This window comes from Xiphias gladius, chromosome 1, assembly GCF_016859285.1.
Source record: "Xiphias gladius isolate SHS-SW01 ecotype Sanya breed wild chromosome 1, ASM1685928v1, whole genome shotgun sequence".
Taxonomy (NCBI): Eukaryota; Metazoa; Chordata; class Actinopteri; order Istiophoriformes; family Xiphiidae; genus Xiphias; species Xiphias gladius.
Window position 1 is genome coordinate 1,539,001 of NC_053400.1, and position 240,342 is coordinate 1,779,342.

Consider the following 240,342-nt stretch of genomic DNA (forward strand, 5'->3'; position numbering starts at 1 on the left):
AGGCTGGGGCTAGCTGGTTAGCATGCTAACTTCAGTTGATATCTCTGCAACACAATACACAGACATCTTTGACATTACGTCAACACTGTTATTTCTTCACATTCTTTTGATAATTTTTTCAGATATTTTTTTAATATTTTAAACTAAAATACTTACATATTGCCCCTTTAAGACTATTTTAAATATGCTATACCATTTAGACTATGTAAGAATATTTTCTAACATTAGATATTATTTTGTACTCTTGGATAAAATTTGCTATCACCCAAATAAACAAAGGGAAACTATTTGTTAATGTTTTATGTCTAATTTATTCTACTGTACCTCTGAAAAGCATCTCAAATATTTATTTAAAAAGGAAATAATACATCTATTCCAGTTTACATTGTTATTTTGTCTATCATATTGGTTTCCTGTGGGGGTGATTTTAGCATTCTGTCAACTTTAAATCTTGTTTATTTTATTTTAGTGCTGAAACAATACTTTACCAGTTATTTGTCAGCAAATTGACAGCAGTTTTGCTCATACATTTTTCATGCAAATATACTGAACATTTGCTGATGCTAGCTTTTCACATGTGAGGTTTGGCTGCTTTTCTGTGTTTTATATAATTTTAAATTGAGTACCTTTTGGACTGTTGGTCAGACAAAACAGGCAACTTTAAAGACATCACATTGGGTTTTATTGGACATTTTGAGGCATTTTTCACGTTTTTTGACATGTTCTACACTACACACAAAATCAAACATAGATTATTTGATAATGAAAATAGCTGGACTCACCTTCTCGAAGGTGGCACAGTTACTCAAAAAGCAGGTTTCAACTTTTTAAGTTGGAAACTGTTGTTGTAATTACTCGTTTTATTTTGAAGGTCGTCACCGGAAATAGTTATTTCCTATTTTATTATGTACGGCTTGCCGGTAACTGTTCAGCGTAGCGTCCATTCTACCTTCATCATCTGGAAAACAGACTGCAGCAGCAGCACAATGACGGAGGTAACACAGGAGAGGCGCCTTTAAAACACGGCAAAGATGGAGGACGACCAGGTGCTGGAGGATGATATCTGTAAGTAACGCTACTAAACTGCGCGCGCGCGCGTGTGTTTGTGTGAACGCGCGCGCTCTAGGGGCGAGGCCTGTCATCTGTCAGCAGCAGGATATCCGTTTTGAGCAAAAGGACACACGTTTTACACACGTATTCAACCTAGCAGCATGGAGGCCTTATTTCACTGGGTTTATACGATAGTTATATCCGTTATGTTGTGAATAGGACGGTGGACAGTAACGTCACTTACCGAATACTGTTTTACGCCCAGAATATTCATTTTCTGTTACCTTCAACAATGAAACACTCTCCTTTTGCCAAATTTGTTCCTCATAAAAACTTACAGCTTCCACATTTTAGGTGAAATGTAAAGACAAGTTTACTATAGCACCTACGTGAGGAATTGCCTGAATTACCAGGAAACGTCTTTATTACGGTAAAGAGCGATTTCCCCTATTTTAACACCATCTCCATGTGCCTGTCATAAAATACACGGTGGAGGATTTTAGGAAGTCACCCACTGGGCTTGCAGCGTTAAAATATTATTATCATGCAGCATGCAATGACTTGCACAGCTGTACAGTACTGTCTGTGTCCATCTTCCAGGTGCAATATACCTATGTTTAGTGTTTAACACCACTGCAGCCAATAATGCATAGGTCTAATGCCTAGGTCTCAGACATCAAAAACAAGGCAAACTAGGTGTGGCTTTCCACTGGCACGCAGAAATAACTTTTACACTTGAAATCCCTCCTTGTCTGTCATTCCTGTCAGTGCTGTGGTCAGAAAAGGAGTTCCACGATGCTGCAAAGAGGAACGACACTGAGAAAATGCAGGAACTGATCAAGAAGGGTGTGAATGTCAAGGCCAAAAATAAAGTAAGCCCGCTGAAGAACAAACATGCCAGTCATTGCTTTGAAATTGAACAGATTTTTTTCACAGTAATGTTTTTTATTTCCACATAGGGAAAAGCACAGGTGAAACTGTCAAATCAAGGCCCACTTCCATTCGAGAGCACAACACCTCTGGAATTGGCAAACATCATTAATGTTATTAATTACACCTGTGGCTGTCCTGCTATGAAATGTGAAATTGTTTGCTGTGAAAAAAGTCTCATACATAAGCTACTTAGTTAGATTTAGTGCAGTTTCTATCATTCAGACTAAATGACTGCTCCAGTATTCAGTCAATATTGTGTTTAGGATTGTCATCTCCTTTATGAGCAGAGTATTTTAATTTTCAATTACCAGTGAACTTCAGCTAAAGGTTCTTGTTATGACAAGTGACGGGGAATCATTGCTACATTTATTTCTCTATAGCAAATGTGAATTTTAGTCAGTATTTTAAATAGGTTTATAGATTTTTTTAAAGCTCAGGAGCACAGTAAATTTTTAGATTTATAACTAAAGCTTGCTCATGCATGCCCTATCCAGGAACATCTCTGTCAGTGTTCTGTAAATAAGGCTTATCTGTTTGGTTTTAAAGCCCAAGTAAATACAGTCTTATTGCTAAACGCAGCAGCATAATTCCATGTGTAATGTAGAATATTAATAGGTTTGAAATTTCTCTTACTATTGAAGTGACAAAAAGGAACTGAATAATTCAGTTAAAACCTAAACTAAATATTAATTACATATTAAAAAGGATTTTTTTTGGCATAATTTGCAAAATTCTGTAAATTTAATGTCCTTTTTTAAAATTTGGCAGACAGCATACTATATGCAGACCTGGTTTATTTTGAGTGTTACACACTTTTGATGCTATCAACACATTGTAGCAGCAAACACTTGCAAAATAGAAATGAGGCATAGAGAGATGCTGTTGCCTGCTAATAGGCTCACGTAATTAGTATAATTTCATAGCTCATTTTTGAGTAGCCAGTACTTGAGGTGTGCATGCAGTGTGAGGATCACTCCATGTCTGTCTGTCTGTCTGTCTGTCTGTCTTTTACAGATAGACCGGAAAGCACTGCACTGGGCAGCAGGAGGTGGGAATGAACAGGCTCTTCGTGTCCTACTGGAACACGACACTGAAGTTGATGAGAGGGACATTGTATGTACACAAGTTTGTAGTTATATCTGTATGATTATTCACGACTGAATTTATTCATGCCTTAAGATAAAAATAATAATTTGTCATTGTGTTATATCACCGATTAGTGATATAACCCTTTAGTTAATGGAAGCTTTGACATTTGCCTTTTGTTTTCTTTTCAGGAAATACTTTCATCCTTTTTCCCTCACTCATACAGTCCTGTTGACAGATTTATTTTCAGCTCAGTATCAATGTCACAGATGTCTAATGTTTTGAGTCATATATAATGTCCATTTTCCCACTTTCCTTCCCGTTGCAATTTTTTGTTGTGTCTATATGTTTAAATGTTCCTGTTAAGAAGATTTCTTGAATGATTATCCGTTGATTCGTGTGTCAGCGCTACCTTTCCCTTATCCCCCATAACAGCTTTTTTACCTAAAATTAACAGTAGTTTAAGTAAATATCTGTAGCTTCCTTTTACATTTTCTTGATGTATAATGTATCTTCCATGTTTTGCCAGTCATTATCTCAAATTTCAGTATTTAACTATAATAAGCTCTTTTTTCCATTTCTCTTTCATATATTTAGTGAGTTGCTTATTAAAGTTCAATCCTTAATATGATGCCAGAATTATGATGTTACTTTCCTTATATGCGTTGATTATGGTTTGGATCACACCACTCACTTCCCTGGAAGGATCTGCTTTGATTAGTTGCATGTAGCTGTAGAATTCATGGGTCCCCAAATCATATTTTTGCCAGATTCTGGAAACTCTCCAGCTCTCAATTTTTTTCCAAAAATCACCACACTTTGTTCATTGTTGACATTAGAAACATGAGAGAAAAGCAGTCTTATGCTAAAATCATTTAAATTAATTTTTTCCTTATCAAGCAATACTCAATACCCTGTAATTACAAATAAAAAACAGAACTTTACACATTTTTGAAAATTTATTAAAAACAAAAAAAAAAAAAATATTACATTGACATAAGTATTCAGACCTTTTTCTCAGTACTTAGTTGAAACACCTTTGGCAGTGATTACAGCCTCGTTTTCAGGTCTCTCCAGAGATGTTTGATTGGGTTCAAGTCAGGGCTCTGGCTGGGCCACTCAAGGACACTTCACAGAGTTGTCCCCACAGCCACTCCTGTGTTGTCTTGGCTGTTTGCTTAGGGTCATTGTCCATTTGGAAGGTGAGCCTTAGGCCCAGTCTGAGGTCATAAGTGCTCTGGACCAGGTTTTCATTAAGGTTATCTCTGTACTCTGCTCCGTTCAGCTTACCCTCAACCCTTACCAGTCTCCCTGTCCCTGCTGCTGAAAAACACCCCTACACCATGATGCTGCCACCACCACGCTTCAGCGTTGGGATAGTATTGGTCAGGTGATGAGCGGTGCCTGGTCTTCTCCAGACGTGATGCTTAGAATTGAGGCCATACAGTTCAATCTTGGTTTCATCTGACAAGAGAATCTCGTTTCTCACAGTCTAGAGATCCTTTAGGTGCTTTTTTGGAAACTCTAAGTGGCTATCATGTGTGTTTCACTGCAGCAGAAATCTTTTTGTAGCCTTCCCCCAGATCTGTGCCTCAACACAATCCTGTCTCTGAGCTCTGCAGGCAGTTCCTTTGGCTTGATTTTTGCTCTGATATGTGTTATCATCTGTGACACCTTATATAGACAGGTGTGTGCCTTTTACAGATCATGTCCAATCAATTGAATTTACTACAGGTGGACTTCAGTCAAGGTGTAGAGACATGTCAGAGATGATCAAGAGTAAAGGGAGGCACCAGGGCTAAATTTCAAATGTAATAGCAAATGGTCTGAATAGTTATGTCAATTTTCAGTTTATCCTTTTAATAAATTTGCAGACATTTCTAAAATTCTGTTTTGGCTTTGTCATTATGGAATGTTGAGTGTAGATTGATGAGGGAAAAAATGAATTTAAACAATTTTAGCATAAGGCCACAACATTAAAAAAAATGTGAAAAAGTGAAGGGGTCTGAATACTTTCTGAATGCACTGTAAATTCTAAAAGCATATATCGAGGCATTTTTAAAGTTCATAAGACACTGTCCCTGTTGTGAGCAGCAAAATACCTGCCATGTAAAATTATTAAAGCCCCCGTGCTAAAGATCTAAATATTTCTGATTTTGGCTTCCACTCCCCATTGTCCTGACACAGGGAAATGAGAGTGAATGACTGAAATAAATACTCATTTTGCACTGACTTTATACAGCACAATACCCAAAGAAGAAAAATAGAAACAAATAAGTGTGTGCACCAGTTTGAACAAAGTAAAATAAAACACGTATAAAATACATATAGTATGAGGATTCTCTGTGATAATGTAACTCCCTATAATAAATTCTAATAGTTTTTTTTAATCAAACTTTAAATATTTATTAATAAATCTTATTTTATCAATTATCAAATATAAAATTCATTTCCAACTTGCATATTCATTGGATTATATTCGAGCACAGGAAGAAATTTTCTGCCGGTTCAATACCAGTGTCATGCAAAATATACAGTATGTCTTACTCTCAAAAACAAAAAAATAATATTTAATATTATTAATAAACATAGTGAGTCTTCTGTTGCTGGGGCAGAGAACTGTGAGACACCAGTGTCTCCTTTCCCTTTTTATAAAGGATTCTGCTGTGTTTTCTAGTTTAAACATACCCAAAACACAGAGCCTGTCTTCAGTAACAAAGTGGTGTTTTACCTTTATTTTGACTTCAAAAGAAAAGACTGTAAGAAAAATATAACAGAGGATTATGAGCATGTCCAAAGGGATCCAAACAGAACAAATTTAGACAGAGTGGTTATGATGAGAGTAGCACACAGCCTGGGGGCACACAGCCTGGGGCTCTGTCTGGGCCACTCAAGGACACTTCACAGAGTTTTTCTTGAGCCACTCCTGCCTTGTCTTGGCTGTGTGCTTTGGGTCTTTGTCGTGCTGAAAGGCGAACCATTTCCCCAGTCTCAGGTCTCCTGCACTCTGGAGCAGGTTTTCTTCAAGGACCTCTGTATTTGGCTGCATTCATCCTTCTCTCAATATTGACGAGTCTCCCTGTCCCTGCTGCTGAGAAGCCCCCCACAGCATGATGAGGATGGTATTAGTCAGGTGATGAGCAGTGCCTTGTGTTTGCCAGATATAGTGGTAGGAGTTCTGCCCAAAGGGTTCACATGTCTCAGCAGACCAGAAAATCTTTTTCCTCATGCTCTTAGCATCCTTTAAATGCTATTTGGCAAACTCCAAGCAGGCAGTGATATGCCTTTTACTCAAAGTGGCTCCAGTCTAGCCACTCTTCCATAACGGCAAGACAATATAGACAAAAACAGAATTGTTTTCATGCACTGGTCAATTGTGAGATTTTGGGCTGTTGTGCTTCTATAACATGTTTTCTTTTAGACTAGTGGAAAGAAAACGTTCAACATACACATTTAGGTGTTTATTTTATACACTTTGTGTATTTTTTGTCTACTGATTTTGTTATGGCTGATGACCGTATTTTTGATTTTATGGAGTGATAAGAGAGATAGTAAAAATTCCTTCTGTAAAATCCTTCGGCTCTAATATGTCAATAAATTGAAAACAAGAATTTTTAAATTTATCCAGTGTTCAGATTTCTATTCTGGAAATGTATGCAAATTAGTGCATATTTAATTATATAATGCATCATTTGCATATTTAAACATACAATTCCAGAAAACTTGTAATACAAAAATAATTGCCTAAAAATAATCAACTGGGGAGGTTTCATAGTGATATCTATTAGTTGCAATTTTTACCCTATTCACCTGTAGTGTCTTGCCTGAAGGCCTGCTGACATGACTGAAAATGAATATGAATTCTAAAGCTCTGTTAGAGTGACCATTGGGTTCTTGGTCACTTTCCTGACCAAGTTTCAAATTTGGACCCGCCAGACTCAAGAGTCCTAGCGGGTCCAAACTTATTGCGTTTCACAATTATTGAGGCCACTGTGCTCTTGGGAACAATCAAAGCTTTGGTTTTATACTTTTGTCCTGATCTATGCCTTGCCACAACTTTATCATGGAGTTCTAAGGAGAGTTCTTTGAACTTCAAGGCTTGTTTTTGTCCTGAAATGCAGTGTGAATTATGGGACCTTATATACACAGGTGTGAGCCTTTCTAAACTATGTCCAATCAATTCAGTTTGTCACACGTGGACTCCAGTCCACAATTTGGAGTGCCACAGCAAAGGGTCTGACTACTTCAGTACTTCAGTTTGATAATAAATTTGCATAAAATTCTAAAAACATGTTTTCACTTCATCATTATAGGTTATTGAGCTTAGATTGTTAGGTAAGAACGGCAATTTTATCCTTATTAAAATTAAATGTAGAACACAATAAGGTGTGTAAAGTATAAACTTGTACAATCAGCTTCACTGTTACTTAAATATTCTAAATGTTTGTCCGCAGTTTGGCATGAATGCTCTGCTTCTGGCATCCTGGTTTGGTCACCTAAAGATCCTGCAGATCCTGGTGTCTTGTGGAGCAAAGCTAAACTGTGAAAACAAAGTAATTTCATTATCAGTACAGACTCAAAGTACAGAATGAGGTTATTGTCTGATATCTCACAGTCTCTCTCTCTCTCTTTTTGCCTGTGTGCGCGCGCGCGCGTGTGTGTGTGTGTGTTAGGATGGTCTTAGTATGCTGCACTGTGCTGCTCTGCGAGGCCACATCAGAGTATTGGAGTTCATCATGGAAGACCTGGAAAACATCTATCTGGACAGAGTTGACAAGGTCACTCTTTGCTTCACACATTTACAGATTGATTTTGTAAAGATTTTGAATTTTACCACATGAAAAGAACTTTGTTTTGGCAGAATTTATGAGTCCAAATTCCCCTTTTCAATTCTTTAACTGAATAAACATTTTGATATTTGTTATCAGAATATCAGCAATATGCCAATAAATGAAGGTGGATGGAACACTATTATTTGAAGACTGTGTGTATACAGTAGAGTATATGTGTTTGTATACACAGTAGAGTAAATGTGTGTGTGTGTGTAGTACAATATACAATGTGGTGTGTATACACACCACAATATATATGTGTGTATATTGTAAAATACGTGTGTATGCAGAACAGTATATGCATGTATATACAGTACATTGTGTGTATAAATAGTATACATGTGTGTATACAGTACAATTTAGAATCCCTTCAGAAATAAATGCAAATTAACCAATTTTGTATCACCAGAATATTTAGTAAAATGTCCATGGCTACTGAACAAAAGAAATTAAAAATACAAAACTTGCATTATAGCGAAATAATACAAACACAAAATGTGGCCCAAACACAACTATTGACACCCTTCATTCATATATGGTTGCAGAACCTTTGGCAACAATGACAGCCTCTAAACGTTTCTTGTAGCCATCTAGAAGCTACTTACACCTGTCTGCTGGTATTTTCTGCCACTCTTCCATTGCTATGCGTTCAGGCTCTTTTAAGTTTGCAGGAGTCCTTTTTGCAATGGCAGATTTCTGCTCTCTCCAAAGGTTTTCAATGGGATTTAGGTCAGGACTCACTGCTGGTCAGTTTATAACAGTCCATCTTTTCCTTTTCAACCATTCTTTTGTGCTGCTGGATTTGTGCTTTGGGTTGTTGTCCTGCTGAAAGACCCAAGACCTTTTCCTCAAAACTAGTTTTCTGACATTGGGTAACACATTTGGCTCTAAAATGCCTTGTTAATCTTCTGATTTCATCATTCCTTTGACACATTCAATGCCTCCAGTACCAGAGGCAGCAAAGAAGCCCCACAGCATGATAGAACCTCCACCATGTTTTACTGTAGGTAGGGTGTTCTTTTTCTTATTGGCTTCATTTCATCGCCTATAAACAAACTGAAGCACTGCATTCCCAAAGAGCTCTACTTTGGTTTCATCTGTCCATGGACATTATCCCAGAAGTCTTGCCTTTTTGTGCCTCTCTTTCAGTAGTGGAGTCCTCCTTGACCTTCACCCATGGAGCCCTACTTGGTTTAGTGTGCTGCATATGGTGAAGGCTGAAACCACCACTCCAGATTGCTCCAGGTCAGCCTGAAGCTCTTTAGTTGTCTTGCTTGGTGTTTTTTCCACAATCCGCACCAACCTTCGCAGACTTCTCTCACTGAGTTTCTTCTTAGCACCATGTCCTGGAATCATCTTAATAGTTTTATGACTGTGAAACTTCTTGATAATATTATGAACCAATGAAACAGGGATTTCATGATCTTTGGCAATTACCTTGCAGCCTTTGGAATCTTTTTTTTTTTTTTATAATAGCATTTCTGATGTTCTCAGACAGCTCTCTTGTCTTCACCATTGTGAAAAAGAACTTGGAAACAATCAGCCCTTTTTTATGACGTAAAAACATCATTCATTGGTTAATTCAGGTCATGTGAACACTGTAAATTAAGCGCAGGTGAGTCTGATTTTTTTTGTTTGTTTTTTTGTTTTTTGTTTGAGGAACTAATTTAAATTCATTAAAAAGGTGCCAATAACCATGTCAAGCATACATTTTATGTCTGTATTTATTATTTCCCTATATAAAAAAATTTTAGGTCAGTAACTTTTAACATTTCATTAAATAGTCTGATTATACAAAATTGGTTAATTTGCATTTATTTCTGAAGATATTTTAAATTCTATACTTAAAATTCTGGGGTTCCAATCATTTCAACCAGGACTGTAAATGTGTCAGTGCATATACACACAGTATAGTATACTGTATGTGTGTATTCACACAGTACAGTATGTGTGTATGAATACACAGTACAGTATACTCATAGTAGCTCCTGTGTTTAACTGGCTGACATCTCTCTTACCAGTCAGGGAAGACGGCTCTTCACCTGGCTACTGAACATGGACAGCTTGAAGTGGTGGAGTTTCTGATTGGAATGGGTTGCACACATGGTTTGAAGGACAAGGTATACACACACACACACACACACACACACACACACACCAAATCACTAATTTTACTCAAATTAATAGACACAACAGGCTGTTTTGCATGACAAAAAAGAATAATGAACTTGTTTTCACATAGTACATGCTCAAATTTTATATTCCAGTCTTTTATTCATTAGGCTGCTATGACAACACCTTGGCCAATTTAATGCAAGCTGAAATACATCCATCATTTGAGAGTTTTCTAAGTCACAAAAACCGGGATCTGTTCTGACTTTAAATCCTGTGTACAGATACTGGGCCGGGTTACAAAGTATTTTCTTTTTAACATTATATATCATTTAATTTTAATTAATATTTTTATTGAACGTTTTTAGTCATAAGAAAGGAATATGGAGCTCCAAAGTGTTAAGTATTAAACAAGTAATTATGAAATAGATAATACAAATAAATTACGTAACAAATATAAATGAAACAATAATTAGCAAAATAATTTAAGAAACCATTAAAACTCAAATTATTATAAATGTTATTGACCCCTAAAGTGAGGAAAGCCCATGGGGGGAGAAACTAAAATAATGGTGATTTGATAAAAAAAATTTTAAACAGCCATTTTTGGTAAAATAATGGATAATGTTTTGAAACAGTCAGCTGATATCACTCCAAGTGGTATTAGTAGAAATGCAAACTTGACCAAACCAACTAAAAAAGAAGCAAAAAAGACCTCAGAGCCAAACAGTGACACTCAGGGTCGCTTCTGGTATGAAAAAAGTATTATAACAATACCACTTTTATATGATTAACAGTGTGTCAGGATAGGTTTCTGGTTGTAATGTGTTGAAATGTGCTATGTCTTGACTGCAGGAAGAGAACACAGCCATGCATCTAGCAGTGAAGGGCGGCCACGCAGAGGTCCTGCAGAAGATTATAGAGACTGGAGTAGACGTCAATGAGAGGAATATAGTGAGTGCACTGAACTGGCCTGCAAACTGTTTTACTTAATCGGAGGGACTGTGGTACGTAATTGGCAGCTTGTTTGTATTTCCTCCATTTTACCTTTTTAATTTTACCGAAGCGTTTCTTCAGTTTTGCTTGTTCAGGTCAAAATCAGACTATTATGAGAAAATAATAAAACCAAAAATGAAAATGACGACAGTATATACTGATGTCAATCAAACAATCAGCAGAGGAATCCTAATGCAGGACACAAAACAGAGTTCAAATCAGCAAGAGTGAGTTTATTGCTTAGCTCTGCAGTGAGATTAGAGGGATGAGTGGTGGGTTTTGGGCAAGGGGCTGAGGGCAGCAGGCAGCAGGCAGAGAGGGAGCTGTATGGGGAGCAGGGAAAGCAGCAGTCTTTGGAAGCCAGGGAACAAGTAGATGAATGGGCAGGTAGGAAGAGTTAGCAGGGGCAGAGGGAGGTTGGCAGCAGAGGGAGAGGGGGCCGTGTGGAGATCAAGGAATGCAGCGTATTTGGGAAGTCGGAGAAAGAGTAGATGAGCAGGCAGACAGGAGGGGTTTGGAGAGCTAGAGGTTGGCAATCTGAGCAGGTGGTCTGGATTGTGGCACTCTGATGAGCAGGCAGGTAAGTCGTGATCATGATCACAAGAAGAAAAGAAAAAAAACACTGGAGCAAGAATTTAAAATGAGAATTCTAGAGACCTGAGCATAATCTACCGAACTGGTAAAAACAACAATCTGGGTATAGTTTAAGACCTGCAAAAGGTCTCACTGTACAAAGCAAGAACACTGAAAGAACCAATGGTTGGCGTACTAAGCCATCTGGTCTTGATATATGGATTAGGCATTGGGCTTTAGTGGTTTGATATTCAGAAGTGCCAGTACCAGCCAGAGTCTTGTCTGACAAATAAATTAACCTCAAAGCACAAGGACATGACCTTAACTTTGAATCATAAACCCTCTCAAGCAGTGGTACTCACCAATAATCAGTACACCATACGTATCACCATATTGTTTGCGGTGCACTATGTTACTCCATGTACATGCAGTCCTATGGCACTTGTGTCAGGTGGAACAGTAACTGAATGTTGAGACTTTTTCTGGAAGACTTCTAGATCTACTGTGGCTTGGATTGTACCTCATTTGTTTGTTGCTTTGGACAAAAATGTCTGCCAAATGAATACATGTAGATGTATTTTCCCCAGCAGAATCAGTTCAGTTCAGATGTTCAGTTCTGTTCATTCAGACTTCAAATCCAAATCCTAACCAAGTGAATAGTGCAGCAGAAAATCTTCACCAGGGCCAGATGGATTCAGATTCTCTTCCACATGATCCCTAGTCTTTAATAATACGCTGTGCAATTCACAGAGTTCAAAGGGAAGTAGATTTTTGTATATTAAAAACAGAAAAGAGGTTAACCGAGCTGGTCCCCAGGGAGCAAAATGGAATTGTCTAAGTTGTACACGCATTTTTATATCATTACTCTCTCCTGGTTACTTTCTGGGAAATAATGGTGATATCAACACACGTCAACTACATTTTGGTACTACTCGATTTCATACACCGTTATGTTCTGATGCAAACCTTCCCTAAGCTTCTCTTATGCAGCACTCTTGAATCTCAGATTCTTGTTTTTAATGGTAACTTACTGAACATATCTAAAATAAAAAATAAATGATCACAATTAGTAGTATATAAAAATAATGATTACATTCAATAAAAATATTGATTACATTCAGTAAAATAATGATTACATTCAGTAGTGTATGAAAATAAATTTCCCACAATAGCAAGCCCCAACAACAACAGTGCATAGAAAATGCTAGCTAGGCATGTTAGGGTGTAAAAGGTTTTAGGAGAGAAGTTGCACTTAGAAAAGATGAGTCTTCAAGAGATTCTTGAAGATCAAGGGGGACACCCCTGCTCTGATAACATTTGGTAGCTCGTTCCACTATCAGGGAACCACAAACGAGAACAGTCTGAGCTGTGATTGCCTTGTGTGCAGGGATCGCAATGCCAGACAACGTTCCTTGGAGGAACGCAGTGACCGAGAAGGAGCATAAGCCTATATGATTGAGTTCAAGTGGATGGGTGCAGACCTTGAAGTCACTCTGTAGGCAAAGCATTAGTAACTTGAATTTGATTCGGGCGGCCATGGGTGGCTAGCAAAGGTCCATGAGCCAAGGAATGACATGCCTTTTAAAGCTGATTGAGACCCAGACACCGTTCTGGACCATCTGTAAGTGTTTCGGTGTGCATGAAAAAGGCCTGCTAGAAAGGCATTGCAGTAGTTGAGGCGAGAAATAACCATGGCCTGTACCAAGAGTTGGGTGGAGTCAGGTAAGGATTGATTTTTCTTATGTTGTATAGTTAAAAGCGTCATGACTGGGAGACAGATGCAACAGGGTCAGAGAAGGACAGCTAGTCATCAAACATGACAATCAGGTTTCTCGCGACCTTGGTTGGGGTGAGAGATGAAGAGGCGATTTTGCTGTTGATATTGTGATGGAGAGATTTGTTTAGCTGGGATAATTAAGAGTTCAGTCTTAGAGAGATTTAGTTGAAAGTGGTAGTCCTTCATTCATGTGGATATGTCTGAGAACCAGAAGCCAAGATCTGTGCTTGGACCATGGGGTCATCCGTTGGAAATGAAAGGAATAGTTGGGTGTCGTCTGCGTAGCAGTGATATGAGAAGCCATGCGAGCCGATAATTGATTTCAAGGTGTTGGTGTTTATTGGAGAGAAGGTGCACCAGCACCAAGCCTTGGGGCACTCCTGTGGAGAAGGGATGGGATAAGATCTTGTGTCCTTGCCGTGACATATTGAAGGAATGCCCAATGAGATAGGATTCAAACCTATGACCTAGGATTCAGATAGCAGAATGTGGTGGTTCAGTGTGTCAGAGGCTGCTGATAGGTCCAGCAAGAAATGGACTGATGACTGAGCTGCAGCTTCTGACATGGACAACAGAGCTGTTTCAAGATGGGAAAATAATGGACTAATTACATGTGTCTATAAGATATAACGTATTGCATGCTGTATGTCATTGAAAGACTCTTTTCCCACATAAGTATTATGTTGCCCCCTGTTTTTGGTTGAAAATGTCCATAAAGTTGACAAAGAAAAATAAGAAATCCTCACAGCTGTCAATGTGGAAGAATGTAATGTCTGGCATTTAAATGATTACTAAAGTATCAAGTATCAGTAGTTGCCTCTTAATTTTTTATTGATTGACTAATCAGTTCTGCTCACTTACACATTGTGACCTGTGTTGCTGCATTGAAAGCTGTGATTTATAGATTTCAATGTTGAAAACACAATCTGTCACATATTCAAGTGGTTTATAGTTAGAAACAACTAAATATAGAAGTAAAAGCGGGGTTTTTATGTGGTGGCACAGTGATTTAGTGGAGGATCAGTGGCTAAAACCTGATCCTTATGTGTAACACTTGGTACAAATATAAATAAAACAGTCTGTAATTTTGTTGTTTGTTTCAAAACAAAAACAAAAAAAGAGAGAGATTTAAACAGTAGTTTGTTTTACATCAGACGATAGTGTCAGCTTCAAATTTGATAAGTGGCTCTTCAATTAAATAATTCATCTAGCAAATATACTAAAAAGTTGCTGGTTCCTGCTTCTCACATGTCAAGATTTTCGGCTTTTCTCTGATTCAGATTATTCAAATCAGATTGACCTTCTGTTCTGCCTGTTGGCTGGAGAAAATAAACAAGTTTAAGATGTCACTTTTAGCGCTGGTAACCTTTGATGGGCAGTTGTCATTATTTTTGATATTTTATACACAACAATAACAACAACAATGTACAACTATTTGACTCAATGTGGAGTGCTCCTGATTGAAATGTACCTATTGTACCCATCCATTTTAGGATGGTCTCACGGCTTTGCACCTGGCAGCTGATGGAGGTCACCATGAATGTGTCAAATTGATGCTGGAGTCCGGCTGTAATGTCAATGCACAAACTAATGTAGGTTTGTTCATTTAAAGGTATAATATTCATCTTTTCCGCATTAAAATGTCTAAAAACACCTAGACCTATGTCGTATATTTTGTTGAGTTGTGTACTTACTTACTTACATTATCCCAAATTTTCCAGCAATTTGGAAACCTAGAGAAATCTGTAATTTTAATCAAGGTTTAATCAATCAGTGGTCCATTTCATTTGGTCTCCTAACAATGGCATCATATCCCCTTTGCGCATGCATTAGCATTGTGGTTGTCTGCTAGAAGCGGTTAAATTGACTTTTTATCCAGTTTTAAGCCTCATTTTTACGATACACCTTTTTTAGTTCTCCATCATTTTTAACTATATCATTTAAAAGAATGAAGGATATTAGTAATCGGATGTCTGACAACGGCCAGAGAAAGTAACATTAGCGGCAGCTCGGCTCGCAGCCCCTTCAGGACAATATTTAATGTGAAACTGCTTTACTCTGTGTTTTTACTGGTTTTAATCACCAGTTTCTTTTGGAGAGGAGGAGACCTCTTCAAATAATTTGGTTCCCAGTAAATATATCCCGAACAATTAACCCTGAAGAAATCCTAAGTGGGAGAAGCTGACTCTAGTAGTGGCAATGGGTGTGACAACAACAACTCCCATGATCCCACGCTACTTCACGATGTCAACAAACTCTGTCTTTTGTCATTGTTTTGATTGTTTGATGGAGACCCCAGTGACAGAAAATTATGTATTGTGCGTTTAAAGTCATGTATCATTTGTAATAAACATGAGATTAATGAGGATTTTTGTCAAAAGATTAATTTTGAAAGTTTGAAAATTTAAACCCTTGTTTTCCTCTGTCTGCAGAAGAATATGAATGCCCTCCATTATGTTGCCCAGCATGGCTTTGACAGAGAGGCCAGCTTACTTATGGAGGCAGGAATCAACATTGATACTGTAGACAATGTAAGTAATGTCAACCCTCATGTGACTTGTTTCTTGGTTTTTATGATGGTTGAAAAAGTTTTCCCGCCAAGAAAGTTTATTAGACAAGACTAGGTCAAAACCTAGTATATGGCTGGACTGCCTTTTATCGGTTTGCTTCTCTCCCACTCTCTGTTTTCTTGTTTCTGTTGTCAGACAATGGAACAAGTATGAAATAGTGACTGAAACACGGTCCATTAAGACTACATGTTAACTAGCAGTCATTTCCAAGACATTTCCAATCTGCTGCTCTGCACTGCTAAAATCCTGATTTTATAACCGCGACGTTATCTGACAAAATCACAACACACAGAAGTTAAAGACAACAGCTGTGCTGTGATTTTGGCTATAATTACCTGTAAAATGATCACTCAGAGAGAAATTTAGAAGCTCATTCACGTCTGTGTCAGCTGCCATGCGGTCAGTTGAATGAGACACAAAGAGGAGTGTGCCTGCAGAGGGAAAACCCAACCTTGCGCTTGCGGGGCAATACTTTACTTCTAAAGTAGCTGAGGTTTTGCCAAAAAGTCGCTTTATTTTTCGCTAGATGCGTTTGTAAAGAAATGTTGCTAAATGGGTGTGAAAAGTCAGTAAATCTAGCTACAAAGGCACTGATTTGACAACACTACATGTAAATGTGCCCCTAATGATGCAATAGAAACTGTTTGCGCCAGTTCACTTTGAAACAGCAACGGCAAATGAGGAAACTCCAACACTTGGCCGGCCAACCAATGGTGTAATGTCAGCACTCAGTCGCATGGCATTTGGCTGACCAATGGTCTAACTTTATCACTCACTCACTCACTCACTCACTCACTCACTCACGTACATTTGCCTTTATAGGGCTGTCCCCGCTGTTGCGGTCCAGCCAAAAATGGAAAGAATGCAGTAATGTTTTCTGTTTTAATCTAATTTTACATTTTAAGGAGCATCTTCACACTTATGGTGCTTTCAGAAAGCAAGTTGTCGCCATCGCGGCTGTTGCCTACAGCTCACTGTTTGAAATCACCTTCAATCTTGTATGGAGGAAACAGAGCAGAGCATGCACCAACCACTAGATGGCAACAAAGCAGGATTATGAAACTGGATTATTAACCTCCAGTGGTAGTATTATTAAATCTCTGTGGCAGGCAGGATCACCAGCCTCCTCCCCCCTGCACACATTTCAACCTGAGGGACAGTAGATGTATGAGTGGAAAGTTACACAGAGACGGCACCAATTTTCACTGGGATTGTCTCATTTTTCTTCAAAATCTTAAATTATCAGAGTAATTCAGGAGATGCTATAATTTCAACAATTTCTTTACAGAGTGGCTTTAAAGATAAACTCTGAACCTCTGAATCAGCCCGCACATCTCTGATTTTGTTTAGCAGTTCAAACAGGTCTGATGTTGTGCTCACTGATGGCTGTTTCCCCAGTTAGAGAAATAATGAGAAAGATTAAGACTACGTTCCATCTTTCTTCACTACATTATCGTTCAGCATCTGTTTATACAGCAGCCTCCACTTATAGCTGTCCTCAGGAGGAGTTAAAGTTGTTAACAATACCCATTAATAAACACTCAGACCTCCTTATGACCACATTAGAGTGCGTTATAAACTATTTATTACATGTTTTTGCACTGATTTTAAATGCTAAAGAGACAGGACTCAAAGTATCAATTTACTATTCTTGTAGCCACTAAAAAAAACTTGGCACCCTTATTTTCCAGATCTTTCAGATATCCGATTAAATATTCTTAATATCTTCTTTTTTGGTGTTTGAAACAGCAACACAACACAGCGCTCCACATTGCTGTGTTCAGCAATCACACTGAGGTTGTAAGGCTGCTTATTGATGCTGACTGTAACCTGGACATCACTGACAGTGTGAGTACAAGCCTCTCCCGCTGTACTGGTGCACAGAAAGAAGAATAAAGAACAAAAAAGTATGTGGCTCTCCAGGAGCTCTGTGTGCTCATGTTAATCTGAATAACTCATACAGTAACAGTGCCATGTGCTAAAACAAGCATGTTTCCCGATAACATAGTGATGGTTCTCATAAGCAATGACACAAAGGCTACAGTGCAATGAAATTAACCAACAGATTTCTGTCATGTGGTTCACAGAGACAGCAGACTGCTTTGCACATAGCAGCAGAGCATGGCTGGCAAGACCTGGCTGAGATGATGCTGATTTCAGGTCTTAACCTCAATATGACGGACAAGGTACCACTCTGCACATACTTTAACCCAGGACAGAATTAAGCTTTTCAAGGTCATGATTTTGAAAAGCATTATTGAGGCATTACGTTTTTGGGTTGTCCGTCCATCCCGTTCTCGTGAACGTGATATCTCAGGGAACACCTTGAAGGAATTTCTTCAAATTTGGCATTCACTTGGACTCAACATACAACTGCGTAAAAAAAAAAGTACTCCAAATTCCCCCCACACTCAAAATCTTAGTTAAGTACAGTACAGAATTATCATCAGAAAAATGTACTTAAATATCAAAATTGATGTAAATGTTTCATACATTATGACAATTATTATTATTATTATTATTATTATTATTATTATTATTATTATTAACAATAATAGTAATAATAATAATGATAACATGTACGCAAATAGCTTAATTTTGTGGCCTGTCAAGGGCATGCTACTTTTAACTACTTAATATACTTATGGTAGCTCATGCTGTGACAGTGCATCACATCTGTTAAGGTCATAGATCAGTTTTTTGTTATCTGCAAAGGAACTAATAACTACAGCTGTCAGATGAAATAAATAAAAATAAATATTTTCATCTGAAATGTAGTGGTGGTGAAGTATAATGTAGCATAAAATGGAAATATTAAATTGTACATAAATACAGTACTTAAGTAAATGTACTTAGTTACATTCCACCACTATCAATGTGTTTGGGTTAATTAACTGTTATTAATTATTTTGACATTTTATACTCAAAATAATTAAATAATTGAAAATAAAAACCCGACTTGATCAATTGATAATGAAAATAATAGTCAGTTGCTGCACTATACTGAACATTACACTATATGCTCCAGTTATGCTACTATTAAATGGATAAATGTTTGCTTATACTTAAACTAGAAAACTACTGAAATACACTGAAAATCACTAGTAATCCATACGAATGATTACAGTTACTGAGGAGGAGGATGAGTATGGGATTGAATAAATGTATATTATAGCAAGTAGAACCACTGTATTTTGTGGCTGGTCTTTGTTTTCTGTGTCATTTCTCTTTTTCTATTGTAATGTTGAATTTTACATTATATTTACCTGATAATATCTTAGCATGAAATATGACTATTGTATCTACGTACGTCATCTAGCAGAGTGATGTACTTCTTATTCAATGTGTTTTACTGATTATATGATATTCACAGCAGGGGAAAACATGTCTGGAGGTGGCAGCCAGAGGAAACCATGTCATCCTGGTTGACATGATCATCAAAGCCGACCGTTTTTATAAATGGGAGAGGGTGAGTTTATCTTCCCTCGATATGGACCTACACTGGCTCACTTAGAATAACTTAATTAAATAGAATAACACAAAATACCAAATGCTTTCCCTTCCAGGTACTGATGTTTCTTGATTTATTGAATTATCTTACATGGAAAACTGTTCTGAGGCATTGTTATCTTTGATGTGTGATTGACAGGTCAGTAATCGGTAACCAGTGTTGACTGCTTATCCCGAGTAGTGTTGAACAAAAACTGTTAGAAGAGAAAGTTAATGTTGTAATTGATATTTTTCACCATAAAAATTCCAAGGAACTTAGTTCAAAATTAGAAATGGAACGATGTGCAGCACGCTGTTTTCAGTCAGGACTGCATACAAAACAAACTGAGCCTCTAAACAAGATTTGTTGCAGACTGCATCAGATCCTCTTGTGCAGTTTTGTGGAGCTGAATTGGCAGTAGTATGAGTTTTGTTACCTACACATACTGTACTGTTAGCTGTAGATTAGGATGTACTTATTTTTGACATTAAGCAGTTTGTTGGCATCACTATGTCAATTTTTCCTGCAGCAGTTTCTCTGTTACCTTCACTGCTGTATGCCAAGGTTCACTCTTTTCCAAAGCAACCACAGCCATTTGGATTTGTTGTTGGGGTTGTTGATGTAACTTACATACCCTTGATTTTATTTGTATCTACTAGCAATATCCCTACCATCCTGGACATCTATAGGAAAATTCAGACTGACCTTTGCTTATTTTAATAGTATATGTATATGAAAAACTGTTCCTGCTGTTGGCTTCAGAATCAGACGGGCAGTCAGCAGGACTCCTGGGTGGGGAGGCCTCTGAGCTTCAAGCAGGACCACCAGCCAGAGACGCACCACCTTCGCTCTGTCCTGTGGAACCTGGCCACCAAGCACCTTTGCCGCGGGGAGTGGAAGATTCTGGCACAACACTGGGACTTCAGCGATGCACATATACGTGCTATAGAACAACAGTGGACAGGTGAGCTATGCTGACCTTTTGAAACACAAATTAGAAATACATATAAGCTTGAACTGCTTGCTAACACACAGCTACTTTTTACAGGCAGATATCCTACAGGCAGATACTTATTGACCTTAAACTCATGTCATCATGTTTTTTGTTGTTAATGCACATTTTGTTGGCACATGTTTCTGGCAGAGCTCTGGGATCCTAGCACTCTCATCACGTCATAACATGATTATGAGGCATGAGAGCATAGAGCTAGTAGCTAGCTTTAGTGCACTGCAGCAGCAAGGAAAAGCTGAAGTGAGTGAGCTGTAGAACTGTTGGTATTTTTTTTTTTTTTTTTTTTTTTGAGAGCTTAGGCTAGCTGTTTTTCTTGCCTTTATAATTATAAAGCTAAGCTAAAGCTAAATTCAGCTCTACCTCTCTCCTCCCAATTAATGCATACAAGAGTGGTATTGATCTTCTTACCTAATTCTCAGTCAGTAAAAAAAAAAAAAAAAGGGAAAAAACATCTTTCATTTAGACAGTGTCCACACCAGTGCAGATGAATATGGAAATGCTGTTTTTACAGCACACTGGGTGTGGGGGGAAACATTCCCCAAACCCAAAAAAGGTTGTTGGTGGTGTAAGTAGTAGTGAGGGTTCTTCCTTTTTGCACTAATGACTACTACTTCGTTCAGTTCAGTTCAAAGATTCATAATCAGTGACTATGCAGTGTGTTCACTTCTTATTTTAAGCTCAGCAGTCAGTCATTAATATTTCAAGAATATAATATATATTACCTACAATAGTAACTGAATGCATCACAGTTCACTTGCACTTCAGTACGTACAGCAGTAAGTAAACGCAGCACAGTTCAAAAGCACTTCAGTACATATAACAGTAAGTGAATGTATCACAGTTTAGAGGCACTTCAGTACATACAACAGTAAGTGAACGCATCTTTGTTAAAATGCACTTCAGTACATACAACAGTAAGTGAACGCATTACTGTTAAAATGCATTGACTGTCTTCAGTTCAGTCGTATGTTCAGTCTGTCTGTGTTCCAGGCTGTCGTGTGCAGTTCAGTACAAAACTATCCGCTGCAATCACTGTACATAAAGTGAGCTGAGCAATCTGTTATTTTTGACAGATTTATCAGATTATGATTGTTTTATTTTTATGATTCATTGACAGCAGAGCTCTCAATCACTAGTGATGAGTTTCACTGAAAAAAGCTGCTTATTTAGTTAGTGACACTGGTGATTCAGTCTGTTCAGTTTAAAGATTTGCTGTGAAAGATTTGTTAGTACATGAACTGAACACCCCTAACATGTTATCTGTCCACATCTAAGGAAAAAGCATAGCAGTCCTGAGTGGGACAAAAAATGACAAGGTAGCCTACCACACTCAATTACTTTTATTAAATATTCATGAAGTACCTTGCTTCCAGCCCAGGTTTTGCTTGCACATGTGGATGAAACAGTCACAATCTATGGCTTTACCGTGCAGGTGCTGACTTATTTTTCAATTTATATTGAAAAAAAAAATGAAACACATTGCAGCGTCACTTTATTTAAAATTAGTGGGTTGGGTATCATTTTATGTTTTTCCTACTCTCCTTGAACATTACTTTTTTAATAGTGGTCTTGGGTCCCAATATAGCTCTTTACATCCGTGGCTCTATCAGTCTATGAGTTGCTTTTATTCCCTCGTCTGACAGAAAAGAACAGATTGCAGCCACTTCCTTTTCAATTTTCACTCATCTTATCTCAGATAAGATTTAGATAGATATTTGTATGTATTATAATTCTGAATTGAACTTGTAGGTATGAAAAGCTTCAAAGAGCATGGTCACCGCATGCTGTTAATCTGGCTTCATGGAGTCGTGGTGGCAGGGGAGAACCCCATTAAAGGCCTCTACGAGGGGCTGGTGGATATCTCCCGCACAGACTTGGCAGGTGAGCCCATCAAACTGCTCTGTGCTTTGAATTGTTCTTGTCCATCAGTGCTATTACTTATTTGTCAGTTTTATATTAGTGCCATTGACTTTATGAGCTGGGTCAACTTTATACAAAGATCAAGAATGACCTGTAAAGTAGCATTTGGGCTGTTTTTTTTTTTTTTGGCCCATTCCATCTGTGAGGTTGTGGCTGTGGAGTGGAGGCGTCTGGAGTCTGTAGGTGCATGATTTCCTGTTTCCTTGTTTTTTTAATCATCCAGAGTGTGTCCGACAGAAGGCAAACGCAGAGACCAACTCTCCCAAAATCTGCTCTGCAATGTGATGGACGCTGTGAGGGACTGAAGGACACACAAGAAGTCCAAGGTTTCAGTTCACATCAGAACTCTATTTAACTGTAAATGCCCTGAACTAAGCCAATTAAACACTTTGTATTGTCTATGGCTTGACCTGTTGACATATTCACACTTTGAATATACTGTGATTGTTTTGAATTTGGTTCACAGAGCATTTATTTTCTTTTAGGGTCAGGGGAAAAGATGGTTGAAAACCTTGAAAATACCTTGTGAAATGTAAAGTAACAGTTTTTGTGGGTTTTGAATACATGCAGTGAACACCTGCTGACACTATTCATACTGTGCTGTATGTACACAAAGGACTTCAGCATACTATGACTACTTGTCATTCAGCCTCATATAATGTAAAGGATGTAATGGTAAGGCAAAAAAATCCACAATTTAATAAGGCCAGATGTTATTATGTGGATCCTGATCCACATAATATTTACTATACATTTCTTTATCAAAAAATGTTTGTCTAGCAGCCACAAAGAAATCCAAAATTCCTCCACCCCATGCATTCCCGTCCAATGTTTCTTAAAGTTCCTTTTCCTTAAATCTGTGTGATGTAGGGAGGAATATGGCTCCAAAAGAAACTATGAAAGAAGTTGTTATGACTATTGTGTAAGCAAACAGTTGCCCACTTACACATCCAGCAGACACTGATGAACATGTGACAACAAAATGCATTCGACGTGCAGTTTTTTCTTTGATTTATTTGCACAAAATTCACCACTGGAGTGGTTATTTGGCCGTGTACCGAAGCCTGACCAGAGTGACTTGGAAAGTGATCTGAGGCAGACTCAAGAAACTTGGCCAAAGCATTTTATTTACATAGTGCAATCCAGAGTACACATGTAACAAAAATGTAAAGAAAAAAACTTCCAAAACAACTAAACTCAGAACTTGGCTTAACTGAGGATAATTCAAATCAGCTTAAGGCATGATCATGGACATCTATTGATGTGATCCTCAAAATAAACCTTCAAAATAGACCTTTCAAAGCAGAAATATTGTGATAAAATGTTTCCATGCATCACTTAGCCACACCAAAAATCATTTGACCAGTTTTTATGATCCAAGTGTTTTTAAACGAAAGCTGTAAATCCGTTTGTATTGTGTTTGATCATGATCACAGATTTAATCTATTCATACAAATGTAATACCAAGAGCAACCCAGATGATGTCACCGTTTTGACTGTATCAAATACATCCAAACAGTTAACCACAGTTACATCAGTTCAATTGCATTTATTCATTTGGCAGGTGCTTTTGTCCAAAGTGACATACAAATGAGGTACAATCCAAGCCACAGTAGATCAAGCAGATGCATTCAAGAAAAGTGCCTCAACACAGCCAGAGAAGGATCAAGAGATAGAAAGGGGGGGGGCACACTGTATTAGCTGGCAAATGATTCTGAAGAGTTAGGTCTTTGAGTGATTTTCAAAGATAGAAAGGGATTCAGCTGACCAAATCGAGTCTGGTAACTTGTTCAACTACCAAGGAACGACGCAGGAGAAAGGTTTGGATTGAGATTTCCTGCTTTGCAGTGACAAATGAACTAGTCTTCTATTGAAAGAGAAGGCTCATAAACCTGAATCAGGGAGTTCAGGTAGGTGCGTTCTGTGCTAGGGAGCCAGTGGAGAATAACAGAAAGTGGGATGACTTAAGCTGTCTTAGGCTGGTTGAAGACCAGATGTGCTGATGCATTCTTGACCATTTGCAGAGGTTTTACGGAGCATGCTGGTAGACCTGCCAGAGACAGTCAAAGCAAGAGATGACCAGTCCCTGTACGGAGTTGAGTGGCATAGTCAGTCAGATAGTCCCGGATCCTTCTGATGTAATATCAGCTGCGGCTCAGGAGGTAGAATGGTCGTCTACTAATTGGAAGGTCAGTGGTTCAATCCCCAACTCCCCCAGTCCGCATGTCGAAGTGGTCTTGGGAAAGATACTGAACCCCAAATGGGTGAATGTGGCTTGTAATGTAAAGTGCGTTGAGTGGTTGAAAAGACTAGGAAAGTGCTGTATAAGTGCAGTCCATTCCACTTACCATATATAGTGTGACACAGTTACTTCAGTTAGATTCAGTGCTTTCCTGAATCACTGAAGCTATGCAGCCAATAGACCTTTTTCAAAGCAGACATTTTGACTTGTCATAGTAGGAAAAGCACAGGTGAAACAAATTTTTTTAACAATCACAACGTTATATATACATGAAATATCACGTTTTTTGCTCTTACTCCAAAAAAAGACAATTCCTACTAAACTGTTTACATGGCTAATGAAAAGACATATCCCACTAATATTCCCATTTACATGAAGCATTGCACACTCCAATTAACACAAAACGCCTCCCTCTTTTATTCCTTCAACCGCCTTATTGAAAAGGTCAGCGTTGCAATATTTGCGCTTATCCAAAAACCTGGTGATATCCAAGTCTATCACAATGTTTAAAAATGGGTGTGTTTCTCCTTCTGTCCAGAAGTGTGGGGACCCACTTCGTCGCACACGCGAATAGTTATTGTAGTGACTATACAGACATTTGCTCTAGCTAGCTAGTAACATACAACAACCTGTCTGTGTGTGTGTGCTTATATAACAGTCAGAACTCAGCAGCAAATCCAAGCTGAGGCTGAAACATTTTCAACACATGCAAATGTGTTCTCTCCTCGGTTTGCATTGCCTCGAGCGTATTGGTGTCTATTTGTGGCCACTTGTGTCTATACATTGACCTTGTAAGCAATGGTGCTGTCTTTAAAATTTGTTTCACATTCAGTCTGAACATACAGCATATGAGGGAGTTGGTGAAAGCTGTTATGAAGCAACCACACACTCTAGAGAGCTAAAAGCTATGTAGGGTGCTAATGCTCAGTGGGTCTGAAACAAAAGGGACCACTTCATATTACAGGAAATCACTTGATTCATCCATTCATGCATCCATTAGCTATCCCACTGATCCTTCGAAGATCGCGGGAGGGCCAACTGACACTGGGCGAGAGGCGGGGTACAACCCTGTACAGGTCGCCAGTTTGTCAAAGGGCCACTTCATTCCATCTTTGTGTCAAAAATATAAATGACTGAGGCACGGTGCAGTAACTCTGGTACAGTCATGCATCTCAACAATTTCAGTTAGCTGTGATTTGATTCATTCCATGAATTCCATTTTAAATATGGAACTTATTCACCTTGGAAGATCTGTGGACATTGTTGACGCCTTTTAAAAAAGCAGCTGAAGATCCTGCAAGTCTACACAACTTATCTTTTTCCATTGTTTTATTGTGACTATCTGTTTTATTCATCTTTTGTTGTGAAAGACTTTGCTCTAGATATCTCTCGCTCACTTTAGCTCTTCCTTTACGAGGAGAGTGATGACACCAGCTGCGCACTGCAGCAGTTGACATGACATGACACAGACATGAAATACACTGTAGATAGCTATGATTGAATCATATAACCACAAAAGCACGTGGAAACTTACATGTAAACCAACCAGCATCTTCACTGTTTTAAGCAGTGGTGTCAAACTTTAAACTATTGTGGTCATTCAACCGCAGTCTGCTCTGTCTTTGTGGGGGGGCAGGACTTTAAGCCTTAAAGAAAAATGTTCTTTTTATAATCTGGCTATTACATTCAGTTTTGGACATAATTGTTCGTAGAGAGAGAGCGTTATGACTACTGCTCAGTGTCGACATTATCACTCATGTTGTCTGCTGTTAACTTCCAATAGCATTAGTAATATGCAGTGCTAGGTCTTGGTTCAACTACAGGTGTTGCTTGCATGCTATTGACCATATAAATGATGCACAGAGTTTAATAGTGCAGAAAAATACTTTTATGCCACACAAAATTATATTTGCTTTTTTACATGTTCATCTAACCTTGCTCTATTTTCTTATGCATTAGTAGATTATTTTACTTATTCAAGCCTCTACAAATTCAAAGAAAACAGGAAAAATAAACCCTCTTTGGTTGATCTCGTCGTAACTCATAAACATACGCAACCACTGATGATGGGTCATAAGTAGACATTGCTTAGTTTTAAGGGGTCACAAGCCATAAGGTTGGGAACAGTTGTTCTAGGTAACTGGGTTAAACTGGGCATCCCTTCACTGGTGTCTAAACCACAAGAAACAGGAAATGATGACTGGAAGTATGAGAAAAAAAAAGTCCAGTTTATAAAAAAATTAACTTAAGGAATTGTATGTGCGTCTGAGCACATTCATATCTGTACATTGTTATTTTGTTTCTGCTTTGTTCATGTTTATGAATCCAATGGATTAATGCACTAAACTAAGAGTTTTAAACGATTTGTGCAGAAATCAGACTTCAGTATAGAAATACTGCACCATGCATTTAATGTTTTCATTTGAATTCCTGTCATGTCGGTTTTGCTCTGTCCAAAACACACATAATTACACTTTTGTTTCAGCTGTGTTACTGGGGACACCGTGTTTGGGATGGCTATGGAGGTTATATACAGTATGTATTTCTATTTCTACTTGACGGCTTTTATGGGGGAGCCACTTGGTGTAAATAAAGTGTATAAAATAATTGCTATTTTTGCATGAAGTGAATTCATAATTATTTTTTCCAAGGTTCTTTCACAAAGTAATGACATAAGTTTTTTTAATGATTTCTATGTCAAATGTAAAGGTTTTATGGTACTGCACTGTGCAATGTTATGCCAATATGCTACTGAATTTCAACATGAATGCACCTCTTTGAATGTTCATTAATGGTATACAAAATCCAAGCTATCAGGAACAGAGTGAGTATGTTAAGAGTTCTGTTGTCAGGCAGCTGAGTTCTAAATTATATGTGTAGGGTATAAATATAAGATGTGTTTGCATGGGTTGAAGAAATGTTCAACCCACGTGCAGAAAGTCACCTGGTCCTTGAACCACTCAAAGGATGAGGGATTATTGTATATAGATGACTTTTTCCAAATTCAATGCAATAACTCAGTTTTTCTGCACTAATGCAAAAATCTTTGTATAATTGATGTATAAACTTGTAATGTAACAGTGAACTTGACGTGTTAACAATATCAATAAAAACTCAATTTTTACACAACTCAATCATTCTAACTCAAGGTACCTTGTCCATTTGCTCCAAGGCTGAGAGAAGGATTTAAGAAACCATGCCATGTACAATTTGAAGCTTCCTCTTTACTCATTGTTTGAAACAAATGAGTTGAAATAATTATGGCTGCACACAGACAGCTGAATAAAAGTGGACAATGTTCCATTTCAATGTTCCATTTCAATTTCAACTGAGTAGCTTTTGTTTGGGCCCCAGTCGACCCAGCCACTTCCTACCCTCTCTTTGGATATGTACCCTGTTGCCTCGTGGTTCCCATCCAGTACAAAGCAAATGGCAGAGTATTCCTATGCTGAAATAACCTGGCCCCAGGCTTTCTGTGCATCACTTCACTCATGGTAATTTCATTAAACACCACTTTATTTAAGTATATGCACATATGAGCACTGTATTTTTTCAAATTATAAATTGGATTTTAAGAAAGGGCCCCAGTGCATGATATGGCCACTTGTCGAGGCCATATCGCAGGACCTGTGAGACTGCAAATTTTACAACAAATTTGAAGTGAATCAAATTTCGAAAAAGTAACTGAAACACAGTGATGTTGGGATTTTTGGGGTCCCTGAGTGTTTGGGGTCCCAGGTTAGTTTCCCATTTTATCCATTTGATAAACCCGCCTGACATAGGGCTATGTTCAGAAAATGTTACAGTGTAGACCTTCAGAAATGGTGAGGACCCTCAGTCTCATTCATTCACCAATTTACCACCTTGATGTGTGGGTTGGTACATGTGAGGCAGAATTGTAAAATGATCACTCTAATTAAATTAAATTGATCCTGTGTTCTTTAGAGTGATTTTCATTACCTCGCTCAATATTTCATAGGCGACCAATCTTCCATTTCCATTTATAAACCAATTACATTTATCAACATATTTAAAAGTAGAAGTTAAAGTTATAACCAAAGCTTACTTATGTAAATTTAAAAAAGAAAAAACAAGGACAGACTTTCGTATCCTGAAAGAAAACTTTTAGTTTCGTTTGTGTCTATTTGGGGGGGCAAACACGGAAAAAAAAAAATGGATATGCGCGCGGTAGTCGTCGCGTTGCATTCTGGCCTTTGTAGTCCTTTAGTGAGCTCCCTCCATTGTCGCCGTAGCTGCAGAGCTCAACTACTCTTGTCACAGTGATGGCTTCAGGCAGCACAGTGTCACAGACAGCTGAAAATGGAACCGGAGGTTTGTAATTTAGGTTCGATATTGCAGGTAGACGGAAAATCGGCCGCGTTTAAATGCAATTGTGTCTAACGATAGTAGCTATGTGACAACGCTAACCAGCCACCTAGCTAGGATGCTAACTAACAGCTCGAGTTCTGTCGCGAAGTAACTGGCATTTTTTACACTAGTGCTGTTACATTAGTACATATACGTACAGCATTTTGTAAATTGCTGTTTATCTATTTTAGGAAACAAGAGGACACCCTGCCCGTTACACGGCTGCAAGCGGGTGTACACGGACAAGAGCGCCCTGGAAAGCCACATCAACGACCATGAGATCACGGCTCAGTCCGTTCCTGGTGAGCTTTTCTTTAAACCCATGTGTGCGTAGTATAGAAGCCATTTGGGGCTGTTGTAATGTTACGCCAATAGCTCCGTGTTAAAAGAAGTCAAATGTTAGAGAGGGGCCGGTTCTGGTTCTGGTTCATTATCATCTTTTCTCCTGATAGTACTGGCTGTGAGGAGATCCCTCCCAAACACAACTGACGAGGCACAATCCACAGTCCTTGCGTTAGAAGCTAAATAAGAACAAACTCCATTTATGAGGCACAAAACGGAGTTTTACATAGGAAATCCAGATAAGACAGTTCAGCACAATAACATTAAGTAAAATCAGACCACTTAAAGTACAGAGAACAAATGAAAAAACCCCAAATAATTAATCAAATGAGAAAAAAAATCATCAATTAATTATTTAAAATTTAGTTTCAAGTTCAGCTGGAGCTGAAATGACGTTTAAGCAAGAGTGTGCAAGCTTTACAATGCCTAAATGCAAACAAAGCAAACAAATGAAGTGAAATACAACACACACTGTTATGCATTTCTTTTTCATATATGCCTTTGCTGTGCCTTAGTTAAATTAGAAAGTAGAATTATTGAGCTTTCAGTCTAGAATAACAGATTGAATCATTTTTCATTGTGACATGAATTCTCCATGCCACATGCCCTCTGCTGGACAACAGTCAAATGTAACACACCTCTTCATCTTGTTTTCTGTGTTGTGACTTTGATGGATTGTGACGCGGGCTATAATTTTTGCGTGTGTGTGATTTTTGGGTTGGAGATGAGAAGGAGGGGTTATAAGAGATCATACGCCACATCCCATCAGGTAAACTGAACTGTTTGTCCTGTCCTCAGGAAAGATCTTGCTGTGCTCCACTGTTGGCTGCAGTGGTTCCTTCCCCAACATGCAGAAACTGATGGAACATATGAGGCATCATCACAAACCCAACATATTCTTCTTGTGAGTTGATATTTATTTTACTCACAGCTGAGATACTGTGTACGCATTAGTAAAATATCTTTAGAGTCATGCCATGTTGCCTCTTTTTCTGAAGGTGTGAGAGCTGTCGTACAAAGTTGCGGTCCTACCGTGGCCTCCTGACTCACCTGCACACCTGTTCCAAAGTGCCACGGGGCAAAACAAAGCCGACTGAACCAGCGCCCCCTCAGCCTGCTGCACTGACCAACCTAAACATGACCTCCATGGCCATGGACCAGAACCCCCCACGGCTGGAATCAGTGTCTACACCCCAGCAACTGCCCTCTCAAATCCCAAACCAAGATGGTTCCTTCCCCACCGCTGTTACTCAGCCAGACTCTGCTGTCTCCCTTCTGCTCAGTCCCTCCTTCCTGTCTCACCCGGAGACCTCCCCTCCCCAGCTTGCTCCTCAGCAGCTCACAGAGGCAGTTCCCCAGCCTCTCCTCAGAAATGGAGCCTCTAATTTGCCTCCATCTCTTAACCTGGATGGCCCATCAGCAGCTCCTGACCCTTCTGATGCCCAGGGTCAGAACCACATACAGACCAGGTCTCCTGAGCCTGTCCAACCTTCTCCAGTATCAGCTCCTCACTCTCCTTCTGGGTCTTCAGCAGTCTGGAAGAAAAATCAAGGTGAGCCTCTCCTCACTTTAAAGCACACGGCTGGAACCTTCCACATGTGGCTACCTGTTTACTTCAGCGGTGCCCTCAGAGAGTGCTTTTGTGACAAAATCATTAAAGGTACTAAATTTGTCATCTAAGCTACAAGAAACTGCAGATGCTCACTCAGGCTGCTCACATGTGGTTTTCTCTATGTGAGCCTTTACATCAAGCTGTGTCTACTTTTGTTGATGCTTTAGAAACACCACAGGCAACAAAGAGCAGCACATTATGCACATGCTGCTTCAGATTTATCCTAGGGCACAATGTCCTTATTTTTACTTAGTTACATCTTTTTTTTAACAAAATAATCTTAACTCTAGGCCCACTCACTAGCGTTTTTTAGTGCTTTCATCTGCATCTCACGATCATCCGTGGATCGAGTTGACTCTCCATTCACTGATGAACACCATGAGATTAGGGATGCAAGATACATCAGTGGCTGATATATAATTGGACAATTAAAAATTGGATAGTTTTTTAAATTCTTGACATAACTGTATTGACACATTTGCTGATGCATTACTTTTATTATTATTATTTGCTTTTAATTACTAGACCTATTACAACAAAGATATACACATTTTTCTTTCTTTTTAGCTTATGAAAGGCCAAATGATGTAAATTTTAAAGCTTCATAAATACTCTAACTCCTCAAAGCTTGTCCCAACAATTGGCAGCCAGAGGCTGCTCTAAGCAGCTGTCTAGCACTCTGAAAATTGAAATAATTGAAGCCCACAAAGCAGGAGAAGGCTATAAGAAGATAGCAAAGTCTTTTGTGGTAGTTAATTCAGGTAATCGAGAAATGGGAGTTAACCAAACCCCCGTTTGTCTACAAAAGATTTAGCAGACTCTGGAGTGGTGGTTTAGTGTTCTAAGGTGCAGCGACACCTGCACAGATAAGACTTTCATGAAAGATTCATCAGAAAACAGAAAAAACTTTACTAGGTCCTCACCACAAATTCAGCATCAGGCATTTGCAAAGGAACATCTAAACAAACCTGATGCTTTTTGTAAACAAGTCCTGTGGTCTGATAAAGTTAAAATAGATTTTTTTGACCACAATGAGCAGTAATGTTTGGAGAAAAAAGGAGCAGACTTTCATGAAAAGAACACCTGTCCAGCTGTTAAGCATGAGGGTGGATTGATCATGCTTTGGGCTAGTGTTGCAGCCAGTGGCGCAGGAAACCTTCCACTGGTAGAGGGCAGAATGGATTCAATTAAATACCAGCAGATTCTAGGAGCAAACATCACAGAGTCTGTAAAAAAGCTGAAGATGAAAGGAGGACGACTTCTCCGACAGGATAATGATCCTGAACACACCTCAAAATCCACAATGGACTACCTCAAGAGGTGCAAGCTGAAGGTTTGACCATGGCCCCTAACAGTCCTAAACATCATCAGAAATCTGTGAATAGACCTCAAAACAACTGTGTGTGTGGGTGGGTGTGTGTGTGTGGATATAGATAGAAATAACATACTCCCTAAAATCCAGTATCAGTCTGGCTCTACTTCTAAGATGTGTAGAAACCCGCTGTCCGTCTGCAGTTTCTTTGGGTCATGTGAAACTTTGCTGGCCAAGATTGAAGCATTTCATGTGATTTTTGATTGTGAGTCAAGTTTGATAGATCATGGAGAAAAAATATTTTGAATTTCAAATTGTTATATGCAATTCCTTTGTTCATACAGTGTTTGTCCTTTCATGCATTAGGTATGGCCTGCAACAGACGCATCCTTTGGGAGCACACTAAAGGGCGCTACACGTGTGTGCAGTGTGGCCACACCGCATCCAACCGCAAGGAAATGACTCAACACATTAACACTCAACACACTGGTAACAAACCTGCAGAAGACACAGGGAGTTGTGCCTCTAACACATAGTGTGGAAACAGGAGTAGACTCATTTACTCCTTTGTCCTCTTCTGATGATGGAAGGTTCTGTCAGGTTTAACCAAACACTGACCGATGGTTTATGTATAACCCATCATTATTCTGAGTAAAGAGCCTGCAGCAGTGAGTTATATGCCGATTATTTGTTAGTGTTCTTAAAAAACATTTAATATTACATTGTCCATTTCCACAAACCACTGAACGAGTTATTGCATATTGCTGCCAGGCACACTGAGACTTTCCATTACATATCAGACTGTACCTTCCATACTTCTCTCACATTTGAATACACTTCTCGTTACCATGAGGTAGTTCATTACTACTACCACTGTTCTTTTAATGCCATGTTGTAGAGGAATTGTCTTTCATTCCAGTTTGCTGCTTGCTGTAAATTATAACCCTGCAAAGTTGAAAACTGAATTTGCGTTTGTGTCCCAAAGTAATAGTACACAAAGCATTTAATGTTTTTAGAGCCTTTCTCAGTTATCTAGACTACAGAGGTACTCAACATCTGGGTATTGACATATAAATGATGGTTACTTTTTATATCACTGCATACTGTACTGTCTCATTGAAAATAGCCACTGCTACAGTAACTGTTGGTCCAGGACTGTTATACTTGGTCTAGATACACAGTAATTACTGCACATAGAGCACAGGTGTTGCTTCAACTATTGCTTCTCCCTGCAGAGGTTTTTCTTGTGTAAACTGTGTATTTAATTTTCGGCTTTTGTACCATGCAAACTGAAGGATGAAGCTGGTGTAATTGTAAGTTTTTCTTCTCAACAAATCCAATGAAAAGATGAGAACCAATTAAATAAGAACCAGTTTTACCCATTTTACGTGTTTTTAATTGTTTTTGGACAACAGAGCTTTATGGCACAGAGGATATAGTCAATACTGGAAGTATTTGGACAGTTATATCTTTGTTTCTTCAGGCTCTGAGCTTCAGCACAATCAGTTTTAAATAACGTAATAGACCCTACATTAAAGTGCCACGTCTCAGCTTTAATTTGAGTGGGTTCACATCAATACAGAAAGAACTGTGTGTGGGACATAGCTCTTTTAACATACAGTGCCCACATTGCAAGGATTCAAAGTAATTGGACACTTGGCTGCTAAATGTTTCTGGGCAGCTGTGTGTTGTTTCAATGTTAGTTCATGCACAAAAAGAGCTCACACGTGGCTCAGAGTTGCCATTTAGATTGAGGTGGAGCTGTCTGTCAATATGAGGAGTAAAGAGGTCACCACGGAGGCGAAGAAGACAGTGAGGTTTTTAAAAAAGCAAATATCTATCAAAGGTCGTAGGTTTGCCAAAACCAACCAAACGAGTGGGTATACAGAGGAGCACAAGTCTTGTGGATAAGTGGAAAAACATTTGCATGGTGAAAAAAAACCCATTTATGAATGCACAGCAAGTCAAGAACACTCTCCAGGATGTGGATGTACATCTTTCCTTGTCAGCGATCAAGAGTAGACATCATGACCTTAACCTCAGAGGATTCACCACAAGTTGCAAAACTCTGGTAATCATCAAAAACAGAAAAGCCAGGCTGCAGTTCACAAAAATACACAAAAAATAAGTGGTGGAGTTCTGAAACAAAGTTCTATGGACTGATGAAACAAAATCAACCTCTGTCAAAATGATCGAAAGAGTCAAGTGTGTGTGAAAAAGAAACAGCCCATGACCCAAAGACCAGACTAAAGGCAGAGAGACCCCATAACAAGCAACAGTTGAAGGAGGCTTTAGTGACGCTCTGGTAGAGCATCACCAGGGAAGATACAAAGTGTCCTCTGACGTCTGTGTGTCAAAGACTTCAAGCAGTCACTGACTGCAAAGGATTTTACACTAAATATTAAATATGATTTTGTTTGACTTCATGTGTCTGTCTGTTACTTGTAAACCCCTAAACTTTGGACACTTAAAAGTTATAGCTCTAGATTAATGTAAACCTACTCTAAAGCTGAGACTTGGCATTTTGATGTAGAAGCATTTTTTTTTTATTTCAGAGTTAATGTGCTGAAGTAAAGAGAACAGAAAAAAACACAGAACACTGAACAAAAAAAAAAAAAAGGAATTTTCCAAATACTTCTGGTCTCGACTGGATATCAGGCTTTGATACACACAATACTTTTTAGAAAACATTGTGTTGGTTTTGTTGACAGGAAGAAAAACTGTGCCAGCACAGTCCTTTAGCTCATAAAACATCTGTATCCAAGCAGCTCTCGACTTCATACCTTGTTTGTGTGCTGGAACCCTTTGCATTTTTAACAGGGATTCACATACTTCTCCAATTCTACATCACACACCTTACAAGAAAGACAAGGTCATAAAAATCTGTTTTTATTGGGGTCACTCAGAATGAGTTGATACAAGCACTTGACTGTTCAGAGTGCCAGAGAGATTTTGGTCAGCTCAGGCTCTTCTCCATGCCTCTGTACAACCCCCTCCGAGTCTTTTACCTCCTTTTGATTAGCATTATAAGCCCGCCCAGCAGTGATCTTAACAATAATTAACACATCAAGACAATACCACATGACAAGAGGTCCCACTTGATCATTAACGTGAATTATTAGACATTACCACATGCAGACTGAAGTGCTGTTTTCAAACAAACAAATCCCATCACGTGGATGAAGGGGAGTCATTATTAATAGTTAATGTATATTAAAAAAAACACGGGGAAGGGGGGCACTTACACATTGGTCTGTCATCACATTATGCAGACAGGTTGTTGACAGCATGAGCCATCTTCCCATCAGTTTTTGTACATTTGGGTTTAAAAAGAAATGCTTTCATGTCCCATCTCATTGTCTTACACACCAGCAGTTTCAATCTGTAAATTTCTGTTAATAAAACAAAACCTGCTGGAATTTGACTTGAAACTAATTTTTTTTCGTCTTTTTTTTCCCCCCACATGATGTAAGGTTGTTAAAGAAAAATACCTCAGAATAAACAAGTACATACAAAAAAAATTAAGTGCCGACTGTCCAAACCCGAGATCAGGCAATGTTTTTTTTTATGTTTTATTATCACAACTATGTTCAAGTCAGTTCTCTTGAGGCTTTAAAAAAATCTCTTCTGGTCAATTGCGTACATCTTTCCTGCTGGAAGCTTCCGGAAAAATAAACTGTTGCCTCTGCTCATGTTGCCCTGGAATGAAGAGAGGAAAGAATTTAGTGGTGGCTGAACTCACTCTATACATGTCACTTAAATGCCAGTTGTTTTCAGGTTTGTAAATCTAGGGGAGAACAAAAAAAAATTAAAGAGCTTTACACTCAAGGCGTATGAGAAGATCACTGCGCCTGCTAACTCCATTGGGAAACTGAGCATTTCATTTACATGTGTTGTGGACATAATTGGATAATAAGGATAATTTGACCTCTAATAAGACTGGCTTTAAGTTAACACTTAACAAGAAAGACAAATCTCAAAAGACATTGGACTGGATAGTGAAGGGTTCCAACCATTTGTATCCATGCCATAGTTTGAGTTCTGTGCAGCAATTCAAATGAACTTATTCCATCTGGGAGGAGCTGACAGTTGATCTTTGTGTTTTGATGAGACAAATGCATTGAAAATCTACACACAATGGATTAAATATCCTAGTCCAGCAACCCTTCACTTCTCGGGTGAATGACAAAATCGTATCTTTGTGATTGATCAGGAATTAGAAAGCTTTTTGTGTTCCAGAAAAATATGTTGACTCCTGTCCAATTAATAGGCTTTAAGCTTTGGTCCCTTTTGCACCTGTAGTTCAGTTCAGGTGGTGCAGACCGAGGTCAGGTTTGTTTCATGTTCATGCCGACTTTTCAAAAATGTCCATGAGCGGTAAAACATGAGGTCATGTGGAATAACAGGGCACTCATTTATAGGACAGTTAGATGTCATCCCACATCATCACCACAACATAGGACCCATGTTAGGAAATCAAATTCTGGACACAGACAGCAGGTAATGCAGCACTTTTCGGAAGCTGATGTGTTCATTTATCTTCTCTGCTTTCACAGAGCTCACAGAGAAATATCTGATTATGAGCATTGTTAGTTTATAGAATTATGGTAACATGTTACCATAATTCTATAAATCACTTATTCCTTGGTTTCCTTAACAGGTAACAGTTAGCAGATTCATTTCAGAGCAGTTCAGCTTTTGAATTCATGCTAATCATGCTATAGTCTACATTTGCTAAATCCCAAGGTTGGCCTGCGTTGCTTTCATCCGACTTCAAGCCAACTTTGGTGTGGTCTGCGGCCGTTCAACAGACAGCTTTCATGCTAGCCCAAATGAACAGAGCCAAACAGGCTAGGTGCGATTTACCCATCTGGTTTGCACATAACAGAAATGTTATTTAATCTGAAAGCCTGGGCTGCCTGTGGTAAACTATGCTGTTGATTATTTACTTTGGCATAAAAACACCACAATATACAGTAGTGCCAAGACCTCAATACAGAACCTAGATTAACAACACTGTGGTGGGTACCTGTGGGTCTAATATGAAGCTTCTAACATTGTCCATGTTCACGAGTGCCATTCTGATGACGTATGTGCTTCAAAATTGTGAGCATGTTGCCTCTGCCTTTTTATCAGTTCTTTAGCTGTGGTCAAAGAAAAAAATATCTTGGCCTGATTTAATCGAGAAATGTCATCCTCCAATTCTATGTTGCTTGTACATTGAATGTACTGATGCCTGAATCTAGAATGGTCAGAGTTACCAGGATGCTCAAAGCAGACGTTCAGGTTAATCAGCACAAGTTGTCATTGAATTAATAAGTGACAGTAATGAGAGGACTTCTGTTTTTATTGTCTTAGTGCTGGTCTGATGTGATGAGCTTTCATTTCAGACTTCAGAACAATAAAAGCTATGTAATAAAAACCACTGTGTACAATGTAAAATGCACTATAGATGTTAAGATGCAGTGATCCAACCAATGCAGGGTTTAAGACTACATCTGGTTAATCTCGACCCAGTGTTTGTCACACAGGTGTTAGGTAAATGATGCATTTACCTCTCTGCTTAGATGCCTCCAGCAGTCCACCCAGGTGGGATACACTGAAGCATAGGGAGGCAGGCCTCCAGCGAGCCTAAAGGAAAGTGGAAATATGAGTGTCTGATCCAACACTTGATGATTTACAACAGCATATAACCTGTCAACTCACCCGCAGTTATTGACAGCCATGAGGTTTGACACCAAAACAAAAGGGTATGTGAGCATACTGGCAAAGAACTGAAAGAAAGAGCAGGAGGAGGAACATGATCAAACAACAAGCTACAGACAAATGGACTGTGGTACTGCATGTCTGTCAGACTTACCCCTGTCACAGCCTGAGAGCAGTTCTTGATTTCTCCTGTGTGACTCATCTGTACAGAGGAACAGATTCACAGTGTTAATTCTGTAGTTGAGCCTGGACTGAAGACTGCTCAACGCAAACCCTAAGCATGAATCTCACTGCGTGGAGGGGCAGTGCTTAGGGTTAAAAGACAATATCTAAGTCAGGTCTTTGGCAGCACACAACCAGGGCTGTAGTGGTAAAATAAAGGCTGAGTAAAGCCTACCTTACTTCAGGCACACAGAGAAGCTTGGGTGTTGAACTTAGCTGGATTTAGATTGTGGCTAAAAAACTGTTTTTTGCCTTCTCAGAATTTGTTCATGTCTGTCCTTCAACGGACTCCCTGGCTGGTCCATAATCTGTTTGGGTCTGTTCTCTCTCCAATTTTGCATCCTGCGTTTCCTGCTCAGTAATGAAGACCGGGGCATCTGTTACCCTATATGGTGAATTAATGATATGACATGATTTGGACAGTTGCATGTTGCATGTTAAAGGAACAATTGGACTGTTACTCTTTTAATAAATTTATTCTTTACATTCCATTCATCTTTGCTGTTGGTGTTATGCAAATATGTATCACTTTATATGGTCTTCATCACATCTAGTTGGTATGTAATTATCCAATTAATTACATGCAACAAGAAAAGCACCAAATGCATCTAGCTGCTTGTTGGCCATTCAACATAATGGAGATTCCACAAAGTTGTTGTGTGGTAGCTTTCCAGTTTAGCCAGCTATGCAGAGGCTCATGCTGATGCCAAACCATCAGTGCGGGCTGGGGAGCTGCATGTCAGACAGTGAAGAGCACCACAGAAGTTACTCTAGTAATATCAGTCAGTCCAGATCAAGTTTTGTTGGACCTGACTCTGCTCTGAGCCCCTTAATCCTTAGTATCTGCTGAGTCCACCCTCATAATTATTTAGGTCTGCCTAAATGTGGATTAAATATGTATCTGACACCTTGAAATAACAGCTGCACACTACTTCATCTGACACAGCCAATTTCTCCAAATACCAAAGATCATGATTCAACACTATGAGTTTATAAACTTATATTTTTGATCTGATATAAATGAAGAATGCAACTCCTAAATTTGATGTGATATATCACTCGGTTGGATTTTCTGGAACTACAGAAACAGTCCACTCTGATTGTACAGTGCTGTTGAAGAGTAGGGGTTTGAATCTCTTCTAATTCCTGCTATCATGATTCGAGAGTGAATCGAAAGTGTAATGTACTGACCGACATCACAATGTTTTTGTTAAAAAAAAAAATTTTTTAAAATCAAAAAGCAGAGTGCTCTGTCATTAACATTATGTCTCCAGTGGCGGAGAACAGGCGTTCTGCTGTAACATTAGTATAGGGGAAAGCCATCGTTATGGGAAATGCTGTACAGGTGCAGGTCTTTTGACATGAAACAGACATATTCAATTTCATGTAATTTATGTCCTCCAGGAAACCCTGGAAGTTGTGTAGCATTATTAGCCACGTTTAACATTTTTAACTTGTCTGGCCATTTGATTACTAGCAACAAACTGGGGTCAGGGCACTGCAATTTTAAGTTAAGGCATTATTTTGTTTTAATAATTTAAATCATATTTAATTTATTGCTCAAATACCTAATTTACTTGGAGTTTACTACAATTATGGCCCATTCCAGTAGTTTAAAAATACTATTTTTTATGGAAAAAAATTCGAGTCAAGTTTTAAGAACTTAATGTTGCCAACTCATCAAATAATTGATTAAGGAAATATAAATTAGCATCACTTCTCTGAACCCTCTGGCTTTGTATGCGCCTCCAGCACAGAGGGTTCCATTGTTTTATATCCTGCATGAGTTGATAAGTCGTTCTGTGTTGACAGGATTCAAAGGTTCTGACATCGGAATATAATGTTCCAGTTGCAAAAAAAAAAAAAAAAGCAATCCTAGAATCTGCAGAATTGACTCCAGTTTGAGCACGCTGACAGGTATAACGATTGTGTAAATTCTCTCTCAGAATATGAGTGGTAGGTGCACAACGCACAGTGTTTCTGTGCATTTACCCTCCACTACAGCCGTGTACACAACCTGTAAATAGGTGCTGTCTGACAGATTGATCTCAGGGCAATTACGTTGTTAAACCAGAGCCCTATACAGAATAAAACACCCTTAACTGAACTAAGTGATGTATAAGAGGTGGCATACCGAGTCATCAATGGCGTATGTATTGATGAGGTGTGCCAGCAGGTTACAAATCCACAGGGACAGCACATCACCCAGTAGGCGAGGAATCAAACCACTAGAGGAAAAAAAACAAAACAAAAAATGAATAAATACACAACAACATTATTTCTGATCAAAACATCTTGGTATATTGGATATAAGATCATAACATTGTAAAAAAATAATAATTTAACACTAACAGTCAAGGTTATAATCCAGTTTGCCACTGATCCAGTTTTCCATTCTCAGGCATTCTATAGCTGAGCTGTGCATGTACCGGCCTGCCTTGTATAAATAATACAGCCAGAATAATTTATAACCACCCTATCTTTGCACTTTGATTTATTAGGGCTTTCCTAATTTTGTACCACAGAGAAAAAAACTGTAATGTAATCCAGTACATCTACAAAGTGCTTTCAGTCCCGCAATTTGGCCATTTTTTGTGGCTCATTAGCCATCATAAACACCAGGGGTTTTCAAACAAAATTGAGACAACTGTACAGCCCAGTGGGTGCAATCGTTGACTTTTTTGTCTTTATATCCAAAGCTTGTCAACAAAACAAATAGCGGTTTATGAAGGGATAGAGGAGTGTGTCAGTTTTCCTGGAATATAAGAACCAAATTAAATCAAAGTCAAAAATGAAAAAATGAAAATGAAAAAAGTTAATATCACTGGACTTTATAACCCCTACTGTTGCTTTTTTTTTTGTCTTATTTTAATTTGGGGGATAATCCTTTTTTGGGGGCTTTGGGAGATGTAAACAGAAATTAAAATGTTACCATGGAAAAAACTGAGTTATGCTATGGCTACAACTTAAGTCCTGTTTTTTAGTCTATATTTGTTTCCATTCAGTCAAACTGTCTGCATTAAAAGCTGCTGAACCAGCTATGATCAGCTCCTGTCTGCAGTGTAGCCGTGGATGTTCAGACAACTGTCACTGGATCACTGTGACACTGAAGGAAACATGCTGATTCTCAGCCAAGTTCTGCAGTTATAAGAAGCGTCTTCAGGAAAAGCAGAGTCAAACTTACGCAAAGAAGCCCAGTATGCCTTCTTCTCTGTAGACTGTGATGATGGAGTCAAACACCCCACTGAGAATAGAAGAAAGGATTTTAGTTTTAAACTATTTTCATGGCTCTTCTCATGAGGTTTATGTCTAAAATGCTAAAACTTTACCTGTATTTTGTTTCCCTCCCAATAAACTGGACCATACATCGCAAAGTAATCACTGTAAAACAAGTCGAGGAAAGCTTACTTGAAATGCAGACTTGTGTCTCCCCATACACATATGCCAAAATTTAAAACTTCAAATGTGTCATAACTGAAACCTTTTCCAAGCTCTCATACAACCAATGTAGGTATCACATGAATAATGTTGTAGTGAGTCAGTTAAAACCATCTGAAATATTTTAGCGGTTGCGGACATTGATGACATACCATGAAAGGGATGTGTTACAATCGTGGCACAGGAACGAGCTATCATTTCTTTTGTTGTCTGTGGAGATAGTAAAAAGACAAATCAACCAACTGACATGTATTTATGAAAAATCATAAGATTAGTAATATCTAATGGACAAGACCATTACAAATGTCTTTAAGACTACATTCTACATATCTACCTGGCTTGGTCCTCAAAAGAAAATCTAAATTAAAAACATTTTTTTACAACGTTTTATAGGATGTCATTTCTTTCTTGTAATAAAGGAATTTATTACAAGAAAAATGATATTTCATTAACAGAAGTAGATGATAAAGTGATGACTGATTGTCTAAATACCGTTAAAAGTGTTTAAAACAGCTTTCGGAGTATGTGCAACAATACATTTTTTATTTACACTTAACAAAATTAAAGAAGCTAATTTTAAGTTTATTCACAATTTAATTTCCCTCGGTGACAATGCAAAAGATATTGAAGATAACTCATCAAATTTTCCCAGATGTAGAAGTGGAGTTGTTTTGTTGTTTTTGGAAAGCTATTTTGGATTCAGAGGTTAAAGGTGCCTTGTGGAGTTTTTCTAAAGGTCTGTTTACATTCAGCATTTCTCACCAAGAACCACTGGTTGTATCCTTGAAGTCTAGCAAATGTGTTAAATGCCTTTCTGATTCTTTTAAATACTAGAAATGGTGCAGTTTACATCTTTAGCCTAAAATTTTTAAATCATATTTACCGTCTTTGTTGGTGATCATGTGTATATGCACATCTCTCGTGTAAATGCATATATCGCCACAAAAAATTCAAATATGTATACATGGTATATATTGTATACTGTAAATATAATGATGTAATGACAAACCTTAACAGACCATAACAAGAGAAGTGAAAGGTGTGGGAGGAATTGTCAGCTACCGTACACTGTGAGCAGTAACAACAGTCAAAACACAGAGGGTATCTAATATATTTAAAAATAACAACGCTAGGTCAGAACTTTGTATATCGCTGGACTGTGTATGGTCAATGTGCGAAATTGAGGATGTAGTTGAAAACTGTTGTGGAATCGTTGTAAACAACTACTTTAAATGGAAAGTAGCTAAAGCCTGCTAGAAAAAGTCGCTAAATGTCACTAGATGATATAATACACTAATTAGCATAATCCAGGCATCGTATTTTTTTTTCACCTTGAACCCCCCCCCAAAAAAAAAAAAAAAAAAACGCTCTCATTATGCCTTGCAGAAATGTATGGTAAAAATAGACGGATCTGATTTGCAGCTGAATTCCCAATAAAGCTGTTTAAAGCCATTTACATGTTTTTCTGTTTCAGACAACAAAACACGTATGAAATAGTGACTGAAACACCAACCATTGAGACTACATGTTAACCAGCAGTCACTTTCAAGCCATTTCCAAGCTGCTGCTCTACACTGCTACAATCCTGATTTTATAACTGCAGCGTCATTTGACAAAATCATCACACACAAGTTTAAGACGATGGTTGTGCTGTGGTTCTCAGAGAGAAAGTTATAAGCTCATTGACATCTGCGTCGGCTTCCATGCGGTCAAATAAATGAGACGCATAGAGAGGTATGCCTGCGGAGGGAAAACCCGCCCTCACGCTCATGAGGCAATACTGGCGGCTCTTTTACAGAGAGTAGCAAAGGTTTGTCCAAAAAGTCGCTAGATTTGTTGCTGGGTTCTTTTGTGAAAAAAAAAAAAAAGTTGCTACAGGGGTCTGAAAAGTCAGTAAATCTAGCGAAAAGGCACTGAGTTGGCAACACTGTCTGTAAACGCCCTCGTGATGACATATTAGAAGCTGTTGGCGCCGATTCATTTTTAAAGAGCAACGACCAATGGGGAAACTCCAACACTCGGCTGACTGATGGTGTAACTTCATCACAAACTCAACTCACTCACTCACTCACTCAAACACAGACATTCAGGGATGTAGCACAAAAATAAAAAAAATAAACAATGTGATGAATTTGCTCGTTTGGTGTGTTGCTTTCTGGCAGTATCTCATTGTAACTGCATGAGTGTCCTACCTCGTTAACAACATGCTGTAGGGAGCCCTCCATAGCCTTCTGCTGGCCGCCCAGTGCCTGAACAACAGAGACAAACTTCTGGATTACATATCTTTATAAAGTCTTTTTTTTAAAGTCATTTTATGTCTTTATTAGAAAGATACAGTAAACAGATGACAACAAATTAGGTGGGAGAGACATGAGGGTTGACAGCCAATAAGTGTTCCTAGCAGCCCAGGGATAATCTTCCATGTACCTTTTTGACCCCATGGATTAAAGAGTGTCCTTTCAGTGCATTCCTGTGTGTTTTGTATCATTCCTGTTTGTATTTCCTATTCAAAGAACCATGAACACAGGCTAAATAAGTAATGGAAAACAATGGTATTTGGGTTTTTTTTTTTTTTTTTTTTTTAAACAGTTTTATTCATGTGACAAGATAACACGTAGTTAGCATTTTATTCTTTTTCATTTACTGTTGCATGATGTTGGAAAGAAGATATGGATAGATAGAATGGACATTGAAAGAAAAAGACTCCAATTGTGGTGATCTGTTGAGTGATTTCTAGTTACTTTTCTACTTTAGTATAATGAAACAATTAATAAATTAAGTTTGGTTTCTTTCACTTACTTTCTACAACCCACTCTCTCTCTTCATGTCCTAGACTAGTCTAATACTTTTCCTAGCAGGCCACACTGCTTTAAATGCCAACAACATTGCAAATGAATTCTCATCCCAAATCCTAACATTGATTTAGTGGACAACTAATGCTTGTTTGCAGTTTGAACGAATGTTATTCATAATTGACAATTAAGTAACATTCAGATCTGTAACCTCAACCCTGATAAATTCTTAAGGAAGTAAGAAATTATCACGGAGCCACAGCCCCGGAACCAAAACTGGCAGTAAGTTCTTGTGGTTACAATACACAGCAAAGAGTTCCCGAAATGTCTGCATTTCAAAAGGGCAAGTGGGAAGTGGACTGCACTTATATAGTGCTTTTCTAGTCTTATCAATAACTCAAAGCGCTTTACACTACAAGCATTGACCCATTCGCACACACACTGCAATCACACACACATACACACTCTCACATTTGGGGTTCAGTATCTTGCCCAAGGACAATTGGACATGCGAACGGGGGTCAAATGAGGGTCAAACCACTGACCTTCTGGTTAGTGGACAACCCGCTCTACCTCCTGAGCCACAGATGCCCCAAGGCATAGGACAAGAACAGCAGAGTTCGTTTGCCCCTGTTCCTTTAAATCTTACACTGGTCCATCCACCCCACGGCAACAAACCATTCCCAGAATTAAAATAATTGACAAAAAAAAAAAAAAAAAAATCACGCAATCTCAAATCCTTTAATCTTCAGTGGAAATGAAACATTGTTTGGAAAGTTTGTCCCAACTCTGTTGCAGAAGCTCCCACAAATGTGTTGCACTTGCATGCCACTTTGCATTCACCTTGTCTCCAGTTCATCCCAATCAAGCTCCATGGGGTTTAAGTCTGGAGACTGTGCTGGTCTTCCTCAGTGTTGGAAGAAGTATTCAGATCCTTTACTTAAGTAAAAGTACCAATAAAGCAATGTACAAATACTCCCTTATAAGTAGAAGTCTTGCATGAAAAATCCTACTGAAGTAAAAGTACACGAGCATTGGCAGCAAAGGGTTGTTGAAGTATTAAAGTAGAACTACTTGTTTGGTCTCTGACTGATAATTTATTATATATGACATCATTAGATGATTAATACTGAAGCATCAGTGTGTAGCAGCATATTACTGTTGTAGCTACTGGAGGTGTTTTCTATACATGGACACCAGATAAATCTGGGGGGGTCGTCAGATGATTAATGGGAGACGAAAGAAGAAAAAAAACAACGTTCTGATACACAAATCTGTTTTCAGTTTTTTGACTTTTTCTCTAATCTTTGTTTTTTGGTAGATACTGGATAATTGACATTTGGAGTGGAAGTATAAAATAGCATAAAACACTCAAGTAAATTTCAAGTACCTTAAAATTGTACTCAAGTACAGTACTTGAGTAATGTACTGAGTTACTTCCATCATGTGAAGCAACTGTTTGGTTCTCTTTTTTTTACTTGCCTTTTTCCTCACCCTTCTGATAGCAAAATACAGTACTACATCCTGCACAGTATTGTCCTAATAATGCATCAGAGGGTGTAGTAACACAGTTTGTTCCAACACCACCTTTGTACAAACAGAGGGTTTTTGTAAGTAGCCAACAAGAGCTAGGACACCCGTAGGAATTGTATGCATTAACTTTCAAGGTTTAATTTACCTCCATTGCTGCAGGAAAGCCATAAGTGAACCAACTTCTTAATCCCTGAAAAAGGTCAGTTTTCTATGAAATTTACATGATTTTTCAGTTTTGGGTAATTATCCCTCTGTACTGAGAAGCACCGTCCTATCAGTTTTGCAGCATTTGGCTGAATCTGTGCAGATAGTGTAGCCCTATACACTTCAGAATTCATCCTGCTACTTCTATCAACAGTCACATCATCAATAAACACCAGTAACCCAGTTCCATTGGCAGCCATACACACCCATGCCATAACACTGCCTCCACCATGTTTGACAGATGATGTGGTGGCTTTGGATCATGAGCCGTTCCTTTCCTTCTCCATACTCTTCTCTTCCCATCATTCTGGTACAAATTAATCTCGGTTTCATCTGTCCAAATGATCTTGTTCCAGAACTGGGCAGGCTTTTTTAGAGGGTTTCTGGCAAAGTCTAATCTGGCCTCTCTGTTCTTGAGTGTTGCCAGTGGTTTACACCATGTGGTAAACCCTCTGTATTTACATCCATGAAGGCGTCTCTTGATTGTAGACTTTGACAATTATACACCTTCCTCCTTGAGAGTGTTCTTGACCTGGCTAGATGTTGTGAAGGGTTTTTCTTTACCAAGGAAACAATTCTGCGATCATCCACTTTAGTTGTCTTCCATGGTCTTGATGTTGCTGGGCTCACCGGTGCATTCGTTCTTTTTAAGAATGTACCAAATTGCTGTGTTGGCCACTCCTAAAGTTTCTGCCATTTGTCTGATAGGGTTGTTTTGTTTTTTCAGCCTAATGATGTCCTCCTTCATTTGCATCGACACCTCTTTGGACCGCATATTGAGAGTTCCCCTGAGCAGCTACGAAACGCAAATTCAACACTCTGAATCAACTCCAAACCTTTTATCTGCTTATTTTGTCATAAAATAACAAGGGAAAAAGTCACACCTGGTCATGAAACTGATTGCCAGTGAATTATCCAATTACTTTTGAGCCTGAAAATGAGGGACTATGTATAAAAATGGTTGTTATTCCTCAACGGTTAATGTGATATTTTTGTTAAACTCCGTGAATAAAAGCTGAAGGTCTACACTTCAATCGCATATTGATGGCTTTGTTTCACATCCATCGTGGTGGTGTACAGAGGTAAAATTACGAAAATTGTGTCGCTGTACTTATGGACCTATGAACTGGACCTCTCTCCCGTAGTTTAGTTCTTTCTCATCTCTCTCCTCCTGTCGCTTTCTGCAGGTATTTCTGCCCCTGGTGCTGCAGAGTCTGGATCTGTGACCGCGAACCACCTACTGCCCCCATGATACTGCACAACACCCACTGCTTCAAATATAATGATTATCAACTATTATTATATTTAGTTTTATTAGTATTGTTATTTACCCTATTATTATAATTATTAGTTTTAGTATTAGTCTCATTATTGTGACACATCTTTATGTTATAAGTCTACTGTGCTATGTCTCTCCAGAAGATTGGAGGCTATCTGTTCTGTGAGATGGGCAAATTACAGACATCAGAAACGCTTCTAAAAACACTTTTCATGTGGATTGGCCTTTAGTGTCTCACACAGTCCCTTTACACACAGTATCAGATAGACAAGCATCCTACGATAAATTGTATTTTGGTAGTGTCAACAGTCACTGACAAACGTACAGTACCAATGTACATAACATCCTGCTGATATGTAATTTGCAACAGTTCAAACAATAAATGAGAAAAAAAAACTCTTACTTGAGGTGTGCCTTGTTCCTGACATTTCTGTAATGAGAGTAGCAGTTAACATTATAAAACTGCCCATGTCAATATGGGTTTGTTTTTAATACTCTATTATTGTGAAAGCAAAACTGGCTGTTGTTGCTGTCTGAAAATGTAGTGTTCATTAAGACACAATCTCAGTACAATTGTATAGTCATATACACACACATCAGTTATATAATAAATCATTCAAGCATCTCTCCGTGCCCTGAGCAGAGAGCACAAAAAAAATGTAATCAAATCACACAATGTCAAAGGAAAAGCTTTCAGGACAATGCTAATTGCACTATACCGCCATACAAGTATATCATTACATCCGTACTTTAATCTGAGGAGCAAGCTATAGGTTTGATTAAATTAATTTACGGAGAACTTAATGTAGTTAGGCCTACCTGCACAACTTTGCTGTGCACAACAGTGCCGATGGTGCCAGCACAGAGCCTTGGAACAAGTCCTTTGAAGAGACCCACTTTTCCATCAATTTTGACGATGTGTTTTGCTAAAAAATTCAGAAAATATGCAGTAGGATAAATCATAACAGACAGTTTAAAAACAGTATGCTGCTTATCTAGATGCCTTAAGAAACCACAAACATGTGTTGACCAATTATTTAGACATGGCACTGCTACATTAGTTAAGCTAATGTTTAACTCGGAGTTGTATGCCTCCTCCAAAAATCAAAAGTTGCAGTTTACATCCATGTCTGTCCAGACTCATAATACACTATATGTAGTGTAGCAGAATTTAATAAAAGATATGAGTAGCATCTTATAATAATGAATCATTGAGTTACAGCAAAACTGTTTTGTGACTGTCACAGTGACCTTGGCCTTTGACCTATGACCATCCTTGAGTCCAAGTGAATTTTGTGCCAAATTTGAAGACTTCCCTCAAGGCGTTCCTGAGATATCAAGTTCCTCATTTTCATAGCCTTAGCAAAAAACAAAACATTGTTTCAGAGTTTCCAGGACCTTACCACTAGTTTTACACAATCAGCCTTGTAAATTCTTGGTGCTTACAAGTTACATTACTGACAACCATTTACGAATTGGCAGTGCAAATTTTAAGTATATTTGTCCTTTCTTCCAGTAACCCAATTTTTCCAGTTCATTTTAGTACGCTATTAAAATAAACTCAGACACCTTAAGTTTGCTCAACATAGCTAATGCATTGTAAAAAAACAAAAACAAACATGTACTTGTGCTGGTTTTCATTAAGCTTATTTTAAATTGTTGGGTTCTAATAATGTAAAAATGGCAGAATGATGTGTGAATCCTTGCCAGTGGTGCATTCAAAGGGTGGGGATGAAGGTCTGCTGCCACTTAATATTTCATTCATAAGCTGTGATGTTTGAAAACATCAAAGCTTTTTCTATGAAAATTATTTTGCTAATTTAAAAATGTAAGGCAGTTTTAGATATACAACAGCTCATAAACACAACATTCCACTACATGTAACTTAGATGTGTGCTATCATCAGATGATCAGGGCTAGATGACTAGCTAGTATACAAAAATGAATATGATGAGGAGCAGCTATGAAAAGAAGACAACTATACTTTCTACAGAATGACTATTGTAGCATATGAGTTTGAGCCAGAATATACTGAGAAGGAGATGGTGCGGAGGAAAGCAAACCGAGACAGGGAAAATCAAGAAAGGAGACACTGCTGCTACACCATTCGGATCAACCAGAACACCGGCCACTGGAACCAACTGACAGCAGCTGGTGGTGTGGTTTTAACACATAAACTATGCACAACATGATATGGAAGTGTCAGTATGAGGCAGTAATGGAGTGGATGAACCTACATGTGTGACAAGCCATCCCAATTTCATCTCTCTCTGGCAGGTACACAGTAAAGCTGACAAATTTGTGCATCCCTCCTAGCTAGAATGTTTTGGTCAGAAATGGGGTTTGCTTTCTTGAGCAGAGTCTGTCTGATCAGAACAACTCGTTGGCAGGACATCAGTACTGCTAACCAATCCAACACAGAACTACACAGAATGTATATCTCTGCCATGGAAATGAGAAAATAAAAGATTGTTCACAAGCAAAATCATAATTTCGATGAGTTATAAATACAGACGTGTGCTCTGGCGGGCAAAGCACAGGCATTTTCAGCTGATGAACATTTCATTTTGAAAATTTAAAACCCAATCGGTCGAGGCAGATGGCCATCCTGAGTCTGGTTCTGTCGGAGGTTGCTTCCTGGTAAAAGGGACTTTTTCCTCTCCACTGTGGCCAAGTGCTTGCTCATGGCAAGAACTGTTGAGTTTCTCTATGTAACAGGGCTCCAGAGTGCTACCATTTGGGGCGACCATACGACCAAATATCTGTCAAGTGCAACTAAGCATTTTCATTGGTAGCATCGGTGCACCTGACATTTCACAGGCCTGTCTCTGTGTGTGCATGTGTGCAGCATTTTTTTTTTTTTCCACCTGTTCTGCGAAGACCTGCCCTTACTCTGCCTCTGATTGGCTCTGTGGGTGGGGAAAAAAATTAGGCATGTGTACATGTGAAACCACGCCTGCTACTCCTCCTCGAGTGACATCAAAACCTTAAAACATACCAGTAATTCAAAATGAAGAGAACGACTGAATGTTTTTTCATCGAGAAAAACGCTGCGGTGCCTGGCCATATCCCTGGCCCTGAAAGGCCAAGCCCAGACCCAACATAATCGGCGGAGGTGACTGCTCCACCACCTGTCTCCCCTGTCCCTGGTAAGATCAGCGGGGGAAGAAGTGTTCAGATCCTTTACTTAATCCTTAAGTAAAAGTACCAATACAGCAATTTAAAAATACTCCATTGCATGTAAAAGTTTTGCACAAAAAAAAAACAAAACCCCTACTGAAGTAAAACTACATAAGTATTAGCAGCAAAATGTAGTTAAAGTATAGAAGTACGGGTTTGGTCCGTCTGAGATATATATTTTATATATTTTATATATATATATATATATATATATATATATATATATATAAAAATAACATTATTAGATTCTTTAGATTCAATTGATTAGATTTGAACATTTATTGAAATGAAACCATGTAAGAAGTTTAGAGGGAAGAGGAGGGAAAAAAAAAAAAAAAAAAAACTTTTTGGTGAAGCTTAACAACTCAGGGTCGGAAATGAGACCCCGATCAGGCGCTGCTTTTTTAAGACATCAGAAGCCAAAAGGTTGGAAACCACTGGTTTAATCTTTAACAATATGTTGTAATTAAAGGCTTGTTCTATGATACATTTTGTATAACCTTCATCTTAAAAGTAACTAGTAACTAAAGCTGTCAAATGCAGGGGAGAAGAAACTACAATATTTCCCGCTGTAATGTAGTGGAGTGAAGTATAAAGTAGAATGAAATGGAAATACTCAAGTAAAGTACAAGTACCTCAAAACTGCAAGTACCGTACTTGTTGCGTAATCCCTAACTGTACATCTTCAGCAGAGATGGCCTCATCTGACTCCAAGCCAGAGCCAGAACCAGAGCCTACAACATACAAAAAGGCCAAAATACTGTATATGCTTTTCGCAAAGAATGGCTTGTCCAATTTCCATGGCTCAGATATGATAAAACGGCCAAAAAAGGTAACACTTAAAAAGTATTATTGCGGCTCAAAAAGGCGCAGCGAATAATTGTGAGCATCTAAATTATGTGCTGGTGCACCTAAATGAAAATGTTAGACACACCAGTGCAACCAATGTAAAATGTTAGTCTGGAGCCCTGTATAATATTGTAAGTTCTTGACCTTAATCTTTAAAGTGCCTTTGGCGCTATATAAATAAATTGAATTGAACTTATTTGACTTAAAAAGATACACTGTGGAGTTTCTGACCACTACTAGCACTACGAAGCTAAATTTTTACCAGTGGATCCCTGTTTTATTAGTATTATTAAACATGTGCATGTGGACATGAATGAACTCATGTTTGTAAGGCCTCAAGGATACACAAAATGCCTTTAGTCATGAAACACTGAAAGTAAACATAATTTTGTTAAAGAGGGAAAACTCTACAGTGCAAGGTTTAGAGAAACTCAAGAGACTTGCCTGATTTTTTTGTCAGGCAAAATTTGTTTGTATTTAAGTACAAAAAAAATATTTACTTCTATGAGCCTCATATCCCTACTGAAAAGCAGAAAAAACTGCTGTAACATCCACAGAGCATCAGAAATTATAGTGTCCTTGTCTACGTGGGGAAAACCAGATGAACAAATATGTATATATGATTAATACCACATTTCAAAATGTTACATTAAAGTAAAAGATACAGTAGCACAAGTTTAAATACCCACAGGGAGACATTAAAAGCACATCTATTTCTGCCATCTTATGATCACTGTAATAAATACAAATACAGATTTAATTTCTGAAAAGGACTTGGCATGGAGAGTCAGACTCACCATAAGCAAACAGTCCAGGCAGCTGGTAGACTTGTCTGCCAAACAGGTTCCTGCCCAGGGTGGGAGGGAGCGGCTCATGTCCTACCTAACAACACACACCATAATAATAGCAAAGTGGTAAGCAACATTAACTGTAACTACTCTTTGAATGCACTTTCATAATGTCTCAGCAAACTGTCTCCCCCACACTTCTTCGTTTCTTTTTGACACATTCAGTCAACTTGCTTCCATTTTCCCTCCATGTTTTGGTCACTTTGTCAGCTGAATTCATTTTAAAGTTTTGAAAAAATAAGTTGGCTAAATGATTAACGTTGACTTTAGCTGGTGATAACTATTTTTGTGGGCCAAAGGTCACCAGTTACTTAGGGACACAGATCCCCGAGTACTGTGCTCGCAACCAAAGCCATTAATGATACCAATATGTTAATTCAGATACATGGAGACAGAAAGCTATCAGAATTGTGGGCTATAAAACAAAATGTTAGCTCGACAAAACGTTAGCACGTCCCTGACCTTTTACTGTGAAACAGGTCAACAAAGCCACTGTGAATGGACTTTCCAGCAGTGGAGACTACAAAACACTTTACCACTTCAGGAAATTCTCTCCAAATGCAACAGCAGCAACACAGAGGCTTTAAGGTTAGACAGCAGGATAGAGCTGCTCGGCTGACAGCTAACTAGCGCTTATCTCTAGCAAGTCCATATATCACAACCTAATACGCCTTGGCTCGTTAGAAAACAAAACTCTTATTATGTGTGAATTGTCTCAGGACGATAAAGTGTTCTTTTACATTCTGTGTACAGATATTTAAAAAGGCCGCACTGCATTTCAGTAAAGCATGAACTTTAACAACCCTCGCTTCCGCCCACTACAGAGTATTTTGGAAACAGAAGGTCATAGGGACAAGAGACAGAACGATTATGTAGTTGAAATTATTATTGGAACTTTTACTGCTATGAATATTACATGTATGCTGAATTAAAGCATCGTTGATAGTGATTAATGAAAGGTCTTGAGTCATGTTCTACACTGTACATTCGTTTACTTATAAGCGAGCCACCATTAAACTGCGTTATTTTCAATTGAGTTTGATACTTTCCTCTGAAAGCTACTAGCTAGTTTAGTTATACATTATTTACAAAGGCGAGCTAATAACGACTAAAGCAGCTCCTGAAGCAGTATCATCTTGCCACCGTTAGCACGAATACTTCCCGTCTTACCTGGATCAGGACTTTAATGTACATCAGAGGGTGGGAGAGGACGGTGAGCCCTGATCCCAGCAATACTTGGCCACACGTGTCCGCCATTTTTGGAGAGCAGGGGAGACAGGAAGTTCTTCTCGTTCTTCTTGCGTCTTAGGAGCCGATAGCGCCCATATTTAATCTGATTATGACGGTACCGCCTCTAGTGTTAAGAGGCGGCACGGACGCTTTATAGGTGACCTCACTGAAAGAATTGAAAATAAAAAATCACAACAATAACGTAAAAGTACTTATAAATGCCAATGGCAACTTAAAAATACAAATGGGAAATTAATTAATAACATCAAATAAGTGAAAAATGATAAATGAATTAAAATAATTTTAATAATTTACTGAGTTATATGATTTTAGTATAAACAAGGAAACCCTATATCATAAAAAAAACATAACATTTCGTATGCATATACGTTTATCCAAAATGAGGTATTTTTGGGTGCTTTTTTACTAGGATACATGTTGTTTAAGGAAGTTAGGAAAACTATCAAATGATAGCAAAAACACTTTGCTACTTGGTGTTAATTATTCTTGATTTGTGAGTGTGTAACTTTCCGAGAAGGTACCGAAGTTTGATTGAATAATCTAATAATAGTTTCCTGTGATAAAATCTAAAAACAATTACATTTGATTCCTTCACTTTTTTTAGTTTAAGGAAAAAGCAGTGAAGATAATTAGAGATCCCTCTCCACAAGTGGGCAGAGTAGCGAAATTTGAAGAACAAGTGGACCAGAGTACGTGTTACAAATAATCAGTCTGGGGAAATGTTACGTTTGGTTTATAATACTCACAGACAGGATCTTATCTTTGGGCATGACGATCGTGAGGTAAACAGTAGAAATACAGCATTCATGTTACATAATCTACCAGAAATGTTCGTTTGCATCTATGTTACTGACCAACGCAATGCATTGTTGTCTAGTGTTGCTTTGCTTTACAGCTAAAGTTGAGACTGGTTCAATGTTTTTACGGACGACTCTGCCCCCTGCATTGGCACCCCTGTTGCGTTGATGGGCTGTTTTTTTTCATGCAAGACTCAAATCAGTCCACTGGTGTGCAAGGTGTGAACTAATAGGTATCTGTGGCTATTTTAGGTAAGTATATGGTAAATCCCCCTGCTAGAGAGGTGGGTATACCCATTAATGGTACAAAGGGTTTTGTAAATACTGAGGTCCAAAAACTGAGCTTGCAAGGGGGTTTGGGGCCCCCGAAAAAATTTTGATTTCCCTGAAATCTCTCTACATATGGGCATTTGAGACACATTTCTATAATTCCCATTGCCATTGTTCTAAAGCTATTGTTATCCAATTTTTGCCCTTCAAATGTCTTTAAACAGTACATAAATTTAAGTAAAATGTGTTTTATACAATAATGCATTTATATAATGATACTATATTATGACACTATAATTATGCTAGGTTTGTGTGGTTGTTAAATTGAGCCTATATGTTCCACTGTACCAAAGAACATATATCTCTGTGGTAATTGTTTGAATTTGATCAGGTCAGTCAGTTTTTGTTTGTGTTGAACAGCAGAGGAACATAATGCTAATCGTATCCTGGGCACAGTGGGCAGTACTTGCTCTTCCTCTCTCAACTCCATCACCTTCTCTCTTTCTTTTTCTCTCAGTCTCCTCATCTTGTCCTGTATCTCTTCCCTTCCCATAACTGAGATTGGATTGATGCAGTCTTTTCATTTTCATCTGTGTCAGTGAAGAAAGTAAACACAGGGTCAGTTGATATTTATATGCAAATGGTACAGGCTTCTGGCAGGCATAATTTACAATCTATTTAGCCTCACTCAGACGGTCACCACAGTCTTTGCCTTGGATGAGCCATACCATCAGGATCGTGAGAAATGGAGGACTCCACACAGTCACTTCTCTTTTCAGGAGCTGAGAGTACAGCATAGCACAGAGGTGCTGGCCCTGCAACATTAACCTTGTAAAATCGAGAAAATGTGCATGGAGCAATCAATGATGCTGCTGAGCAGATCTCTGAAATAGATACCCCTTTTAAAGCAGCCCAGGAAGTGGCCATACTTCTAGTAGAGTGGTCCACAAGATTACCGGGGACAGGATGGTTTCGCCCATTTTAGGCACGAGAAATGATGTTCACCACCCAGCATGACAGACATCGTTTAAATACAGGAAAGCCTTATTTGTTATCACCATAACAAACAAATAGCTGTGAGTGTGAGCATTTCAGGGACTGAATGCGTGATAAGTAAGCCCTTAACACCCTCACGGGACACAATGTCTGCAGGTCTAAGTCACCCATAGCAGAAGTTGACTCAGGTTGAAATGAGCTGTCTTGGTGTGTACTACCTTAGGGAGGAACAAAGAATTTTTACACAGCAACACACCAGTATCATCAGCCTTACACCTCAAACACTGTTCACTGACAGACAAAACGTCCAACTCACTGACCCTCTTGGCTGAGCACAATGCCAAGAGGAACAATGTTTTATGAGAGAGGAACCTAAGGTCTGTATGCTCAATAGGCTCACAAGGGGCTTGAGGCAGCAATCACAACACCAATGGGAGATCTCATGAAGGAGCTCTTATCATCCTGCCCTTAATGAACTGAGACACCTAGGGATGTCTCCTAGCTGACACTCCTCCTACTGCCTCAAGAAAGTGGGAGTTGGCAAATAATCCTTATTAGTGCTCGATATGCTTCCAGTCCAGGAGTGACTGAAGAAAGTGTAAAACTATGTTAATAGCGCATATGGCTGGGTCTAGCTGCTGTTGTGACACCACTCAGAACACCCTCCATTTCTATCTTTAGCGAGCTTATCGGGAAGGAGCCTTAGCACTATGTATGGTCTGCAAGACAGCTTTGTCTAAAAGCTGAGGGAGGGGCTATGAAGCGGCCACTCCCACAGCTGTAGAGTTGCTGGTTTGGGGTGTCAAATCTGACCACGTGCCTAGGAGAAGTGATCTGAACTGACTGGCATGGGCCAGTTGGCCGTGGATCAAGTGGAGGAGAGCAGGAAACCAGTGCCTCCCTGGCCACCTGGGAGCTATTAAGATGACGTTGTAATAACCTATGGCAATCCTGTGGAGCCCTTGGGAATCAGAGGCAGCAGTGGAAAAGCATAAAACAGGTCTGTCAGCCATTCTTGAGACAGATCATCTACACTGAAGGGAGTCCCTTGAGCCCTTAACAAAAACCAGCTCTTGCAATGAGTCATTTCAGCTGATGCAAACAGATCGGTTTGAGATCTGCAAAATCGGGAAAACAGTAAAGCCAAAACCCTATGGATGTAGCCTCCATTCGCCTGGGAGGGGGCCCGTCCTGGACGGTAGATCTGCAGTCTGATTCTCCACCCCTGGAATATACACTGCCCTGAGGGATGCCAAATGTGGAAAAATCCACAGCAAGAGCTTCCTGGTCACCTGGAGACAGCATAGAGATAAACCACATAAATCAGCGCCCTGGTGATTGACCAGATGGAAAGACATTTTCCATTCTCGCTGGAAAATGTCTACCTTTGATAAAAGGGAGAAGTCCCACCATGGCCAGATGGACTGCTCTAAACTCCAATACTGCACATTGATATGCTCACCAATCCAAGGGAGATTCCAATTGCCCCGCGCCATCCTGCCTTCCCAGACCCCACCCCAGCCCGTCAGGGAGGCATCTGTAGACACTACTGTCGGGCATGATGGAATGTTCCCTAATGGAACTCCGAGAGTCAAAAGGGACTTGTTTTTCCAAGGACGTAGTGCCTGAATGAATGACTAAGATTGAAGATGCCCTCTGCAGTGGCTGAGCTCTGTGGAGACCCAAGGGGAACCACAGCCACTGCTGCTGAAATTCCACCCAAAAACCTCTAAAACTGAACCACTTCCAGCCATCTGCCAAGATGAAATTGTTCTAACAAGGGCAAACATTTCATAACCCCCTTTATGGGTAAGGGAAGCTCCCATTGTGAGGGCATTCAGGCATAGACCCAAAAACATTGTGTGCTGTGTTGGTTCAAGATTGTTTTTCATATTTACCTTGAACCCTAAGGCTTGTATGTGAGTGATGATCTTCCATGTGTCCTGCACGCCCTATTTGCGATTTGGGGTGCAGTTCAGACAGTCGTCTTAATAAGGCGGGATCTTCAAGCCTGACATTTGAGGGGAGAAAGAGCAACTACAACCACCCTGGTGAACACTCTTGGTAAGCGAGAAAGGGTCTGATATACATTTTTCCCAGGTGTCCAGGCATAGCTCGGAAATAGCTTTGGCAGCCGGCCCCTCAGGTCCTGAACCCCTGAGGTCCTGAACCTCTGGAGGGGGTGCTTTCTTTAGGGTGTCTCCTGAGGGTAAGAGCATGGCTGGTACTTTGGTTGACGCTGTGGTGGGTGCTTTATATCATTACCAGAGGCTGCAAATCCTCTAATATTCTCAAGCAGAAAAGTCTGTGCCAGCCAAATCTTCTTGTGCCAGTTTGGCTGATGACATGGCAGCACCATTGTCCCTCGTTAACTGAGCATGAGCTATGATAGCCAAGTCAGCTAGGGTCATGTTGTAATGATCCTCATGGCTGGCAGTCTCTATAATAGCTGCCAACACAATAACTAGTGCATTGCCTGAGCGGGCCGCTCGAGTGGCAGCATTGTAAGTTCAACACACAAGTTTGTCTGTCTTGTGACATTCCTTGGCTAGGCAGCCGGGGTTGGTATTCACCCATTCTAGCTCAGTGATATCAGGGCTGCTGTTTCCCTTTCAACTGGTGACATATAGCCCAGTCTCAGATCTGTATTGGGGCCTTATCAGTTTGTGACATCTGGCATTAAATTGTGGTGCACCAGCAGGGTTGTTCCATGACTTTCTAAGCATTTGCAAATAGTCTGCAGCTGCTGGAACAAAAACTGATGCCAGCCCAAACCTCCTCTACTGGAGCAGGAGCCCCAGCTGGCATGCTCAGTCCCATAATCTTATCTGCACTCAAAATATTTGGCAAAATATCTTTAGCTGAGACCTCATTATTTCCAATGCCACCATGATCTGACTCTGCGTCATACAGTGAAGAGTTCAGTCTCTCTTGCTGCATAGCGTCCAACAGCTGCCCCCTTGGGTATTACATAAATCGAAAACAAACATAATTGGAGTCATGCAGTCAACAAAGATGGCTGCAAGAGAGTTCCGCTCTGTCTCTATGTGCATTTATTTTAGATCTCTACAGAGGCCAACATACCTAGTGTTAATTTTGGCAGCTGGTTTTGATTTAGCCTTAAGTCTTTTAATCAAAATGTGTGTTAGTTTTAGCAATTGGATTTTTGTTAGTTTTAGTCAACAAAAACAAAACTCATTGTTGTTATACATTTTTAATTTTTTTGTCTTCCAATTAATTTTGAGGCTAGAGCTGCCAGTTACCACGGTTACAGGCTCTGCTCTGCAGAATACAGACCGACTCACCTCATTAATGAGACATTCAGAAGCTGGACCGACTCACTTGTTCACTAAAATACTTCATTTTCTGGATGTAGTTTGAGAGGAAAAGCTTTATAGTCTGATAACATCAATACTTTGATAGTTTGTCTCAGCTGTTTTTTTGCCACCTCTTATCTAAATTTTCAGTGGATTGTGGATGAATTTAGTCCATAAAGCTGTTTCTTCCAAGAACAGATAACATCTACATAACATTAATGACAGACACATAACTTTGTAAGTGTTTTTTTTTTTTAAATAGTAGTACAACAGGTCAAATAGCCAAATCATCTTCTGAACAGTGGAGGAAACTGTTTATTAATCAGGAGCTACAATGTGTGATTCCACAGATGCAGGTTGTTGAATAAGACTTTGCATTCATACTTGTCGATTCGTACGTCTTTCACATTATCGTTTAGTTTTTAGTTATTGATGAAAAATGCAATACATTTAGTCATAGTTCTTGTTTTTAAAGTTACTTTTTATTTAGTTTTAGTCTGTTTTTGTCATGAAAAAAAGGTGTCGGGGAATTTTTTTTGTCATAATTTTCATTAAAAAATTAACAAATGCCTCAAGGAAGCTCCAAAAGATATGCTCTCACCAGTGGGACCCTTGCCTGTGAACAAGCTAACCCAGCTAATGCTAGCCCCAATCCGCAGGACAGTGAACTTTCCATGTAGCGAACAGCCTTAGCAGATAATGATATGATGATAGAGTCAGCCAAGATGTCCAAACTAATTATAGACATTGCTCTCAAAATAGAAAACTGGAAAAAATTCACCTATGCAGTAGACACTAAGCTAATGGAAATTTCCAGCCACTTGTGTCATGTCGAGAGCTGCTCTGCTTTCCTTCAGACTCTAATCAGCATTTACTATATGCCCCCACTGCAACCCACACATAGCTTGATATGCTGAGACAGAAACTAGGTGATATTGAAAATAGAGGAAGATGGAGTAATCTGGAATTTTTTGGTTTTCCTGGGGAAAGTGTGAGGGGAAGTACTCCAGTTCATTTGTAAGCAACACCATTCCACAGGTGTACAACATTATCTTTCCAGATAAACTGGAGATCAAAGGGGTGAACAGAGTCAGAATCAGACACCGACCAGTGCAAGGTCAGCCAGCAAGACAGAGAGCCCTCATACCAAAAACCCTGAAATCTGAGCACTGTGAACATATCATTGGAGGTGCATGGCGAACACGAAAAACCATGACTGTAAAGTTCCTCAGTCATTCAGGTCATTTTTATCCAAGAAGCAACCCACCATGATGTCACCCAATGGTTTGTGAACTGCCGTTTTGAAGCCTCAAGTCGGACATATTGGCCGTCGCCATCTCGTTTTTTTGGACTCAGAAGTAACCATATTTGGATGAGATGGTGGAGCTGGCGTGGATTGAGGGTTGAATCTGACTGAGAACCCAAGGACACTATGCGAGCCCACCTATACCAGCAACCTGACTGCACCAGGCTCTCGACTGAGGCGTCCTAAGTCGCTAACAAAGGTAGCTTCCATAATCTGAGGTTAATTTAGAGTAATCTTAGTAGCTAATTGCATATATGTCCACATTTGGCAAATATTACATAAACAGAATGTGGAGTAACCTTGTAATGTTATTGTAGCTGAAGTTAGCGTGGGTGAAAGCTAACTGGGTGTACACTTGTGGTAAAACCATAGACTGTATATAAAGGTTAAAACAAATTATAACATTGTGTTTTAAAATTGGTTCTGCAAATCTAAGGTTACATTACCTAACTTAGTGAGTGTTAAGAGTGACAAGCGGGTTAAGTTACAAAACAATAACGTTATTAAAGTTACTGTTACTGTCTTGATGTGCTGTTTGTTCAAGAACTAAGAGATCAGCAAATGGAAATTAGGTCATTTAACTAAGTTAAGAACACTATTGATCATTCTCCCAGTTAAATAAATGAAGTACAGATCAACGCATGGTTTAATGCTGTGAGTGTGTGTTAATACTAATTGTCTTTGGTTTATAGGTTGTTTTTTGCAGGTCCTGCTCATTTCATTGTTGATGAGGGGTGTCAGAACACAAACTGAACTATTGGAATTATTTCTTTCTCTCTCTGTGGTGGCATGTGCACCCACACAATGCCACCACAGTGAGTATTACTTAGTTTTCTATTGCTATTTAATGTGAAACAGTACAGCAGACGGTTTTATTTTTACAACTAAGCCGAGGGAATACTGTATTTTCAGATAACTGTGTTCAGCTCATCTAATAAGAGTGCTGTTTCCTTTGCCCTTTTCTGTATAGCCTACAAATATGATATATTTCTCACTATTACAATGCTTTTTCCATCCAGCCAAAGATCATTCTGGATCCTGGGGACAGCTATGTCCAGCATGGGGTCCAGGTAGCCACAGACACCATGGGGAGCAACCTTGTTGTTGATGGTATCTCCATCCATTGGTTCGACTGGGGATGGCCTGAGATGGAAGAGCCTTTCCCTTCTCCAATCTGTCCCTGTTAGGAATGGCAGTATATACTTCTCATCTACTGCGGTGGGAATGACCGAGGGGATGTCTCAAGCGTCAACCTTGTTATATTCATATCGGATATGAAAATCATCTACTCTGGCATCATCCAGAGATGCAGATGGAAGGCTGGTGCCAATCTGGTGAGGACTAACAAGGGTCACAAGTTTATGAACAGTGTTATGGCTACATACTGTATATTCGCTGTTTAAGTGGCAGCTTTCTACATCACCCTCACATAGGGTTTGACACTCGTGGACTGTTTTGAGTTCAAATCACCACTAGGTGAAATGATATTTTTTAAACAATTTTGCTGAGTCCATTAAAGCCCAACTGCAGCAACAGTAAAATGTTCATGTTTGTTCGCTGCGGAAGTTGAGTCTTAATGGATTTTTTTAGCCCAACATATGGAGCCAACACACAGTGTTTTTGTGATGAGTGTTATTTTTGTTAATATTATATATATCCCTCCCCACTCTTATTCCCTTGCCACCCCGGTCTTACCCCCCCATGCTCTTAGACACTCAATGCTCCCATGTCAGACATACAATGTCTCTAACAAATTGTAAATAGTTTTAAACATTAGAGTTCATAGTTCATATAGTTCATGACCTTTTAATTGCATCAGACAAAGGACTTGTCTCTGTTATTGTCTTGTGAGATCTTAGTGCTGCATTTAATACAATTGACCATCATATCCTATTACATAGATTGGAACATTTAACTGGCATCAAAGGAACTGCTCTAAACTGGTTTAAGTCCTATTTATCAGATCGATTTCAGTTTGTGTACGTTAACGATAAATCCTCCATATACTCAAAAGTTAGTCATGGAGTTCCACAAGATTCTGTGCTTGGACCAGTTCTATTCACCTTATATATTCTTCCATTAGGCAATATTATTAGGAAACACTCCATAAACTTCCATTGTTATGCAGATGATACCGAATTGTACTTTTCAATGAAGCCTGATGAAACCAATCGGTTAGTTAAACTTCAAGCATGCCTTAAGGACAAGACCTGGATGACCAGCAACTTTCTGCTGTTAAACACAGAAAAAACTGAAGTTATTGTACTTGGCCCCCAACACCTCAGAAACACATTATCTAATGATATAGTTACTCTAGATGGTATTAACCTGACCTGCAGCACCACAGTTAGGAATCTCTGAGTTCTCTTTGACCAGGAAATGTCCTTTCTCTCCCCCAGAAAACAAATTTCAAGGACTGCTTTTTTTCACCTTTGCAACATTGCAAAAATCCGGTACATCTTGTTTCACTGCTCTTCCAGAATGCAGGCTTACTTGTGGTTCCAAGGAACCCCAAAAGTAGAATGGGAGGCAGAGCCTTCAGTTATCCAAAACCTCTACTGTGGAACCATCTTCCAGTTTGGGTCTGGGAGGCAGACACCCTCTTCACATTTAAGATTAGGCTTAAAACCTTCCTTTTTGAATAGGCTTATGGTTAGGGCTTGCTCAGGCTTGTCCTGAACCACCACCTAGTTATGCTGCTACCCTCCGTCAAACTTGGATGATTCTTTTTTTGGACACTTGGCACACTGTTGATGGGTTCGTCAGCATTCCCAGAGTTGGACAGTTCCAAAGGGCAACAATATTCATAGACAAACATTCAATGCAAATGTCAAAAAGTGCCCCTTGGGGTGATATGTATTTCATATTTACAATTTTAACAGTCATATTTAATAATGCTCCCATTTGTAGGAGCACTTTCCCAAATGTAAAAAGCCAATCATTGACCCGGATGTCAACCACGTGCCCCTTAGGGTGATATATTATTCATATTCACAGTAACAACAGTAGTATTCAATAACTTTCCCATTTGTACCAGCACTTTCCAAATGTACGAAGGCATACGTCAACCCAAATGTTGATATATATATCATATCATCTCATAGTACCCTATAACCCCAGTAGAACACTGCACTCCCAGATGGCAGGCTTTTCTCTACATTTAAATTGAGGCTTAAAACCTTCCTTTCTGATAAAGCTTATACTTAGGGCTGGCTCAGGCTTGTCTTGAACCACCCCCTAGTTATGCTACTAAAGGCCTACTCTGCTGCGGGACTTCCCATGATGCACTGAGCTCCTCTCTCCTCCTCTTCCTCTCCATCTGTATTCATTCATATCCCCTTAATACTTGTCACTAACTTGGTTTCTTCTCTCTCCCATAGTTTATGCTTTCTCGTCTCTCTCCTCTCTCTTTCTGTCGCTTTCTGTAGGTACCTCTGCTCCAGGGGCTGCAGAGTCTGGATCTATCACTGCAAACCACCTACTGCCCCCATGATCCTGCTTGACACCCACTGCTTCATTATTATTATATATCTTTATGTGGTACCTGTACTTTGCATCATTTATTTAGAGAGAGGTTGATACTTGGGCAAATTTACATTCAAATACTCTATCAGGTTGCTTTTTTGTCCCTTTTATTGTTACCTAAGTAAACCAAGAAACTGTTAACATGAATAGACTTCAGAAAGGGCTTCTTCCCCCAAGCTGTGAGCCTCACACACAAGCACCCGTGATGAATAATGGCTCCGGAACTTTTTGCACATTACCTCCATTACTTATGGACTGCTGCAATAGCTTTTCAACTACGCATTAGCATAGCCCACCTACAGATTGTTGCACTATGCTCACTTTAATTGTAAAGGCAGCTTTTAATCCTTTACCCAGGCTTTGGACTACTCAGAGAGTGTACGGACTGCTGCACCAAACGCTGTAAGCATATCTAGCATTTTTCTATTGTATTTATACTTGTTACTAAAAAATTATGTTGTACTGAAGATTCAACTACCTCTTTCTATTATGCAAACTTATCTTGTGACAGTTCAGTTCACCTTTACCTTGATCCTAAGCTGTATTTTTTTTTTTTTAAGTAGTTAAGTAGTTATTTAATTCATCCATTTATTTACAAGAGTCAGTATTTGCTCCCGGGTATGCTTCTGGTTGGTCAGTTCCAGCTTTTACCTTTTGAAGACCCTTTTGATGTCAAATTGGGAAATACTTTCACAACTGAAGGTGGTGACTGGTTGAGCCATCACTTAATTCCAGTTTAATATTTCTAAAGTTCTGTTTTTAAAAGTATTACTACCATTATCTATCTAACAACAGCAGAAATAAAGTCAAAGATAAGAAACTGAATCTGGCTATACTAGAGACAGAGAATAAGAAACGTCTAAAACGTTGGTTTGTCCTTTCATCAGAGGAAGCTGAACTGGATGTGGTTTTCTTGAATCATCATCCCAAGCCATTTGAAAACTAAGGATGTTCTCTATGCAGTCTCCCTTCTGCATAACCAGATGAATGGTACCAAATACACCTTCTGTTGGTACAAGTCGTTCAGTGTTCTCAGTGTGAATATCTTTTGAATTACAGTAAAAGAGAAAGATGCTAGATAAGACATGGTGGATCACAATGAATCGAATACATATACTAGCTTATCAGGATAGGTGCATGAATGTCTGCTTCAGTTGAGGACTATGATGTATGAACTGTATGAACAAAATCCTACATGACAAATGTTCTCCTATACTTGTGTATTGAACATAAGAACACACTTTTAACTTTTTTGTGATATTAACGATGTGTGACTGAACAGCATTTCTAAATAGAGATTCTAACGTGTGTATGACTCATCTTAAAACAGTGTCATATGCTAAAAGAAGGTCCTGACACACCAAAGTGGAAATAAGACAACAGAGTAACACAGGGCCCAGTGTAATACATTAACAACAAAAGTGGTTCATTTCAAAGTAAAATATCGGAAAGATTTCCATGTGCTTTAAGAAAGGGCTTTAGTCACATCACATTTAGGTGAGGGATTTTATTTCTCCAGGCTATCTGTGCTGCAATTTATTATATATTACATTCAACTGTAGTGTCAGTCACTACTTTGATCATATCCTTGGTGTTTAATCTTCAAGTCTACATTTTAGTAAATACATCTTTGGATTTTTTTTTAGCACTACATCAAACTTAAGAACCAATGTCTATGATTTGTGTATATAATGGATCCATTTTGCTTATTTCGAATCCTAATTTCCTCTTGTCTCCAACCTCAGCTTCCATCATCAGCTAAAGCTAACACTAGCTAGCTAGTGTTGAGTGGTAACTATTTCCACTCCCCGAGAAAGTTGATGCAGCAAGGAACACACAGAGAGAGACGACTGTAGACAGTGCACTCAGTTTTATTACGCAGTTTGCAAAGTGCGGAGATCACTCCGTTACAGCATAGAGCATATGCATTCAAAGTGGTAACAAGAGAGATCTGACTCGTTATCTTTTAGCGATGTCTTAAGTACTGTCTTCGCTGGATCCTCCCCCTGCCCACTTCCTGCTTCCCGGATCTCATCACAGTCTGTTGTCTACCATACTTGAGCTACCTTCTACTTTTCACCTGTTTTCATCGTCTCTGAGACGAGTTCCCGTAAACCTCTCATGCCCGATGTATATATGTATTGCGTTGGGGATACATAGGATGATTAATATCGCATGTCCTACAATCCACTATAAGCTTTTGGCGCTTTACATCGGGTATCCCCACACTAGCTTGGTTAGCAAGGTGTATCTGTAATTCATATTAACTGTGATATTAATTGGAATGCTAATTGTCTCCCCTTCTCTGGTTTCCTGACAATTGGCAACACAGCCCATTCGTCCTTTATGGAATTTTGGACCCGAATTTGCACTTCCCTTCCTGGGATGGTCTCATCCAAAATGTAGAAAATCGGTCCCCTCTGTATGACCCCTAGTCGCAAATGTTCCCATTTTTCAGGAACCCGTGTCAGGAACGTTCCCATTTGGGCCGAAATGCAAATGCTGGAATGGATGGTCAGGTTCCTGAACGTCACTGTTTCTGAGAATATGTATATGTATATATATGTATATATATATATATATATATATATGGACGCAGACACCTTCTCCATGTATGAGAGTAGGCTTATAAAGCCTATAGTTAGGGCTGGCTCAGGCCTGTCTTGAACCACCCCTTAGTTATGCTGCTATAGGCCTAGACTGCCGGGGGACTTCCCATGATGCACCAAGCTCTTCTCTCTTCCTCTTCCTCGTCCATCTGTACACATTCATATGGAATCAATGCTTGTTACTAACTTGACTTCTCTCTCTTAGTTTTGTTCTTGCTCGTCTCTCTCCTCTCTCCTCCTGTCGCTTTCTGCAAGTATTTCTGCCCCTGGTGCTGCAGAGTCTGGATCTGTGACTGCAAACCATCTACTGTCCCCATGATCCTGCTCAAAACCCACTGCTACAAATGCTATTACAATTATTAGTCTGATTATTATTAGTTTTAATTTTAGTCTTATTTTTAGTCCTATTATTGCCTTGTTATTATTACTCATATTCTTTTTCTTAGTAGTATTATTATACATCGTTATGTGCAACCTACACTGTGCTATGTTCCTTTCCTATGTTCTTTCCTCCTGCTCGCCGCCCTCCCTTTCCCTCCTTCTCTCTCTCTCTCTCTCTCTCTCTCCCTCCCTCTCTCTTTCTCTCTCAACCCAATGAGGATGAGGCAGACGGCCACCCACCATTAGCCGGGTTCTGATTAAGGTTTCTACCTGTTAAAAGGGAGTTTTTCCTTGCCCCCTACCCTCATGGGGGAATGTTGGGTCTCTGTAAATATAACTTTGAACACTAACTATATGAAAAGTCCCCTGAGATAACTTCTGTTATGATTTAGCATTATATAAATAAAATTGACCTAACTTGACTTAATAGATATTCCAGCCAGACTTTACAAAGTGGGGTTGGCTGAAATGCAGTATGCTTGCGGTGCGAGAAGGATGAAGGTACTGTAGTCCGTATGCTGTGGAGTTGCCCACTTTTGCGAGACTTTTGGTCAGATATTCCTGATTATGTCCAAATTATCACAGGCCAGATTACCCCTTCATCCATAGTTTATTTATATTTGGTGACACAGCAGCCTTGTTTAATTTATCAGCTGCTTGTGTAAATTGGATCCAGACTGCCTTCATACAACAACAGAAAATCATTGTCATGAATAAGAAGTCCTCCTCTGCACCTGCAGCATTATGTGGGAACGTGACACTGAAAAATTAATTTACCTGCACTACATGTAACTGCAGTATTCTTGTCCTGCCCCACTCTGAGTCTTAGGTTGTGTTTTCCTTATTTTCTATTTTGCATCTTTTCCTGATTTATTTTGTGTTACTCACATTTGTTCGTTACAGATCTTTCACCTCCGGCCCTTGTGTGCCTCCTGCCAGTGTGATTGTCTGCCCCGCCCCATTTAGCTTCACCTATGTCTCTTTGTCCTCCCCTCCTCAGTGTATTTGGTTTCTTTGCTCCCCTTCCCCTGTGCCACTTTGTCCTTTGAGTCAAAGTGTTCCAGCATTATTTCCTTCTGTTTACCTCTTCCTGGTTTCATTATTCAAGCAAGTTTTCTTTCCTGACCTAGCTCTAGCCTATGCCCTGTCAGATTTGTTTGCGTGTTCCATTGACTGCCTTCCGGTGTCTTTACTTATCTTTGGCAAGTAAAGACTCTTACCATTGAATCCTGTGCCAGTTTCCGAGTCATGCTTTTGAGTCCTCATCTATTGGGTTATACAGTGGTTAGACCTTTTTGCAAACTTTTTGATTGTGACTTGTTTGTCTCTGTGTTTAATCAGAAATCAATAAAAGTATAAATATAAAAGAAAACAATGCCTCTGAAAAAAATATTGTTTTCAAATAATTTTTTATCACTTTTTTTGTTTTATTTACAGTGGGCCACTCTGCCTAGTATAAATCCAGTCTTGGTAAATGTTGGTTGTATGTTCTACTATTTAATTTTTTTTTTTTTTTTTTTTACTAGGAACTGTTTGCAATTACCAAACAAAAAACATGTCTCTGCAAAGGTACTTGTATATTCAAGGTTGTCTATGTTGCTCTAAATTTTTGGTCCACAACCTAGATAATTTATAATGTCAACATTATACTTGCCATCATGCTAGAAAAGCAAACAGCTGCTCTTATGAATAAACAAATGATTCGATGATGATTAAATGCTTTGTTTAGTTAACTTTGGAAAGGAAAACAAAAAAAACATGTGATGAAAGAATGAAAAGAGACAGCTATGTTTCAGTCAGAGTGACTTTATTGGATGATCATTGACTGTTGTGCTGATGAGTTCAGGCCTGCGGCTTCTGTTCAGCGAGCACTAGGAGACAATATTCCCTCTGCTCTTTCTGTCACAACATCTGGACAGGCTTCCTCTGTAACAGTGAACAGTACAGAGGTTGATTAGAAAAGGCCCAGTGTCATAGCAGAGTGTTCAATACAAACTGTACACAGGTAGTGTGTGTATGCCTGTGTGTGTGTATGCCTGTGTGTGTATATATATATATAAACACACACACACACACATATATATATATATATATATATATATATATATATATATATATATATATATATATATATATATATATATATATATATATATATATATATATTCATAATGTTCTTATGTGAATACTCACAGCACTTGTAGAGTGTGTTGAGCCTGGCGATGTCGTTGTGGCTCATCTGCTTGGCGTTGCCAAAGGACACATTGGAGTTAGGGATTGGGACCATGGTGGGCTGGTTGTTCTTAGAGAAGGCATACCTACAAAAGGGCACAGAGCAGTTAGACTGAACCATAGCACATCCTGCACACACAACACACACACAGCAGAGCTGACGTGCAGCCAGTTGTTCTCACCTGTGGTACTGCATGACAGAGTTGTAATCGTAGGGAGTGCCCTGGTTGAGGGTGGCAATCTTCCTGAAGTTGTGCTCCATTCCTAAAAAAAATGAAGAGGACAAAGTTAATGTTTGATTGATTTGAATTCAAGATGTTTGTTCTGGACAGAAAGGAGCCCAGTTGCCGGAGAAAGATTCCAACAAGCTGCAGAACTCCATGGTTTGTTGCAGATGATTTTATATTCAGAAACCTGCAGTCAAACAATGAGCTTCTGTTTCATGTAGGATCAGTGTTGTGCCAAAATTTGTATCAGTGATATTAGTGTTCTTTGTCCACTAGGAGGCACAAAGGAGCCATCATATTTACATAGAGTTTTTTCCATGCCAGTAATGATTTTTTCTGTGGAGTTTTTGAACTTGACAATCATTGTGGGAGGAAGGCCTTGGGGAAAATGGTCTTTTCAAAGGACTAAGGACTTTAAACATTAGCTTGAACAGTTTCATGACTTCACCTGTCTAACATTTCTGCTTTTTTATTTCTTCAATGGACCCATCTCCCAGACAGAACTGTGGCACCCCACAATAACGCAGTGTATATTTTGCAGAATTGTGTAATATCAGTGTTCTTGCCTGACTATAGGGTTTCATTATCAAGTGCTTCACCAGGTTGATTACTGAAATATACATTAGGCTTGTGTGTTTTTTTTAGGGGGAATAAAACTCTTGAATCTTAGTTGAATGTACTTGTCAGCAGTTTACTTGGTTCTCTCTCTAATATGCCATTTGGAATAATAAAAAGCTCCATTACCAGACTGAACGTTGTGCAGCAGGACTTTGATGTGGTTGTCCCTGTCAGAGCGGGTTTGTTCATGGTTGAATCCCAGAGCATGGAGCAGCTCATGCTGGACGGTGCCATGGTAAAGGCATCCACTACGGGCCAGAGACACCACCTGCTTACCACCACGACGGCCAACGAAAGAGTAGCAGCTGGACAGGATCAGACATAAGTTGAAAAAAAAATGAAGTCTGAGCTTCAACTAAAAGCTTTCAACTCAAACTGTTCATTTATATCAATTTCTTACCCATTCTTGGACTCAATGCTCAGCCAGTCACGGTCGCTGCTTCTGCTTGGCCTGAAGCGGATGCAGGAGAAGGAGGAGAAGGACTCCAGTCCACGGGTGATGATGGCCTTCTCACGGGAGGCTGGCGGGACGACACCACACAACACTTAGCTTTTTATTCCACTGCACAAGAAAAAATGTTGGCCCAATACCCAATATATACGTAGTGTTTTTAACTGGAAATTATCTTCGAAAAAATGTGGGTCGTATTATATTCCAGTCAATTATGTATTCACAGCAGAAATGTGTTTGAATGTATTGGAATATGTAGAGATTACCCTTGGAGCAACGGCTTCCTATAGAGAGTATTGCATTAAAGGTTGCTTTCAGCCTTAACAATGCTAGGGCAGTGAGTTTCACTAAGTCCGTTCATACTGTGTTTTTTGTAGTTAGTCATCCCTAAAAGTGTTTAGTGAGTTCAGTTGACCATAGAGGAGTTTCTGTCGGCTCATGTTAAAGGAAAGGAAATAAATTCCTGAGGAGTGGAAATGAGTCAAAAGTGTCTCCTGGTGTCTTCACTGCAGAAACAGCGAGACTATGTAACTTTTGCTAAACAATGATCACTGTGGCCACAAGCAAGAGAAAATCATTCTGACAGGAGAGAGAGTGAGTAGGTGACTGATGGATAAGCTATTTGGAATTTATTAATATATATTATCATTTTATTTCTATGTTGTGCTGTAATAGAAGTATTACATGTTTTACTTTACAACAGAAAAGGCTTTATGGATGAAGGGTTTATTTTTCCTGGACGAATAGTATGTAGAGCAAACTTTACCAATAGTTAGAGTCTTAAAGTTTTTTGTATCTTCAAAAAGTCTTTTTCCAAAAACAGCTGTTGAAAGAGCTGGGTATCTTATCATTGGGTCATCTTATATTCAGGCCAATAATGTGTATGTGCAGGGTTGTCGAACGAGTTCAAGCATGATGTGATTCTTTAAGAGTAAAAAATTGCAGATTGGACAAGTGACTAAATGCTTTCTAATTCAATGGTTTCGTGAATCCTTACTGTATTTGATTTTATCTTTTGCTGCCTGTCGTTTAGCTGTTAAAATATATGTTTGTTTTTTAATTTTAGTCATTCCTGTCATGTCTCCAGGGGACATGACTGCTGCAAATAATAAGTTTAGTAGCAACAATTAGCAGCAAACATACCCTTCTCTGTTTGATGCTGGTAAATGAACAGTTTGATCTCTGGTTATTCTGACTCAAACCTTTTGACAAAAAGGCTGCAGATAGACAGAGCATATTTGGGCCTCCCGAGCCTTCGTCTGAAACTCACAGAAGTGATTGGCGATGTAATAAGGAATGTAGACCTTCCCGTCGGTCCACTTGCCCCACATGCAGCCTTGGCTGGTGCAGGGGTCAGCGTTCTTCTCAGCCTCGTTGTCAATGGCGATGTCTCCACCAGTCAGGATGGGATCATTGTCGAATGGACTAAAATATATCACACAGCAACTTAAAAACTTAAAAATGTTGAACTGCCACTCAAAATAATCAGAAGAGACTATTGAAGTTGGAACATCAATAGTCAACATGAGGAGCATGGTGACTGCAGCAGCTCACACTCACTCAGATTACTGTTGGCTCTCTCCAGAAGTTCAGAGACAGAAAGCTCCCCTGAGTCCTCCTCTGCAATGTCCTCTGCTCAGTGATATCAACAACAACACAATTTCACTTTGCATAAAAATACACCAGTCCCAATACTGCACAGGTCAGTACAATAGCTCTGATCATGAGAATGGATTACATACCTGCCTGCAGGGAGAGGAGGAAAAAACAAACATGTTAATTCATAGAAACACAACAGGAAATTACAGATAAAAGTTAATACTGTGTCTTATAGTAGCACCTTCACAATGAAAATATCCAAGTTACAAAGAAAACAGCTTAAGAGATACACCATCAGCATAATAGCAACAGCTTACAGCTGCAACTAAAAGACTGAAGTTGTAAATTAAGATAAAGGAGCTGTTTCTCTCCACAGCAGCCTTCTTTAAGGGCTGGTCTGTGCCACAGAATATCCTGCTGTCATTTACTAGTGAATAAAAACTTAACTAAGGTGTGAATGAAAGCTCGATTGAACCTCCTAACAGAATCTTTGTACATAAAAGTACAAAGACAGACAGGCTTCTTCTTTGAGACAGGAGGCCAATCATGGTTGTTACTGTGCAGGACAAGTTACATAAGCAGTTTAACTGAATGTTACTGATATCTAAAACATGCAGCTTTTAACATGCAATAACATCTACACTGTGATATAATGGGCCTCGAGATGGTCATGCCTCATTGTCGGCCCAACAGCAGGCAGACAGAAGCAGCAGAGCCAGCGCTGAGAACTTGAAAACAGACATGCGAGCCATCCCAGCAGACCTGCAGGACACAGGCAGGAATCAGCTACAGCCTCTCCTTCCAGTAAAGGTACAGTGTTTCAACCAAAAACAGATCTTTCAAATCTTCAAACACTGGAAGAAAGTGTACACTTCTGCTTTAGGTTCTGCTGCAGACATTTGCAGCTGAACTCACCTTGGATCTTCTATGTGGACTTCTGCATCTGAGGTTTGACTCCAGGTTTTTATATATGTTCAACTATATCGGTAAGGCCAAATATGGATTATCTGTGTACTACGAAAGCTGAAGAATCAGCTAAACTGGCAGGCTTATCAGTCACATAATGTCCACACACATACACAGACAGAGACACCTCCATACTATTATCAGTGGGAAAAAGGACACTTGTTCCATTTATCATTATACTGTACCAATATTTCCAAAAATAGGAAATATTGGATAAAAAGTCACTGATATGTCTGATTTTTAAATTCATAAATGAAACCATATTTATGTCCTTAAATATAAAGATGAACCTATAGTATAACACCTAACATATGAAGGTGTACAAAATAAAAGCATATATACTAGCGGTATAAAGAAACGCAGTCTCTTTCACTTTTTCCACCTCATACCCAAAAAGAGGATGGACAAAGTAAAAGGAGCACTTTACAGTCTAAGGCAGTCTATTACAAAACAACTGAAAACTGTCATAAGGCTGAATCAACTGCTCTTTCCACAAATGTAGTATTTATTAAAGATATTGTACTGGAGAGTGTAATATTTTACAGGATGTATTTGTTAGTTTGCCCATTCAATATCTTTTCAGAATTAAAAAGTGACTCATTCCCTCAGGTGTGTGTATATGCGGACAAACTTTGAGTGCTGAATCTGGCATTCAGAGCAAGGCTAGAAAAAGGCTTATCAACAACAATATGTGCTACGTTTGATCACCTGTATGTGTTTACCCAGCAGCTACACCAGGTCCTGTTCATGAAGGCCAACAATGTGGGGAAATGTGTATATTGCGGATCACCTGCAAAGGTTTACACTGAGTTCTGCCTCTAGATGAATGTTTATCTTTTTTTGTTTGATTAAAAAAACAGACCTGAAATTTCAAATTTCCTGTTGATGTAAGTGTACAACACTTAGTCGCTTATATGTATATATAATATGTATATGTATGGTTTCTAGCACATAGAAACAGGCTGAGAGAACAGGTTAAGATATGCGAAAATATCTTTTTAATCATTTTTAGCATTCCATCAAGCTTACAAGCAGTCCTTCATGTAAGTTTAAAAAGTAAATACTTTTCAGTTCTCAGCAGCACAAAAGTGAATTTAGTCAAATTTCGAATTTAGTTAAAGCATGTTCAGTAAGCACAAGATTAATTTCTGGCTTTGCTTGTAGATAAAAGCTGCATCAATCTTCCTCCTCTCCTCTTGATTTCCTGTTGTAAAGAGAGGTAAAATGTTAAAAATATTGAAATATATTGAATTAATATGTATAGGTGTGCACACACACACACACACACACACACACACACACACACACACACAAGGGGATGCACATACAGTAAGACATTTGAAATTCTTTAAAAAACATCCAAGCCCACTTACTTTCATTTCTAAAGGAAATGGTTTCTTTGCACGGGTTCCAGGTCAGGTCTGGAAGCAGTTGAATCTGTAGTGAATACAAGAAGACAGCAAACTGCTTGATTTCTTTAAGGCACTGCTGCATTCTAGGTTTGTTTTCATTTGTCTGTCAATTTTGTTAGTACAGTAGGAAGATGGTATAAGAGAGTACTGTCAGTAGGTGGGTAGGCTAGCAGTTAGCCAGGTAGGTAGGTCGGAAGACAGGTGAGAATGTAGGTCGCTAAGGAGAAATACACTGTTGATATAGATAGATATAGAAAAAAGTATGTAGTTATTGAGTTTAGGGGAGCGGGGTGGTGGGGTGATAGTAGGTAAAATGTGTAAAAAGGTGCATACTGCATCGATAAAGGCGATTCACCCGGAGGATGTCAGTAGGACTCATCTGGCTGGCCCTGCCAATGACTACATTGTTGTCAGGGATGGGGACGATGGTTGGCTCCCTGTTCCTAGAGAAAGCAAACCTATGGGGCAAACCCATAGTCGTGATGAGAGGTTTAAACTGTACACCAGCTGCCACAAACCATACTTTTAAACTGCTCAGATTTTGTACAACAAAAACAACTAGTTCCTTCCTGTAGAGCTGAATACCATTTAAAAATGTATGAGCAGTCTGAAAACATGTATTATGACCTTATGAAGCTGTTATAGTCATTTGGAGTGGTGTTTTTGTCCACTTGATGAATGAAATTCCAACATTCCCTCTCCTCAAAGCTCTGGTTTGTTCCAAACCAACTCCTGAGAAAAATATCCTGCAATTTATCAGCTATGTAATTGCTCTAACACATGCACTGCAATCCTGAACTTATCTAGACATTACCAGGAGGAGTTGTCTGTGAGAACGCAAATGTCTAAATCAGTTGGGCTGGACATTTAATGGACTTTACCTTGCCAGCTCCCAAGTGCAATGTCTGGAGTATTGTCTGATTGAGTCACTGTGTAAATAAAGCAGGTAACTGTCCAGAGAATTCACAGCAAGCGAGTGGACAATCTTCGGTTGTGTGCTGCATGTGTAAAATGGCAACTCTGAACAATATCCACAGCTGATTCTTCAGAAACTGTCCAGAGTTCAGATAAGAAAATGGCTTTTGCTGATCACCAAACAGCAGACAGACACAGTTAGAGACCAGCAGCTGGACATAGTGGAGCATTTAGCAGCTAAAGAGCCAGATGTTTCCCTCAGGAGCTGGAGGAGACCGAGACCCAGTTATAAGGGGAGTGAATATTGACCATTGAAATGCTAATACTGCTCTATATCTGCTGGATCTGTAAACAATACGTTCACCACAACAACTTTAAAAGGTGATTTGTGTTTACAGCTTGTTGTGCTGCCTCCACGTGGCCAAAAAATAAATTAATGCAAGTTTAAAGATATGTGAATGTAAATAGAAAAAAAAAACATTTAGCAGTTATTTATTAAAATTGCAGTAAATACTAGAATCTAGACAAAAGCTTGGCTAAAATGCTAGGGTTCATATTTTTTCAAAGTCTGTCGTAAAACAGTATCCACATGCTTGTATGTACGTTGAAATAGTTACTGAACTCTGTAATCATTTATCCTGTTCATAGTGGCTGTGAAGAGATTGGGACATTGAGTGATGGGGAGAAAATCCACAAACCTTTTGCAAAAATGCATTCTAAAGTTCATCTGAAACTAATAAGCTAATAGTTATTATCTTCCAAAGTTTGAGTCCTTTCAATACAAAGTTCCCACGCTTTTCACACACCATTTCCTTGCTTGGAATTTGTAGCTAAAATAGTGTAGCTTTGGAAGATAAACACTTGAATTGTTTAAACATCATATTAGCCTCAGCTGAGTTTAGAATCAAATTTTCCACAGAACGAGGATGAAGACTGTGGATTTTGTCTCTTTGATTGGGCTTCCTTTAGGGAAGGATCTCTTCATGGCATAGCAGGGAAAGAAAGAATGACTGCAGTGTCCAGTAACTCATCCAATATACATGTGGCCATGTGCATACTGTTTGAAGAGAGACTTTGAAAATTCTTAGTTGTGATACATGTATATATACTATATATATATATATATATAATATAATATAATACTTACTGTATTATAATATAATACAACAATACAATTATGCAATTATGAAATCATGTGACATATATATATATGTCACATGATTTCATAATTGCATAATTGTATTGTTGTATTATATTATTATTAATTTCAATGGGAGAACTGAGACACTACCTTCCATAGTGCATGACAGAGTTGTAGTCATAGGGAGTGCCAAGGTTCCTTGTTCTGATCTTCCTGAAATTATGCTCCATTCCTGCAGTGGATCACACAGCTCAATCAAATTTTGTCTTTGTTTTATTACAGTTTGCTAGTCGAATGGTTTAAAAGTGCAGTAAGTGAAGAAGAATTAATAGTTGTTTCTGCAGGAAACTACGTATTTCACTATTTCTGTACATATGGTTGCTCATTCTAGAGGTTTTGATAAGCACATCATTCGCACCCCCAACTTCTATATACCTGCTGAAATAATATAAAATGATATTTGGGTTTATTTATTGTCCATTTTTCATTTTTCACTTGTGTTCTTAAAACAAGTTTTTTGCAAGAGCATTCCTAAAGTCCCACCTGTACTCTACATAATGAAAATCTTTCAAATTATTCGTGAAGACTGTATCTGTAACATGACCCACCGGGAATGACATTCTGGAGCAGGATGCGAACATGCTCATCCCTGTCAGAGCGGGTCTGTTCATGGTTGAAGCCCAGGGCATGGAGCAGCTCGTGTTGGATGACTGACTGGAAGACACAGCCCCTGCGACTCAAAGACACCGTCTGGTCGTTACCACGACGCCCGACAAATGAGTAACACCTGAAAGAGAGCAGTGAATAAAACTACCAACAGTAAAACAGCCTCGGCAGCCCCTTGAGAATATGCCACAATTCTTCCCTTGACCTGAGACACTTCATGTTTGATGACAAATCTGCCAGCTCTGGGTGTAAATAGTGTCTATGAGTCCATTTATGCAGGACTGTAATTATAATATATATAGCCCCCCCCCCCCCCAAGACAAACAGTCACACTGACAATCACACCTATTGGCAATTTAGAGTCACCAGTTAAACCCCTGTCTTTGAAGTGTGGGAGGAAGCCGGAGTAGCCAGAGGAAACCAACACAGTCACAGGGAGAACATGCAGACACCACATAGAAAGGCCCCAGCTGAACCGGGGTTCTAACCCAAAACCTTCTTACTATAAGGCAACAGTGCTAACCACTGTACACCCCCCCCCCCACACACACACACGCACACACACACACACACACACACACCCCCACCACCATCCCCACACCCCCACCACCACCCAAATATTCAAATATGCTCAAAATGTCCCCACAATATATTGATATGAAAAATGTCAATTAAAACAATTTTGCGATGCTACAGCCTCCCATGTATCACCGTCCCAAACAAGCATAAGCATATGTGATCATAATCATAAACTAAACAAATTATTATTACTACCAGTTCTGGTATTATGGTGTACTGCAGTTCTGTGTGTGGTTTGTACAAGTGATGTTGCCATATCCCAACAGAAGCTGTTCAAAGACTCGACTGCTGTGGTAGGTACAATCAATGTCTCTCTATTTCATTACTTTCAAATTTATTAAAAAGGGGAAAACTAGAATGTAATATGAGTGTTACGTAGGCTATATCACTGTTGATTGCAATTGTTTTTATAAAGTGTTATGAAAATTATCATTTCATGATGATTATTGTCTCACAATGTTATGCTAAATTCCTGTTGGAACGTAAGTTAGCTAACAAACATTCCATGCATTGGCTAGCGCACAGCCCATACACTCTGAGCATATTTCATTTGCTAGCTTTGCGGAAGGTTAGGCTCCATTAATGTTTCCATCAGTTGTTGATGGGACACTTATTATTTTAACACCTTACCAGTAATAACACTTGGGCCAGGACATGCACGAAAAGGTCACGCTGACGTTTATACACCATTTTGCGCTGGAACTGTAATCGTGGAAATAAATAGCCTAATATTTAACTAAGAAGTGTCAGTAATTGATGTGGAAACAAACGTTTTTGGGGAAAACAGGTCTATTTGCGAGTGCTAATCAATAAACCATCACTAAGGCAGGAAATTAGTTTTCAAGTGTTGGATTTTTACTATGGCCTTGCATTCATGTATGCATATGTGGTATGTGCACTGTTTGGTCCATACCCTGAGCGACTCTGGATGTCCACAAAGTCCCTCTGTCTGTCTAAGGGGATGAAGCGGATGCAGGTGGACTGGGCAAATGACTGCAGACCTCGGATTATTCTATTTCTCTCTCTTCGGGCTTAACAGTTTAAAAAAAAAAAAGAACATTAATTATTATTATTTAGCGAGTAGCAGTTCTGTAATTTTCATTCATTTAAAATGAATATTTTAGCAGCAAAACCCTTATTATTACTGCTACTACTAATACTACAAATACTACTACTACACTGGTACTTCTAATACGTCAACTACAGCTGCTATTCCTAATATTGCTACTACATTTACTACTACTATCACTATCACTACTATCACCACTGCTAGTATACTGCTTCTACGACAAGTACAACCTTTACTGCTAATGCTGCTATCACTCTCATTTTCTGCTTCCACCCTTATTAATGCTATGACTACAGCCGCTACTAGCCACCTAACTACTTCTAGCACTACTGCTAAATCTATACCCATATTGCTACTACTATTACTATTACTACTACAACTGCTTTTCATATAATGTTGCTATCGGTACTGCTATTAGTTCCATATGGCTACTACAAGCATTACAACTACTACTGCTACCATTGCTACTATTTTTACTACTTTTACCACTACTACTACTACTACTACCAAAGCAGTTATTTCAGGCTAACAAGAAAAATCCCCTGTCTAATTGAATGGAGAGAGAGCCAAAACTTCACATTCAATGGTCACTAGGACATAAAAACCGCATTTATAGACTCACCAGTCAAATCTGATAAAGACTGCTTAAGACTGGTGGGTGGCTTTGCCCCAAAATAAGGTTAAAAATGCTTTTTCCCACAGGTTATGCTTCTACTACGCATTCACAAGGTTTCGCTTGTGTCAGTACACCCACATGATTGGCTTGATATGTTTTCTGTTCGGCTGTTCTAAAGAAGATGATTGGCTTTTGTGGAGAAGGGTGGGATATGTGTCATACAACCACCATCTTTGGAGTTATGGACTTGTCTATTCAAATCGCTTTAAGTGGTCTGTCTCCCCTCTTATAATGTATCTGTTACTACTACCAGTACTACTACTGCTACTCCTATTACTATACAAGGAATAGTACCACTACTGCCATTGCTACTACTAGAAATCTATTCACTGCTACCACCAGCCTTCTAGCACTACTATCTCGAATTGTGCATGTGATATTGGTGGACTATAAGCACGTTATGAGTTATATTCACAGCTACAGAACCAAAATAAGAAGTCTTGTCTGCTTGTTGAAACTTACAGTAAACGCTGGAAATGCGGAATGGCACGTAGACGTTGCCATCACTGGCTTTAGGCCACAGACAGCCTCGAGATGTGCAGGGATCAGCGTTCTGTAGACCTGTTGGCACTGCTATGTCTCCAAACATCACTAGAGGCTCATTCAAGTTCTTTCCTGCAAAACAACATTAGGATGGTTGAGAAAATGTTTTCATCTTTTTTATGGTACTGCATTTCATTTTCTCGACTTCACTGCTGTGTTAAGCTATGCTATGTCAAATGTGGGTCTGATACAAGCTCTTCCAAACTGATGGTTCAGTTTGGAATGAAGTTTCTCTGCTGTGTACTTCCAGGTATGTACTGTAACAACAGTATTAGGCTCAATATTGATGAATATTTAGAATTTTAAAGGTTAGATTATGTTTGTCTTGTTCTCAATTACTGTACATGTGCTGGTGGACATTCAGTGGACATGAACATACCAATGTTAGCATTGGCCTTCTCTATCAGTGTGGAGACACTGAAGTCATCATCCTCAATGGTGTTGCCTATGGAATAGAAATAGTTTGTTCAGGTATCAGTTGCATGATGTAGGACTTACAACATTTTACTGTAAGAAAAGTAGTCAAGTCTTACCAGAGTATTCATCACTCTTTTCAAAAGAAGCCTGTAATAAGACACGGAGTAAACAAAAAGTTGGTTGAATGCACATGGAACCATGGTGATTCTATCTGAATTAAAGATGTGAAAAATTGCTTCTATGAATGTTCAGATAGAGAGTTTAGTTCCAGCAGAGATTTTACTTTAATTTCAGACTACTGTGGGAAGTGCAGGTCCTATAGAGATAACATGTAGGGAAAAACAGGGGGCATCATGTCAATTAGTATTTCTTTTTTCTAATGTTTGCACTCCTGCATAGGATTAGATTGTTATACAATTGTTATAATTGTTATATATTATAGAATCTAAAAACAAGTATAAAATGAAAGACAAAATCACACATTGCTTTCTGCAATTCATAGTTTCCATGTCATTTTCCCCACAGTTAAGAAAAAATGTTCCCCTAGGGGTTGAGCAGTCAGTCATTATTACTATGATATTCCTTTTCACTGCTGATTATTGTATCTAATTGAAGAAAAAACCTGAATTTGGGACAGTAAATACTTTATCAGGATTGCGTTGTTTTCACATTGTGACATGGAAAATTCTTTCTGTCTCTACTTAATAAGTCTCTATCTGTCAATATTAATGTAAAGTGTCTGCTAATGCTTACCTGTATAGTAAAACTGTGAACAGAGTAGAGGAACACAGTGAGAACAGCAGTCTGGAGGATCATGGCTGGTTATTGGACAGCAGCTGCAGACCAAGAAAATGCTTGTGTTCAAAGTGTTCAAAGTTCAAAGTGTTCAAAGTTATATAGGTGGGAAAGCCAAGTAACTTTCATCCTAAAAAGGCATACTGCTCAACAGACATATTGACAAATTCAGCAAAACTGGAAGTGGCAGTTATTACTTAAAACTGACTATGGTTTGTGTAAGATGTGGACTTTGTCTTCTGCTATTTGTCCCCAGGCAGAAGCAGACTACCTATTTAAGCAGTCATTGATATTAGAAAGGTCAAATTAATCAATTAATAAGCCAAAATGTTGATCTGTTTGAGACTTCAACATGAAAAACATATCTTAATTTAGTAATTTCAAGGTATAATGGTCAGAAAGACATGTTTTTATTACTTTTTTAGGAAATATTTTATATCCCAGATCTCAGTTAAAGTTGAAAAACCAAAGATCTTCCACAAAAAGGAGATAATGTGTTTTTTAAGGCTCAAAAACCACACTAAATAAAAAAAATTCTACGTCTTGTGCATCATTTTATCACCATCTTCCTAAAATTCAGCCAGAAATACTGCATATTTAGATCACTTGATATCTTCTCAAATTATAGAGTAATTTCTTTGGGTTCAAACCTGTGTGCAAGATGCAATAGTAGTGATAGAGCCACAGGAGGGTCTGGTAGGACTTAAAAGGCTGTAGACACACTGAAGTTTAGTGTAAAATAAACCAGATAAATATCTCATTAAAAACTCACAGAAAAATCAGCACACAGTTGGATATTGGAAATACTTGTGCTTATTTATGAGAAACATAAATGCCAAATGTATTACTTATAATTACAAAAGTATTATATTAGTTTTCTCAATCTTACATAAAATTGAAGCTAATTAAAACTCCTCCACTGAAAGACGTTAAATGGTTCCAGGTTCACTTACATTAATAAAACTATATGTATTACCGTACCTAAACATTCATTTTATTTCATTCCAATGAACCTGTAACCAGGGGACTACTTTATAACAAATTAGTCACAAGGGGAGTGAGGTGCGTACAGGGCAGAAAGAGGTACAGAGGAAGATGCAATTACTGACCTGGTAAATTATTCTACAATGTGGGGCTAACTGTCTCGGATCAGGTGAATCCCTACGGGCGTCTGGTCGGAGATGAGACTTGAATAAAGTATGGTTCAGTGGATTTATTGATTAAATGCTACCAATCAGCATGTTTTGTGTGGTTCTATCAAACTCTGCATGAAGACTATGTTACAAGGAAAAAACTGCAGGCATTAATGATCAGTTAAGCAGGGAAATACACTGGTGATACTCAAAACAAACGACAACTTCATTATCTAAATAAACCGGTCAATCACATCTTAAAATCTTGAATTTTACACCAGAACTGACCATAAACATAATACTCTCTCTTAGATGCACAAACAAATCACAAAACTGCAGCCTCAACTTTTCTGAACAGCTGTCGTCCTCACTATTTCTCCCTGACTTTGACAGGTTATTAAGAGACTAATTGAATATCACTACCCAACAGAGGGAGCCTTTTCCACAGACCTCAACAGAACACCAGAAACAGACCCCACTTAGTTCAAGCACTTATCATTAGCAACTGAAAGTAATGTTAACAAAAAGAGATTCTTCAGGTTAATGACAATAAACAGACAGTTTCATCCCAGAACGTGCCCAAACAGACTGCCAAAGCTGCTAAAATGGAATATATGCAAAAAAAAAAGAAGGTCCACGAAGGAAAACAAAATGGAAAACCTAAGCATCTGTCGCAACCCCAAGAACAGAGCATAAGAAAGAGAAGGATGAAACTATATTCAAACAATATAACCCGATGAAGGCTAATTAAGATAACCCACCAGCTTCAGTACACATATCATCTACAAGTACACACCCCTAAAGTAGAAACCCCAAACAATGCCCATGAAGTTGACGTCCCTCCTGTAGAGTGTGCCACAAGACCTGGAGGGAGATCTGTACCTTTCTGCTCATAAGCAACAGAGATTAGATCCACTATCCAGTGGGCCAAATGCTGCTTTGAAATAGTCCTGCCCAATGTTGTCCCCCTTTATGGAACAAGAAAGCTTGTCTGAGGACTTAGTGCATTCCATGTAGCTCTCGAGGGCTCTCACAATGAAGTTGTGAACCCTCTCAGCTTCTGCAAAAGGTGTGGTGAAGGATAGAAAGCCTCCAGCACCAGGGCTCTAGAGACAGAATTCCTCGCCAAGAATTTAGGATTAAAAGCCAAGTTTGGTAAGAGGTGGACCACCTGGTCCTCATCCCCAAACCTGAGACATTCCGCAATCACAGAGACAGCACTGTGCTCACCCACTTGTTTCGCTGAGGCAATAGCCAAAAGACAGGCTTTTTTAAAACAGAGAAGTGTTTGGGGGGATGTGCTCCTGGGGACACACCATCACAGCTTCCATTTACAGTAGAGATTGCTGCAAGGCAGCGTCTTATAGCTGATTCTGGACAAAGAGATGCTTGAGGAAGACAGGATTACAGAGATGTGACAAGTTAAGGGGTACTCCCCCCTAGCACCACACCAGTCTCAAACACCTTCTGCTTACTGCTGCACTGCAGGTAGGTGGAGGGGATCCAAGAAGCTTGCAAGGTGTCTGTCACCTTCCGTCTGGGTCAAGTATGCAATGCTGTCACCCAAAGGACACACATAAGGCTTCAGGGTCTGGAGCTCTAGGTATCATAATGAGCCCTGCATCTGGGATAACAATCCTACGTGACTGGAAGATGCCACGAGTTGCCCTCCAGCAGCCCCTGGATCTTTGCCATCCATGGTCTCTGCAGCCCAGCCAATTTGGTGCCACTAAGAGCAACTCTGTGCACAGTAAAGTTACCCTCCTGAGGAAAGCTGGCAAAAGAGGAAGTGGGGTAAAAAGGCTCAAGGCTCCTGTCCCCAGTTGACATGGTGCGCTGTGCATCAAAGACCCCGAAGGGGAGTGATTGTTCTCCTCTGTGACAAAGAGGTCCGTCTCTGCCCATACCAATCCATCCTTTGTGGGTGTAAGCGTCACTCACTGGGGTGGGGGTCCCCCCTTCACAGCAGGTCTGCAGCTAGATTTCGGGGACCTGAGAGATAAAACTCTCTAAGGGAGACACGTTTGGACTGTGCCCACAAGAGCTGCTGCCTGACGCTTGCATGCATGGAGGCAGACTTCAAACCGCCCTGCTTGTTGATGTAAGACACCATCCGTCATTCCGTTCTGTTAATCCTTATCATCACCCCTACAGGACGTGTCTCAGTTCCTGGTGAACCACCTCCATCTCTAAGAGGTTTACATGCCACGTCTGCTGTGCAGAACCCGAATGACCCGTAACAGACCTCCCCTCCCAGACTGCACCAAGCCTGATTGGGACTCATCAGAAGTTCTGGTCTATCTTCCCCAGTGTTGTTCCTGCACCCTCCCCCAGTAAGGCAGAATACTCATTGGCTGGAACAGCAGAATGAGTATGTCCCTTACCTTTGTCTTCACCACCTCTCGAAAACAAGGGGGACTGGTCCTGAACTTCCGGGAGTACCCAAACTCTAGAGTACTGATCACCCACTGACAAGGTGTGTTACACTGATGCTAAGCAGTGCACAATGGCTTTCATTGCATCAAAGAGAAGACTTGTGTCAGGAGGTGGGCAACATCAGGGGTGCTGGTGGGGCTTTGTAGATGCATGATCGGGGCACTCCTGAAAATTAGGGCCACTGGAGACTGCCCCGCTCTCCAATGCATCTTTGAGCTGCAGGCCTTAACAGTACAGGCTGATGGATGGACTTTGTATGCAACCTGAGTTTTTTGGCCACATCCATCTCAGCCTCTGCTACAGGCCTGAACACCTCATCAGGGTTTATCCTGGCCTACAAGACAGTAGTTCGGTATGCATCTTCCAATCCAGACTGCCTCAGCCAAATATGCCTCCAAACCATGGTCAGTTGTCCCAGGAAATTTAACCCTGGATCACTTTGTCCACAACCTTTGACATTTCTGGCAGGAGGTCAGCTGACTGATAAGCCTTTACCACCAGTCCAACAGTGATGTAGCCTGCCAACAGTGTAAAGTTTGGGGCCACTTTTATTGCACCATCCAGACCGTGCTTGTATTTAACGGATTTAATATGGAGTAATTCTTCAGGCAAAAACTGCTAGCTTTTCAAAGAAGGTGCTTTCAGTGAGTGCTATTTAGAGGGGATGGTACCTGGGGTCAAGAGTGGGCTTTCAGGATCTCAAGCATTTTCTGACAGAATACTACACCTGAAAGCAGCAGGAGTGAAAATTGGGCCTTCTCAGTAGAGCAAAAATAGCCACCCATAATAACACATACAAATTCGAAATGGTGCAAAATAACCAGTAAGTTGAGGGGAACACGTATGTGCTCAGTTGGATTATGACCTGCATTACGCTGTGTGGAAAATGTGAAATAGTGCATTATGCCAAAATTAAGTAAAATTGTGAAAATTTCGCATCTGTCCACAGTAGTTATTGCTACCCCACCCTTTTTTGCCACCTAAAACACCAATGATGGTGGATAAAAAACAAGGGTTTGAATATTTCACTCAGTATGAATATCATATAACTTTAATAAGGGATGGAAACAAGCTGAATGTGGTAACAGAGTGGAGTAAGATGTTTTTTCCAATCTTAAAGGTCCAATAAAGGGGAAAACTGGATGTTCAGGGGTTTAAAGAAAAACTTAAATAGGATAGATGTTTACTTTCCAATAAACCTGGAGATATGTTTCTCCAGACTGCATGAAGGCGAACATGCAAGGGGATCACTTGAAGACGTTTGTGTGGCAGTTTCTTTTTTGCTTGAAAGTAATCAAGTTTCCGTTTGTTTTTGTTTCCATTTGAACCAACCTCCCGTCAGGAGGTGAATTAGCTTACTTGATGTACAAGTCTGCACAGCATGTTGTTGAGATGTTGTTGTCCTTATTGACTCCAGTGTAAATCTCTGAAATCTACGGTTACCCATAATGCCCCTCTCTGAGTTGGTCCATGGGGACATACATGTGTATCTTCAGAGAAGCATAACTTCAGCATAAGACAGCCTTTATAAGGGTACATGTTATATCTAATGGCTTTATCAGTGGTTAATGATACATTTATTAGTAATTTATTGATCAGTTACAAGCCATGAAAATGCTGCAGACTAAAATCCATTTATTAAAATCTTAATAACATTCACAACTACACAGTAGACCGGATGGATTATTATAAGAACCCTTCAATAATTACTTTATGTAATTAATGTGTAATTTATGTGGATTTCAGGGATGAAGTCTGCATAGTTGAAGAGTCAGATGTTTGATGACAAGCTCGGTTCATTCACGTTAGTGACAGAATCAGTAGCAGAGAATGACAATTTCACAAGGAATGGAGCTGTGTTATGTAAAGTAAAACAGCATCAGCTGTTTCTTCATTTGTCTTCTTAGTGTCACCATATATGGATACTGCAAACTATCCTAGACTTAACATAGTTTGGCCCAGACAAGTTTCCTCGAGTCTCTGTCACCTACTCATATCATTCTTACATTCTGTCTGTCACCAAAGCTGAGGTAAACATGTTCAAATATTAGAGCCTGATGAACCTACAGTACAAACTCTTGTCCCTTACGCTTGTGTAACACTCATGCAGGGAAATACATGCTATCACTCTATTAACATTACAATTGCAGATGACTTAACAACTTTTCTGACTGGCTTATTAAGAAAGCAAGAAACCTCCAACCCATTAATGAGTTTATCATATTACATCAGTGATTTATGTCATGTTGCACTGAAACTAAATTCAAGAAAACCCCATGTTTTCACAATAAATAAAGACTTCATTATGGAGTTAAACTCTCACATGTAATAAATTGGGGGAAATTATGCCTATAATACTCGTATTGTAGACTGTGAATTATGGCCTATTAATAAACAATAAACCAATGAGTTACAGTTAGAGCCCACTTGAAAATGTAATCAAAGTACATATCTAAACATAATTGATGGTCTGTAAAAATGTAAAGCCTCTCCTTGAAAGTTAGTGACAGTTCAACGTGTATCACACAGACTGAGAAGTGAGATACACAAAGCAGCTACAGGTACAGCAGAACAAACAATAACATTCAAATTAATTACATTTTCTTTCATGTTTATGTTATTACATTAACGTTTGCACATTTACACAACACATGGATAAAATCAGAGCTGTAGAAAAAAAAGCCTATTTGGTGTTACAACTTCTCCTAATGGTGTCCACAGTTGCAATATGTGTTTGGTATACACACAATCTTGCAAAGTCATGCAAAAACAGGAACAATAACTGGAGGAAAAAGAAACACACATTGCATGTATTGCTTTACAGTAAGAGTTTGCCTTTGTATTATTAAAGCCATGTTGGTTATATCATTGTCTGAGACTGCCTTAATGAAAACATAATTGCGATAAGTACGGTCATCAACAACAAACATGAGACTTTATCTTTTCCAGCTTTAATCTGACTGACAGATACCTCGACATAAAGACTACATTTGAAACACATTTTAAAAACATATTTAACAGATATTTGCTGTTGACAATAATCCCTAAGTACAAATGTAAAAAATAAATGCACAATATTTTACATTAAGAAACAAAAAAAAAAAACTACTATGTACTATTTCATACACATATACAGTATATATAATATACAATAATATAATTCATATAGATTAAAGTAACTAAATTTTGCAAAACAACAATGAACTACATTTGAAATCAGTGAAAAGAAATTGAAATGAATGTGTAAAATTTAATTTGTATCTGTTAATAACAGGCACCTGCTTATGCATATAAAATGTATGAAAAAGTAATGATAAATACTCAAAATAACCATTAAAAATTTGATTTATGACAATTCATTGTTTCTGTTCAGGATTTATGGGCAAACTGGGTATTATGTCATTGTTTTGTATTATAATTCTGCAGGCTGTGCATCAGTTCTATAGCGCTGAGCTTATGTTATCCGGTCTGCTGCAACAACTTCTCATCATATTGCAAGAATGAGCCCAAGAAATTTCTAAACACAGATATTGTGGTTTTGTGTTGTGACATGTCTATTGATGTAAGAACTAGTGAGAACCTTACTCAGTATTGCTTGTTTTGCTCTCTTTAATTTATCTACGGATTTTTTTCCATTTTACTCCTGTGAACTAAAATCCTTTTAATTGAACAGTTATGCATGTTTTATGATTCATATCAGTAAAGGTTTTACAGCATCAAATTTAAAAACAGGCCAAACAAATGAAGAGAACATACTGTATATGTGTGAGAGGGCAAAAATAGTGTCCTTGTGTCTTCTCAAAAAATAAAATGATACGTGAAAGAGCAGGGAATCTACAGGTGCTTCCAAGCTTATATTTCTTCTGTAATCTATATAAAATGACCATTTATTCTAAAGTTTGTGTTGTTTTTCTGAAAAATCAGGAAACTGCTAATCAGATGTTTAGAGCACATTAATTATAACACACATTTTCTCATACTTAAATTGTTATTACCCATGCTAATGTCATGGCTCTAGAGGCTAGGCAGCCTGTAGGTCCATCACCTTGGTCTAGACTGAAATATCTCAGCAACTATTTGATGACTTGTCATGAAATGTGGTTCAGACATTCATGTTTCTTTGAAATATAATACCTGATGAATCCCTGACGTTTGTCAGGTCAGCATTTGTACTGTGTCCAGTACTTTAGTTCACGTTGTAGTTCACTTTGGTTTACTGCTACTTAGCAGCAAATGTTAGCACGCTAACATGCTAAACTAAAATGGTTGACGTGGTCAACATTATGCCTGCAACATCAGCATGTTAGCATTATCACTATACAAACCAGTTGTACCTACCACATCAAAGAGATTCTAGTGTGACTGTAGACTCTTAGTCTGGTTTAACTGTCACCACAAATTGAAAGAATCAGTTTGACCTACCTTCAAAGTCATTGGGCCAAATGAAAGACCATTTGTACTCGGAACCTGAATTTCCCAGACTTTTCTCTGTGAGTGTTTCAAGTTGGATTCACCAAACTCTCTTAACTGCACAAACTTGTTGTGAGTCACTTTTTACAGCTTGATGAAACGTTACCTGTTCGTGACAAGGTGCACATTAGTGAGATTTCATCATTAGTAAAATCAATGATGCTAGAATTCCTACAGTCCTGGTTTCTAGTTATTGGCATATATATACATATATGTGTGTGTATAGCTGAAGAGATGATCCAGTTTAACCCTTGCCTTTATTAAGGCAAGTATGAGAAAATCACTTGTACGTGCCACTTTAGAGCTAATGTGTTCATATAAGTTGCTCTTCAAGAGACCCAAAGTTTGCAGTGAATCCTCGTGTTTGAAGAAGAGTGTTTTGAAGAACATACTAGTATTTATGTCCTGCAGACAAAAATCTCACACAACCTCATGTTTCATTAGATTCGGTTACATGCTACCCTTTACATTCCACTTCAGCAGAACAGTGCAGCCTAATTCTTGCCTTTCCTCCAGTTAGTAAGTGCTGCTGTTTCGTAACAATTTGCAGACCTTTGGTTTTGGGCCTGTATTTTCAGTATTTAATAGATACAGGGTCCAATTGTGTCCAGTATAGATAGTACAGCCGGTAAAAGAACTTTTAGTTGCAGGTACATTCTGAGAATGTTACAATATCAAGGGTTCCACTGACTACAATTTGCAAATTAGTTCATTCTGAACATTTCTGGCTAGTATTCCACTTCTCAAACACAGCACTGCTAATGCAGAACAGTTTCATATGAACTTTTAGGAAACTGGTTTGTGAATTAAATAACTTGAACTTTCTGCTGTAGGTAAATGCAGCTTAGTTACCTTTCTGACTTGAGGTACTGCGTACAATATTCCTAAAATATATAGAAAGGTATTTTTAGATGATCTTTAATTAATAAAAACTGAAATAGGTTAGAATGTTAGAAATATAATCCATTTAGATAATATTATCTATATAAAATTATATTTTCGACCTTCTTTTTCCTGCCCTGTTCACATTGGCAATTATTTTATTCATCAGTCTTGTTGTGTAAAGACCTGCTGCCAGGTCTTCTAGGGGGGGAAGTGCACCCTGTTATAATTCCTACAATATTTCCCGACTCTGGAAATATCAGAAATATCACTGGATGCTGGCAACTCCCTTTTTTTTTTTACAAGTGTCCAATTCCCAACCACATACTGTTGGTGTAGAGATCTTTCAAACACGTGTGTGGACATTATGTGACTGATAAGCCTGCCAGTTTAGCTGATTCTTCAGCTTTCGTAGTACTCAGATAATCCATATTTGGCCTTACCGACACAGTTGAACATATATAAAAACCTGGAGTCAAACCTCAGATGCAGAAGTCCACATAGAAGATCCAAGGTGAGTTCAGCTGCAAATGTCTGCAGCAGAACCTAAAGCAGAAGTGTACACTTTCTTCCAGTGTTTGAAGATTTGAAAGATCTGTTTTTGGTTGAAACACTGTACCTTTACTGGAAGGAGAGGCTGTAGCTGATTCCTGCCTGTGTCCTGCAGGTCTGCTGGGATGGCTCGCATGTCTGTTTTCAAGTTCTCAGCGCTGGCTCTGCTGCTTCTGTCTGCCTGCTGTTGGGCCGACAATGAGGCATGACCATCTCGAGGCCCATTATATCACAGTGTAGATGTTATTGCATGTTAAAAGCTGCATGTTTTAGATATCAGTAACATTCAGTTAAACTGCTTATGTAACTTGTCCTGCACAGTCACAACCATGATTGGCCTCCTGTCTCAAAGAAGAAGCCTGTCAACTTTTATTTACAAAGATTCTGTTAGGAGGTTCAATTGAGCTTTCATTCACACCTTAGTTAAGTTTTTATTCACTAGTAAATGACAGCAGGATATTCTGTGGCACAGACCAGCCCTTAAAGAAGGCTGCTGTGGAGAGAAACAGCTCCTTTATCTTAATTTACAACTTCAGTCTTTTAGTTGCAGCTGTAAGCTGTTGCTATTATGCTGATGGTGTATCTCTTAAGCTGTTTTCTTTGTAACTTGGATATTTTCATTGTGAAGGTGCTACTATAAGACACAGTATTAACTTTTATCTGTAATTTCCTGTTGTGTTTCTATGAATTAACATGTTTGTTTTTTCCTCCTCTCCCTGCAGGCAGGTATGTAGTCCATTCTCATGATCAGAGCTATTGTACTGACCTGTGCAGTATTGGGACTGGTGTATTTTTATGCAAAGTGAAATTGTGTTGTTGTTGATATCACTGAGCAGAGGACATTGCAGAGGAGGACTCAGGGGAGCTTTCTGTCTCTGAACTTCTGGAGAGAGCCAACAGTAATCTGAGTGAGTGTGAGCTGCTGCAGTCACCATGCTCCTCATGTTGACTATTGATGTTCCAACTTCAATAGTCTCTTCTGATTATTTTTAGTGGCAGTTCAACATTTTTAAGTTTTTAAGTTGCTGTGTGATATATTTTAGTCCATTCCGACAATGATCCCATCCTGACTGGTGGAGACATCGCCATTGACAACGAGGCTGAGAAGAACGCTGACCCCTGCACCAGCCAAGGCTGCATGTGGGGCAAGTGGACCGACGGGAAGGTCTACATTCCTTATTACATCGCCAATCACTTCTGTGAGTTTCAGACGAAGGCTCGGGAGGCCCAAATATGCTCTGTCTATCTGCAGCCTTTTTGTCAAAAGGTTTGAGTCAGAATAACCAGAGATCAAACTGTTCATTTACCAGCATCAAACAGAGAAGGGTATGTTTGCTGCTAATTGTTGCTACTAAACTTATTATTTGCAGCAGTCATGTCCCCTGGAGACATGACAGGAATGACTAAAATTAAAAAACAAACATATATTTTAACAGCTAAACGACAGGCAGCAAAAGATAAAATCAAATACAGTAAGGATTCACGAAACCAGTGAATTAGAAAGCATTTAGTCACTTGTCCAATCTGCAATTTTTTACTCTTAAAGAATCACATCATGCTTGAACTCGTTCGACAACCCTGCACATACACATTATTGGCCTGAATATAAGATGACCCAATGATAAGATACCCAGCTCTTTCAACAGCTGTTTTTGGAAAAAGACTTTTTGAAGATACAAAAAACTTTAAGACTCTAACTGTTGGTAAAGTTTGCTCTGCATACTATTCGTCCAGGAAAAATAAACCCTTCATCCATGAAGCCTTTTCTGTTGTAAAGTAAAACATGCAATACTTCTATTAAAGCACAACATAGAAATAAAATGATAATATATATTAATAAATTCCAAATAGCCTATCCATCAGTCACCTACTCACTCTCTCTCCTGTCAGAATGATTTTCTCTTGCTTGTGGCCACAGTGATCATTGTTTAGCAAAAGTTACATAGTCTCGCTGTTTCTGCAGTGAAGACACCAGGAGACACTTTTGACTCATTTCCACTCCTCAGGAATTTATTTCCTTTCCTTTAACATGGGCCGACAGAAACTCCTCTATGGTCAACTGAACTCACTAAACACTTTTAGGGATGACTAACTACAAAAAACACAGTATGAACGGACTTAGTGAAACTCACTGCCCTAGCATTGTTAAGGCTACAAGCAACCTTTAATGCAATACTCTCTATAGGAAGCCGTTGCTCCAAGGGTAATCTCTACATATTCCAATACATTCAAACACATTTCTGCTGTGAATACATAATTGACTGGAATATAATACGACCCACATTTTTTCGAAGATAATTTCCAGATAAAAACACTACTTATATATTGGGTATTGGGGCCAACATTTTTTCTTGTGCAGTGGAATAAAAAGCTAAGTGTTGTGTGGTGTCATCCCGCCAGCCTCCCGTGAGAAGGCTATCATCACCCGTGGACTGGAGTCCTTCTCCTCCTTCTCCTGCATCCGCTTCAGGCCCAGCAGAAGCAGCGACCGTGACTGGCTGAGCATTGAGTCCAAGAATGGGTAAGAAATTGACATAAATGAACAGTTTGAGTTGAAAGCTTTTAGTTGAAGCTCAGACTTCTTTTTTTTTTCAAATTATGTCTGATCCTTTCCAGCTGCTACTCTTTCGTTGGCCGTCGTGGTGGTAAGCAGGTGGTGTCTCTGGCCCGTAGGGGATGCCTTTACCATGGCACCGTCCAGCATGAGCTGCTCCATGCTCTGGGATTCAACCATGAACAAACCCGCTCTGACAGGGACAACCACATCAAAGTCCTGCTGCACAATGTTCAGTCTGGTAATGGAGCTTTTTATTATTCCAAATGGCATATTAGAGAGAGAACCAAGTAAACTGCTGACAAGTACATTCAACTAAGATTCAAATAAGAGACACTTATCTGATGCTGTGTCGAGTTTTATTCCCCCTAAAAAGCCAAACAAGCCTAATTTATATTTCAGTAATCAACCTGGTGAAGCACTTGATAATGAAACCCTGTAGCCAGGCAAGAACACTGATATTACACAATTCTGCAAAATATACACTGTGGTATTGTGGGGTGCCACAGTTCTGTCTGGGAGACGGATCCATTGAAGAAATAAAAAAGCAGAAATGTTAGACAGGTGAAGTCATGAAACTGTTCAAGCTAATGTTTAAAGTCTTTAGTCCTTTGAAAAGACCATTTTTCCCAAGGCCTTCCTCCCACAATGATTGTCAAGTTCAAAAACTCCACAGAAAAAAATCATTACTGGCATGGAAAAAACTCTCTGTAAATATGATGGCTCCTTTGTGCCTCCTAGTGGACAAAAAGAGCCCTAATATCACTGATAAAAATTTTGGCACAACACTGATCCTACATGAAACAGAAGCTCATTGTTTGACTGCAGGTATCATCCGCACCAAACCATGGAGTTCTGCTGCTTATTGGGATCTTTCTCCAGCAACTGGGCTCCTTTCTGTCTAGAACAAACATCTTGAATTCAAATCAATCAAACATTAACTTTGTCCTCTTCATTTTTTTTAGGAAAGGAGCACAACTTCAGGAAGATTGCCACCCTCAACCAGGGCACTCCCTACGATTACAACTCTGTCATGCAGTACCACAGGTGAGAACAACTGGCTTGCACGTCAGCCCTGCTGTGTGTGTGTGTTGTGTGTGCAGGATGTGCTATGGTTCAGTCTAACTGCTCTGTGCCCTTTTGTAGGAATGCCTTCTCTAAGAATAACCAGCCCACCATGGTCCCAATCCCTAACTCCAATGTGTCCTTTGGCAAAGCCAAGCAGATGAGCCGCAACGACATCGCCAGGCTCAACACGCTCTACAAGTGCTGTGAGTATTCACATAAGAAAATTATGAATTTATATATATATATATATATATATATACACACACACACACATACACACACACACACACACAGGCATACACACACTGCCTGTATACAGTTTGTATTGAACACTCTATGACACTGGATCTTTTCCTAATCAACCTTTGTACTGTTCACTGTTACAAGGAAGCCGGTCCAGATGTTCTGACAGAAAGAGCAGAGAGAATATTGTCTCCTAGTGCTCGCCAAACAGAAGCTGCAGGCCTGAACTCATCAGTACAACAGTCAGTGATCATCCAATAAAGTAATTCTGACTGAAACACAGCAGTCTCTTTTCATTCTCTCAACACATCCTTTTTGTTTTCCTTTCCTTCCTTTCCAAAGTTAACTAAACAAAGCATTTAATCATCAATGAATCATTTATTTATTCATAGGAGCAGCTGTTTGCTTTTCTGGCATGATGGCAAGTGTAATATTGACATTATAAATTATCAAGGTTGTAGACCATACATTTAGGGGAAATGTAAATGGCCTGCTCTGACTGGATTACCAATTGGGAAGAGTGACTAGCTGCAAATCCAACCAGTTATTTGGAAACGAGACTGTTTTCAACAGGAATTATGGATGTTTGATTTATGCAGTACCCAAGGAAAATTTTTTAAATTTTAAGAAATTGCCAGTCAACATAATGGCACATCTTATTCAATTAGTTCAGTTTCTGAAGGGACCTGTTTTTAAAATCTTTCTTATGGTCCCAAGCCTCAAAATTAGTAATAAAATATATTTTGGATTGAATGTGCAGTAATTAGTACAGAAATAACTTATTGATGATAAAAACTGTCCTTCAAATGCACTTTTGCTGGTGGCCAAATAAAATTTAAAAAAAGGCATTATAAGATTATTAACTGATATTATCCAGTCAACACATTAGAAACCATATTTAAAGTTAGCATCTCCTCAGATTCATTATTTTTTTAACAATACAACATCTAGTCCACTTACTCTTTAAATGTCCCTACTCTGTCTCTACTTTGTATCTTCTCGGAAGTTATATATTCACAAATCAGGAATAATTATCTCCAGATAGCAAACCAGAGGGTTTTAAAAGGGCTTGGTGAGCCTTAGATGTAAGAGAGTTATCTCAACTCATAATAGGAATGTAACTACTTCAACTTATTTGACGAAAGACCAAACATTCAACAGTGATGGTAAAATTCTCTGTTAATTTTTTGTCATGATTTACACATTTAATTATTTACCATCATGTATTTTTTATGTTTTCTTCCCTCAGTATTACAATAAGAAAGAGTTCGTTTTCATAGTTTTACAAAGGTGACTCAAACTGTGACCATATAATGCACTAAAAGACCTAAAAAAAAAATCTGCATCAATTTAATAACAGCTGGACATAATAATGACTAAATATACTGTATGTCTGATATGTCAAAAATGACGTAGAGATGATTAATAAGGACCTTTTTAGGGTCCTGTCTCTTTTTTTCAGATACACTTGTCAATCACTTGTCCTGCTGGGACGGTACAACATTTATCTATGTGATGGAGCATTGAAATAAGGCATTAATCAATATCTATAATCTAAAAGGATCACACAGGATTTTTCTGCCCACCCACTAATGTATAACAGTTACTGTATTTCTTCTGATTGTGTTTATAATGACTTACAGGAAAAGCTTCCATTACATCAATTAATTTATTGAGATATATACTGATATACCAGACATTAACTGCAAATGGAGTGAACGTTCACCTCTTCACATTTGTTACATATTTGTAAGCTTGGCTTTGTCAAAGTGGATGTGTCCTACTATAGGTGGGTTTATATTCACAACAGTGTGTTGAATGTCTCACACTGATAAGACCAGAAGCCTGTTTTTTTTTTCTATCTCTCATGACAGATGTTACAAACTCCGCTCTCCAACACAACATTTTATTGTGTGGGAGGATACAATGAATATGTTGTTGAGACAACCAGGACTATGGCAAGATTAGTGATATACTGAGGTCATGACTCTACCCTGCCCCTATGGAAAATCATTTTATCACCATTTATCAAGTGTTAAATGATAACATTTTCTGCAGAAATTTTAAGTGTTCCTGCTGCTTGGTTCGTAATGTGTATCAAGTAATCTTTTTCTTTTCTTTAATTAAGGGTGTTTGCCAAGTGGATGTAAGTTAGCACTGCTTGGTTGTGCTGTATGTGATAAGACCAGTCAAATTAGAACTACTTGTAGTACAACGGTTGATAGTATTTGTGGCAGTGATGGTCCTTCTACTACTGAAAATAGAGGTATGAGTTTGAACTGCACCAGTACTAATATTAAAATCAGTAGCAGTTCCTGTAGAGGTCTTTAGGCCATTGTCACAGGCATTGTTAATGTTATTAGTAATGCCTGTGTTTTGCTGCCCTAAAGCTGCTGTGTGATGAGTCCCGCTGGGAGGGGACAAAGTGGCTGACATGAAAAAGGCCTTATGAGAGGAGGCATCATGAACATCAGACAGCACTGGAACACCTAAATACGATCCAGAATTCATTAATGTTATCACTAACACCTGAGTGGTTGTGGTTTCTACAAGCTCAGGCTGTATGTGAGAGAATGAGCTGCAACAGAGAGAGAAGGCTCAGTTTTACAACTGAAGAACACTATTAGAACTATGGTGAGTACAGTGGCCTTTTTAATGGCAGACATACATTGATAATGACCTCTCTTCATTTAGATGTTACACAAGGCCTGGAACCGACAAAATGTTTTATCAGACAAATCAAAAATACAACTAAATACAAAAAAAAAAAATCCTTCACCACCATTCTGTTGATAAAGTAAATGAAAACTTTACTTTAGTCTTCTATCTTTCACCAGCTCATTTTATTTTTCAACTTCATTTTCCTTTTTTCACTATTTTTCACTATTACTCATGCAAAATTTCTCATTGTCCTCACTAATTTTCCTCTTGCTTACATGATAAGGAAATGGTTTGTCCAGGGGACAGGACATGGGAGTGACTAATATTTTACCATTCACTGTGAAAACTCAGTAAAGGATATAGTATCTCTTTAAGGCTCTGCAGCAAAAATGCATGATGCTAAAATCTCCAAAACAGAATTCTGCACAGATCCTTGGGTTTGGTCACTGGTTAGGTGTTTCTGTGTTCTCCTGTACACACAGACACAGACACACACACACACACACAGACACACACTAACACATTTCAACAGCAATGTAATTTTTGTTTTAGCTGTGACTGTGTTTTCTATGTGATGATTATTTGACATTACACGTCAAAACAACACAAACCCTGCAGTGGAGACGAGATGAGAAGAATGTGAAGAAGAGGAATGTGGTTGGACAAGATTGTGTTAAGGGCAGAGCCTCTGATTTAGCCCATCTTAATCCTATATGTTATATTCTTTCAAAACAGTGAGTCCTCGATTTTTCCGCAATTGTAGAAGAAAGCAGGGTTCTCATTTCTAGCCAACGACCACTGATTTTGAAAAACAAAAAGTTGCCGGCCTCCTTTGGATAATGATGGATTACTTCCGCCCCATGCACACACTTCAGCATGTTGAGAAATCCAAATCTTCTAGGCCTGCTGTGCCTACTCATAGTTGCTAAGCTATGAATGGCCAATAGCTGTTTTTAGGAAGGTTTAATCAAATGGTATAATCTGATAATGTCAAGGGCGTAGGTTTGGACTCCAAAGTGTACATGCTTTAATGATCACTCGAAGTCATTGAATGTGACTTTGAGTGATCATTGCTTTCCAATGGTCAGAGCAAGCCAGTGCAGCACCTTCCATAAAACGCTGTTCATACTTATACAGATACTAATACTCTTACTGTTGGACTTGAAAATATCATTAAAAAGACTGTCTTTTGTTACTGTTTTTAGTTCTGTTCAATACAACTTTGAACATATTGATACTAATGACTGTTAATGCTTTAAGACACATATCGGGTTAATGTAATGTTAAAATCACTTACAGTGACCACTGTGGAGAAGTAAATAATCTGTTATTTCTTTATGCATCCATTATCAAGTAATAATGTAATTAGAGACATCAGTATTAGTAGCAGAATAATAACAAAATGTCTTCAGACATACATTTATTAGACTGTACTAGTTTAAGCTAGATGTACCTGAATTTCTTTCCCAGTCCAACCCTGCCCTCCAGTACCTGACAGAGAGGAAGTCCTGCAGCCCGGTCCAACAGTGATCTACACCGACCTGCTTTCCTGACCTCACAGACCAGACTGGAAAAAGGGGAGACGTCCTCTTCAAGACCTGCTACTGGATTTTGCTAGAGAATCTTTGAGAATGCCACGTCAAATAACAAAATCCAACCCATATTTATCAAGCAGATCCTCCATAAGGTATAACAAGAAACTCTTGACAGATAATTCAATTAAATTAAATGCAATTTTATTTATACAGCGCCAAATCATAATAGATGTTATCTCAGGGCACTTTTCATGTAGAGCCGGTCTAGACCGTACTCTTTGTAGTTATATTTACAGGGACCCAACATTCCCACATGAGCAAGCACTTGGTGACAGCAGCGAGGAAAAACTCCCTTTAACAGGTAGAAACCTTGAAAAGAACCCAGCTCATGGTGGGGGGCGTCTGCCCCAACTGGCTGATAAAATATAAAAGAAGTTTTTTTTGGGATGAATAGATTAGGTCCATTATTCATACTCTGGGTGACGTGATGGGGGATTTTGGATTCAGATCCTTTGACGAAATTGAAAATAAATAGAATTTGAGTAACTCAGAATTTTGGAGATTTCACACACATTCAAAATTACATTCTCTCAAGTAAAAAACACATTCTGCAAGGTACAACTGGAATTCAGGAACTTTCACTTAAGATAGGATGTAAAAATGGAGGAACTTCAAAAAATTCTATCAATATATAAGAAGTATACAATTACCAAAATTGGATGGCCTAAAAATATATTGGGATAGGGACCTGGATCAGGAGTTTCCAGAAGAAAACTGGAAAAAAAAACAAAAACTCTTTGCCTCAAGGTATTGTCACTCACGTGAAACACAGTCACAACTCTTTTTTTTATAAGATATTAAATAGATCCTATTGGCCTCTTTCCAAATTAGCAAGACTTAAACTTAGAAACAGTGATACATGTAGTAGATGTAATAGAAAGGTTGGAACTCTGGTGCAAATGTTACATGAATGTGGCAAAATTGGGGGATTAAATGATTTCTTTCTTGCCTAAAATGTTTTGAATACACTTGATCCAAAAATCCAATGTCTCTTGGGATTACTACCAGACAATGTTGAAATGTCAAAATGCCAGAGATTTTGGTGCTGGTTAACTATGATAACAGGGTGTAGGATAACTCTATACCACTGGAAATCTTCTGCCTTACCCACTCTTAAGGAATGGATAGAGGTATTAAAGTACTGGTGTAAATTACTGGCACCCCTGAATTTGAAGTACAGAATTTAGAATATCTTTAGAAATAAAGGCAAGTTAAACAATTTTGTATAATCGAAATATTTTAATAAAATGTCAATGCAAATGCAAATGAAAGAGTTCAAATTTTTGGATGCTATTGGCAAGGATTGGCACTGTTGGCTATCCTTCCTGCTTTTGGTCTACCGGGAGGTTCCCCAGGCCTGAACAGGGTTCTCCCCATTCGAATTACTGTATGGCTGGGACTTGCAGGGGTCATTAGACCTACTCTGGAAGAGTTGGAAAGCTCCTGCCATCAACTCTACTGATGGTGAGGAGTGGTGCAGTTTGTGCTGGAGATGACGGACTGGTTGGCAAAATACAAGGAGGAGGCAGAGATGAACCTGCAGAAGGCTCAGAAAGCACAGAAGACTTGGTATGACTGAACATTTTACTTAGGTGTGAATTGTTGTGTTTGGGCATCTAGAGGAAGAAAGGAGAAAGGGAGTGGGAATTTTCTTTCAATGAACTTAGTAGTAATTAATGTCCTAAATGTTCATTTCTTTGTCAGCTGCAAGGGACCAGTTAACCAACATGCAGCATCTCTCCAGCAGCCACACATGTAAAGATGTAAATATTGTAAACAGTGCATTTTTTATAGATAATAAATGTTTGGTTTGAAAAAGAAAAACTATTGTAATGCTCATTTTTAATTTGCACACATCTTATGAACCTATGAAGTCATTATTCAGTCCCATTTTATCTCAGTTCCTCTAACATTTGGTGAAAGTAGAATGACAGACAACACTTCTACTCAAAAACGACTACAATATTTCATTTTAGACATTTATTATACAGTTATCTAGAACATTATTCTTATATTCCACTGCTTTTTGAATTTAAGACTTTGGTAACTCAATTTCAAATACCAAAATGATTCATCCACGAGTAAAGATATGTTTTCACAAAAGATTTGAATTATTTCAAAAATTGACTACGATTTTTCATCTTTAGGGCCAAATTATCTCTTTACACAGTGCTTAAGGACAAATGGGTGGCTCATTTTAGAAAGAGAAAATTCTGCAAATTTTGATATAAAACAATGGGGAAGAGATTCCTACATACATCGTCTGTAGGCCTTTGGGTTGTCATTGAACAAGGGAACCAAGGAGAGGAGCAGCCTATTCTGTACCTGAATCACAAGCTGTTTCCCTGGGATACGAAGTATTTTGTGGTGGAGGAAAAAGGTCTGGCCATCAAGTGGGCTTTGGAAAGCCTGTGATAATAACTCTCAGGAGAAAGTTTGATTTGGAGAATGGCCATTGTGATCTCAACTGGATAATCTCCATCTTACCCGTTGATTCCTCTCCGATCACACAAGTTTGCCATTCAACACCAATCAGGCAAAACCAACCTGGCACCCCACCTCTCCAGGTCTGCTCACATCGCTAACCTCTGGGAGGAGGGGAATGGTGTGACAGAATGGCCCAGTCACTGACGGCAGGTGGAGCACACACACCCATGCATGGTCATATAGACGCACACCTAAACACGCTGCTCATTCATTCACTTTCCATTCTTCTGTGCTAGCACACAGGGAGTGTCACACTGTTTTGGCCTTCCTGGTAGATCACCAAAAGGGGCACACTTGGTAGTTCCACCATAGGTCTACAATACTGCTTTGTGTCTTCCCGGTGCTTCCTGATTAAAACAAAGGCTGAGTCCAATTAGATGTTAAAAAGGATCATAGCAGGGTGCATTGAGATGAAAAATTAAAAAAAAAAAAATAATTTTTAAATTATACTTTCTTTCAGTTTTATCTAACTACCCATGTTTCACACTTTAAAGCCTTTTCCACACTGCCATAATATAACTAGGCTGAAGAAAATACAAAAGCTCTTATACTGTATGTAATCAGATCCACAGTGTGTAATAGCAGTATATAAACTCCTCCTTGTCAGGACTGTAGCTACCATTGAGGACATTTAGGTCCTTTTTTTGGGGAATCTTGGCATTTTGCCAAACTAGAAAAGTTGAATTTCAAATATTAAATGTGAAAACACGGTGGTATTTTATAAGACGATTGTGCTATTCGTAAACTAAACATATTTGAATAAATACATAAAAATAAATACACACGGACAGTATTTCCCCACTAACTGTAGCTTTCCTTGCTGTACTTTGAAAGAGAAAGACATAACTTTTGTGTCTGCTCTTGAGACAAGGCAGATGGAGTTCACTGCAGGGACTAGGTGCTCTTAGTCTACTGTATCTACAGCATTGTGTAGGATTCTACGATATACTGTATATATAAAGGACCGCAGTGAAAAAGTACTGTATATGTTAAAGCAGCAGGAGATGAAAAAAATAAACTCTGCAATTTGGTTTGTTTTTTAATTTTTATCCAAACCACTATCTATAGGCTGAAAGACAGAGGGCCCCAAAGTGTTCAATATTAAAAAAAACAAAAAGTAGTTATGAAATGTTGTTTCTTATTTTCAACAGTTTTAATTTCAGTACAGAAATGTATATGCCCCTTTTCATAAGTTTGCATTTATTTCATAATTGCATTTTTTAAAAACCAATAACACGTTTATTTCACGTCATGTTTATTTCAGCTGGTTTAACTGAGGTCACTCAATGTGCAACTGTCAGTTTTGCGGTGAAGAAGACCAGAAGGAGGGCTGCGGTGGGGAGAAGAGTTAACATAAAATGTGTATGCAATTAAAACCCGACTATGAGAAACAAAAATTAAGCAATTAGTCTTAATTCAATGACACAATATCAGATTAGTGTAACACAAATGAATAGTTGACAGGCAGTTTTGGTTTATGTTGATTAAGCCTGAGCGGTAAATGGACTGCACTTGTGTAGCGCTTTTCTAGTCTTATCAATAACTCAAAGCGCTTTACACTACTGCCACATTCTCCCATTCATACAGCGCTCTTTTCTATGCGTACTGTGATTTACACACCCACCCCAGATGATACATCGGGGGGAAATTTGGGGTTCGGTATCTTGCCCAAGGTCACTTCGACATGAGGACTAGAGGAACGGGGGACAACTGCCATGAAACGTGACATTAGGAGAAAGAAAAAAAAAAAGAGCATGAAATAAAAGTGTCAATGGGGAATTATTAATTAAAAATGTTTTTATTTATTATTTTCTAACAGTTCAGTTTAGATAAATTATTTTACATATATTTCTGCACATAATTATTTCATATTTCAACATTTCAAGTCTCCATAAAAGATTGTTTTCATTAAACAATCCTTGTCACCAAAGCAATTCAAGACTATTTCAGCCACTTTACCTGCAGGTTAAGATTTCACTATGCTGGAGGTTTCAGGACATCTCAGCAAGCAGAGCTGACATAAATTCTGTCTTTGTGAATGAACATCTCTAACATTTTACTCTTCTTTTCCATGTCATTCTGGGCAAGTACAGGAAGATAAGAATAACATTATAATCCCTCTTAATCCATCTTTACATAAAAGGTGAACAGTCAGATGAATTATTTTGTATATTTTTATACCTGCTTTAAAATTTCATTTGTGTTATTGAATATTTGATGACATTGTATGTGAGCAACCAAGCTGATTTCCCTGCATTTGCAGTGAAAGTACTTGATATCGGTTGATGTCTTTAAGATCCTAGTGTATGTTCAAAATGATGATGTACATTAAACATTTCATACAGTATCACATACAATGTGTTGTGCAGAGGTTGCTACCGTTGAGGAGGACACATCCAGAGAGCTTTCTGTTGTACTGCTGGAGAGAGCCAACAGAGACCGCAGTAAACAGAGCTTCACCTAGCCTTAATACAGTATTCTGTCTAGTCCCCTGACCTTAACCAAAGTTTAACCATGTCATAGTAGCCACATTATAGGACAAATACATTAAAGAAAGGCTGTCACCGAATGCAACACCAGCACTACACTTTAATGTATGACTAAAATGTTACACAATACCAATTGCAGCGCAGTATTTCTTAGTGAAAGGTTTTTAAAAAAAATGTATTTCAAATAGGTCACCATATAGCAAAAGTCACTGGATATACAGTATTTGCAGTGAATTGTCAGTAACAGAAGCAGTGTTACAGTATTAGGGATGGTACTACCATCACCTCGGTACAATTCTAGTGTCCAATGATGTTCTGATTCTCCAATGTACTAAGAAGAAAAAGCGTTTAGCAGCTTCAGATCCAAAATGAGCAAAGTCACAATCGACCTGTAAAACACCAATGGCCAAGCCATATGACGGTCTGAAAAATTAAAATTGTTACGGAAATTCTCTGCTGCTGGTGAAGAATGAAATAGACACTTCTGCCGACCGAAAAGGTTTTTATTTTCTTTGGAAAGAAAAGGTCAATCAACACACGAGCAGCCAAAATGAAGAAACACCCCAAGCATGGGGAGAACTAAGCATTTATACCTGAGGAATGCCCCCTACCCAAGGGTGTGTTTTCACACCCTTTGGTCTACTGTAGGTATTGGTGCTGACTCCCTAGGGTGTGTTCCACACCCGAGGCATCCTGCAGGATTTTGTATGTAGGTGTAAAGTCTAGACATCACAATTTAAAGCACAAAAGGACCTGATGTCTTGGTGAGATAGTGGGAGGTGGTGTATCTCAAGTGGTTGAAACACAAGGAAATTGAAATTACAATTACAGTCTTCACCAATCATAATGTAACAGTGGGGCAAATAACTTATGTATTTCAGACTCACAGACATACCTGGGTTGGTTTTGCAGCCCCTGACTTTGTTGAGCCCAACCTGATCGGAGGAGACATTGCTATCAAGTCCGAGGCTGACAGAAACGCTGACCCCTGCACCTCCAGAGACTGCTCGTGGGGAAAGTGGAGTGATGGGAAAGTCTACATCCCTTACTACATTGTCAACCACTTCTGTATGCATCAAAAGTTTTATTATTTTTATAGGGACAGATACATTTTACTCACTGAACAGACCAATGCCACATATCATGGCATTTATAGTCACAGCTAATTTAAAGGGACTTTATTTTTTAAAATTACCTTCAAAAAATACCCTGCCTGTAAATATTTAGAGTTCTGTACAACCACGCGAGGCTATTTCTTTGTTACTTTGCTTTTCATACTATAATAAATTACATGCACCATATGTGTCTAATAGAACACAATTATCCTTTCAAAATAATTTCATTGTATAAAATCAAAATAAAACTTCCAAGATGCATTTTATAAAATATAATTATTTATGCAGTCATCAGCTATAGTTAGTAGTTACTTTACAAATTAAGATTTTGCATACAAAACATACAATATGATGATCTTATAAACTGTGTTGCATTGTTATAGATTAAACAACCCAACAGTACAGAAAACTGTTAAAATGAGTTCCACCTTGACCAACTACAACAGAAAAATAGACAGATTAACAATCCAATAACATAATATATACTCAGGAGCCATTTTTCAGCATTTCGCTCTCTTTGTTTTAATACAGTGCATTTACTGATCGGTATTGCTCCTTTTTAAATTCATGGATTTAAATACTTCCTCCACCTCAATGCCAACATGTAGTTCACACTACACAATTTTAGCCCTGATTTTCCACTCGCCGACAGTTTTTGGAGATCGCCGAGAAAAGCCCCAGATCGGAGGCAAATTGTCACTCGATCACTATTTGTGAAGTGTTCAAAGACGTAATCCGAAAGAATGGCTGATGCATCGCAGACGCCTGAAAGACATCTAGCAGGCTAAACATCTGGAACTGTCGGGGAGTCTAAATCCAGTAGTGTGGAAAGTGTTGTGACCCGGTAATGACCGGCAACAAGTGGGGCAATGGGCTACAGTCACACGGGGTGAAGGGGAAACCCGGGGGAGGAGTTCTACAACATCAACAAGCATGGCTACAAGAAAATCCACTCTCGCACCCATATTCTTTTCTTTTCCTTCCTTATTTTTTCACTGCAAAGCAGTGCAAAAAAAAACTTTGATCACTCGGTTCTTCTGGACACCCAATTTGGTAGAAGAAAATCCTGCCTCGTGCATAGTATCGCATAATTTCCCTGTCACTTCTCAGTTGTGTTTCCGTTACAAAGCGTAGTTTGGAGACCAGACAGACTCATTGGGGACACCTCCTGGTGAAGGATCTTGTAATTTGTGACCCCCTGTCACTGATCACTCATGTAGTGTGCAAACCCAACGATTTCAACATTCCTGATAACAAGACAAGTTGTGTAGTGTGCACAGCACAGCAATCTGATGACTTTGAAAATCCTGTGTGTACATGGCATAAAAGTACCTTGAAGCGAGGGAACATGAATAAGTAATTTAGATGTTAAATACTGTATAAACAATAATATTAATAGGACTTAAGTGAAAGTGAAAATGACAATTACTATTGGGGTAATGATGATAAAACTTCATTTCACAACAAGATTCCAAAATAATATAGTAGACTTAATGCCTCTAAAAATATACAGTATAACCGTAATGTATTGTACAGTTCAATTACACAACAGGAGTAAGGTGAGAATAGAGTGGTGTTAGAAAAAGCTCCACTGTTACAGATCTTCTCAACCTTCCATGTTTGTCCTACCGGCCTCCAGAGAGCAGGCCATCATCACTCGTGTCCTGGAGTCCTTTTCTTCTGTTTCCTGCATCCATTTCAGACCCTACCGGAACGGTGATCATGACTGGCTGAGCATCAAGTCCGGGAACAGATAAGGCACTGGCTGTAGGTGCACCACACAACAGCAAGGTTTAAGCCATACACACAGGAGATCTGAGTTTTTGCTTTTTTGTTCAAACAATTCACACCTTCTCTTTATGTTTGAATAGAAAAGAAAGAATGTAGTAGAATATCAAATGCACACTTCTTACATTGTTGTTCTATATGGATTCTAGTGCAACAATTCCCTTTACAATTCTACATATTGATATCTTGTATGATTACTAAAAACTGTTCTATGTTTATGTTTCCCCAGCTGCTACTCATATGTGGGTCATCAGGGTGGTGGTCAGACTGTGTTTCTCGCTACAGAGGTCTGGCACGCTCACCTCTTTCTAACTCCACACCCCCAGATTTTTTTTACTTTGAAAACTTGTAGTCTCCAGCCCCAACCAACACTGACTCCAGTGACATCTCTTGATGCAATTTATCAGACTTAATGCAGCTCCCTTTGGAACTACAAAAAGCTTTATACAACTTTTTTCTGCAGTAGTACTCGCCAGCACCTGGAAACACACTGGTGGAGTTCTCCTTTTATCTCTTTATAGTCGATGTTTTTAAGAGCCACTTCATCTTAAAAGGTGGAGTAAGCTATTGTTGTTATTTGAACAGCAAAACAACATATGCCTCTGTTCATGGACTCACATCGCTAAGGCAACAACACAATTGCGGAATCCAGAGCGTCGTATACGGCGTATAAGTGGATACTCTTTCTTAGCACATAACATAAAACGTTATCAGACAAACAATATGCACACAAACACAGCATCCAAAACACAATGGAGTAAAAACTAGCGAGGGCTAGTTGTTTAAATTGTTTTTACAAAACTACAGTGACAGAGGAGAGGACTGCAGGTTTCTAGCTAAGCTAACAAGGAAGGTAACTTTACCTGGCGTAGCATTTCAAATTATGCATCCGACCAAATAATTCCACTGTGCTACCAACATGTGTTTTTAAGTTTTCGTGGCTAAAAAACTTGCAAATACCATAAGTACAATTCTAGTGTCCAATGATGTTCTGATTCTCCAATGTACTAAGAAGAAAAAGCGTTTAGCAGCTTCAGATCCAAAATGAGCAGAGTCACAATCGACCTGTAAAACACCAATGGCCAAGCCATATGACGGTCTGAAAAATAAAACTTGTTACGGAAATTCTCTGCTGCTGGTGAAGAATGAAATAGACACTTCTGCCGACCGAAAAGGTTTTTATTTTCTTTGGAAAGAAAAGGTCAATGAACACACGAGCAGCCAAAATGAAGAAACACCCCAAGCATGGGGAGAACTAAACATTTATACCTGAGGAATGCCCCCTACCCCCTACCCCCTACTTATGGACAAATACCATGATAGAGAGCAAACAACAACACAGCAAGTAATGTAACTAACGTTAGCTAGGTTGTGGGTTAGCAGACTGTCGCTACAGGTGCTGCAGTGAAGCTAATATGCAGACAGGACAGGAGGGTTTAGCTACTATAGCTAACACCACACCAACACCATATCTTGGCAAATCAGAAAGTGAGCTGAATGTCCGTGGGCAAGTCACTGAACGATTCAGACACACAAATGCGAGACCGGTACCTGCCTACTAACTAACCAGATGGGATTAGCTATCACAAACATTAGCAAACGGAACAAAACAATGTTTGACCTACTGGCTCTGTGAAACAGAGCAAAATTAACGTTTTACATACCTGTCAAACAGAAACAGAGTAACCTCCACATCCGTCTTCGTGCCTCACAACTCTCGGTTGGAAAGCCTTAGCAATGATAACACAGCTCTTCGCCCTCACCTGATCATAGCACTTTCTTTTTCAGTTTTTGTTCTTCTGACCCTCTCCTCTTTGGCTGTTTCTCGGGCATCTCTCCTTCTTGACAATGCGATAATGTTGTGGAGTTCAGCACGTGCCAGATTTACTGTCTCTCGCCCCCACTGCCCCCCTCCCCCATCAAATTCAAATCTTTACACTTGACTTTAAAACTGTAAATGTGTGTGACTTTATATGAACGTTTTCTATCATCTTTACAGGCATGGAGTACACCTTCTACAAGATTAATCCTCTGAACCATGGAACTCCTTAAGACTACAACTCTGTCATGCAATATGAGAAGTATGGATAACATCATGTTTTTATTTGATACATTTTCATTTATCTTTCATCTCCCTTGTAACTGCATTCAGAAAGTACCAAGACCCCTTTACTTTTTTCACATTTTGTTATGTTACACCAACAAAATGGTGTAACATAACACAATTTTGTTATTTCCTGCACAAAGGTAGCACAGCTAGCATAGACCAGAACTCTCTCTACTGGTTGCTAATAATGATTGCTGCCTCTGCTTTAGATATCATGTTCACAGGACCTTTAAGTGGTGATATTGCACACACAAGTACAGCCTTTTTATACTGGAGTCAGTATGAAACAGGACTGTCTCTCAGCTTTATCCCCTTGAAAAGTCCTAAGTCTAACAGTTTGGTTACTTAGTTTGACCTCTACCTTCTTCTACATTAGCAGAAAACTTAAAAACACCATGGTCCTTCTAATAATGGCACTGTTGATATAAATCAGAAAGTGTGAATGAAAATGCCACATCTAGATACAGTTTGCATTTTAATACAATGGGAAACAAATACTCTGTAAAAGACAGATGTGTTGATAAGTAGCTTTTGATATTGCTGACATTTCTGTATATGTGTCCATCACCTGCAGACCTTCCTGGATGACCGTTGTGTGACACATTATAAATACTAACACAGAAACCTCTCGATTTCAGTTTCATGAACATTATTTGATAATGAATGAGTTCATTTTTTTGTTCTCATCTTCAGATAAAAACATGAAACATGACTAATATTAGCCGACACTGAAGAGCAATTCATCATCCTGAAACAAGCTCTGATTACTTTCTTTAAACACACTTTCACTTTCTCTGGTGCATGTGTTATGACATTCATGAAGTCAATTTATTCCCCTAAACAAAGATGATTTCTTTTGCATCATTTCATATATCTACATATAACTTTTTCTATAGTTTGTTTCTTTAAATCACAGCTATCATTTTCCATTTGCATTCCCAGAGTTTATCTCAGTCTCATCTGATCTGTAAACCTTCATCAATATCCAAGGGCTGCCAGTTTGTCCTCCACCTTATCAGCAGTCAAGTTGTACTGACAGGCTCTCAGGGCTTCTAACAGCTCCTTTGTTTGGGCCTCGGCTCCTCGACTCTTCCTCCACTCCTTCAGCAACTCCACCACTGTCTCCTCCAGTTCTGTGGGATGCCTCCTGTAGATGGATTCCAGCTTGACATCAGTCAAACCAAGTTTGCGGCCCAGTTTACGCCAAGCCCTTCCGAGATTTTCGGCAATCACCTCTGTGGCAATGTCCAGTTTGGCTGAAGGATGAGGATGAGACATTGAGAGTTTAGAAAAAAAAGAAAAATGTTCATAATTTTGGGAAACACTTAACCTTAAAACAAAGCATTTTTGTACAAAAAAAAAACATAACTATTCCGACACCTCCCGAGGCCAAAAGGGACAATCGGGAATCTGCCATGGCTAATGGAGGAAAAAGTTTTCTTTTAACTTCCCTTCTGGATATGTGAAGTTAGATGTAGGTCTTTACAGAGTCAGCTGTTCCATGCAAATCAGAAAGCTAGATTTGACTTATTTACAGCCAATACGATACTGTTCCAGGTTCATTTGCCATTAACATAACATTATTACAATCCCTTTTGTATCAATTTATCTATAATACCATGGCCACAGAAAATACCCCCTTCCTGACTGGCTGGCAGGTGTCTGTTAAAATCATATAGCAGGATAGCTCAAATATTAGTTTCAGTTAATAGTTTAAAACAGTTGAAATTAGAGCTAAAATGATATATGATATAGAAATGATACATATGATCAACCCATATCAGCTTATTGCAGATATACCAGTGTCCCTGATGTTGTTTAATCAACATCAAAATAGTCACAGTCCTAGTTCTTTAAGGTCCTGATTCAATCAGTGACACTGATCTATCACTAAACTTGGTTCAGTCTTGGGGACTGACACCTGTCTGCGTATCACAGCCTGGGCTGCTTTCATTTTAGCCACTCTTTCAGCTTTGGTTGAAATCTGTCTTCCATCAGTCCCCCAGCTTTATGGAAGAGATATGCTCAAGTGCTGGAGCAAAAGTGGAGCAATGTAAGATGTAGGCAGGAGTCCTTTGGAATGGAATAACAGCTTCACCAAAATGCATCACAAACCTCTGTGTGGGGCTCAGTATTATGTCACAGTTTGAGTGGGCAGCAGAGATACTAATATATCGATTACTCTGTTCTCTGTTATATTTGTGATTGTCATGATCGTGATCATTATTATTGATATTATCATTAGTAGTGCAGCCTACATGGCCTTCCTTCAAACTCCCGGCTGTGCCCTCAACAGCGGCCCTGCGTGGCTCATACGCTACCTTTCTCCGTCTCGTCCGCCTGATTGTCGGTGTATCCAGGCTGGCTTTCAAAACTGTTTAGCTTTTCTGAGAGATCGAGTCGTTGAATTTTTTTGAGCAGCTCGGACAAATACTCCGTGTTATCTTCTCCCAGTCTGCCTCTCTCTGTCAAAAACTGGAACAGGGTCACTCCGGCTCGGATCTTCTCTGTGTCCTTTTTCCCGATCACGTGTCGACACAGAAACTTCATGTTTTCCAGCTGCTCAGTGGACAGCTGGTTAGAAATTTCTAGTAAAACGGCGTTAAACTGTAAAGAATTCATGTCTTGGACACAGACTCCACCTCCGAGCTGTTCTTTTTGAACTAGGAAATACTTGACTTTTACTTTCACTTCCGGTCTTGTGTCGGTCAGTTTGTAGCGTAGGCTACGTCCTTCACAGGTTCCACTGAAATTCTTTGAGAGTTTGGTCATGGACCAGATCCGGATCCAGATCCAGGTGTATGCTCAGGATTTTTTTTTTTTTTTGTATTTTTCTTAACATGTGCACTGTTGGTCTGAACTTAAAGGCTGTACTCAGTGCAGTTTGTAAATTAACCTGTAGTTAAAAAGGGATTATGTATATTTAGTCACTCCACTGCATTTTCAGTGATATTCTGCATTTTTAAATATATTATTTGCTGGCATGCAGAAAGTTAGATTTATTTGGGTGAATTAACCCATTACGGGGCCTGGGGCAACAATTTGCTGTTGGGCCCCTCGTGACCCCTACTGCTCTTTGTGCAAGCTGGGGCATCATTTCCACTGGGGGTTTTCAAAATTCTATTTCTGTCCACTCACTTTTATTGTTCGATGTTGATGTTCTTAAAATCTCTTTGAACATTATTGTCCTGCCACTGTAATGCACATGGGAGAGGATAGGAGCTGATAAAAATGTTGATGTTTTCCATTTTTACCGTGCGCTCAGACCAAGGAGCTGAACAGCATGTCAGCACAGGAGGCGTCGCCTGAGCAGCAGCTTAGCAGAGCAGCAGCAGCTCTGTGTGTCTACACAGGAGGCATCCAGACTCAGAAGGAAGACATGCAGACATTACTCAGGGTAGAAAAACTACTGTCACCTTGTCTGTGTGTTTTTAACATAGAAGCTCTATTTTTTTTTTAATATTAAGAAATAGAACACAATAACCAAGTTCATTATTATTCTTTAAGTACTAGATTTATTAAAGTGTAACACTGTGGTCCAGATTTGCAATTAATCAAACTACCAAAACTAAGTGAAATGCAGGAATTTTTAATAAAGCGCACACCAGGTAGTTCATCACTCATTTATTTGTAGTTAGTTTAAAGAAAAAAGACTCCAAATATCAGAGACAGACACATCTGTTATACATGCATATACACTCATGCATGTTGTGAAATGTGCATTGACATACATTATAACAGATGTCAAAATTTGTAGTGTTTTATTGATCTTGTAAATACACCATGGCCACAGACGGCAGGAAGAACACATATCATGAGGGACATGGACAGGGACGGGCTTCACATGTGACATCAGGTTATAAGAGATTCTAAGGGGAAATATTCTTCGTAATTGATCACTCAATATCAATACTAACCCTACTTACATACACAGTATTAACAGTGTTAAGATTTGCTAAAAAAGTAAATGTGCAGTTTTTGCTCAAACAAGCAAGTCATATCCCAGAAAGAAGTAATGTCTACTGTGACAAAATGTCTTTGAAGGCTGCATTGGAAGATGTTTTCCAAGGTATCCTTCCAGATACACTGAAAGAGGTCCACATTGATGGTTACTAGTACAGTAAATAAAGAATGAAAATTAAGACAATTAGATAAAGTATATCCTTGTCATTGTGAAAGTCCGTAGTTGATAGAACAGTGGTCCCATGTGGGCTGATAAAACCCTTTCAACATAATAGATGCACTTAAAAAAGCCTTGTCATAAAAAAAAAACTAGAAAACAAACCAAAAAATACATATACAACATTTTGACCTAAAAGCCATTATACATTAATGAAAATTAAAAATGCATTAATACATTCTACCAGTCTGGGTGAGGGCTTAAATTTGGGGTAGTTTAAAATATCTACAGCAGGGGGCAGGATCCGACACACGGATGACTGTAGAATGTACGAGTAAATGCACATTTCGGTCTACAGTACATGTATGTTCTTCAAAGTGATATCCAGTCACTCCCACTTATGTATTTGCAGTTTGATAAATAAAAAATATATTTTTTTCTGTATTTGTGCTTGAGTAGTTTAAGAGTTGCAGCTTTAGGAAAATGTCAAATGATTTATAAGGTTAATATAAGGCAAGATAATTATATTGTAACAGTGCTGCCTTTCCTGGTTTGACTGAAACACTGTGGAAATCTTAAATGAGCCAGTAATGGTTTAGAGAAGATGATCGGTCAACTGTTTGAATCCCCGGTGCAGCTGGGAGTATGTAAGGCAGGGTATGAGAGTCAGTAACACCGTCTCCTACTTCAGCAAAAACAAAATGCAAAGTCCCTTTAAATTAAAATATAGAGGCAAGATTCTTCAGTCACACTTGTTCTAAGATGCAGCTTTCTGACATTATATGAGTATGATGGCAAACACTATGACACACACATGACTACCATTTTCTTTGCATAGCCTTAAATTTGTCAGCACACCTGTCCCATAAATGATTAAACATACATGAAACCTTTCATTCTTAAGCAAGATACCTGAAAACAAAATTCCACCAGGTAAACAACTTTCTAAATGAAAACAATTTCTAGAGAAGTTTCAATCAGATTTTCGAGCTAATCATTGTACAGAGACTGCTCTCACAAACAGAGTTAATGATCTGAGACTTAGTTCTGATGCCAGGTAGGGTACCGTTTCTGGTTCTCTTACATTTATTGTGCGGCAATGACACAGTAGAACAGGACATTCTCCCAAACCGCCTTGAGAACTGGGTTGGTCTCTCTGAACGTGTTCTAAACTGGCTCTGAACGTACATTACAAGAAGAAAATTGTATGTTTCTCTTGGGGACCATGTGTCAAAGAAACCTCCCCTGACATAACCTCTGGTGTTGCACAAGGGAGCTGCCTTGCCCCTCTGTTGTTCTCACAATACATGCTTCTTCATCATCATCAGGGAAGATAATGTTAGCTTCCATAGCTACAGTGCTGATACACAATTGTACATATCTGTTGAGCCAAGTGATGTAGATGCTTTAAGTTCCCTCACTGCCCGCCTGTCGTCAAATAAATAAATGGATGGATTATAACTTTCTAAAACTAAATGAGGAGAATACTGAATTTGTATTAAACCCCGTTTACACCTATCATTAAAATGCGATCTGTATCCGGATACCTAAGCAAAAATGCATGTTAATGCAAGGTGTAAATGCATTGTGATCAGAATGTGGCTGGATCTGCCTAACCACTTCTGGAGGTAGCCCGGCTTGCATTGTGTTTGTATCTTAGGTAGGTGTAAACGCAATCTGTACAACATGCCATCCGTACCTATGCAATGTCATTATTCCCGCTCTGACCTCTGACCCGACGTCTGACCCTCTCTGACTGCAAATACCACTGAGTGCTCCTCACATCAGAAGTTAGCTAAATTGATGAAAAATTTTAAGAAAGAAGGTAATAAGGGTTATAGTGACTGGTAGAAAAGGAAGATGCGTGTCCCTGGAGCCATGAGGAAACAAGATGTTTATGGGGTTTTGGGGTGACAGTGCTTTCCAAGCAAAACTGGACAGTTCCTACAGAAATAGGTCCATTTGCAAGGACATTTCAAAACAAATGGAAGAACCTGGCTGCAATGCCAATGGAAAATAAAACATCTAACGGTGGTTTATCATAAAGCTAATGATAATTATAACAAAAGTGGGCAGTCTAGGATAACTTGCCCATTTTCAGAGGAGGGCGAAAGGACTCTATGCAACTGTGCAACGTCGTTGCCTACTTTAACGTTAGCCAGTGTGGAGCCAGCCAGCGACAATAACATGGACTCCACTTCAAACAATAAAGGTGTGCTATCCTGCTAACACTGACATTAAAATTTAATTGGGCTATTTTCATAACGAGAACATGTAGCAACATCAGCATTTGTTAACATAGGATAAATGAATAACTCGTTAACATGTTTTGAACTTGACAGAAGGTTACGTTTAAAAAAAATAATGTGGCATTTCTTTCAACACCTCAAATAAATAACACCCAGGTTTTTCTCCAAAGGACAGAGATCCGATTTGAATTAGTTTAATGAGGACGCATTTAAAAATACCAGGTGTACATGCAAAGCCAAGATTGCATTGTTTATTATCTGGGTAAGGTGTCTGGATATAGATCACATTTTAATACTAGGTGTAATCGGGGTCTTAGTTGGCCCCAAAAGTAAAAGGGACAAACTTCTTAAAAAACTTCGTAATCTGACTCCCTGGATCCAACCAGAAGTAACAAGTCTGGGTGTTAATTTAGACTCCGACTAAGTTATATATAAAGGTGTACAGTATATATGTAGTGACCAAGCTGGCATTCTTTCATCTCAAAAAGTACGGCCATTCCTGATCCAGCAAGATAGTGAAAAATATATTTATACTTTCATCTCAAGTAGTCTAGACTATTGCAATGCACTTTTTTATTGATCTCCATAAAAAGTCCATTGAGAGGTTGCAACTTATCCAGAACACTGCTTCTAGAATGCTAACAAAAACAAAGAAGAGAGAACACATCACTCCAGTCTTAGCTACACTGCACTGGCTATATTTTAGAACAGATTTGAAAGTCCCTCTACTTGCACACTAAAGCTCTCAACAGCTGAAGACTGGCCTATAATCACTGAGTCCCTACTCTATAATCACTGAGTCCCTACTGAGATTTTTTGTTCCTTCACAAGCCCTTAAATCCTCTACTGAGGGCTTTCTAGTTACCCTGAACCCCACAAAACATTTTCTCAGCTGACCCCAGGGGGGCCACTGTAGGAAGAGCATATCCAAAGATATTAGAGTGGCAGGCTCTGCTGAAATTTTGAACTGGCACTTAAAGACATATCTCTTTAACCTAGCCCTCTTCTAACACCACTTATTATGATGTGCATGCTTCACATGGTGTCCCAAATGCTGTTTTTAAATATTTCATTATGCCTTTAAATGTGTTTTTTTAGTTGATTATGCATTTAAATGTTCTTATAAGCTGATCTCTAAAATACCTGGCTTTCACTGTAACGCTAAGCAGTTTTATGTTTACCTGTTTGCTTTTGATTTATTCTGTTCCCTTTTTTCTTTCCTTTTTAAATGTAAAGCACTAAGCTGCATGTTTTGTATGAAATGTGCTGTACAAATATAGTTGATTATTATTGTTATTAAATATTTGAGCAGCAAAACCTTTTAATAAATTAAGCTGAAAATTTTAACAATATAGGGTTTTATGACACAGACATATTATCACCTTTTAGATTGATATGACATTTATACATTCACCAGACACAGAGCAACATTATCATTCATTTGGGGTCATGTTGATTGTAACAGTTTTATAGCTGCACTAGTCATTTTAAAACACAAACCTAAAGAGAATTATCAACAACCCTGCAGTTCCCCTCAGCTCTACACAGTATTTTACTGTCTTTCAGTTCATTGCTTTGGTTTTATGGACTGCAGACTTCTTTACATAAACTTTGTTCCCAGCAGCTGTTTTGATAGTTATCAATTAGCTTGTTATAAGTTAATCAGAAATCAAAGAGCCAGATAGAAATACCTGGCTTCTTAAAGGTATAGTTATCGATTCAAATATAATACGCTTTTTGTCAAATTCAGTGAATAACCCCTCCAGTCCGCTAGCTGTCCGTTCTATGTGTGCTGAAAAACAATCCAGTGTTCCTACGCAGCCCTGGCTCTGTAAATGGAAAAACAAACAAAAATGCTCAGACCGAGCCACGCAACACCATACTCAGGCACAGGACAAGGGAAAAAAGAAGAGAAGAGGGGAGATGGGGGAGAGGGGGCAGTAGGGACAGGAGGACAGGAGGAACCTATTGTCAAGAAGGAGAGATGGCCGAGAAACTGCCAAAGAGGAGAGGGTCAGAAGAACAAAAACTGAAAATGGCACTGCTATGATCAGGCGAGGGCGAAGAGCTGTGTTAACATTGCTAAGGCTTTCCAACCGAGAGTTGAAGGCACGAAGACGGATGTGGAGGTTTCTGTTTCTGTTTGACAGGTATGTAAAACGTTAATTTTGTTAAAACAATCAAAGCAACTAGCTCCCGCTAGGTTTTACTCCGTTGTGTTCTGGATGCTGTGTTTGTGTGCATATTGTCTGTTTGATGATATTTAATATTATGAGGTTTATTTTGCTTCAGCTATGAGTATCCACTTCTATACCATATAAGACGCTCTGGGTTCTGCCATTGTGTCGTTGCCTTGGCGATGCGCGTCCATAATTTGGGGGGTGGAGCCTCTGAAGGAGCATTGGAGGGAGGGATGTATTTGTTTTGCTGTTGAGTTAAAATATCAACAGTCTTACTCCATAATCGTTTGCTCCTCTTTTAAGCTAAAAGGACAGTGAGCAGTGGACTGAAACACTCCAAATGAATGCTAATGTTGATTTGTATTGGATGTGTAAATGATTATTTGCTAACATTTGTACCAAAAAAAAAATTTATAAGGTGATATTTCAGTGTTAGCTTGCTCTGCTGAAGAAGAAAAATCAGTTAATGCAGCTTTAAGAAACAATATTGAAATTACTGTCATTTTATGACTGTGTGTAGAAAGACGTCTCTCCCCAATATCCGATGTAAGGGTAAACAGCACAAACAGTGAGTATCTACAGCATCTCAGCTAGGTCAGACGGAGCATGACATCATGACATCATTTTGTTTATACTGTAAATCTTGCCAAATGCAGCTTTAAATCCAGTTCACAGAATGAATAATAGTATGACTTGTGTTTCCTGGAATAATGCCACTGAGTTCTGTTAGGCTGTTGGTACTCAAAATGTAAAAAATGTAATAATGAGCACTATGGTGCTCATACAAGAGAATAAGTACAAATCGACAGGCTGCTTGACACAGAAGGTCTTCAGAACCTGCTGTTCATCCCAACAACCAAAGCACATGTGCCTAACCATGTTGCCTATTAAAGAAAATATATCAATAAATCGCTGCAGTGGTATAGAATTGTGCAAAAAAAACAATTAAAAAATGCCTGTCTGAGCCTGTCTGGGGGGAGGGAGGATGTCCATTGGTGTCGCATCTCACCAGTAAGATACCAGGAAATAACACTCAGCAGGACCATTTGGACGGATTGACTGAGGCTGACTTCAGTAAAAAAGCTGCATTTAAGTCCCATGGGAGAGGTGGCAGATTCACACTAGGTTGCAGGTTTGGCACTATTTTCTCAGACATCCTGAATGTTCTCATCAACAAGTCAATTCCCCCGAGTCAAATGAAGCTAATGGCTTGTTCCTTTCAATTATATCAAACAAATAATGTTTTGTGATCATAAATCCTGTGGCAGAGTATTTTCTAACTACTTGCTAGATTTTTTGTTAATGGCTGATAATGAAATTTCTGGCTTGCTGTACAATGTTAACTTAACTAAATTAACATGGGGAAAGTGTTGAAAAGAGGCAAACAGCCAATTTCTTCAAAGTTGAGGTTTTAACCGTCAGGTCATTCCTGGAAATATTCCCAAACAACGTGAATGCAGCAAAAGCGCTGCTACTTATTACAAAATGATCATGTGTTAATGGAAACTTATCTTAACCTTTACCAGCTAGCTATGAGCAGCTGATAAACGTATTTACAGTTTGTATATGGGTATTGCTGTTTGCTTGTTGCTGTTTCCGCTTGTTTTCTTAGATCCCAGCAGCTACCAGTTTAACAGCAGTTAGCGTGTGAGACGGGCCGCGAGCGGGGCTGTGGTGGGCTCTGATTGGCTGACGAGGGGGAGTTGCAGTTGTCCTGGTTGTAGGTGTCCCGTGCCGCGAGTCTTTTGCCTTGCTCCTCCTTCATAAAGAGCTCCACCATGAGGATCTTCTCCTTGTGGATCTGGAGGCTGATGTCCTTGGGGATGTCTGGGATCAGCCAGTCCACAAAGTCACTCATAAGCATCACCACATTCTGCACAGGACAGAGTGAACAGAGAGCAGATTGGAACACCTTAGAGATGGACATCTCCTTAATGCAAAGAACCACAGGCATAGTAACATTAAAGCAAGACTATTTAACTTTAGCTGAACAGTGGCCACATGCTACAGTGTTTTACTTTTGTGATAACTGATAAAAATGTTCTGTGCATGCTGAACCATAGTGTAACGGCAGTACAAGTCAAGTCAAGCATAGTGCGCAAACTTTAGATTTTTGCTGACTTTAGCCACCATAAGCTATTGGTCATACCACACCAAGTAAGGCTGTGTCTTTAAAACTCCTGAGTGTACTGAATTAAGCAACAGTGTGCTCCTGATTGTAAGAAGAGGATGTGTTGTTTCTTCTCTCAAAAGTTAAATAGTCTCACATTTAATCTATAACTCAGAGAAAAACATACTGGACAAAAGATCAGGTAGCTAATGTCATCAAGCCCAGTGCTTTTTGCTGCTCTTCTAAAAATGTATTCTAGAAATAAAACTATTCTGTTATTGATTTATACTACATATAGCGCTGGACTCAAGCTTTTTCTTGATTTAAACAAGCTATCCAGGTAAAACAAGCCATGAATCAATGAAAAAAATACAGCATTACAACTTTTGTAAGTTATAATAAGATTCAAGTTTTTTTTCATGTATATCAGCAATAGACAACCATTTCTATCAGGGAAATGAGTAGATTAAAAGCTTTTAATGATAAAAATTAAAGTCTCACGACTAACTCCCACTTATAGCATAGTAAACCGAAGTTGTGACTTAGATTTTTGTGTCAATTATTTAGTGTGTCATAATAAAATTTTCAAAAACTGACCTGTGTTTTATAATTATGACTTTATTATTGATCCTCATAATTATGTGTGTAATTCTATTTGATTGTGATTCTTATCTCATTGGAAAGCACTTTGATCAACATTTGTTGTTTCACATGTGCTCAATAAATAAACCAATTTGACTTGAAATGCCATACTTTCATAATTATGAGATTCCAAACTACTAATTCAAAGTTGAAATAAAAAAGGAGGAGTTGAACTACAAAATAATACTTCTGAGTCACTATTTTTTTGGTAAAGATAGTATTTTTTAAAAACATAAACACAACATAAACAACAAATTATAATGCATCTCCCTTATATTTCTGTCAGGAGGAGAAGCAGACAGCCACAGGCCAGGTTCAAGCCATTACTTTCCAAGAGTCATTACATTTTCACTCAATTAATTACCTCATATTTCACTCAGAGTCCATAAGTCCATTAAATATGAATGAAGTGTTTGCCTATTTGTTTTTTTTGCCTATATAAAACACGAATCACGAAAGTGAGTGACATGCGTGTTTGAAAGCATGTAGAGGCATACAGTATGTGTGCTTTGATATTAATATCTGTGTGTTATTCTGAACCTGAAAGACAATAACGAAGGCAAGTCGGGCTGCCAGAACGGCCCAGAATTCCTTAGAAAGTTCATATGGCGTGCTGGACCACGGAGGCTCTCGGTAGTCCTTATACCTGGAAACAGAAAGCATAAGTGTGGCAACCCGTGATCTATTTAGAAAGTTTAGAAAGGTTTCATTTGATGCTTTACCATATGACAGATGTCCATATTTTCACCTCTTATACTCCCCATAAAAATGAAGGTAATCAACAATCAACACAAATAAGAAATAATGACACGGTATGATTGTACATACACTTATGTAATTGCAATATGAGAGATTAATAAGTAGATAAGTATTGCATGGGAGTTCTTGGTATGAGAATGGCAAATGTTAAAAACATCAAATATTGTCCCAATACACAACTTTAAGCAGACTCTGTGTATTTCCAAAATCAACAGCACCTGCCTTTAAAGTGAAACCTTACCTGCATATTTCTACTTTGTAGCCCAGGTGCATTGGCTGCAGGGGGTCTGTGCCTGGCTGGAAGTCACTGACATTGAAGTAAGACAGAGTGTGATTGACGAAGCCGTGCATGGTGCCATCTGGGCTGTACATATACTGGTAGACCAGCCGAGGGATGAAGTCAGAGGTGAAGGAGATGACAAAGGCCTGAGTGAGATAAAACTTTTTATCATTTACTGTCTTCATGAAATGAAATAAACTCAGACTCCTCCTGCATTTCTTGATTAACAGGACAAAAGAACTCCATAAGGTGACACTGAATAAATAAAATTTTTTAAAGGTATAGTCATCGATTCTAATCCAATACACTTTTTGTCAAATTCAGTGAATATCTCCTCACGGTCCGCTAGCTGTCCATTCTATGTGTGCTGAAAAACAATCCAGTGTTCCTACACAGCCCTGGCTCTGTAAATGGAAAAACAAACAAAAATGCTCAGACCGAGCCACGCAACACCATACTCAGGCACAGGACAAGGGAAAAAAGAAGAGAAGAGGGGAGATTGGGGAGAGGGGGCAGTAGGGACAGGAGGACAGGAGGAACCTATTGTCAAGAAGGAGAGATGGCCGAGAAACTGCCAAAGAGGAGAGGGTCAGAAGAACAAAAACTGAAAAAGAAAGTGCTATGATCAGGTGAGGGCGAAGAGCTGTGTTAACATTGCTAAGGTTTTCCAGCCGAGAGTTGAGAGGCACGAAGACAGATGGGGAGGTTGCTCTGTTCCTGTTTGACAGGTGTGTAAAACGTTAATTTTGCTGTTTCACAGAGCCAGTAGGTCAACATTGTTTTGTTCCGTTTGCTAATGTTTGTGATAGCTAATCCCATCTGGTTAGTTAGTAGGCAGGTACCGGTCTCACATTTGTGTGTCTGAATCACTCAATGACTTGCCCACAGACATTCAGCTTGCTTTCTAATTTGCCAAGATGTGGTGAGTTGTGAGTATCTACATTACATTTAGAGCCTGTTAACGATTTTTAGTTTTGTTAAAACAATCGAAGCAACTAGCTCTCACTAGGTTTTACTCTGTTGTGTTTTGGATGCTGTGTTTGTGTGCATATTGTCTGTTTGATGACATTTTATATTATGAGGTTTATTTTGCTTCAGCTATGAGTATCCACTTCTATACCATATAAGACGCACTGGGTTCTGCCATTGTGTCATTTCCTTGGCGATGCGCATCCTTAATTTGGGGGGTGGAGCTTCTAAAGGAGCACTGGAGGGAGGGATGTATTTGTTTTGCTGTTGAATTCAAATATCAACAGTCTTGAATGAATTATAGTGTGACTTGTGTTTCCTGGAATAATGCCACTGAGTTCTGTTAGGCTGTTGGTACTCAAAATGTAAAAAATGTAACAATGAGCACTATGGTGCTCATACAAGAGAATAAGTACAAATCGACAGGCTGCTTGACACAGAAGGTCCTCAGAACCTGCTGTTCATCCCAACAACCAAAGCACATGTGCCTACCCATGTTGCCTATTAAATAAAATATATCAATAAATCGCTGCAGTGGTATAGAATTGTGCAAAAAAAACAATTAAAAAATGCCTGTCTGAGCCTGTCTGGGGGGAGGGAGGATGTCCATTGGTGTCGCATCTCACCAGTAAGATACCAGGAAATAACACTCAGCAGGACCATTTGGACGGATTGACTGAGGCTGTCTTCAGTAAAAAAGCTGCATTTAAGTCCCACGGGAGAGGTGGCAGATTCACATTAGGTTGCAGGTTTTTGACAGAGAAACATCATAGCCTTGTTGAACTGAGTAAAAGATGGGCTACAAATGCGTGCACATATGAAATCATTTGTTGTAAAACTTCAACTTCGTGATGACAACACTTCACATTTCCCACCTCTGTAAGAAATTATCTCCAGTTTCCCAAACTCCAACATCTCTGTGAAAATGGGGAAATATGTGATTGTGCTCATATCACTCATCACAGAATTTAACCAGCTTTAAGATTTCACTGCCACAGAGAAGGAAACAAACCTCTCGTCATATCCCTTCTCTGCTGATATAGATATAGAAGGACATGCAGTTACTGCAATGTAATATAATGACACTTTCTGAAGTCTCCACCAGCAGATCCAACTTTCAGAAATCTACAAGGGTTTTTTGAAATGTCCAGATTTCCCCAGATGAGGCTCCAAGCCAAATGATGCTCAGAGTCCACTTCCATTTTCTCTGATAACACTGAACAAGAGCAGACTGAGGTCCAAGATGACTGTCAATCTCCTCCCTGATGTACTTTGAATCTCCACTACAGGACATACACCTCACTCATCACTGTTCCCACTAGGGGTGCTATTTACTGCTGAGTGATAAAGTCATCTTACTGCTGATTCAAGTGTACAACACGACTTTTTTATACATGTGGCCCCTGGCATGAAAAGTTTGGACACACCTGAGTTACAGCATTTTTCCGATCAACTCTAGCATGTTTTGGGTTTGCAAATGTACAGTGTCTGTAAAGATATATAAGACTTACTTACATTAACAATGACTGCTACCTTGCTGAGGCCTCTCAAGAGGTTGTACCAGATACCTGCAGAAAGACAGACCTGTCACTAAGGTAAAAACAGAGAAAACAGCAGTTTAAACATGAAAATACTGTACAGGGTCAGTACAAAGCAGCCACCAATAGATGGCATAAGCACCCACTCCACTAAAGGTGGAAAGACTTCACTGTGTGTTGTGTTGTAGGAGTGATAAGGTGAGTGGTTAGGAATGTTAGGTGCATGTTAACTATGAACTGCTCTTTATTTTACTGAGACTAGTACCATAGGTTCTGAGAGTGATTTCCATTCGTCAGGTCATTTCTGTACTTATTGATATTTGAAACTTGAGACTTGTCATCCTCTGCAGTGTTAGCATCAAGTTAAAGGTTTGTTGTGCGGTAATAAGGCTACAACAGGGACCATTTCTTATTAAAAATAAATAAATAAATAAACTGTATGTCTGGGGCACTGATGCTCTGATGTCAAAGAGTCACGGCCTTCATTCTGTTAGCACCTTCGGTTAAAGGTCAAACTAACATTTTTGTTTTATGTACGTTGAAACTGGTTTGGTTACTGTCGATGCTTAATTTGTAACTCAGGAGGTCCCAGAACACAGAGGGTGCTGCTCCAGCGGGTCAGGGGAGAGAAAAAATCATGGAACGTATCAAAAAATCCACGATGCTGTGCCTAGGTGCTAAGAATTAAAACGAAACAAAACTGTCATCACAAATAAGGCATTATATATTTACATTTAATAATCAGTCACAATAATCACTCAAAATCAGCAGGGGGAGGCATGTAGAAACAGCTATTTACATGTCTCCCTCTCTCTTGATGACTCTCTCTCTCTTGATTGTTTTTGCTATTTTGACCTGAGTGATTGATGTCTCTCTCTCTCTCGCTCTCTCATTTTTAATCAGATTTAAAATGCAAAATTGACAAACAAGTGTTGTAGTAATTTCAATGGGAAATTAAATAATGAAGGAATAGATTACATTAAATATTACACAAAATCTATTTACAGATTTTGATAGTGACAAAGGAGGTACTGGATCCATTCAAATAGGGGCCGGCCAAACCTGGGAGGTCAAGGATCCTGGTAGGATCAAATTAAGCCCTGGGTGCTTTTATCATTTATCCTGTTCATACTCGTAGTAAAGACATTCCTCCCTAACATTATTCCATCTTAAGTGACAGGGGAAAAATCCACGGGCCTCATTCTTTGCAAAAATACTTTCTAAAGGTACATTTTTCTCAGTACAATATTAACCCCTTTTTGTTACCTCAGACTGCTTGAGAGGAGGAATAGTAACTTTAGAAAATACCCACTTGATTTGGTTCAGACTGCTGAAGCCACATATTGTCTTCAGCTGAACTTTAAAATGCATTTTACACAGATTGTGGACTTTGTCCCCCACCTGTTACACTGAAATCTTGTTAAGAAGTTATCACTTCATGGCCAGTCTGGACAGGAAGAACCTATCCTTTAAAGCTTGGTCAGTAATGACATCAACAATTTTATTTGAGTCAAAATTTGAGGACGAAGTTTGCTTTGTGTGAGGTAGTGTAATTTCTAACACCGAGAGCCCATCCACAGTGAAGTGAAGACCATTTTACCATCAGGCTCCTCATCACAGTGAAGGTATTGTAGCTGAAAACATCTAGGGGAATAAACGGCATATTGGGTAAGACTTGTGTGATCTGCTTCCCTATTTATTGCAGTTGGGGCAGTGAACACCTACCAATGTCTCTGGCTTTGGCTGCAATTGGCCTGCGCAGCTCCATAACAAACTTCTTGGCATCCAGGCGAATCTCGATGATGTTATTCAGAAGAGCAAAGAGTGGAGCCAGAGGGAAGGAGGCCACGAAAAGGGTCACCATTCCAAACTGGATTACTACAGAAACCAACGAGGAGAAATTAGAAGATACTGTATGAACACATTGTCAGGACAGACACAATTCAGTAGTGGAATGCTAAACTGTGATCCACCAAGTCTGGGTGAAATGAAATTTTGATAGACCTGTGACCAAAGCTATTTGGTCTAAAAATTATCTAAGATATCTTTGAGGATGAAATGGTAAATGGTAAATGGACTGCACTTATAAAGCTCTTTTCTAGTCTTATTGGCCACTCAAAGCGCTTTACACTACTGCCACATTCACCCATTCACACACACACGTTCATACAGCGTTCTTTTTTATGCATACAGCGCTTTCTGTAAACACACTCAAACACCAGTGATACATAGGGGGCAATTTAGGATTCAGTATTTTGCCCAAGGACACTTTGACATGCGGACAGGAGGAGCTGGGGATCGAATCACCGACCTTCCGGTTAGTGGACGACCCGCTCTACCTCCTGCACCACAGCCGCCCCATGAAAGACAATTTAAGTCAGGATGAATATGCAAAAATGCAACACCCATATGTATTCCGAAGTCCTTTTGGGGATTTGTTTGTGTTATTAGTGACCTGATGCTAAAATATCAACTCAGAGCATGACATATACAGTAATATGGTACAACTGATATAGATTTTAAAAGCCAAGACTGGTAGTGATATTTTGCAGCAAGCATGTAGCCATGGAGTCAATACTGAGGGGGGGGCAAATCTTCTGGGGGGTCTGCCCCACCCCCCGCCACCCAAAAAAAATTCTAAATATGAAAACTCATTTCCTGCCACTCTGAAGTATTTAAAAATTCACTAGCGCATGGGATGAACGTTTTATTTATTTATTTTTTACAAAAATGTCGAATTGTGTATTGTAATACATTGCTCTGTTTTTATGTTTTTTTTTTACCATTTCTTGTTTCATTCTATGTAATGGCAGAGATTAGGGACATATAAACAGAAACCTATGCAATGTTATATGAAGACAAGTCCAGATATTGTAGCCAAGGTTTAGCAAATTGTTGTTTTTATTTTCATCTTTACAAGTAAACTTGGGTGGGCAGCAAGGGCGTATGCTCCGCTCACCTCTCCTCTCATTTGCTCCTCTTATTTTATCTTCTTCTCTCTAGTCCTTTCTCCTACTCTCCTCTGGTCCTACATTCCCCTCTCGAGTCATCTCTTTTCCTCTCCCCTGATCGCCAGTCATCTCCTCTCCTCTCCTTTCCTTTCCTTTCCTCTCCTCCCATTTCCTGTTTGTGTTGTGAGCGTGAGTGGCCGTGCAAGTGGTGTGGAGTTTTGAATTGTTTCTGTCCCTGTTTTTGGATTTTTCCCTGTACTATGTGCATGATCAGGTAAGCTTTTTCTTAGGGATGTAAGGATCCCAAACTGAAGCATGTTCAGTCTCTGAGGTGGAAGGTGTTCATGTTCCTGGACTCGCATTCACAAACACTGGAGATATCTTTCAGAGTGAATCACGTTGATGGCTATTTGGTTAATTCCAGCTCCGGACAGTTGAAATGTTTTAAAGAGTGGAGATGTGTGTCAGAGACGCCTTGGGTGTCTGCATAAACATCAGGTGGATGTGTAGGGCAGTCTCACTCTTTGCAAGGTGGCTGCAGACTTGCGCCGAGGAGTGTAGTGGTGGATCACGGTGCTACGGATGTGGCAGCCGGTGCCACTGATTCTCATTCTGAGAATAATGATTTAAATAGGGAGAAACAGAGTCAGGCTGAGAAATAACACACTTCTGTGACTGCATAGAACCTGAGCAGCTCTCAGTCTGCAGGCACTGAGGTACAATCACAGGAAAAGGTTGAGGGAGCAGCTTCCACAAGTTCTGCAGGCAGAAATCACACTGTGATCACCAATGAAGGATGGGGCGTGCTCAATAGCCAGGTATCATGTGAAGGAGAAGAAACGTAGTATGACTGAGTCAGATACAGTATCTATTTGTGAAACTCCTAACAGGAACACAAACCTCTACTCTTTAGAAGAAAGAACAACTTCTGGATGAAAAATTTGGAAAGTCTTTTAGAGTGAATGATTACTTCAGAGACACTTACTAATTTATCACATCTATTGGCGTAATGAAAAAACTGATTGGTTTTGACCTTTTGGATGAAAAGAAACGTTTCTGACTCAAAAAGCATATCACAACTCTGAGAAAAGAAGCAAAAAATCCAACTGCTGCAAAGACTAGAAAGTAGCTATGATGATCATGTATCACACAGTGTTTCTCTTTTTTTTTACTGTTTCTTGCTTGTTTCTTGTCTGTTTCTCTTCTTTGACCTCTCAATGTGGACAATAGGGTCTCTGAACGTTAATGGTGTGAGAGACAGGCATAAGAGGGCTTTAATCTCTCAAGTCTCTGTTCAAAAAAAGATTGATGTATTGTTTTTGCAAGAGACACATAGTAATCCAATAGACGGGGTAATTTGGGGTTTATGTTGGGGCTCAATGCAATTGTAAATGCAACTGTTCTTTCTTCCATTCAACTAGTGAAGGGTAGGCTGCTGATTGTCAGGACAGAAATAAAGAACTCTATTCTGCTTTGTTAACATATATGCACCAAATCAAGGAACAGAAAGTGCAGGTTTTTTCACCAAGCTAAAAAATTAGCTATGGATTTATCATCAGGATCGATTAATCATTGGTTGGGATTTCAACTGCACTGTAGACTTTACTGTTGACAGGACAAGTGAGGAACCCCAACCACAGTCATCTCAGGGCTGTAAGGGTCAAACATTTTTATGTTTGACCCTTATATTTCTGACCCTCACCCATGTGTATATCCAGACAATACACATGGGTGAGGGTCAGAAATAACATGGTGAGTGCAGCCAGACTGGACAGGATCCACATTTCCTCAAGTTTTAGAACCAGACTGGTTTACAGTAACATAAGACCACTTTGTCAGCATAGACTTGATCATTTTGCCAGGTGAAGGGGTTAAGGATTTTTAACAACAAACTATTGCAAGACAGAACTTTCTGCCAGTGCTTTGAGTGCTTTTGGCAGTAGTGGAAAATAAAAAATGGAGTGTTTCAGAACAGGACCTCTTCCTGTCTCCTATCAGTGAGCAGTGCTTTCCCTGCTGCCCGAAAAAGGAGACCTGGCTTTACTTAAGAACTGGAGACTAGTTGCCCTCCTCTGTACAGACTATAAGGTGCTTTTCAGAGCCTTATGAAACAGACTCAAGGACATCCTGGAAATAACTGTATACACAGATCAAACTTATTGTGTACCTGACAGGACAATCATGGATAACATTTTCCTTATTCAAGATGTTATTCGTGTGTGTAGATCTTATAATGTTAATTGTGGTATTGTCTCTTTGGACCAGGAAAAAGCTTTTAACAGGGTGGATCACTCTTATTTGTTTTCTGCACTCAGGGCTTTTGTTATTGGTGATGGTTTTCTGGCTTGGGTTGGTTTATTGTATAATGGTGCTCAGTGGAAAATGGGGACAGGGCTGAGTCAGCCAATCCCTGTGCAGCGTGGGATAAAACAGGGTTGTCGTATCTCAGGTCAACTATATAGACTATCTATTGAGCCCTTGCTGTGCAGGTTGAGAGGTCAGTTCAGTGGTCTCTCACTGCCTGGGTCATCTGACCTTGATTGTCCTTCTACTGTTTCTACTTATGCAGATGATGTTTATATTTTTGTCTCAAGTCAGGGAGATGTTCAATACTTATAGGATACCCTGTCTCTGTATGAAAAGGCCTCATCTGTATGGATGAACTGGGTTAAGAGCGAAGCTTTGTTGGTGGGACAGTGGAGGAATCAGGCAGTGCCCAATCTGCCTGTAGGACTTGAGTGGGGGAAGGAAGGGCTGAAAGTGCTAGGAGAATTTCTGGGCACTGAGGGCTTTCAAAGAAAGAACTGGAAGGGAGCTAAGGACACAGCCTGTACTCGTCTGTCTAAATGGAAATAGCTGCTACTCCACTTGTCATATAGGGTTTTAGCTGCCAATAATTTGGTCGCCTCAACTCTTTGGCACAGACACATTGCTCTGACACCACCAAGAGGCCTGATAGAGGACCTTCAGAGACCCATCCTGGACTTCTTCGGGTCAAGCCAGCATTGGGTCCAGGCAGCAGTCCTCTACGTGCCTGTGGCTGAGAGGGGGGAAGGGACTGATCAACATCAAGTCCAAAATTTCCCCATTTAGACTTCAGACTGTGCAAAGACTGCAGTAAAACTGTGGCCCAAGCTGGTTCGATACAGCTCATCCGTTGCTGAGGAGAGCTGGGCGGTCAGACCAGGATAAACAGCTTGGCAGATTTTTAATATTGCACGTGACACAAATGAGACTGCGGGCATGTGGTTGTTTGAGGAACCTTTGTCTTTTAACAACCCCATAAAGACCAAAACACTGCAGTCTTCCAGCCTGCAAGTCAATCTCAGAGAGACTAGCAGCACCACACTGACTATCTGATGAAGGTGACAGCAACATCTGTGGACACCCTGGGAGAGAAGAGCAACAAGTTACCCATACCCCCCACACTGGCAAGTTTCAGGCTATGGGGAAAAATGTCTACCAAATCTGTGTTAAGGTTCTGAACCTGCGCTCTTTGGCAGGGGTGAAAGAGTCGAGGTGGACTGACTTTTTTTGGTCCAGATCTTTCCCTGAAAGCCAGCTGGCGGTCCCTGTACAAGCTGCCGATTGAAAATTGGACAGCAGACCTCCACTAGAGGGTTGTACACAGAGCAGATACAGAGCGTATTTGGCTCCATTGCTGGGGGAGGATTGTATTTTCTGTTGTCATATTGAGACCCTAGTACATTTATTTGTTCAGTGTCCTCGGCTGTCGGCACTGTTTGAGCTTTTAAAAAGGTGGTTTCAGGGTCTTTGCGACTGTTTTTCTTTTGGTTTGTTCGTTTTTGGCACCAAATACTATGCTAGGAAGAAGGCAGCACATACATTGGTGAACTTTTTATCTGGTTCTGCCAAGTTGGCCATCTTGCTGACGTGCAGGAACCGGGTTCAGAGTACTGGCAGTGTGGAGCTTGTGCCCATTCTGCAGGGGCTGTTGAGGGTCCGCCTGAGAGTGGAACATACTTATTTTCAGATGATGGACAATATGCAGGCTTTTAGTTATATTTGGGCTGTTGGGGGGGTTTATGATCAGTCGGGGGGGATGGAGAGTTAATTGTTAATTTTTGATCAGAGAAACATTTTTTTGTGTGTGTGGTCGACCAGTGGTGTTTTATTTTTATTTTTATGGTTTTCAAATGGTTTTTTAAATGGTTGATGCTCACCAGTCATCTCTTCTCCTGTCCCCTGCTAATTAACTCTCCCAGTAACTTATCTATGATAGCTAACCTTAGTGATGGTTGATTGATTAGCGCTCGCAAATAGACCTGTTATTCACCAAAATCGTTTGTTTCCACTTCAATTACTGACACTTCTTAATAAAATATTAGGCTATTTATTTCCACGATTACAGTTCCAGCGCAAAATGGCGTATAGATGTCAACGTGACCTTTTCATGCATGTCCTGGCCCAAGTTTTATTACTGGTAAGGTGTGAAAATAATAAGTGTCCCATCAACAACTGATGGAAACATTAATGGAGCCTAACCTTCCGCAAAGCTAGCAAATGAAATATGCTCAGAATGTATGGGCTAGCCCATACATTCTAGCCAATGCATGGAATGTCTGTTAGCTAACTTACGTTCCAACAGGAATTTAGCATAACATTGTGAGACAATAATCATCATGAAATGATAATTTTCATAACACTTTATAAAAACAATTGCAATTGACAGTGATATAGCCTACGTAACACTCATATTACATTCTAGTTTTCCACTTTTTAATACAGAGTAAAGTAATGAAATAGAGAGACGTTGATGTACCTACCAAAGCAGTCGAGCAACAGCTTCTGCTGTTTGACAAACCACACGCAGAACTGCAGTACACCATAATACCAGAACCGATAGTAATAAAGTCCTTATAGGCAAGTCGTGCCACTCGTCAGCCATCTTGGAAATGCCCCCTGGGCAGTTATTTCAGGCTAACAAGACTTTTGTCTAATTGAATGTGGAGAGAGCCATAACTTCACTTTCAATGGGGGATGTGTCCCCCACAATATATAATTATGGCCATTTTGCAAATATTTGTAAATATACAAATAGGTGATGTTATACTAATACTTATACAATTCACCACCTATTAGAAGACAAAATTAACCCACAAACATTCTGCTCAAAACGATGTACCTTCTTTATCATTACCAAAGGTGAAAACAAGTACACAAAAGGGTTTTTCCATATTAAGCTACCTTTGCCTGAAGATATTATTAGTGTGGTGCCAAAAAGATGCTTAAATGCACCACTGACTCAAATAATACGCTAATTCACTGTCTGCCACTGCATTAGTTTAAATTAATCAAAAATGGACGAGTGCTTTATTTCTGTTGTGTACATGTTCAGCCAAGTATCTCTGAAGCTTTATAGATTATCTACTGAAAAGATGGATGGAGTAGCTACTGTAGAGCTTTACTGAGGAGATTTGCAGGTCGGTGCTCTGAGAGCACAAACTAAAAACAAACTAAAAATACAACATCTATTAATCTATCCCCTTTTAAAATTATGTCTAATATGTCAACAACAGTTGCCTACTGAGCACACAGAGCAACAATAGTATTCATTTGGAGTCATGTTTCTGGATCTATGATGAGAATTCTCCAGTAACCAGACATTTCACTGCTTATATAATGTTAAAAAGTATTGTCACCTCAGAGAGAACATTTTTGGATTCATTATCTCAGCAAATGAATGCCTCTGGAATAAATGAATATTTGTCATCAAGGTTTGTTTTTTGAAATCTTAATTACATTCATACAGAACATCTAATTAACTACGTTGCTTCATTGTGTTATGTAGCTAACCTGCTACATTTGAGTTTTGACACAGTCTGCATGTTGATTCGTGTGAGGGGTTTGCCCAAAATGTTTGAGCATGGATATATAATTTTATAGTACTGCTCTACTTCTAATGTTTTTTTTAAAATTTCACTTCTGAGGCTTTAGCCCACATTTATACAACATACCAGAGATGAGCACGTTTATTATGAAGGTCAGGTATGTGTCCACCTGATGAATGTAAGTCCAATATTCACTCAAAAACTGTTTCTGGCTCTTTAGCTATTTAGTGTCTAACTGTGCTAATGCTGGGCAAGTAGTTTATTAGAAACAGCCGCCTGCCACTGCTGGAAACAAGATCTGCAGCAGTAAAAATAAAACAACGACCTACAAAAGGCTAAAAAGCCCCATAGTACTAAGGGGAACTGCAGAGTTGGGTGATAATTCTCTGTGGGTATGTCACTATGAGTGACACCTTTCACATCACACAGTCATTTGTTCCTCTGTTAATATAAACATATTGATTGATTAGTGCAGCTTTGAAGTCATTATCAATGACATTTTCAAATACTTTGCATTTGGGATGCAAATTTTAAGCAATTTCCTTACTGGATAGTCAGTTAACTGTTAACAATTTATGATTCCCCCACTAAAACAGTTTTTTAACCACTGATGTGACTACGTATGTTTGCTACAAAATCAGAGTAAATTAGAAATTTAAAGGAGAGATTAGGTTAACACCATGTTACCTGAATTATAAATTAAACAACACAAAAAGATGACTTCATTTAAAAGTGCGGAGCTTCCACTCCTGTCTGTTGCTATTGAACAATTGGCCAGACAAACAGTGCGGCACAACTTCAAACTTCATTGGTGAACATACATGAGATCAGACTAAATGTGTTTGACATATGTAACAATTAAACAAAGTCTGACCCATTTCCCTTATCAAGCCTTCAACAGTAAATAACTTGTAACATTATCAAACTGGACTGGCACTCAGTAGAGTGCATACCTCTGCCAAGGTGAAAAATGCCCTCTCTCACAATGTTAAGGAAATTGATTAAAAATTCCTGGATCCGCCCCTTTAACAAGATCAACATGAAAATGTAATGGGTTCTTCGCTGGCCCATGCCCACCCTCCACCAAGTTTGGTGCAAAATCAGTTAATGACTTACTGTTCAGTGCAATCCTGCCAACAAATAAATAAACCAATAAACAAACCAACAAACAAACAAACATGGGTGGAAACATAACCTCCTTGGTGTAGGTAACAAACATGAAACAGGTCGCTCCTGCCCAATCTAATGGAGATTACTGATGAAGTCAAAAGTCTAAATAACTTTAAGTAACATGTTCAGACCAAGAAAATAGAAAAGAGTGGATGTTGTGTATGTTTCAGTGGTCGCTGGTTATTATTTACATGGGTTAGGCTGCAAGCGCTGGGTGATTTGCCTTACACTCTAGCAATGTTGTTGTCTATTTTGGTGTACAACTTGACTAAATACAGAAGACTATTCAATATACTCAACAACTGAATCTGAAAAACAAGCATGTGCCATCCAACAGGTCAGCTAGGATACTCCAACGGTCTCTTTTCTCACCAAGCAAAAAGATCCACTAATTTCAAACATTTAAATGTAGCATAAATGCTGAATGTACTTTTTTTTCCTGTTTTTTCACAAACATACCGTACCACAGTGTGTACCCCTCGTATCGATAACACAAACATTACACCTAATGTAGAACTCTCTGCTTCTGTAACAATAAGATTCAATTATTGATAGGGGAAGAAATACAGACTTTGAGAGCCTCCCTTGTGTGGGCTCTGGATCGGCTAATCAGCCGTTTACGCCTAATGAATCCCATTATTTTAAGGTTTTTGAGACTTCTTTACTTGGTTTTAGGGCACTGTCTTCTGCATGCTTTTTACAACCATGGTAAGGTGGAGGCAGGATCAGGAGGAATCTAGTGCTGAATTAATGTGTGCTGCAGCTGGATGGTGCCATTAGGAAAGAGAATATTAAATGGACTAATATTTGCAGTTTTATGGTTATTTTTTAAAATGCTTAAAATATTTGAGATCAGAAAATCTTTTTCTCATTTAAAATATTTAATACTGATTTATTAAGCTTGCTGACACTTTCTTACATGTTTGTGTATTCGTATTTAGACTCACTCATCTCCATGTACTCGGGGCTTAGGCCAACAAATGGACCCAGGAAGTGGTCTTTCTCGTGGCGCTGCAGGGTTTTGTTCAGCTCCTCCTCTTGCTTTGAGTCCAACTCTGACTTCCTCTTCCGGAGCAGTTTCTTCAGTTTCCTGTACCAGTGGTGGAAATAACACATTCAGCCTTGTTACTAGAGGGGTGGACCCTAGAGCCTGATGTATGCTGGATTCTTAACATAACTTCATAACATACATAAAAAAACATTCTTGGTAAAGATTCCGCTTAATGAAATCAAACACATCTTTGGAATTTCTGCATCTGTTAGTTATTGACTATGGGCTTTCCTGTTTACTTCTTGTTTTGAGTATTAGGTTCATATGATTTTAATAACTCTACTTTTACATGCAATATGATCAGAGTATTCTCCTTCAAGGTACCCTGGAGAGTTTTTGACCAATAGTGGTGCTGTAAAGTAATGTTTGGAAGTGTGGGTCAGCAAATACATTGTACAAGTCAAATGACATTACTCCAATTAATGTTATTCTAATGACTGACAGCCGGTGCCAGTAAGGAAATATAGCAATGCCTCAGCAAAAAACAGGAAAGAATCTGTAAAGGATGCAGGTATCAATATGATTTGAAAACAGCTGTGCACATGTATGGTAGGCTTCAAGGATACACACAATGGGTCTCATGTAAGAACATTTTCCTTTTTTTAAATTCTTACCCAAAACTGATCTTAATCTCTATTAACTGGACAAAACATGTCCTAAATAACCGGTTTCAGTCTTATGGATACCACCTGTTCACGAGGAGGTGTGTTCATGAGATTTCATCATTGGCATAGTTGAAGCTAAACTTCCCTTATGAGGCTGCCTGTTCCGCTTGTTTGTGGGCAAGTAGTACTTACAAAAATGTCACCAAAAATTTAAAAAAAAAAAAGGTATTTCACACTGTGAAGCAGTGGCAATAGTTGTATTAGAGGACCCGGAAAAAAAATCTAAATGGAGACAGCTGTCAATAACAGAGTAGAGCTGTACTGCGACAGAAATAAAGACAAAATAGTCTGACATGAGGTTAAATGTTATGAAATGTTTTCAACAAAATGGCCCATAACTAATATGAGAGGTGATCAAGGGGAGGTGACAGTCACAGAGATATTCAGATATTTTCCTGCTACCTACTGTACTATAGAGGTTGCTCTGGCCTAAAGAGGTACTGGATACTTAAACATATTTTTTTTTTTTTAAACTGTAAACTAATTTATATGACTAAAATGTGATAAATCACATCAGTGCTGGTGTTGATTATTGACATTTCTTTCCAAAGTTATAAAGATCGACATTTTGTGGGTTGAAAATGGCTCAACACGCCATCTACTGTTTTTAATCATTCTGAACCTTTCAAGGCCAATACTGACATATAGTCAACCGTTTGGGACTTCTTTATGTCATGAAATTTATATAAAACAAAGAATGTTAACACCGTCTAATGAGATGTGGGCGGCCCACCTCCCCCAGCACCTGTCTTTGAGTGAGAGTCTGTGAAATTAATTTTCAAATATATACTGATGGAGACTCATCAATCCCAGCAGTTTACGCTATTTTTTGCTAACCCTCTACTTAGTATTTTTAAGTTTAGGGCGCAAAGGTTTGGACTTGTGCTTGTGACGGCTGTAGAAGCACCACTGGATTCTTTCCCTTCAGACCCTCATATGGCTCGGCAGGGGCTGCAGATGGCAGCAGGTCCCTCGATTGCAACGCTATGCTATGTACATTTGCGACCAGCATTTTTCAGAGAGAGCTATTCTAAGTACACGTTCGTCTCCGGCTTTGGGAATTACTGGGGCTGGAGCCAATGGCTCAAATTGATACGGCCCACTTCAGGGGATTCTAAAACAAAACAAAACAAAAAAAACGCAGCAAATTGGCAACCAATGATGATGATGATGATATAATGAGCAGAATATTTATGTTGCATTAAATTTGTTTTAGTTATATATTGTATTTTCATTTTCGGCATCATATTTAAACTCTAAATTAATTCAGAGTGAGGCATTATTCTTTCAGGTCAAATGAGTGTTTTATCCCCTGCAGAGAAAAGCAGAATATCGGTACATGACTAGTATGACAAGTCTGGACTTCTGAAAAATTCCATCTGAACCTCAGAGAAATTCTAAATATGAGAAAACTGATGAATGTGGCAAGTTCTCTTAAATCCATTGTATGTGTCATTTATAACAAGAACAAATCTGTCCATATGAGTGGCTCTTGCATGAGACCCAATGTGTTTTGGTGAGAAACACCAAATGTTAGTTTTACTGTGTTTATCAGAAAACTCAACAATGTGTCTCTAACTGAACTCATTCATGACAGTAAACAAGAGTAGGTCAAAACCCAGTATATGGCTGTACTGTGTATGGTCAATGTGAGAAATTGAAGACATAATTGTAAACTGTTGTGGAACTGCTTTAAGCTAAAGGCTGCTGGAGAAGTCAGAACATGTGACTAGATGATGTAATACGCTGATTAGCATATTTGTGACATCACTGAGTCGTATTTGCATTCTGCCTAGTGTCAGCCGGTTTCAGCCTTTTATCTGTTTGCTTCTACAGCTGAATTCCCAATAAAGCTGTTCTGATTTACACGTTTTTCTGTTTCTGTTGTCAGACAACGGAACAAGTATGAAATGAAATGACTGAAACGTGACCCATTAAGACAACATGTTAACCAGCAGTCACTTCCAAGCTATTTCCAAGCTGCTGCTCTGCTCTGCTGAAATCCTGATTTTATAACGTGATAGAATCACCACACTCATAAGTTAAGACAACAGCTTTGCTGTATTTTAGCTATATTTACTTGTAAAATGATCACTCAGAGAGAAAGTTAGTAGATAATTTATGCCTGTGTCAGCTGCCGTGAGATCAGTTGAATGAGGCACATAGAGAGGTGTGCCTGCGGAGGGAAAACCAAACCTCACGGGGCAATACTGGTGACTCTCTTCTATGGAAAGTAGCTAAGGTTTGTCCAAAAAGTCAGTAGATTTGTTGCTTGGTGCTGTAGAGACAAAGGCGCTAAGTTAGCAACACTGCCTGTAAACACCCCCTGATGAAGTAAAAGGAACTCCAACACTTGGCCGGTGGACGAATGGAGTAACTTCAAATCTCCCTCAGTCAGGGACATTCATGGATGAAGCACTGGACCGTGGATGGTCCAGCCAAAAAATGTAGTTTTTCCGTAGTAGCCAAATGTTTCAGATGAGCAATTCTTATGAAATTATTTGTTTTCATCATATTAATTTTAATTTGAATCACACTTTCACTTTTAGGGTTGTGTTCTATACTTATCAGTAAGTAACAGATAGAATGACAGATGTGTGGACATGTGTGTCTATGCCTATTAAACCGCCCTTCCTTTCACCCTAAATGAAGTAAATTTTTTACTTCAAATTTTATCTGCATTTTACAACATTAGTTTTACTTTAGTTTAGTTTTTAGTTTTTTTTTATTAGTTTTTAAAGTTGGTATAATTATAATTGGGTGCTATTTAAAAATATATTCTTTAAACTTTGTTGATACTCACACATCTTAGTGAAACATGCCATCTGAATTATTGGTAGAAAATTGGCGATACATTCATTTGCTTGTCTATTATTGTTGGATTTAGGTCTATGAATTATCACTGTGACACAGCTTGCACACTATGCATTTGGTGGACTGTGCGATAAAGAGGAGGAACCAAACATGCAGTACAGTAAACTTCTGTTACAGTGTACTGTAAGGATGAAACAAGACAGAGAAAATTGCAGGCTTACAGAGTTCAGCAAGGTGTTTCTGGTTCCCAGGTTAATGTGTCTGAAAACCAGACAGGAATTTAAATGATGACTCTCAGATGCAAGTACAACTGAGTGGGTGTGCATAATTTGTTCTGTGGCTTGCTGAACCCACGTATTGTGAACTGTAGTTCAGCTTGTCTTCTGTGTATTAGTGTCATCGGTCTATGTTTAAACATGTTGCACAGTGTATGTTCTGCACTCACGGTATGCCAATCTCAAACAGGTTGTTCTGGATGAGCTGCTTGCCTAGCATGGTGATGCACAACTGGATGCACAGCTCCATGAGGCATCCTGCATGGGCACACTGGGGAGAGAGAAAGTGAGGGAAGTGTCAAAACGTGACAGGAAATCAAACTGAGACAGAAGATAGAGTGGAAGTTTAAAAAGTTGACATTGGGGACTGGAAAGTGACATTAAAACAAGGCCAAGCAGAGACACATCTGAGCCACTTTATATAAGGGTATTCAAATCTTTTTTTAAAGAAAATATTCAATCAAAATTCTAATTACATTGACCATCTGTGTCCACAATGTACTACAAAATTAAAATTAAAAGATCCTTCTTTAATATTCATGTTTGAAAATTAAAACGAAGATGCACATTGCTATGTATGTGTTCTCAAAAGTAGAAACTCATGAAAATGTATTACAACCCAAACTACATTTTAAACTTAACTGACTAATAGTCAATGTGGAGCACACCAATTTGGGACTGTGGGCCAATCAGATTTGCTTCTCAGAGCTGATCATCAGGACTGACAGCAGGTGTCCATAGTAACTTGTAACATATTTTTCCAATATGGAACAATATGGAATTTTCTTGCCATTAATGTCAGAACTTATCCAACAAAACAGAAAGTGTTAGAATGAAATGACCGACAAAATACTGAAAATAATTCCAGCTTGCTGGCTTCACAGCATTTGACGCAATGGCTACCAAACACACAAGGTGACATACTTGTTATTTATTGGCCCAGAGGGGTACATTACATGTTAACCATTTACAATCATGTAAGAAAAATACTTATTATCAGATTGAGGCTTTAAAGATATTCTGTTTGTTTCATTGCCAAGTTATCCCATGAAAACACCAAAACCACCAATGAATGTCTCATATTAATCAGTATTGTGTGTGTTTCAAAGCCTAATATACTGTGTCTTCTTCCTCTGAGCCATAGAGCTCCGCTGTTTCCAAAAACAATTAAAAACACATCAGTGAGACACACTTTTGCATTGGGTGACATGTTCCTTCGTTACCATAACACACACATTGTAGTTTATTTTGCCTCAGTCCCACGCAAACCGTCCTGCTGGACGGATTAATCTGCCGCATATTTTTATTAACACTAATAATAATAATGATAACATTATTTTACAGAGCACTTTTCAAAAAAACTGTTACAATGTGCTTCACAAAGAAGGACATATAAAAAAAAGCATAAAAGTAACAAATAAAATAAGTTACAGATATAATAACTAAACAAAAGCCATAGGGTAAAAGTAAGTTTTTAGAGAAGATTTAAAAGCAGACAGTGAATTTTCTAGTCAAAGTTCCACAGGTAAACTATTCCAGAGGGTTAGAGCCCTTGAATGGGGACTAACTAACAGGGTCATAGCCGAAGATCTCAAACTATGGGCTGGTGAGTAATGATTTACATGCTCAGTCAGGTAGCTCAGTGCCATGCAGGGCCTTAATAGTCAAGAGTAAAATTTTTTAATTCAATTCTACAACGAACAGGCAGCCAGTGAAGGGAAACTAAAATAAGGGAGATATGATCATGCTTTCGTGATTTGGTTAAAAATCTGGCAGGTGCAGTTTGGGTACGCTGAAGATTTGCAATCATCTTTAGGCCTTTAGGCCAACACTGCATTACAACAATTCAAATTAGAAGTAGTAAAAGCACAAATCACTCTTTGAAGATCATCAAAAGAAAAAAATGATTTAATTCTAGTTAGATTTCTGAAGTGGAAGAAACATGACTAATCTAGCCTTTTAACATGGGATTCGAGAGTGAGGTTCTGGTCTAATAATAATAATAATAAGGTTTTTAACAGTTGGTACCACATGTTGAGCTGGAGATCCAAGAGCAGGCAAATCTTGGCCGTAAGGGAACTCAGAGTCTATAGTAAGGATTTTCTGTTTTGGAGGAGGTAAGCTGAAAAAAATGTACTGCCATACAGTTCTTGACTGCAGCGAGGCAATTATGTGGGGAAGATAACGTAGCTGATTCAGATGGTTTGCCGGACAAATACAGCTGTGTATCACCTGTATAGAAATGAAATAAAATATCCTGCTGTTTAATCATTTGGTCCAAAGGTAGTAAATCAAGAGAAAATAAAATTGGTCCTGGAATGGAGCCCTGCAGCAACCCATACCTACACACTGTTTGAGAGGAGGTGAAGAAATCAAAAGACACAATGAATTTTCTATTAGAAAAGTATGAGAAGAACCACTAAAGGGCAGACCCAGAAATACCAGTCCATATTCTCAACCTTTCAATAATAATGGTATGATCCACCCTGTCGAACGCGGCACTAAGATCAAGCAACACCATTATCAAGTATTAACCTGCATCAACCTTCATTAAGATATCACTGACAACTCTTACAAGTGCAGTCTTGTGCTGTGTTGCTATCTGAAACCTCCTTGAAATTTCTCTAAAAATATTGTTATTGATCAATACTTCCAGCAGTTGATTTGAGACAGTTTTCTATAGGATTTTTGATATAAAGGGAGGCTTAGAAATTGGTCTATAGTTGCTGAGGACAGTTGGATCAGAACCAATTTTTTTTTAAAAGAGGCTACGCACTAGCGGCCTTAAAATAATAGGAAACACATCCAGAAAATAAAGAACTGTTGATGACTAAAAGCAGGCATGGGTTATGTCTTTACTAGGAAACAATGGGCTTGGGGCTAAGGGTCACAGACAGGGTATGAAAGTGGGAAACTACTGAGACACAGACTAAAGTAGTTGGTTTTAGACTTTTCATGGGGTTTGTTGACATCAAGAAAATATGGAATATCAACAACCTAAACCTAAGTGAAACTGTGTATAGTATAGAATTACCTCTTCCATTCTGTATGATCCAACAACATACAAGTAGTTTCCAGGCCGCCCAACAAGCCTGTGGACCAAACACAACCATCACATGTTGTAATTCAGATGATGAAAGGAGGTAGTGTACATTAAGATCGTGTTCACTGTATACACTACACAGTAAAACATACTCATAGTAGAGTGTTTTGGATAAAAGTTTGCCAAATAGCAGTTGATAGCAGCAACAGACCAAAGTATTTGCATTAATACTAACCCACAGAGATTTGATTTAAGTGGTATAGCATAACAATGTACAAAAAAGAAAGCAATGAGAAGTCATTCTTTTACCTGCCCCTGAAAAATGCCAAATAGACAATGGGTGTGAAGGCATTGACAAACTTTAAGATAAAAGTTTTGAAGATGAGGCGCTCTTCAAAGCTCTTGTCTGTCTTTGGAACCTCTGAAAAAGAGACATTTGACTTTATTATCTCACATACACATGAACTGTCAGTAAACTTAACAAAGTGGCACTGAGAGTCTTTACTTTTCTAGATGTCTCGCTGCAATTCCCATCATGAGCCATTTGTGTATTTTCAGTTTTTAATTTCTGTCACAATTTCAATTAAGCATATTTATAAAGGAAAGCCAAAAGACCTGTGGCCAAAGACACACATTGGGGTGCAATTCCCATTACTCAACCCTCTGCCTCCAAAAATTAGTGTGCAACATGTCAAAAGCAACTGGGACTAATGATGAAAGTTTTTAATTATAATAACAGCTGATTCTTTATGTGTGATGCATGTATGGAGTTCCCACACTAAGACATCACTCAACCAGAGCTGCAAGAAGTAGGGGTGCTGAGGGTGCTGCAACAACATGTGCAGCATCCTGTACTAATTTGTCTGTAGGCCTATTGATCTGTTGTATGGGGAGGTTTGGAGTGGATTCAGACAGCCACTCCACCATTGACAAAAGTAATTTAAAATCCAGCTTTCTACCAAGAGCAGCATTTAAAAAAAAATGGTTTTGTCATGGGTGGCGACTGTTAATGTACTTATCTTGATTTCTTCCTAACAATACTGTTTTAATATTGTCATATGTTTCACTAATGTAATGTCATGATGCTGTCCAGATGTGTTTTACTATGTTGCAAGGGCCTTAAGAAAGTTTGTTTCAAAAAATGTTATGCTAAAATGTTTTGTAGGTCCTGTGGTTTGATTAGCTAAATTGCATATACACTGCATGGGTTCAGCAAGAAAATCACATTGAAAATATGAATCTTATAAGGATCATAATAATACAGGTGCAGCAGCTGCTCAGGAAAATGAAATTTAAAAAAATCATGAATCTATCCCTGCATTCAAGGATTCTTGAAATGAAATGAAAATATTGACAGCATTTCCATTATTTCCCACTGTTTATAATGATCTGAACGATAAAAAGAAAAAAAAAAGACCAACAGACTGGACAATACTACTGTGCTGTAGTATACAGCATTTTGTTGTAGGTGTAAATAACAATAACAAGAGCAAACGTCACCTGGTGAGGTATAGTGTGTTTGTTTCTTGTTTTATTTTATTTCTTAAATTCAGATTTTAGATGAGCACAGGAAAACTGAGAACTTTCACATTTGTGTATCATACATCAAACAAAGATATGAGCTTTATGTTTTAATATTTTCTCTTTTCCCACAAACACTTTTGCTTGGTATAAAAGAGCCTCTGATGCAGTTAATCTGTAGTCAGAAACTGATGTTTGGTTTGAGTATCAGTCATGCCTTTAGTGAAATGTGCCTCACCCAGTGTGGTGAGCCAGCGGGCGATGGCGCCGTAGATTTCATCTAAGATGATGATGATGATGAGGTTGATGATGGCGGCGGTGGTTTTGACAGTGGCTCTGATGTTGGACCTTGCTGCAGGGTAGGTACTCATGTGCAGGGCTGCCTTAATACTAATCCGGTACAGGATGACCCCGAAGACAATGGCAAATGTCACAACAATCTAAAAGTAAGGAGAAGGAGGAACACCAAATCTGACAATCTGCTGATAATTTGACAAAACAATCAAAGCAAGGAAGATGTATGTTAATGTGTGTAAAGACTCTGTGTAGGTGACACATGTTGAAAAGTCTGTTGGATTTACTCCCTATTTTGATACTGGCAATTATAATTCCAAGACATTCACCCCTAAAACTTTATTGCATTTATTTCAATCTGAACAATCAGACAAGGTCTCAAAGAATTATACTGTGATAGTTGAAACATGCCATACGTGTTTACAGGTGTTCAATGAAAATAACAAGGACTGCTATTCTGGTAATGCATCATTACCCACCTTAGCCTGCATCGACTAAATGTTGCTACAAAGTAGCTTTCTGCTATTCAACCCAAGCCCAACAACTCCTGACAAATTGGGATTGGGTCAGTTTTGGACCATTTTGTAAATGTTTGGCTTGGTTCAGATTTACTTTTGGTGTTTCCTTTTTAAAGTGTAATTTATTAAGAAATAGCTACCTCTGTTTCTCTGTCTCTCTCTCTTCGGCTATATCCATGTGTGTAATATGTGTATTTGGAAAAGAGAGTCCATTATCTTCTGAATTTGTTGAATCAGTGCAAAAATGTAACTTCAGAGAAATGGTTTTTGTCTATCAGAGGATACTTGTGTTTTGCTGTTCCTTCTTCACTGTAGGCCTAATACATATTATGATCGGGACCCGATGATTTATTTCCATTTGTGAGAAAGCCTTTTACACCCATCTATCTCTCACTGAAGAAGGAATAATAAAATATAACATTGGTTTGGAACATGATTGGGCTTCAAGTTTGGCCATAAGGCTCAGGTGGGTCAGATTTTAAAGACATTGGTATGCATCGGGTTGACATCAGCAGTTTCATGGCCACAGACACTTCTACAACAATCCTCATTGTGTAACAGCAATGGGCTTATACAATGTAAGATGCATTATAGATGTATTACATTTATGTAAAAGTTTGTATGTAGGTTTTTTAATTTATAAAATTAAAAAAAACTTTTTTTTTGCAACAAAAAGTGAAATCTGTAGTGGCTACTTCTTGCTGTTCATATGGCTACATTCATATTGTTGGTGTATCATAAATAGGGCTGGGGTTCAAAAGCATTTTATCTAATCTGAAACCAACATCAAATGCACTTGTCAAGTATGAATAGTTTTGAATCCCTTAATGAGGGGTTAGCTTTAACTTATGCAAGTGCATCAACCTGAAGATGAGATGAACAGTGCAAAATATGACATGTTGATTAAATGTATTTGCCACATTTAATTAACAGCTTTAACCTACTACTACCTACACATCCACTTTTACAAAGCTACTTGCTGCAAATATTAATGTGATACAGTGAGCTAAATCATTTTCTAGAGACGAGCCACCTCTCTGTTGGTCTTGTTGAGCTACAGAACACACTATCATCTGTTAAATGGTGTTACAGAAAGAAACCTCCTCTCAAACATTTTTTGGCCAATTAAAGACACTGGCTCGCACAGAACACATTAACTCCCAAAGACAGCCAAAAGTTGCGTTTTAGTCTTTACTGAATTGCAAACGTTGTGTAACAAAACGTTACAGTTGGTATTATCTGCAGCTGGTAATGTTTGTTTTTAACCAGCAAAAGTGATGTCATCACTAGCTAAAAGTGAGACAATGTTTTCTATATTGATTTTTGCTAAGAAAAAAAGAAAAAGGAGAGATAAAAGGCTAGACAAGAGGTTTGTTAGCGTTGGGACTTGGTATATTCAGGTATTTTGGAACCAGGAACCAAATCAAAAATAGAACCAGCTAACAGAACCCTGCCCTATAAACCAAAGGAAAAAAAATAAATGAAATACATAGCTAATTGTTAGCTAGTAAGATAAACTTTTCATGTCTGTTTTCATTTATATTGTGTAATCACCTCATTTGAAAGTCAAAATCTTAAAATCTATGTGGAAGTTTTGCTGTGTAATTTTTCCTTGCAAATTCAAAGAAAACATTTGAACTAGAGCCATGCTCTCCCTTCATTGCTGTGTTGTCTGAATCTGGAGTTATCTCAGGGTGATTAAAAATTATATTATTACTTCAGATGTCATAACTGTGGTAGAAATCCAAAGTCTGGTGATATAACACTGGAGAGAGGGTGTTGAGACTCACCAGGAAGGCCATCATGACCACAGTGGTCAGGTAAGCGGGTAGTCTGTCTGTGCATGTAAGCTTCACCTTCTCACCCTAAACCACACAGACACACACACACACACAGACAGACAGACACACACACACACACACACACACACACACACACACACACACACACACACACACACGCACACACACGCACACACACACACACACACACACACACACACACACACACACACACACACACACACACAGATAGTTATGTGAGGGACAAAGTACACAGCAAATCTGTAATATTAATTTAATCTATAGCTGTGTGTTAGAGCTGTGTGTATGTTAATATTGCATGTGTGTTTCTGCTGCCACCGCCTCATGACAGTGTTCCTGTCAGTGGCAGCTCTTTATGCCCTAGGCACACAGATGCACATAGCACGTACACCATAAACATATACACACACACTATGTGGCTCCAGTGTAGCACAGCTAATTCCGCTTTAAGCTATCGTGTCACTTTCAAGCCTACTGAGAATTGGGTCAGAAAGCCCAAGCCGCTGTGTATGTGTGGGTAAATGTGTCCTCTTGTGTATTTGATGAAGAGGAAGACGTGACCTTGCTACAAGACAAAAGGGAAAAGGCTGATAATCAACATGAACATGCTCAACTCTGAACCTAGTCAGGAGTTTTCCAGAAGGGCTTTTTACTACGTACAAACAAACATGTTTCAGTGCTTCATCGGCACTTTAAAATGCCAACGAAGCTGCCGTTGCATTTTGTTCCTCCATGAGACAGTGCCAATTGTGTGTTTCCTGGAAGCTCCAAGCTGCTGATGAACAGTGTTTGTTTCTTGACTGTTACTTTACTTTATGTTAAAGAAGTCAGCAAGTGAAGGACTCAGTATTTCAACCTATCGTAATAATGATTTATAGAAGATTGTAAAAAAGCTATTTCTAATTTCTGATGTGGTGATCAAATGAAATAACCTGAAACTGAAGATTTTTTAAAACAATTTAACACTCTCATTAGTATGCAACCTACAGGTTAATTGGTGTAACAAGCTCAGTAGGAAGCCTTCAGCCAAAACATTTGCTGACACAAGAGAAACAGTGCTTAGATAAATGGATTCTTTCTTATTTTTAATTTTCATAACTAGTTGCCAGTGGCCTTCTATCCCAAAAAATCCCCAGTGAAGTACTGGAAGAAATGTCACACTACAACATTGTTTTCATTACAATTGACTTTGTTTACTAATAGTATGAGCAGATATGGTGCAGCTGAATAAAGTGGTGACTTTAGTGTGAAACTAAATAGTTACCACTTAGCAGTTAGCTTGAACAATCAAACTAAAGTTCAGTTGGTGCAACAGGCTGCTGTATTTCACATTTTTTATTCTGATTTCCAGGCAACCACCAGTTTCAGTGTGTTAAGAAAATCAACATGCACAGATTTGAAACTATAACAACCATTGTGTTAAAGTTACGTTATTGTTGCACAGTAATACAATAATGCAGCTGGTAGCAGGAAGTCACTTTGTTTGAGTGTTCAAGGTAACTCCAGCATTTGAGACATCAGCATCTCTTGTATAAAGGTTCCCTGTCGAGTTTTTGGAGTTTTTGACCTCTAGTAGTGCTGTGGAGCAGGGTTTTTTTAATTTTATTTTTTATTTTTGATAACAAACCAATGCCTGCCTAAAAATGAAATAGATTTAAAGCTAATGGCAAGGTTAAGAAAAAAAGTCATGTAAATTACAGGTGTCAAATGCAGATACAGTACTAAGGCAAACATCTACAACTAATACGAACTTTTAAATGATGTAAATTATTTGATACTACGTAAAATTGATTAAGTGACACTTCATTTTAGAGAAACATACCATCTTCATTAGACCTTAATTGATATAACTGGATTAGTTCAGATAATCCTTTATCAAAAGCTTGTCTCAAGTGATTTGTACTGAAAAGGAGCTACCATTTATATTTAACTAATCAGCAATCAATCTCCAAATGGATCAAATGAAATAATACTCAGAAGTATTAGTTATATCAATGAAGTAAGAAATTATGTTACAAATAAAACATGGTTCAGAGTTCAGTAAGTAGCAGGTATTGGGATAGTAGTGTCATAGTATGTATAATGACAATCAGGTACGAAAAGTATCATAGACAATTATTAGATGAGTAATGTATAAAGTAAAAACACAAAATCCACAACAGCAAGTGTAAGATCAGTACAGTGAGAGGGTGATAAAGATCAAGAAAAAAATGTTCTTTTCTACTACATATTTTCATAATATCTTAGATACATCAACAATAAAAGCCTGTCATGAAAGATTGCTAAATCAATTTTATCATATCAATTATTTTTACCTTCGGGGTTGAATGTTCCAGTCTCATTGTCTTTTGCATGACCCGGAACTCGTACTCTGCTCGGTTGTGGTCCTGGAAGAAAAAACAGTTTAGATGTTACAGTCACTGATACTAATGTATGTTAGTGAGCAGTAATTGAACAAGACGGTAAACAGAAGAGAAGATCCTTATGGAATTTCAGGGTGGAGACAGAAATGAAATGAACAGCCGATCTGAAAAACTTTTGCAAAACAAGCACAGTGTGTTTAAGTGTGAATACAGCGCTCTGTGCAAGAAAAGAGAGAAATGCATAGACCCACCATGAAAAGATTAAGTAGAGGGGCATAAAACTAAAAATAAACTGTAGTCTGAAGTTGGAATGGCCCAACAATACCCAGAGTCAACTTTTCACTCATAGAAACTCAAGCTGCTATGTAGAGCTTGAGTTTGGCTGTTAGTTTTCTGTGTGTAAAAGCTTGTCGTATTCAGTTGTTTAACTGGAGGTTTATGATCAAACACCTCAACCTTATCCCTAAATTTAAGAGACCAGCCCAACATTTTGAAAATACTGTATGCTTGTTGCTGAATCAGATTACAAAATAAATACAAACTCTATGTGTCCAGTACAGGTTGTTCTAGTATATGTTTAGCCTGGTTTAGCACAAGGAGTGGAAGAGGTTAGCAGAATGCTAGCCTATAGCTCTATAAACAGCCAACAGTCTACTTCGACTGGCTGGGTATGTTAGCAAAGGTTGGTCACCTCTGCTTTGCAGATGCATTTGCCCAGTTTTTAGATATCCAGGCTAACAGCTAAATTAACAACTACCTTCTGCCTTCTGTCTTTATGCTATACCAGAGACTGGACACACAGAGACTGAGCTCCATCTGACTTTGGGTAAGATAACAACCATGCATGTTACGCAAAATTTTATCTCCTAAATCACTGCTTACCTTTCTAAATCCAGCTATTAACCATTTAATACACAAAACTGTACAATGCAGCATGTCTCATTTGCACTGTTGTATAATAATCCTTTCATGGTCTGAAGGAAAATATGATGAACATTTTATGTTATGTAATATGCAGCCAGAGGTGAGTGTACAGTCTGCAGTAAGCCAAGAGGAATGAAGAACTGCTGTGTATACAGAGGAAACTGCATCACTAGAAAATAAAGCTCAGGGTTAGACATTCACTTTTGGCCTGGAGGTCCACGTGTCCAGATCATGTTTAGGTGGACAGAAAGAGATAAAACACACATACAAAAAGCAACCCAAACCCAAACCCAAATGCATATAAAATCTGCCTGACAAAGACAAACAACAATCTTGACCATAAAGACTCGGGCCAGCATTGATTTGAAGTGTATAAAAATAAAACTAAACTGTGTTTATGTGAACTGATATTTTGAGCCATTTCTACTCAGACTTGGATTATATCAAATTCTCAGTAACAAGTTGTGGCACACCTTTCATTCAAAACCTGCTCTTGTATTTATTCATGTTGAAAAATACTAATAATAAGTTTTTCAGAAACAGTCCTCATAACCCATCATTACTGCTACTGATTTCAGGCCACTTTGTTGTAAACACAACACTGACGTGTTATCCTTTTATATAGATGACATGGTGAGTGTGTTAGCAAACACCTATTTACAAATTAGTAAACATAGTTGAGTTTGTGCAATTGATAAATGTAAGTCCAATATTCACTCCCTTTCTAGCTCTGGTTTGGTTCACCAATTCCTAAGAAAAATACTTGTCTCTTTAGCTGCTAAATGCAGCAGTGACACTAGATCAAAACAGCAGGCCAGAAAACCAAACCAATGGAGCTGAAATGTGGTAAAAGAGCTGCGGGTGATTGCAGAGTCAGGTGATAATTTTCTGTGTTTTCCTCTGGTAGTATAAAGATACTGATTAGTTCCCTTTTAAATGTTTAAAAGCTGTACAGTTCAAAATTTTGTGGGTTTTGGAGTTTGAGAAATGTATGGCTTTTACATACCACTATCTTCCCAGCCCACATGTACATGTGGGCCCCATAAGGGCTAAAAGTGAGCTGAGGCCATGGGTTGCGAAGGTAAACTATGCAGGTTCAAAACCTTAGGTACTACATGGTCCCTCATGACTGTGCAGGTCATGGGTGGGTTTATGAGCGTTTTACGGGGGAGGAGAAAATTGGACAAAGGGTCTCCTTTGATAAGCACTGCTTTAATTGGGCCATTACTCAATGACCTACTGGAACCTTCACTCACCTAGGGCGAAAGTAGTTACAGCAGTTATAGAAATGATATTACACCATTTACAATGTAAGGTGCTACAACATTCTTCAACAAAATTACCACCAGGAGTCTATTTATTTGTGTAGTCAGCACACAAAAAAACAAAAATTGTTCTATTGTGGCGTTATATCATCTGCCACTTTTCTAGCCAGGAGACTTTTGCTACTGAAGGAAAAAATGTTCCAGCATGCCACCTCTGACATAGAAATTTGTATGCCTTTCTTGAATTAAAAACTTGCTCCCCGAACCACCAGGGAAGCCCAGTATCATTCCTTTTACAATGTTTAAAAAGGTGCTTAGGCCATTTTTTTGTAACACGTCTTCTATTTGACTTTAAATGTATATCTTGACTTTGGGACTGTGTGTGCCGCTTATCTTATGGGTGTGGAGGGTACAGTTGTCTCTGTTTAAGGTCAGGAATGGCCAGCATCAGGATGAACCTCAGATAGAAAGAGAGGAGCTACAGAAAAAACATTACATAAGATCAAAGAGATGAAGATGTCAAATGAAAAGACTGATTGTTAGACACCTTGGGGGAGAAAGGTTTAGTGTTAGGTAACAGCACCCACAGAACAGAATCGAAACCGTGAGTCAAAAGGAAAGAAGGTAAGTTTAAATATGAGAGGCGGCAAGACGTAAAGCAAGTTGGATCCAAACCTTATGTTCCTCCTGTAAAATACACCACAAACATGTAAAACATAAGGAGAAGATGTCAGTCAGCAGTCATTGTCTCTGAAGATTCAAACATGTCACTTTTAGAGCAACACAGAAAAGTGACAACAAAACCAAACATTCTTTCATCAAAAATGCAGTGAACTGTTCCCTTTCATTATGATTTATATAAAATAAAATAAAAAAAATCAATACTGAAGTCTGAGGCTGTAATGTTTGTGTGGGAACATTTTAGATGAGGGCTGACTAACTACACACAAAAGAAAGAGAAGGTACATTCATATTTATATCCTGACCCGTTCCTTTAAGTCAGCCTTATTACTTTGTGCTTTTAAGTTAAGTGCAGTTAAAAAAACAAGTTTTCTTCACATTAATGAAAGTGTCATTATGAGTTGTAACTAGGAGTTGAAAATACTATTTACAAATAGATGATTCAGATTGCATAATTTGAAATGAAATTTGAGATGCTGGTGATTAAGAGACTTATATAGAGTTATGAAGAGCGAGGGGCCGCAGGTTCCAGAGGTGATTTTCCCAGTTCTGTATTTTCATGTCAGATTTTTCTATGTAATTAACACCAGTTTTTGTATTATTTTAGCTTTGTTGCTGAAAATGTATGTTTTCTGTGTCATTTTGGCATGGGAGACGGCCAGAATACTACAATACCCATGACCCTCAGCTGCCATTGCCATGGAAAAGAAGCCTGTCAGAGGCTAAAATCAGAGTGGTGGCAGATATAGAAAGCTTTGAAGTTGGAAGCAAAACACAGCACCATAGTTGCTGAATTCATCAAAAATTTACCCAGAATTTATAAGTGAACTGATTTAAGACGCAGATTGAGTTTTACAGTTTTCTCAGCTGCACAATCTAGCTCCAAGAATCGCCATCTTAACGAGGTGGAGATGTATGCGTGTCTCAGTGATCCTGGGAGGTGTGTTGTCAGGGGCATCAGCCCCTGGTAGGGTCTCCCAAGGCAAATTGGTCCCAAGGGAGAGGCCAGAATAAGAGCGATTCATGACAACCAGATGAAGGGCAAATTTCTGAGCTGCATCACCTCACCTGGATTAGGGAAACTGGGGCACCCGCCTGGAGGCAGACCTAGAAGGGGAGCTGGCCGGTGAGAATCTGGTGACCAGGACTTGGCCCATGGGGTCTGGTCGGGCACAGCCCGAAGAAATTACACGAAGCCACAACTCTGTGTGCTCACGACCTGCATGAGCAGGCATCGGGTGGGGGTGTACTGTAAGCTAGGAGGCAGGCTGGATCAGGGGCCTGGGTGTGCCGATCCCTGGTGTTAAAGACTAGCTCTAAGGACGTGGAATGTGACCTCTCTGGAGGGGAAGGAGCCAGAGTTGGTGCGAAAGGTGGAGCAGTACCAACTAGCAACTAGATATAGTTGGTATGTCTTGAACACTCGGGTGAGGGGGGGGCAGAGCTGTCAACTGACCACCACCTGGTGACAAGGGAAGCAGCTGGACAGACCCGGCAAACCCAAACATGTAGTGAGGGTGACCTGGGATTGTCTGACAGAGGCCCCTGTCCATGAGGTCTTTAACTCCCACCTGAGTTTCCTCTGTATGGTGGCTGGGCTCAGCCTTAGAGATAGGCTAGGGAGCTCTGACATCCGGGGGGAACATGAAGTAGAGCCGCTGCTCTTTTGTGTCAAAGGGAGGCAGTAGAGGTGGTTTGGGCATCTGATCATGATCCTCCGGGATGCCTTCCATTGGAGGTTTTTCGGGCCGGTCCAACTGGTAGGAGACCCCAGGGTAGACCCAGAGCACACTGGAGAGATTATATATCTCATTTGGCCTGGGAAAGCCTTGGGGTCCCACAGGAGGAGATGGAAAACGTTGTTGGGGAGAGGGAGGCCTGGGCTGCCTTGCTAAACCTGCTGCCACCATGAAACGACTGGCTGGAGACTTGCATCTTACTAGTTCATCCATCACAAAACATCACATCTGCTTTGATTGTTGTCATAGCCACATTATCACATCAGCCATTTTGTTACATGATAATACATTTTTAACTGCAAGATTACACTGCATCAACAGACAGCAATAATGTTGCTTTCTAATAAAAGACATGATGGATGACTTTGTATAGCCAAGTTTCATGTTCCAAGTTGATTTTTATGTTGTAGTGAAATGAATGGAAACCAATGGTTTAATTGGAAGGAAAAATGTTATGATGCATAATGTTAAGTCTACAGGATTTGAGGTTAATGTACTAAAAATCCACATGATTATGTTCCTGATAAGAATATAATCTCAGCAGGAAAGACAATCATTTTATTTTTCCCAAAGTATCCAACTTTTGTTTCAGCCCTACACGCCTGGATGTGTATCTTTCATGATGTATATAAAAAAGTTATTTGTGGCATTGTCTCACCTCTTCCTCCTCTCCGAAGCCTGTCAGGTCCCAGATATAGTTGAGTCGCATCTGTCGTCTCTTCCAGTGCTCCATGAAGAGAACCGCTACATAACCAAGCACACACAGCAAACTAAACACAGGCCCAAACAAACTCTTACACTCAGTGTTGGTTTGGGTCTTTTCTTGGGATATGTTAACAAATGGCAGCATGATAAACTACTTTCCATTTGTAAACATGCACACACGTTGCTTTTTCTAGTACAATGCCGCATTTTCCCAGTAAAGACAACTACATACAGTTACATGGAATTCTCCCTCATCAGGTCTTCAGAAGGTGAATCAACAGAAGGCTGTTGTGCTGTGACTCTGTCAGACACAAGCTTCATCTAAACACATAACACCTCCCTGATCTGTAGCCTTGATGCTGCTGACAGATGGCAGTATGGCTTGGCAGGACATCAGAGGAAGACTGGCTGTGTGTTTACTCAGGAGTTACCTTTGCAGATTCCTATTGTAAATTTCATGTGCAGTATCCATGTTTTCTGCCAAAGCTGTACTGAGGGGATTAAAAAGTATTATCTATTAACTGGATCAGTTCCAACAATTCTTAGCTGCACAGCCCGTATTTGTAGCAGTCTACTCATCTACTGGTCTTTATTTAACCGTTTAGTTGCTGTTTCAATGATTAAATGTGAATGTGCCATTACCCCAGAGGGCCATGAAGATGGAAAAGAAGACGGTGGCTGGGTTGTCGAACAGGTGGCTGGCTCGCGCTGTACCACACGCAGTCACCAGTTTCCAGTAGCTGCAGGCGCGGTCACACAGTGGACACATGGTGATGTTGTTCCTGGGATCGCAAATCTCCATACTGACAACAAAGAGATTGTTGGAAGAGATGAATTATTCAAAGAGGTGGAAGACAGTAAAAGGATGGTGGAGAGAGTTTAGTTTCAGATTACATGGCAAAGACAAAAAACATGTTAGTACTTAAATGTGGAGGAGGAGACATGCTGTGTTTCAAATCAAGCAAGTATGTCTGAATGTTGCCTGTTTAAAGAAAGTCTGTTGTAAGATTGCATCCCTTCCTCTTACAGCAACTTAAAATGGTCCACTGCCTCAAGGGAGGATAAGAAGGCTTAGAGTTAGCCTCAGATGCCAGATCCCTTTGTATAGCACTTAGAAACTATGACCCACAGGCAAGTCTGCATTCTGGAAATGCAGTGTTCTACTGGGGTAATAGGGTTCTATGAGCTCTTGAAGATATGATGGTGCCTGACCATTAAGGGCTTTGTAGGTGTGGAGGAGGATTTTAAATTCTATTCTGGATGTCCTTTATGTGGGAGTTAAAGGATCAAAGAGAACTCCGAAATTCCTACTAGTGGTGCTGGAGGCCAGGGCAATGCCATCTAGACTAACTATATCATTAGATAATGTGTTTCTGAGGAGTTGAGGGCCAAGTACAATAACTTCAGTCTTGTCTGAGTTTATCATCAAAAAGTTGCTGGTCATCCAGGTCTTTATGTCCTTAAGGCATGCTTGAAGTTTAGCCAACTGATTGATTTCATCTGACTTCATTGACAAGTACAATTGGATATCATCTGCACAACAATGGATGTTTATGGAGTGTTTCCTAAAAATATTGCCTAAAGGAAACATATAAGGTGAATTGAACTGTTCCAAGCACAGAACCTTGTGGAACCCTATGACTAACTTGTGAGTACATGGACGATTTCAGGTGTACAAACTGAAATCGATCTGATAAATAGGACTGAAAACTGCTTAGAGCGGTTCCTTTAAGGCCAATTAAATGTCCCAGTCTCTTCACTCTAAATCCTGACTGAAAATCTTCAAATAAATTATTGTTCTGTAGGAAGTCACACAACTGAGATATAGGTCTATAGTTGGCTAAAACACCTGGATCAAGAGTAGGCTTTTTAGGAAGAGGTTTGATTACAGCTACTTTCAATGACTGTGGTACATAACCTGTTAATAAAGACAGATTGATCAAATCTAGTAAAGAAGTGCTAACTAAGGGTAAAACTTCCTTAAGCAGCCTTGTTGGGATGGGGTCTCAGAGACAAGTTGATGGTTTAGATAAACTTTCAAACAAATTGACATAAGTATTCAGAACTTTTTCTCAGTACTTAGTTGAAGCAACTTTGGCAGTGATTATAGCCTTGAGTCCTCTTGGGTATGACACAACAAGCTCTGCACACCTGGATCTGGGGATTTTCTGCCATTCTTCTCTGCAAATCCTCTTATGCTCTATGAGGTTGAATGTGGACTATTAGTGGACAGCCATTTTCAGGTCTCTCCAGAGATGTTCAATCGGGTTATTGTCAGGGTTCTGGCTGGACCACTCAAGGACATTAACAGGGTTGTCCCTTAGGCCAATCCTGTGTTGTCTTGGCTATGTGTTTAGGGTCATCGTCCTATTGGAAGCAATTTTGGTCCAGTCAGGGGTTTTGAGTGCTCTGGACCAGGTTTTCAATAAGGATATCTCTGTACTTTGCTCCGTTCAGTTTTCCCTCAACCCTGACCTGTCCCCGCCCCATATCACAATGCCGCCAAAACCAGGCTTCAGCGTTGGGATGGTATTGGGCAGGTGATGACCATTGCCTGGTTTCCTCCAGACATCATGCTCAAACACTTCAACCTTGGTTTCATCAGATCAGAGAATCTTGTTTATCTAAGTCTCAGAGCCCTTAGTGATTTTTTGCAAACTCCAAGCAACTTTCATGTGTCTTTCACTGAGGCCAGGCTTCCGTCTGGCCACTCTGCCATAAAGACCATATCAGTGGAGTGTTGCAGTAATGGTTGTCCTTCTGGAAGTTTCTCCCATCTCCGAACAGGATCTCTGGAGCTGAGCCAGACTGACCATCGAGTTCTTGTTCACCAAGGCCCTTCTCCCCCAATTGCTCAGTTTGGCTGGCAAAAATCTTTTCGTAGTCTTCCCCAAATCTGTGCCTCAACACAATCTGAGCTCTGCAGGTAGTTCCTTCGACCTCATGGCTTGGTTTTTGCTCTGATATGCTTTGTCAGCTTTGAGACCTTATATAGACAGGTGTGTGCCTTTCCAAATCATGTCCAATCCATTGAATTTATCACAGGTGGACTCTAATCAAGGTGTAGAAACATCTCAAAGATGATGAGGGGAAATGGGAGGGACCACAGCTAAATTTCAAGTGTCATAGCAAAGGGTCTGAATACTTTCAATTTTAATTTTTTCCTTTTTAAAAAATTTGGAAAAATGTCTAAAATTCTGTTTTGGCTTTGTCATTATGGGATATTGAGTGTAGATTGATAAGGGAAAAATACATGCTTAAACAATTTTAGCATAAGGCTGCAACATAACAACGCTAAAAAAGCAAAGGGGTCTGTATACTTTCTGAGTGCACTGTATATCAGGCTTTACAGCTTTTTCTAAGGTTCCCATGTTTGAAGACAAATTGGTGCAGTTCTAGGGCAGGAGGTGGGGAATTTTGTTTCCAATAGTTAGAATTTTATCATTAAAGAAGCTCATGAAATTGTCACTACTGAGAGCTATAGGAATACATGGATCAATGGAGCTATGACTCTCGGTCAGCCTGGCTACAGTGCTGAAAAGAAACCTAGGGTTGTTTTTATTTTCCTCTATTAATATAAATCAGTTTGGTACATTGCCCGCTCATTAGCTCATTCCCCAGCTTACCAAAACAGTCCCTCTTCTTGCTCTCCATGCTGCTTGCTCCCCTCTGCCCCTCACCCAAAACCCGAGCTCTCCCTTCAACCCTCAAGCCCCATTTGGGCTCCTCTTGATCCACATAGTAATAGGAATTCATGAGTAATTACACAATGGTCCGATAAAAGAGGATTTTGTGGCAGGACTATTAAATGTTCAATTTCAACGCCATAAGTCAGAACGAGGTCCAAGGAGTGGGTAAAACAGTGAGTGGGTTTATTTACACTGTGAGCAAAGCCAATTGAGTCTAATAATGAGATAAAAGCAGATCTAAGGCTCATTATCAGCATCGACATGAATATTGAAATCACCTACTATAATTATCTTTATCTGTACTAAGGACTGAACTTGATAAAAATTCTGACAATTCAGATAAAAATTTGGCTGTAATACAGACACAATAAAGACAACTATGAAAGATAATAATAAAATACAAGGCAATATAGAATTGTACACCAAAACAAAAAAACACAGAATAAGAATTGTAAAATAAATGTATGAATAAATAAAAAAAAGATTATAATAATTACTAGTGTCCTTAAGCATTTAAGCAAGGAAAATACTATTCCAAAGTTTTGGGGAAGCTACCTCAAAGTCACGATCTCCCTTATCCAGTAGTCTTGATCATAGAACAGTTACAAGCAATTGCACTGAGGATCTAAAACGCCTAGAGTTATCTACGGTATCTACATCCAATGCATGTATGGCTTTAAAGACAAACAAAAGAACTTTGAACTTGGTCCTATATTTGCCAACGAGCCAGTGAAAAGGATGCTAGTACGGGTGTAATACTGTCACTCTTTCGCCCTTTCAATTTGGAGTCTCGCTGCAGCATTCTGCACCTGCTGCAAGCAAGACGGAGAAGACTGGCCAATAACCAAGTACGGTGAATTACAATATTTTACCCTTGAGGAAAGCAGAGAAAGCAGATACAAGAGGGATTATAGGCAGGGAGTGTAATATTAGATCATATGTGATAAATTTTCTTTGACAAAAAGTTTAAAAGTTCCTTTAAGAATGTCCCTGGTCGGCACAGAACAGGATTTAACAATAGGGTTGAGGATTGAATTAATTTTGTGGAACAGCACTTTGGGAATGTTTTGCATTAACTCTGGCAAAATATTTTGCTCTCACTGCTTTGACAGACTGGTGATAATTTGCAAGACAACCTTTCAAAATCTTATATGAAACCTGCAGCCTATTTAATTTCCATCTATGTTTTGCGTTTCCACATAATTGCATAAGAGTACCGGTGTTGTTGTTCAGCTAGGGCTGAGTCTTGGCTTCAGGTTTTCTCATTTTTAGAGGGGCAACAGAGTCTGAGATGTCTCCACAGACTGAATTAAATATAGGGATTAATTGGTCAGTGCTCAGCTGATGGGGTTGGGCCTCAATACTGCTGATCGAGTGGAGGCTATATAGGCATCTGAGAATTTACTGGCTGTAGATGGACTTATAGAGCGGAAGTAATAAGCAGACACTAATGAGACACAAATACCAAGCATAAAAAGCCCAAGGTATAGCCATGGTTGTAATTTGGGTTGAAACACACAGTACAAAGTTAAGAGTCCATAGTTCCAAGAAAGTCTGTGTTATCAGGCTTAAAGGAACCCTGAGGTACACCAAAGGAAAAAGCAGCAGTATCAGACCTGTATAAAGAGCATTTTTAAGCACAGACGTAGGTCAAATATCAACAGGACTGGAGGAGGATTTCATACTGCCCACCAGCTCAGTAAGGTCTTGGTGGAAATGGGAGAGAATAATTCCAAAATTGATGCCTGAATTCGATAAGTGGAGAGGGGAGAAGAGGGGGTAATGCTAGCCCTGACATTCTGATATTATCCACAAAGAATGAAAGAAAATTACCACAAGTCCTTATTTGACAAAACAGGCAGGTACAGTAATAACCATTTTATTAATATTGTCAAACAGGACTTGGGGTTGTGTTTACTAGTGGAAATGAGATTGGCAAAATAAGACGCCCTTGCATCTTTAATCATGTTGTTAAGCTCAATTGAAAGGTCTTTGTAATAAAGCTGGTGAAGCTAAGTGGATTTTTCACAGTTGCTGTGCCCCCTGACATTTACTCCGAATAGGGTCATTTAAACAGTGGGATGAATTAACGGATGTGCAATGCAGCAACAGAGTCGGTACAGTACGGAGAAGTAGTAGTATGTATGTAACTGTATAAACAGTGTCCAGCAATAGAAAGTACTGTGCTTTCTTCAGTGCAGTGGTGTTAGTGGACCATATGAGGTCCTCTGAGATGTGAACGTCCAGAACCCTGAAGCTAGATACTCTCTCCACTCTGATTCTGCTGATGAAGAGTGGAGCGTACTTGTCATCCTGTGACCTTCCAGAGTTGATGATTAGCTCTTTGGTCTTTGTGGTACTGAGGGCCAGGTTTCCTGAGCACCAGTTCACCATGTTCTGCACCTCTGCTCTATAGGCTAATTCATTGCTGTTGGAGATCAGCCCAATCACAATTGTGTCATATGCAAACTTAATGATGGTGTTAGTGGTGAATGCAGGGACACAGTCGCAACTACTACAACTGCAACTATCGACTATTTTTATTATCAATTTATATGTTGATAAGTTGATTAATCAAGCGGCCTAAACAGCTTCTATCTATGGAAAATCAAAACGAATAAATGCCTGTGACAACTTCTCTGACAGTAAAGTCACGTCTTTAGATGATTTATTTAATCTGGACTCAAAATTCAGAGCAGATTCAGTTTACAAAGATGAAAAAATACAGCAGATCTTTACATTTTGAGAAGCTTGAACCAAATGTTTGATATTTATTAGTAAAAATGTCAGTACTATATCAAACCCTGCACAGAGAGTACAGGAGGAGCAGTAAATCCACTCTGCCTCTTGTCTCTGTTTATGAGTCTATCACCTCTGTGTTTCTGTCCAGGATCCAAAGAAGAACGGGGAGTGGGAGTTACATTTCAGAAACCTGCCTAAGTCCCTTACCTCTCTACTGGTGCTGCTCACCACAGCCAACAACGTAGATGGTGCGCAATAAATCACATGATAAACAAGCCATGTTTGTTTGTGCTTCCTGTTAATTGTTTCTGTGATAGAACTGTAATTTTTTGAGAGACTGATCATCTTTTCTACATCTCTTCAGTGATGATCCCTGCCTACTCCCTGAACAGAGGCAACTCCATTTTCTTTGTTGCCGTCAGTGTAATTGGTAAGCAGTTATTATTGGCAGTCTCAGTGCAGCAGCTTTGAGTGACTTGAAGTGATAGTAGATGTTACTGTTTAAGCACAAAAAATGTGTTGAGTAAAACATATTTTAAAAGAATTTGTTTTACTTCCTGACAGGAACCTACTGTCTGATGAACTTACTGACAGCCATCAATTATAACCAGTTCAGGGGATATTTGCTGGTGAGTCACACGTACAGTATGACATCGTACTGCTGAGGAGCATTTTAATACCCTGTGAATTATCCTGCAGTTACTGAAAGCCACCCAGTACAAATATAGTCTTCTAGTGGTGGCCATTGAGCACTATGGTTGATTGATGTTATAGTTATGTGTGGCAGGCAAAATTAATGTGCTTGATCCTGGGATTCGAGAGGATTTTTTTTTTTTGACTTGTGCTTTGGAATGGGAAAAACCAAGCCTTGGCAGTGGAAGGTAGTTAGGTGATAGTCATGTGATAGTCATTTCATATGTCACAGCATAAGCCCAATACCGGGTAATCCTGTATGATTTTATGCATAACCTAAATTCAGAATATCATTGTCCTGTTATCACATATTGACGCTCAGCATTACCACTTCATCATTTAAAGGAGTACCCAACTGATTTAGCATTGCACTTCTGTAAAGGTGGAGGATTCACAAGAAAAACAGAATGGTCAAAATCAAAGCAGCAGAGACCAAGATAACCCTCAATTTTAGTCCCTGGTATGATCCTACATTCTCCATGATGCAACCAATAATATTTTTTTGATAGACCCTTCCTGCCTGGTATATCCTCATATCTTTCAAAGTCATCTCTTCCAGTTTGTTATACATTTCTGTTACAAATGTTAAGCATCCAACACCGAGATATCCCTGGTGATGTTATCAGGTGATGTACAGTATACTGTATAAGGAGGCGGTCTTCTTTTAAAAGCACTGCCTATCCAAAGTTAAGAGTCCATAGTTCAAAGAAAGTTAATGGCACTGGCATTAGATTAGAGGTCCACATGAAAATTGAATTCCCCGGAGATCAAAATTTTTTCAAAGTGTAAAACAACTAATGTTAAAGACTCAGAGAATTTAGTCAGGAAAATGCCATTTGGTTTGGGTGGGCGATGCACAGTTAGATAAAGATGGGGTTTTGTGCCACCTGTTTTAAATATAAAAATCTCAAAACTGGAGTAAACATTAGAACCACTTGGAGTACACCTGTGGCATTTCCTAAAAATGACTGCAATACCTCCTTCATGACCGCTAGGCTTCGGTGAGCTACAAAAGTAATACCCATTTGAGGATGTGCTGACGTGCTGAGGTAAGTGTATTGTCTCATTTCCAGTTGCCAGCCTTGTGTGACTGGTCGTGAGTTTTGTTGATCTGCCTCTACCCAGTTAATTTAGCTATTTTCTTCATTACAACAGCTAATTACCCACTGTACATTTAAACCTACATTAGTTCTGGTTAAGTAGCATTAGCTCTCTCCTTCTTTTAATCTAAGCCTAACCCTTCTTCACAGTTGATTAGTCGCTATTCAGGTCAGTCAGTTACTTTAGCTTAGCAGCAGCTTCTCTCTCTCCTGCTCTCTCTTGCTCGGTGTGTCTCATGTTTAGTTATTCCTCTGCCTACTTTAGCAATAATGATACATATAAATGTAGTTTATTTGCAGTGGTCCCAAGCAGTCGGGAAGCTAAGGCAACTGGGTGACTGGCCGTAACAAGAAGCACAGCCCTAAGCTGAAGCCCATAGTTCACCACCAACCAGTTCATTTTTCAAACAGATACTCCCCACTCAGCGACACACCCGCTGAGAAACCAAATCTGGTTATTTGCAGCTCTATCTTGAGAAACGTGAAGGTAGCGACACCAGCAACCATAGTCACATGCATGCCTTGGGTCAGAGCAGGGGATGTTGAATCCTGTTTAATACTGCTGGGTATGATAAACGTAAATACAATAACATTATTATTCACGTCGGCAGTATCAACACCCAATTACAGCAATCGGAGGTTACAAAAAGTCATCTCGTGGACCTCATTCTGACTTATGGCATTGAAATTAAACATTTAATAATCTTACCACAGAATCCTCTTTTATCGGACCATTATTTAATAACTTTTGAATTCCTGTTACGGGACTAGACACTAATGGGCAAAAATGTCTTTACTAAAAGTCTATCTAATAGTGCTGTAGCTAAATTTAAGGCAGTGATTCTATCAGCACTTAATTCACCGCCATGTTACAATATAACGGAGGACTCCTATGCTAACTTTAGTCCCTAATTGATCATCTTGTTGATTGAGCTGCAGGCTCAATGAGAATGACACTCGACTCTATTGCCCCTCTAAAAAAGAAGATAAAGCAAAGTAGGTTAGCTCCATGGTTTAACTCCCAAACCTGCATATTAAAGCAAACTACGCTATCACTAGATGGCTATATGATAGTGCTGTAGCTAAATTTAAGGCAGTGATTCCATCAGCACTTTTTAATTAACTGCCATGTTAAAATATAACAGAAGACTCCTTAGTCCCTCCAAAATTGACAATCGTCTTGATAGTGCTGCAGACTCAATGAGAATGACACTCGACTCTATTGCCCCTCTAAAAACGAAGATAAAACAAAGGAGGTTAGCTTCATGGTTTAACCGTAAAACACATAAATTAAAGCAAACTACACGAAAACTTGATAGGCTATGGTGTTCTACTAAAATGGAAGAATCCCACTTAGCCTGGCATGATAGTCTTAAAACATATAGGAAGGCCCTCTGTAATGCCAGAGCAGCCTATTACTCATCACTAATACAGGAAAATAAAAACAACCCTGGGTTTCTTTCCTGATATATACTGAGACGGTTTCTTTCCCATCGACCTTCACCAACAAACTTCAATAATGTCTTCATCTAAACCATCAACTTGTCTCTTAAACACCATCCCAACCAACCTGCTTAAGGTAGTTTTACCCTTAGTTAGCACCTCTTTACTAGATATAATCAATCTGTCTTTATTAGCAGGCTATGTACCACAGTCCTTTTAAAACAGCTGTTATTAAACCGCTTCTTAAAAAGCCTACTCTTGATCCATATGTTTTAGCCAACTATAGACCCATATCTAACCTTCCCTTTCTCTCTAAGATCCTTGAGAAAGCTGTCACCAGCCAGTTGTGTGACTTTTTACATGATAATAATTTATTTGAGGATTTTCAGTCAGGATTTTCAGTACATCATAGCACAGAGACAGCACTGGTGAAAGTTACAAATGAGCTTCTACTTGCATCGGACAAAGGACTTGTCTCAGTATTTGTCTTGTTAGATCTTAGTGCTACATTTGATACCATTGACCATCATATCCTATTACAGAGACTGGAACATTTAATTGGCATTAAAGGAACGACTTTAAGCTGGGCTAAGTCCTATTTATCAGATCTGTTTCTGTTTGTGCACGTTAACGATAAATCCTCCATATACTCAAAAGTTAGTCACGGAATTCGACAAGGTTCTTTCCTTGGACCAGTTCTATTCACCTTATATATGCTTCCTTTAGGCAATATTATTAGGAACCATTCTGTAAACTTCCATTGTTATTCAAATGATACCCAATTGTACTTGTCAATGAAGCCTGATGAGACACATCAGTTAACTAAACTTCAAGCATGCCTTAATGACAAGACCTGGATGACCAGCAACTTTCTGCTGTTAAACTCAGACAAAACTGAAGCTATTGCACCACCGTTAGGAATCTCGGATTTCTCTTTGATCAGGATATCTCCTTTAACTCCCACATAAAACAAACTTCAAGGACTGACTTTTTTTACCTATGTAACATTGTAAAAATCGGGCACATCCTGTGTCAAAAAGACACTGAAAAACTAGTCCATGCTTTTGTTACTTCTAGGGTGGATTATTGCAGCTCCTTATTATCAGGATGTCCCAACAAATCTTTAAAAACTCTCCAGCTGATCCAGAATGATGCAGCACGAATACTGAGAGGTAGTAGGAAAAGAGATCACATTTCCCCCTGTGTTAGTTTCTCTGCATTGGCTCCCTATACAATTCAGAAAAGAATTTTTAAAATCCTACTCCTCACCTACAAAGCCCTTAATGGTCAGGCACCATCATATCTAAAAGAGCTCATAGTACCCTATTACCCCAGTAGAACACTGTGCTCCCAGAATGCAGGCTTACTTTTGATTCCTAGAGTCTCCAAACGTAGAATGGGAGACAGAGCCTCCATTTATCAGGCTTTTCTACTGTGGAAGCATCTTCCAGTTTTGGTTTGGGAGGCAGACACCCTCTCCACGTTTAAGAATAGGCTTAAAACCTTCCTCTTTGATAAAGCTTATAGTTAGGAGTGGCTCAGGCTTGGCTTGAACCATCCCCTTATGCTTTCTCATCTCTCTCCTCTCTCCTCCTGTCGGTATTTCTGCCCCTGGTGCTGTAAAGTCTGGATCTTCGACTGCAAAGCACCTACTGCCCCCATGATCCTGCTCAACACCCACTGCTTCAATTATTATGATAAGCATTATTATATTATATTTAGTTTTATTAGTATTATCATTTGCCCTATTATTATAATTATTAGCATTATTAGTATCATTATTATTATTATTATTATTATACATCTTTGTGTTACCTCTATTGTCCTATGTTGTCTTTTCTCCGTATCATTCTCTCTCTCTCTCTCTCTCTCTCTCTCTCTCCCTCTCTCTTTTTCTTTCTCAACCCAGCCGGTCGGGGCAGACGGCCGCCCAACATGAGCTGGGTTCTGTTCATGGTTTCTACCTGTTAAAGGGAGTTTTTACTTGCCACTGTAACCAACTGCTTGTTCATGGGGGAATGTTGGGTCTCTTTAAATATAACTATAAAGAGTCCGGTCTAGACCTGCTCTACATGAAAAGTGCCCTGAGATAACTTCTGTTATGATTTGTTATGATATATAAATAAAATTGAATTGAATTGAATTGATTCATTGAATTATTGATATGCAATAATTATTATTATAGGTTTTAAGAATTATTATAAATTAATCAATAAATTCATATGTATCAAACAAAAAAGACTACACTGGATTCAAGTTAAATTGACACCTGATTCTTCAAAATATTTTTAACAATTTAATTTGTATTGGAAATGGGTGAAACAAGCTTTTCTGACATATTTAAGGAAAATATATATCAGACTGAATAAACACAAAGACTTCTTAAAAATGAAATTTTTGCAGCAGTGATTGAGAAGAATCAAAATGCAAAGGCGCTTGAGAACATATGTTCTTAATAGGTACTTTTTGGTGCCTACGGAAATGTGTCCATAGCACCATGTATGGAAAACTGTCTGAAAGCTGTCATTAAATGTCTGGTCAGATTCTTAGTTTTGTTTACTTGTTCTTTGATCAGACCGTTCCTGATTTCAATCAGAAATTTTGCAAATTTTATACCTGTGGGACCCGACAGCTTTGTGGGAACCAAAATGCTGGACCCCAGAAGTTTAAATGGCTGTTTGAGCGTTAAGGTTAGGGTAAGGTTTAGGGTTAGTCAATCAGTTGTGGTGGTTAGGTTATGTCAATGACAGGTCCCCATGAATAAAGTAAGAGACAAGGATTTGTGTGTGTGTGTGTGTGTGCGTGTGTGTGTGCATGTTGCGCACCTAGGTATGTTATCATCGACAGTGGCACAGCCGTAGAGGAAGACAATGACTCCAACGATGGCTGCAGGTATCAGCATCTGTGTGTAGACTCCTAGCCAGGCAAAATACAGTCCAACCTTCTCCCCAAAATACTTCCTGTGGGAGGAGATAAGGTGAAAAGTTCTACATTTACAACACCAACATGTAATTTTGAAATTAACTGTGATACTACACTATCATAAAACCTTACCCTTAACAAATGAGATCATGGTCAACATGATTAGATCATATTAGACAAAATATTATAGCCAATTTTTTTAAGGTGCGCCCCTTCCTGCTGTCTTTTGATGTTGTAAATGATGTTTTTATCAACCTCTCACTTCCACCGCTAACTGCATAAACCTGCTTTCTGCAGCAATCTTGCAAACAAAATCCTTTTATGACACTTATAAAACTGATGCTATGCTGATTTGATGACAGTGTATCATCTTGCTCATTATACTGTACATAACCTGTTACACCAGTGGTATGCTACCTGAACTGACCAGAATGTGTTTTTATAAGAAACTAATTCAGATTCAGCTCACACTCCCAGCCTCTTTCCTTCAGCTCAGTGCACGACTATCGCTTCTGTATGAGAGCATCAGTGGAGCATCAATCTGCTTGTCAGAGTCCTCATCTGTCTTTCCTGCCTGCAGGCTGGTGAAGGCAGTTAATACTGCTCTGAGAGCACCAGCCATGGAAGAAATGTGAGGTTGGGGAATCTGCCTGTAATTCACCTGATGGCTGTGACAAGAGCACTGCTATGTATCTGACCTGATGAGTCCGATAGGCTGGTACTTGTAGAAGACACTGTAGCTGGCCCACTCCTGGTACAGCAGCTGTGAGGAGAAGTAGGAGTCGATGATGACCATAAATGTTCATAAATTATAGTATATATTAGAGACAAGCCATTACCTGCAATTATTGGTTTTATAAGTATCATATTTTAGTAAGTGTGCTGTTGATGATATTTGCTATATAGTAAAGTTTTTCCATGTTTACTAGTTTGTCTTAATAAATTCAATATAATGTATATTCCGAAAGAGAAAAAATAAGTGTTTCCATCCTCTAATTATTTTGCATTCCTTCTACATGGCTGTTTGTCAGTGTCTACCTAGTGATTATTTTCATTATCAATTAAACTACTGATTTTTTATCAATAAATCAACATTATACATTTTTTCTATAAAATGTCAGCAAATAGCAAAAAATGCCCATCATAACTTCCCATAGCCCAGAGTTACAGCTTCAAATGTCTTAAAATGTCTAACAAAACCCAAAAGTATACACACTTGAGAAAAACTGCAACCAATGAGTTTTTGCTACTTTTGGTTAAACAATTACATGAACCTAGTAGGTCAAAACCTGGACCTTTATTGGTTTGCTTCTCTCCTACTGTATGTGCTCAAATATACAGTGTTTTGATACAGCCGAATTCCCAATAAAGCTGTTCTCATTTACATTTTTTCTTAACTGTTGTTAGAGGACGGAACAAGTGTGAAAAAGTGACTGAAACTTTTTCATACTGTCCCTGCTGAACACCCACTGATTCGGATATTATGATTATCAACTATTATTATATTTAATTTTATTGCTACTATTATTCACCCTATTATTATAATTATTAGTTTTATTTACGTCTCGTTATTGTTACACGTCTTTATGTTATACGTTTACTTTGCTATGCCTACCCCATAGTATAACATAAATCTTTGTTATACCTGTACTGTGCTATGCCCCCCCCCCCTTCTCTCTCAACCCAGCTGGCCAACCACTGGTGTAACCTCAGCACTCAAGCGGCATTTGGCTGAGCAGTGGTTGACCACTATTACTCAGTCAGTCAATCCGTCAGTCTCAGACAGTCACGTTAATAGGGCTGGCCCCGCTTTTGCGGTCCAGCCAACAATTACTTGATTATAATTGCTGTTGATTACGTTCCTGTCAATGTACTAATCAACTAATCTTTTTAGTTCTAGAGTTGAGTTACTGCCCATGAAACTTCCTGCAAAGATGTTAGACATTAAAAGTCTTAAGCAGCATAAAAACCAGCATAATCCCTCTTTTTGTTTGCTTTCTAATGTGAGAAGTGCATAAAATATTATGAGTAATTAATAGAAATGCGACACTAATTGAATGATCAAAGTATAATTGTGATTGGAATCACAATTCTACTGAGTATGACATGATTCTGTGGCTGAAATTATACAGTAAGGGCTATGGAAACATACATTATATTGAATTTACTATGTTAGCTAACTGTTCAACCCTGTATGAGTAACTAGCCATTATTTGTTTGTTCTGGCCACCAGATATTATTTGACTACTGGTTTTTATTTGAGGATTTATGTTATTATGTATCCCTGTGCGTCACTTGTCTAATGCATTCACGATATACAGTATATACAAATATGCCTGCAATCATATTTGCATATGCATTAAAAATCCATTGATGCAGCAAATTCACAGTAACATGTTCTTTCTAGGACAGAAGTGCTAAGGATGTGTTGTAAAGTGAAATGGTCACACATCCAAAAATCAATGTAATCAAAAACAAATCTGCTTAAAAACAGAGCTTCCAACAGATTCCAGTCCAGCAGGGATTTCTGTCAGGTCGTTACTGTGAAACTAACCATTGTTGTGGGCAAACAATCATAATATACAGTGACATTAAATATATGTTGCCCCATTCCCACTGGTAACTACATCTAGTCTGCTTTTTCCTGCTATGACAAGTCAAAATGTCTGCTGTGCAAAATTTCATTTACTTTGGATATTATGTTATTTGAGAACTGTTTCAGGCGGCATTGGACACAGGGCACACGAGGCCTGTGTTTCACTCAGATTGACTGGGCAATGGATTTACCAGTGGTTACACTTAAAACAGTGTGAGCATATATGCTGAGTGTCTGGAGGAACCTCTTCAATTTGATTCCAAAATGCTACAGATTTAAGAACATACACAATGTCGAGAATTTCGGTAGTCCACAAAATGTAAAAAGTTGTAAAGGAATATCTTCCTCTGGGAGACGAGACGTGATGTTATATCTAGGCAATGGTCAGTCCAATGAACACAAAACTCAGGCGTGTAGTTTGCCATGCACCACTGAGGCTCACAGGTCAATTTGATTAACACGGAACTTGCAGAATCATGAAATTTGCTAATTATCTTTTTAATATTAAAACTTAAGTGATTTCATACACAGTACCTGCACAGAACAATTCCCTTAATGATTCACCAACTATCAAATAACCTCCCGCTGCAAAAGATTACCGGTATGTTTCAACATACATCACAAATCAACAGAATCTTCCTCTTTTATTAATAATTTATCTCATCCTCACACAAAAACACAGTCACACACTACAGAGTTTTCCTTCAGAACATGACTTCTACACAAGTCACAACAAAACATTACAATATATTGCACTAACTTAATGACAATGCTGCCTGCTAAAAGAACACTCATCTGTTACAAAAGCCTACCAATTATTTACAACCACTTCTACCATACTGCACAAACCTATTAAACTACATCTTTGACATTTACAATTCTAACGTTAACACTTTAAACCATGTCCTGCTAAAACGTGGCAATCAACTTTAAACTACAATATGTATGTAATTTTGTTTTTACATTTTACTGGTACAAAGACATACAGTAGGCTTTATGCTCATTTTATTATATCAACAATGAAGTTGAAAAAATTTAAATAATTTTGGCAAATGTAAATATATATACCTACTGAAATCCGATTTACATAATTTATTTATATCTGCATTTATAACTGTTCCTTCAACTATTGTTTAACAGCCTACATATTTTTACCTCTTACACTGATCCAATTTACTAAAAATGATCAAAAAGACTTGAATTTATCACAACCACCACACACAATTACATAATGTAACAATTATACTTAACTCAGATAACTTTTTCTTTTCAGGTCAGCTAACCAATGTAGTTTTTATATTCTATCCTGTGTGCCAGAAAAAATCCGAAACTTTATTTGACATTTCAATTTTTTTCTTAATATTAACACTCAAACAAAAAAAAAAAAAAAAGGAGATAAAGGAAATACCAGTCAGGAGAATAACACTACAAAAACATATTTCAACAATGGTAAAAATTCATGTAGAGTATATAGACAACAACTGCAACATTTATATCCAACTTTGGATAAATTTCTACCAAAACACCAATACAACTACTAAGAGTGGACATGTCTCAAGAGGTGGCGGAAACATTATCTCCAACATTCTTACCTAATCACCCATCATCATACTGGACTGGCAAATACAATCTGTATAAACCATCAGCTTAAAGAAATGACTATACGATTGTTTGCTGCGTTCTTGCCTAATCACCAATCACTGTAACAAACTGCTCATTAACACAACTGTGCAGCCTATCCCTGGAATACAACCACATATTTCTTTGAAAATACAACTAAGGTCACTCAACATAAACACATGCATGACACTCAGAACAACAAAAGTGTGCTTTCACATCCTTGGCACAGACTTTACCTTTTACTTAACCCTTGCCATGGTGAATCATAGATCAAAGCTCCATTGTTGATGGCTTCTTTCATTCACCACACATGAGCTTAACGCAGGGTTAACATACTCTATCTTACATAAGGCCTGTAGCTCCTTCAGTTGGAGGGATGGGAAGCCTGTATGTAGCAGTGTGTAGCCCTTACTTATTGTTGCAAGTGGATAGTTATAACTCAAGGGGACTCAGGTGAGCTTATTAGCATTTTTATCAACTCAGAGCTTTTCTTGCCTGGATTATAGCATTGGAGGACATTGTTCAGGAAGACTTTAGGGAGTAAATCAAGTTCTAACAAAGAGGGGTATAAAAATAGAACTTTAAGTAGTGAATGGGTTATGTCCCCTCTACCAGCAGTAGACATAACACCCTTACTCCTAAAGTACAAAGAGCCAACACTGGTTTCTATTAACCAAGATCTCTGTCTAACCTAAACTACTACTTTTAGTTGTCTGAACTGAACCACAGAGGGAGCAAATCACAAAAGTAAGTAAGTCAATGAGTTGTTTCTGTAACAGTCATATTGGTTGTTCTGGAAGGCACTCGCAAACTTTTGGTTGTTTAAGGTCAGAAAACTTCTTCTTTGAAAGTCATCATCTGAGTGATTGTATAAGTTACAGCTAAATGCCTATATCAGCTATATCAGTAACATGGACAGGTCATTTCACCAGCTGTAATCATTCTTCAGTGAATGATGAATTTGTTGTTTTGAACAATGTTTGCTGATACTGACCTGTGCAATTGAAGAAATTATAATTAACCGTAGTATTAATTTTAGACATACGATAATTTATAATGTTTTGTAATAAAATTAAGATAAAATGAGTTGTGGTCAAACGTATTTATCAGCAAATCAGTGCTGTATAATACGGTCTGTACAATTAACGTCAAACAGCTGACTGAATGTGCCCTCTGTGTAAGTGCTCCGTTTCTACTACTGGTAGGCAAAGAGCACATAAATCACTGCAAAATGGTGGAATATTGTCAAACACAATCACACACTCCATCCACAGTCAGAGCAGCAAGCTGCAAGGCGACAAAAGAAGGCTATTAATCACAAGAGGTAGGCCCAGAGGAACACTCAGATGGCAGATCACAGCAGAGTGAGCCCATGAGAGAAAACACCTTAGATTCAATCTGGAATCTCAAGATTCTTATTCATACAGCCGAGGAAAATCTATTTCTTAAACATGTATACACACATGTATAGATAGATAGACAGATAGACAGATAGATAGATAAAACACCATGCTAAAGCTTTTCAGAGGCTGTTGCCTTAGTGACACACAGCCTACAGTATAATTATGGAGAGTGTTATCAGGGGAGGAAATGACTTCAGACTCAGCATGAGCTCTTGTTTTCTTTCCAATTGCCTAGTTAATTTTATTATACATTCTTCTTTATGGTAGCCTTTGCCATTTTTGAGGCAATGGCTCAAAAATGCAAAAATTGAAACGATCCTGAGTGGTATAACTAAGTGAGTGGCACGTTTCAGTGACTTATAGATATTGTATTACTGTGTTGCATTCAGGATGTAGAAGAGCCCTCTGGATGAAAACTGATTGTACCACAATTTGAGAATATTTAGCTTCCTTCATTTGATTTTGTTCCTTTTGGGGTGAGATATCACATGTATATGAAACATTTGGTCATAATCCTGTGGCAGGAAGGAGGTGCAGTATTGTGTTACATTATGGGATCATTTTTGTGAACATCTCCTGCATTTATTGCCATGCATCATGTGCACACAAATGAAATTTTAGAAAAAGAAAATGTCTATTCTATTCATTTTGATATTGGCAGACCTGTACTTCCACAGTTACCCTGGTAATCTGTCCTGATTCATTACTCATTCTTAGAAAAAAGCCCTCACTTAAATGGAAATTCCTGTTCTTCTTAATGTGGGTCTCTGACTATGGGTCATGCTAGCTTTGCACTCACTCTCCATCTCCACTGCAAAATTTCATGAAATTAAGTGCAAGCCTCCTAAAGCTTTCTAAATAAACTTCATTTGTACATCATAATTTTAAAAGCTTGACCCTGAGTTCAACCAGAAGTAAGCAAGGAAATTAGCTCCCTGGGTTATAGGCATTACAGCTAACTGGACAGGGATCTGCTTCCAACTAACCAAGCTAGGTCTCCTTTACCCTGCACCTTCATTTTCGAGAATAAATATATTCTTTGACATGAATCTTCCAGGAAAATGTATTTCAAATTACACTTTGAGATGACTTAGCTTTCTTAATTTGACCTGATTACAACAGGGTTAAGTCAAAACAAGGTACATTTAGTCAGTTTACTGTGACGGGATGAAGGTATAGTATTGTTGTAAAATAGATTATGTGACAATTTTGTGTGTATTTCTTGCCACAAAAAGTCTCTGTTAAAGAAAAAATCCCTTTTCTAGGAGTTGAACCATGGAAGTCCAGGGTAGCCAGTAATAAGGGATTCAATCAAACTGATGTTAAAAATAAACATTTTCTCAATGAAAATTTAATGTCTGATGAAAATTAAAGTCATTTTCATAATATGTCCCATGCCTCTTTTCAGAAATCTGACAAAGTCAAACATTAGAACCCAGGGCAGGATATAACATCTGGTTGCTAAAGTGCACCAATCAGACAGCACTATTCCACCACCCTGGTTTTGGGCCAAGGTTGCCATGTCTGAGTAGTATTAGTGAATTTGGGCTGTTTATTCAAAATAAAAGCAGAGTAGTAAAGTTTCCTCCTGTGGTTTCTTTGGGCCAATTGATGAATCGGTATTTGTAAATGGACTGACAGTGTTGGCATGGTGGTATCTGTTTCAATTTATTGACTGGTGGACTGGCTCTACTTACCTTCCTGTCATTAGGTTCTGCAGTCATCTCTTCGATGTCTCCCTGTATCACACACAAATGTACACATACAAACCCCCCCACACAATTTATTTTCATTTTCAGTAGATATGATTTGGTCGTTAAGCATGAATAATACATTTAATCTAACACAAAATCATGAGCTGCCATTTGTCCGAAACCTGAGAGTCATCCTAGTCACAGATAGGATAATTTTACACATATTTTTGAGTACAAGCAGCACATGCTTTATTGATTTTCATATTAGAAACTCACTGAATTGGAATAATTGTCTCTGGAAATATACAGCAGATTATCAGCTGTTCTCAGGCCTGTAGGAGAGAGGAGGCCATGAAGTGTGATGGTGATACTCACATCGTGCAGAGGATAGGCGGACGTGTAGACACCATTGGCTAGCAGACTTGTGATCCCTGTAAAAAGGCATATTCAAGGGGATTATATCCCAGGAGACAGACACAGACACAGACACACAGACCCACAGAGCAATTATGTAAAACTCAGCAGAAGAGTTCGGGAGGAAAATGCAACTAGAGAGTTAAACCCAGAAATGCCTGATGTTATGTTTCCTCCTCTGGAGCTTGAACATAAATTCCATTATAGCTGATTTACAATGCTGCTGAAGAATTACATGTAAAGGGATATTTTCGAAGACATTCATGTAAAGATCCATCATGGAATTTTTATTGTTTCTTATAGTAACATGAAAGCAGGAAACATACATTAAAGGATCATTCCAGTTTATTACAATTCAAGTGTTATTTTTGTAGCTCAGGTTATCAGTCTTATTGGTTATGATAACACTGCTCTCAGCAAAATAATTCTGATATCTGAGAACATGGCAACATCAGGGGCAGTTTATCCAGATATAAACCACTGTATTTGGTGGTACAACTGAATGTGAGTGTGTCTGAAATGTTGCTAAAAATCCCTCACTGCACGGGAAAATTTGCCCACAACAACAGCAGGTACAGTAGATAACAGTTAAGCCTTAAAGTGGGTCTGTAAACCGTGATGGATGTGTACAACAGACAACAGAATGTTTAATAGTTTTTAAATTTGCTTTGTCTTCCTGCTCACATAAAGGAGATAATTTAAAATCTGTATGATCATCTCATGTGTCTTGCCATGTCAAACTTGTTTTTAGTGATGCTGCTGTGTTCCCAGATCTAAGCCATTAACTTGAAAGATACAATATTGTTTTAATAAATAGGAATGATGGCCAAAACTACAAAAATAAGAACTAAATTGTTATAAACCAGAATAATTCTTTAAAACCTAAACACAAAGAATGCTGCTGTTAGTGCCACTGGTGTTGCTATAACATCAGTGTTGAGTGTAACTTTAATAGAGCTATACAACTATACAACTAAAATGCAACAGCATATACATTTTTTTAGGAAAGATAATGCTGACCGGGTTAAATGAGATGTTTTGTTAATTGACAACTCTGACAAGTGACAAATATGTTGATGCTGAACGTGTCAGTAAAATATTCACAGACAGTGTCTTTGTTATCCACCAGCATTACTAAAGTGTTTTATGGTTCTGTGTAGACTCTCACAGCACTTGGATAAGGTTAGGGAAAGATCCTGGTCTGGTTTAATACAGAAAAAAATCAGTTTATTTACATTTAACCAAAACAACATCTTTCTCCAACCTTAACCAAAGTACTTTTGCTGTCTGAACCACAGACGAGTCTCTGGATGTGAACCCCGGTCAATGGTGTCGTACAGTCGTGCACTTTGTACACACACCATCCATCCCACCACCTCCTGGTAACTCCGCTGTTGTCAATAAATGTTGCGCTTCATTCATTGAGAAATGCATTGTGTCTTAACATAATTAAGCCAGAGGTTACGTTTCCTATAAAAAATATTTGATGTTGCAGTTTAGTTATATGTATGTATGTTGTATGTACAGTATGGATGTATAATTCAGATGATTAGATGGCACATGACAAAGATCGTGGGACAGACTTAAAGGACATCACATTTATAGACTGTACTCACATTAAGAGGAAATCACATGGAGATGGAACACTATAGCATTAAAAAGACCAATAGGTGGACTACATTGATCACAACAGCTCACAGAACCCGGGCCTGTCAGGCCTAAATTTCAAAGGGAGTGGTGTGACTAAACTATTACCAAAAAGTTGATCATATTTTAACATGTACTGCACAGTGCACTCAGAAAGTATACAGACCCCTTCACTTTTTTCATATTTTGTTATGTTGCTGCCTTATGCTAAAATAGTTTAAATTCATTTTTACCCTCATCAATCTACACTCAATATTCCATAATGACAAAGCAAAAACAGATTTTTAGAAATTTTTGCAAATTTATTAAAAAGGAAAAATCAAAATTGAAAGTATTCAGACCCTTTGCTATGACACTTGAAATTTAGCTCTGGTGCCTCCCATTACTCTTTATCATCTCTGACATTTTTCTACACCTTGATTAGAGTCCACCTGTGGTAAATTCAATTGATTGGACATGATTATTAAAGGCACACACCTGTCTATATGAGGTCTCACAAAAAATCAGAGCAAAAATCGAGCCATAAGGTCGAAGGAACTGCCTGCAGAGCTCAGAGACAGGATTGTGTTAAGGCAAAGACCTGGGGAAGGCTACAAAAAATTCTGCTGTATTAAAGGTTCCCAAGAGCAGAGTGGCCTCCATAATTCTTAAATGGAAGAAGTGTCGAATAACCAGGTCTCTTCACAGAGCTGGCTGCCCGGCCAAACTGAGCAATCGGGGAGAAGGGCCTTGGTAAGAGAGGTGAACAAGAACCCGATGGTCACTCTAGCTTAGTTCCAGAGATCCTGTGTGGATATTGAAGAAACTTCCAGAAAAACTATCATCCCTACAGCACTCCAATGATCTGGTCTTTATGGCAGAGTGGCCAGACGGAAGCCTCTCCTCAGTGAAACACACATGAAAGCCACTTAGAGTTTGCAAAAAGCACCCAAAGGACTCTCAGACTGTGAGATATGAGATTCTCTCGTCTGATGAAACCAAGACTGTACAGTGACATCCCTAATGAAAACCTGGTCCAGAGCACTTAGGACCTCAGACTGGGGCCACAGTGGCCCAGCCAGAGTCCTGACTTGAACCCAATCGAGCATCTCTGGAGAGACCTGAAAATGGCTGTCCCCCAACGGTTCCCAACCAACCTGACAGAGCTTGAGGATCTGCAGAGGAGAATGGCTGAAAATCCCCAAATCCAGGTGGGCAGAGCTTGTTGTGTCATACCCGAGAAGAGAAGGGTCTGAATACTTATGTCAATGTGATATTTCAGTTTATCCTGTTTAATAAATTTGCGGGCATTTCTAAAATTCTGTTTTCATTTTTCATTATGGGATATTGATTGTAGATGATGAGGGAAAAATAAATTTAAATTATTTTTAGTCCACAACGTAACAAAATGTGAAAAAAGTGAAGGGGTCTGAATTATTTTTTAGGGCACTGTGAATTCAGCTTTAAAAATGAAAATATAACAAGAAACATGATGCAAATAAGAGTGCATACCAGGCATTTGGAATCGTAGGAAACAAGGATTTTGTAGGCAGTGCATTGTGAGTAACGAACTATGAGCAATGAACTATTTATTTTCAGTGTTTTTATGTTGCTTTTACTGCAAAGCAAATGGCTTGTAAAACAAATGAAGGTTGACTTGATTTCTCTTAACCACCCTGGGGTTTTCTTTTCTCTTAAAATGTACCCTTATTCATTTTTCTTTTTTTTTTTTTTTGCCGTTGATGAGAGCATTTATGCTTTCTGCCTCAAAAACAAACCTGGACATATTTCTTAAATTTTCTTCATCTGACATTGCACTCAACACTGTACTGTGTAGATGACAGAAAAGTTGCAAACAGGTAGCTAAAGTCTGACATTATGGTAGGGCTAGAGGAAATGTCCTGGGGTCACTGCGCTGGGTTACCCTCTCTCAGGAGCATTAAGATGCACAGCATATTTCATGTCTACATAGGTTAAGAGTCAGGAGGAACTCAGCCACAACATTAAAAACAGTTACCAGTTTTAATGTTGTGGCTGATCAGTGTATACTGTAGCTCAGATTGTCAACCAAATCAAGGTTGAGTCCATTTCAAGCAAATCCAGCCATTAGTTTTGGACATATGTTGGTCAAAGGAGAGATAGGATGAGAGACACCCTGCTCTTTTCTGCGATAGTAATTACACTATAGTCCAATGAAAAAAGGATCCAGATTAAATGCACAGTGATTAATCCTGTGTGTTGGAGATATATGCAGAGGTCTTACCCATGGAGTATTTGGCTCTGGTGCACCTTGTCCTCTTCAGTACCTCATAGACCTGACATAACAAACGTTAAAATCTCATGTTTAACTAAGCAATTTCAGTCTTAAAAACATGAGGCTATAGATATATAGAAGAGGATGAGTTGTATATGACATATTGTATACCTGTGTAATAGCACAGGTGAAATTGTGAGAGGGAAAATGAAACAGGCAAACTGCAGAGTTTGTATGTCTGTCCTCAGTGAGGATGCTGATCAGCTCAGTGTAAAACACAGAGCCCTCCACAGAGACTTGATGAGAGCTGAAGCTCAGCTCGGCACCAACAGCTGCTGTGATTGAGGAGCTCCATCCAATAATGAGAAGACAATCACATTACCTAGTCATTAGTCAAGCACTCCAAAGCGCTGTGTAGGTGTATTTCTGTCTGTGGGTATGTCAATGCAGCAGCATATATGTGATGCAGATTCACAGAATGCATTCGTTTTTCATGGCAGCCTTTCACATTTCTATGTGAAGTCACATTTCTTTCTCCAGTAATTTTTTTGACCTCTGCAAGGGGTCTTATTGGAGAAAAGTGCACCCAAGGGAGCCCAGGGTGTAAGGTCTTTGTTGTTAGATCTATGTAGACATAGATAGACATATTTTTCTATACTAAAGGAGGCACTTTATGACCATAAATCATACACATGCTGTCATTGTACTGAATTGCACATGTTTTCTTTTTTCAGGTGATCCCATGTGGCCTCCTCAAGGCGCCAACAGCTCATCTACTAAAACCAATACTTACTATTGAGCTCCTGGTCTTGCTGTCAAAGAATTTGTCCCTGTCAGATAGATCGAACCTGGCAAAAAAAAGCAAAACAGCTCTAGTTTTAATTGCAGATGCAGAGAAAGAGTGCAGACTTATGGAAGCATATTTGTAAGATACACTGTCTCAGTACTACTTAGTAGATATTTAAAAGAAAATGGTGAGAAAGATGAATGGCATTAAGCCTCTACTGAGTTAAGTTCTATGATGCAGACTAATACTGTTGATATAATGCTAAAGTGGCTTTTGCTGTCCACATAGCACACAATGAACTGATATTAAAGCTGTACCAGACGAGATTTTGTGTAAGAAGTCTACTTATTAGACTAAATCATGTTTACACTGCCTTAAAGCCCAAATATGATCAGTCTCAGTAATTCAGATTCCCAAAATTAAAATAACAGAGGATACAAAACATATGTTCATGCACAAGTACAAAAATATGGAGTCTAAGTCAGTAAGTTACAGTACAGTGGGCACAGGCTTTAATTTCACAACAAACTGATAATGAGACAAGGAGACAACCTTGTTGGCTCAATCAGTCAACCCTGTCTGCTGCTAATTATGTTCATAAGAAGTTAATCTGTGATGGCAATTTACATCAGTAGCAAATCTTACTGGCATTCAGAAGGTACTGTATGTATAGTGATTCATACTGTATAGTGGAGGAACAGGTAAGGCTGTGGAGGTCTTGGAGGTGGATAATGGTGCAAAGAGACCCAAGTTTTTGTCCTGTCTCATACTACAGGTCAGTGCTAATGTTTGTAAAGACTGACAAATGTCTCAATCAAATGGAATTAGTATGACAACTTATTAAATAAGGCCTCAATTGAGGGTTAGTGTGACATCATGACACTGTGACACACATCCTGAAATCAATAATCTCTGTCTAAACTGTAACTGCTCCCTCATTAGTGTTTTAATCTTAATTCTTCTCCGTATCAACTCTGTAAATATCTTATTTTACTAGCTTCACCTCTATTCACCCAAAGTTATTATAGTGTCCCTTAGAGAGAGATGTGTCCGTATGTTAGAAAAGCTTCTCTCTGCTAATATACAGAAGATTTTACATAAGCAGTTTGAGTCTAAAAACAGAGGGTGTTGTATGGTGCTCACACTGTAAAGCCCTTTGAGGCAAAATTGTAATTTGTGCTATACTGACTTAAGTAGTTACAAAAGGCAGATATTAAAGTACTAAAAATTTAAAGTTTCGTATCGAATCCTGAACATTTTGGAGATATGTCCAGTATGAATATACTCAATTGTCAGATATGTTGATATAAATGTAAACCAAGTGCCTTCATGTTTCCCTCTAAACCTTTTTTGTTGCTGCCGAGTCACGGCAGTGTAATGGGGGGAGAAAAATGTGTTTGCCTGAATTAATAGCACCTAATGTTAAACCATAATTTTGCTAACAATGATGTGATAACATAAATGGAGGCATGAATTTAACAAATGTAAGCACCTTTGTACCAACACACAGCTGCTAGCCTGCCTCTAGCAATCTAGGTGCATGTCCCCAATTGACTGGGTGACACAATAATCTGTTACTTTACTTCCTGCTGTTACGGTAACTTGACATAAATTTGACAACACAAGTTATTTATTTATGAGATGAAAAATTACTTTTGACTACTTTCTGACTCTGTCCATATGAATGTAATTCTTAGAAAAAAAGCACTTGGAGGTGTGTCCTCCAATAGTAAAGCATTTCATCAAAATTAGTAAGAGGGCCGCTCCTGTCTCCAGTTGGTACTCGTGTTGCTAGTGGTGCTTGTTTGTCTTCACTGTAACAGTCCTACTTCACTGACTGACAGCATTAGTCTGTATGTAGGAGTGTGTATGTAATGTATTAGTATTAAACACCATATCCCACAAAGCCAGATTGAGTTAATGTACTTTGAAAGCTATTTTGTACTATAATCTAGAACTAGTCTTAATCTCAGGGCACTGACCTGGAGTATTTTTCAAAACTGATGAAGATTAAGTGATGGAAAAGATGTGGAGGGAGATTCCCTGCTAGCTGTTCAGGGATGTAAATATAACTGTCCACTACCCTCTCTCTCTTCTATACGTCCCAGTAGGCTGACGTTTATGCTAAGACATTCTTCTTTGATCACTGCCTTTGAAAGTGGTTTTACTTGTTGGGACTAAACAGCAAGCATCAGTGAAGTCATGACTTCTGTCTGTAGTTATTCCAGTTAGTCAGTCCAAATGCTTTATTTTGCTAATCCTCCAACAAAGTGTTGAAAAATGTAAATTTATCCAGTAATTCAGGCTAACTGTGTTTGTTTTCCTTTGGGTAGAGAAAGCTGAGGAATTGGAGCTTTATCGGAATGCAGCAGGACATTGTTATGCTTTAACTTTCCTGCCATGCTCTGATCAGACAGCTTGAAAGGCCTGTTGGGCAATGTTTTGGTGTAATTTACACCTCTGCGGTTGTTACTTCTCTGGGCTGTCTCAATAATGAAAGTCCCTCCGTGGCTAACGCTGCCTATTCCAATTCAACTTTAGCTCAGAGGTGAAACAACATGAAATATGGAAGCTGATGTTGTGATTACAAAGTTTAAGTTTTTGATTTTCAAATTTGTGGGATACCCAACTTACCCTTTACAATCACACTGAAATAACTTAAATCTAACAACAGGAGAGGATATTTCACAAGATCTTAGTTTAGAATATCTTACTGTACCAACTGGAAATATTTTACTGCACTGTGAGGTTATTATGGTAGTTTTGGAGGATTGTCTTACTTGAATAAGCTGAATTTTGAATCTGTTGTGACATGGCACCTCTGTGGTGTTGCTCTGCTCACTGATGTTTAACTCCCCCACTGAGATTATTTCAGCCTCTCCTTTTAAACTGTCTGACTCTTAGCACACACTCTGATTTAACATCATCTACTCAAGGCTACGATTTTATGAGAATGTTTACATACATGGATAGATATTATTTCTCTATTAACCTGGTTAACGGTGAATAGTTTAGTCATCTATGTACAGATCTCAAATATGTGTTTTACCACCACCAGACTTTTTGAGCCAAAGGGGGACATCTGTAAACACAACACTGACATATTATCCCAGAGTTGTTATATCCTGCTATATTAGCAAACAATTGACTATTTCCCATCCAGCAGTTACAGTTCAACATGACGATTCATCTGGATCTGGTGTCTGTGTCCACCTGATGAATCTAAGTCCAGTATTCCCCCTCTTTTAGCTCTGTTTTTGGTCTCTACCACCTCCTGATGGAAATCTCTGGCTCTTCAGCTGCTAATTGATCCACTGTGTTCACCAGCCGGTCTTTAACTGGGTCTGTTTGCTGCTGAGCAGGTAGTGGACAGTGGTTTATCAAAGCTTTTCTGCTGCCTGCTGCTGCTGTTGATGAGAGCAGAGTGAGGGCCAGAAAGCAAAACAAGGAGATAAAAGAGACTAAAAAGCCCTGTAAAAGTGAGGGGAGCTGCAGGGTTGGGTAATATTTCTCTGTGGGTTAATCACTACAAACAATCCCTTCCACATGACTCATTGTAATTTGATCCATTGTTAACATGAAATATGGATTATTTGCAGCTTTAAAGAAAGAAACAAAGAATCGTGACTTAGGCATGTAGTAAGGATGTAGTTTTACATTGTAGGAATATGTTGATTTCAGAGTGCGAATGTGTCGATCCAGTGTGCTTGTGTGATGCATATCATTAAAAGCAGCTGTTTAGCAATAAACTCTGCAACATCACGAAACAGATCAGTGAAATCCAAATATCATAGATCATAGCATAGACTCACATAAGCTACCTAAAAAGTATTTACTGTTTATCTCAGTTAACTGTGGAAATACTAATGTAAAAATATTTTTGCTGGTCAGAGAGAGCTTCGTTATTCTTTTAATAACAGTAAGGCCATCTGCAGGACTGATGTAAGAACTGAGCAAAGCATTTTTTATTGATTGGCATTGGCTAAAGCCTATTTAACCTGCTTAGAGTATCTGTTTGTACTGTACATTTTTAAATAAACTGATAGATAGATAACCAGGTTATGTTTACTCAGATTCCCTCACTCTAATGTAGATAACCATCCATGTAACCGCTTCAGCAATACAAATAGTGCATTAATTGGGCCAGGGTCAAATTATCAGTATCAATGTAAACATTATTTCTGAGATCTCTTTGGCATGCCCATTCTACTGTATGGACATGTACATGACTGAGCAAAGGTGCACAAAGCTACATATTTAAGAAAATTATGGTAGGTTTGACAGTCTGTCTTTACAGCTGAAAGAAGAAAGTCAGCAGATATTTTACTCACAGATGCTGCTTCTCCCTGGAGAAGGGGTGAGAGAGGGATTTGATGCTTTGTGGTCTGTTGGCATCTACTTTTGGATGGAGTGGGGCTGTGACTTTATGAATGAACAGTCGGATCTTCTCCACCAGATTATTGCCTTGTTTCACATCGTACATCTGTAGAGAAGGCAAAAGAGCTTTGTTTAGCAGGAAATGAGAGGACTCTGCACATTGTTAGTTTAAACAGGTGGTCTCATTAAGATCAAGATTTCTTTTTCAAGAACTAGAATTAATATTTCCTGTTATCTGACATTTCAACAACAGTATTTGGATGTGATCCGAGAGCAAAGGGGATTTGTCAGCTTTTTTCCCGTGGAGACTTTATCTATAAGGCCCTACATTCTAGCTTTGAGAGCCCTGAGGGGTTTGAATAGGAAGGATTCTCTTCTGTGTTCCTGAAAATAGCATAGATTTTTTTTCAGTATTTAAAATAAGTTTATGTTTGATAAGATGTTTTGAAATGCATCAAAACTAGACTGTTGGTTTGCAATGGCCAGATTAAGAGAAGAGCCAGTGGCATTTAAAATGGTATCATCTGCAAAAAATGTACATTTCAATGTGGCATGATAGAGATGTTATTTTATATAATATATATATATATATATATATAATATAGATAGATAGTAAATAGAAGAGCACAAAAACTACAACCTTGCATGACGCCTTTACTAACTTTAAGACCACTTGACAATGAACCGCTAGAAACTGTTTAATTTCTATCATTTAATGTATAGGTGACCTGGTCTTAAAAAGAACAGTGTGCTATAACATGGTCTATATCCTGACTACTGAGGCTGTAATACATTGTTTGTCTCCAGAAATGTACACAGTTCACTAGGGACTCTAGGGTAGGGTATTAACAATGTTTGTTGGTAGCTTTGGACTGAGTCAGCTGATGTTTTGAGTTTTGTGCCAATATCCTTACTAGATAATTAAGCATATAGTCGATTGTAGTGAGGTTTGTACTGCACAGGCTTCCCTTGCAAGTACAAAAGAGATTGTGCATTATGGCACATGACAAATGTTTGTTGGTTATCCATGCATTTTGTATTCGCATTTCTATCACTTTCTCATTACAAGGCTTGTAAAAGCTGTCACTACAAAATTACCCAATTCGGGTGTTTTAACACTACATGAATGCAAAGGAAAGAGCAACATGAAAAAATTAATCTTCACACTTTTCACCACATGGCACTGCAGCTCTGAGAGCCAGTCCACTCAGCTTCAGGGCAAGAAAAAGGTACAGTTAATAGGAATTTGATAAATGGACACTATACTGATGGTTGGAGTACCTTCTTTGTTGGCATCTTGAGCTTCATGAACTCAGCCTCTCGACAAAGGACATTCCAAGGAGCATGGATCTTCAAGAAGCCGATTCCAGGGATCTTACTCTGAAATACAACCAGGGTTTGGATGTTTACATACTATTCTCTATGAAGCCACCACTGAAACATGGGGCAGTTCATGACTTGCCAAAATGTCTGAACCACCACTATAAACAGTGCATGTTTGGTTGACATATGGAAATAGCTGGTAAAGCATCATGTAGCATTTCTGTTAGATTTAAACCTTGACTGTCTGGCTGACTCACTTCAGCACAAACTCATGTCTTTATTGTTGCATATGAGATAGCCTCTGCATCCTCTACACTTATGTAAAACCACTCCTACACTGCCAGACTCACTTCACACCCTTCAACTCGGCACACTGACCTGTCTGGATACAGAAATACATAACATCCAATTCAAACTAGCGGACTAAAAGTACTGTATATATATCATACAGATTTACCATGTATTTCAAAGTAAAATGTTCAAATGATTCATTTTGTATGCTGATTATAAGCAGTGGTTGATAAAGTGTAAAATGTGGTTGCTGCAACAGTAACATGATACAGCAAAGATACAATAATGTTAATAGGAATATGGCAATTGGGTGGTTATATAAAGAGGCAAATTATATATTTATATACTGTAAATAGGAGAAGAAACTCTAAACTGGTGTCGACTGGAGCGTGCCAGGCTTTTCTAAGGGCAATTCTAATTGATTAGTTATTAATACATTTAGAAGAATACTTATGAAATGATTAATAAACATGCATTTTAATTGTGTATTTGACTTATTTATTGTTTATTTTTTTGAAGAAAACGTATATTCAAGATTTATTAAATGGATTCGCAGTAAATAATTTTGTTGGCTAATGAGAACTCCTGTCATTGGTCTGCTCTGTTATTGCTCTCAGTATCTCTCTCTTTATATATATCATATATATAGTGGCTGTGTGTCTTTGTGTATCTGTGGAAACTTGATAAATGATAAAGCAGGAATCAGATAGAGAAAAAAACACAAATGTATTCTAATGATTTCAACTGTAGCTTATTGTTGTAGTAGTTGCATAAATATTACAAGCCATGTAAATTCAAACTGTTTTATTGTATGACTTTTCTGTTATCACCAATTGTAATTTTGTGTTTATTTTGGTGCTATAAAGAAGAAAAGAAGTGGAATTGACTTAACTCACATATCTAACTTTTACTGAACATCGTTAGCTATATCTATCAAATTTGTGCCGAGGGAAAACACATTAGAGACAAGACAAATTACTTTTTCATTTTTGGTTAGTCGTTAGTTGGTCTGGGTTGTTATTACCTGACATATTTATAACTTATTATTAAAACTACTTTATTATTAGTAATTATCTTGATTCCTGCCTGGCTGCGAGGGTCTGTGTGATCTAAATTTCGTCATCTGCCCAAGTTTTCAAAGGTCCACTTGGACCCCATCATGCAGATCAATGTTTGAGACCGTGTGGACTATTCGCTCTACAGATGCACTGATTGCACATGTGCCAGAAAGTAAACTCATACCCCCAATTGTAGTATGTACAATAACGTACGTGCATCTGTGATCCACTTGCAAGTCTACAGTTGTCTGCTGTGTGTCCTATCTAGAGTATGATCATGGCCTCAGGGTAGATTCTACAGTCTACACAAACAAAACAGACTTAACACCCTGACCATGACAGGACCTGTTTATATAGATAATTCACATTCTCAACAATGAAAGTAAAATGTAAAATGTAAACACAGCTTCCTGCTTTTTCAATTCAATTCAATTCAATTTTATTTACATAGCGCCAAATCATAGCAGAGGTTATCTCAGGGCACTTTTCATGTAGAGCAGGTCTAGACCATAGTCTTTATAGTTATATTTACAGAGACCCAACATTCCCACATGAGCAAGCACTTGGCAACAGCGGCAAGGAAAAACTCCCTTTTAACAGGTAGAAAGCTTGAACAGATCCAAGCTCATGGTGGGCGGCCGTCTGCCCCGACCGGCTGGGTTGAGAGAGAGAGAGAAAAGAGAAGGGGGGAGTCATGGTATTTGTGATAAAAAAAAAAAAACTCCAGGCTGTACTTAAATAAGAAAATAACGGACTTGGCAAAGGAAATGTTATTACAGCCATTATTTCCTTATATCAGGCTGCCAAATCATGTATGATCCATACATAATTATTCATTGAGATAGTGTGTAATTACAGTCCTGGTTGAAATTATAGCACCTCTGAAATTTTAAAACAGAATTTAGAATATCTTCTGAAATAAGTGCAAAATAACCAATTTTGTATGATCTGAATATTTTAATAAAATGCTCAAGGTTACTGAACAACAACAAAATATGCTTTCATATAGTGAAATAATACATACAGACAAAATGTACGTGTGACACAATTATTGACACCTTTTTTGATGAATTGAAATTAGTTCCTCAAACAAAATGGGACCTCTTCTTCCTCTCTGTCTGTATGAATTTATATCCCATCAATGCTTGTTACTCAGCTTCTTCTCTCTCCTCTAGTTTTGTGCTTTCTCGTCTCTCTCCTTTCTCTTCCTGTCGCTTTCTGCAGGTATTTCTGCGCCTGGTGCTGCAGAGTCTGGATCTGTGACTGCAAACCACCTACTCGCCCCATGATCCTATTCAACACCCACTGCTTCAAATATTACGATTATTATATTTAGATTTATTAGTACTTTTATTCACCCTATTATTATAATTATTAGTTTTATTATGAGACTCATTATTGTTAGAAATCTTTATGTTATACCTGTACTGTGCTATGTCCCCCCCACTCTCTCTTTCTCTTTCTGTTTCTCTCTCAACCCAGCTGGTCGGGGCAGATGGCTGCCCACCATGAGCCAGATTCTGTTCAAGGTTTCTACCTGTTAAAAGGGAGTTTTTCCTTGCTGCTGTTGACAAGTGCTTGCTCATGTGGGAATGTTGGGTCTCTGTAAATAAAACTATAAATAGTCCGGTTTAGACCTGCTCTACATGAAAAGTGCCCTGAAAATAACCCCTTGTATGAGTGGTGCTATATAAATAAAATTTAACTGAATTCAATTGAAAATAAAAAACAAATCAAACTCACCTGTGCTTAATTTTCAGTGTTCACATGACCTGAATTAACTAATGAATGATTGGTTTACTGCATAAAAGGGGCTGATTGTTTCCAGTTTCTTTCTCACAATGGTGAAGACAAGAGAGCTGTCTGAGAACATCAGAAATGCTATTTTCAAAAAACAGAAGAATTCCAAAGGCAACAAGGCAATTAAGAAGGATCTAGAAAACAATGTTTCAACAGTTCATATTGTTATCAAGAAGTTTCACAGTCATAAAACTCTTAAGACGCTTCCAGGATGTGTGGCTAAGAAGAACCTCAATGAGAGAAGTCTGCGATGTTTGTAAGCATCTAAAGAGCTTCAGGCTGACCTTGAGCAATCTGGAGTGGCGGTTTCAGCCTGTACCATACGCTGCACACTAAACCAAGTAGGGCTCCATGGGCAAAGTCCAAGGAGGACACCAATATTGAAATAAAGGCACAAAAAGGCAAGACTGATGTTTGCAAAAAAGTTCATAGACAAGCTATAGTCTACCTGGGATAATGTTCTATGTGTTCTTTGTTTTCTTCTGTGGTGCTGCGTCTGTTACTGGAGGCAGTGAATATATTAAAGGAATGATGAAATCAGAAAATTACCAAGGCATTTTAGAGAAATGTGTTACCCACCCTTGGGTGGACAACGACCCAAAGCAAACATCCCGCAGCACAAAAGAATGGTTGACAAGGAAAAGATGGACAATTTTAAACTGGCCAGCAGCGAATCCTGACCTAAATCCCATTGAAAACCTTTGGAGAGAGCAGAAATCTGCCATTGCAAAAAGGACTCCTGCAAACTTAAAAGAGCTTGAATGCATAGCAATGAAACTGTGGCAGAAACTACCAGCAGGAGGTGCAAGAAGCTTCTACATGGCTAAAAGAAACGTTTAGAGGCTGTCATTGTTGGCAAAGGTTCTGCAACCAAATATTAGTGAAGGGTGCCAATAATTGTGTTTGGGCTACATTTCGTGTTTGTATTATTTCACTATTATTCAAGTTTTGTTTTTTTATTTTCTCTTGTTCAGTAACTTTGGTAATTTTATTAAAATATTTTGATTATACAACATTGAATCATTTGCATTTATTTCTGAAGGTATTTTAATCTATGTACTTAAAATTTAGAGGTGCCAATAATTTTAACCAGGACTGTATGACACGCTCAAGTCTCCATAGACCATCCATAGGACACAGTCTCCAAAGTTTGCCCACACATTTTCAAGCCATTTAGAGCGACATGTCAGTTGCTAAAAGCCTTTTTCAGAACATGTCAAGAAATCAAGGTGCCTTAGGTCACAGTTTTGCTCATACTGTTCTTAGTGGATGATTCACTGCGTGAAGAGTAAATGTATCTCATTTGGCTTTTCTACAGAAAAGTGAATAAGAAATTACAAAAAGCTTTGATTCTCCGTCAATGAAAACAAATTTCCATGTATCCATGGGTTCACTCACGTAGCAAAAACATGGCGGTGAAACAAAAGCTACCAGGGATATAGTCTAGCAAACATCCATGTTTAGATGAGATAAGATAGAACAAATAAACATGTTAATATCAAACTAATACTCTGGAGTCAGTTCAAAGATGTGGATTAACTAAAAAAAACAATTAATTGACTGTAAGGCAACAGATGACCATCTTACATCAGTCAGTTGGTTTTTAAAATAAATTATAAACATATTTGAAGTTAATTTTATTGCATTATTAAAATGTAAACACAACATCTACCCAGGAAGTTATTAAACAGACAAATTAATGTGTCTGAATTGTGCATTACATAGTCTCTATAGGCAACAAGATTTTGTAACATTTACTTAATTCAGTTCCATTCTAATGCCAGTAAAATAGACACATTTGCTATGGACTGGAATCATGAGTAAAAATTGATTCCTTCCTTGCTTAATAACCATGAAGGCTGAAAATGTTCAGTGAATAATATTTTTAACCTGACATGAGAAGTGAAAATAATTTCTAGCTCATCTAGTCTACTTTTTTTGACAAATACAGCATTGAGTTCAATATGGAAAATTATACCTCATTTTGAAATGTCACTGAATAAAGACAACACTGATCTATCTGCAGTATCTGACCAGGTAACGAGAGAAAGATTAGAACTTAAGGTCTTCACTGGTCCACTTGGTTCTTGGTAGCAGTAGTACCAGACCTGAGTCAGGCCAGGTCCAAATTATATTCAGTCTAATCAGGTTCTGTAAGGTCCCATTCTATTGCTGGGGTTTCAGGTCTGTGTGTCAGAATGTATAATTCCTAAATAGATGGAGCGGACTCTGTATTAAGAGTGTCATAATCATCTCAGGTGAAAAATGGGGTTTTAGGGTAAGAATGGGGAGTGTGAAATGTGTGCAGGAAATATGAGCTGCAACTCTTTTTGACCCTCAGTGTCACGCATTTTGGGTGTGTTGGATCAGCTCTGATTGTACTTAAGATTTAGATTTTGGAACACATCTATCATCAAACTGTACCCATATGTACAACATAATGAACCATTCTCACCTTAGTCAAGAGGACAGACCTCTCACTCTCAGGTTCCCCAATTCAGTCACATGACCTGAATCTACGCTGTAATTTGTTGCATGTTATACCTGCGTTCCCTTGCCCATTCTTCCACTTTTTCCAGAGTCAACTTTGACTCTGGTGTTACAATGCCCCATCACATTCAGTTCTGTATTTTCCATCTCTAAACTCCCCCCTTTCTTACCCCTTCATCCTTTTCCAGCTCCAGGCCCGTCTCCAGGAGGTTTTCCTCAAACTCCTCCCGCCTGAAACGCTTGTCATCCTCATGATAGTCTGTCCGTTGCTCCTGGGCAGCAATCTCTGGGTCTTCCTTTGGCTGAAGTGGGGCTCGACTGCTCCTCATGCTCAGGCTGCGGCGAAGCCGTGCAATGATGTTGTTGTCAGCAAACCTGGATGACCGGCGCCGGATGCTGCTGGGCTTCTGGATGTGGTATGCCAACACGTAGTCCACCCGCCGCCGCCCATCAAGGAAGTATGGACCTAGCCGCGGGTACAGGGGCGAGATGTCATCCACATAGAGATTTTTCATTGCCTAGAAGCAAGACAGAGAGACAGAGTATCACAGATTACTGTATAATAGACATAGAAGCATTTCGTATTTCTTAAAAACAAGGATAAGGATGACAAAATACTGCAAGTTCAACAGTCTCCCCAGGATTTTTACTGTATGTGGTGAGATGGGTCATTTTTATTCAGATCATTCTGAAGGATCACTAAGTCAGCAGTCAGTTTCAAAGGAATTCAATCCGAGAACAATCCTGCATCTTGCAAGAAAAAAATCCTTGAACTCACAAACATATATACACACACACACACACACACACACACACACACACACACACACACACACACACACACACACACACACACACACACACACACACACACACACACACACAAGGTGAAGTGGGAAACACAATTCACTGTACTCAGCTGCTCTCAAGCCTTTTTCAATTTGGCAATTGTGGATGGCCATTTTGTCAGTACATATTTTGGGTGACTGACATTGTCTGTATATTACAATAATGGCAGAGCCATTCTTGCTTATTGGGAAAGCCCAAAAACACATGCAACATATATTTAGAACTTGGTAAAGTATCATCATTTATTTTCTGAAATTGTCAATAGTTGTTTTATGGCACTGTCCTTCCACATATCCTAACATATTTCATTTGTTTTCGCTACAATATCTCCTAGTGGAATCTAAAACATGATTAAAAGTCTTATGCTTATGTTTACACAAATCTGACCATTTGGTTAATATTAGGGAAAGTTTGAGGTCATGGTTAAATATCAAGAAAGGCAACTGTTAGACAAAGGCAGAATGTGATTATTTTCATAATATTTAACTACAATTCAATCTTTATCTAAGTTGAAACACCCTGAAAACTCAGCTTCAGATTTTAAGTGTTTCTTTATAAGATACTTATCCATGACTTAACACTTTTTTTATCAATATTTGGCCTTGGCAGAGGTATGCGCTACTGAGTGCCATTCTAGTGTATTATCAATTTAATTAGATTTGAATAAGAGTGACTGAACAACCCACCAACTGTTGTCAGATTCTGGTTCAAATGTTACTAAATCCTGATTTCTGCATGAAAGTACATGACTTTACACTTTTCCAGCTGAGTCTCAACCACTTCAAAACCAGTGAGAAGGAGTCACAGAAAAAACTAATAAAGAAATCTCTGATGTCAGAAAACCAAAACTATTCGAACTTTGGCAGAAAATTCTGAGTTCATGTAGGACCTAATCACTGAGAGATAGATCAACCAAAGTGCTTCTGTTGCCTAAATAAAAACCACATGTGGGATACAGGACGCAAACTTCGGTGTCCAATGTCAAAGTCCCGCAGTCTGTAAGCACAACATCCACCCTAGTCCCACAAACACGAGAGCAGTGATCTTTGTGGGCTGGAAAACAGGGCTATGTTTCCTCCAAAACATATCCATTCGTAGTATATAAACATAATTTTTAGGACAAATTCGAACATCTAAATAACAAGTTTTAAAGGTAACGTAATGCTGCACGTAAATACATAAGCAATTACGTTGATGCTGAACATATCTGTAAAATGTTCACAGATAACGTGTTTGTTTTCCATCAAAAGATCTTTTCCTGTAGCAGAAAATCCACTTGTAGTGACTCCAGCATCATTAAACTGCTTTATGGTTCTGTTTAGACTCTCATAGCACCTGCTGGAGGTTCAGGAAAGATCCTGGTGTGGTTTAATACAGAAAAAGTTCCCAGTGACTTCAGACGCAGCCTGTTTATTTACATTTAACTTGTAAAAACACGAAAACACGAACAGATGGAGACAGACAGGCACAGTGAGAGCACTGGGTAGGGAGGGGGAAGCAGATAACATAGTTGATAGAACATACTTCATGTTATTCATTCTCTGCAGTATATTTACATTGGGGTTCACTGGACCAATGCACTCCTGGGCACCATACACTTTCACACTTGCAATGTAACATTATTTACTGTCCCCACATTCAATGGAGAAGGCCAGCAGAGACAACACAGTGCCCATTGTATATAATATCTTCTTCAACAGGGAGCAAAATAACATGCTGAATCATGTTATAAGCAGTGTCATGAAACATTGACTGTATATAGCAAGTTGTGTCTACAGAGTGATGTGCATCCTGTATTGTCTATTTATGTTTTGAATTTTCAACTTCATCAAATGAAGGGTCTTGCTGCCCCATACCACCTTGGATTATAAAAACCAAGAATATATTGCTTCACAGTATCCATGCACAAATGTCACCTCAAACCTCAATAGTAAATAGTCAATAGTCCTGCTTATTAAAACTTAATGAAGAAGACGTTTCTTTCCCCTGTCCATTATTTTTGGCTGGATCACAACAGCGAGGCCAGCCCTAGAAACATGAATGTCTGTGACTGGCTGACTGACTGAGTAATAAAGTTACTCCATTGGTCAGCCGAATACGTGTGACTGAGTGCTGAGGTTACACCATTGGTCGGCCGGCCGAGCGTTGGAATTTCCCCGTTGGCTGTTTCTCTTTCAAAGAGGATCTGAGCAAACAGTTTCTATTTCATCATCACGTGGACATTTACAGGCAGTGTTGCTGACTCAGCGCCTTTGTTGCTAGGTTTAAAGACTTTTCAGACCCGTTTGGCAACTCTATTTCACAAAAGCACCTAGTGACAAATCTAGCGACTTTCTGGACAAACCTTAGCTGCTTTAGAAGAGAGCTGCCAGTATTGCCCCGCGAGCAGGAGGTCGGGCTTCCCTTTCGCAGCCGTCTCATTTATTCGACTGCATGGCAGTTGACACAGACATGAATGAGCTTCTAATTTCTCTCTGAGTGATCATTTTACAGGTAAATATAGATAAAAACAGCACAGCCATTGTCTTTAACTTATGTGTCTGGTGATTCTGTCAGACGACGTCACAGTTCTAAAATCAGGATTTTAGCAGTGCGGAGCAGCAGCTTGGAAATGGCTTGGAAGTGACTGCTGGTTAACGTGTCGTCTTAATGGGCCGCGTGTCAGTCACTATTTTCATACTTGTTCCATTGTCTGACAACAGAAGAAGAAAAACATGTAAGTGAGAACAGCTTTATTGGGAATTCAGCTGTATGAAATGACTGTATATGTGTGCACAGAGAGTAGGAGAGAAGCAAACAGATAAAGGGCGTTCCAGCCATTTACTGCGTTTTGACCTAATCTTGTTATACACTAGGACACTTATTATTATTGTATTATTGTTAATTTGGCTGATATACTGAATGACATGGTGAAATCTTGTGATAGCAGAGTGTACCCTACCACTGTTACACTGAAGACTGCTGAAACATGATTTAGAAAAATTTTACCAGGATGAGAACTACAGTCTGACAAAACATGGCTGTGGAAAAAGCCCTGTAAAATTGAAATTTGACCTTTTTGTAATTGTCATTTCTGTTACACCATTGCAACACACTGGAGCACAATCAGCAATGCTTTCTGATTTACTTTCTGATGTGATCTAAATGAAATGTGATTCTAAAAATGCCCTTTGTGTGTGTGTGTGTGTGTGTGCGTACGCACTGGCTGAGGTTATAGTGACACATTTCTGACATAACAGTGAGGCACACAGTGGTCAAACAAACACAGATCTTCAGCTGCTCTCACTGAATATGGAACAAAAGGATAGCTGTTTATCACTCTATAAACTCCAAAAGATAACTCTTTGTTGTGATTACATTACATGAAAGTTTATGATGCTTGGGGGAAATTGAGTGATAATGGCACCAAAAAGCAGAGGGAAAAATAGAATGTATACATAAAAAAAAATAAACAACTGTGAGCTTACATCAACACATAGGACTACATATAAAAATGAAATATGTACTGCTGTATACTCTACCATAGAATTTTGGGTCTAAAGAAAACCAAATAAGACTAAGTTTATAGACACACCAGCAGCTCTATGAGGCTGTCCTGCTCATTGTAAAGTAAACCAAACTGAAAGATGGATACAAGTTGATGTCCAAGATTTGTTTCTGATTTTTTAACAGTTATGGTGAAGTAAATATAAAAATGGTAGTGGTCATCAAGCTAACAGTTTCACAAAGACATTTTTAACCTGTTGATATTTCGGGGGTAGTGTTTGTCAATTTCACTGTCTTAGCATTCTAGCATTTAATGGCATGCCTTTTGGCAATAAAAACAAACTACAGCAGGGTATTTGCTCATAATCCAAAGTATTGAACAAATGAAACTAGCACTGGCACTAGATGAAAATTTAACAAATCACCAAAGCAAATAATTCATCCTGGCAGGAAAGGATCATGGAACAAAGGTCTCTCTTGCCCCTTCATCATCCAGACCTGTTTCCAATCAACTTCCCTGCTCATGCTGTTCCTGTCAGTTCACCCCATTTATATTGTATACTCCTCCTGTTTGCCTTGTCCTTTGCCACAGTGTGTGCATTGCTTTCCAGCATTCACCTCGTGTTTGCCTTATGGTTTGTAAAATTGCGTTGTTTCTTGGTTTTCTGGATTTTTGCCTACTCCCTGACGGCTATTGTTTGCCAATATGGGACTGATTTCCTGTTTATGACCCTTCGGCTCTTCAGTAATGACACTTCAGTTTTGAAGTTTACCTGGTCTCCTGTGCATCTTTGTCTCTTTCCTCACCAGAAACGTTACGTGACCCAACCCACCCTGCCAACCACCTCTTTAAACTACTCCCCTCTGGCAGGTGATACAGGGCAATACATGCACGTACAACAAAACTGAAAAACAGCGTCTTCCCAAAAGCAAGATTTTTATATTAACGATCGACCTAATACTTGCATCACTTGTAGTGAACCTACAGAGATTTATCTGACTCTGCAGTTTCCTATGTATGGTTAGTTTCTGCCCCAGTTCTACACAGGTGTACCTACTAAAGTAACCACTGAGAGACTGAAGACAGCCCATGTTGTATGGGAATTCGAGACAGCATTAAAAGTAATTGATATCCAACACCCCATTTTTACATGGTGATAGAGAGACAATTACATGGCAATACATGTTAAAGATTAGATTGCCGATAAAGCAGTCATAAACTTAGGCTGACTGGAGGAGAAATTGCCTTCATGATTATAGATTAGCCACCAACCCACTGTACAGCAGCAGTGTGTGTTCCTGTGCGTATTCTGTATATGGCCCCCTGCCTCATCCCCACCACACAAACACAAACACACACACATATTCATCTTTAGCCCTCTTTCAACAGGAAGTAGTCATAGCTGGAAAGGTTACAGGTCACTTCTCGGAGGGCGCATGAGGATGTGGTGGTGTATGCATCATCCACCAATAGGAACTCTTTTCTCACCAAGCTACTGGGAAATGAGGTTCTCCTCTCCTCTGGGCTTCCACATGCACACAGCCACCCACACATATACACACACATACACACACGTACACACATACACATTTCTGAGCTGTAATAAGCTCAAGGCTGAGTCAACCCAGCAGTCTTCCAGTCAATAACGTTTTTCACAGCAGCAGTGAGCTGCATGTGGCAGCTGGAGCAGTGAGTTTTTGCATCTTGAAGGTTCAACTCACAGTAAGTTACTGTGGACATCTGACCTCCATAACCAGGAAGGCAGCAGTGTCAATATTAAATCTGGCACACTTCTTCCAAGTCCAAATAGAAAAAACACGATTACTTGTTCACCTAATTTATGAAAAAAAAAAAAAATTTGTTCTTACTTCTGGTGGTGTCTACCCATGCAGATAGTTTTGGTTTTGCATGTCCAGGTTTTAGGGTGTCTGTACACAACACGATGTAGGTGAATCTAATTTCATCTATGGTGATCACAACATTAAAAAAAATAATTTTAAAAAGCGACAGCTACATGTTTGCCCACAAGTAACATCCTAGGTAGTCTGGATAAACCATAGATCTCAGTGTCAACTGTTTTCTCAGCGCTATTTCTTCAGCAGACAGTATTTTCAAAGAAATCTGTTAACAGTATAGCAGATATCTCAATGGATAGCTCAAAACCTGGGAAATAAAACCAAAGATTTCTGCATGGATAAATACCACAAGAGGTAAATGAGAAACCGACTCTTTAAAATAGTCATCCCACTAACAAATGGAGAAATCGTCTGTCTGTCTGTCTGTCTGTCCTTCAATTTTCTCAACATCCAATTGACTTCAAACTTCACATGTGTATTGTTGAGGACCGGAGGAAGTGCAGTGACATCTGTGAAGGTTTTTGGATGAGCCGTTGTCGAGACACATGAAAAGAGGAATATTAAACGACAGTTGGTTAGGGCTGGGGTGACACATCCACGCAGCCGATGTCATCGATAGAAAACAGCGGATCGCACAGTTGGCTGCAACTGCTAAAAGCATGGATTCCTTGGAAAACAAGCTGCAGCAACAAAACCTCACACAGGATCATCTAAAGTGCAGGACTATTTTTAGACAGAGACCAAAACTCTGCAAACTGGAAATGGCTCATCACATTAGTACAACTTCTATGCATGGTCACTTGAAGCGAAAGTATCCCGGAGTGCTTTGTTGAAGACGCAGTGACAGACAACACCGTACTGTTCAGTTTTTATCCCCACACAACCATGATATATTAGGATTATTAAACAGGAGGAACAAGTCATTTATGCACCGCTGCTGTTATGGTAATGTAACGTCACACCGTGCGTCATTTAATACACGGTTAGACATCTAACAATGTTATTCAGCTGTTTTAAATTTTCTGTTTCCTTTAATGACCATGTATGAGTGAGAAAATGGCTTCAACTAACATTAAGTCGTTTCAAATATTTTCCTTGCTGAGGCAAAAATACATTTGCAAGTGATTTTGTTGACTGCATATTACTCCAGTGGTGAAATAAATCCAAGTCATACCCATTTTAAGTTTAAATTTGTGGTGTTGTTGAACTGTACTGGGTTATACTGAGAGGTGTTCCTAATATTTTGCCAAACTTAATTCAAATAATTGGATGGACAAAATATAATAATTTCATTATGTCAACATAAAAAAAATTTTTCATGATCAAACAGATTTCAGCTGATTAGACCATGAAGTACTGAAGAATAATGAGTGGATGATGAGACAATTCAGTTGTGTATGGGCAGCTTTGGCTGTGAAAAGCGCATCACTTAAAGAACCACCTGAGCTGAGGAATATTCGTCCAGTTTGCACCTCTCTTTAGTCATACAGCTTTCCAATTATTATTACAACCAAAACAAAAGAAATGCATTTACACTGGGGAACAAGGATCTAAATGAAAAAGGACTAATAGTTTATACCCTCATGAGTCGATCCTAAAAGCTGCAATGTTCATTTCATCTCACGATACAAAAGTGTTATGGGATGGAATAAACCAAACAACATTGAGCGATGTAGCTATTTTTGCAGCCTTTCCAACAATCATTCTAAAAATGTTTTGTTTGTCTTGAAGCAGGTGCTAGAGGAACGTTCATGGGATTATTAAAATCAGTTGGGATCTTCTTGGAAGCATGAATGTGTTCAGCTAGCTTTGTGTTTTGGTGGTCTAGTGCTGGGCAGGTAAAGTAGAGTGGATTTATCGGAGCTTTTTGCTCAGATCAGCCTCCTGCTGCTTTTGTAAAGAAGATTGGTGAGAGTGAATGCAAACAGTTAAATTTGGCTGTCTGTAAAACAAAGAGCTGAAGGATGCTAAAATACTGAATCTCTCTGGGTTTGTCACTATGAGCAACCCCTCTCAAATTAGATGTAGTCATTTGACCCATTGTTCATTAAAACATATTGATTTCTGCCCACATTTTACTTTGCCATGGTTCCTCTAGCACCTGCCTCAAGACAAACAAAACATTTTTAGAATGATTGTTGGAAAGGCTGCAAAAATAGCTAAATCACGCAATGTTGTTTAGTTTATTCCATCCCATAACACTTTTGTATCGTGAGATGTAATGAACATTGCAGCTTTTATGAGCAACTAATGAGGGCGTAAACTATTAGTCCTTTTTCATTTAGATCCTTGTTCCCCAGTGTAAATGCTTTTCTTTTGTTTTGGTTGTAATGATAATGGGAAAGCTGTATGACTAAAAAGCGGTGCGGAGCTGGAGGAATATCCCTCAGCTCAGGTGGTTCTTTAAGTGGTGCTCTTTTCACAGTCTGTTCACTGATGCTCAAGCCCACCATTCAAGCACCACTCCATTGCATTTTAGTCACTTAACATGTAAAACAGATAACTTCCTGTTCGCCTGACACTGGATGATTATAAAAGTAAATGCAATATCTATAGAGCTGGCTATAGCCCACTGCTGTATTACAATACAGAACAGAATACTGTACATACTGTCATTTGTAAGAAAATATTAGAAATGATGACATTAAGTCTACAAATACATTTTATGAATGCAACAGATATAAAAAACTAACAAGGCAGAAGAATACTGTTAACACTGAATTATTTGACAGTGGTATGTTGGCTCTTTGAAATGATATGTGCACTACGATACTTTGAGTAATCCCCACCGGTCTCTGTGTGTATGAAGATATCCGTAACCTCCCTTGCAGAAGTGAACTGGGCACAGTAGATCATAACATAATCAGAGAATCACAGATCACAAAGTAGGGGTGACATAGGTAGAGCGTGTATGTTGACCTACATGTGCTCCTGACCTTATATCAGTCCTCATAACACAACAAAGCAATTGACTTGAAAATACACTTGCTATCAATGGGAGCTTTCTTAGGGAAATTATTATTATTATTGTTGTTGTTGTTGTTGTTGTTGTTGTTTATTGTTTCTAAAGGTAGCAAGGCTTCACAGCTTCTGGCAGAGAGGTGCTTTCATACATTAACCAAAGATTTATTTCTCCTCTGTGGCAGTAAACACATGGTCCTGTTCATTACTTTTCTATAATGTAACCATAATAAACAGCTGCTAGATGCTAGACACTTGAACAGCCGTAACACAGGTACCCACACAAAAACTCACACAAATGCGCTTGTAGTGACTGTCAAAGCAACTGACAACAAGCACCAAATCCCTGTCTAAACTGAACGATTACAGTCATTCAAGATCACCCCTGTTCCACCTCCACCACACACAGATATTAAAATACACTGGCAGGAAGGGTCAATGCAGAAATTCTGGATCTTACTCACTCTTTAAGAACACAAGAACACGTAGGGAGTTTCCTCTTTACCTACCTACCTCGGAAGATGGACCAATTGCGAAGCCATTATAAATTAATTTCAGGGGAAAATTAATCTTTGGAGATAATGATAATCATAATGAATATCTTCAAAAAGTGTAAGTGTCACTGGTTCTAAAAATGTGTGCTAACATCTGTGTGTTTAGATTTGACTGGTTATGAAAAGGAGTATGAAATTTAAGGCAAAATGCAGAAAATAGGCATTAGTGTTTTAAAGTACCTTATCCTACATTAGCTGTGTGTCACAGCCATAGCTGAACAAACAAAATAACTAACCTCCTGTTGTTTTTAGAACACTTGCATGTACCTGTCACTTTCACCTCACACAGTAGCCCCTTTCCACAGAGATCCCGCTAAATTGCCGTTAAGACGACCCTTCATTATGCTGGCTTTGCTTATTTACATTGAACCAAACATAGCTGGCATAATGCCGCCCCAGTGTGTGATTTCAGATAGCATACTGGCATTCTGGAATCAAAGGCGTGACTTTTAACACAACAGCATCAGCGTCTGTCCCACAATGCCGGCCCTCCCTTTCACATAAACAATGATCCAGGTCCGTGACTACCTCTGCTGCAGGCTTAACGGCCAAACAACAATGCTCTACAACTATGCTCTACACCACACATCATAACCTAGCAGCACTGGAGGAAATGGTCGGACACAGGCACCCCCTACCCGACGTCAGAAAAACGTGATAACTGGGTTCCCGAAGTTCCCGAAGTGATCCGACCATCCAAAGTACAGTTTGGAAAGAGTATAAAACCTGCTGTATAAATGTGGATTTAGTGTCTTACTATGGACTCTCTGCTGCTGGCCGTTGTGTGGACAAAGTCCTTATCCAGGTTTTTCTCCTCGCCAGGAACTGGCAGGTAGTTGTCGCTCCTCCTCATCATGGTGGGCTCCTCCTGCTGCGGGCTGCCTGAGTGCTCACAAGCCAGGGGAGGAGAACCTGGGAGAGGAACAGCGATAATTGGCATTAGCATCGTGTAATGTGCTGTACAGCTGTAATATGACGTTAAAAAAAAAAAAACATTGGACTGGATTTGGTTGAAGATACTCAATATTAAAAGACTGATCCAGATCAGGGGCAAAAAAACACCATCAGGACATCTCCACTTTTAACTCATGGACTCTGTGATTCCAACAACAAACGTTAACAGTCATTTTCAAACTGAGGCCCCCTGATCCCTTGGGTGCCTGTATATGGATGTGACAGTGTAAAAGAAAGTAGTAACAATAATCTGTAACATATCTACTTTTGAAGGTATTTGCTTTTTTAAAAATTTTTGTTATATAAGCTTCTTGATGTGCTGAGGTTTTCTACTGTATTTGAATTTGTATATAAGCAGCTGTTAGACAGGCAAAGGTTGTTTTTTTTCCACCTACTCTGTAAGAATCCCCAGTTGAGGGTTTGACGAGAACAACAGCAGTGTTTAGCAGCTCATGTAAAGGGAGAATGTTACTACCAACCATATCTGTTATACTACATAAAGATATCGATAAACAGCCAATATCAGTACCATTAAGAAACATTCAGAAAAATACTTTGAGATGGGTTAGAGAGTCAAGAATTTCGATTCATCTCCATGGACTCTATTGGGTTATTAAGTTAAGTTCATTCCCTCCACAAGGGCTCAGACCAAATATCTCGAGGGTGTACATGTGGATTCAAACCCTGAATAGGAGTTAGGCTCTTTCTCAAAGCCACCCCTCCTCATGAACCCTTCACCACATAATATCACTTCATAGGAAGCCACACTCACAAATGTGGATGGTTCTCTGCATTAAGGAAGGGTAGAACTAAACATAAGAACTGAAGGATGCACTCGAGACTTTCCACCACTAACAGGAAACAGCTGTCACTATGGATACTGATAGATGTCCTGCTTGCTCACCTGTTGTGTCATATTACGAGATGTTCCTCTGTAAATGTATGTCCCCAAAAAGAGAGTGTTCTTTTTGTGTAGTGATCCAGCTGTTATGTGTTTGATGTTATTACTGAGCAAACTGAGGCCAGCTAAGTATTTATCTAAGAAAAAAAATATGAGGTAATAGTTAGCATTGTATTTAGGAAGCACAAATACACATACAATTCAGCAAGAATTGTCTTTGTATCCTCAGTGTGTAGTGAAGCTCTAACCAAAGACAAAATTTATCAGTCAAGATACAATAATAAGGTGAAAACACACAGTTAATTATCTGAGTCTTAATTCCTACCTGCATCTACAGCAGACACAGTCTAATAACCCCAAAGGAAATGTTACTTTCCAAAAACTCTGACAGATATGGTTAATTAATAAAACCTCAGGAGGAAGTACCATAAAGAACACAGTTTAATGTGGCTCAAATGGGCATGGTGTTTGTAGTGAGTGTCAGTATCGCTGGATATTGCCTTTTACACACTACACACACACAACTCTGATTGCATTACCTGATGTATTCAGGTTTTAAAGAGGTTATTTTTATTAGATATTCTCAATGATCAAATATTTGGTGGGCAACCCAAATGTTGAGATCCATATCATTTACTGGACAATACTATCCTGCAGTTAAGGGGAGTTTATGACGTAAATCATTAATTTTAGTTTAAAGGTAAATTAATTACTTAATTTGATAGAACTCCTATCTGATCATGGATATATGCCCTTGATGCTGGACTATATAAAGGATTTGTTCAACATAAAAATGCTTACTCTCTTTCTTTTCTAGAGTGAGATGGGAAGATCACAGCATTATCATGTCTGTGCATAAAGTAGTCAGGACATGGTTAACCTAGCTTGGCATAAAGACTAGGAGCAGGAGGAAATAGCTAGCCTGGCTATGTCCAAAATTAAAACAAATATACCTACCAGGACATCATGAGGCTGCAATGAGTACCACCACTGTAGAGTATATTCTACAGTCCTGGCTAAAGTTATTGGCACCCCCGAATTTTAAGTACAGAATTTAGAATACCTTCAGAAATAAATGCAAATTAACCAATTTTATATAATCAAAATATTTTAATAAAATGTCAAAAGTTACTGAATAATAAAAAAAAGCTTTCATATATTGAAATAAAAAATACAGACATAAAATGTAAGTTGACACAATTATTGGCACCCTTTGGTGAATATAAATTACTTCCTCAAACAAAATAAAAAACAAATCACACTCACCTGTGCTTAATTTTCAGTGTTCACATGACCTGACTTTACCAATGAATGATGGTTTTACTGCATAAAAGGGGGCTGAATTTTTACAGTTTTTTTAATCAATGGTGAAAACAAGAGAGCTGTCTGAGAGCATCAGAAATGCTATTATCAAAAAACACATCCATTTCCAAAGGCTACAAGACAATCACCAAAGATCTTGAAATCCCTTTTTCAACAGCTCATAATATTATCAAGAAGTTTCACAGTCATAAAACTGTTAAGATGATTCCAGGACGTGGTGCGTGAGAGAAGCCTGTGAAGGTTGATGTGGATTGTGGAAAAAACACCATACAAGATATCTAAAGAGCTTCAGGCTGACCTGGAGCAAACTGGAGTGGTGGTTTCAGCCCTCACCATACGTTGCACACTAAACCAAGTAGGGCTCCATTGGGAAAGTCCAAGGAGGACACCACTACTGAAAGACAGGCACAAAGAGGCAAGACTTCTGGGATAAAATGTTCTATGGACAGATGAAACCAAAAAACATGGTGGAGGTTCTATCATGCTGTGGGGTTGCTTTGCTGCCTCTGGTACTGGAGGCATTGAATGTATTAAATGGATTAGGACATCAGAAAATTACCAAGGCATTTTAGAGAGAAATGTGTTAACCAGTGTCAGAAAACTGAGTTTTAGGCGAAGGTCTTGGGTCTTTCAGTGGAACAACGACCCAAAGCACACATCCAGCAGCACAAAAGAATGGTTGAAAAGGAAAAGATGGACTGTTTTAAACTGGCCAGCAGTGAGTGCTGACCTAAATCCCATTGAAAACCTTTGGAGAGAGCAGAAATCTGCCACTTCAAAAAGGACTCCTGCAAACTTAAAAGAGCTTGAATGCATAGCAACGGACGAGTGACAGAATCTACCAGCAGACAGGTGTAAGAAGCTTCTAGATGGCTAAAAGAAACGTTTAGAGGCTGTCACTGTTCTACTCCCTTCCCCCATATTTTGCAGTTCTACACAGTAACATCCAAACTCAAACACACAATTTTTACTTGTGTCACAAAAAGTGTGATAAACTCTAAATTAACCCTGAACAGGCCAAGGTGGTGGCCTTCTGGTCAGAGGGCTAAACACTAGGATGGTCACAAATGTTATTTAACATCATTTTATGACTGGCAGAGTGACTTTCTTTGCCCTTAAATACACAGTGCAGTCAGCCTGCTGTACTTCACACCAAACACAACAATATTCACACACATTCATCACTTTCAGAAACTGTGAGACTGTGATTGCAGGAAGAATGCCGGAGAGTTGATGAAATCTGTAAGAAGAATAGTTTGAGTTGTTCCTCTGAGTATAACATGTAAAAATGGTAACACTGTCTTTTGAAACAAGGTAAGCTAAATTTGGGCTTAAAATTCACTGCCTGAATTTTTCTTTAAAGGACTATTCTTGTGTGTTAGCATGTATACATACATACATATACATAGCCCATTAACAATACCAAACTAAAATTCAAATATAAATTGAGTAAGTGCTGAGGATTTTCAGAAGAATCTAAGTCAATTTTTCACTGCCCATTTAGCTGTTTTTGGTTTCTAGGAGCTCCTGAGGGAAAATCTCTTGCTGTTTAGCTGCTAAATGCTCCACGATGCTCCACTATGTTCACCAGCTGTCTATATTTCTCTTCTGCTTTCGTCACAACAAGTGACTCATTTCACATTACACATAGTGATATGATCCTCTGTTAATATAAAAAATATTGATCAGTGCAGCTTCAAGCTGATCTCTTTTTGGATTGATTTACTACTTTCCAGGCAGCCTTTCATTTCACTTCATTTCAGTAAATTATGAAAATCAACTTGCATTTGAAAATTGCTGCAAATACATAATCAATCCCCACAAAAAATGAATTGTTTTTGTCATATTTGTACCATCACCAGGTTACATAGTGACTACATGCTGTGACTACTTTGAAAACTGGTCTTGGACGTTTGCACAGAGATGCTTCAAAAAATCATAGTGAACTGCCAAATAGAAATGCATTCAAGAGCTATTGGAAAATCAAATCCAAAACAGGAGGCAAACATGGATGTTGTGAAATTGTAAATGAAGTGACAAAACCGTGCACCGGTCTATGTGATGGATTACCTATCTGATGTTTCAAGGGTCTGCAAGTGGATTTTAATAGCATCGTGAAAGGAACTGAAACCAGTGAATGTCTGCAAGGTTGAAAGTCTGTCTAAAGCCATATACAGTTATGTATATTATGTCTAAATTTCAATTTTCAGAAAACTATAAAGTGTTTTCATCTACAACACTTTATAGGTAACTATAAGGTTCTTTACAGCTTCACATGTTGGTGGCTACAGATGAGTACAAATAGCCTTAAGACGTATCTTTTAAAGAATATGAAATATTTTCAATAACCAGAAGTGATGTCTCTTTTTTGTACACAGTACAGAGATACTTAAGACGCTAAAGTCTATGCTTGCTGTCCCTTTACTACAGCAGCATTTTATTTGAATTCTGCCTTCTTTATTGTTACGTTCAATAAGCAAAAACTGGCTAATATTAATACAAGAAAATATGAAGGATAGAATTATAATTTATCACTTTTGCTGTAAAACTATACCCGAATATTTGACTATTCTGATATTCGCTCATTGGTTATAGTATGTATTGGGTTTTCAGTTTTGGGATCTGGATGTTCTTTTTTTCCCCTAAATGTATGCTATATATGCATTACCACAAAAATCCCAAATAGCCGATGAAATAAAAAATAGTAATCCAACATTATTCCTGAATTATTAATTAACAACATTAATTATTATTAGATACTATTATTCCCAGGCAAAAAATAACATTTAATTATTCATTTTTTTTAAAAACCAAGGTTTGAACCATCTCAGTATCTATTTTTGCGCATTATGGGAAAAATAATGCACAAAAATATGGGGAGGGGGTATTGAAAATAGAAAATGTACCCTTCTTTTTTAAAGAAGCTCTAGGAAAATCTGAAACTCTTTATAGCAATTACACCAAGGCATCACGCTAATGGGTTCATGACCTCAAAGCTGTGAGGTAGCACTGGCTCAGATAAGACGGTGCCTCAGTTGAAGCATGTAGTGAACCATGAGGGAACAGATACTGCTTTTTTAGATTCTGCAGATCAGAATACCTGAAACAAACTTGATGTTACATGTCTGGCATGGCAAGTTTGACTGTGTACAGTACATCAGCCTTCTTGTGCATGGCATACCTCATGTAAACCAATACATGCATCTTTCAGCAAACATGTGGTCTATGGCTTTTTCTGGTTATTTAGTATTTTGTATAATATTTTAGTAATTTTATGTATATTCCATTGTATGAATAAAGCACTGGGTAGATTAATGGCGTTAGGTCCTTGGTACTACCACAGGAGACCCGGTTATTTTTCACAGATAGTCTTTCATTCAGAATGCATAATTTTTAATCTATGTATAATAGTATAAAATTGTTATATTTTGGTTGGTTATATGTAGTTACAGGTATCCCACAATAATACAACCCTGCCAAAAACCTGATATCATCCACCAAATGTCTTGGCATGGAGCCTAGACAGGTGGCCCCCCGCACATATCTTGGATTTACATTCATTACACAAGATGTTTTCAGTGTAAATCAACATTAGATAAGTCCACTTGTCTCAAATTTGAATCTAGCTATGTACAAGGTTTGCATATTATTATTTATGCCCACTTAAATATGCAAATCAGTTTTTTAGTATTTTAAAAGGTTAGAAATTGCAACATTTTTCCACAGATCATGGAATAATCAGTGGTTTCTAATGAGCAAGATAATCTGAGCAGTGATTAAACAGAGACATCCGGTGAAGAGATAATATGCAAAAAACCTGAATAATAATTGGCTTGTTGCCTTGAGAACTAGTACTGGGAAGGCACAATAACGTTCAAAAGCCAGGAATCTCAACACCTGCTGAAATATTCAGCCGACTAGTTCAATTTACCCAGTGTTAAACCTTCAGACACCCATTTACCTACTATGCCCATTGTTAAAGAGGGGTGTTTACACTGAATGGATCACGAAGAAATAAAGATCTAACAGGATGTAATGACGCTGACAGTGTGTTTTTTTTTTCCTCCATCAACTCATAGCATAAGTGACAAAAAGTGCTTGCTCTTTCTTTCATAGGATAGAAGAGAGTGCTGCATAGCGGTAATTCTATGAACTAGCCTTTCAGCAGATACTGGATTACCTTCTTCAGGATGAGATCAAAATGAACTGAGTGACTTATACAGAGTGAAGAACAGGTGCGTCAACCAGTAAGCTCACAGGGCAGCACAGAGGTGGATGATACGGACAAATATTGCAATAATTATCAAAGTATTATCTCCATGTAGATTCACTTCAGAACTCAAATTGTCAAATGCTTATTTTATGTTTATAGCTGCACTAATAAATATTTTTACATTAACAGTGGATCAAATGATTATATGTAAAGAAAAAGGTGTCACTTGTAGTAACAAACCCCTAGAAGAATCCCTACCTAACCCTACGGTTACTCTGAGCCCTACAGAGCGTTTTGGCCTCTTTCAGCTCATTTTTTTAGTTAGTACCCTACATGACAGTAAGGGGACAGCTGGTGAACACATTGGAGCATTGAGCAGCCAAAGAGCCAGAGATTTCCCTCAGGGGCTGCCAGAGACCAAAGCATAGCATTAGATTTCACTCTGTCAATTTTACAAGGTGATAATATGTCGGCGTTGTGTTTACATGGTGTTCTGCTGCTTCCAAGCAGTGTTGGGCAAGTATCTTGAAAATTGTAACCAATTACTCATTACATATTACTCATTTGAAAAGTAATGACATAACTTCATTAATTACTCATCGACAAAAGTAATGCATTACATCACTCGTTACTTTACTTTTGTTACTCAACCCAGCTTCATCAAATGTGCCTTTTAGAACAACTCTGCATCTTTTGTATTTAACACATGCAGAAATACAAAGCCAGACATTGGGATTTAACACGCAGCAGTCCTACAGTTTGGAGGGATTTGCTGACATCCCAGCTGCTAGCTTAGTCTCAGCGACTGCACACAGCTCTGCAGAAATCCCAACCGCAGTTGTGCAGTTCAAACACCTTCCAACTCAGAACAAAACTAGATGACTCCTGAATGTAGGCAAACACACAACACATGAATACAACAACTGTGGAATTGCCAGGAGCTGCATTATCCTCCCATTGGTAGAGGCTACCGCCTCCCCGCCTTCTGGTGCCCCTGTGTAAAGCAGCGGACCAGTCTGTCCACCGAATACCAAGAGCCAAATGGATATTCCACCACTTACCACCCAGTAAGACAGTGAACTAGTGTCTGTACATCCACCAGTAACCAATTCTGCCCTATGTGAAAAAAATCTGAACTACCCCTTTAAGGTTAAGGGTAAACTGTTTTCCTTAAGGTAAGTTTTTTGTTGTGGGTTGGGTTTACACACCACAAATAAAAAGGACTTTTAATACAAACTGTACTCATTTCCCATGAGGTCCGGTTGGAACTGGTGGAGCAACAGCCCAAAGTGAAACAAATATTGTTTATGTTGGGAATCATAAAATCAGAACTATCCCTTTAAGGCTAAGATTTAAAAAAAATAAAGGAAAAGGCCAATACTGTGCATGCATGTTAAAATGACCATTATGCTTAAAGCAGTCAGGCTCATCAACATCTTAATGTAAAAATGGATGCGATGATCTCCAGGTAGCCCTGATGTGAGGGCTCCTCCCATATAAACACCAGGTAGGCTATGCGCGCCCATGTATGTTATACCAACAGCTACAGTCCACCTGAATCAACCAGTGAGAGTGTAAGGACATCTCTGACAAATGTAAACTCAAGTGCAAACATATGCAAGGCTTTTTGATCTCGCTACGCTACGTCTCACCATCATATTCCGGCATTTCTTGCAAAATTAGGAAAGAAATCTGCGAAGGAATAAAGCGCTCTTACCGGGCTCCTCTGCACTACCATGGTGGTTTAAGCTCCCGACCATATTAGGTCCATCATCCTGTCGCTCCATTGGCTTTAAAAAGGCGCTCAGGGTTCCTATGTTGACCCCAAACAGATCTACTGTGCCGTCGCTCTCTGCAACAGCATCTATCCCTCCGTGTGCTCCGTGGCTTCACAGCCGCCTGCGCTGTTGCATGGAAACGCTGCACTGAGAACTACCAATTTTTCATTCTTTCTGAAAGCTGATACACTACTGTCCAACTGTTTCCTGTCGAATTTGTCCAAAAGAAACTATATGTCCGAATGAAGCGACTGTACCTACACAGAGTATTTATCTCAATGACATGAATACAAAAGCTACTTTAGGTCTGAATAAATCTGCCTAAATGACATTATTTGTCAGCGTGACACTATTCTATGCTGAAACACATCTCGCCCGTGTGTGAGGACGTGCTCTGTCTAAATTGGAATATCCACTAACACAGCAGAGTGATAACGCGCAGGGAAGCTCGGCGAGAATCGTGCCCAAACAGTCTAGAATGATGTTGTATTCAATTGCCACAGCAAAACAGGGAATTTGGGCTGCCTGCTTACCTGCGGCCACAACTCACTTTTCAGACTGTTCACCGTCGCTTTCAGCTGGTTATTTCAACAAGAGTTTTCGTAAGTGAATCCTCAATTTTTTGATGAACAAGTTTGCAATTTCTGCAAAGGATCACGTTTAGTTAACAGTTCTTACATACAGTTGCTTTAACCATGAGGTTTGGAAGCTTTGTTCTTTCCTATGGAACATGAATGCAGCATTGTTCTCCACAGCTAGAGCATCACTGCGCCAGCTGGTGCCGCCCACTCGTGCTAGGGTCTTCCAGTAGGCGCGAGGTGATCAGAGCGCACGAGCGATCGCTGTAGTGGCCTCGCGTAAAGACAGACCACCTCACAGGCAAACAGCAGGGAGAGAAAAGCACACACAAATACCTCGTGAAAAATCATTTTAGCGACTTTACACTTTAGCAACACTAAATGATCAATAGACAGCATTTCTATACATCCAGATATTTTGAATAAGCTGCTTTAGTGGATCGTTTGAATGGAGAATCTAGATACAGCACGTCCTAAATATCTACAGTCACGTTCTACTGCATGTTCCAAAACAACAACGCCTGAAGGGAACGTTTTCCTCAGTGACCGGCTGGGTGAGACCCGGAGTTCACAGACAAAGATGTAGAGGGCACATTGCGTTCCTACCACAAACCAGCACCTTTAGGACCGTTGGCGCTCTTTTGGTAAAATGAATCATAGACTAGAGACGTCTCTGCGTAATGAAACCTTCTCGCTCAGAAATGCGCTTCGGGACTTCGGGCGTCAATCAGGCTTGATGTGCTTTTAATGGAAACTCCCAAATACTTACCTCTTCATGCCTGTACTGTTGCCCAACCCCCTGTCCAGTTACGGTGGTACAGTCATTCAAAGTGCACACAATAATGAAAAGGAAGATATCATAAGTAGCTTAAAAGAAAAAGAAAAAACAAACAAACACAGCTGCCATTCGACGTAGAGCAAATGAATGAAAAGAGTTAACAGGGCAGGTTTTGGACGAATACAGGCCGAAATGTAAAGAATATGAAATGAATATTTACCTTTTCTCCAGAGTTAAAGAGAAGCCGTTTGGGTAGAATGTAAAAAGGAAAAAGCGCAGGAATTGGCCAGGTATGAGTTCCCACTCACCTGCGTGTAGATGGGGCGGAGGAGGAAGTGCTTCTGGCCTCCTCAGGTGAAGTCTCTCCTCCCACACAGCAGCTCTGGGACAACATGAAGTCATTGGGCGCGTTATGCAACGTGACAATGTAAAGACATGGGACTGCCGATTGGCCAGGAGCCCAGAAAGAACACATTCTAAAATAGACCTACAGTATACATCCTGTAAGTTCCGATCATGTGCACCTGCCTTTTATTTTGGTAGGTGATCTGAGATGTGCAGTTATTTCTTCTTTTCATGTAATGTGAATGAACTGAGGCAATGTGATTTCAGCCAGGCAGACAGGGAGTCTCCTCAGGTGGGAGAGACATTCCCATACAAGCATGTGTGGACTTGCAGCGGACTGCCAGGTAGTTTTCCAGTTCCGAAACACGACCCCACCTCTGAATTTACTCTGAAAGGTCTTTCAAAGTGACACAGAATTCATTGCAAGGCAAACAGATAGAGTTTATATGTGGGATATCATTTTTCTTGCCTGCAAGCATCACACATACAGCACACGGCAGAGTAGAATCTGTCTGAACCAATCAAACAACAAGGCTCCCTCTGAGTGTGTTTTCCTACCAAATGTTTCATAAAACATTCATATTTACATGTTCAAAGTGTGTCTGCTTGCTGTCATCAGAAGACAAAATGTTGAACATCTACCTGTTCCCTTGTACTTTATGAAAACATGGAAATCAAGTAATTATAGATGCTGGTCTGCCAAAAAAGACTGAAATAATATTTGATCATAGCTGGACAACCCCTGTGTTTCCTTAACCTGGTTTGCACAGTGAAAAATTAGCTCCTATGAGAAATGCTAAACTATGCTGGTCTGGAAACAGTGACCTGGAACCCTCAGGCATCATCTTTAGAGGGATTTCAAGAGTAATAGTGCATAGGCATTCTTCTTGGAGAATTTTGGACAAATACTTATGACAATGGTGATTATTATTTTGTAATCTATTTTTAGTGGTAGTAGCAGCAGAAGTATAGACATATAGATAGTATTGTTATGATTAGTGGTAGATGTAGCAGTGGTAGATTAACAGCACCAGCAGTGCAGTAGTTGTATTAAAAGTAGCAGCAATAGTTGTAGTTGCACTTGTAGTAGGGGTAGCAATAGTGATAGAAGTAGCAGCAGTACTAGTTGCAATCTTGCAATCCTAGTAGTAGTAGTAGCAACAGGAGAAGTTGAAGCAGTAGCAGTAGTAGGAATATGAGCAGTTATTTCGGCTGAGGGTCAGGAGGTTGAGCAGGTCATCCATTGAAATGATTAGCACCCCAGAATTTTAAGTACAGAATTTGGAATACCTTCAGAAATAAATGCAAATTAACAAATTTTGTATAATCAGAATATTTTTAATAAAATGTCAAAAGTTACTGAACAAAACCAAAAAATGCTTTCATATAGAGAAATAAAAAATACAGACATAAAATGTATGCCTGATATGATTATTGGCACACTTTCGATGAATTTAAACTAGTTCCTCAAACAAAATAAAAAACAAATCAGACTCACCTGTGGAATGCTCTTATCAAAAAACAGAACAATTCCAAAGGCTACAAGGCAATCACCAAAGATCGTGAAATCCCTGTTTCAGCGGTTCATAATGTTATCAAGAAGTTTCACAGTCATAAAACTATTAAGACACTTCCAGGACGTGGTGCTAAAAAGAAATTGAATGAGAGAAGTCTGTGAAGGTTGATGTGGATTGTGGAAAAAATACCAAGCAAGACATCTGAAGAGCTTCAGGCTGACCTGGAGCAATCTGGAGTGATTTTTTCAGCCCTCACCATACGCTGCACACCAAACATAGTAGGGCTCCATGGGCGAAGGTCAATGAGGACACCACTACTGAAAGAAAGGCACAAAAAGACAAGACTAATATTTGCAAAAACTTTGATAGATAAGCTGAAGTCTTTCTAGGATAATTTTCTATGGACAGATGAAACCAAAGTAGAGCTCTTTGGGAATTGAGTGCTTCAGTTTGTTTATAGGTGATGAAATGAAGCCCATAAGGAAAAGAACACCCTACCTACCGTAAAACATGATGGAGGTTCTTTCATGCTGTGGGGCTGCTTTGCTGCCTCTGGTACTGGAGGCACTGAATGTATCAAGGGAATGATGAAATCAAAAAATTACCAAGGCATTTTAGAGCAAAATGTGTTACCCAGTGTTAGAAAACTAGGTTTGAGGCGAAGGTCTTGGGTCTTTCAGGAGGACAACAACCCAAAGCACACATCCAGCAGCACAAAAGAATGGTTGAAAAGGAAAATATAGACTGTTTTAAACTGGCCAGCATTGAGTCCTGACCTAAATCCCATTGAAAACCTTTGGAGAGAGCAGAAATCTGCCAGTGCAAAAAAGACTCCTGCAAACTTAAAAGAGCTCGAATGCCACATAGCAATGGAATTGTGGCAGAAACTACCAGCAGACAGGTGTAAGAAGCTTCTAGATGGCTACAAGAAACGTTTAGAGGCTGTCATTGTTGGGAGAGGTTCTGCAACCAAATATTGGTGAAGGGTGTCAATAATTGTGTTTGGGCTACATTTTTTGTTTGTATTATTCAAGTTTCACTATTATGCAAGTTTTGTTGTGTTTTTTTTTCATTTGTTCAGAAATGTAATAAAATGTAGTAATGTAATGTCATAAAATATAATTTAAAAAAGGACATTTTATTAAAATATTTTGATTATACGAAATTGGTTAATTTGCACTTATTTCTGAAGATATTCTATTTGTATACTTTCATTTCAACCAGAACTGTACCATTTTAGCAGTAGAAGCAGCAGCACTAATAATACACTAGTGTAAAAAAGGAAGAAAAGTCATTGGGTTATTTAACAGTCACATCAGAAACATCACACTTTCAGCATTCCTGTGTCATTACATGAATGAAAACTTGAAAACAGGCTGGTATTAAGTGAAATAACCTGTATGAAAGGTATCTTCACTTGAAGCTGCCATGTGGATCTGGAGTGTAGGTGTCAAGGCAGTGTGGAATTTTACATGAACTTAAAGTCAAATGAAAAAGAAAGGTATTTCTTGCCTGCAAGGAACTGAGGATTTCCTTGTAGGCTTTTGAATGGGTATGTCTTGCTGCTTGCCTGTCTGCATTCAGGGCAAACCTGTGCAACATGCAGTCATCCATACAGTCTTGGTCAAGCCATCAGTTATTACAAAATTCTCAGAAAGTAACCAAACCTGACTGACACTATCAGAATGATTAAAATCAACATTGAAGAATTCTGCTTTCAGACCACAGCTTCAGTCTGTTCCGTAACCTGTTTGTTCTTGCTTTCTTTTTCACACACTATGGCAATTCAAAACCAGGGAGTGATGTTTGCAAAATATTTCCCCAAATAGGTGTTAGCCTAGACACTGGTGGGAGACTGTTGATTGAAATTCGAGCCCTCCTAGAGCTGCAGGTAAGGGCCATAGAAGGGCATGGTTGAAGAGAGGGGAATTGTGCATTTATACAAGCTTAGTCCACCTATTGTGTTTCACTAATACCAAGACTTTCATAGCCTTGGGTATTGTTTTACATGCCACACCCAAATCTTGCAGAAGACTCAGAAGATCAGGAGAGGCCATGTTTTGTGGCAAAATGGCTATAAAATGTCTTTCCCTGTGTAGTTCAACATTATAAGAGACAAATTATATTTGGTTTATGCTGCTTGTTTCATTGAATAATGAAACTTAATGTACTTTACAAACAATTTTAAAAAGAAAACCATTAAAAAGTAAGCTTTCAACAGAAATAAAACTGCCAACAAAATATGCAGGAAAAGTTGCAGTAAACTCTGAAAAGATCATAAATCTATATTTGTGTACAGGCTTGCTACTGTTATATTCAATAGCACACTTAGAAGAGGTCCCAGCTCTATACAGCTCTTCTCCCACACAAGGACGCTCAGGTTTACATGTGAGTGTACACATTGCCTCACACAGACATTATTTTCAAGGAAAGTCTTTGGTCCTGTTGTCACTACAGATATATAAAGAATATTCCACCCTGTTAGTCATAACTGTTAACATGTCAACTAATGCTGATGCATTAACAGTCATTGCTGAAACTGAGCCAAGAGTTGTATGATTCAAACCACTTGTTTTGGAAGGAGGTGGGAACGCCACTGTAAGTTAAAGTTGACTGCAGTTTCCTCAGAACAGTTCGCTGTTGGCAGCATCACTACAAAATAGATTCTTTGTCTTTCCGCTGAACAGCAGACTCTTTGTAATGCAGTTTATATACTATATTTTTTAGATCATCTGGAATTAATGATAATGTTAAGAAAATTGACTCATTGCCCTAATCAATAATTTGTCCTCACTGTGGAAGGAGACAAAGGGAGAAAAAAATAATACATTTTTCAAAACAAATCCCAAAAAGTTAGTAGGGACCTCTTCTAGCTCAGGTGCCTGTCGTGCCTCTTCAACTTCAGGAGACTCTTGCACTTCCACCAGCCCAGGTGCTCTCTTCACCTGACTCGACTATCCCTATTACTCCTGTTACAGCCACCCAACAGGTCATTGTACCTTTGTTGACTTTGCTCCATGACTCAAGAGTTTCAGCCTGTGGCTGCTCATGTCATAACATGTCACCCCCTGATCCCTCCAGGAGGGATAGCTATTGTGTCTTTGTTCCCATGAACAGAAACTACTACAGATAGACATGCTCCCTTGACACATGGTAGGCTGATAAGTAAGGAAAACCACCTCTTCCAAAGTTAGTTAATTTGGACTCTCAGGTTACCACAAAAATAAAATACGTAGAATATCTTGAGAAATAAATGCAAATTAACCAATTTTGTATAATCCACATATTTTAATAAAATGTCCAAAGTTACTGAACAAGAGAAAAAAAAACACAACAAAACTTGCATAATAGTGAAATAACACAAACACAAAATGTACCCCAGACAAAATTATTGGTACCCTTCACCAATATTTGGTTGCAGAACCTCTCCCAACAGTGGCAGCCTCTAAACGTTTCTTGTAGCCATCTAGAAGCTTCTTACACCTGTCTGCTGGTAGTTTCTTCCACAATTCCTATCTATGTGGCATTCAAGCTCTTTTAAGTTTGTAGGAGTCCTTTTAACAGTTGCAGATTTCTGCTCTCTCCAAAGGTTTTCAATGGGATTTAGGTCAGGACTCACTGCTGGCCAGTTTAAAACAGTCTATATTTTCCTTTTCAACCATTCTTTTGTGCTGCTGGATGTGTGCTTTGGGTTGTTGTCCTCCTGAAAGACCCAAGACCTTCACCTCAAACCTAGTTTTCTGACACTGGGTAACACGTTTCACTCTAACTAGCTTTGGTAATCTTCTGATTTCATCATTCTCTTGATACAGTCAGTGCCTCCAGTACCAGAGGCAGCAAAGCAACCCCACAGCATGATAGAACCTCCACCAGGTTTTACTGTAGGTAGGGTGTACTTTGCCTTTAGGCTTCATTTCATCGCATATAAGCAAACTGAAGCATTGCGTTCCCAAAGAGCTTTACTTTGGTTTCAATAGAACATTATCCCAGAAAGACTGCAGCTTATCTATGAAGGTTTTAAACATTAGTCTTGCGTCTTTGTGCCTGTCTTTCAGTAGTGGTGTCCTCATTGACCTTCACCCATGGAGCCCTACTTGGTTTAGTGTGTGACGTATGGTGAGGGCTGAAACCACCACTCCAGAGCTCCAGGTCAGCCTGAAGCTCTTCAGATGTCTTGCTTGGTATTTTTTCCACAATCCTCATCAACCTTCACCGACTTCTCTCACTGAGTTTCTTCTTAGCACCACGTCCTGGAAGCATTAAGAGTTTTATCACAGGGAAACTTCTTGGTAACATTACGAACTGTTGAAACAGGAATTTCATAATCTTTGGTGATTGCCTTGTAGCCTTTGGAATTGTTCTGTTTTTTGATAATAGCATTTCTGTTGCTCTCAGACAGCACTCTTGTCTTCACCATTGTGAAAAAGAACCTGGAAACAATCAGCCCCTTTTTAATGCAGTAAAACCATCATTCATTGGTTAATTCAGCTCTGGTGTTCTCAGACAGCTCTCTTATCCTCAGTAACTTTTTTATTTAAATATTTTGATTATACAAAATTGGTTAATTTGCATTTATTTCTGAAGATATTCTAAATTCTGTACTTAAAATTCAGGGGTACTAATAAGCACATACATGTATACATATAGCACCTTAAATACACTATTACTCAAATACCGCAGCGACTTAGAATGATAATGATACATAGTGTAGATGGATTGTGGTTAGACTTAAAAATGCATGAGCTTCAGGATTTTTTTTTTTTTGATCATGTCCTACAAGTTTATCAGATGTTTTGCATGTAAAATCTTATCTGTAAAAAAAATTATATGCATTAGTGTGTTGTCTATAAAACAAACCAAACTAAATATAGTGGGGTAAAAAGTACAATATTTTGCTCAAAATATATGTATAGCAATAGAGTAGAAGTGAACAGTGGTATGTAATGGAAATACTCAAGTCAAGCAATAGTACTTCAAAATTATACTAAAATACTATACGCTATTTTAGTAAATGTACTTAGTTTAAAAAATGAAAACTGAAAATGATCTGTTTTTTGTAGTGAGGCAGACAAAAACTCTGGAACCGTGTGTCTAGGAAACACTATTCTATTTTCTTTACATATAGGCCAAAAAACTCAGAACATATTTTCATGAACAAGAAGAAGAGGAAGAAAAGCTCTTTCCATATCTGTACTGTACGTTCAGTTCCAGCCATTAAAAACACACACGAACGGATGGCTCCATTCTTCCTTATTTTTGACACTGATACCAGATTGACTCTGCAAAAAGTATGTGACTCACAGTAGTTGTTATTAGAACTTTACAGTTCCCCCATGGCTTTGTGTACATTGTGTAGAATTAAGCACAAACACTGAAAGAGGAAAGAAATGTTGGACTTAGGATAGTTCCTTTATGTTTTTTGTAATGAATCCCAGTTCCTGTAACCTGGTTGAATGATATTGTTGTATACCAGCCTGTCACAGAAACATGTACAGACGGATGACAAATTAAAGGAAAAACAAGCATAAAGTGTCTTAGTAATGTGTTGGGCCACCATGAGGCTCAGGAACAGCTTCAGTGCTCCTTGGTATAGATTCTCCAAGTCTGGAGGGATGGAACACCATTATTCCAAAAGATATGCCCTCATTTGATGTTTTGATGATGGTGTTGGAGAGCGCTGTCTTACACAAAATCTCCCATAGGTTTTCAATTGGGTTGAGATCTGGTGACTGTGAAGGCCATAAAATATGATTCACATCGTTCTCATACTCAAACCATTTAGTGACCGCTCCTGCCGTTTGGATGGAGGTACTGTCATCATGCTTCTCCACTAATTTTTCAGGTTTTTCTTTTAATTTGTTGCCCATCTGTGAGTAAAATCATATATGTTATATCACATTTTTGTCACTCCTACTGACTTAATTTGCTCTTGCACTGCTCATTTGTGTCCATATCTTGTATGTATCTTCATTTCTTACTCCAGCTGAACTACGAACACCCAGTGATAGATGACTGGTAACACTAATATTAGTACTGGTTACCATATTTAGCATCAGTGTGAACAGAACCTAGGTCAAGCAGCTCTCCTCGCACCAGTGTCCCAAGCAAAAATAACTCCATTAACTGTTTCCCATGCACCATCCTCTCCGCTTCCTGTTGTCCCCCCACTCCTCTAAACACACACTTTATCTATCTTTCCGTCTCTCTCACACACACAGACTTCCTGCCATGACAAGGCTGAAATTAAAACATGCTGTTAGTTTGGGACCCCTCCACAGCTGACAGTGAGATTAGGGGCATTTTCTCACAGTCTTGAACAGATAGACAGTGGTGGTCAGGAGTGATGGGATACAACTTGTCAACTTTGTGTGTGTGTGTGTGTGTGTGTGTGTGTGTGTGTGTGTGTGTGTGTGTGTGTGTGTGTGTGTGTGTGTGTGTGTGTGTCTTTCACATACAGTGCAACAAAAGAAATCACTTGGATCAAGAAATAATTACTTGAAAGTCAACTCTTGTAGCAGCTTTTGCTAAAAAACAAATCCAGGTTATAATGCCCTAATTGTTTTTGTTTTTCCTGCATCCTCAAAATAACACCCAGAGGGCAAAGTTACTGTAAACAATTAAAACCGACTTATTTAATCATATGTGCGTATGTGTGTTTGTGTGTGAAGAGGGCTAAATCAGTCATCACTCAGGGTTCAGAGGAGTTCTTGTCATCAGTGGAAGCATGTCAGGACCTGACAACGATACACACATTGGGACTGTATGGTGGCTTGTTAGTTAACAAAGGGCTCCATTAGCTTCCATTATGTTGGAATTTCCATGGCAGTCTGGAGGCAATGTAGAAACTAATATATTCATTGAGTAGAATGAAATAGTTAATATTTCCATCTTTTTTGTGAATTAAAGGTTTTAAGCTGTAAAAATCAATATTTTATATTAACAATGGGTCAAATGACAATGTATAATGTGAGAACAGTTGCTTATAGTGAAAAACACAGAGAATTATCACCAACTCTGCATTTCCCCTCATCTGAGCATTCTAGCCTCTTCTTGGCTGTATGTTAGCAACTAGCTGGTTAGAGGGTACCTAGGGAAAATACCAGAACATTTAGCTGTCAGAGAGTCAGAGTCAGACTTTTCCCTCGGGATTTAGGGGAGAGTAGACCAAGGAGAATGAACATTGGACCTACTGTATACTCTAAAGGTAACCAGACACAAGACTCCGCAAGAATGAAACTGTTGTCCCATTGTCTGCTGAATATGTAAAAAGGCAACAGTTTGCTAACATGTTCATATATAAACTTTAAAAGGCGATAATCTCAATTTTGTCCAATGAACAAGTAGTAGTTTAAAGTAGCAACTAAAGGTCCAAAAATGCTTTCAAGAAGAAAGAAAATTCACAAAATCTATTTTGATATGATTCCTCGAGGTCCACATGGATCTGTTTGATCATCACTAAGCAGGTGACCACATGTATGGAGCAAGTAAAGTTGAAATGAGGGGGAGGTGCTCAAAGGTCCAGGTAAAGATGCAAAACATGATACATCCTGTACATCAAAGCTCAGGCTATACAAAACATGACAAACCATTAGGTGCATCCACTTATGGTAATCTTTTAGTTTAACTAAATAAATGACATGAAAAAAAAATCCCTGTAATGACAAACACTGCCCATTATTCAGAGCTGACCTGGGCAGAATCTCCCCACTTTAAAGTTTAAAGGCACAATCTGGGGTTAAAAGTAGAGTTAGTCATCATTTTGGGAAATACACTAATTTGCTTTCTTTGCAAGTGATGAGAACATCAGTTCAAATTTCATGTCTGTGTGTTAATGTGCAGCGCTTTATGCAGTGTGTCTGGCTATAGCTCCGGTTGGCAGATACAATCTGTAAGCACAGGTTTTGGTCTGTACAGGTACGATGGTACCAAACCTGGCAATCTGGCAAAAAATGCAGGAAGCTATGCACACATGGAGCTGTTGTTCACCAAAAAAACTGTTCCAGCACATAACAAACCATGAAATCACAAATTGCATTTATCACAATTCTATTTATGTATGGATTAAACAAAGAGGAGACAGAGGAGGAGTGAGTTTTACAGGTGTTTGTAGGTTTATTTTTCACTTTGGAAAGAGATGGGCTAGCTGTTTCCACCTGCTTCCATTAAACTCAATATGTCCTGATTCCAGCTTCATTCTTAGCAGTGAGACAGGAAGAAAACAAAGAAAGTGCTCTCCTAAAATGTCGAGTCATTCCCTAAAAACATAGTGAAAAGTGTAGTCCCACTTGCTAAAGTCAGGGCTATCACTCCCAATTTGAATGATTGAAGTCCTTTAATACAAGGACTAACACTGAACAATGACTAAATGCAAGTGATTCATGTTTTCAGATGCTGTTAAAGGTTTGTTAACATTTCTAGGACTGGAACCATTGGTGGAATACAGGCATATATTAGCAGTAACGATCAGTTTTTGACATACCTAAAAATATTTTTCATGTATAACTCCAAATGTTAAATTATATGTATTCAGACAAATGCTAAGAGGGTCTTTATAGGCCCTGTAGTCTGTGTTTTGCAAAAGGAAGAGAATGACTTCTCCAGAAGTCATTCTCACATGCAAATTAATTTTGCCTCATTAAGAATCACTTTGAAATTATTGTTAATACACAAGACTTTTTGTGATGGTGACTTTGTTATTTGCCGCACTCATACTAAAATCTCACATTTTACACGGTAATGACTGATGTTACTATAGGTACCTGTCTCCTGCCATTATTTACATATAAGTGTGAAAGTCACTGTGACGCCGACAGCTTGTTTTGGTATCTGTGGAAAACTACCACCATGTCGGAACCACACAGTCTTTCATTCAGTCCTTTCACTGGAACACGGCTTAGCAGAAACCTGACAAGCTAGTTTTAGTTGTGTGGTGCAGATGGTGGTGGTGGGTGGGCGTGGTGAGGGGCCAGGGATCATCAGAACATTACACTGCTCCACCAATTACTCACCTACAGACTATTTGGTCTGTCAAAACAAAGTGCTTGCAGTCTGCAAATGAGGAGGTGCCATCAAGGGAGCAAGGTATGTGGTTCATCGTCGCCATCATGTGGTGGCTTGTAAAACACTTTACATCGGGTTTAGTGAGTTTATGTTGTTAAATACTGTATATACCCACTACATCAGACTTGTTTCACTGCCATCAGCAAAATTACAGTAATATGGAAAAGCTCAGTTGTCTTCACCTCAGATCATCCAGCCAGTTAGATCAGTTGAAACTAGGATTTTAGTTATTCATTCAATTCAAATGAAAGGGTGACAAAAAGTAAAGTCACATGGTAATTATACCAGAATTCTCCTGAAATGTCCTCCGCTTGAACTAAACGAACATTTTATTCTTAAGTCCTGTAGATATTGTGTTATATTTCCTGCTGGGGCAGGTCGGAGGATGTTGTCATGGTTAGAGAAAAAAAATCAAGAAATATTACAGTCAGTCTTACAGGAAAACATAATGTTCACTCTGCAAATATTAACCACTGAGTGTTTAAACTCCAGATCGCACCAAGAGAATAAATGTCTTCATTTATATCTTCAGAAAGATTTACGACATTACATTCCTTATCTGTACTTTATGTGTAATTTGGAAAATACTCATAAGTTTTCATCAATTATTAAAATTGAAAACTTCAGCTTCAAATCTTTAGTCTTTCACTATAAGATTAAATAGTAGCTACGCAACATTCAAAATTAAGAAAAGATCTTAAAGTATTATTTATTAAGAGTTAAACACTCAAAAAGTCATCTAATCTGCTTTATCAGAACTGTGTGAGTGTGGTTTGATCAGATTTGATAGACAGTGACTAAAAATCCATTCCAAGCAGAGATCAAATGAAAGTGAATAACAACATTTATGGAGGTAAGCAACAGAGAGAGTTTTGGCAAGTAGACTCCATCGATGTGAAGCATCTTCATTAAGTGTAGGCCCATATGAGGGTGGGAGATAGGATCCCTGAAAGTCTAGACGCTGGTGGTGGTGGGGCAGAGCCAGCAGGTGGTTGATGGAAACCTTTGGATGAGTGTCCCTGGACATCACAGAGGTTATGGTGCTGATGGGGAGGAGATGGGTTGCCCAATAGTAGTTCTGAAAGACGGACAGACTTGCAATGATACTTAAAGAATAAAATCCAGTGATTGATTGTCTCAAGGAATGCGAGCAGAAAGATCTTTGGAGTGGTGGTATGGTGATGTCGGGATTGTAAATGGAGGGATGTGACAGTGTGGGAAAGTGGAGGTGACGGAGAGAAATAGATCAGGAGTATAAAGCCAATGTTAATGTGAGTTTAACACTGGCTTTATTACTCCTGATTGTTCCTCATTGAACTTTCGCCAAAGCTTTATTAGATTTTGATACAAATTTTACTAAATCCTGAATGGTGCACAGAAATATTTCTAACTGAGTCTTATGAACTTCAAACCAGTGAGTAGAGTACAGAAACAAATACAGAAAGACAGAAACAGAAACTTTGCCAGAAAACTGTTCTTGTATGATCCCATCACACTTATTCAGGCATCATATAGCAATCTCTGGTATGGGAAACTAAGACTTTGAAGAATGAAAAAAACATTTGATTAGATTTTTTTGACTTCACAAGCTGTTCCCCTGTCTGTAAAAAGAGAGTACACCGAGCTCAATTCACAAACCTCCAATACACACATACAAAGTGTACCGTAAATCCCATACAACATACTAATCGTATCATTAGGCTTATGTGTTTTGGGTTGATTACCACTTAACACTTTATCTTAAAATCACCACTTTTAATCAAATGTTTCTTCCCTTTACTGCTCCTTTTCTTCTCTGTTACTAGCTGTAGTGAGGTGGAACAGCATCTCTCTCTGTCATGTCTCTGCCATTAAAATAATTTAAAAATAATTGTCAGCTCTATATAATTGCTTAAATAAGATGTATAGTTCCACAATGCCCCCCTTGGTGTTATCACCTTAACTTGAAAACCCTCCTTAGGGTGTGTTTTCCAGCACACTTTAACTGAAAAATGGATTAGTATGGTAAGTGGGTGGGGGTCACAGGTATAGGAAATGGATCCATAAAACCCCCTTACACATGCACTGTTTGCATTCATTTCAGTGATAAGTGGATTCCTCCCCGTAGGAGGGTTCAAACCCAGCAGTCTGAGAATATGCCTCCCAGGATTTATCCAGTTCCTTACAGAGGATCTGACCTGAGATCTCTTAGCCAACAACAGTCCGTATTCCTCCCTCATCGTTTGTCTCTCCTCCTGCTCATTCATCAAGCTGAATACTGTCTCTCACAGACTGTAGCAGCAGTGGATAGTTTATTCAAATGAGCTGCGTTATTGCTTTAATTTTGTCTCTAATAATCTCCCTGACCTGAAAGAGCATGGCATCAGTGTCTCCAGGGCTAGGAAGAACTAACCCCACTCAGTTCTGTGCTAAAAACTGCTCTGTTCTTTTATGTTCTTGTTGTTTGTTTTTGGCTGTCTTGCTGTTATGCTCTGTCCCCTGCAGCATCAAGTTAGGATCCTTTAGGCCTTTTTTCTCATCTTATTTCACCTCACATTTTATACAATGGGATGGATGGTCGAGAATGGAAAGATTCCTGTGTCTACAGCTTGCGAATGTTACTGGACAACTCAAAACAGTTGTATGATTGCAGAATTAGTTGTGTATGGGTTAAAAGTAACGTGCATTTACAGCACAACATTATATCCATTACAGTTGGGCTTGGGTATTAGATTTGAGCTCATTAGCCAGGCCTGCTGACGTTGGCAGCTCACATTATAGCAGTTTATTCCATTCGTTACACTTCTCCTCTTGTGCTTTTGGTTTTGGAAAGGTTAGGAAAAAAACATCACTTTTAATTCAGCCCCATTCACACCACTTCTTTTTTCTTTGTTTTTAAAGGAGGTATAGTACAACAAATCAGAAGACTGAGTACCATGAACAGCAGCACTAACTGAATGGTTCACAGTCAGACTGTTTGGCAACAGCAGCAGGAGGAAGGAAGTGCAGCCAATCAACAATCAAGCCAATGCATGGGAATCTCTGAAAACTCGCATATGTCTGACAGGACATGGGGAAGTGTACTGAAAGAAACAAAAATGGATGTTTCACCTCAATCGAGCTGCATAATCCATAAGTCAGTGCTATTTTTTGACAACCTCTACCTATTACACAACCATAGCTCATCTATAACTCTTTATTCAGTCACAGTTGTTATTCCTAACAATAGGAATTGCCATCTTGGATGGTCCCTGGTTATCCCTAAGAATTACATCCATAGTGGACAAAGCTGTAGCCTTTAGAAAATCCTTTGCCTCATCCGCAGATGACATGGGGTGCTTTCCATGGTGCTGATTATGCTTCCTCTCTTCCACATTTCTCCATCCTTTAGTGCATTACCCAGAAATCGATGGGGGTTTGCTATCATTGAGACAAGCCCTTAGAATGCTGCCTGGAGGGGAGGATGAAGAGTTTGTGGCTATTGGACTTAGATTCATCTGGTGGACACAACCATGACTCCAAATGAATGATAATGTTACTCTGTATCTGTTGTAAAAAACCAACATAAAGTGTCTTAGTGAGGCGCTGGGCCACCACAAACCCTCCAGGGCAGCTTCAGCTTCAGTGACCCTTTACATAGACTCTGCATGTCTGTGAAACTCTACTGTCTGTCCAATGCATCCAGAGGATTCCACTGTCTCCATCTGCCCTGGTCATGTTTAATGCATAGAGCTGTCTGGAATACAGAGATATAACTAATTTGTTCATCTGAGCACAAGTGCACAGACGTTTTTTGTGGTTATTTTGCAACAGCCAGTGGTGGTTGTGCAAGATTTCTTTAAGGTGACCAGTGGATCTGGAACACATAATCCCACTTCATCATACTGACAAGCTGCAGAGGGAACACATGCTATACCTGCCGGGTTCAGAGAACTGTAAAGGAAGTTAATCATCTGAAAGGGAAGACCTATACATGCACACTGCTGTGGACGACAAATGCTGGAAATAATCAGACATTCATCTTTACTATGCCCTCCTGAAGCCACTGTCATTGTCACAGTAAATTACAGCATATTCCTCCTGGCCTTCAGCTGACCAGTGGTGTAAATTTATCACTCACTCAGTCAGTCATGGACATTCGCCTTCATAGGGCTGGCCCCGCTGTTGTGGTCCAGCCAAAAAGTATGGTTTTTCAGCAGCCTTTGATTATATTTTGGTATAATTCTGTCATAATTAAGTGGGTCTGTGTGGGTGATGAAAATAGTATAGACCATGGGTGTACTGATGTAGTGCACTCTTGACCAGGTCTGTGGAGGCCAGTGGTGGACAGTGCAAAACTTCTAGACACCAGTGTTGACACCAAAATTGCAATGTGACAGTTGCTACTGACATTTGCCACTTGTGCCTCCCTATTTACTGCACGGATCACTAAAATACAAACAGGTGCAGGTGCAGAAAAACCCCAGTGCCTCCTGAAAATGCAACATGTGAGATGTTCAAAAACTAATGGACAGAAAAGGGTCTATGTGAACGTGGCCTGAGGATGAATACTTACATATCCTCCACTTGTAGCCAACTGTGGCTTTAGTGGCAACACACATGACATTTTAGGGGTTCTATTTGGGTTGCCAGCCATCACTAACCTGCAGTACCCTATTTGGAGCCAAAATTGACATTCTGGCTGATCCAAATTTTTGCATTACAAACACTCTGTCCTGAATCTTTTATTCAAATTTAAGCCATTAGATCCAATAAAAGGTAAAAAGTGTAAAAACAAGACAAACAAAACAAAACAAATAAAGGCTAATTATTTTTGTGTCATTTGTGTGTGCAGAGACAGCAGGAAAGCATCTGGCTCAGCCAGAGAAGGGCCCTAATGCACATGCAATATGAAGCCACAGAAGGCCTGAAAAACGTTTTTGGTGTCTGTGTCTTGTCATGACATGACAAAATTTCTGCAGTGGAATAGTTTATTCGGGCTCCTGGTCTCGGCCTTCCCCAACCCTACACCTGGAAACACCCAATGTCCCATGACTCACAACAGTGACAAACAAAAAATAGAAACAGATAATAATAGACAGATATTAAGACACACCAACCAAGAGATGTTGGAAACCCTATAACAGCTGAATTTAAATTTGTTAGTAAAACAAGGCAGTTTCATTCATTCATTCAAAGCAATCTTGATCTCTTCGCCCTTAGATTTTAACAATTACAGTGAACCTTCGCTCAGTCTACGAGGCCCGGAAGAGCCAGAGAGATACAATATTTCTATATTTCATTGTTGCCATATGGGCCATCCGGTATGTCTGAACAATTATTACATCCAGCAGATGTAGTCATGTTTTTTTCTTGACAACTGGCTCAGTGCCTCTGGGAAAACGAGGCGTGCCGGCGGCCGGCTGCCACTGCGCGCTTCCGTCTCACTTCCTTGTTCTTCAGTGGGAAGCGAAAAACTTTCACGGAAGGGAAGCGTCCGTAACTAGCCGAGCTAATGTTAAATGTCGGAGCCGCACATTCAATTCTCCATTCATAGCTCCGAGCTGACAGACAGTGCGGGGCCATGGCTGACAGTCGAGAAGAGGAGAAAAAAGAAGGAGAGCCGGAGCCGCGGGGCGCCGTGGGTGGGGAAGGTATGTGAAGCCATGTCAGGTTTACACACAGGCGAAGTGGCCTTTTTTCACTTAAGCAGACTAGCTTGTTGAATTCCGTCATTGTTAGACTCAAATTTTGGGATCCAGGTCACGTTATATTTTCTGATCAAGACTGGAGGGCCCGGAGTTACGAAGTCTGCGTCCCCGTCAATGTGCGAAGCCAGCTTAACCTGAACCTGGCCCCCAGCAGCCGTTTTTTCCTGTTTAACCTGACTCCAGCCAGTTATCTGTGCTACGCCTAACCATAGCCTGACCCTAACCCCGACCATGGAGAGGGGGCAGACACGGAGTAGATAGTGTGTGTGTGTGTGTGTGTGTGTGTGTGTGTGTGTGTGTGTGTGTGTATGGGGGGGTTAGATTTACTCCTGTCCCGTGCTTGATCCAAAAGCCTCTCACATCAAGAGAATGTTGTCTTTGAGAGAGGCTTTAACTGACTGTTGACCAAGATTGCCGGAACAAGTGTTAGAACTAGCCCTTCATGCCGAAGCAATGTGTGCAATATAAGGAACCGGTAAGACCTTGCGTGCGGCTGGTGATGAACAAGCGAATAAAACGGGCGGATTTTAGCCGGAGTCAGGGCAGTGACACCCAGGAAGTACAGTAGATGTATAAAGATGTATAAAGATGTATAAACGGAACAGTTGATTTTGTGAATACATTAACAAATTGGAGACCAGTCACCAGGACGAGCTACATGACTATCAAACAAGGATGGGGTTAAAGGGCGGGCATGAAGATGGAACGATAACCGGACTGCTGCTGTTATATTACGGGAGGTGACGTCACACGAAGAGACGAAAGAGAAACTTTTGAAAGACACTTTAATACAATTACGATTTTTCACTGATAACTTGAAAAGCTTTAAAGCAACATTTAGGCCACATAGGCAGCAAGCATTTTAGTTGGGAGTAGAGCTGGATATGGGCACTGATCTACTGATTTGATTCTGCCCCAAGCGCTTCTCAGAATTTATAATGGGAACTTAAATTTCTTCTACATTCAACAAGTGAGCAACACTGTTGTTTCCTTGAATATAAAAATGTGTAAAGTCACATAATCGGCTAAACTGTAAACACATTTCCTGATTATAAAACTGGAATTTTTTTTCCTTGGCAAATGCAAAATGACTAAAACATGAAACATCTATATTTATTTAGGTCTTCATGTGCAAAACAGTTGAGCATAGAAGAATAATAAAAATCTGTAGCACTTATGGGGGCGTCATCATTCAGCATATTTAAAAAAAAAAAAAAAAAAAGCTGTCTCATACAGCTACAGATGGACTGTCAGTAGCAGATGATTCACCAAAGTTCAGGCATCCACTTTCATGATCACTGTGAGCACAGACAGGACAGAAACTGGAAGTCTGCTTACTGATTCATCTCCACTGTTTGTGTTCTGCAGACAGCTGTTAGATGTTGTTCTCTTTGTCTGTTTTAATATCACAATAATATATCATTTCTTTAACAAAGACCTTGCTACAAACTTTGATTATCAATCCAAAACACATGATTAGTTATGTTTAATGTGAAATTGGCATATTATACACTTAAATCCTTTTTTCAATCCTTTTGATGTAATGAACTGTCATTACAATGATTCCTTGAAAGTAGTAGTACTTCTTGAAATCACATGGAAACTGTATTGCCAAATGTTACAGAAAGTTTCATAGTCAGTAACTCCGTAAAGCAACCGGCAAATAATGTTTGGTATTTCAGTTGTAAATAGAATTTTCTTTACCTCTGTTTTGAATATAATTCTTGAATTCCTATAATTTTTGTTAAAGCGTCAATCCCTGATTGATGAACATTGTTTTGTTAATATAGATATTAGAAAAACATTGAAAAATAATCTTATTAAACTGTGGTAATTGCAATGGTGAAGAGTTTGTGCAGTACTGTCAAACTATAGCCTAAACAATTTTTTATTAAAACTTCCTTTACAAAGTACATCACCACACATAATCAGAGGCTGCTGAAACAACAGCCACAACAGCGGGGCCAGCCCTATAAATGCAAATGTCCGTGACTGACTGAGTGAGTGAGTGAGTGCTAAAGTTACACCACTGGTCGTTACTCTTTCAAAACGAATTGGCCCAAAAATGTTCTGTTATATCATCAGGGGGCAGTGCTGCCAACTTAGCACCTTGGTCCCTAGATTTACTGACTTTTCAGACCCCTATAGCAACTTTTCTTCACCAAAGCACCTAGTGACAAATCTAGCAACTTTTTGGAAAAACCTTAGCTGCATTCTTTAGAAGAACCCGTCAGTATTTCACACCTCTCTATGTGTCTCATTCAATTGACCACACTGCAGGTGTCACAGACATGAATGACCTTCTAACGTTCTCTCTGAGTGATCATTTTACAGGTAATTATAGCCAAATTCACAACGAAGCTGTTGTCTTTAACTTAAATTCCTGGTTGAAATGATTGGGACCACTGAATTTTAAGTACAGAATTACGAATATTTTCAGAAGTAACATTACAAACCGTTGACACGGGGATTTCAAGATCTTTGGCGATTGCCTTGTAGCCTTTTGAATTGTTCTGTTTTTTGATATTAGCATTTCTGATATTCTCAGACAGCTCTCTTGTCTTTGCCACTGTGAAAAATAAACTGGAAACAGTCAGCCCCTTTATATGCAGTAAAACCATCATTCATTGGTTCATTCAGGTCATATGAACAATTAAGCGCAGATGATTGATTTGTTTTTTATATTGTTTGAGGAAGTAGTTTAAATTCATCAAAGGGTGCCAATAATTATTACAGGTGTACATTTTATGTATGTGTTTTTTATTTATCAATATGAAAGCATTTTTTTTTGTTCAGTAATTTTGGACATTTTATTAAAATATTCAGATACAAATTTGGTTAATTTGCATTTATTTCTGAAGGTATTCTAAATTCTGCAATTAAAATTCTGGGGTTCCAATAATTACAAGCTCGACTTTAAGTGTATTGTGATTTTGTCAGACGATTTTGCAGTTGTTGCAGAAGTGACTGCTGTTTAACATTTCGTATTAATGGGCTGCGTTTCACTCACTGTTTCATACTAGTTCCATTGTCTAACAACAGAAGAAGAAAAACATTTAAGTGAGAACAAATTTTGTATCATTTGTGTGTGCGTGTGTGTGCGTGCGTGTGTGTGCGTGTGTGTGCGCGTGTGTGTGCGTGTGTGTGTGTGTAGAAAGCGCTCTATGAATGTGGCAGTAGTATAAAGTGCTTTGAGTGGTCGATAAGAATAGAAAAGCACTATATAAGTCCAGTCCATTTACCATTTACTTTACTGGGAATTCAGTTGTATTAAAATACTGTCTATGTGAGCACAGACAGTAGGAGATAAACAAACAGATAAAGGGCAGTCCCGCCATATACTAGGTTTTGACCTAGTCTTGTTAAAAACATCATCACTGAGGAAAAATGATAAAGATTTTGGAAGTCACAAAAAATATGAAATTTGCCACCTACACTCTATAGGGCTTATTCAGATTCTTTCAGTTCATTCAGTTTGTTGTTATAAGTAAATTTTCTGTTTAACCATAGACACATTATAACATAAAAATATACTGTTTTTGTCATTACTACCAACTTTTTTAACGCTAAATTTTTCTCGTTACAACATATCTTTATCTTGTTATGTTGTGAAACTTTCTTCTTATCACACAAAATTCATATATCTTGTTATGGCACGACACTTTCCCATAATAACATGACAAAGTGGTATGCTGTTATAACAAGGACCTTCCATTTCTTTGTAATGTTGGCAGCAGTATACTGCTGCACTGCTTCGCTTCTCAGTGTAAAGAATATTTTGAATATGAAAGCAATGTGACACGTCTTTCCTCTGCATAGCCTGGAAAGGTAAACAAACAGCACACTGTCAGTGATTTAAATAATGGTGTGTATTGATCAGTCTTCTGACTGTTCCAGATGTCATCGATGATCCCATCCTAGAACAAGGAGCAGTGGTCCTCAGAGGGTAAGTCTGACCATAACAACTTGTTAAAGGACCATACCAGTGTTTTTTCATGCTTTAATCAGTTTACTACAAATTGTATATACTGCATTTTAACCTTTTCATTTTCTAAAATGACCCATGGCTTTTAAAGTAATTTTTTTTTCTGTACGGCATGAAAATCAAAACTTATTAGATCTTCGTAGTCTATCTGAGGCTGGGAGATACCGCATTAATTAATTATTGTGATTACCGTGTGTGTGTGTGTGTGTGTGTGTGTGTGTGTGTGTGTGTGTGTGTCATCATGGCAAAATGGGGTTCTGGAGACACTAACTGTAGCAGGAACAACCACAGAGGTAGTTTGAGTACTTTGGCAGGTGTTTATATTTGAGTTGGACGGCCGGCAGATTTTGACACCGTGATAGCGTTAGAACCATAAAACTTTACAGGGGTGTAGTTGAGATCAAAATGAAGGCCGAGTTCGAAGATGGGTGTGGTTCGAGCAAGGGCACCGGAAGCAGGGGGGTTGGAAGTAGGGAAGGTGCCTTTGGTCCCCCACTTACACCCCTGGCTCACATTTGTTTTAAGTCACGGATCACTGTATTGCAGTTCCAATAACATCCGTCCACTCTAAATCATTGCTTAGAACTAGATCAACCTTGTGATGGGGTCAACATTCCAACCCATGAGTACTCAGTAGTCATTACTATATTATTGACAGGTGTCACGGCTGGTGTGATCCCATCAGAGGATGGTCTCCAGTAAATTAAAATTTTTGTGTCAGCACAATGTGTAAAAAAAAAAAAAAAAAAAAATAGGAGGGGGCATTGTGAAAATATGTATTTTCACATCATTTTGGACCATTATTAATACAGTATTTATAAAAACAGCCCTTGTTGCTGTTTTTCACAGTAACTCAGACAGACCTGCTCACTGATGAAGTGAGCGCTGTGTCCTGGAGTAACCCTTCGCATTTCTGTGAGTGATCGCACTGTGGCCATACAAAATAACATTTGTAAACAAGGCTTATATTGAATGAATTTGAATTGCGATTTTTTTTTTTTCAACCTCCTGTAGCCATCTGACAATGTAACGGCGTTTGGCTGCTTACCAAAATTTTTGATTGTTTGGACGTCTGTACGCAGCTCATTTTCACAGTGGCCACTACTCAGCTGACTGAGTTACTACAGTGAGTGAATCAACTCACTTGCATAATTACATTCTCTGACTGTTAAAATTTTTCAGAATTCAGTCTTTTTGAGCTAATCATCTGTGACAGATGTAATTCTTGGTTGTTTGACAGATTGTTTGACAGGTAGACCCCTGGTTGATAGTCAGACTGGCTGTCAGGAATACCAGGACAAATCCCAGGGAGCCCTCGCATTGGTGGGCCACCGCATCATTGGGCTGGTGGACCGTAAAAAAAAATCCATTAAGTTTTTATTGGCCCTGTCAGTCTTTTCACCGGCGCTCTGTGTTAACCACATACACTAACATGCATGAAAGTTCTTCAGGGCAGTAAAGCAACAAAACACTGTTGTTGTTTATTCTTATTTGGAATTTTGTTTCATTTAATTATTTTCATTTAATTATGTATTTACAGTTATTTCCTCAAATGTTGTTCCCCATGTTTGTTTTGTTGTAGTAAGACTACTCTTCTCTATATATTTAAATTCAATGCGGTTTTTTAAGCTTTGTTCATTTATTTGGTAAAAATCATCTCATTAGAAAAATGTGTCTTGCCCAGCTGACTACTACTCCTGTTTGCCTATGGAAATTTTGGAGTTTTCTTATCATCCCAGTTTTTTTTTTAATTTTTAATTTTTTTATTTGACTCACTATAAATAAATATTCCTTAAAGTGTTACATGACATGGTTTCCTTCCCCAGCACACATCTCTTACTGACAACAGAACAGTTTTATCAAATAGCATACAGAAGAAAACTTCCTAGTCAAACCTAATCTTTTTGAAGTGACGATGCTGTTGTCGTGCACAAAAGAGATATCTGTGGTACTCTATTGGTCAGGCAGTTTTCTCTGTCGCAGGTATGTGATTGAGCGTATGAACACAGAATACCCCGGTCGATATGTCTGCTCTGAGGATCTGGGAGGAAGGCCAAACGAACAACAGGATCCACAAGTCAAAGAAGTGGTGGAACAACTGCTCAAGATTGCAGATGAGTTGAACAGGAACGCTGAGCTCCAACGGTAAGCTGTGCAACATGTACAAAAACAGGTGGTGGACCACATCAGTCAACACATCCATTGGTTAATCAGTTCTCACTTGGCTGTCCAAGATTTTGTTGGTATGCAAAGGTCACAGGGCTTGAAACCTCTTCACTTAAAGTCTTTGATTGTGTACACATAGCTGTTTTGAGCCGGTTGAAGAATGAAAAATGTCAGCACAAACTAACAACCTGAGTGGAAAGCTGTTTATCTCCATCAACCAGTCAACTCATAATCATTTCACAGGAAAGGTGTTAAACACACATAAATTTGCATTTGGAATATGAACTAGGGATGTGGTAGTATCAGATTTTTGTGCTACAGTTATTGTGTCCATTAATACAGTAAACATCAAAATATCACAAAATTTAATCAACCTTCCTAAAACATTACTGTTTGACCTGAAATACAGTAAAGTGACCTCAAACCACGTTTGCCTTAGATTTTATTTCAACTTTAGATACTGTGTTCATGTTGCCCTCTAAAGACAATGGCAGTTATGGTTATGATAGATACAGAAAAGATTGGCATGGTTGTACTGTGAGTATGTCAGCATGGTATATAACCAGTGTACTGAAAATTATCTGCTATGAACACTACTTGCGATGCAAGACAAGCTTCAGAATAATCTGACAGTAAAGTGAAATCAAATCAAATCATTTCAATCTGTCCGTTTCCTCCTGTCAGACTGATCAGCCAGGTTCCGGGTAACTGTGCTCAGGACATCTTCATGACGGTGGCCAGGAGCATCTTTGCTGATGGAATCAACTGGGGTCGAGTGGTGGCTCTCTTCCATCTGGCCTACAGACTCATATACAGGGTAACACACTGAAACGAATATCTTACAGAGCAGTGCTTATTCGCAGGGCTGAAAGTGTTCTACATCTTTAAAATCAGTTACCATTTTTCATTAAGATGCGGGGTTAGGGATACCCAATCGCTGGCCAAATGGAGTTGTAGTGGTAATCTGCACTGTATATTCTCATAAATTGAACTATTTTGGGCCCTTTATACTGTGCACCCCAGGACCAAAAAGCATGTTGCAGTGCTCCCCGACCTCACATGAACATTAGGAGTGACCTCCTGCAGTTCAGAAGTGTTTCACCTTTTAAGTGATAATATCTGTATTTTTTTTTCCTAGCAGAATCTCACCTTAGGGCCACTTAGGGCTGGGATATATGGCCGAAATAAAAAATCCAAATTTTTTTTGGTTGTGATTTCTTGTGAAATACTGGAAACTTGATTAAAATTTCAGATTTTTTAGGTCATTACATGCAAAATTGTTGAGCAAGAATAAAAATGGCATTTGTTCATACTACCTGCAAAGCATTCATTGTTATGGATATTCGAAAAATGAAGGTTATCCCATACAGCTATGGACTGTCAGTAGCAGATTCTTCAACTACATAGAGCGTGGACGTCCTGTTTTAATAATTCACAGCATTTTCAGCACAGAGAGCATGAAAGTCTGCACACAAATTCATCTGTTGCGGTTTGTGTTTCTTAACAAGATACCAGTGGTGGAAGAAGTATTGAGATCTTTTAATTAGGCACATGTAGAAATACCTTACTACAAAAATACAAACTCCATTACATGTGAAAGTCCTGCATTCAAAACTTTAAAAAGTTTTTTAGCCAAAGTACAGAGGTAGTAGCAGCAAAATGTACTCAAAGTATCAAATCTAGAAGTACTCATTATGCAAAATGGCCCCATTCATAGTTTTTCATATTTTTTATTTTACTGATGCATTAACATAAAAGCTTCATTACTAAGTAAGCAGCATCAGTATTGTCATATACTGTTATATACTGTTGAGAAGTTATTGCATCTATAAAATTGCATCATGTTTTACAGACTGTATCATGTTAAATTTAAATTAATTTAATTTTTATGTAAAATTTAAAACCTGAAAAGTAACTAGTAACAATAGTGAAAAGTAACTAGTAACTATAGCTATAAATTTATCTATCGCAGACACACACAGTGGAGTAAAAAGCATAATATTTCCCACTGAAATGTATTGGAGTAGTACTGAAAAAATATCCTAAAATGGAAATACTGACTTGATTATTTATTCAATCATTTATAGAACTTTTGCATTTTGCAAGTAGCATAAAGGGACTACATCTGTAATTTCATTATACAATCTTGTGTTGCATTATGATAATGAAACTGAATCTTGAATCTCTTGAATCTTGATCTTCTTGTAGACGTGGCAAGTGCACATGTAGCGTAACTATTTATGTCACAGTTTACAGACTGTTGTGACTCAAGAAAGCAAATGTAACAGCTATCATCTACGTTATTTGCAATTGTAATAAATCGATTTACACAATTTAAACGTTGCACACATTGTGCAGAAACCAAAATTCGTATTAATCCAGTGAATTTGGTACATCAACCAGCCTTAGAGCCACTTTAAGATTTTATTCTTGCATTATACACAAAAATCTGGTTTCAGTGGCTGACAGTTTCAGAGCTGTTCTGACTGGACTTTTGTTTTTTGTTTTAAAGGCATTCACCACCAACCATCTCGAAAACATCAGAAAGGTCATCAGTTGGGTTCTCCAGGTCATCAGAGAGCAGCTCTACACCTGGCTCATACAGCAGGGAGGCTGGGTGAGTGATGCCTCATCTGTAAAGAATCCCTCATGCTAAATCCAATTGAAGTCTTTATGGTCCAATGTATGGACTGGTCAAAAGGAGCCAAAAGCTCTTAATTTGGCTGTCTTGATTTTCCTAGGAGGGGGTGATCTGTGGCTTTTCTCGGTGGAAGACAGTAGCCATAGTAGCATCAGTAGTGTTGGTGGCAACCATTGTTTTCTACAGGAAGACACGCTGAGACCATCAGACATCACAGTCTTCCAACCAGGACTGCAGTCCCATCTCCTGGATAAAAACAGCTTGTTAATAAAGACAATTTCTGGACATTAATTACAACCACTCCTCAACCTCCATCTGATTAAACAGCGGAGGTCAAGTACTGTAAGTAGAGAGGGGAAAACCTCCTCTCTTCTCAGGTTTCCAAGAACAGAAAAGTGCATTTAGAGCCGGCTATCCACCGGGCATCAGCAACTATTCAGTACCTTCCATGAAATTACAGCAGCTGCTGTAACACACCCTCCAGCAGTCATGTTGGAGGTTCTCGGCTCTTAAATGGAACAGAGCCATTATTAATGTCAATAATTCCACTTGTGCTTCTCAAGTTCTTATATTGTAGACAGTGACTTTTCCACTTTTTTCCTGGTGTTGACTCTGTGTCTACAGAGAGCACTATCTTAGCTAACTAAATATTGTATGTGGTCAGGTGACCATCACTGTACTGTGAATTGAACACTGGCTAAAGTATCTAGGTGAATCTCTCTAGAGCTGTACATTCATGTTAGCATTAGCATTGTCCACTTTGCTAACGAAAACCAACTGTCAGTAACTAAGTATGAAGACATTTTTAAGTGCTGGATCATACTGAGATCATTCTGTAGTTTTGGCAGGAAAAACGATGCCTTTGTCTCTCTGTGATCATCTCCCTTTTGTGTGTGATTGTTGTTTATTGCACAATGCAGGTGGAGGATTTTTCCGTTGTACTGTATAGTGATCTGACCGAGGAACTCAATGCAGCAGCCTAGAAACTGCTGTTAGCCTGGGCTAGAAGGTTTGAGACCCACCGTCAAATCACTGTCATACAGTTGTCTGCCAACAGAATCAGAAAGATTTGTGTTCTCTGTTATCCATTAATTAAAATACTAAAGAACAAGAGAAACAAAGGTTATATACAGTATTTCAACTTCATTTTCAAGCACCAACTTCTACAGGGAACTTTCATGATAAAGAGATTCTGGTAGATTTTTAAACCTGTAAAACCTCTGCAACTGTTGCATAAAAGAAAAAAAAATGCTATTTATGTCCTTCAGTTTTTACATTTGTAATATCTGTTTAGATTCTTAAAGTTCAACAATAAGTGCACACATGAGGAGTGGGAAAAAACTTAGAGCATATGAGGCCATTCTTTATAGCTCTGTGGGAAAACTGGTTTATGGATAAAGAGGTAATTATTACCTCTTGCATTACCCTTGCATTTTACTTATTGCAGTGTGTAAGGTTCAGATGATTTGATGGAAACTAGAGGATTTATATGTGAAGAGTGAGTGGCTTATAGCAGACCTAGGTGCTGTTATCTAATAACGACATGAACTTGTGTCAAGTATTTTTGCTACCAAATTGTGCACTTTTAAGAGGGAAATCACACTATCTGCTGTTCTACGGTGCTTTTTTAATATAACCTGTTAGAAAAATTATCTGATTGGACTCTTCTTCTGTGAATAAATTTCAAATGTGTTATACCACTCATTGTTGGATATGTGTATGTTCTGAGTTATCCAGGTCATGGGATATTGGTTAAATCATAAGTAGCTGCACATGGCAGTCATGGAGCCGTGAAGATGTTGATCAAGGTGTTTGTTTAGATAAAAGTATAGCCCTAACATGAGGTGACCTTGCCCTCAAGGTGTGCAAACCTGCAGTTTATCGGTCCTCAGCAAGGCCAGAGCTACTGAAGTCATATCCTCAGTATTACTTCCTGAATGTTTTGTAATCATTTGGTGTATATTTTCTTAGCTGATTCCAGCACGATTTAAACTTGATTAATTAAGGTTAATCAACCAATCAATTATATAAATAAAGGTATTCAAATGGATTCAGTATAATAAATCAAATGTGAGAAATCAAAATTTTAAAAAGTTAGTTTTTGTACACAGTATATAAGTGTAATATTATTTACTTATTTATTTTGCTTCTTATTCTATATAAATTATGAATTGATTTTCTCTGTGTTTCTGTTAGTCGTGTTTGCTGTGAGTAGGGCTTTGAAGGGAGACACCCATTGTTACGACAATTACCACACATGGGATTGAAAGCTCTGAATCATTACTAAGTAGACCTTTCAGCTCAGATTGTCTTTTCAATTTAATTAGTAAATAGTTTTTAATGATTGCACATAACCATATAAAGCAGTAAATAGATAGTGTAATGCAAAAAGTACTGTCTGATGCAGCATGGGGAAATATATATATACCTGAAATATATATGACTTAGGCTGCTCATGTGACTTAGTGTTTAAGATGCCAGCTGTGAACTGCAACATCCCTCTGAGTGTCACAGTAGATTTTTGTTTTTATATCCAGCAGGCTAGACTATTGTAATGCTCTCCTGTTTGGTCTAAATTTATAAATCAGTTACAATTGATCCACTCAACTCTATTGCCCCTCTCAAAAAAGAAGATAAAACAAAGTAGGTTAGCTCCACGGTTTAACTCCCAAACCTGCATATTAAAGGAAACTAAGCGAAAGCTTGAAAGGATATGGTCATCGACTAAACTGGAAGAATCCCGCTTAGTCTGGCATGATAGCCTTAAAACATATAGGAAGGCCCTCTGTAATGCCAGAGCAGCCTATTACTCATCTCTAATAGAGGAAAATAAAAACAACCCTCGGTTTCTTTTCAGCACTGTAGCCAGGCTGACAGAGAGTTATAGCTCTATTGATCCATGTATTCCTATAGCTCTCAGTAGTGACAATTTCTTGAGCTTCTTTAATGATAAAATTCGAACTATTAGAGACAAAATTCATCACCTCCTGCCCTCAACCGGCACCGACCTATCTTCAAATAAAGGCACCTTAGAAAAAGCTGTAAAACCTGAGATATACTTTGACTGTTTCTCTCCCATCGCAAACTAACTTCAATAATGTCTTCATCTAAACCATCAACTTGTCTCTTAGACTCCATCCCAACTAGGCAACTTAAGGAGGTTTTACCCTTAGTTAGCACCTCTTTACTAGATATAATCAATAAGTCTTTATTAACAGGCTATGTACCGCAGTCCCTTTAAAACAGCTGTTATTAAACCTCTTCTTAAAAAGCCTACTCTTGATCCATATGTTTTAGCCAAATATAGACCCATATCTAACCTTCCCGTTCTCTTTAAGATCCTTGAGAAAGCTGTTGCCAACCAGTTGTGTGACTTTTTACCTGATAATAGTTTATTTGAGGATTTTCAGTCAGGATTTTCAGTGCATCCGAGCACAGAGACAGCACTGTTGAAAGTTACAAATGACCTACTTGAATCGCACAACAGACTTGTCTCTGTACTTGTCTTGTTAGATCATAGTACTGCATTTAACACTACTGAGCATCACATCCTATTACAGAGACTAGAACATTTAATTGGTATTAAAGGAACCACTCTAAGCAGGTTTAGGTCCTATCTATCAGATCTATTTCAGTTTGTGCACATTAACAATAAATCCTCCATATACTCAAAAGTTAGTCACGGAATTCCACAAGGTTCTTTCCTTGGACCAGTTCTATTCACCTTATATATGCTTTCTTTAGGTAATATTAGGAAACATTCTGTAAACTTGCCATTGTTATGCAGATGATACCAATTGTACTTCACAGTGAGGCCAGATGAAACCAATCAGTTAGCAAAACTTCAAGCTTGCCTTAAGCACATAAAGACCTGGATGACCAACTTTCTACTTTTAAACTCAGACAAAACTGAAGTTATTGTACTTGCCCCCCAACACCTCAGAAACACATTATCTAATGATATAATTACTCCAGAATGCATTGCCTTGGCCTCCAGCACCACTGTTAGGAATCTTGGAGTTATCTTGGATCAGGATATGTCCTATAACTCCCACATAAAACAAACTTCAAGGACTGACTTTTTTCACCTACGTATCATTGCAAAAATCAGGCACATCCTGTCTCAAAAAGCTACAGAAAAACTAGTCCATGCTTTTGTTACTTCTAGGGTGGATTATTGCAGCACCTTATTATCAGGATGTCAAATTTCTAAATACTCTCCAGCTGATCCAGAATGCTGCAGTGCGAATACTGACAGGAAGTAGAAAAAGAGATCATATTTCTCCTGTGTAAGCTTCTCTGTATTGGCTCTCTGTAAAATCCAGAATAGAATTTCAAATACGCCTCCTCACCGTCGTATCTTAAAGAGCTCATAGTACCTATTACCCCAGTAGAACACTGCGCTCCCAGAATGCAGACTTGCTTGTGGTTCCTAGAGTCTCCAAAAAATTAGAATGGGAGGCAGAGCCTCCATTTATCAGGCTCGTACTGTGGAATCATCTTCCTGTTTGTTTCTTGGAGGCAGACAACCTCTCCACATTTAAGAATAGGCTTAAAACATTCCTTTTTGATAAAGCTTAGTTAGGGCTGGCTCAGGCTTGTCTTGAACCACCCACTAGTTATGCTGCTATAGGCCTAGACTGCCGGGGGACTTCACCGAGCTCCTCTCTCCTCCTCTTTCACTCTGTCTGTATGCGTTCATATCCCATCAATGCTTGTTAAGAACTCAGCTTCTTCTCTCTCCCGTAGTTGTGTGCTTTCTTGTCTCTCTACTCTCTGCTTTCTGCAGGTATTTCTTTCCCTGGTGCTGCAGAGTCTGGATCTGTGACTGCAAACCATCTACTGTCCCCATGATCCTGCTCAACACCAACTGCTTCAATTATTATGATTATGATTATTATTTTTAGCTTTATTATTATTATTATTCACCCTATTATTATGAGTTTTATTCTTAGTCTCACTGTTTATATACATCTTTATGTGATACCTGTACTCTGCTATGCCCCCCCCACCCCCCCACCGTCTCTTTCTCTCTCAACCCAACTCTTTAGACAAAAACAATGTTGAATTCAGTTCCATTAAAGAGATATTTTAAATATTATTGGGATCCTTCAGATAAAACATCGTCTTTGACACATTAAACTCAAGTATACTATATGTGTATATTGTTTATTCTTAACTGTTATGTTTATTCTTAACTATTATGTTTCAGTTTTAATTGAACAGAGCAGTAGTAGTGTATTTCATGGAATACGTAGCTCACCTGCTACTTGTATACCATGGCCTAA

General features: G+C 38.8%; 9 protein-coding genes, 2 long non-coding RNA genes and 1 pseudogene across 15 annotated transcripts; 7 read left to right on the forward strand and 5 right to left on the reverse strand.

Annotated features, from left to right (window-relative positions):
• Positions 1-892: 892 nt before the first annotated feature.
• Positions 893-27,683, forward strand: ankdd1a (ankyrin repeat and death domain containing 1A). 2 transcript variants are annotated; one of them, XM_040132374.1, is made up of 15 exons: positions 893-1,065; positions 1,819-1,922; positions 2,998-3,096; positions 7,524-7,622; positions 7,743-7,847; positions 9,923-10,021; positions 10,869-10,967; positions 14,853-14,951; positions 15,792-15,890; positions 17,679-17,777; positions 18,017-18,115; positions 19,303-19,398; positions 20,182-20,383; positions 22,181-22,312; positions 22,575-27,683. In XM_040132374.1, exons 1-15 carry the CDS (start codon positions 1,032-1,034, stop codon positions 22,634-22,636), a joined length of 1,527 nt encoding a protein of 508 aa, XP_039988308.1. In that variant the 5' UTR covers positions 893-1,031; the 3' UTR covers positions 22,637-27,683. The 2 variants fall into 2 exon arrangements, with proteins under 2 accessions (XP_039988308.1, XP_039988319.1); XM_040132385.1 differs by lacking the exon at positions 893-1,065 and adding an exon at positions 1,187-1,480.
• A 1,108-nt stretch (positions 27,684-28,791) lies between these two features.
• Positions 28,792-33,609, forward strand: znf414 (zinc finger protein 414). Its single transcript, XM_040124362.1, has 5 exons — positions 28,792-28,925; positions 29,153-29,263; positions 30,102-30,207; positions 30,302-30,855; positions 32,594-33,609. Exons 1-5 carry the CDS (start codon positions 28,877-28,879, stop codon positions 32,761-32,763), a joined length of 990 nt encoding a protein of 329 aa, XP_039980296.1. The 5' UTR covers positions 28,792-28,876; the 3' UTR covers positions 32,764-33,609.
• Positions 33,610-35,095: 1,486 nt separating this feature from the next.
• mtch2 (mitochondrial carrier homolog 2) lies at positions 35,096-53,611 on the reverse strand. The gene is made up of 13 exons (XM_040124374.1): positions 53,449-53,611; positions 52,228-52,312; positions 48,221-48,327; positions 47,805-47,831; positions 43,786-43,842; positions 41,746-41,803; positions 41,485-41,536; positions 41,340-41,399; positions 40,290-40,383; positions 38,088-38,135; positions 37,934-38,001; positions 37,783-37,858; positions 35,096-35,926 (listed from the first exon to the last, which is right to left on the reverse strand). The coding sequence occupies exons 1-13, from the start codon at positions 53,533-53,535 to the stop codon at positions 35,840-35,842; spliced, it is 906 nt and encodes a 301-aa protein (XP_039980308.1). The 5' UTR covers positions 53,536-53,611; the 3' UTR covers positions 35,096-35,839.
• A 5,597-nt stretch (positions 53,612-59,208) lies between these two features.
• LOC120803641 lies at positions 59,209-66,002 on the forward strand. Its single transcript, XR_005709383.1, has 3 exons — positions 59,209-60,414; positions 61,235-61,549; positions 63,644-66,002. It is a non-coding gene; the product is annotated as an uncharacterized LOC120803641 (long non-coding RNA).
• Positions 66,003-68,502: 2,500 nt separating this feature from the next.
• On the reverse strand, positions 68,503-72,630 carry LOC120794102 (low choriolytic enzyme-like). The gene is made up of 8 exons (XM_040134774.1): positions 72,532-72,630; positions 71,815-71,888; positions 71,529-71,683; positions 70,208-70,328; positions 69,934-70,112; positions 69,145-69,226; positions 68,924-69,048; positions 68,503-68,656 (listed from the first exon to the last, which is right to left on the reverse strand). Coding segments are annotated over exons 1-8 (816 nt in total). The 5' UTR covers positions 72,610-72,630; the 3' UTR covers positions 68,503-68,654.
• Positions 72,631-73,806: 1,176 nt separating this feature from the next.
• Positions 73,807-81,090, reverse strand: LOC120794094 (low choriolytic enzyme-like). The gene is made up of 10 exons (XM_040134761.1): positions 80,995-81,090; positions 80,358-80,388; positions 80,204-80,269; positions 79,744-79,896; positions 78,450-78,567; positions 76,900-77,078; positions 76,442-76,523; positions 74,569-74,693; positions 74,197-74,260; positions 73,807-74,027 (listed from the first exon to the last, which is right to left on the reverse strand). The coding sequence occupies exons 1-9, from the start codon at positions 81,055-81,057 to the stop codon at positions 74,205-74,207; spliced, it is 873 nt and encodes a 290-aa protein (XP_039990695.1). The 5' UTR covers positions 81,058-81,090; the 3' UTR covers positions 73,807-74,027; positions 74,197-74,204.
• A 9,544-nt stretch (positions 81,091-90,634) lies between these two features.
• Positions 90,635-94,589, forward strand: LOC120791615 (annotated as a pseudogene).
• An 8,884-nt stretch (positions 94,590-103,473) lies between these two features.
• On the forward strand, positions 103,474-106,478 carry LOC120789602 (low choriolytic enzyme-like). Its single transcript, XM_040126391.1, has 3 exons — positions 103,474-103,561; positions 104,519-104,674; positions 106,354-106,478. The coding sequence occupies exons 1-3, from the start codon at positions 103,474-103,476 to the stop codon at positions 106,476-106,478; spliced, it is 369 nt and encodes a 122-aa protein (XP_039982325.1).
• Positions 106,479-108,869: 2,391 nt separating this feature from the next.
• Positions 108,870-111,322, reverse strand: fadd (Fas (tnfrsf6)-associated via death domain). Its single transcript, XM_040146684.1, has 2 exons — positions 110,938-111,322; positions 108,870-109,872 (listed from the first exon to the last, which is right to left on the reverse strand). The coding sequence occupies exons 1-2, from the start codon at positions 111,236-111,238 to the stop codon at positions 109,595-109,597; spliced, it is 579 nt and encodes a 192-aa protein (XP_040002618.1). The 5' UTR covers positions 111,239-111,322; the 3' UTR covers positions 108,870-109,594.
• A 903-nt stretch (positions 111,323-112,225) lies between these two features.
• ano1a (anoctamin 1, calcium activated chloride channel a) lies at positions 112,226-209,996 on the reverse strand. Of its 4 annotated transcripts, none has more exons than XM_040129839.1 (26): positions 209,892-209,996; positions 199,904-200,058; positions 189,610-189,957; positions 183,759-183,857; positions 182,432-182,583; positions 178,107-178,161; positions 177,323-177,374; positions 173,395-173,450; positions 173,023-173,064; positions 166,405-166,469; positions 165,610-165,744; positions 153,760-153,920; positions 153,071-153,156; positions 150,668-150,679; positions 147,756-147,827; positions 145,408-145,482; positions 143,044-143,245; positions 141,594-141,705; positions 141,276-141,333; positions 138,412-138,512; positions 134,384-134,526; positions 125,189-125,341; positions 123,441-123,493; positions 120,918-121,102; positions 120,458-120,563; positions 112,226-119,038 (listed from the first exon to the last, which is right to left on the reverse strand). In XM_040129839.1, the coding sequence occupies exons 2-26, from the start codon at positions 200,000-200,002 to the stop codon at positions 118,796-118,798; spliced, it is 2,865 nt and encodes a 954-aa protein (XP_039985773.1). In that variant the 5' UTR covers positions 200,003-200,058; positions 209,892-209,996; the 3' UTR covers positions 112,226-118,795. The 4 variants fall into 4 exon arrangements, with proteins under 4 accessions (XP_039985773.1, XP_039985769.1, XP_039985771.1 ...); XM_040129835.1 differs by lacking the exon at positions 209,892-209,996 and adding an exon at positions 208,255-208,324; XM_040129837.1 differs by lacking the exon at positions 209,892-209,996 and adding an exon at positions 208,255-208,297 and having other exon boundaries at positions 120,918-121,051.
• On the forward strand, positions 159,698-160,164 carry LOC120791446. The gene is made up of 3 exons (XR_005707681.1): positions 159,698-159,796; positions 159,913-159,978; positions 160,113-160,164. It is a non-coding gene; the product is annotated as an uncharacterized LOC120791446 (long non-coding RNA).
• Positions 209,997-225,939: 15,943 nt separating the features above from the next.
• zgc:153993 (uncharacterized protein LOC767645 homolog) lies at positions 225,940-237,696 on the forward strand. The gene is made up of 6 exons (XM_040136664.1): positions 225,940-226,205; positions 230,160-230,208; positions 232,231-232,392; positions 233,098-233,230; positions 234,926-235,030; positions 235,155-237,696. Exons 1-6 carry the CDS (start codon positions 226,136-226,138, stop codon positions 235,251-235,253), a joined length of 618 nt encoding a protein of 205 aa, XP_039992598.1. The 5' UTR covers positions 225,940-226,135; the 3' UTR covers positions 235,254-237,696.
• Positions 237,697-240,342: the final 2,646 nt, after the last annotated feature.

Excerpts from the sequence above, each read along its gene's own strand:
- ankdd1a (XM_040132374.1), top strand. The coding sequence starts at position 1,032 with ATGGAGGACGACCAGGTGCTGGAGGATGATATCT. Across the intron at positions 3,097-7,523 it reads AAGTTGATGAGAGGGACATT|TTTGGCATGAATGCTCTGCT; the intron begins GTATGTACACAA and ends GTTTGTCCGCAG. Across the intron at positions 7,623-7,742 it reads AGCTAAACTGTGAAAACAAA|GATGGTCTTAGTATGCTGCA; the intron begins GTAATTTCATTA and ends TGTGTGTGTTAG.
- znf414 (XM_040124362.1), top strand. The coding sequence starts at position 28,877 with ATGGCTTCAGGCAGCACAGTGTCACAGACAGCTGAAAATGGAACCGGA. Across the intron at positions 28,926-29,152 it reads AGCTGAAAATGGAACCGGAG|GAAACAAGAGGACACCCTGC; the intron begins GTTTGTAATTTA and ends TATCTATTTTAG. Across the intron at positions 30,208-30,301 it reads AAACCCAACATATTCTTCTT|GTGTGAGAGCTGTCGTACAA; the intron begins GTGAGTTGATAT and ends CTTTTTCTGAAG.
- mtch2 (XM_040124374.1), bottom strand. The coding sequence starts at position 53,535 with ATGGCGGACACGTGTGGCCAAGTATTGCTGGGATCAGGGCTCACCGTC. Across the intron at positions 41,537-41,745 it reads TGTAACACATCCCTTTCATG|TGATTACTTTGCGATGTATG; the intron begins GTATGTCATCAA and ends CTTGTTTTACAG. Across the intron at positions 38,136-40,289 it reads CATACGCCATTGATGACTCG|ATGAGTCACACAGGAGAAAT; the intron begins GTATGCCACCTC and ends TCCTCTGTACAG.
- LOC120794102 (XM_040134774.1), bottom strand. The coding sequence starts at position 72,609 with ATGGCTCGCATGTCTGTTTTCAAGTTCTCAGCGCTGGCTCTGCTGCTT. Across the intron at positions 71,684-71,814 it reads GCCAACAGTAATCTGAGTGA|TCCATTCGACAATGATCCCA; the intron begins GTGTGAGCTGCT and ends GATATATTTTAG. Across the intron at positions 70,329-71,528 it reads TTACATCGCCAATCACTTCT|CCTCCCGTGAGAAGGCCATC; the intron begins GTGAGTTTCAGA and ends TCGTCCCGCCAG.
- LOC120794094 (XM_040134761.1), bottom strand. The coding sequence starts at position 81,057 with ATGATCCTCCAGACTGCTGTTCTCACTGTGTTCCTCTACTCTGTTCAC. Across the intron at positions 80,389-80,994 it reads TTCACAGTTTTACTATACAG|GCTTCTTTTGAAAAGAGTGA; the intron begins GTAAGCATTAGC and ends GTCTTATTACAG. Across the intron at positions 76,524-76,899 it reads GCTCCAGAATGTCATTCCCG|GAATGGAGCATAATTTCAGG; the intron begins GTGGGTCATGTT and ends GATCCACTGCAG.
- LOC120789602 (XM_040126391.1), top strand. The coding sequence starts at position 103,474 with ATGTGTTGTGCAGAGGTTGCTACCGTTGAGGAGGACACATCCAGAGAG. Across the intron at positions 103,562-104,518 it reads GAGAGCCAACAGAGACCGCA|CCCCTGACTTTGTTGAGCCC; the intron begins GTAAACAGAGCT and ends TTGGTTTTGCAG. Across the intron at positions 104,675-106,353 it reads CTACATTGTCAACCACTTCT|CCTCCAGAGAGCAGGCCATC; the intron begins GTATGCATCAAA and ends TTGTCCTACCGG.
- fadd (XM_040146684.1), bottom strand. The coding sequence starts at position 111,238 with ATGAATTCTTTACAGTTTAACGCCGTTTTACTAGAAATTTCTAACCAG. Across the intron at positions 109,873-110,937 it reads GGCGGACGAGACGGAGAAAG|CCAAACTGGACATTGCCACA; the intron begins GTAGCGTATGAG and ends CTCATCCTTCAG.
- ano1a (XM_040129835.1), bottom strand. The coding sequence starts at position 208,324 with ATGGAGCGACAGGATGATGGACCTAATATGGTCGGGAGCTTAAACCAC. Across the intron at positions 183,858-189,609 it reads AGCTGGAAAAGGATGAAGGG|AGTAAGATCCCTGGAATCGG; the intron begins GTAAGAAAGGGG and ends GTTGTATTTCAG. Across the intron at positions 120,564-120,917 it reads TACAAAGTAGAAATATGCAG|GTATAAGGACTACCGAGAGC; the intron begins GTAAGGTTTCAC and ends TTCTGTTTCCAG.
- zgc:153993 (XM_040136664.1), top strand. The coding sequence starts at position 226,136 with ATGGCTGACAGTCGAGAAGAGGAGAAAAAAGAAGGAGAGCCGGAGCCG. Across the intron at positions 226,206-230,159 it reads GGGCGCCGTGGGTGGGGAAG|ATGTCATCGATGATCCCATC; the intron begins GTATGTGAAGCC and ends TGACTGTTCCAG. Across the intron at positions 233,231-234,925 it reads CCTACAGACTCATATACAGG|GCATTCACCACCAACCATCT; the intron begins GTAACACACTGA and ends TTTGTTTTAAAG.